Genomic DNA, 245,346 nt, shown 5'->3' on the forward strand with positions numbered 1-245,346 from the left:
CCGAGACTAGAAGGATGATTTCAAACAGGTAATGCCCTGTACAAGTCAATGAGAAAATAAATACTGGAATTTTTCATTTTGCTGATGCATCCTGTTCACACTTCACTTTTATTTTTTTAAGATTTTATTTATTTGGCAGAGACACAGCGAGAGAGGGAACACAAGCAGGGTGAGTGGAGAGGGTAAAGGATTTCTGCTGAGCAGGGAGCCTGATGTGGGGCTCTGTGCAGGGCTCATCTCCGGACCTTGGGATCACGACCTGAGCTGAAGGCAGTCGCTTAACAACTGAGTCACCCAGGCACCCACACACTCTTCACTTTTAGAAAATGGTTGACCTCATATTTGTAATTCATGTTTATAAATTTACAACTTGGGCATAATGAGTGTCTCTTTTTTTCCCCCACACTTGCTCCAATTACAAATCTCCACCCAGTCTAGCCTTTGTCCTTCCCCAGGCTCTGGTTTGAACTGGCCAGGGGTCTAAAGGCTGGCTTTACTTACTGAGTGCAGTTTGGGGCACCTAAAATTGTGAAAAAGTACGAACTTCATGGGATTGTTGTGAAAATTGAGACGCCATTTTACTCCATAAGTGGTAACTGCGGTTTCTGAGTTTAGCAGGAAATATCCCTATCAGGAACAATTCATTTCCCTAACGTTTTTCCTGCATCAACATATCAAATATACCTCTGGCAAACTTATCTAGGCACAGTAGGGTGTTTGAAATCTTGATCCTATTTCTAAGGCTTTTCTTCCTCTTTTAGCCCATGGATACCAATATGTTATCCCTGCTTACTTATATACTCCAGGCCCAGTTAGGGGTTGTGTAGGGGTTGAAGCGACATAGGGAGAGGACAGGCTGGATTGCAGGTATAGATAAGGGATTTCCTCCCAGCAGGGTCATCCCCGCCTTGTGATTTGGAAGAAGGGAGGTGGGGATGGGTGGTAAAACCGCAGGGGTCAAGGGAGTAGGCGAATGGGGGTGCTTACGGGACAATAGGGGTGAGAAAGAAGTAACCAATTTAGATCCTAGGTCCACATGGGTGATGAAGGGCAAATAGGGAAATCTAGCCCCGTCTCCCTCAATGCCTCCTTGGGGCCCCAAAGAGGCGCTATCCCAAGCCGCTCTTGGCCAAGCTCCCCAGCGGCCCTTGAGAACTCGCGATCGAGAGGAGACCTCCGAGCTGCCTAGACGGGACCCGGAAGTGCGCACGGGGGAGCCCGAGTTTCCAGTCGTGCCGGGGGACCGTGGTCGACGCTGCTGCGGAGCGGTTGCGCCAGTGAGTATTCGAGGTCCGGCACCGGGAGCTGCCGGCCCGCGCTGTCGCTAGGGGAGAAGCGCGGTCCTGCGGCGGGGGTGGGGCTCGGCCGTGGGGAACCAGGTGGCGTGGGGGGTGGGGCCTCAGGCTGGACCGCGCCCCCGGCGCCGGGGCCCAGGCAGCCTGGGGAGAGAGCAGTGGGACCCTCTCCTGGAAAAGCTTCACTTGCATGTTCCCCTACATCTGCCCTCTTCTCCCTCCCTTTCCCGCAGTGACTGCCCGTCCGTTGTGCCGCGCTCTAAAGAAATTTTAGAGGTCTTGTCTTTGGAGCAGCACCGGGGATTGGATCCAGCCCATGGAGAAGCTGCCTGAGCAGATAACCCCGGAGTCCCTGTATCCATCCTCCCAGCAGGAGCCCCGAAAGAGCAAGGGTGAGGAGCTGACCTAGCTGGCTTTCTTTGTCTAAACTTTGTCCTTCCAGCCGCGGCCTCGGATCAGATGGACACGGTTAACTTTACACTTAGAATTGTCCTGGTGAAAAACTCCCCCACCCCCTTTTATTTTTAACCTCAGGGCTCTATTACCTGTAAATAAAGGCTGTAACCGAAGTTTCCTTTCTTGACTGTGTGGAGCAGACCTGCCTCAGCAGTACTATCCTAGCACTGAGTCGTGGAGGATCTGTCATTCCAGCACCTGCCAACTTGCTTGGCTTTCGGAGAAGCTCAGGAAATGTTGTGAAAATAAATGAATGAATGAACTCAGCCAAGTATGTCCCATACCTGAAGTACCAGGAAAAGAGCGGGCTTCTCCGCTCATCCTACCCAAGCTCTCCTTCATTCTTAGGGAAGATACATTTACCACCCGAGGTGTAAACTCCCAAGAGGGTGCTTTGCCTGTGGAGTACAGTAGATAAGCTGCCACCTGCTGATGGAAAATGAGGTTAAGCTATTAGTATCAACATTTTCCCCCTGAGTATCAACATTTTTATTTCAATCTGCCACCCATCCCACCATTAAGAGATAGATATATGTGTAGGCAGTAAAAAAAAGATTATTAAAATGGGTGACAAAGACTTAGATAAAGACTCTGTGATGGCTTATTTTTGGGGAGATTTTCTTTTACACATTTATTTGTAAGAACTATGTTTTCAGACTAATTTGTTAACTTGACAGGTATTGATTGAGCTCTTAGTATGAGGTGTTGGGACTAAGTTGGAAGAAAACCAAACCCCTACTCACCCGCGAACTTAAAGAGTTGGAATAGTTACCTGTGAGAGGCTTTGGGACAATAAACTGTAGAAGTTTGCAAGAGGAGATCCCCGTAGACTGGGTTTTGACCCTGGAAGTCTTAGAAAGTCAGGAGTCTCACCTTGAAAGAATTTAGAGTAAGAAATGTATGAAGTTGGCGTTTCTCTTTTAAGTAGTATACTATTGTTGTATTTATTTATTTATTTAGAGAAAGCCAGTGAGCGAGCAGAGGAGCAGAGGGAGAGGGAGAGAATCCTAAGCAGGCTCCATGCCCAGCATGGAACCCGACGTGGGGCTCGATCTCATGACCCTGAGATCATGACCTGAACTGAGATCAAGAGTCGGACGCTTATCTGACTGAGCCACCCAGGTGTTCCAGAAAGGAGTCAAGTTTTTTTTTTTTTTCCTAAAGATTTTTAAAAAATTTATTTATTTGACAGACAGAGATCACAAGCAGACAGAGAGGCAGGCAGAGAGAGGAGGAAGCAGGCTCCCCACTGAGCAGAGAGCCCATGCGGGCCCAATCCCAGGACCCTGAGACCATGAGCCGAGCTCAAGGCGGAAGCTTTAACCTACTGAGCTACCCAGGTGCACCGAAAGGAGCCAACATTTAATTGAAGGAGGATAGATGCTTACCACAGGCTCCCTGTTGCTAGTCTTTCTAAAAGGCCAAGTGCCTGTACTCACCTTCTAAAATACTCATTTCCTCATGTTAGTTCACAGTGCCCACTGCATTCAGTCCATACTCCATAACCTGGCATCCCGGGTCCTCTGCAATGTGGCCTCAACCCACCTTGAAATCTTTCCTGTGGGTTCCCCAAAACAAACCCAGCAAGACTGGTGTGTCTGCACTTTCCACCGTTGTGCCTTCGTGTCCTTTTTCTCATGTGCGTTGCTGCCCGCTACATTCTCTGCCTACCCAAACGCCACATATCCCAGTGTCCATGCACAGGAGCCTCCTCCATGAAGTTTCTGAAGCAGACTTGGGCTGTGAGGAAGGAAACAAACAGATGCAAGAGACGTTTACATGAAAACCCGAGGACCTGGTGGTTGATTGAGCATTAGGGAGGAATTGGGTACAATTGCTCTCGTTCCCATCACGTCATACCCCTTAAAAAAATTATCACTAGTTGCTTTTGCTTTTTTTTTTTAAAGATTTTATTTATTTATCAGAGAGAGAGAGAGGGGGAGAGAGCGAGCACAGGCAGACAGAATGGCAGACAGAGGCAGAGGGAGAAGCAGGCTCCCCGCCGAGCAAGGAGCCCGATGTGGGACTCAATCCCAGGACGCTGGGATCATGACCTGAGCTGAAGGCAGCTGCTTAACCAACTGAGCCACCCAGGGGTCCCTTGCTTTTGCTTTTGTAACGCCGGGCACTGCTTCTGCTCCATCAGAATTGATCAAAGCCACGTTGCCAGTGGCTTAGCTAATGAATCCACTGGACACCTTTTTTCAGCTTTAATTTTTTGGCACCTTATAACTATTATTTTGTTGCTGTGATCGCTGTTCCTTGCACATCGTGTTCTTTGGTTTTGGAAGTACTCTTCTCTTTTCCTCTGTTCTTTCTTTTGCCTTCTTGGGCCTTCCCCACTGCTGTTTCTCCATCTGTTTTTAAAACATTGGTTTTTCCCCAAGACTGTTCTTAGCCCTCTTTTTTTTCACTCCTGTGGGTGATCCTGTCCCCTTTCAGGACCTCTCTTAACTGCTTTCTTCTGCTCTCGCTGTGAGCTGGGACCTGGATACTAGATGTTCGTGGGTGTACTTCGGAGCTCCTTGTTTTCTGCCAGGCTCCCACCTCCCTACCTTCCAGTGACTGTCTTGGTTAATTGTAGTAACTGGTTTTCCCAAGCTGGAAAATTTGGAGTTGTGCTCTACTATTCTCCTTCCCTCCATATTCAGTCAACCACCACCAAATCCTGTCAGTTTTTCTTCAGAAAGGTCTGATTCTGTTGCCTGTGACTGCCATTTCCTCACTTTAGACCCATTCTAGTTTTCTTGGAGTGCTGACACATCCCTATGCTATTGGCCATGTCCCCTACTCTAGGCTATCCTCCGTCTGCTGCCAGAATGAATTTCCCTGGAAACAAATTTGATCAAGTCAGTCTCTGTCCAAAGCCCTGGGTGTGGCATATATGCGTCTTCATATCTGGCTCTACCCTTTTCCTATTTCCCTTCCTTCCTTCCTTCCTTCCTTCCTTCCTTCCCTCCTTCCTTCCTCTTTTGAGAGAAACAGAAAACGCAAGTCGGGAGGCAGCATCCTAAGCAGACTCTGTGCTCAGCGAATAGCCCAATGTGGGCTTGATCTCATGACCCCAGGATCATGACCTGAGCCGAAATCGAGTCAGACACCCAACTGATTGAGCCTCCCAGGCACCCCATCTGGTTCTCCTCTATTTTTCTGCTGTATCTCTGGCTTCCTGCCCACATGGGCCATATATTTCACTCACATGGAGTTTTCTTTTCTTTCCTTTTTTTAATTATTCCTTAAACTTACTGTTCCCCTCCATGTTGCTGAGCCTTCACAGATGCTGTTACTTTTGCCTGGAATATTCTTCATCTTGTTGATCCTGATCATAGTTCAAGATCCAGCTCAACGTCATTCTTTGAGGCTGCCATCTCCAGTTCACCTAGGTAGGGGTTGTCCTTCCTGATTGTGCTTTGAGGCACCTTCATAAGCCCTCTACTGGTATCTTGCATGTAGTAGGTGGGATGTATGTTTGCTGATTGGCTAAATCAAACGGAGTGTATCTGTTTCCTAGGGCTTCCATAACGAATTACTACAACTTCATGGCTTCATACAGCAGAACTGTATTCTCTTGCAGTTTTGCAAACTAGAAGTCCACGAAGGCAGTGCTGCCTCTGAAGGCTGTAGGGTAGAATCCCTCCTTGGCTGTTCCCAGCTTCTGGTGGTCCCCAGCAATCCTTGGTGCTCCTTCACTTAAGGCTGCCTCACCTGTCCCATGGCTTTCTTTCCTGTGTGTTTCCATGTCTGAATCTTCCTCTCGTTTCTCTTATATAGATGGCAGTCATTGGATTTAGGGCCTACCCGAATCCATTCTGACCTCATCTTAACTCTGCAAAGACTCCGCTTCCAAATAAGGTCATATTTGAGGTTCCAGGTGGACATGAATCAGTGGGGGGCGGGGCAGGGAAACGGCACTGTTGGACCCAGTACAGTAAGTAATGCTCATTTCTTCTGCTGTTAGAAGTAAATATACTTGGGACCCCACAGCTTTGTAGTTAGGGTTAGAAGAACTACTTTCCCCCCTTCCCTTTAAATTAGAAGCAGATCAGTGAAGAAACTTTTTTTTTTTAAAAACTTCGTCCACAGGGACACATTTGATTTGTTTATTTCAGGGGACAACTGCTCTCTTCTTGGGCTTCTCGAGGTCTGTCTCAGTCTGACCACTGTCTGCTGAGGCATTCTAGAAGGTTCTACTCTCTACCAGGGTTCGAATCCAAGTTTTTGATATTTTTTCCGTAAGTGGCTCTGACCCATGAGGAGATACATCTCTCTGAATTCTTTTTTTTTTTTAAATATATATATATATATTTTTTAAGATTTTATTTATTTATTTTGAGAGAGAGACAGTGAGAGAGAACATGAGCGAGGAGAAGGTCAGAGGGAGAAGCAGACTCCCCATGGAGCTGGGAGCCTGATGTGGGACTCGATCCCGGGACTCCAGGATCATGACCTGAGCCGAAGGCAGTCGTCCAACCAACTGAGCCACCCAGGCGCCCCCATCTCTCTGAATTCTGTTTGAGCCTCAGTCCGGAAGACGTTTTACAAATGGTCTGTTTGGGTCCCTCAGTGACTTAACGATTCTTCTCTGGATTGCTGGGAGATAATCAGGAGCATTTTTTCAGTTTTTTTTTTTTTTTAAAGATTTTATTTATTTATTTGACAGACAGAGATCACAGGTAGGCAGAGAGGCAGGCAGAGAGAGAGGAGGAAGCAGGCTCCCTGCTGAGCAGAGAGCCCCATGCGGGGCTCGATCCTAAGACCCTGGGATCATGACCTGAGCCGAAGGCAGAGGCTCAACCCTCTGAGCCACCCAGGCGCCCCTGTTTGTTTTTTTGAAGATTTTATTTATTTGAGAGAGAGAGAGATAGCAAGAGAGATCTTGAGTGGGGAGGAGAGGAAGCAGCTCCCCGCTGAGCAGAGAGCTTGATGTGGGGCCAGATTCCGGGATGCGGAGATCATGACCTGAGCCAAAGGTAGATGCTTAACCAACTGAGCCATTCAGGTGCCCTAATTAGGAGCATTTTGAAGGCCAAATTGTGTGCAGGCTTCTTTACATAGTACTGGGCTTGGAAACAAAGAAATGGAAGACATCATTTTTTTAAAAAAGATTTTATTTATTCATTTGACAGACAGAGATCACAAGTAGGCAGAGAGGCAGGCAGAGAGAGAGAGGAAGGGAAGCAGGCTCCCTGCTGAGCAGAGAGCCTGACTCGGGGCTCAATCTCAGGACCCTGAGATTATATGATTTGAGCTGAAGGCAGAGGCTTAATTAACCCTCTGAGCCACCCAGGCACCCCTGGAAGACATCTTTTATTTTATTATTATTATTTTTTTAAGATTTTATTTATTTGACAGACAGAGATCACAAGCAGGCAGAGGCAGGCAGAGAGAGAGGGGGATGCAGGCTTCCCACGGAGCAGAGAGTCTAATGCGGGGCTCAATCCCAGGACCCCAGGACCATGACCTGAGCCGAAGGCAGAGGCTTCAACCCACTGAGCCTCCTACGCGCCCTGGAAGACATCTTTTAATCTAGAGATACTTTCAATATAAATTGAAGGGAACACACACAACTGAAAATACTTCCAAGGAGAGGCCCCAAGACGATGTGATTAAATTCTATGAAGGAGGCGGAAAGCAAATACTTTAGAGATTGAAGGGCGAGCTCACTTCCAGGTGGGATTAGAGTAAGGTTAGGTTTCCGGAAGGAGGCTGCCTTTGAGCTGGGGTCTGGAGGGTGGAATAGGTTTTTGATAGGTGGAGGAGAAGGACGTGGGCGGGGATATGCATGGCCAGGAAACTGGTCACATTGACCGGAGCATGGAGATGAGACAGAAGGTGAGTCTGTGAGGCGGAATAGAGTAAGACTGGGAAAGGAATGCCAGGCCAAGGAGCTTAGCTTTCGTTTGGTAGATATTAAAGTATGTTATGTTGATTTTCTCTTCAAGATTTTATTTACTTATTTGACAGTAGGCAGAGAGGCAGGCAGAGAGAGAGGAGGGAGCAGGCTCCCTGCTGAGCAGAGAACCCCATATGGGGCTCGATCCCAGGACCCTGAGATCTTGACCTGAGCCGAAGACAGAGGCTTTAACCCACTGAGCCACCCAGACACCCCTGTGTCGGCTTTTTCTTAATAGGCGGCTAGCCGGTGACCTTTGTATATCGAGGGAGAGAATCTGATTTGTTGAGTGTGGTACGGGGATTAGGATCTGACTTAGGCCATTACTAGTGAGAATAGGAGGATCGGGACAAAAACCAAGGAGTGTATTGTAGGTAGAAACAGTAGTACTTTATTTACTGAGTGGATGTGGGGCAGAAAAGGGCGTTACTGCTCATTGTCACCTGTTCCCCTTTTTTTTTTTTAAGATTTTATTTATTTATTTCTCAGAGAGAGAGGGAGAGAGAGCGAGTACAGGCGGACAGAATGGCAGGCAGAGGCAGAGGGAGAAGCAGGCTCCCTGCCAAGCAAGGAGCCCGATGCAGGACTCCATCCCAGGATGCTGGGATCATGACCTGAGCCGAAGGCAGCTGCTCAACCAACTGAGCCACCCAGGCGTCCCTCACCTGTTCCCTTTTTATTTTGAAAACGCTAAAGCTAGAGGAGAGTTGCAAAGAACAATATAACAAATACTCATACACCAGAGGGAGGAGCACATTTGAGACATACGATCTCAAGAGACTTAGGGTATGAGAGCCACTTAGAAATATCTTTTTAGATTATTGGAGGTGCTGTCGCCTGTCATAAATATCCCCCATTTCAGGAGAACGGGACACAATCCCTTCAGCTACTCAACCCAGAGAAAAAACTTGGTTTTTCTGTATTCATACCTGTCAGTCAGTAATCCTGTCCATACCTTCGTCACCATTTTTTTGCAGAATCCCAGCACTTCTTACCACCTTCTCTGCCACCATCTTGGTCCAGGGTGCCATCATCCCTCGTCTGGATTGTGGCGGTGATTTCCTGGCTGGTTGTCCTGCCTCTGCCCTTGCCTCCCTACCATCTCTTCCCAACATAGCCGGCAGCGTGATCCTGTTAAAATGTCAGGTCTTGTCCTCCTTTGGTCCCAAGCCTCCCAAGGCTTCCTGTCTCACCCAATAAAAGCACACCTCTTACAATAGCCTATCGGGTCCAGTGTTCTGTGACTCCTTTCTGTGTCTCTGACCTTATTTCTTACTACTCTTCCCCATGCTCATTGCGTTCTAGTCATACTTGACTCTTTGAAGACCCCAGTCCTTTGCACTTGCTTTTTCTTCCATGTGTAATGCTCTTTCCCAGAAACCCTTATCTCCTTCAAGTCTTTGCTTCTGTGTCATTTTCTTAGTCCTCCTTTGACCATGGGGTGCAGAATTACAACCCTTCTGCCCGCTCCCTCCCTCTGGCTCTCTATTCTTGCTTTTGTCTCGGTACCACTTGTATCAGCTAGTATGTAATTTACAAGGTTTCCTATCTAGCTCCCTTATTAGAATGAAAGACCTTAGAGGGCAAAGTTTTTGCCTGTTTGCCCCCTGCTGTATCTCAGCACCAGGGACTGTACCTGGCATGTTGTTGGTGCTCAGTAAGATAAATGTGAATGAGTCAAATGTCACAGGACTGGTAAAGAGAAGGATTCAAGAGTTGTAAGAGAAGGATCACCTTCAGCTTAATGGAAAGAGCGATATTGAACAGGGCCTGAGAGCTGTAGGATTTACATTTTGAAGACGTCGGGCCGGCTCTCAGTTCTCTGGCAGTGGGCCACATAAAAGGCTCATCCTCTAGGATACTAGGCCTTCACATGTTGGGAGAGAACAAATAGCATGGTCCCACAGAAAGGAGAGGGGGCTTTATGTAGGAGAGGAGAGGCGGAATGAGGCTGGAAAGACGGGCCAGGCCAAGGAGATGTAGAAGAAACCCTCATTTTAATATTTGCCCAAGCCAACCACAGAAGGCACGTCTCCTGCTTCATGAAGTATTCCAAATCCAAGTCCAAATGGAGGCATTCCTAGGCTATTGATCTTTCCATTTTTTGTAAAGATTTAATTTAAAATTAAATACCATTAAAATTTTAGCTGCTCAGTTGCACTGGCTACATTTCAAGTGGTCAGTAGCCACACGTGGCCATTGGCTACTGTATTGGACAGTGCAGATGTGGAACAGCTGTATAACCACAGAAAGTTCTGTCGGGACCATGCACAGCGAGTGACTTGAATTCATAGTACCAGTTCATTATGGTATCTTGCTAAAAAGAATTGGTCTGCCTAGCTACTATTTAGACTCGATTGATGCCTTTATCTTTCTTTTTAAGTTACCGAACTTTTTAGAGCTAGCTGGTGTTCTCTGTTTGCAATTTGTGCGACATATAAGAGAAATAGTTAAACACATGTACAAGCGGATGTAAAAACATTGAGTCAGTAATCACTCACACTGTTAGAATGGTTATTGCATAAAAGACAAGAAGTTAACACGTGTTGGTTGTCGCTCTCCGCCGGCAAGAACGACTCGGAGACTCACGGAGCGGCGAACCTTCTTCTTTAATCGCTTTTTTTCTCTTTTCCTCCTTTACCCTCGGCGCATGCGTTTTTATGCAGGCAGTGTTAACCAATCAGAATGCAGTGCTCATGCACCTCCCGTGAGAGTAGACCTAAATGAACAGCCAATCATATTCAGTCCCTTACGGCTCTTAGAGTAGGCCTCCTGTACCGGCTCCCGACAGTTGGTGAGGATGTAAATTGGTGACCTACCAACAGAACCACATATGATCTGTCAGTTCCACTTCTGAGTATTCATCTGAAGGCAATGAAAGCACTGTCTCGGAAAGCTACCTGCACCCCTACGTTCACTGCAGCATTAGGTCCAGTAGCCAAGACATGGAAGCAGCCTAAGTGTCCATCAGTGGACGAGTGGATAAAGCAGATGTGCTGTGTCTACAAAAATATATGAGTATACACAGTGGAATATTGTACAGCTACAAAAAGAAGGAAATCCTGCCATTTTCCCACTGAGCCACCCAGGCGCCCAAAATCCTGCCATTTTCGACAACATGGATGAACCTCGAGGGCATTACACTAAGTGGAATAAATCAAACAGACAAATACTGTGTGATCTCAATTATATGTGGAATCAAAAAAACAAAACAAAACAAAAAACAAAAAACCCCAACTCAGACACAGAAAACAGACTCGTGGTTGCCAGACGTGGGGGGTGGGAGGGGGGGAATTGGATGAATGGGGTTAAAAGGTAGAAACTTCCAGTTATAAGATAAACAAGTCCTGGCATGTAATGTACAACCTGGCAATTATACTTGATAATGCTGTGTGTTTGAAAGTTACTGAGAGAGGGGATCTTAAAAATTCTTATCAGAAGGAAAAATTGTTAAAAACACAATATCTAAACAACATGCAGAGGATGGGGGTATATTTGGGGGTGGAAAACAAGTGTGAATATGGTTCTGTGATAAGACAGCACAGATGATTATTAAATTCTTTTTTTTTTTAAGATTTTATTTATTTGTCAGAGAAAGAAAGGGAGAGAGAGCAAGCACAGGCAGACAGAATGGCAGGAAGAGGCAGAGGGAGAAGCAGGCTCCCCGCCGAGCAAGGAACCTGATGTGGGACCCGATCCCAGGATGCTGGGATCACAACCTGAGCCGAAGGCAGCTGCCCAACCAACTGAGCCACCCAGGCGTCCGGATTATTAAATTCTTAAAATGACCATTGACAAGTAAAATCAGGGCTGTTTATGTGTTACTCTTTCACTGCTGATGGAAATGCGACATTGGCTGTTTCACAGCACCCCCTTCCTTCATAAAGATCCCTCTTAGCACAGGGCCTCCTTTCTCTAATATCATTGCAAAGCAACCTCTCCAGCTTTAGTAAGTGGTATTTCAGTTAAGGGGAGAAATGTGTTAAATAGGAGATGTTTTTCTCTCCTGTCTCCCTTGCATGCAGGGGTACAGGATTTGTTTTTGTATATTCTCTTAGAGTTGAAATCAACTTGGGAATATTTCTCTGTACCCCGTGGTTCATATTTTAAATAACTTTTCCTCCTCCCACCTCTTCCTTTATCAAATCTTACCCATTTGCTGTATTTCTAAAATATGCATATGAGGTCTGAGTTCGTGTTCATGAATGAGCATGTGAACATCTGAGTGTAGAGAGAGATACTCCAGTGAGAGAGGTGTTGGTCTCTGATATGTGAAGGGAGTCTTCCCTGTACCTCAGGGATGATCATGTGGCCAGGGTGCTATGTGGGCAGAACCTCTGGGGTGAGGTTCTCCTCTTTAATTTATCTGTTCAGACCCTGCCCGACCCCACATGTAGCTCCCATCCTCTCCCTTCTAAAGTTCTGAGATGACTCCACTTCCCTCAAACTCTGCTTCCCTTTCTGCTAATCCCAGTATGTCCGTCTGGTTATCTACTTTATAAACCCAAATTTTAGTTTCCCCACCACTTTCTCCAAATCTGCTCAACTTGTATCCATCTTTTCCCTATATTGCAAGGCCATTTTTCATACATTTTTTTAAACCAAATGCTTCTGGAATACTCTGATCATCCTGTTCCCTACCAGGAGTTTTTCTTGTTATATTTTACTTTTTAAATATTTTCCATCAGATGGTGAGAACTGGACTGAGGATCAGTTAATTATAAAAGCAGAAAACTCTCAAAGTAGGACTACGACTACACAAAGGAGATGAATATGAACAAAACAAACACAAGGGGCTCTGTGAATATGGACAAAACTTTCATAACATCACAAACTCTATCGAACAGCCACAAATTCTTAATTGAAGAGAAATCCCAAATGTGTAATATATGTAGAAAATTATTCAGGTGGAACTCATAACCTTATTCAGCATGAAAGGATCCACACATAAGAGAAACCTTATGAGTTTCATGAATATGGAAAAGCTTTTGGCCATATTTCAAAATTTATTCAGCAAAAAAGAACACATACTGAAGAGAAACCCTGTGAATATAGTCTCTGTGGGAAAACCTTCCAGTGCAGCTCACACCTTATCCAGCTTCAGACAATTCATACAGGAGAGCTGCCTTATATGTGTGATGATTGTGGGAAAACCTTTGGTCGGAGCTCAAGTCTTGTTCAACACCAGAGAATCCACATGAGGGAGAAACCCTATGTGTGTAGCGTGTGTGGGAAGGCCTTCAGCCAGAGCTCAAGTCTAATAGAGCACCAGCGAGTTCACACCAAAGAGAGACCATATGAGTGCAATGACTGTGGGAAAACTTACAGTCGTAACTCACACCTCATTGAACACCAGAGTCCACCCAGTGGAGACTCCTTATGATTTCAGCGAGTGTGGGAAATCTTTCAGTAGGAGTTCACTTCTTATTAAACACCACAGGATTCACCCTGGAAAGAGACCTTATGCATGTTGTGAATGTGGGAAATCCTTCAGTTGGAGCTCTTATCTTATTTAGCACTGGAAATCTTATGGTGGAGCAAAATCTTCTGAATACAAAGAATGTGGGAAAACCTTCAAGTACAGTTCATACCTTTCCAGTCATCTGGGAATCCACACAAGAGAGAAACTGAATGAAATGAAGTGGGTAGAGCCCTTGGTCAGAGTTCAGCTCTGATTAAATGTCAGAGCTTGCAACCTGGGAGAAAGCCTTTGGGTTTCATGAGGGTGGACGGCCTTCTGTGCTGGCTCAGCTCTTATTAAAACCTGAAAATACAGATGGTAGACAAATCTCATGGGTGTGTTCAATGCACAAAAAGCTTTAGATGGAGTTTCTGCCTTACTCAGCATCAGCAGATTCACTTTGGAGAAGTGTGTGTCAGAGAGGGCTGTGAAAGGAACGTAATGCAGCATGACCAAGGTGGTGGCTAAGCAGAACCTTCAGTTAACACTATGATTTGGTGTCAAGGATCTGCTTCAGAGGGAGATTCTGTGGTTTGGTGTCCAAATCTTCATAGTCTTCTGAAAATGGAATGAGTTAGGTCCATCCCAGGGAAGAAAGAATCAGGAAATTCTAGATTTGGACTTGTAGGTCAAGAAAGCAGCCGGGTGACCTTTGAGCCCAGGAACTCTCCTATCTCATCTATTCCATTTGTTGTAACTATCAATGGAAGTGGCTCTTGGATCTTGCACCAGCATGTCACTCCCCAGTGTTCTGCAGACTCTCTTTATGCTTTATAGGACATAAATGCACTTAATAAACAGGCAAATTTTCTAGACCAACAATCTCTTGATGACACGTTATGGGCTTTGTTATGTGTCAACTTGGGCTGAACTGCATTTGCCAGAATTCCCTTTTCTGTATTTTTCCTGGTTCTTGTGGGCTAGAGGGAGATTCTTAGGAGACCAGGAGGGCAGAAGAAAAGCAGCAGTTATTATTTTTGTGGCTCACCCAGGTTGTTGCTAATCTGCTGACTCAGCTCCCCAGGGAGCCACAGCAGCTGGGCCTGCAACTGGCCTACCTTCGCCTGGAACCTGCTCTGCCTTTGCTGGGCTGTGTGTGTGTATGTGTGTGTGTGTGTGTGTGTGTGTGTGTGTTTGTGTGTCCTCGTGGTTTTACTTCTCTGATCGAATCCTAGTCATACACGTGCTTACTGTTCTTGAACAAGTACACATTGATTTTTCAGTTTAGATAGAGAGGAATGGTTAATTTCTGGCTGTTTTTGAAAAAATAGTTTTTATGATTTCCTTTGAGAAAAAGTCACGGTTCAAACTCCTTCATAACAAAATTTAAATCATAACCTGAGACAGAGCTTCACTACTGTATAATTGTCCAGGAAAAGGGTGAATAGCCAAGCAGTTGAATAGTGTGATACATAATGGATAAAATTCTTAAAATATTTTTTATTTTTAAGAAATCTCTACACTCAACGTGGGGCTCAGACTCGTGACTCCCAAGATCAAGAGTCACATACTCCACTAGCTGAGCCAGTTGGGAACCATAAAATTTAAAAAAACTTTGAGCACCCATTTATCATGAAAATTTAATTAATTAATTAAATTTATTTATTTAAAGATTTTTTAAATTTATGAGAGATAGAGAGGGAACACAAGCACAGGGAGCTGGGGAGGGATAAACAAGCTTCCCACTGAGCAGGGAGCCTGATATGGGGTTGAATCCCAGGATGCTGGGATCGTGATCTGAGCCGAAGGGGTGCTTAACGACTGAGCCACCCAGGCGCCTCTAGCCCAAATATTTTAATAATTAAAAGAAATTCCAGGGGTGCCTGGGTGGCTCAGTGGGTTAAAGCCTCTGCCTTTGGCTCAGGTCATGATCCTAGAGTCCTGGGATCGAGCCCCACATCGGGCTCTCTGCTCCACGGGGAGCCTGCTTCCTCCTCTCTCTCTGCCTTGCCTCTCTGCCTACTTGTGATCTCTGTCTGTCAAATAAATAAATAAATCTTCACCCCCCCCCAAAAAAAAAATAAATTCCAAAAACACCTCTACTGGGTAGTATATTGTTAAGTTAGGTATCTGAAAGAAATATCTACTTTGTTGTAAGTGCTTTAAAAAAATTTTTTTTCTTTTTTTTTAAAGTAGGCTCCATGCTGGGCATGGAGCCCAGCGGGGGTTGGGGTGGGGTGGGGTGAGGGCCGTCAAACTCACATCCCTGAGATCAAGACCTGAGCTGAGATCAAGAGTTGGATGCTTAACCCACTGAGCACTCCAAGTAAATGCTCATTTTTGGTTACAAAAAATCAGATTATGTTTCTTCCAGTTAGTTTGGATTAATGATTATCTAAGCTATCAATGAAAATTATACTTACAATGTGGACTTTTTTTTTTTTTAAAGATTTTATTTATTTACTTGAGAGAGAGACAGTGAGAGAGAGCATGAACGAGGAGAAGGTCAGTGAGAGAAGCAGACTTCCCATGGAGCTGGGAGCCCGATGCGGGACTCGATCCCGGGACTCCAGGATCATGACCTGAGCCGAAGGCAGTCGTCCAACCAACTGAGCCACCCAGGCGTCCCACAATGTGGACTCTTAAAATGGAAAATTGCCAGTCTCATAGCCCCCAAGTCTGGTCTGGTGCTGTGCACACAGCGGGTACTGAGTGAATGGCTCTGGAATGAATCTGTTTACCAGACACCACAGTCTTCTTTATTTCAGATCTCCTGTCTGCACTCCTCTACTTTTCTCCCTCTGTAATCGATAGGTGGTTATCAGCACTCACTGAGGGTCACCTTGCTCTAAGAACCGCCTTGCATCTGGATGTCCTGAGAATGGACTTGCCCTCTGTGAGCTCGGGTCTGAGCTCAAGTGCCCACTTATGCACTCGACACATGACCCTCCTTGAATCCATCCCCATGCCCTTCACCACAGAAAGGGATCTTTCCTTCTGTGGGGTCTTGAGATGTGTCAGGGATAAGGCAGGGCTTGATGAGTTGGGGTTGAAAGCTGGGCAGGATTCTGATTGGCGGAGAATAACAGAGAGGGGCACCCCAGGACAAGGCAAGTGCGTGGGGTCAAAGGCCAGGCTTCAAAGGGCAGAGGTGTTTGTGGAGACCAGGAAAGGGGAGAAAAGAGTTTGTCTAGCAGCATCAAAAGCACTGAGGTTGGTGTGTGTGTGTGTGTGTGTGTGTGGTCGGGGGAGATGCCTGGCTCGCTCAGTCAGTAGAGCATGTGACTTGATCTTGGAGTTGTAAGTTCAAGCCCTATGTTGGGTATCGAGATCACTTAAATAAAATGTTAAAAAAAAAAAAGAAAAAACAAAACACTAAAGTGGGGGCTCTGCTTCTTTGGGCACAACCATTACAAGTGGCAACTGACCAAGCTCTTAGATCTCAGGTAAACACAAGGGCAACCACTCAGCCCAGTTGTTGGTTAGGCCTTTCTCTGTCTTAGTACTGAACATTCCACACCAGGAAATGTTCAGTCCTGGGCGAACAGGGATGACTGGTCACCTGACGCCATAGTAACCCCACCTTCCTGGTCCCTCATACCTCCTAGCTGCAACAGGACCCAGTAGAGTAGAGCAGGAATTCTTTTTTTTTTTTTTTTTTAAGATTTTATTTATTTGACAGAGATCACAAGTAGGCAGAGAGGCACACAGAGAGAGACAGAGAGAGGAGGAGGAAGCAGTCTCCCTGCCGAGCAGAGAGCCTGATGCGGGGCTCGATCCCAGCACCCTGGGATCATGACCTGAGCCGAAGGCAGAGGCTTTAACCCACTGAGCCACCCAGGCGCCCCAGGAATTCTTTTTTTTTAAAAGATTATTTATTTATTTGTCAGAGAGAGAGAGAGAGAGCGCGAGAGCTAGCACAGGCAGACAGAGTGGCAGGCAGAGGCAGAGGGAGAAGGCGGCTCCTTGCTGAGCAAGGAGCCCGATGTGGGACTCAATCCCAGGACGCTGGGATCACGACCCGAGCCGAAGGCAGCTGCTTAACCAACTGAGCCACCCAGGTGTCCCTAGAGCAGGAATTCTTAACTTAGGCTGCATACTGTGCACACTATGATTTGGTGTCAGAAGACTATTGCCTCGGTCCCAGTCTCAGAGATTTTATGGTGTGGTGTTTGGCCTGGATATTGGCATTTTGCAAGTTCCCAGGTAATTCTAATGTGCACCTAAGGTTGAGAACCCATGACAGGGGATATTAATGCTTTACAGGTGCTGAGAGAAGGACACAAAAAGACCACAAAGGATCTGTGCCTCAGTCACTAAAGCCTAGTAAGAGGACGGGGCTGGGACTGTGGAGTGCATCAGGGGCCCCATGTGAAAGTGGAGACAGGGTGTCCCAGGAGGAAGGAGCTGTGGGAGGGGGCTCTGGCCTTGGATTTGGAGCCAGCTTTTGAGGGGGGGTTCCCTGAGGGCAGTAAGCTCGGTCTGGTGGGGAGGGAGCAGACGCCTGCTCACTTCCCAGTTCTGTACCTGGTAAAACTACAGTTTGGGTGCTTGGGTTTTCCCTTTGAAACTCTGGCCGAAGGAAGCACAGAGCCTAGGGGAAGTCAGAGCCCCAGTTCAGGGGGGTCACCCCATTTTCCAGCAGGCAATTACTCTTCCGTTGTCCATCCTCTACCCTGGAGCTGGGAAAATATTAAAATATTTCTAGAGGATGCTATAACCTAAACCTATGCACACATTCTAGAATTTCCAGTCCTAGTGGCGGCTGGCCTGGTAGCCCCTAGCCTTGCTGTGTATATAGCCTTGGGACCCCTGGGTGAGAGGCATTTCCTGTGCTCTGGTTAAAGAGGTAGGAGTCTGGGCAAAGGGAAGATGGGAGGAGGAAGAGGAATTTGGGTACTGCCATCCAAACATGACTGCTTTCATTTCACCTGTCGTGGCCCTTAGGATGAAATTCTACAAGACCCTTCACGTCCCAGCACTGCCCATTGATTTCCTCAGTCCTCTTGGGGGTACTCCTTCCAGTCATTTTAAAATTTGTTGGGCCCCTGAACACAGTATTTTTCAAATGTAAGTCAAAGCAACTAATGGGTCATAAATTAATTTATCATAGTAAGTTGCAACCAGCACTGAGGGTAAAAGAAAAAATTAGGCAGGACCAGAGAAGGATATTTGCATTCCTTGAGTGCAATGCAAAAGTGAAGCTTTTCTGTGTGCAGGTGCACACGTGTGTGCCCGGTATAGTAGTTCTTGCTGTAGAGCCAGTGAAAACCTTTGCACAATGCAGTCCCCTATTGGGGATAAGATTCCGTTGAAATCCTGCCCCCTTGCAGGTCTTCCCTTGCACCGCATTTGCCTCTGCAATCCCTGTAGCTATGTTCCTTTGTGCACTGATAACATCTGAAAAAAAAAAAAAAAAAGAAAGAATTATTCAGTTACTTGTCTCTGTGCTAGATTGCAAGCTCCATGAGGGTAAGGACTGTATACAGTGAACATCTTATCTGTCATTGGAGAAAGCAATGCGTAGCTGAATGATAAACCCAAGTTTAGCATCCAGCTGTGTTTATGTCCTTTTTTTTTTTTTTTTTAAAGATTTTATTTATTTATTTGACAAGAGATCACAAGTAGGCAGAGAGGCAGGTAGGGAGAGAGCGGAAGCAGACTCCCTGCTGAGTAGAGAGCTAGAGAGCCTGATGCGGGGCTTGATCCCAGGACCCTGGGATCATAACCTGAGCTGAAGGCAGAGGCTTTAACCCACTGAGCCACCCAGGCGCCTTGCTGTGTATATGTTCTTAAACAATAATTTTATCTGAGAGATTTCAATATGCCAAAAAGCTGGAAAAAAGTATAATTACTCAGATTAATAATTATTACTGTTTTCTGGTACCTGCTTTCTATCCATATACTTTTTTCTGAATTACTTGAAAGTGAACGTGGATATAACCTTCACCCCTAAGTACAATGTCATGCTTCTCCTAAGAGGAAGGTGGTTCTACATCATTGTGACCCTAGTAACATACCTAAGAAAAAGAATTTAATTCCCTAATACTGTCTGAAGTGCTCCTTCAGCCACCCGGCAGGAGGAGTTATATTACCATTCCTGTTTCAGAAATAAGAAAACTGACACCCAGGAAGGAGAAATAACTTACCCAAGGTCACCCTCCTGGGAATGGCAGAGCTGGAATTCGAATTCAGATCTGCCCGGCTCCGGATCGCTTCCACCTCCATCAGCGCACCCACCGCGAACAGCTGCGGAGGCCAGGGACTGCCCAGCCGAGAGCCAGGTGAGGGGCGGGCGGCTGCGGTCGCAGGCCCGGAGGGTCCCTGCCCCCCTCCGCAGCGCCCCGCGGGCTCCGTGGGCTCCGTCCGCAGACCGCGCATCCTCTCGCTCCGGGCCTCCGGGCCCAACGGAAGCTCGAAACTCCGGGCCGGGGGACCAAGGCGCGGGTGAGGGGCCCTCCAGGAGGGAAGCCCTGCCCCGGAGACCGGGAGACCCTGACGGTTCGCAAGGCGGGAAGGGAGGCCGCGGGGGGAGCGAGGGGCAGGGTGTTCCCGCGGATAAGGGGTTGTGAGAAGGGACCCCAACCCTCCACCTCCAGGCCGCACAGAACCCTACGGGCTGTTGGGACCCACTGTGGGATGCGGGCGGATGGTCAGATCTGGGTCCATTTTGGGGTCTGGAAAATGTCCCCGTGGCTTTGGGGCCAGAGAAGGGCCAAGGAAGCTTGTTGGCAGGAAGGATCCTCTGAACAAACCGGGGTCAGTTTGCTGCCCAGGTTGCCCCGAATCACTGGTGGGAAAGGGGCTGAGGCTCCTGTGGCCCTGACAGGTACCCCCACTGTTCCGACCAGATGTACTTTCTTTCGTCCATCCCTTTCATTCCCAGTACAGCTCCCTGCTGACCCCGGGGCTTGCGCGGGGCCTCGGGAGGGAACAGGGCAGCATCCAGGCTGCTGCAGGGTGGCTCAGGGACTCTCCCAGAGGGAACCCCGATTGAGGAAGCTCCCCCAGGCCCGCGGCTCCGGGCTGGTTCAGGCTCCACCAAGCTGCAAACTCTTTTACTTTCCTGGGTCCTTTTATTTATTTATTTTAAAAAAGATTTATTTATTTATTTATTTGACAGAGACAGAGATCACAAGTAGGCAGAGAGGCAGGCAGAGAGAGAGAGGAGGAAGCAGGCTCCCCGCTGAGCAGAGAGCCTGATGTGGGACTCGATTCCAGGACCCTGAGATCATGACCTGAGCCGAAGGCAGCGGCTTAACCCACTGAGCCACCCAGGCGCCCTCCTGGGTCCTTTTAAAATAATAATTGAAACAGTGTGATAGTTGCGTCACTGACAGTTGTTTTTGTTTTGTTTGGAATGCCTTTTTTTTTTTTTTAAATTAAAGATTTTATTTATTTGAGAGAGATAGAAAGCGACCACAAGCAGGGGGAGCAGCAGAGGGAGAGGGAGAAGCAGGCTCCCTGTTGAGCAAGGTGCCCCAGGCAGGACTGGATCCCAGGACCCTGGGATTGGGACCTCAGCCCGTGGTGGAGGCTGAACCCGCTGAGCCACCCAAGTGTTCCTGTTTTGCATGCTTTTGGCAAAATTAAAAGTTTTAGCAATTCTGTAACCCACCCACCCCCATTCACTCTCTCTTTCTCACTCATGCAAATGAGCTTATCTATTAGGAAGAATTCACTGGTTCCTGATTTGAAAGTCACCAAGCTGAACTCTGGGCCTGAGGCCTGAAGTGGGAGGGAGGGGCAGCTGTGTGGGCCTCTGGTCCTTTGCCCCTGTGCTGACCTACAGTGGTGCGTCTTTCTCTCCTGTTCTCCGTTTCAACAGTACAAAGGGGTCTACAGATTCCCTGTTGTATTAACATGTCTAGGGTCCTTTGAGTCTGGCCGAGATCAGTGCATCCCCCAAGTTGCATGTCGATGGGGTGCAGTGGTCTAATCCCCATGCTAAGGGCTGTTCCAGAAGGCTGGCAAGGTCCTCCTCACTGGAGAGCTGCCAGGTTGGGGGGGGGTGTCAGATAAGAGGTGGCATGCTGGGGTACATCTGGCCCTGAAGTCACCCAGGTAGGGGGGAGGAAAGCTTTGTACCCAGTGACCTGTTTTTTGTGTCTTTCTCCCCTCTAGTTACCAAGAGCCTGCAAGTTCCTTTTTTCATCCCTGAATCACTGCCTCTGGCCTAAGCTGGGCATGGGGCGTCCGGTAAGTGTGGACGGATTGACAGGTGGTGGCTGGTGGCTGGGAGGGCTGGGTGCCATGGATGGGGCCAAGCAGAGCTTTATGGGAGAGGCAGAGGGCCCCCCCCCACCCCACTCTGGGGAGGGAAGGACCGCACTGACGCTGGAGCTGCTTGGGAGGGAGACCTGTGTGCGTGGGGCAGGAAGGGCAGGGGCTTGGGGACTTCCTGGGCGGACGGCCGATGAGATGGAGGGGTCCTGTGGTGATGGAGCGTGACCAAAGCAGGGAAAACACGAAAGGCTATTTCAGGCAAGTTGAGGTTGCGGGGGAACAGGCCGGGGTGCAGACCATCTGCTGACAGTGTCTAGAGGAGTTGGTCCCACGTGGAGCAAGGGGGTCAGGATGGCTCCGACCAGAGGGCTGTAGAGCTAGGACTGCTCTCCGGACTGCCTAACTCCATCATTTTAGAGCAAGGAAACTGAGGCCCAGCAGTGAGGTGACTGAGCGGTGTGGCCTGGGGGGTGGAGGGAAGATCTAAGGGGAGCTTTGGACAGAGCGAAGGATTATTCAGGTGGGAAGAAGAGAAGCTAGTGACAGGAAGGAGGGGAAAGCGCAGGAGGCTGTTTCCAAACGAGTCTGACAGCACTCAGGAGTAGCTGTGTTCACGCGTTTATAAATAGCAGATTTTGGGGTGTGTGTGTGCATGAGCGCACCCCGCACTCTGCGGGTCCCGCAGCCTCAGAGACACTCCCTACCCCGGCTGCAGGGCGGGGGGGGGGTCTGCCTCGGACCATGGAGAGGCTCCAGTGCCTGGGGGGATTGCACAGGGTGTGGACCAGGGAGAGCAGCCCACTCATTCTCTGCACTTCAGACCCCGGCCTAATGACCACCCCCATTGTCATCCTGAAATCCCCAAAGCTATTGGCTGTTAGCTGCCTGTGGAGCACAGTGCAGGGGGTCTTTGCAGGTGGGGTGATTGTTAACAGAATCAAGCGGTGAGAACTTTAGGGTTGGCGGGGCTTTGGGACTGGCCTAGTCCAACATCATTTATTGAGGTGGAAATTGGGGCTCAGAGAAGGGACCCTACTTGCCGAAGATCCCCTAGTGACTCAGTGGCAGAAAACGTTTCGTGCATATTTTAGGTCTGCTGAAGCGGTCTGTAAGGTTTTCAAGTTGATCCAGGCCACGAAATCAACATTTCCCGAGCCTCACGTATGTGCTAATATTTCTGCAGGAGTCATCTCCTTCCCCTGTTCCGCATGAGAAGCCCTCACTTTTCCCTTGAACAGGTGATGATGACTTTAGAGAACAAGGATGTGAAGGGATTCACGTGGGCCATAGCCCCAGCCTTGACCTCCCTGGGCTACCTGCTCATACTGCTGGTCTCCATCTTTCCCTTCTGGGTACGGCTGGTAAACGAGGAGTCCCACGAGGTGTTTTTCAGTGGCCTGTTTGAGAACTGCTTCCATATCAAGTGCTGGAAGCCTCGACCCTTATCAGGTAAGGAAGGATGGAGGCAGGGACAGGACAGGGGGAGATGGGGCCAGCAGGGGGACTTGGGTGACAGAGGACCAGATGGAGTCAGAGAGGACAGAATTTAGTAAGTGCGTAAGGACATTTTCTGAGTCTCTGCTCTCTAGGTTAGAGGAAAGTACGTGGCTAGCAAAAAGTTAATAGTATCAAGTCGACCACCGGGGTCAGGAGCAAATGTGTCTGCAAGGAAGTTGATTTCTGGGGTAGGAGTGGCTTTACCTAGGATGGAGGGGCAGGGGTCTTGCCCTACTATGTGAGGCTCCAACACCTCCCAGGGCTGCTGTTAGCCCCCCGACAAGGGACCCTTTTTGGTGGGCCCAGCTCCCAGCTGGGGAACAGCCTTGTTAGGAGAACCCAGGCTGGATTTCAGCCCCCACTTGTTGCCTGTGCTGAACACCTGTCCGACTGCAGGTGGCAACCTGCTCAGGCCCGAGTACCACATTCTCAAGGGAGAGCAGGCAGATAGGAGCCCAGTGGGCCATGGATGCACTTGAGGCTGCGTTTTACAAGGGACTTAGGGAGGTCAGGAGGATGTCTGTGTTGGAAAAGGGGTGAGCCTCTTTGGGGAAGGGTCCTTAGGGACTCTCTCCTGAAGAGGAGAAACCTCTTTGGGGAAGACGGGCCATGCTGTGTGTGCTCTTCGACCTGGGGCTCCTCAGCCTCAGCACTGCTCACACTTCGGCTGGATACTCTGTTGTGGGAGCGCTCCTGTTCCACGCAGGACAGTTAATGGCACCTTTACCCCCTCTGACCCGATTGATGCCCTCAGTTGCGACAACTAAAATGACCTCTTAGCATGGCCAGATATCCCCAGCGGGGGCTATAAAACTGCACCCGATTGAGAACCATTGGTTTAACCCCAGAGTAGATTCTAGAACATTTGGGTCTTTAGCAATACCTTTGTCTTTTTGTCCCACCCCTAGCTGTCCATCTCTCCGTGCTTAGGAGGGCGTACAGACGTGTGTTAATGTGTGTCTGAGTCATGCCAATTGTAGGGGATCATCGAGACCCTGGCTCTGCCACTTTAGATCTATTTCATTACTTCTGTTAACTGGGATAAATAAATAAGCATTACCCCCACCCCCCCACCCCCGCAGAGTTCAGAACATCTTAACCGCATAAGTTCTGATTTTCTACCAAGGGCTTATTTCAGGGTGACCAATACTGATACAATTCTTCACATTGACACACACCACTTATTTTTTTTTTTAAAGATTTTATTTTATTTATTTGACAGAGAGAGAGAGATCACAAGTAGGCAGAGCCGCAGGCAGAGGCGGGGTGGGGAAGCAGGCTCCCTGCTGAGCAGAGAGCCCGATGTGGGACTCGATCCCAGGACCCTAAGATCATGACCTGAGCCGAAGGTAGAGGCTTAACCCTCTGAGCCACCCAGGCACCCTCCACACACAACTTTTATATAATTTTTATTGTTTATTGAAAAGACCGTTTGTCCATCTAGTTTTTTTCCCCCCCCATACACTTCCATGTCATGGGGAACAAAATGTTGGAACCAGAGCCTTCTCGGAGGCCAAGTGGTGGGGTTGGAGCCGTGGTCCCAGGCCGCACTGTGGGACTGAGGGTGGCGAGCTCCGGGGGCCTTCTCTGCAGGCTCTGCGGGGCTCTGTCCCCGGTCCCCGGTCAGGGTTTCCAGCTGCAGCTCAGCTTCCCTCCCCCGCAGTGTACATCATTCTCGGCCGCATTTTCCTGCTGTCTGCGGTTGTCCTGTCTTTCCTCACCACCTTCGTCCTGGTGTCCTTTGCGTCTCAACTGTTTCCCAGGACCTGGAGGCACAATCTGGTGTCAGCCTTCATCAGCTTCCTCACAGGTGTGGAAGAGGCAGGCAGGCCTTGTCCTCAGGCACGCCTCGGCCTTGGGAAGGGGTCAGGGTGGGGGGACCCCAAAGCAGGGAGATGGTTGGTGTCCGTGATGTCAGGAGAGAGGGAGTTTTTAGGGCCCCTCTTACCTGCTGCCTTCTCTGAGGCTGCCTGCCCCCCAGGAGGGTGGTCGCTCTCCCCGGGGGCCGCGTGGGCCCCTGCACTACAGCTAGCACAGCCCTTACTGCGTTGGCTTGGGGTCATCAGTCTGGGGTTCTTTTTTGGCCATCATCTCTATCCTGGCCACTGTCATAGAATCTGGTGCAGAATGACAATGTGGAAGTGAAATATAGAATATGAGTGAAATACAAGTGTTTCTTGGATGAGTGGACGGAAGACACCATCTCTGCCCTTTGGAACCTTGACTTAAAAGATTTTATTTATTTATTTGACAGAGAGAGATTACAAGTAGGCAGAGAGGCAGGCAGAGAGAGAAGGAAGCAGGCTCCCTGCTGAGCAGAGAGCCCAATGTGGGACTTGATCCCAGAACGCTGAGATCATGACCTGAGCTGAAGGCAGCAGCTTAACCCACTGCGCCACCCAGGCGCCCCTGGAACCTTGACTTTAAAAGGCTGGCCAAGGCCCTGCCCCGGGAGACTCCCATCACAGGGAGAAGGTGGAATGCTCACAGTGGGAGAATCAGGTTGAGTTGCACCCAAAGCATCACACCCAGGGGCCCCAACTGGAGTCAGCCAACAGCACGGGCATAGAGGGGACCTGGGAAAGGGATTTCTGGTTATGGGGCCCCTGGGAACTGAGGCATATGGGCTCTGAAATGAGTTGGGATGGAGGCAAAGACAGGCGTGTGGGGTAGAGGTTACGGGCTCCCCCCCCCCCCCCCCGTGTGGACCACGTGCCTCTGTCGGATTAAGAGCAAAGGTGGGAACCACGGGAGGAGAGCAAGAGTGCCTCCCTGTGACCCTGCAGGGGTCTGTGCCTTCCTGGCCTTGTTGCTGCATGCCCTGGAGATCCAGAATCTGAGGATGAAGCCCAGCCCCCCCCAGTTCTCCGTGCAGTGGCCTTACTACGTCCTTGGCTTTGCCATCGTTCTGTTCATAGTGGCTGGTGAGTGTCCTGGGGCTGGTGCCCCTCTCTCCCTGCCCTCTGTCCGGATTCCGGAGCCGAGGACACTCTGGAGCGGTGCTGTCCAAAACTCTAGTCCCTAACTACTTGTGGCTATTTAATTAATTAAAATGAAATTTGTAGAAGTTCAGTTCCTCACTCATGGTAACCACACTTCAGGTGTTTGGTAACATCATAATGTGCTAGTAACTGCCATATTGATTGAATGGGGCAGATGTGGAAATTTCCATCAGTGCAGAAAGTTCTACAGAACAGCACTGCTCCGGAGCCTCAGCCCTCTCTCTCACCCTTGTCTTCCTTGACTTTAGAACCAACCTCCAGATTTCATATTCTACCTTATTCTGTCTTGACTCCTACAGGTTTCTGTGCCTGTCTCTATCTCTGTCCTGGAATCTGTGATCTTCCTCACCTCACCATCACCTTACTGTCTTATCTTTTTAAATTTATGTTTATTTTTTAAAAAAGAATTTATTTATTTGACAGAGAGAGACCACAAGCAGGCAGAGAGGCAGGCAGAGAGAGAGGGGAGGAAGCAGGCTCCCTGCCGAGCAGAGAGTCTGATGTGGGACTCGATCCCAGGACCCTGGGATCATGACCTGAGCCGAAGGCAGAGGCTTTAACCCACTGAGCCACCCAGGCGCCCCCTGTTTTATCTTTATAGACCATCACCATCTATGCCCTCCATCCTATCTGATTTTTTCCTTTTCCCTAATCTTCCTGCTATACTAACCTGACCCATGACGTAATCTATTTTAACTTGATTTTATTATACATTGAATATGTATATGTAATGAATGAATATGTAAAAATATTTATCATATGTGAAGTAGATAATTAAAAATAAACTGTATGCTGGGGTGCCTGGGTAGCTCAGTGGGTTAAAAATAAACTGTATGCCCATTTCCACCATATAGTTTTAAGAATTAGCCATATTTTCATGGAGTTCATGGTTTGTAAGTTACATTCTTATTTATATGTCACTGAGAAAGAAAAAAAGGATGCCAAGAATCATTAATTATAACGTGCTGTAGTCTGTAAGGCACATCCTCATTTCAGAAACGTGAAAAAAATGGGCTTGTAACATTTATGAAATATGGTAGGATATTAAGTATCCTTGAAGTCTTCACCCCTCCCAACCATGTGGCTCTTTGTGATCTTGTCCTCTTGTCTCCCCTCAGAAACCGATTATTCTGAAGTTTCTGATAATCATTATTACTGTACACATGTTTGTCCTTAACAATTATAGGACTTAGTATTACTTGTTTTAAAACTTTGTATAATCATACTGTGTTTATACAGCAGTATAACCTCCATATTAATGCAAGGAACTCTAAGTTTCATTCATTCTTAACATTTTTTTTTCTTTTAAAAATTTTATTTATTTGGTTGACAGAGAGAGATCACAAGTAGGCAGAGAGGCAGGCAGGGAGAGAGAGAGGAAGGGAAGCAGGCTCCCGGCTAAGCAGAGAGCCCGATGTGGAGCTCGATCCCAGGACCCTGGGATCATGATCTGAGCTGAAGGCAGAGGCTTTAACCCACTAAGCCACCCAGGCGCCCCCATTTTTAACATCTTAAGTACTTAATTGTATAAACTAAGCTTGTCTATAGAAGGAGTATGGTATTTCTCTGTGAGAGAATTTTAAGTTCATGGTTCAGTTTCTTTTAATGACTATAGGACCATTCAGCTATTTGATTTCTTCTTGAGTTAGTTTTGGTAATTTATATATTTCTATAGGTTTATACATTTTGTATAAATTTTGAAATTTATTGACATAAAGTTACTTGAAATGTTTTCTTTTCTTTTTTTTTTTAAAAGATTTTATTTATTTATTTGACAGAGAGAGATCACAAGTAGGCAGAGAGGCAGGCAGAGAGAGAGAGAGGAGGAAGCAGGCCCCCTGCTGAGCAGAGAGCCCGATGTGGGACTCGATCCCAGGACCCTGAGATCATGGCCGGAGCCGAAGGCAGTGGCTTAACCCACTGAGCCACCCAGGCGCCCCGAAATGTTTTCTTTTTTAACTTTATTTTGTGCTGCATCTGTAGTTATGTGCTTCATTTTTCATACTTAATTTTTTCTTTTTTCATTGCCAGGTTTGTGTTGGATTTACCACGTTTTTAGTCTTTCCAAAGGTCCAGCATTTAGCTTTCTTGAACTTTTATATTTTATAGTTTGTTTTCTTTTTTAAAAATTTATTTATTTTTATTTTATTTATTTAAAGATTTTATTTATTTATTTGACAGACAGAGATCACAAGTAGGCAGAGAGGCAGGCAGAGAGAGAGAGGGAAGCAGCCTCCCCGCTGAGCGGAGAGCCTGATGTGGGGCTCGATCCCAGGACCCCAGGATCATGACCTGAGCCAAAGGCAGAGGCTTTTAACCCACTGAGCCACCCAGACACCCCTGGAGGTCCATTTTGATGTTTGATGTTGAATGGAACTTTTCACTTATAAACATTAGATCAAGCTTATTGATTATATTATTTTAATTTTGATTTAGAATTGTTCTAGTTTAAGCTAGTCACAGGAGAAATACTGCATGATTGTGCAATATGAGATGACCAAAATAGTCAAGGTCATAGAGGCAGAGTAGGATCGTAGTTGCCGTGGCTAGCAGGGCAAAATGAGATGTTGTTCAATGAATATAATGTCTCAGTTATTCAAGATAAGTAAGTTCTAAAGATGTGCTGTACAACATAATACCTATAGTTAACAATACCGTGCACTTACAGATTCATTAAGTAGGTAGATCTCATGTTAAGTATTCTTACCACAATAAAAAAATCAAAACAATAGCTGAAAATAATGAATTTGTTTTCAAAAAATGGAAATGATAAAGATACCCAAGTATATTTTTTAAATGGAGAAAATTACATTAATTTTAAAAGGCTGGGGAAAAAGTACAATAGAGCCTACTTCCTATAGGCAGTTCTCAATCTCATTCACTTAGACGACCTGGTTTTTTGATTTTTGGCTTTTTTAAAGATTTTTATTTATTTGTTTATTTGACAGACAGAGATCACAAGTAGGTGGGGAGGCAGGCAGAGAGAGAGGGGGAAGCAGGCTCCCCGCTAAGCAGAGAGCCCGATTCGGGGCTCGATCCCAGGACTCTGGGATCATGACCTGAGCTGAAAGCAGAGGCTTTAACCCACTGAGTCACCCAGACGCCCCAAGACGCACTGTTTTCCTTTCTCATTGCTTCCAACTTAACGTGATAAGAACCATCGCTGACAATTCAGATGCCAGCTTCAGAGGGGCAGAGCTTACACATAGATGGAAACTTTTCTTTTGATTTTTTCCCCTGTACAACTCCTCTAAACCGTCTTTATAAGTGGCTTAATGACAGCCTAACAATGGACCTTGCTTGACCACACAATGCACAGACGTGGCTGGCATCTCTCAGGCCAAGAAACAGAATCGAAGCCATGTGGAAAGGTCCACAAAGACACGGTCTGCTACAAAAGCATACCTTTCCAGAAATCCAGTTATTAATAAAGTTAACTCACATTTTATTTTATTTTTAAAAAGATTTTATTTATTTATTTGACAGAGAGAGAGATCACGAGTAGGCAGAGAGGCAGGCAGAGGGAGAGGGAAGCAGGCTCCTGCTGAGCAGAGAGCCTGATCCGGGGCTCGATCCTAGAACTCTGGGATCATGACCTGAGCAGAAGGCAGAGGCTTTAACCCACTGAGCCACCCAGGTGCCCCTCTTCCTTTCATTTTTATTAAAATTAGTTTTGCTGAACTTACATTTTGAAGTTGACAGTATCCCCAAGCATTCAAGATATTATTTTATTATTTTTTCTTATTTGACCGCTTCCATTGTTGTTGACTCTAAAAATATCATTCTTTTTTTGAAGCAATCTTTGTTTTCTCTCAGACTTTCTTTGGTACCTTACAGGGTGTGGCTAATTGTGTCATGACTTGTAGTGTGAACTGAGTCTGAGGAGTAAGGTCTTTCAAAATTTCTCAACCATCTTAATCTCTCTCTCTCTCTTTTTAAATCTCTGTGTGCTTTACTTCTCTCTTCTTTTCTTTGCGGAACGCCAAAGTCTGTTAGACTTTGTCGCTCTATCCTATGTCTGCCTCTCTCTGTCTTTTCATGCTTTCCATCTCTTTTTCTTTCTGGGCTGCCTCTGAATAACTCCTACAGATCTTCAGTTTCATCCATTCACTTTCCAGCTCTTTCTGGTGGGCTTCTTTACCGATTCATTACATTTTTATTTCAAGTTAATCTGTTTTTATAACTGGAATTATATTTTCCCTTAATTCGTGTGAGTTTTATGCTGTTTTTCCTTATTTATACTTTTAATCTATTCTCTAAATATATTTTTTATTACTCACGTTAAGCATACTTTGCATTCTGTGTCTTATTTTTTTAAGATTTATTTATTTGACAGAGGTCATAAGTATTCAGAGAGGCAGGCAGAGAGAGAGAGAGGGAAGCGGGCTCCCTGCTGAGCACAGAGACCGATGCAGGGCTTGATCCCAGGACCCGAGATCATGACCTAAGCTGAAGGCAGAGGCTTAACCCAATGAGCCACCCAGGCGCCCTGATTTTGTGTCTTTTAAGTTTAACAACTGAATGATATGCAGGTCTGTGTCCATTGGCTGCTATTTCTACTGGCTCTTGTTTCTTGGTATGTTTGTGGATTCATTTTCCTTGGAAGTTTTTTTTTTTTTTTGTAGAAGCTCGTTGAAGCCTGTATTTAAAGTGTTTTTTTTTCTCAAAGAGGGATTTGCATTTTCTCTTGTTTGATGCTTGGATGTACAACTAGCCAAGGATCACAACAGGTATTGTGAATTTGGTTGCAGACCCACAGAACAGCTAGCCTCTGTTTATGAATTCTCAGTCAATACAGGTAACTTTGAAGTTCTAGCACCATATGGCAGACCCTTGTTAGACTGGTCATCTTGAGCAGGCCCTGGGCTTTTCCTCTCACTTTGTGTCCCAAATGCCCAAAAGAATGGAAACTCAGGGTCACCTGGGTTGAGTGTATGTCCCTACGGTGAAGGCTGATTGTATGCTTGCTTAAACTCTCTAGGTTTCTGTTTTCACTAGAGTTTTCTTCCTAAGAATGCCTTACCCTGATGCCAGTTTGATGCTCTATTTACAAATAGGTTTCTGAGGAAATATCTTCTATCGAGTTTTTGGGTTTTTTTTCAGTGGGAGAGTATGTAATCTGCTGTCACATAGAACATAGAAGTTGTCCTTCCCTTAGCCTTAACCTTAACACAGCATTTATTATTCACTCAAGCTATCTCCATTTATGACATCAGTTCTGTTTTTCCTTTCTTTTACTTTGCTAGGAGTCTTGAGTGGGGCATCCAGAGGCCTGGGTTTTGTGTCTGACCTTCCTCTCCTAAACCTTGTTTTCTTACCTATTAATAGTTAGCCGGTTGCTAAGACACCCTGAGCACTGGCTCTGGTTCTGTGAGTTTACCCATCTGTTCGTCTGCCTTGCCTTGTGATGCATTCTGTTTTCCGTCTGTCTCTGTAATACTCTCTGTTGGAGGGGAGAACTAGGGAGGTTGGATGCAGGCCAGAGGGGGTCCCATTCGAGGAGGGCATTCCTGATGTCGCTCCCTAACCTGACCCAGACTTCCGCTGTTACCCAGGTGCCATCTGCCTCTTCCAAGAAACAGCCTACCTTAGCTGCCATTGGTTGCCCAGTTCCCGGAGGAGTATCGAAGAGACCCAGGGCGTCCCCCACCTGGAGAATCTGGAGAGTTTGGGAGGAGACCTGAGCTCCATACAAAAGAAGACACTGCTGAAGGAAGAAACGGTTATCTAGTCCAGGAGAGCATCCTCCCGGCGTCCTCCGCTGGATGAACCTGCGGAGGCCTAAGGGGCAGCCGGTCTCTGTCGCTTCGCTTCCGAGGAGCTTTGTGACTCAGATCAGTGCTCCCCTACCCTGTACTCACAGCTATTCTGTCTTGCTTGTATTTGCAATTTATTAAAAGTTTTTTGAATTAGTCTGTGTTTCCTGAGCGTTTTGTCTTTTTTTTTTTTTAAGATTTTATTGATTTATTTGAGAGAGAGAGAGAGAGAGAGAGCGAGCACAAACAGGGGTAGTGGCAGAAGGAGAGGGAGAAGCAGACTCCCCACTGAGCACAGAGCCAGATGTTGGGCTCTGTCCCAAGGTCCTGGGATCATGACCTGAACCTAAAGCAGGTGCTTAACCGATGAGCCACCCAGGCGCCCCAAAACTCAAAATTTTGATGGAACGTTGTGTTGGCTAAGCTGTGGGGTGGTGGGAAGTCACGTGTTGTACATGGAAGTGCAAAATGACATAACCCCTGCTGAGGGGATTCTTACAATGTGTGCAAAACTGCAGAAGCATTCCTACTTTAACATTCTCAATTTAATGATTTATCTGACAGATATACCTACACACATGTTTAAAACTGACATAGGTATAGGGATATTAAGGGGTACATTTGTCACATCAAATGAGCAACTCACATGTCCATGAATGGGAGACATGTTAAATTATGTTACATCCACACTAGCTTAAGGGGAAATTAAAGAGTGAGAAAGATGTTTATGTACCGACATGGAAAGTTTTCTAGGACATATTACATGATAAAAAGGTATCTGGTCTAGTTCCTTTCATGCAAGAAATGGGGAGAAGATAAGGAAAATATACAAATATTAGTATTTGAAAATAAACGCTTGAAGCCTATATGATAAACTAATAAGTCTATGGAGATAGATTAAGGAATGGGCTGGAAGGGGCAGGCAGAGATAGGAGCAGTAATTCTCTGCGGGTAACTTTTTATATGATTTCGACTCACAAAACATGTAAGTGTTTTACCTATTCAAAAACCCATTGAATTGTAAAAGTTAAATAAGTAAGGGTAATATAAAAAAAAAATCCCTAACTGTCCATACCAGCACTCTGAACTTCTAACTTTCATATATATTTTTTTAAAGATTTACTTACTTGAAAGGGAGTTGGGGGGCATAAAGGGCAGAGGGGGAGAGAGAAGCTTAAGCAGACTCCCACGGAGCCTGACTCAGGTCCTGATCTTAGGACCGTGAGATCAGGACCTGAGCTGAAATCAAGAGTCCGTTGCTCAACTGACTGAGCCACCCAGGCGCCCCTATAACCTACACTTCCATTGTTAATGCTAAAACAACTCTCACATCTGTCATTTTACTTTGTCCTACCAAAGATCGGCCAGGTATAATTCTACCCATTTTTTAAATTAAAGACCCACAGAGGTGATGTCTTTTGTCAGAGAATTTTCTTCCCCTCTCCCTCTGCCCCTCTGTCTCTTTCTCCTTTCCTTTTCTTTTCTTTTACCCATTCTTTTCTCTCAGGGCCTCATAATGCTCTCACCTCATTCAGTATCATGTTCCTTGCTAGGAAAAAAGGCCCTCATTTTCTCAGCATCCCTGAGCTGTTTTCTTTTTGACATTTCCATTTCCCTAACAATCCTTTGGTTATATTCTGACCTCTCAGGGCTATTCTTAAAATTTTCTTCAAAAATATTCTCTTTATTTATTCTCTTTAAATATTCTCTTTATTCTCTTTATTTTATCATGGGAAAGAAGGGCCAGTGATGTAGAAAAGCTGTTCCAAATATAAAAGATAAATATATAACTGTGGTTATTAAACAATAAGGCAGGTCCCAACATGGGAGCTAGATTAAAGAATAAGAGTCCAAACATAGAGGCAGCTTTATACAGGGAAAAATAGAGCCTTCAACAAATGGTGTTGAGAGAAACTTGCTAATCATTGGGAATATGGAAGGCACAGATTTTTTTTTTTAAAAGATTTTATTTATTTGAGGGAGTGAGAGAGAGAATGAGATAGAGCATGAGCAGGGGGGAGAAGCAGAGGGAGAGGGAGAAGCAGATTCCCCACTGATCAGGAAGCCTGACACAGGGCTTGATGCCAGGACCCCAGGATCAGGATATGAGCCAAAGGCAGACACTTAATGGACTGAGCCACTCAGGTGCCCTTGGAAGGCACAGAGATTTTAAAAAAGAATGAATGAAGGGTGCCTGAGTGGCTCAGTGGCTTAAGCATTTATCTTCCACTCAGGTCATGATCTCAGGGTCCTGGGACTGAGTCCCGAGTTGGGCTCTGTGCTCAGGGTGAAGGCTGCTTGAGGATTCTCTCTGTCCCTCTCCCCTTGCCCTTCCCCCTGTTTTATTTCTCTCTCTCTCTCTCAAGTAAGTAAATAAATCTTAAAAAAAAAGACAAATAGGAAAATACTTGCAAGACATTTGGAAAAGGGCCAATTGTCTTAATGTCTCCAAAACACATGTATCAATAAGAAAGAGATAAAGAACCTAACAGAAACAGAGGGAAGGATAAACATAGCTAGTCCACAGAAAAAGAAATACAAGTAAATAATGTGGGTAGGAATAATGATTGACTTCCCTTATTATTAAGAAATGCAAGTAAAAAATTGTGGCATCATTTATTTTCCTCATCAGATTGGCAAAGATGGAAAAGTTTGATAACATCCAGTGTTGATGAGATTGTGGGGAAATGAATGTTAATATCCCATTGCCAGTGGGAATGGAAATTGGTGCAGACTCCTTGCAGGAAAATTTGGCAGTAGCCGACAATATTCCAAATGCATATTACTTTTAAACCCAGCAATTCCATGTATGGAACTTATCCTTGGATAAAACTTGAATGAATGTTTAACAATGTTCTTTCTAGATTTCTGGTAAATCTTAATGCTGGAAACATCCTAAAAGTCTACCAAGAGTCTCCATAAGTGATGGTAAATCCATGCACTGGAACACTATGCAGCTGGTTAAAGAGAGTGGGGTAGATCGATATGTGTAGACACAGAAAGAGATGCTGTTTAGTGAATAAAAGCAAAGTGCAGAACAGAATATAGCATGATTCTGTTTATGGGAAACAAACAGGATATGCATTTTATGCTTAGTTTGCCTATAATATTTCTGGAACCTGCTTCATGGCCTCATCCCAACCTCTGATTCCTCAGTTGTTCCGTTCTTGTTGGTTTCCATCCCTCCTCTCTGCTCAGCTTAGACTCCTGGTCACTCACTCAACACAAACTTTTCCCACCGGAGTCCTCTTTCCCTCCACTCTGGGATTCTCTATGTTAAATCCCAACATTAGGGACACCTGGGTGGCTCAGTGGGTTAAGCCTCTGCCTTCGGCTCAGGTCATGATCTCAGGGTCCTGGGATCGAGTCCTGCATCGGGCTCTCTGCTCGGCAGGGAGCCTGCTTCCTCCTCTCCCTCTCTCTCTGCTTGCCTCTCTGCCTACTTGTGATCTCTGTTAAAAAAAAAAAAACAACATTAGATCAAGCTACCTGTTTATTTTAAGCAGATTTGCCCCAGATTGCACATACAATTGTGTGGCTTAATTCTATCACTTGTTTGGTTTCAATCTCACTTGGGTGTTCAGTGTTGCTTGATGATCTTTCCATCAACCTTACAATTTTTTCTTTTTTCTAAAAGATTTTATTTATTCGAGAGAGAGAGAGAGGAGGAGAGAGCACAAACGGGGGAGGGGGGAGAGGGTGAGGGAGAGGGAGAAGCAGGCTCCCCACTGTGCAGGGAGCCCAGTGCGGGGCTTGATCCAAAGACCCAGAGTGGAAAGCAAATGCTTAACCAACTGAGCCACCCAGGTGTCCCTACAGCTTTTTCTTACATTATTTCAATATCACAATAGATATTTCAGTTTTTTACTTCATTATTTAAGCCCATCATTGTCCTGTGCGTTCTCAGCAGGTAATATCACTGGGGAAAGAGGCCAAGAATGAACTCCTCAAACACCTCTAGAATGATTTTAAAACCATCTACTTCAGGGATCAGCCAGCTACAGTCCTTGTGTCAAATCAAGTGCTGGGTGTGAGCTAAACATGGTTTTGACATTTTTACAGGATTGCAAAAATGAAGAATATATGAAAATGCATCCAGCAAAACTTAGGATAGTTATTTCTGGCCTTTCGTGGAAAAAGTTTGCTGAGCCCTAACCTAGACCATCACTCTTTGAATCTTTTTGAATCTTTTCTTCCCAATTCCTCTCCAAAGCTTCCCTGGAAACCTGTGATCTGATCCAATCTCCTCCTGCCTCTGCCAGAATGCTCTCTTCTCTGTGTCTTCTCCATGGCAAGCTGATGGAAGGTTTTTGATATCACTAGGAATAGCTTAGTGTTCCCAGATAGACTGAGCCAATCAGGCAATTTCATTTGGCCCTGGATGTCAAGGTTGTCTAATAACTCTCAGATGTGAGTGCATGTTAGTGGATGGAGGCTATCCAACACTATTCCCAAGGTCATTGATATTATAATTTGTAATATAAAAAAATCTGTGATCCTCTGAGCCCAGTGGACTTGGTCCCGAATGCGTCATAAGGTATGGACCTAACATTATTTCTTTCCAGATAACCAACAAGTTGTTTGCTTTTAAAATGTTCTTTCATTTTTTTAAATTTATTTTTTTTTAAATTTTTTATTTCTTTTCAGCGTAACAGTATTCATTGTTTTTGCACCACATCCAGTGCTCCATGCAATCCATGCCCTCTCTAATACCCACCACCTGGTTCCCCCAACCTCCCACCCCCCACCCCTTCAAAACCCTCAGATTGTTTTTCAGAGTCCATAGTCTCTCATGGTTCACTTCCCCTTCCGATTTCCCTCAACTCCCTTCTCCTCTCTAACTCCCCTTGTCCTCCATGCTATTTGTTATGCTCCACAAAGAAGTGAAACCATATGATAATTACTCTCTCTGCTTGACTTATTTCACTCAGCATAATCTCTTCCAGTCCCATCCATGTTGCTACAAAAGTTGGGTATTCATCCTTTCTGATGGAGGCATAATACTCCATAGTGTATATGGACCACATCTTCCTTATCCATTTGTCCACTGAAGGACATCTTGGTTCTTTCCACAGTTGGGCGACTGTGGCCTTTGCTGCTATAAACATTGGGGTACAGATGGCCCTTCTTTTCACTACATCTGTATCTTTGGGGTAAATACCCAGGAGTGCAATTGCAGGGTCCTAGGGAAGCTCTATTTTTAATTTCTTGAGGAATCTCCACAGTGTTTTTCAAAGTGGCTGCACCAACTTGCATTCCCACCAACAGTGTAAGAGGGTTCCCCTTTCTCCACATCCTCCCCAACACATGTTGTTTCCTGTCTTGCTAATTTTGGCCATTCTAACTGGTGTCAGGTGTTATCTCAATGTGGTTTTAATTTGCATCTCCCTGATGGCTAGTGATGAACATTTTTTCATATGTCTGATAGCCATAAAATGTTCATTCTTATAAATATATGTGGCTTTGGTCATTTACCAAATTATTTCACCCTCTCTCTCATCCTCCAGATCCAATTAATCCTCAAACCCTGGCAATGTTACTTCCCCAGTAAGTTTCATATAGAATCACTCTTGGCAATTTCTGGTCTCAGGGACTGTCCCAGGTCTGTACCATCCTCTCTCTCCTGGACTGCTTCTTAAGCTTCCTTTTACGCAACAGTCAGCCATCTCGTTTCTCCACCTCCCTCCCCTCTTGCTCGGTCTTTCTTGAAGGGTTCTCAGCAGCATCTTCACAAATTGTGTCCCTTCCCGCCTTGAAACCTTTCCATGGCTCCCCATTGCCTTTAGCTCACCAGCTGAAATACTAAGTTTAACCGTGTGCTCCAGTGGCCCGGGTTGTGTGGGAATGCCGTCAACCCCTCCCCACTCCCTGGGGACACTCACCTCACTTTTTAAAAACTCACCCTTCAAATCTGAGCTGAGGTGCCCCTCCTCCAGGAAGTCTTCCCTGACTTCCTCTTCCAAACTATTCGCGGGGGAGGCCCCTCTTATGTAAACCTATAGAATTCGGTGCTTCCCTCCGTCACCCTTGGCCCCTGCGCCTTGCACAAAGTACAAGAAGCGCGGAATAAGCACGTGTTGGCCTATACAGCCCGCTGAAAGAGGCTTCATGCCCAGTAGTGTGTCTGAAGGGACCTTCTCACGAAGGGAAAGCAGATGCCAAGGCGCGGAGGCGCCAAAAGACCTGACGACCGTGAGGACCTCGAGCCTCTAGGGCACGAGTTAGCCTTGGAAGAGCAGCTCAGTCTCCCCGGACAGGCCCAGTGGACCGGCGACCATAGAGACTCCCCGACCTCCGGGAGTCCTAGAGAGGAAGCGGAAGGGGGCTCTTTCCTCACGCACCTGTCTGACAGCGTCCGCGGCCCACATCCGGTCCTCCGAGCGCTCGGGCCTGGCGTTGTTGAAGGGCTGCGGGTGAGTGTTGGGTTGGGGTGACGCGGGGCGACGCGGCGCGGCGGGTGAAGGCGGCGGCGGGGTAGGGTTTCGGGGCCTCTGCGGGCTGAGGCGGTCGGGGGGGCAGCGTTTCGGGACCGCTGCGGTGGCGGCGGCGGGGCTGAGGTAGCGGGCGGCGCGTCTCCCCGGAGCAACCTCCCGCGGCACGGAGGCCTTGGTGGGGCGGGACACAGGGGCTCAGGTGGGAGCGGACCCGGGCCCGCCCGGCCAGGGTTACCTCAGCGCTCGGGGCGTCCGCGAACTCGAGACCTGGAACCAGAGCAGCCCTCTCAGAAAATTTGAAAGTAGCCATTTTAGATCAAGACGTGGGACGCTCACGTAAAGAATGGCTTCTCTTTTAAGCCTTCTCTTCGTGAAGGGCCAGGGATGAAGGATGAAAAAGGACCTTGCGCGCCTTCGGGGAGTCTGGTAGTCGGGGAGACACGCTGGTAAACAATTGCGCCGTAGCGCCCTAAATTCCAACAGGGGAGTGAATGGGAGTGAGTACGTGCAGTAGCTGGGAAGTCGCGAGAGAAGTCTCTCTTGGTGCAGCAGAGAAAAATGAACGGGTTGAAGATGAAAAATGGGCTTACGAAGGGTGTATAACTGCAGAGCACCCAATAGGATATTAAGTAGAAGTTTCGGAAGTACCTCCTGCCAAGTTTGATTATTCTCTGTAGGTTAAGAGTGATCTTTCCCTTCTCCAAAAACCCAGCCCCTTCTCCACTGTCTCCCCAGCCTGGGTACCGCGCACCCCCAGCCTGAGCCCGTCGTGAAATGGAATAGTATTCAGCCAGTCTAGTGTAAGCCCCTTCTTTTTTCATGAGTACTTGAACCGACATTAACCTTTCTCTCATTTTGGCTCCCCCTGTGGTTTATCTGTACCTTATCTTTTGGGAGGCCGACCTAGGTCATCTAACGTTTTACAGCTCCAGTTTCTTCATTTGAAAAGTAGGGGGAGTAATACTCCCTATACAGAATGGTTATTAAGTATTGAATCAGAGTGTGTGCTCACAGGCTTTCTAACTGGGAGAGCCTATAGAAGTTAAAAATCTTAATTTTTTTTAATTAAAAAGAATATATTTTATATTTTAAAAATATATATAATATATAAAAATATTATATTTGTTTATTTGACAGAGAGAGAGAGAGCAGGCACAAGTAAGCAGAGCGTCAGGGAGAGGGGGAGAGAGAGAAGCAGGCTCTTTGCTGAGCAGGGAGCCTGATGTGGGGCTCGATCCCAGGACCCTGGAATCATGACCCGAGCTGAAGGCAGCCGCTTAACCAACTGAGCCACCCGGGTGTCCCCCCCCCCCCCCCCCACTTTTAAAAAAATTTTATTTTAGAGGGAGAAAGCAGTGGGTGGAGGAGCAGAGGGAGAGGGAGAGAATCCTGAAGCAGACCATGTGCTGAGGAGGAACACAAAGCAGTGCTGGATCCCAGGACCCTGAGATCATGACCTGAGGGAAATCGAGAGTCTGCCCTTAACTGACTGAGCCATCCCAGAAGTTAAAAATCTTTTGACCAATTGTAATGATACATATATGTCACTCTTTTGTTTTCTTTAGGCTGAGCACACGGTCACATCCAAGCCACTGGCAAGTCTATTGGTTTTACCTCCAGAATATGTCTTGACTGTCTGCTTTGTCACCATCCTGAGCCTCTCCTGCTTGGACCACTGTAAGTGCTGCTTCCCTTCCTGTCCCCTCTAAACTATAGTCCATTGACATACCACAGGCAAAATAAACTTTCTTTTCTTTTTTTTTTTTTCTTTTTAAAGATTTTATTTACTTGACTCACAGAGAGAGAGCACAAGTAGGCAGAGTGGCAGGCAGAGGGAGAGGGAGCAGTAGGCTCTCTACTGAGCAAGGAGCCTGACATGGGGCTCGATATCAGGACCCTGAGATCATTACCTGAGCCGAAGGTAGCCACTTAATCGACTGAGCTGCCCATGTGCCCTGCAAAATGACTTTTATAAAACATGTGGCTCCTTGCTAAAGTAAGATTAACTCATAATTTTTAGTGTGTTCCAGTTCCTGGATAATCTGGTTCTGCCTGCCTCTGCCGCCTCTTCTCGTGCAGCGTTGTCACTGAACTCTGCAGAAGCCATACTTCACTTTGGCTTGTTCTCAGATATACAGAGTAATTTCTGGTCTCAGTCCTTGTGCGTGGAAAAATCTGAATGACTGATTCATTCTCATCCTTTGGGTCTCAGCCTACATGTCATTTTTTCAGAAAATTGTTCTTCAAGTTGTTCATCCTCCATTAACAGCACTGTACATATTTCCTTTCTAGAACTTATCTCCATTTATAATTTTAATTTATTTGCATGTATATATTTTTTCTCTCTGCTGTGCTAGTATATGAGTATCAAAGGGTAAGTGCTGTGTTTGTCTTGTTTTATATTTTTAATATATATATATACATATATATATATTTAAGATTTTATTTATTTATTTGAGAGAGAGCAAGAGAGGGAGAGAGAACACAGAGGGAGGTGGAGAAGCAGACTCCCTGCTGAGCAGAGAGCCTTACATAGGGCTTGATCCCAAGTCTCCAAGATCATGACTGGAGCTGGAGGCAGAGGCTCAACCGACTGAGCAGCCCAGGCACCGCATCTGTATTATATTTCTGGTTTTTGCAGGTTTGGCATATATATTTACTGAAAATGTATTACACCTTTGGAAGAGTAGGTCTGTGTGACTGATCTAATTATAACCTATTTTATATTCTCTGATTTTCGCGTTATTTCCCTGATGAGATCCTGCAGTGTTTGTGGGCATAAAGTAAAGTCTCTACATTTTTCTGCACATACTTGGTAGTTAGCATAACTAACTAGAATTGATGTAATTTTTAGGATATATGTTCAGGTTTTTGAAAGTAATTGTCATGTTCTCCAGCAGAAGAGCCATTGATGGTAGGCACAGAACTGGGATGGACTGAGTTTTTCTTTTTCTCATTTATGCTTCCATTATTGTTTGTCTGGCCTTCCCAGCAGACACTCAGTCTTCTGGGAGGGTGTGAAGATGCTTAAAGAGCGTCCAGGGATGGCAGAAGACCCTCAGCAGCCGATGGGTGTTCCTGTGGTAAAGCTGGAGAAAGAGTTGCCATGGGGCAGGGGAAGGGAGGACCCTAGTCCGGAGACTTTTCGTCTGAGGTTTCGGCAGTTCCGCTACCAGGAGGCAGCTGGTCCCCAGGAAGCCCTCAGGGAACTCCAGGAACTCTGTCGCCAGTGGTTGAGGCCTGAGCTGCACACCAAGGAGCAGATCTTGGAGCTGCTGGTGCTGGAGCAGTTCCTGACCATCCTGCCTCGGGAGTTCTATGCCTGGATTCGGGAGCATGGCCTGGAGAGTGGCAAGGCTCTTGTGGCCATGGTGGAAGACTTCACAGAGAGAACATTGGAGGCCAAGGCGGTGGGTGAGAAGGGGGAATCTGGGTCTTGTTTCATTGGTGTGGGAAGGGGAGATTTAAAGAATTGAAAGGTTTGAGGAAGCAGTGGGAGTCAATGAGGTATACAGTCTCCTTCCCCTGCTCCCAGACCCCCTGAAGTACTTTCTGGAGGGCAGTGGAGTTTTCAGCAAGAAAATCCATTCTCAGGGAAGGTGCAGGGCTTGTAGAAGGGCTGTTAGCTTCCTTTTTTGGTCATCAGGACAAGAGGCCTGGCCATATTTCCCTTGTGAGCCTCAGGCCTAAGGAACCTTACTTTTAAGGTTCCTCAACTCATTCCTCTTTGGGCAGGATGCATGTGAGAATGCAGAGAATTCCAGTTGGGTGAATATTCTTCCTAAGAAGCATGGTCTGCACAGTGCAATTTCCACATCTGGGATATCAACTTAAGTGGCTCACATCAGCGATTCTGTGGTGGTGGTCTGGTCATACCAGGCAACTGCATCTTAGATACTTCCTTGGGACTTTGGCTGGTGTCTGTGACTCTTTGGTATAATCACCTGATTATTGTCTGGGAAAGAAGAGAGCAGGACTTAACATTACTGTTTTGCTTGCAAGTAACTGTCTTTCTTAACTTCATCTTTCCTTTCCTGCTGTAGTTACCCCAGACTTCCTCCATAATCCCAAGAATTATTTTTTTACTCCCAGCCCAGAAGCTTAAAAGTAGACCCAAAGGGGCCTGTTTTTGTGAGTGTATCTCAATATGAGTTGTCCTGATTTTTCTTGCTATTTTTAGAGCTAGTTTTTTTCACTAGGTAATTCACTATGGAAACAGAGCTTGTATTTTTTACTTTTAGCATTTGTAATTGGGGGATTTTTTTTTTTCCTAGTAGGGAGTGTTTTGGGCTAAAGTTCTCAATCAAACAATATTTAGCCTCTCTGTGACATTATGCATGGTGGAATTCTGTTAGGCTGAGGGACCCTTGCAGAATGGCATGGACATAGAACAGTTGCTCATAGCCTGATAAAGAGAGCTTAGTCTCTTTTTCACCTTCTTACCGACATCCTGTGGAAGAACCTAGCCAGCTTTTTCTTCCCCTCCCTTGCAGCTGGAATGGTTCTTTTCTAGGTTTTCTTTTTAGGTTTTAATTCAGATCCCTCCCCCAGGCCTCATTCTAATAGGTGTTGGGGACTGTCCTTAGGTTCCATGCCACGTGCAGGGAGAGCAGCAGGAGACAGCACTTGGCAGAGGCCCTTGGGAACCAGGTGTGCACCTGGGGCCGGTGGAGATCAAGCCCGAGTGGGGTATGCCCCATGGGGAAGGAGTTCAAGGCCTAGACCAAGGCACTGAGGAGCAACTCAGTCAGGACCCTGGAGCTGGGACACAAGCCTTCCAGGAGCAGGGTAAGATGCAAACAGTAAAGTAAGGACATAGAAGACTGTGCTTTGTGATCCTATCCTTTACAAGTCCAGCAGTTGTTAAATGAAGTGACCTGTGGGCTGTAATTCTGATTTTTCCTGGTTACTTCCTTGACTTTAGTAGGAAAGAGATGAAGTGGAATTGTTTTCTGTATCTTGATTCTCTGATTTCTGCAGGGGGTACCCGGGATTGTGTTCTCTTACCATTTCTTTTCTTCTCTTTTCCCTCACATCCCTTCTAGAAATCTAGAAATAGGCAGGTGACATGTAGGGATATTTTTTAAGTGGGCAGACAGACCATATCCCTGAAAGTAATGTATGACTTCATTGTGTTAGTGAATCTCAAAGGAGCTTATTGCCAGAGTGTGACCAGGGAGCTTGGCTGGCCTTCAAGGGGCAGGGCATATTGGGTTGGGATTATCTTCCCAGTGGAGAGCAGGATAGTCTGTACCCGCACCCCAGCTTTAAGGTTCTTAGGGTTCTGTGTGTCAGGCAGTGGACACCTTTGAACAAGTTAACTGCAAGGCAGTGCTAATCTTTCTTATGCTTTTTTCCCTTTGCTTAGCTCTGCCAGTTCTTCAGGCTGGTCCTGGCCTCCCTTCCGTGAACACCAGAGACCAAGAGATGGCAGCTGGGTTCCTTACAGCTGGACCCCAGGTGAGCTGTACCTCTCCCCTTCTGGGGACCATGACGTTGTTTTGAATGAGGTTCACTTTCCCTAAGGTTTCTCTGCACAACAAAGTGCTATCCACAAGTTGAATTCACCTTTCTTGTTCTGATGGTTGTGGCAGGTTTGTTTTCTTCACTTTATCATCCCTAGTTGTTAACACTCACTTCCTTCTACGGCTTTGTGACTTTTTTTTTCCTTCCCGATTGACTCAGGATTACTCTTTTAATCGTGAGGAGGAAGACCTTATGGATAGAAGCCACTAGGCTTTAGGTGAGGGGATAAATAGCAGCTTTGAAGCATTTGAAAAATGGAAATTGGGTTCTTTGGTTGTGAGGGTACAAGCTTAGTGGCTGCAGCAGAGACTTAGAAATACAGTGGCTCAGACGAGTCCATTACTTCCCTGTCATTAAACTGTTGAGAGGTAGGCCCTTCTGCTCCCGAGAGCACTAGCGACCCAGTTCCTTTGGTCTTCTTGGTCCCTTCTTCCCTAGAGTGTTGTCTCCTGTGTTCTCTTCTGCTTTTAGATTCTTCCTACCTTGGGATTATTTCTCTATCCATAGCAGTCTCCTGTTGTTTCAGGGGTTGGGGACATTTAAAGATATGGCCTTGGCTTTCCCTGAGGAGGAATGGAGGCATGTGACCCCAGCCCAGATAGACTGCTTTGGGGAATATGTGGAACCCCGAGACTGTGGGGTCTCAGCTCCAGGTAAGAATTTCCATTCCAAAGGTAAGAAACTGAGGAATTTTAAAAGCTACAGGTCAGGGTTCTTATCCTTGCCCTGGATTTTAGAACCTGGTACTACTGACAGAAGATGAGTAAATGGGTCCAAGGAAAGAGAGTGGACCCAGGTTTAAGGAGCTGGCCACGTGTTTTCCTGTCAGGACAGGAGCAGTCAAGGGGACAAGAAATCACAAGGTAGTTATTCTGGTTGTGATGAGAGTGGCTGGTCATTAGACTCCTGGAGCACCCACTGTGTGACTGAACCAAGGCTTGAGAGCAAAAGAACAGCAAAAGATGATCCTCTGATCTTTTTACTTGGCAGAGATGTATTGAGTGCCCCCCTGGGTGTTGGCCCCACCTTTGCAGCTTTGTTTTGGGGCTGGACTAAGGGCATGGAAGCCTTTGGAGCACGAGATGTGTGTACAGAGGATGGCAGGAGCATGGACAGAAGGGTGTTAGAAACCAGAGAGGTCCATGTGGGCCCGTGTCACAGAGCGAGCAGAGTATCACTCTACTTCTTTAGTGCATGTAAACCCATCCTGGCTCCATCACTTACTGATAGTGACCTGGGGCACCATAGGTGACCTTTTCAGGCCTCTCGTTTTCAGTTGCAAAATGGGAACGTTTATAGAAATCTCACAGTGTTGTGAGGATTAATATTTGGTGAATATAGTAGTGTCAGATATTTTTATTAGTAGTACAAATTTTTTTTTATGAGTTAGCATTTATTTATTGGCTCAGAAATGTTTATTTGGCATTTTATGTGGTCAACATTCTGCCTTAAAGGTGCTTGCCTCTGTGATCTTACCAGTTCAGGTGAAGAGCTCAGGTGTATATAATGTCATTATGGCGTAGCGTAAGGGGCACTAGAGGAGGGACTTAACGAGACTTGGTCCAGGACAGGGTTGTCACGCCATGGTAGTGATGTGAGTGGCCATAGGCTACCAACATACGTTACAAAGATGTAAGACTTCTGTAGCAGTAGAGGATGTGGAAACCCCCGGACATAACTGTGCAGTGCAGGAGCTAGTACAGTGGCCCAGATGGTGGTACTAGTATTTCAGCACCTTGATCCCCCTTGGGATGAGATTCTACCAGTGATGCTGCCAATGTGCTGGAAGTATTCTGTTCTCCTCCTATTCCCAGAGGGTTTTTATGTGTTCTTGGCCATTCTGATTGTTGTAGAGAGTCTGGCTGTATGCTCGTCCTCTTCCCATTGTTTCAAACAACGGAAGCACTTCCTTAAGTGTTTATGGGGAGTCTGGGTGGGCCAAGGTCCATTTCCCACCCATACTATCTACCAGCTGTCTCCACCTTCAGATCGTCCTGGGATTTATTCCCATTTACCTATGGCTCCTGCATTGACAGCTGTGTAGGATTGGGCCTGAGAAATCAGAATTCCATGCTAGGTAATAACTGGCACATACTCGCATCGCCTCAGTGTCCAGGTAAGACTTGTGCTTTGCATTTAGTTTCAGTTTTATTATTCATAACACCTCAAAACTGGAAACTACTCAAATGAACACCAGCCAATGAAATAAAGAGATTTCAATACATTCTTGACAGTGTAAAAGCATATACTACCAACAGCAAAAAAAAAAAATGTAATTATAGCTATGCTCCACCATGTGGGTGAATCCTAAAAGCATAATAATGAGCAGAAGCAGCTAGAAACAATGTGTGGATCTAATGTATAAAGTTCAAGACCAGGCAAAAGCACTTTATGGTGATCAAAGTCTGGATAGCATGTTTGTCTGGTGGGCAGAATATAGTCACTGGAAGGTATAGGAGAGGGCTTTCTGGATGCTGGTAATGTTTCTTGAGTTGGATGCTGTTTACATAGTTATATTCATTATGAAAATTTGAACTCTACAGTTATGTTTTGTGCATTTGTATTTCCTGGAAAGTTTATGAAAGAATCTATCTGAGGTGAGACTGGTGTCCTTCATCTTTGTTTAGGTCCGGAGGCATGCGAGATTTTTCTCTCTATGTTTTAACAGCCTCACGTGAAAGGACCCTTCCCGTTCCTAAGTTCTGCTTGTTGTCTCTCTCTCTTTCTTTTTTTTTTTTTTTTTTAAAGATTTTATTGATCTATTCATCTGACAGGAGATCACAAGTAGGCAGAGAGGCAGACAGAGAGAGAGAGGAGGAAGCAGGCTCCCCACTGAGCAGAGAGCCCGATGCGGGGCTCGAGCCCAGGAGGACCCTGAGATCATGACCTGAGCTGAAGGCAGAGGCTTGAACCCACTGAGCCACCCAGGTGCCCCTCTTTCTCTTCTTAAAAATTTTACTTTTAGTAATCTCTACACCTGGTGTGGGACTTGAATTTATAACACTGAGATTAAGAGTCGAACGCTCTATGGACTCAGCCAGCCAGGCGCCCATTGTCTTTTTTTTTTTTTTTTGCTGTCTTGGCTCCTTTGCTCCCTAGAGCCTTCCTTTTTTTTTTTTTTTTTTCATCTTCCTCATCTTCTGTAAATATTTGTTCTGTTTAAATTTAGAGAGAGTTGGAGAGAGATCAGAGGAAGGACACTGAGAAGGATTGAGGCATTTCAGTAGCATTCACAGGCATTTCAGTCTGGTAGAAGTCAGTGACAGAGTGGGTTCATTCATTCATTCAGCAGCCGGTAAGCTTGTGCGAGGCTCCTAGGAGACCTTGATTGGTAAGATCTGGTTAGGCAGAGGGAGCAGTTTGAGCAGGGACTACTTGCTGAGCAAGCGTAGGGAGGATATGTAGAACTTCAAGTAGTTCATCCCTGGAATAGGTTTATAATTTCTAGGGAAGGCAGGACACCTTGATGAATGTAAAATAGCATTTTCAGTAAGATTGTGTATAAATAAGTGTAGGATGGGGCGCCTGGATGGCTCAGTGGCTTGGGGCCTCTGCCTTCGGCTCAGGCCATGATCTTGGGGTCTTGGGATTGGGCACTGCATCTGGCTCTCTGCTCAGTGGCAAGCCTGCTTCCTCCTCTCTCCCTCTCTGCCTGCCTCTCTGCCTGCTTGTGATCTCTGTCTGTCAAATAAATAAATAAAGTCTTTAAAAATAAATAAGCATAGGATAAGCAAAATGCTTGATCAGTATATATTTTATATATATTGATACAGTATATATTGATCGGTATATATTAGCTGAAGAGAGCAAGCAGGGCATGTTTCTTCAAGGAAATCACTGAATTAGATTTAGAAGGAAATGAAAGTCTGAGTTAGTAGAAAAGTGAGTGGGTGTTAAAGTTTGGCAGAGTATTCTGTAAAAAGGTACAGAGGTAGTCTTGTCTTGGGTTGCTATAGTAGAATATTATAGACTGTGTGGCTTAAACAACAGACACTTATTTCTCAGCGTTCTGGAAGTTCGAGATCAAGGTTCCTATAGATTAAGTGTCTGGAGAGTGCCTTCTTCCTCGCTTGCAGCCAGCTGCCACCTCACAGTCTTCACGGGGCGGACAGTTGAGGGATCCATCTTGTGACTCTGTCTCTTCACAAGGGCACCAATCCCATTGTGAGGAATCATGCTTACATAACCTCTGTGTAAAGCACTCTGATTTCTCTTCCTTTTCTTTTATGGACACTAATCCCATGGAGGGCTCTACCCTCATGACTGTACCTTATTTCTTCTCAAACACCCTGTCTCCCGATAGCATCACATTGGGGCTTCAACCTATGAATTTGGGGGGTTGGACACAAACACTCAGAAGCAGATGGAGAAAAATAGAGCAAAGTCTGGTTTTAGAGTCAATGAAAGGAAACTGTATTGAGGTTTTCAGTCAGAGGGAAAAAGAGGGAATTGTGAGGGGGAAACCTTTAGGAGCCAGATTCTAACATATAAATGTACTTTCATAGTTCCTGTAGAATCAGCCTGTATCTCCTTTGTCCTGTAGGCATTGGGAGCAAGGAAAAGGAGGCTAAAACCCAGCAGTCAGACCTCAAGGGGGCGCTTGCTCGGGTGACATCAGAGAGGTTTGGGGATGCCACTCTTCAGAGCCCTGAGCTTGGAAGAACTTGTGAGCAGGAGCCCAGTAGTTCTCTGGGAAACATGCCGGGGCCGCTGCCTCCTCAGCATGGCGTCATACCCCTGCCGGATGACCTCAAGACCCACAGCTCCTTCTGGAAGCCTTTTCAGTGCCCTGAGTGTGGAAAAGGCTTCAGTCGGAGCTCAAATCTTGTCAGACACCAGCGAACTCATGAAGAAGAGAAATCCTATGGGTGTGTCGAATGTGGAAAGGGGTTCACCTTGAGAGAGTACCTCATGAAGCACCAGAGAACACACCTGGGAAAGAGACCTTATGTGTGCAGCGAGTGCTGGAAAACCTTCAGCCAGAGGCACCACCTCGAGGTCCACCAGAGGAGTCACACGGGGGAGAAGCCCTACAAGTGTGGGGACTGCTGGAAAAGCTTCACCCGGAGACAGCATCTGCAGGTGCATCGGAGAACTCACACGGGGGAAAAGCCCTACACCTGTGAGTGCGGCAAGAGCTTCAGCAGGAATGCAAACCTGGCTGTGCACCGGAGAGCCCACACAGGCGAGAAGCCGTACGGGTGCCAGGTGTGTGGGAAGCGGTTCAGTAAAGGGGAACGGTTGGTCAGACACCAGAGGATTCACACCGGGGAGAAGCCCTACCACTGTCCTGCCTGCGGGAGGAGCTTCAACCAGAGATCCATTCTTAATCGGCACCAGAAGACTCAGCATCGCCAGGAGACCCTGGCGCAGTAAGTGTGCCATGCTGAAATGCACCTTTTTTTGCCAGTAGAAGGTCCTGGAAAGTGCAGAATCTTTCAGGACCGCAACTGGAGGAAGACCTCATTGGAAGATGCATTTGTCCTTATTCACTGAAGGGCTTTGAGGTGGGGGCTGAAGAGTGATGGGGTGCAGAAAGGTACTTTGACCCATTTTCTTTCCATTTGTTGTTAAACAACCAGGGAAAGGCCTGATTTATTTTGAGTTTCCAGAGAGCACAGCTCCTCATGTCTCTAATCCAAGTGATGTGAACAGTTTCTCACCGTCTTTTGGAGAAAGGATATCCTGAATTTCAGAGCCTCTGTTGGTTCATATCTGCCTCTTGAGCAAGTCTGGTAGTAAAGGCAAAATTTTGTCCCATGTTGACAACTTAAGCCTCTTTTTTATGAGGGCTGTTTCTACCTGCAAGATCATTAGCTCAGACTCTTCCTTCTTTTCCATTTAACAAATATTTATTGAACAGCTACTATGTGCCTGGTGCTGGGAACACAGTGGTGAACAAGACACATGAAACCTGAGCCTCCTGGAGCTTGTGATTTAGCGGTGGAAACATACAGAAACATTAATAACTCCAGGCATTCTAAGTTATGTTTGTGCTAAGTGCTGTGTGGGAAGATAGTCTTCTGGTGCTTAGTCGTTCTGCCCTGCTGCTCCGGTGCTGGATCTTTCCCTCCCCTGTTGGGATCTCTCAGGCAGCTTTGTTTATTTTACTTTATTTGTAGCCCCCTTTGTCTCTGTACCATTGTACTCTCATCTGTAAAGTTTCCCCATTATTCCTTGTACTGTAACAACAGTTCACATCCATTAGGAAGTTAATATTTTGTTATTGATCACTGAATAAACATGAAAGTATTTTAAAAAACATTAAGTTCTGTATAAAGATACAATTAAATGAATCTGAACAATGAACTTGTATTAATTAATACCCTCCATTTAATGTCACTGTAGCATGTAAGATGATTTTTTTTCTATTCTTACTTCATTCTACACATTTATTGAGGCCCAACAGGAACTTGGCTAGGTGTTTCCTGTATATCAGTGAATAAAATAGGGGGAAAAGATCCTTGACCTTGAGCTTATGTTTTAGTGAATATATTTGCTCTTTAGAACCACCTAAGGTGGAACCCACTGATACTCCTGTAAACACTGTGGACCTGGGATCTGCACCTTTGTCCTTGGTCCTATCACTGTCTTGCCTTGAAATGCGTTCGCCACCTACCTCTTGTTACTAAATAGTCTTGGTGCATCCAGATCCTTGTCATCTGAGGCTCTTGGTCGCCAGCTGGGGATGACGAGGTGGTAGTGATCTGTTTTGCATGAGTGCCAATTCAGGAAAAATAAAAGATGTTTGTGGGCACTTAAAATTACATAATAACGAGGAGATACAGTATTTGTAACTGTTTATGCTTTCTTATTTTGCCATCACTAAAGGGTTTCATTTCTGTATAAAATTCCGGAATATTCTGCTTAAAATTCTGTGTAATGAGCATGGACCACACTACAGTCTTGTAATGCTGTGCCATTGAATGCTGGCTGTTGAATGAGTGAGTCTGAGTACTATAATTACAAGGTATGATTTGTCTTGTGGTGCCTTTTGTTTTTATCTATTTATTTATTTAAAAAAAAAAAGCTTTTATTTATTTACTTGACAGAGAGAGAGACAGTGAGAGAGGGAACACAGGCAGGAGTGGGAGAGGGAGAAGCAGGCAACCTACTGAGCAGGGAGCCCAATACATGGCTTGATCCCAGGATCCTGGGATCATGACCTGAGCTGAAGGCAGATGCTTAATAGTCTGAGCGACCCAGCCTCTCCATATTGATTTATTTATTTTTTTTAAAGTTTACTTGAGAGAGAGAGAACTCAAGAGCATGAGCAGGGGGAAGGTCAGAGGGAGAGGAGAAGAAGACTCCCTGCTGAGCAGGGGTTGGGGTAGGGGGAGCCTGATGCTGGTTGATCCCAGAACCCCGGACCATGACCTGAGCTGAAAGTAGATGCCTAAGAGAGCCATCCAGGTGTCCCTTATGGTGCCTTTTTTTTTTTTTTTTTTTTTTTTAATTTAAAGATTTTGTTTATTTGTCAGATAGCCACAAGTAGAGGGAGCAGCAGGCAGAGGGAGAAGGACACTCCTCGCTGAGCAAGGAACCCCATGTGGGGCCTTGATCCCAGGACCCTGGGACCACGACCCAAACTGAAGGCGGCCACTTAACTGATGACTCCTTATCCTTTGGGTGGTGAGACAACCAGGTAACTTTCTGCCAAGGTCTGTCTTGGGGAGTTACTACATTAAACATTTGCTTTTCAAAATGTATGCCACGACTTGTTACCTGCAGTCTGATTAACTGTACTTCAGTATTTCCAGTTTGTCTTTTATCTCATCCAGCCTAGGGGCAAGTAGAAGAACCCTTCTTTTTTCTCTTTTTTTTAAAAGATTTTGACGGGGAGAGAGAGCGCTCACAAGAGTGCACAAGCAGGGGGAGCAGGAAAAGGAAAAGCAGGCTCCCCGCTGACCTGGGGCTTGATCCCGGGACCCTAGGATCATGACCTGAGCTGAAGGCAGCTGCTTAACTGACTGAGCCACTTGGGTGCCCCCAGAACCCTTGTTTCTTAACAAGTAAGTTGGTTTCAAGTTCACCATGCAACGCAAGCTGACTTCATCCACTTCTGAGATGAGGGAAGTAACCATCAGGAACATGTTGCTCTAGAGTTTACTTGCTCTTTTAAACTTAGTCCGTTTCTTGACTGCTGCACTATTGACATTTTATTCCAGATAGGTCTTTGTTTTGGAGGCTGTCCTGGCTGTTTTGTGCATCATAGGATGTGGCGTGGCATCCTTGGCCTCAACCTGCTAGATGCCAGTAGCACCCCCCAACTGTAACAACTAAGGAGGTTTCCCACCATTGCCAAATGTCTCCTGGGTGGCAAAATTGACCCTTGGCTGAGAATCACTGCTTATAGTATTCAGGATAATAGCTGAAATGAATTAGATGGTTTAGTTATTAAAAAGACTGGCCTCCCAGGGACTAGAGCAATTTCCTGCTAAGCTTAATGCCCCAGCCTAACTTTATAGAAAACAAAGGAGTTTTATGAGAGATCACATAGATGAATTGTATTATTGCCATGCAGAGCCAAGAGCTATTGAAATAGAATCTCAGGATAGGGGGCTGGAAATCTAAAACCCAGGTGGTTTCTATGCAGGCAGCCTGGCTTGTTGCTTTGAGTTCCTTTTAGGCAGGCATCTCCCGTGGACCCTCTACATCACAAAGAACTTGCTTGGGGCCTAGATTCATCTTTGTAAATGCAGGTGCCTTGTGCGGCCACTTAAACTTAGTGCAGCCAGGGGCAACCTTTTTTTCTCCATAAGGTCTTCAAGGTACACACAGTAAATATTTGAATGCATGAAAGTCCTGGATCTCTGCCTTTTTCCAGTAGCTAGAAGGATTGTCAGGATACCTGAGGAAGAAACAAGACATCGTGTAGCCTCTAGTGGCCTTCCGGATAACAGCAGTCATCTCTAGCTATTGTGCCACCAATTACAGTCCTATTAAAATCACCTAGAAATTCTACAAGCCAAAGAAATTTACTGGGGCTTCCTACAATTTTGTATTCCTGTCTTACTTTTTTCTCCCTTTATTATCTCAGTTTCTGAAGGACACACTTCTAGAGATTTATTGTGTCCAAACTGTCCCTAGTATTGACACATTTTAATAAATTTCGGTTAAAATTTGTTACAACAGGGAGGACAGGCAGTGTTCTCCCTTGTGTTTGTTGCTGGGAATTTAAACTGCCAGGAAAGAGAGGGTGGAAAGGGTTGGGTAATGCAGGTGTTGTACCTTGAAAAGCAGGACTTGGGAGAAGCAATTTCAGTTTTCTGGAAGAGCAGATAGGCTCCAGTAAAAGGGCTGCTGCACTGCTACATGCTCTTACCATAGCACTGTCGTCTGAGAGGCCAGAGACCAGGAAATGGCAGCAAACCCAGGAGCTTGTCTCAACTTGTTTTTCCTTCCTTAGTAAAAACTGTAATTTCTGAAGGAGGTAGTAGATTAACCTTCAGATAGATTGGGAAAAAGAGGTGGTACAATTTATACCTCCTTGACGCCCATCTCCGGGAGCTGTTCGCTTGTTATTTCTGTCTCTGAAATGCTTGAGGAAAACCCGATCGGTATCATCTAGAAATATCATTGATTCTTGCAAAAAGGCTCAGCATGTTGTATGAACAGGAAAAGTAGAATGGTATAGTGTATCATTGAGAGCCAATCTTCTCACAAGGTTTTTCCAGCCTTTATTTCAAAGGGTTGCTGCTGTCTGAATTGAGGCACTAATGGAAGGAATGGGAAATAAGTGATGGGAAAAAACCCAGCAGGGAAGTCTGTGGGATTTGTGTGTAAATAGACCAATGGGATAGCAGGAAGGGTTGAGAAATAGCCCTCAGTCTGTACAGAAATCTAATATGTAATAAAGATGGACTCTCGGATCACTGGGCAGATTTATTTATTTAAGATTTTATTTGAGAGAGAGGAGTAGGGGGAGGGGCTGAGGGAGAGAGAGAAGCAGACTCCCCACTGAGCAGGGAGCCTGATGTGGGGCTCAATCCCAGGACTCTGAGATATGACCTGAACTGATGACAGGTGCTCAGTGGGTTGAGCCTCCCAGAGATTTTTTTTTTAAAGTCATATTGGAATAATTGGACAGTGATTCGGGGAAAGATAAAAAAAAAAAATAGACCCCTTTCTCACATCACATTCAAGAATAAACTCCAGATGAATCAGGAATCCAAATGTGAAAATGAAAGTATGCAGGTACCAGAAAACGATGTGGATGCGAATTCCTCTAAAACATGGGTTCAGGAAAGACTTTCAATCTAGGACTGAAAATCCAGAGGCATTAAGGAAAAGACTGATGCATTCCTACATAGAAATTTTGAGAACTTCTGGATGGCAGAAACAATAAGCAAAGACAAATGATAGGTTGGGAGAAAGTAATTGCGACATAACACAAAATTCTATTATTTCTAATATACAAGGAACTTAAAAGGCGAAAAAGAAACCCCAAACCAATCCCGTTGAAAAACTGACAAACTTGACTTCATAGAAAAGATGAGAATATGGCTATTAGCCATATTCAAAGATGCTGAACTACACTGAGAGATAAATATTTTTTTCCCCATCTGATTGGCCAAAACTCCAGAGCTCGACAGTTCATGCTGTGGATAGTTTGTGGGGCAACAGGAATTCTTACGTGTTGCTAATGGCATGCAAAACAGTGCAACCTTGTGCAGAGGAGAATTCTGCAGTATCTAACGAGATTGTGGATAGGTTTAAAGAATTGCCTCTAATAACGTGAAAATACATACACACATTATTCATTACAGCCCAGTTACTAACCACGAAAATATTGGGAGCTGCATAAATACCCAAGATAAGTAATTTAAAAAACTGTGGCACATCCACACCTTGTAGTGTTGTGCAGCCTTAAAAAGCATTGTTGGTTCAGTTTTCACAATTGCAATATGGATCTAGATTAGATAAAATTATTGTATTGATGTTAAAAGTACTAGCGTTGATAACTATGTTGTGCTTATGTAAGAGAGTATCTCTGTTCTTAGGAAATACACAGTGAAGTATTTAAGGATAGAGGACCATCATGTGTACGTACACAATATATACATACATCTGTATACAGAGGGGAGGTGGAGGCAGAGCAGAGGAGGAGGGAAGAAAAGGTAAAAGTGTCGATGAGAAATGAATCTGGGTAAAGGATATATGGGTATTTTGCATTATTGTTTTTGCAACTTTTTCTGTAAACTTTAAATTATTTTATTATAAGAATTTAAAATGAGGGATGCCTGTGTGGTTCAGTAGGTTAAGCCGCTGCTTTCAGCTCAGGTCATGATCCAAGTCCTGGGATCGAGTCCTGCATTGGGCTCCTTGCTTGACAGGGAGCCTGCTTCTGCCTCTACTTGCCTGTGCACGTGCTCGCTTTCTCTCTCACTCTCTGACAAATAAATAAATAAATACAATCTTAAAAAAAAAAAAAAGAATTTAAAATGAAAAAAGAAATAAAAGTCCTGACAGGATTAACTAGTTATGAGTGTGGGAGGAAAAGCGTAGCAAGTCCTTGTGCAATGATCATGGCCCTGAGCTGAGTAGGAGGGTGACGCAGCATATAGCTAATACAGGCACTGAATTAATCATACCTCATCTTGGGCAAGAGATGCAGATTCATTCTTGTGCTTTTTTCACTGTGCCTGTGTTTGGCTAAGGCTCCTTTCATGCAGTGACTTGAAGGAAGACATTTCGTGTGGCAGCTTCCTTTATGGAAAGCCCCATTTTCAGTGACTTCATTGCTGGGCTTGGTTTTGCGTAGGTGTACTCACATGATACTTTGACCTCACCCTTTAGGCTGGTCATTTGCTTAAGGCCTTGATGGCCTCTCCAGGTAGTTTCAGGCACATTTTACGTTCTGTCGCAAGTAAGGGACCATTTCCCCCAAACCTGCTGGTTTTAACCCATTGCTTCAGGGAGGAGCGTCTTTGGTAATTAATGCATGTTCTGGTTAATACAAATGTACAGGTATCCCAGTGGGCATTTAGTCCACAGTGTTTTGGAATTATTTCACAATTTGTAGCTTACTTGGTGCTTATGACAGACCTCTATATCAGGGCAAAATTGATGGTCAAATAAATGAAATCTGGAGGGTTAGCTGGTTTGAGCAGCAGTGAGTTAAAAGGCAAAAAAAATGAGTCTAATTTTAGAATTGTTGGATATGAAATAACCAAAGTTAGATGTTGGGGACTGGTCTTCAGAAAGCCTCACTTTTTGGTGGTGGTTTGTGTTTTGGATTTAACTGATATGCTGGGAATTAGGCACCCCATTTGCTTGACACCTCTAATGTGTGATAGAGTTTATGTACCACCTGGTGACTATAGGTTTACATGTGAAAGCTCCCATAACACCAGGCTCTAGCAAACCTCAGAGCACCTCAGCTCCAGCCCACAGCAGTGTCTTCACGCACTCTTAGATCAGTAGGAGCTGTTACACCTAGGGACCTGCAACATTCCAGTGTCCTTACTGTTCCCTAGCTTCTCTGCCCTCCCCTACTCCAAAAATGATCCCCATTGCCATCTGGTAAATCCCAGCTGGCCCTCATCATACCTCTACACTGGAGTACTCTGTACTTCAGAAAGGTCAGTGGAGCAGTGGGAGAGGTAACTAGATTGTATGGGGTTGGATTCTAGAAGATCATTTGCTCAGAGAATAATGGCATCTGACTCAGAAAATCCAGTGTAGCAGATCTAGAAGCAAGTGATCCAGCGCCACTGTCTTTGGACCTTTCCCGTGCTTTCTATGATCTTGCAGAGACAATTACTGCCTCTGGGTGGTAGTCAACAGCTCAGTAAAACCAGCTCCGTCAGTTTGCTGAGCTGTATTCACGCCTTTGCTGGTGGTAGAGTTGGCAAATCCCTGACACACTTAATACTCAAGGTGAAGACTGTCCTTAAGGTATTCCAGATTGAGGTTTTGTCCTTCATGCTGTTAAATTAATTAAACAAGGAGGCCATTAAATAGGGAGTTCTAATGCCTTGGCAGCCTACATAAGCCTACATAAGTGCCTCAAAGAAATTGAAACATAAGGGCAAACAATCACAAATAGCCATAGGCTTTCCCCTGTAAGGCTAATCAGATAGTTGCTCTGCTTTGCTTCCTACGTTTATAAATATCTGGTCGCTCCCTCCTATGGGTGGAGGGCTGCTCGCCACTTCTGGTTTGCTACTGTCTGATGGGAATTGATTTTTGCTCAAACTCTAAACATTTTTAATATGCCTCACTTTATCCTTTTTTTTCCCTCGTGGAAAGAGGGTATTTTTTTTAAGAGCAATGATTCATATTTAATTAATACAACTCAATATTTAATTTAATTAAAAATTTTTAATTTAAATTAAATTTAAATTAAAAATATTTAAAAAATATTTTTAAATTAAATTAAATTAAATTTAAATTAAAAATATTTTAAAAATATTTAATTTAATTAATTTAATTAAAAATTTAATTAATACAACTCAATATTAACTCAATCCTTTCTTTTGACATATTGTCCTCACATAATGAGCCTATTTGTTACCTATTCATTTGTAGAGTGCCTATTTTTCTTTTTCTTTTTTATTTCTTTTCAGCATAACAGTATTCATTGTTTTTGCACCACACCCAGTGCTCCATGTAATACGTGCTCTCCCCAATACCCACTGCCTGGTTCCCCCAACCCCCCATCCCCCCTCCGCTTCAAAACCCTCAGGTTGTTTTTCAGTGTCCATAGTCTCTAATGGTTCACCTTCCCTTCCAATTTCCCTCAACTCCTTTCTCCTCTCCATCTCCCCATGTCCTCCATGCTATTTGTTATGCTCCACAAATAAGTGAAATCATATGATAATTGGCTCTCTCTGCTTGACTTATTTCACTCAGAATAATCTCTTCCAGTCCCGTCCATGTTGCTACAAAAGTTGGGTATTCATCCTTAGTGATTGAGGCATAATACTCCATAGTGTATATGGACATCTTCCTTATCCATTCGTCCATTGAAGGGCATCTTGGTTCTTTCCACAGTTGGGCGACTGTGGCCATTGCGGCTATAAAGATTGGGGTACAGATGGCCCTTCTTTTCACTACATCTGTATCTTTGGGGTAAATACCCAGTAGTGCAATTGCAGGATCATAGGGAAACTCTATTTTTAATTTCAGTTTATCTTTTAATAATGCTTTTCAACAGATTCTCACAGTATTATCTGAAGGCCACTTAACATCAAAATCATCTGGGGAACTTGATTAAAATGTATTTGTAGAAGGAGCATCTGTCTGTGGGGAATCTTCATATTACGCAGCCCTTCAGGTGATAATCACATAAATTTCAGGAATGGTAGCTCCATTGTGGGAAACATGTGGCTTCACCAGAGTACCCATTGGAACAGACCCTGAAGTTTACCCCTACCAGCCCAAAGCAGATATGGCCCCAGGACAACAAGGCATGACTTAGAGCAAAGTGTTATTTTACTCCTTTCAGGTTGTAGCCATAACATGTGAATCTCTTCAACAATACAGGCTACTTACATCCTGATCTTTCCCTAGAAAAATACTTTGATTCTAATTTATTTTGGTCAGAAATCCATTCACTACTCTGTCTCAGGGCTCACCATAATGTCCAGCTTAATAAATGTGCTTAAGAAATATTTCTTCAATGAATCTGTGGTGGCTGTCCCTCCCCAATTTTCTTGAATGCCATTGCTTTGCTGCACTTTTATGTCCCCATAACAGGCAAGGAGGATGAAGCACTTTTCTTTGGCCATCCCGAGGGTGCAGCTCATTGGAAAAATGCTTGAATCCTGATGTAGATGAGGTTGTGCTTATCCCTGACTAGGTGCTAGACTGGATGTGGAGAGCGCAGCAAAGTAGCTGTGACACAACTGGGAGAGTCTGAGTGTCACAGAGGGTTTGTTAGGAACTCTTCAACAGAACCGTACCTGTAAGTTCTGAGATCTGTGTCTGTAAAAGATCTTTAACAGTATCTTTTTAAGTAAACTGATAGGTCTTTGTTTTATATAACTTCAGAGGAGGACTTGGAGGATATCAAGGGTATTGATGAGGAGACCACTGAAATGATACAGTAGAGTTTGGGAAGGAGCACAGCTTTTGCAAGTGAGAATCAGTCCCGATCCAGAAGTCAAGTTCAACAGTAGACTGGATTCTAGATAGTGCAGACTTCTCTTCAAGAAGAAAACCCTTCCCTTTTGCCTTATTTTGAATGAAGTGTTATATCCTCTTATTTTACCTTGGCTTCTCAGTAAAATATCCTAAGATGTCTTCTTTTGTGCCCGACTAAAGTAAAGGGATGTCTTGATTTGTTGAAGGAAAAAGAAGGTAAGGGGGAGGAAGAGAAAGGAGGGAAAGAGTGAGTGCAGAGCCATTTGTAGATTTGGCTGTCACTTTGTTGGGAGAAGCCATCACAAAGGGCGTGTGTGCTTTATAAAGCAGAGATAGCAAAACTAATTCTCTTTCTCAACCCACTGGATCTTTTCTCAAAAATTTAATTTAATTTTAATTCCAGTGAGTTAACATGCAGTGTTACATTAGTTTCAGGTGTATAATCTAGTGATTCAACTAGTCCATACAAAAATATAGAACACTTCATGAATTTGCATTTCATCCTTGCACGGGGCCATGCTAATCTCTGTATTGTTCCACTTTAAGTGCTGTCCAAGCAAGCACTGTTCTCAGTTTTTTTTTTTTTTAAGATTTTATTTATTTGAGAGAGAGAGTGAGCAAGCATGAAAGGGACGAGGGGCAGAGGGAGAAGCAGGCTCCCTGATGAGCAGAGCGCCTGATGTGGGACTTGATCCTGGGATTCCAGGGTCATGACCTGAGCCGAAGGCAGTTGTTTAACCAACTGAGCCACCCATGTGCCCTGTTCTCAGTTTTTTTTTTTCCTGTTCTCAGTTTTATATCTATTTCCTTACCACCCTTTTATTGAAACTGTTCCATTGTCCTACCCAGCTTATTTGTTTACATGGAGCTGACTCTAGGCACCAACTAAGTCCATACCTAGACTACCACTTGTATAGACCATATCATGGTCAGAATAACTCCATCCATAACAGCACACAACTAATACCTTATCTCAACATTGGATCTTTACTCAGTATGTATTATATTCTTGCATTTCATTTTCTTTTCCTAATTTACTAAGTGTAACAGCAAAAAGGAAAAAAAAGATTAACCCCAAACTAGAGACAGATAGCAAAGATGTGCAACTTTTCCCTGAAGATGCTTACTAGAGATTTCATTTTTTTAAATCTTTTTTTTTAAAGATTTTATTTATTTATTTGACAGACAGAGATCACAAGTAGGCAGAGAGACAGGCAGAGATAGAGAGGGAAGCAGGTTCCCTGTCGAGCAAAGAGCCCGATGTGGGGCTCGATCCCAGAACTCTGGGATCATGACCTGAGCCAAAGGCAGAGGCCTTAACCTACTGAGCCACCCAGGTGCCCTGAGATTTCATTTTTTAAAAAATTTTTTAGTTTGGGTATGGAGGAATTGGAACACTTGTACACTTTTGGTGGGAATCTTAAATGCAAAAAATGCCTTGCAAGACAGTTTGGTGGTTCCTCATAAAACTAGAGTTACTATTATGACACAGCAGTTCTACTTCTGGGTACAGACCCCAAAGAACTGAAAGCAGGGATTTAAAGAGATATTTATACACCTATGCTCATAGCCTTGTTATTCACTATAGTCAAAAGGTGGAGACAACCAATGTGTCATCAATGGATAAGTTGATAAAATGTGATTTATTCATAGAATGGGTTATTCAGCCTTAAAAAGGGAGGGAGTTCTTTTTTAAAAAAATATTTTATTTATTTATTTATTTGACAGATCACAAGTAGGCAGGGAGGCAGGCAGAGAGAGAGAGGAGGAAGCAGGCTCCCTGCCGAGCAGAGAGCCCAATGTGGGGCTCAATCCCAGGACCCTGGGATCATGACTTGAGCCGAAGGCAGAGGCTTTAACCCACTGGGCCACCCAGGTGCCCCCAAAAGGAAGGGAATTCTGACATGCTACAGCACAGATGAAACTTGAAAACACTGTGGTAATTGAAATAGAAGGACAAATGCTATATGATTCCACTCAGATGAGGTACCTAAAGTAGTCAGATTCATAGAGACAGAAGGTAGAAGGGTGGTTGCCAGGTGCCAGGAGCAGAAGGAATGGGGAGTTAGTGTTAGATGGGGGCAGACTTTCAGTTTTGGAAAGCGAGGAGTTCTGGGGATGGATGGTGGTGTGGCTGCACAGCAGTGGGAATGTGCTTCATGCCACTGGCCTTATCAACGTAGAGAATCATTGGTAATATTGGTGAGATCTGTTTCAGTGGCATAGCAGAGGGTGGGGAAGCCACATCCCAGGGGATGTAGAACTCCACTGTGAGTTTTAACTTATAGATAGAGCTACCCATTTGAAGATCAAATAGGCGTCTCAAACTTACACAAAACCGAACCCTTTGTTTTCTCTCCACCATCCAAATCTCTTTTATTTTCCTTCTTCTCATCTTTGTGGATAGACCTTGCATTCCCTTAGTTGCTCAGGCCATAAAGCCTAGAGCCTTCTCTCTCATTTCCTGAATCCAAACCATCAGTATTCTACCAGTTCTATTTCAACCCACACACGGCTAAGCAGCTTCTTATTACCTCCAGCACTTTCAGGTTCAAGTCACCATCTTCTCTCTTGGACTATTTTATCAAGGAACTGATGCTTTTCTTTCCACTCTGTAGTTTCTTCATCATAAAAGAACTTTAGGAAATACAAATAAGATTATCTCACATCTCTGCTCAGAACTTTCCAAAGGCTTCTCTTCTCAGAGTAAAAGTCAAAAACTTTACTTAGCTAACAGTTCTTACAGGAGCATGTTCGCCAGCATGCCAAGAACACTCTTTCTTAGGGGCTGTGCTCTTGTTCCCTATTTTCTTAAGACCTTTTATGACTTTATTTCTCTCTTTATGTGAGTTTTTGTTTTGAGAGACCTTCCCTAACTACCTGTGACATTTTTAAAGCATGTCTCCAAATTCTTTGACATTCTTCCCATCAAGAGTTAAAGTCTAATTCCCTTTCCCTTGGATATTGTCTGGCCATAGTGACTCACTTTTAACAAATAAAATATGAAGGCAGTGATACTGTTCCTCTTCAGGCTGGGTCATGAAAAGTACTTGGAATGCTTGCCCCTGGGACAGAGCTATCATGCTGTGAGGAAGCCCATGTCACCCAGACAGACCACAGATATTCCAACAACGACAGCCCCAACTGTGGTCCTCATTGACAGCCAGCAAAGACCATTAGATGCATAATCCTTCAGGGTAACTCCCACCCAAACCTCTTTGTCTGCAACCACATGACAAACCCTGAAGGAGCATTGCCTCGCCCAACACAGTCACTCCAGAAAGATAAGAGATAAATGATTGCTGGGATGCTTGGGTGGCTCAGTCAGTTAAGCGTCTGCCTTCGGCTCAGGTCACAATCCTGTAGTCCTGAGACTGAGTCCTGCATCAGGCTCTTTGCTCAGTGAGGAGCCTGTTCTCCCTCTTCCACTCTGCGTGTGCTCTCTCTCTCTCTCAAGAGATAAAAATCTTTAAAAAATTAAAAAATTTAAGTGATTGCTGTTATTTTAAAAAAATTGTTAACTAATATTTATTGAGTGTCTGCTAGCTATTACAGGTATTTTATATATAAGAATTTGCTTGAACTCTGTAATAGCCCTGGTTAGGTAAGCATTATTTATTTTTTATTGTTTTATTATTACCTTTATTTTCACTCCTCGCCCAACACAGAGTTTGACCTCATGACTCTGAGATTAGGAGTCCCTTGCTCCACCAACTGAGTTAGCCAGACGCCCCAATGATTGCTATTATCTTATGCCACTAAGTTTGGGTGGTTTGTTTTTCCACAACAGACCTTTGAAGCATGGCCCTGCCACAGTTCCACAGTTACATTCCTTATCAATCACTACTCCCTGACCTATATATATTTTTCTTTATAGCACTTAGAGCTTTCTGACTATATATATAGATATATCTATATATATAGTCTTTTTTTTCCCCTCCCTATTTCCTCCCTATGTCTTGGAACATCAGGTCCATGAAATTAGAAACTTTGTTTTGTTTGCTGATATATCCCCAGTGCCCAGAATATAGTAACTGGTACGGAATTGTCACTTGAGTTCAAACTGTATGTGTTAACCGGATGTAGCTGTGGTCCGCTGGTGTGGAAAGGCATCCAGGGGGAATGAGAAGGTATTGGATGAAAGGATTATATGTGACTTGGAAAATGCCATATCGTTAATATTTACTATTCTCCTTATTCTTTATTATTATTATTATTATTCTCATTATTCTTGAAGATACTTCCACTTTATTACTAGTGGTACTTAATAGTGCTATTTTAAAATGTGGATAATGGAGCTATTTTCTTCCTTTATTGAATACATATTTTTAAAAAATTAGTGTTCTGGTACATTCATGGGATCGGGTATATGCAGCCTAGTCTGGGAGGGTGGTTGATGTCAACTTTTCTTCACATCTTTTTTATAGGTTTGAGGTGAGATTTTGTTGGTATTGTTGTGGTTTTATGGTCAGAGGCCCAGGAAAGCCTATATCTTGCCCTGCCAATCATCCTAACTCCTGAGGGCTTCTAAGGAAACAATATGCTCAAAGAACAATAGCAAACTTTGAGCCAGAGTGCCACTTTGTTAGTGTCTGAGTTACAACCAATAACCTCCACTGTGGACTCACTGGTCAAAGGTGAGCTGGAAAATAGTCTGGGCCTACCCTCTTCCCACTTTGAGCCCCAAATCTGAATTGAGGATCTGCGTGCTTAGCCCTGGTGTATTATAGAGAGAGGTGGCTGGGCCCAAAATGGGGACGCCAAGGAGACCAGAAATAGAAGAAGACTAACCAGGGGCAGGCTGGAAGGAAGGGGGCTTCATCCCTGGATGAAGGGCACACTAACTTTCATAAAATATGCACCATTGAACTCTTTAGGTTCTGACCAGCTGGATTGGTAGCTCTTTTTCTTTGGAAGGGGAGATATAAAAGGTATTGGTTAAGACTAAATCATGGGGAGAGAGGACGTAAGTGGTTTTTTGTTTTGTTTTGTTTTATTTGCAGTGTGTGCTGCCATTATCATGGTCGTCATTAGCATTTATTAACAGCGTACTTCTATTGAGTCCTTATTTTAAACCGAGCACTGTGATGGAGTCTTCTGAGGATGCTTTTCTTAAGACGAACAGGACCTTTTATGAAATTTAAAAAGGACCCAACCTTCCTGCTTGGAGTGGAGTTGTGGTGAACATGAATCATGAGGAGCCAGGTATGAAGTGTTGAACAGAATTAAAATTATATGGCATTCCAGGGGAGAGAAAATACTCTCTCTCACCTGGGGAGATGTGAAGTGGCTTCATTAAGGGTATGGTATTTTATCTGAGCTGCAGGCATTCCTGATGCAAGTACCTAGGGTTTGGAACCCCACCCGGCAGCATCCAAGGCCAGGAGTGGGATGGCTTTGAGGACAATCAAGTCTGTTCCCAGAGATAGATTCAACCCAGAATGTGGGGATGTTGGTTGAGGAAGAGGGTATAGCAGAGGAGTTTAGAAATTGGGATGCATGAGGGTTAAGGATTTGAGGAACTGGGGGTGCATGGGGCTCTCAGAGGTCATCCCTTTGTCACAGGCTATTAGCACAGGCCATAGATTCCTATGAGTTCACCTTTTCCTCTTGTACCCTCTCTAGAAGGTCTGCAGATAAAGCTAATTTGCATCTGCTTTTTTTTTTGGTTCTGTCTTTAGGTGAGAGTTTATGCCCCTCAGCAGTCTGTGCGAGGGCCCAAGAAGGGACTTGGAAATTATTTATGGAGTAATGAGAAGACTCCCTGGCCATGGTAACCCAAGACAATGAGGTCTGTGTTCTTTAAGCCTTCTGTATGTAGAGCCTTCCCCTGGTTATCCCATTCCCAGAACAAAGACCCTGAAAGGGGTCTTTGCTATCGTAGCCCACAGGATAAAGCCTTCACTCCAAATAGTTTTCTTAGAGCTCCCTTCATGTCCTTGTTCCTCAGGCAGTAGATGAAGGGATTCAGCATGGGTGTGACCACCATATACATCACTGAAGCCAATGATTCTTTATCAGCTGAGTGGGAGGATGAGGGATTCAGGTAGACCCCTGTAATGGTCCCGTAGAAGAGGAGGACTACAGTAAGGTGAGAGCCACAGGTGGAAAAGGCCTTTTGTTTGCCTCGGGCAGATGGGACCTTGAGCACAGCAGATACAATGCGGGTGTAGGACACGAGAATGCCAAGAAAGGGGATGAGGACAATCAAGCCCCCCACCAGCAGAATCATGAGCTGGTTGAGCTGGGTGTTAGAACAGGAGAGCTGGAGCAGGGGAATGAGGTCACAGAAGAAGTAAGGGATGGCGTTGCTGGCACAGAACTCCAGCCGGGCCATGAGGACTGTATGTAGCAGGGAGTGGAGGCTGGCAATGAGCCAGGAGCTTCCTAGCATCAGGGCACAGATCTGCAGACCCATCATGGTGGAGTAGTGCAGGGGGTGACAGATGGCCACGTAGCGGTCATAAGCCATTGCTGTCAGGAGAAAGTTGTCCATGTTGGCAAGCAAAATGCAGAAGTAGATCTGAGTTAGGCAGCCGCCATAGGAAATGGACCGAGTCTGCATCTGAATGTTCACAAGCATCTTGGGGACTGTGGCAGAGATGAAGCAGAAATCCACCAGGGAAAGGTTGCTGAGGAAGAAGTACATGGGCGTGTGGAGGTGGGAGTCTGAGCCAATGGCCAGGATGATGAGCAAGTTCCCAGCTGCCCCGACCAGGTACATGACAAGGAAGAGCCCAAAGATCAGCTCCTGCCTTTCAGGCTGGCTGGAGAGCCCTAGGAGGATGAACTCAGAGATGCTTGTGTGGTTTTCTCCCTCCATGATTGGCTGGTCCTGCTGGGAGATCCAGACCAGGCAGAGGCTATAGGGAATGGGGGATGGGACCCATGCCTCCCTTCTTCCCTCATACAGCCCCTCAACTCACATCTGGCTAACTCACATCTCTCTGTTCATTTGGACACTGAACGCTCTCCACCTACCAAAGGTAGTGGCCAAAGAACGCTCTCCACCTACCAAAGGAAAAGCTTCAACCAGGGAGTCTTCAGGCCCCAACAGACCCTGAAGTCAGGGTTTTAATTATTTCACTGCGAAAATACTGCTGATCCTGAACTTGCAAAGGCACATATGCCATCCCTCTAAGGAGAATTCTTGTGACATATGACCAAGTACTCAGTGGTGCTAACAAACAAGGAGTACTTAGGGTGTTTTGCCCCCCCCCCCAGCCCCCTGCCCAGACTCTATCGTACTCTCATTCTTTGATTTGAACAACTCATGTCTCACTATTAAGTAAAGAACTATAGAAATACAATTTCTTCTTACTCCCAGTAAGGTTGCCATCTGAAGGCCCTTTCTCTACAGAATTCTGGAACCACAGTGGCACATATATAGAACCAGAGGGTCTTATTTGTACATACCCTTCTTCCCCTCAAATACTTTGTCTTCCTTTATTTTCCCCAGTCACATACAGCCCAGGGCTTAGTCCCAGCTGCCACTTGTCATAGGCTCTGGGTCATTTTGGTCCTGGTGATGATGACGTGAATGAAGTACGTCAGGACAAACCTGGACAGAAGAGCCTGCTGACTGGGACAGCACAGCCAGCCCTTCCGTCTGGGCTTATCCAGGAGGGGGATTTGCCTCTGGAGGGTAAGAGTTGCCCCTGCAGATAACAAAGAGAAACTAGTGTAACATCGCTCAAAGGAATGGAGTGGGCAAAAAAGAAACGACAGGAACACATTAAACTGGAGTTCATAATAGTTCATTGTGAGCTCAGCTGAAGTTTCATTAGATATATCACTTATTTTCCACTGCTTCACAAGACATAGTAGATCACAAAGAGGGATGGTGGGGAGAGAAAGAACTTGAGTCAGTGTGCTGAGCGGGGATGGGGGAAGAGCTGAGGGGGGAAATCAGTCTGGAAAAGCCATGGGGGCAGGGTTATGGCCCACCATGAACTGGGCAGGGAGTGACAAGGGGAAAACCGTCTTGGGAGGTTGCCTTACTCCACCGCACCATTTTGCTGAGGTGGAGCCTGCTTGGAGCTAAGGAACTTACCAGTGCAGGTGGGGAGGGTAAAGGAGGGATGGAGATTTTGACTATGCCGTAGCGTTGTTTAGAGCTATTCCTTAGTGTGGAAGATAAACGTGCTCCTTTAGTTTCACTGCTTTGATTTTCTCCAAAAGACCTAAAAAATGCCACCAGGTGAACTTAGCCTCAGGACATCTGTGTAAATGGGTCAGGCCTCCCTGGAGTGGCCAGTGCTGGGGTAGGAGAAGGGGGCATGTGGAGCAGGTGGAATGGGGCAGGGATATGGTGGGAGAGGGTCCCCCGTACTGGGAGAGGTCCATTATGAGACTGGGAGCTGTGGTGTGTGTAGCAGCAAAAACACTGTCCCTTCCTTGACTAGTACTCCTTTCAAACCAAAGTGACACCAGCCTCTTTTCCTTCCAATCCTCTACTTTTCAGAGATGTGGGAGAAGAAAAATTTCTTGTTACTCCTTCTCCCTCGTTAGGAAATTACTCTTCCCAAGTATTCCCTGTTTGAAGAAGACCCACGCTAAGATTGAGTCTAACTTAAAATGAAAAGGATTTTTCTCCCAGCTTCTGGATCATTCCTTTCTAAGGACCAATTCAATAATAAAAAGTATAAAAACAAAGTTACGGTGTAATTATCTGTAAAGTGGATTAGTAATCTCCGCGTACAGGGGTTGTTACAAACATTAAGTGAGGAAATACCCATAATGTGCATAGAACAATGCCTTGTAAGCAGTTGGCACCCAGTTAACTTGGCTATTGTAATTCAGTCATTATTTGTCAATTCATTTTTAGACGCAAATATGACTTCAAGCTCGAACTAAGCAAGATAATGAAAGGAATATTTTAGACCAATTTTGTTTTTAGACATAGATGCAAATGTCCCCAAGTAAAAAAAAAGTGTGCAAACCAAGGAAACTATGCATTAAAAGAATTCTCTATCGGATTCAAGGAAATCCATTAACCTAGTTTAACACAAACAAAATACCAACTACTGTAATGAGATCCAGATAAATTTATCAAAACCTTATAGATTAAAACTCTGAAAACAGTGCTTTTTTCCTTAATATGGTAAGTGGTGTATTTGAAAACAAGAGTCAACATCATGTTTATTGAAGACTTCTACTTTTTCCCTAAAAAGAAGAACACAATATGGGTATTCTCTGTTTTCACTCCTTATTTAATATCTTGTTAGAAATGCTGGCCATGGCTATCTGTAAAGAAAAAAAGAAATAAAAACATAACTTTTTGCAAAATATCTATTAATAGCTAAGCTATTAAAAGAAATGAAGTCACTGCTAAAAATAAAGTTAATGAGCAGAGTTGTAAAATGTAATATCACACAAAAATTAGTAAATTGATTACTGATAGATCAACTGTAAATAACTATCAAAAAAAAAAGGAATGAAAATGGTGTTTTCATTTCCAGAGATGATGAAATTGAATATTTGGATTTTAATTCAACTTGGGAAATGAAATATTTGTTCAAAGGAAATTATAATGGGTAAAGTAAAGGAATATATATAATAGAAATGTATTCTAATTGGAAGGTTTTAATTAATTCAGATGATCATGCTTCCAAGTTTATAGATATATTATCAATAATAAATATATACCCTACAGCAGGCACTGTACCAAGTACTTAAACATTAATTTTAAAAATTTCTCCCAGGGTCTATATCTTTGCAATGATGATGTAGTGATGTAATAGAATATTATACAGATATTAAAAATGAAAAAAAAGTGTTGATTTCTGGATATTTGTCTATGACATAGACTTTAAAAGCAGAACATAAGGTAGCAGGTACATACAGATAACATCTATGTACATCTGACAACAAAAATACATTAATTTGGAGGGTAAGGGGAACAGTTTGAGGTTTAATTTCTGCTAGTTTTTCCCCTGCTAAGTTGCTTCCATTTAGCAAGAAATAAGAATTAGGCTATTGTAGTCAGTCACTTGCTCTGCTTCTGACCATGTCTGAGCAATAGCAAACATTTTCAGATGTCTCTGCCAAGGATAAGCATTAGAAGGTGTTGGAATGACTGGATAGGCCCTCATAGTTGGGAATGAAGGGAGGCTGAGAGAAATGGTCCCGACGTCTAGTCCTATGTGAGTTTAGGAAGTTTGTAAAGTGTTGGGGTTAGATCCCTGTGTGGTTTCCAAAGTCCCCTACAGGTCTCTGATTCTACTTGTCTTTGAGAAGTGGAGGAGTAGATGTCTTTAGTCTTACACCTTTGGGGGCATTGAGAGAGGAGTGTCTTCTTCTGTCCCCACCTTATCACTGACCTGTTCAGTTGGTCTGATTTCTGTCAAGCCCACCCAAGGATGCTGCCTTCTCCTGAGTTACTCCTCCTTGCTAAGGAGGGGCAGATGGCTCACAAGCGTCCTGGAGCTGGAGACTCAAACCTGGGCCCCATTGGAAGCAAAATGCAGAGCAAGTGTGTGGGTGGAAGGCAGGGTGAGCAGGAGGCTGAGAGATTTGGGCTCATTCCCTAATTCTTGGGCCAAGGAGAGATGTGTGGGGCTCACACTTGAATTATTTTCAGGTCTGCTGTTGGCCTCTAGGGAGCCATTCTCAGTGGGCATTGTTAAAAATAAATGTGCAGTAATTGTCTTGGGTCTGGCTGGGCCCAATTCTCCTGGACTCCAGACACATCATCCCCTTAGGGTTTTTCTACTGGGAAGTTATTACTTCCAGTGGTTTAATTTGTTACTTTTGTCTACAGGGAAAGTCTTAACATTTTCTTACTTCTTATCTTCCATACAGGGTGTTCAGTCAGATTGGAACTCAGCATTCATTAAAAAAATTGTAATGAAGTGCACATAATATCTTAACCATTGTTTAGGGTACATTTCACTAGTGTTAAGTACCTTCATATCACGTGTAACTAATCTCCAGAATTCTTTCATCTTCCCAAACTGAAATCCTGTACCCATGAAACAATTCCCCATTCCTCCCTCCCCCAGCTCCCTGGCAACCACCACTGTACTTTCTGTCTCTGTGAGTTAGCCTACTCTAGGTACCTCATATAAGTAGAATCATATAGTATGTGTCCTTTTGTGATGGGCTTATTTCACTTTGCATAATCTCCCCAGGGTTCATCAGTGTTGCCACTGTCAGGATTTCCTTCCTTTTTAAGGCTGAATAATATTCCACCATATAGATATAGTCCATTTTCTTTTTTAATCTATTGATGAGACACTTGGGTTGCTTCTACCTTTTGGTTACTGTGAATAATACTGCTATGAGCATGGTGTACAGATATCCTCTTAAGTTTCTGCTTTCAGTTGTTTTGGGTAGATTCCCAGAAATGGAATTTCTGGATCATGGGGTAGTTCAATTCTTACTTTTTAATATTTTTTTAGGACTCTCCAATGCTTTCTCCACAGAAGATGCACCATTTCACATTCCCAGCAGTGCACTAAGATATTCCCACTTTTTTTTGGTCTTTTTAAGATTAACACATAATGCATTATTTGCTTCAGGGGTACAGTTCTGTGAATCATCAGTTTTACACGTTTCACAGCACTCAGCAGAACACATACCCTCCCAATGTCCATAACCCAGCTACCCTATCCCTCCCCTTCACCGCCCAGCAACCCTCAGTTTGTTTCCTGAGATTAAGTCTCTTATGGTTTGTCTCCCTCCCTGGTCCCATCTTGTTTCATTTTTCCCTCCCTTCCCTCATGAACCCCTGTCCTGCCTCTCAAATTCCTTATATCAGAGAGATCATATGATAATTGTCTTTTTCTGATTGACTTATTTTGCTTAGCATAATACCCTCTAGTTCCATCCGTGCTGTTCTTTTTGATGGCTGCATAGTATTCCATTGAATATGTATACCACATCTTCCTTATCCATTTATCTATTGATGGGCATGTAGTCTCTTCCCATAGTTTGGCTATTGTGGACATTGCTGCTATAAACATTCAGGTGCACGTGCCCCTTCAGATCACTACATTTGTAAAAGGTTCCCACTTTCTTCTTATTGACACTTATTTTCTGTTTTTTTCTTACTAAAGTTTACTAGGAACAAAGAAGAATCTGTAGAGGGAATATCAATAAATATAAAATACATGTGAAACATTTAGGGAATCACAGACAACACTGTTAGCAACTGTATGCGAGTGTGGGAGGGCTGCTGTGACTTGGACACTTCTATGAATTTATGGTCAAGGGGCTAAAACTTTGTCTTGCTGGGGGGACCTCAGGCACCAGCAAAAGGTGGAATTGCTTTTGTCTTCTAAGAGCCTCCTTAACCATGATAATTGAAACTTTTGTAATTTTGTATGACTGGGAGGGAGGTAGAGTGGATACTGTTACATATATACACACATGTGTGTGTATACACACACACACACACACATATAATAGTAGACAGTCTAATGGATATGAGGTTTTGATTTGCATTGCCTGAATATTAGTGCTATGAACATTTTTATGTGTGATTGTTGGTCATTTATATATCTTTGGAGAAATGCCTATTCACATCCTTTGCCATTTTTTTAAAATGTTCAGTTCACCATCATATAGTACATCATATAATACATTGTTACTCTTTGATGTAGTTTTCAAGGATTCATTCATTATTTACGTATAACACCTAGTGCTCATCACATCACTTGCCCTCTTTAATGCCCATTACTCAGTTACCCTATCCCTCAACACCCCTCCCTTCTATAACCCTCAGTTTGTTTCTTGGAGTTCAGTCTCTCATGGTTTCTCTCCCTCTTTGATTTCTTCCCATTCAGTTTTCCCTCCCTTCTTCTGTGTTCCTCCACACTATTCTTTATATTCCACATGAGTGAAACCATATGATAATTGTCTTTCTTTGCTTGACTTATTTCACTTAGCATAATCTCCATTTCCATCCATGTCAAAGCAAATTGTGGGTATTCCTCCTTTCTGATGGCTGAGTAATATTTCATTGTATATATGTACTACATCTTCTCTATCCATTCATCTCTTGAAGGGCATCTCGGCTCCTTCCACAGTTTGGCTATTGTGGACATTGTTTCTGTGAACTTTGGGGTGCATGTACCCCTTCTTTTTATTACATCTGTATCTTTGGGGTAAATACCTAGTAGTATAATCGCTGCTCATACGGTAATTCTATTTTTAACATCTTGAGGAGCCTTCATACTGTTTTCCAGAATTCCTTTGCCAATTTTTGATGAGGTATTTTTAAATTATTAAGTTGTAGGAGTTCTTTATATATATGGGATATTAAATCCTTATCAACTATATGATATATAAATATTTTGTCCCATTCCATAAGTTACTTTTCACTCTGTTCATTGTGTCATTTGATATATAAAAGTTTTAAATTTTGGTATTCATTCATCTGTTTTTTTCTTGTGTTTCATTTGTTCTTGGTGTCATATGCAAGAAATCACTGCCAAATCCAGTCATATGCAGGGAATCACTGCCAAATCCAATAGCATGAAGGTTTTACCCTATGTTTTTTTCTAAGAGTCTTATTTTTTAATTGTTTTAAAATATTTATTTATTTTAGATTGTAAGGGGGAGGCAGAAGAGGAAGGAGAGGGATGAGCAGATTCTTCCCTGAATGCAGAGACAAGCACAGCTCGATCCTACAACCCTGAGATCATGACCTGCGCTGAAGTCAAGAGTTAGATGCTTAACCAACGGATCCACCCAGGTGCCCCTAGTGTTAGTGCATTCTGAATTTGACTGTATATTTTCCTTTTACAGTGAGTTTTAACCTTCGTATGCTTTCCTGTTACTAATTGCATCCTTTCATTTTGCCTTAAAGAACTCTTTAGATTTCCCTAAGGAGGCCTAGTGATGATGAATTCCCTCAGCTTTTATTTGGGAAAGTCTTCATGTTTTCTTGTTTTCTGAAGGACAGCTTTGCCAGGTGAGACATTCTTTTTAAGGGTTTTATTTATTTATTTGAGAGAGAGAAAGCACGAGCAGGGGTGGGGGTAGAGGAAAAGGGAAAAGCAGACTTTCCACTGAGCCGGGAGCCTGATGTGGGGCTCGATCCCAGGACTCTGAGATCATGACCTGAGCTGAAGGCAGATGCTTCACCGACTGAACCACCCAGGTGCCCTAACAATTTTCTTCTTTCAGCACTCGTTATATATTATCTCACTGCCCTTTGGCCTGCAAGATTTCTGCTGAGAAAGCAACTGATAGTAGCATGGGTGTTCCTTTGTATGAGATGAGATTCTTTTCTCTTGCTGCTTTCAAAATTCTTTGCTTTTTTTGATTTCTGGCAGTTTTATTATAATGTGTTTCAGTGAAGTCCTCTGGGTTGAATGTGTTGTGCCCTATGAGCTTCATGTATCTGGAGGTCTACATTTTCCCTTAGATTTGGGAAGTTTTCAGCTATTGTTTCTTTATATAAGCTTTCCCCCCCCCCTTTTCCCTCTTGTCTTTTGGGACTCTCATTATGTGAGTATGGTTTTGTTTGGTAGTGTCTCATAATTTCTGTAGGCTTTCTTCACTCTTCTTCATTCTTTTTTCTTTTTAAAAAATTTTAAAAAGATTTTATTCATTTATCTGAAAGAGCTCACAAGTAGGCAGAGAGGCAGGCAGAGAGAGAGGAGGGAGCAGGCTCCCTGCCAAGCAGAGAGCCCCATGTGGGGCTCGATCCCAGGACCCTGGGATCATGACCTGAGCTGAAGGCAGAGGCTTTAACCCACTGAGCCACCCAGGTGCCCCTCTTTTTTCTTTTTTATCCTGAGTAATTTCAAATGGTTTGTTTTTGAGTTTTTAAAAAAATTTTTTATTTTGGGGTGCCTGGGTGGCTCAGTGGTTAAAGCCTCTGCTTTCGGCTCAGATCATGGTCCCAGGGATCCCTGGGATCAAGCCCCGCATCGGGCTCTCTGCTCAGCAGGAGGCCTGCTTCTCTTCCTCTCTCTCTTTGCCTGCTTCTCTGCCTACTTGTGATCTCTGTCTGTCAAATAAATAAATAAAATCTTATTTTATTTTATTTTTTAAAAATTCAATTAAAAAAACATGTAGTGTGTTAATAGTTTCAGAGGTAGAGTTACAGTGATTCATCAATTGTGTATAACACTCAGTGCTCATTACATCATGTGCCTGCCTTAATGCCCATCACCCTGTTATCCTCTCCCCCTACCCCTTTCCCCTATAACAACCCTCACAGATTCTTCCACTTGGTCATGTCTGCTCACCTTTTCAGTTTTCATTTCAGTCATTGTATTCTTCACCTTGAGCATTTCCATTTGGTTCTTTTTAAAAAAAATTTTTTTAAAGATTTTATTTATTTATTTTTCAGAGAAAGAGAGAGAGAGAGAGAGCGAGCGCACAGGCAGACAGAGAGGCAGGCAGAGGCAGAGAGAGAGGCAGGTTCCCTGCTGAGCAAGGAGCCAGATGTGGGACTTGATCCCAGGATGCTGGGATCATGACCTGAGCCAAAGGCAGCCGCTTAACCAACTGAGCCACTCAGGTATCCCTGGTTCTTTTTTTTTTTTTTTTTAATGATTCATCTCTTTATTTGTCTCATTTTGTTCATGTACTGTTTAAGATGTTCATCAAATTGTGATGCATCTATGTTCCCTTGATGTTACCTGTGTTCTCTTGTAGCTTGCTAATAATTATTTTAAATTCTGTGTCTGGCAATTCATAGATATCAATTTCTTTGGGGTCAGTTATAGGGAAATTATTGTGTTCCTTTGGTGCTATCATGTTTCCTTGATATTTTCTTTATTTGTTTCTTGGAGCATTGCACTGATATCTGTGCATTTGATAGAGTAGTCAACTTTAACAGATTTTAGAAACTGGTTTTGGTGGGGAATACCTTTACCTATGGGTAGGTGTGAGGGTGTTTGCTGGGCAGGATGTGGCAATTCCAGCTCCAGAGAAGGCCCAGCAGCATAATCTTTGTGCAGCTCCCTTAGCTGGGGTGAAGGTTTGTGAAGATAGAAAGGGGCTTTCAGTGGTCAAGACTGTAAATATCTATAGGAACTCTTGGGGTCTTCAGCTACCTGGAACCTCCTGATCTTATTTTCTCCTAGGGTTTTATTCTTCTAAGGGTTGTCATGGCTGGGAGTACCCCTCTTGGCACTGTATCCAGCTTGTGGGTGCCCTTGAAGTAGTGGTGATATTGTGTCTAAAGTTCCAATGACCATGTGCCCACCATGGCGCAGGTGACTGGAATTGCAGTAGGACAGTGGCTCCAGGGTCAGGGACACTGAAGAGTCCACAGTGGGGATGGCTCTGTTGCCCAGATGCTGGCACTTGCTGAGCAGAACAGAGCCAGAGTCTGGAGTGCAGGTGCTCACAGAGTGATAGTGGCTGTAGAATCCTGGCATTGGCTAGCCTACAATGACAATGGCTCTGTTGCTGGAGATTTGAGTGCATACCAGTGGCCTCAGAGGCAGGTTCTAGAGCATGGGTGTGTGTGTAGCAATAGTGGCTCTAGGGTCTGGGGTGCTGGCTAGCCCATAGCAGTGATGTCTCTGGTGCCTGAGATAGGAATATATATGGAGCAGCCATGGATCTGGGATTTGAAGTGAGAGCACATTTAGAGTGGCTATGGAATCAGGGTCTGAAGTGTGGGCACAGACAGAGAAACCAGGGCTCTGGAGTCTGGGGAACCCATGAAGTTAAGGGAGGCTGGCAGCCCTGGTCCTAAGGTGGCATAATAGTAGCTCCTTCTAGGGGATGTGCAGCAGCATATCCCTTTTTTTGAGGGGGGGGAGGGTCTTCTGTTTCCATGGCCATTAGTTACCACAGTGTCAAAAGCTTCCTGTGTCTCCTGCAAAGCAGGTCACTGGGGTCTGTGCCAATGAACACTATGGAATCCTCCCCTAAGAAAGCTGTGGGGAGTCTGCAGTTTTTGAATTAAAATCTCTTCTGTCTGATATTAGTAGAGCCATCCCTGTTCTCTTTGGTTATCATTTTCATGGGATATCTTTTACATCCTTTAAAGTTTAACCTATGCATGTCATTAGATCCAAAGTGAATCTCTTGGGGGAAGGGAAGCTGGGTGGCACAGGGGGTTAAGTGTCTGACTCTTCATCTTACTTAGCTCAGGTTGTGATCTTAAGGTTGTGGGTTCAAGCCCCATATTGGTCTCCATGCTGGGCGTGGAGCCTACGTAAAAAAAAGTGAATCTGTTGGGGCATCTGGCTAGCTCAGTTTGTAGAGGATGTGATTCTTGATCTCAGAGTCATAAGTTTGAGCCCCAAGTTGGTTGTAGAAATTATTTTAAAAAATAAACTTAAAAAAGGGGTGCCTGGGTGGCTCAGTGGGTTGGGCCTCTGCCTTTGGCTCAGGTCATGATCCCAGGATCCTAGGATCGAGTCCCACATCAGGCTCTCTGCTCAGCAGGGAGCCTGCTTCCCCCACCTCCCCGCTCTGCCTACTTGTGATCTCTGTCAAATAAATAAATAAAATATTAAAAAAATAAACTTAAAAAAAAGTTTTTTTTTTTTTTTTTTTTTTTTTTTTTTTTAAGAGCAGGGAGAGAGAAGGGGTTTGGGGCAGTGAGAGAGGGAGAGAGAGAATCTTTTTAAAAAATCTTAAAAATTTATTTATTTATTTATTTAAATTTTTTAAAAATTTATTTTCAGCATAACAGTATTCATTATTTTTTCACCACATCCAGTGCTCCATGCAATCTGTGCCATCTATAATACCCACCACCTGGTACCCCAATCTCCCACCCCCCCGCCACTTCAAATCCCTTAGATTGTTTTTCAGAGTCCATAGTCTGTCATGATTCACCTCCCCTTCCAATTTCCCCCAACTCCCTTCTCCTCTCTAACTCCCCATGTCCTCCATGCTATTTGTTATGCTCCACAAATAAGTGAAACCATATGATACTTGACTCTCTGTGCTTGACTTATTTCACTCAGCATAATCTCTTCCGGTCCTGTCCATGTTGCTACAAAAGTTGGGTATTCATCCTTTCTGATGGAGGCATACTACTTCATAGTGTATATGGACCACATCTTCCTTATCCATTCGTCCATTGAAGGGCATCTTGGTTCTTTCCACAGTTGGGAGACTGTGGCCATTGCTGCTATAAAGATTGGGGTACAGATGGCCCTTCTTTTCACTACATCTGTATCTTTGGGGTAAATACCGAGGAGTGCAATTGCAGGGTCATAGGGAAGCTCTATTTTTAATTTCTTGAGGAATCTCCACACTGTTCTCCAAAGTGGCTGCACCAACTTGCATTCCCACCAACAGTGTAAGAGGGTTCCCCTTTCTCCACATCCCCTCCAACACATGTTGTTTCCTGTCTTGTTAATTTTGGCCATTCTAACTGGTGTAAGGTGGTATCTCAATGTGGTTTTAATTCGAATCTCCCTGATGGCTAGTGATGATGAACACATTTGCATGTGTCTGATAGCCATTTGTATGTCTTCATTGGAGAAGTGTTGGTTCATATCTTCTGCCCATTTTTTTGATATGATTGCCTGTTTTGTGTGTGTTGAGTTTGAGGAGTTCATTATAGATCCTGGATAACAACCTTTTGTCTGTACTGTCATTTGCAAATATCTTCTCCCATTCCATGGGTTGCCTCTTTGTTTTCTTGACTGTTTCCTTTGCTGTGCAGAAGCTTTTGATCTTGATGAAGTCCCAAAAGTTTATTTTCGCTTTTGTTTCCTTTGCCTTTGGAGACATATCTTGAAAGAAGTTGCTGTGGCTGATATCGAAGAGGTTACTGTCTATGTTCTCCTCTAGGATTCTGATGGATCCTTGTCTCACATTGAGGTCTTTCATCCGTTTTGAGTTTATCTTTGTGTACGGTGTAAGAGAATGGTCGAGTTTCATTCTTCTACATATAGCTGTCCAGTTTTCCCAGCACCATTTATTGAAGAGACTGTCTTTTTTCCACTGTATATTTTTTCCTGTTTTGTCGAAGATTAATTGACCATAGAATTGAGGGTCCATATCTGGGCTCTCTACTCTGTTCCACTGGTCTATGTGTCTGTTTTTATGCCAGTACCATGCTGTCTTGGTGATCACAGCTTTGTAATAAAGCTTGAAATCAGGTAGCATGATGCTCCCAGTTTTATTTTTGTTTCTCAACATTTCCTTAGTGATTCGGGGTCTCTTCTGATTCCATGCAAATTTTTGGATTATTTGCTCTAGCTCTTTGAAGAATACCGGTGGAATTTTGATCGGAATGGCATTAAAAGTATAGATTGCTCCAGGCAGTATAGACATTTTAACAATGTTTATTCTTCCGATCCATGAGCATGGAATGGTCTTCCATCTTTTTGTGTCTTCGACTTCTTTCATGAGTGTTCTGTAGTTCCTCGAGTACAGATCCTTTACCTCTTTGGTTAGGTTTATTCCCAGGTATCTTATGGTTCTTGGTGCTATAGTAAATGGAATCGATTCTCTAATTTCCCTTTCTGTGTTTTCATTTTATATTTTTTAAATTTCATTTCAGTGTACCAGAATTCATTGTTTATGCACCACACCCAGTGCTCCATGCAATATGTGCCCTTCATAATAGCCACCACCAAGCTCACTCAACTTACCACCCCACCCCTTCAAAATCCTCAGATTGTTTTTCAGAATCCATAGTCTCTCTTGGTTCATCTCCCCCTCCAATTTCCCTCAACTCCCTTCTCTGGAGAGAGAGAATCTTAAGCAGTCTCCATACTGAGCATGGAGCCCAGTGCAGGTCTCCATCTCACAACCCTGAGATCATGTCCTGAGCTGAAATCAAGAGTTGGACAATTAACTGACTGAGCCACCCAGGTACCTCTAAAGTAAATCTTCTATAGACACAGTATAGTTGGATTCTATTTCTGACAATCTCTGCCTTTTGACTGGGTAGTTTAATTTATATTTTTATTTAAAGTAATTACTGATAGGGAAGGACTCACTATTATCATTTTGATATTTATTTTCTGAATATCACATAGCCTTTTTATTCCTCTTTTCCTACCTTACTACCTTCCTTTGTATTTGGTTGGCTTTTTGTAGAGACATGTTTTGATTCCCTTTGCATTTGCCATTGTGTATGTTCTATAGATACTTTCTTTGTGTTTTACCCTGTGGATTATATAAGACACCCTGAAATAGGGACGCCTGGGTGGCTCAGTTGGTTGGACGACTGCCTTCAGCTCAGGTCATGATCCCGGAGTCCCGGGATCGAGTCCCGCATCGGGCTCCCAGCTGCATGGGGAGTCTGCTTCTCCCTCTGACCTTCTCCTCTCTCATGCTCTCTCTCACTGTCTCTCTCTCAAATAAATAAATAAAATCTTAAAAAAAAAAAAGACACCCTGAAATATAACAATCTATTTTAAACTTAACTTCAATCACATAGGATCTCTACTCCTTTATAGCTCTCTACTTGCCACCCCCATTTTATTTTATTATGTCATAAATTATATCTTTAAATATTGTGTACCCATTTTTATGCTTTTGTATTTTAAATACTATAATACAATAAAAAGTGGAGTTACAAGCCAAAATTACCATAATACATGTTTTTATGTTTGTTCATATATTTATCTTTATTGGAGAACCATATAGTTTGTATGGTTTTTAAGTTACTGAGATCCAAAAAAAAAAAAAGAAGATAGAATCCATTTCTACTAGCCTATCAGAATTCTAAAGGAATATTACACAGTCCCTGTCTCCTTCTTAAGAAGTATTTGAAATGGAGCACTGGGTGTGGTGAAAAAATAATGAATACTGTTTTTCTGAAAATAAATAAATTGAAAAAATAAAAAAAAGAAGTATTTGAAAAATTCTGGCTTCTGTCATTGCTAAAGTAATTTCATTAGCATTGTGATTTGTTGATTTATGCCCCCCAGTCACCCAGATAATTTAATGGGTATGAACCTATTATGTTTCGTCAACTTCTATACGGCTTTTTCCTTGGTGAATATAATTCCTGGTCATGCAAATAATACCCTTTAGGTTCTATTTAAAGTATATATTTTGAGAGAATTGAAACTGTCAAAGAGATCTTGACTTCAAGTGTCAGGCTAGAACTGTTTCATCATAGTGTGTTTCCTTGGTGAGCTGAGTTCATATTCTCAACCTGCTTATACTAGTCTGGTTATAATCTGAACTTCCTGAGGTTAATTTGCCAAGTTGAGGTCATTGTTTAATATTCAACCAGGATTATGTCAGCAAAGCAGTGCTGTGGGAAAACATCAGATGTGTGTTGTAATTGGTGACTTTATTTGAGTTGCAACGTATTCTCTCTGGTTATTGATCTCAGCCACCACTTCTGCCTTCTATCTCTGTTTTCTAGGTCTGCAACCTTGGAAGTTTAAAACTTAGGTTATATAATCCTAGCACCTGGGCATTGAGAACATTTAGTATAATCTCCTTACATGTGGACAAGGAGTTGAGAGTGGGAGGGTCTTGCCCACAGTCAAGTGAATGAATAACAGATTGGAGTGGGACCCTTGGGTGACTTCTCCCCAACAATACTGTTCCAATTGTCCCTTCATTTCCTCCATAATGTCACATCTGGTCTGATCTGGCCATTTCCCAATTTCCACCACCTCTTTTTGTAGGTCACTTTGTGACCCAGAAAACTTCTGTGGCCCTTGAATACATTCTTGGAAGGAATGCTAAGCCACAGTTTACAAAGCTGATCTGGGTGAATTTGATGGACGACCTGAGCCTTGTCCTCTTGGCATCATTATCTTCTGACATCTGTTTTCCACTTCCATAGGTAGCTCGCATTTGAAAAGAGCTGTTCTAGGAGGTCAGACTTGACTCTTTGGCTGATCTTGGAGTGCTCACTCAAGATGTGACCCAGTTTATTCCTTCCTATCCGTTTCCCATCCTTTAGACATGTCCTCTGTTCCAACATAGCAGTTCTGTGTGTTGTCTCCCTGTGAGGACTTTGCTTTCTAAGACTATGCTAGACTCCATGGAGAGAGCTGCAAGCCCATGGGAGTGGCCTGTGGAAGCTCTGGAACTGGAGGTGAGGGCAGCCTTAGCAGTTGGCAGGCCAGGAGAGAATGGCTGAGCACACAAAGGCTCTCACTTTCGTCCATGGATAAGCATGCCCTCCTAAACTCTCTCGCTGGGCATGGTACTTAATGATGGAGAAATAAAAGAAATTTTACCTTTTTTTTTTCAAAGATTTTGCTTATTTATTAGAGAGAGAGGGGGAGACCACAAGCAGCGGGGAAGGGCAGAGGGATTGGGAGAAACAGACTCCCCACTGATCAGGGAGCCTGATACCGGGCTCAATCCCAAGACTCAGAGATCGTGACCCGAGCTAAAGGCAGACAGTCAACCCACTGAGCCACCCAGGCTCCCAAAACCATTTCACTTCTATCAAGATTTCCAACCCACCAACTATTAATCTCATTCCTCTGAAAACTTTGTGGGTATATGCTCCAGGCAAAAAGGAAAAGGAGAAGGAAAACTAACACTTAATTATATGTGTATTAGAGTAGATGCTTTGGGTGTGCTGTTCATCTCCCTGAAGACAGTTTACAGGCTGAGGGCTTCCTGTGCCTCAGGGACTGGGGTGCTCTCTGCTCACTGGCATGTGTTTGGCTCACTGAGAGGAAGGCAGGAAGTGCCAGGCAGTTAATGCCCAAAGCAGCAATCTTTCACAAGTAAGAGGTGGGAACACATCCTAACTTCCCTTTCCCTCAGCATGGTTCTGAGGCACATCATGCACAGGCATCAGAAGGTCCCCTGCAGGGTGGGGCTCCAGTTTTCTGTAGCACTTACCTGCTCATGAACATACACTGTATTCACATTCCTACTTTCCTTGAGCCATGTCTCCATCCTTTTTGAGTGCTGCCTGGGATCACCCCCTAAATTAATTATTTATATCCAAATGTTTGTCTCAGGGTCTGCCTCTGGGGAAAATTCAAACTAAGAGCCCTCTTATATACCAGGGGTTTTACATGCATTATTCACTTACTTTTTGTACAAACCATGAGATATGCATCAAATCCTTTTTAGAGATGAGGATGCTGAGGTTCGGAGAGGTTGAACAGATTCCTCAAGATCACATAGCTAATACAGGTAGAACAGGATTCGAAACTATGTTTGTGTGACTGCTAAGCCTGTCCCATTTCTGCCATTCCAGGATGCTTCAGGGGAAAGCCCCTGAGTGAGGGTCAGCAGATCTAAGCTCTGGGTTCCCTTCTTTCTCCACATCATCGTGTGACCTTGGGCAGGCCCCTGAGTTGTTCTTGGTCTAAATCTCATTTGCATTCCTACTTCAGGGCTTTTGCACAAGCTGTTCTCTTTGTATAGGATGTTCTTCTTCTCGTTTATCATCCCTATGTTAGGGGTCCTGAGTACCATACTCAGTGATTTTTGAGAAAGATTCACAGAACTCAGTAAAGCTTTTATACTCATGGTTATGGTTTGCTGCAGCAAAAGCATATAGATCGAAATCAGCAAAGGTAAAAGGCACACAGGATCCAAGCTTTCAGTTTTCCCCTCCCAGTGAAATTGTACAGACATCCTGAATCCCCCCAGCAATGACGTGTGACAGCACATATGATGTATTGCCAACAAGTGAAGCTCACCTGAGCCTTGCTGCCCAGGGTTTTTGTTGAGGGTTGGTCACATAAGCAGGGAGGGCTCATGTGACCTTAGTTATTCCATCCAGCACCTCCAAAGGTCAAACAAATACAGCATGGCCCAAGACCCCTACCACAATTCACAGTGCTGGCATAAACTATCTGGTATGGCCCATGCAGCGCAGGTATACAAGGACTCATAGTAGGCAACATATTCCAAGGGCTTAAACATTTTGCCCTGGAGCTGATCAGGATCAGTCCTTTCTTTGAGATATGTAGGATTTGGGTCTGCTGAGTTAGCAGGCGTGCTGAGTTAACCCTATACTATACACTCTTTGCTTTTTCTGTCGCTCAAGCCACAAACATGATTTCCTCAGAGAAACTTTTGCCAACCAACCATCCTGAATTACCCTCTATCACTTCCTATCATTCTGCCTTTGTTTATTTTCATCATTGCTCTTCTGAACACCTTATATTTTTTTATCTATCCTCTACCTCCTCCCTCTAGAATACAAATTATTGAAGAGTAAGGACATTGTTGATCGTATTATATCTCAAATGTCAAGAACAGAGAATGGCAAAAAAAAAAATAGGCACTTAATAAACACTTTTTGACAAATGAAGGAACCTGGACAATGTACTTATTTTATTTCAAGATTTTATTTACTTGAGAGAGTGAGAGAGACAGAGAGACAGAGCAAGAGACAGGGAGGGTCAGAGGGAGAAGCTGCCTCCCTGCTGAGCAGGGAGCCCAATGTGGGACTCAATCTCAGAACCCTGGGATCATGACCTGAGTTGAAGGCAGACGCTTAATGACTGAGCCACCTAGATGCCCCATTTTAAATTTTCTGATAACCATATTGAAAACCTAAAAAGGAAGAGATGAAATTGATTTTAATAGTATATATTATTTAATGCAATATATATCCAGAGACTATCATTTTCTTTTTTAAAATTTAATTTTTTTCGTGACCCATAATTCATTCTTTATATACCACACCCAGTGCTCCATGCAATATGTGTTCTTAATACCCACCACCAGGCTCACCCAACTCCCCACCCTTCCCCTCCAAAACCCTCAGACAACAAAGAGAAATAAAAGGTATTCAAATTGGCAACCCTCAGTTTGTTTTGTGAGATTAAGAGTCACTTCCTGGCGAGCGGAGCCAGAGTCGAGACCAGAGGCCGAACTCGGGATCTGACAAGATGGCCGGGCTGCCCCGCAGGATTATCAAGGAAACCCAGCGTTTGCTGGCAGAACCAGTTCCTGGCATTAAAGCAGAACCAGATGAGAGCAACGCCCGTTATTTTCATGTGGTCATTGCTGGCCCTCAGGATTCCCCCTTTGAGGGAGGGACTTTTAAGCTTGAACTATTCCTACCAGAAGAATACCCGATGGCAGCCCCTAAAGTACGTTTCATGACCAAAATTTATCATCCTAATGTAGACAAGTTGGGAAGAATATGTTTAGATATTTTGAAAGATAAGTGGTCCCCAGCACTGCAGATCCGCACAGTTCTGCTATCGATCCAGGCTTTGTTAAGTGCTCCCAATCCGGATGATCCGTTAGCAAACGATGTAGCAGAGCAGTGGAAGACCAACGAGGCCCAAGCCATAGAAACAGCTAGAGCATGGACTAGGCTATATGCCATGAATAATATTTAAAAATCGATCTGATCATCAAGTGTGCATCACTTATCCTGTTCTGCCAAGACTTCTTCCTTTTTTGTTTGCATTTAATGGACACAGTCTTAGAAATATTACAGAATAAAAGCCCAGACATCTTCAGTCCTTTGGTGATTAAATGCACATTAGCAAATCTATGTCTTGTCCTGATTCACTGTTGTAAAGCATGAGCAGAGGCTAGAAGTACCATCTGGATTATTGTGAAACGTTTAAAAGCAGCGGCCCTTCTCTGCTTTTATTCATTTCCCCCATCATGGTTAAGCACTGTGAATGAAGGTAGTTGTCAGGGTTAGCTGCAGGGGTTTGGGTGTTTTTCTTTATTACTTTTTTGAGGGGGAGAGGTAGTTTTATTTTAATTTTATGGGCTCCTTTCCCCCTTTTTATGGTGATCTAATTGCATTGGTTAAAAGCAGCTAACCAGTTCTTTAGAATATGCTCTCTAGCCAAGTCTAACTTTATTTAGACACTGTAGATGGACAAGCTTGATTGTTTGAACCAAAATGGGAACATTAAACAAACATCACAGCCCTCACTAATAACATTGTGACTTTGCTGTCAAGTGTAGAATCCTTCCTTCAAGAAAAAGCTTGTGACCATTTTGTATGGCTTGTCTGGAAACTTCTGTAAATCTTATGTTTTAGTAAAATATTTTTTGTTATTCTAAAAAAAAAAAAAAAAAAAAAAAAAAAAAAAAAAAAAAGAGTCACTTCCTGGTGATTCACAGACCTGTACCCCTGGGGATAAAAATATATGTTTATAAAAAATAAAAAATTATATAAAAAAAAGGTATTCATATCAGGGAGATCATATGATTAATCTCACAAAACAAACTGAGGGTTGCTGGGGGGAGGGGGTTTGGGAGAAGGGGGTGGGATTATGGACATTGGGGAGGGTATGTGCTTTGGTGAGTGCTGTGAAGTGTGTAAACCTGGTGATTCACAGACCTGTACCCCTGGGGATAAAAATATATGTTTATAAAAAATAAAAAGTTAAAAAAAAAAAAAAGGTATTCAAATTGGCAATGAAGAAGTCAAACTCTCTCTTTCCATATGACATGATACTTTGTATGGAAAACCCAAAAGACTCCACCCCCAAACTACTAGAACTCATTCAGCAATTCAGTAATGCAGCAGGATACAAAATCAATGTACAGAAATCAGTTACTTTTTTATACACTAACAATGAAAATACAGATAGGGAAATTAGAGAATCAATTCCATTTACTATAGCACCAAGAACAATAAGATACCTGGGAATAAACCTAACCAAAGAGGTAAAGGATCTGTATTCGAGGAACTACAGAATACTCATGAAAGAAATTGAAGAAGACACAAAAAGATGGAAGACCATTCCATGCTCATGGAACGGAAGAATAAACATTGTTAAAATCTCTATACTGCCTAGAGCAATCTATACTTTCAATGCCATTCTGATAAAAATTCCAGTCCCATCCATGTTGATACAAAAGTTGGGTATTCATCCCTTCTGATGGAGATGTAATACTCCATTGTGTATACGGACCATATCTTCTTTTCTTTTTTTTTTTTTTAAAGATTTTATTTATTTATTTGGAAGAGATCACAAGTAGGCAGAGAGGCAGGCAAAGAGAGAGAGGGAAGGAAGCAGTTTCCCTGCTGAGCAGAGAGTCAGATGCGGGGCTTGATTCCAGGACCCTGGGATCATGACCTGAGCCAAAGGCAGAGGCTTAACTCACTGAGCCACCCAGGCACCCCATATCTTCTTTATCCATTCGTCTGTTGAAGCCTGGCTCTTTCCAGTTTGGTGACTGTGGCCATTGTTGCTATGAACATTGGGATACATATTACACGTCTTTTCACTACATCTGTATCTTTGGAGGTAAATACCCAGCAGTACATTTGCAGGGTCATAGGGTAGCTCTATTTTTAATTTCTTAAGGAATCTCCACACTGTTTTCCAAAGTGGCTGCACCAACTTGCATTCCCACCAACAGTGTAAGAGGGTTCCCCCTTTCTCCACATCCTCAACAACACTTGTTGTTTCTTGTCTTGTTGATTTTGGCCATTCTAACTGGTGTAAGGTGGTATCTCAATGTGGTTTTGATGTGAATCTCCCTGATGGCTAATGATGATGAACATTTTTTCATGTGTCTATTGACCATTTGTATGTCTTCTTTGGAGAAATGTCTGTTCATGTCTTCTGCCAATTTTTTGACATGATTATCTGTTTTTTGAGTGTTGAGTTTGAGGAGTTCTTTATAGATCTTGGATATCAGCTCTTTGTCTATAGTGTCATTTGTGAATATCTTCTTCTATTCTGTGGGTTGCCTCTTTGTTTTATGGACTGTTTCCTTGCTGTGCAGAAGCTTTTGATCTTGATGAAGTCCAAAAAGTTCATTTTCTATTTTGTTTCCTTTGCCTCTGGACACATGTCTTGAAAGAGGTTGCGGTGACCGATGTTGAAGAGGTTACTGCCTATGTTCTCCTCTAGGATTTTGATAAGATTCATGCCTCGCATTGAGGTCTTTTATCCATTTCGAGTTTATCTTTGTGTATAGTGTAAGAGAATGGTCAAGTTTCATTCTTCTATACAAAGACTATCATTTTCAACATGTGACCAACATACAAATTAATTAATTAAATGTGTTACTTTTTTATACTTAATCTTCACAGTACAGTAAATTCATATAATGCTTTGTAGCAAATCTCCACCCAGAGCAGCTGCATTTCAGGGGCTCAATAACTCAGTGGCTGCTGTATTGAACAGTTTGCCTGCAGAAGGAACAAAAGTCTGAAAAAGGGTCAAGAATTGGGAAAGGTCATAGGGTCAATAGCCCCCCCACCCAGACTTAATTTCAAGGTTATTTTTGTGCAAGAGTTGAAACTGGTTTGAGAAAGAGGCTGTGTCCAGAGTGATTCGAGCGCTTGCCCTGGAGTTCAAAGACCTGGGTTTAAATCACACTCCAACACAGACCAGCTGTGTAGTGTGGGGCAGGCACTTCCTTTGCTGTGTGGGGAGGAGAAGGTCACATTAGTTTCAGGCACAGAGGTTTGTTTTTGCATGTTCCAAACTTTTCATCTCCTGTTAAGTTGTCCTCCTAAGGGACTAATGGGTGCAGAATCAGCAGAAAGATGGTTCCATTTCCTGCAGAGACGCAAAACTTTGGGAGCAGCTGCACAGCCTACTCATTTGGAGTGAGAGGAAAGGCCATCGCAGGGGAACTGGTGATGCTGGGCATCAGTCTCAGAAGCAATAGTTCTGTGAAAGGAGCTTGGAGCCATCTGGAGTATCTTGCATTATGTTCCATAGCATTCCAGAATTTTGATTTATTCAACCAGTATCTGTTGAACTCCTGGTCTGTGCCAGGTTGTTATTTCAATGTTGAGAATATCAGGGTGAGCAATAGGGTTTCTACCTTTGTCATGGGGTCATGTCCTAGTTAGGAGAGAGATAGCCAATAAGTAGGCAAATATAGCAGTTATATGTTGCTATAGAGGCAAGGAGGAAATGAACTGGTGCCGAGATTGCAGCTGGCGGGTCTGAGGGCCTGGGAGGGCCCCTCTGCCGAGATGGTATTTTAAGCTGAAACGTGAAGAATTAGGCCCCATGAATTGCCAGGGGAAGAGCATTCCGGGTGGCAGAAACAAGGAATACAAAGGCCCTGAGGCAAGAAAGGGCTTGGATTTATCTGACAATAAGATCCAGGTGTCTGGAGGGCAGCCAGTGAGGCTGGTGGTGGAAGGAGACGGGGCTGGAGGGGTGGACAGGGACCTCGGGGGCCAGTGGCAGGAGTCTGACTTTTATTAAGTGCATGGGGAACCCACTGGAGAGTCTTTAGTGGGAGAGTGAGACAATGGGCTTTCCCTGCAGTGGCAGTGTGGAGACTGGCTGGGAGCCAGCAGAGTAGAAGTTGAGGTCTGCTTGGGAGCCCTGTTAGATATTAGGGAGAAAGATGATGACAGCATGGCCAGGATGACAGCAGTGTTGGTGATTAGGAGATGCATTCTGTGGGAGAATTGGAGAGGCCTTGAGGATGGATGGAGGTAGGGGAAAGAGAAAGTATGAGAGAGAGAGCTATCAAGGCATTCTGGCTTGAGCACTTTGCCATCACTCACCATGATTTTTCTTCTGGCCTGATCCATACATACTAGTTGTACTTTGAGAGACTCAGATCTGACCTCTTTGGGTGCCCCCGGGGCTCATTATGAGCGGTAAGATCTCAGAAAGGCTGAACTAGAGGCCAGTTGCAGGAACTGGATTGTCCACTTCACATTTTATTGTGTTTATTTAGCAGCTTCTCCAGCTTGTTTGGATAACTTGGGCTTTTTGAGCTCAGTCTTAGTGATTTCCTTCCCATTTTTCTCATCCTCCAAGATGATGTTGGAGTTGGGACTTATAGGCATTAGAAGATGGGCCTCAGACTTGTGTTTTGCTCCAGGCCTTGCAGATCTCAGTGGTCAGTAGTGGGGTTCACCTGGCTCCACACTGTGGCTTCACCCCAGAGGTAGGGTCATCCAGGCTGAAGGGAAGACAGGATGTTGACTCCCATCACTGAGGGGTCAAGATGTGGGAAGAGGCTGCTGTACAGGGTAAGGCCAGGCCTACATAGGGATGTCTGCACTGTGCTCTTGCAAGCAGAGCATGGTTTGCAGAAACCATGGCTCCTTTACTTGCCCCCAGGCTGCCCTGTTCCCAGTGTTGTGCCTGGGACCTAGATGTCCCCCTCCATGACAGAATGGATCTGTATTAGTTTGCTGGGCTTCTGTAACAAAGTGCCACTCACTGGGGAGCTTCAACAACAGAAATTTATTCTCTCATGGTTCTGGAGGCTAGAGGTCCAAGATCAAGGGATTCTGAGGTCTCTCTCCATAGCTTGCAGGTGGCCATCATCTCCCTGTATCTTCATGTGGTCTACCCTTTGTGGATATCTGTGTCCTGATCTCCAATTTTTTCAAAAAATTAACACATAATGTATTATTTGCCCCAGGGGTACAGGTCTGTGAATCATCAGGCTTACCATCTCAAAGCATTCACTATAGCACATACTCTCCCTAATGTACATAACCCAGCCACCCTACCCCTATCCCCCACCCCCAGCAACCCTCAGTTTGTTTCATGAGATTATGAGTCTCTTATGGTTTGTCTCTCTCCCGATCCCATCTTGTTTCATTTTTTCCTCCCTGCCCCCCACAACCCCCTGCCCTGCCTCTCAAATTCCTCATATCAGAGCCAATCTCCTCTTCTTATAAGGGGATTGGTCATGTTGGATTAAGGCCCATGCTAGTGACCTCATTTAACTTTCATTTCCTTCTTAAAAGCCATGTCTCTAACTGCAATCACATTTTGAATTGCTGGGAGTTAGGATGTCAACATACTGATTTGGAGGATATACAGTTCAGTCTATACCAGGACCTGTTGGCCAACACATAGCTATCACCAGAAGGCTAGGGGATCTATAGCAGTGAACGTACACTCTCAGCAAAGCTGGGTGGAAGGTGGGGCTGGGTCCCAGGTGCTAGTGAGAAGGGCCCAGGTCAAGCAGGGGTAACTCCCAGCTACCAGACCATCATGGACCCTCTGTAGAACCAGGGCAGAGAGCAAGCATCACCTATAAGGTCCAGGGCAGAGAGACGTCTAAGGCCCACTTTCCCAGCTCAGAAGTCACACCCCAAACATCTTGATCTCATTCTCAAAGAGCAAGGAAAGAGCAGAAAAGTGTGTGTGTGTGTGTGTGTGGGGGGTGATGATGATCTCATTCCGAAAAGTTAAAAAGCTCTATTTTCTTTGAGAATTTGTGGTTTTCAGCAGCATTGTGTCTCTTATTTCTGCAGATGGTGCCATAACACGGTTGACTGTTCAGCACAGGTGAAAGAATCAGAGAGCTGAAAAGAGTTTTGCTGTTTGAGTCTGAGGCTTTAATTTTACACATTTTTCGTTTAATCCTTCTAACAGCCCTCTAAGGAAACTGAGGCACAGAAAGGTTAATGACTCGCTTTTGGTGAGAAAGTAGAAAAGGCAGAGCCTTCCAGACCTGTGGCCGCACTCATTATGCTGACAAGCTCTTTAGTCCCAGTGCTAGGCTGGAGTCCAAGGGCCCCTGGCAGAGACAGGGATGACTTTGAGGCTATTGTCGGCCTTGCTGATGTCTTCTCAGAGCCTAGCCAAGCACACACAAGGCCTTCAGTAAAAACATCTTTTTTGCGTGTGTTTTGTGGCTGTTTGTGAAACATATATTGGAAACAGCATGTGGACTTCTACTAGTATCATTCATGGCTTTGTCATTTGGGAATTTTCCAACATGTGCTATCAGGAGGTTCATCTGGACCTCAAACATGCCTAGAACGTTAGCAAGAAGGTTCTTGTCCTGACTTTTGTTTAGGTCCACAAACATTTCCTGAGCACTGAGCACCACTCTGGGTCAGGCGAGAGATGCCTTTGGTGGGGAAAGGTCAGACCCATGAACAAACTGATTCAATATGGCGGAAGGTCAACCTCGGTGCTTTGAGAACACACAGAAGGCACACTTGACCCCAAAGAGGGTTAGGAGGAGCTGGTATTTGGTCTGAGGCTTCTAAAAATTTATTTTAACAAATAAAATGTATAGGTGGACATGCTTTAAAAAGTTGAACAGTATAGTGGTTATAGCAAAGCTAGTGGTGCCTTGCTTCACCTGATCTCCATTCCCATTTTTCCCTCTGGAGTCCATTTTCAACAAGTTTAGTAGTTTCTTCTGGCATTTACTACTGTGTCATTAAATGGCATGCTCCTACTACTACTTATTGATTACTCAGAAGCTGAAAGTTTAGGTTACTAATATCCTCTTGCCTCATACTCACTTCCCACCCTCCTAAAGCCGGGGTGGGAATTTAATTCCTATTCAGAGCTGCATCCATATGATTTAATTCCTTTCTATTCACAGTTGAGCCCCTCGCATGTCTATGCTCTTGATTCTCTTCTCTCAACAACTTCTAATATTACTTGGAATCAATATGTCCTTTTTGTAAAATTTGATTTTTCTATGCCCCATCTTCCATTTTCCACAGAAGCATCACTCCCCCCTGCATGGCCAGACCCTCCTGTGGCTCTCTCCCTACTTTGGTCTAGTCTGCTTGCTCCCTGCAGCTTGTGCAGGGCCGCCATCCTGGGCATTTCCCTCCCCTTTCCTGTTCTTGTGGCTCCTCTTTCTTGGTTTTCTCCCTCATTATGTAGCTTTCATTAGAATGATGCAGAAGACGAGATCGGGCGCGTTCAGGGTGGCAGAAGAGTAAGTTTTTGTTTGTTCTTTTTCAAGAATGTGCATGTCTGAATATACCTATTTTCTACCCTTGTGCTTGATTGATGGTTTGGACATGGAATTCTAAGCAGAATTTTCTCTCTGAATTTCAAGACACAGAATCGTTTTTGTTTGTTTGTTCCTTCCTTTCCCATCCCTGATCACTTGCCTTGAAGATACAGGGTGTTGCTTTGAGAACTTGAATGTCCTCTGATGTCCCAGCCTTTGTATGTGACCTGTTTCTTGCACCATCCCAGCGCCACTTCATTTCTGGAAGCTTGAGGGAATCTTCTTTTTGCCCCTGGTGTTCTGAACGTTCATGAAAGTGTGCCTTCATCCATTATGCCAGGCAGAGGTGTCCAAGAGGCCTTTCTGCAGTGATGCAAATGTTCTGTGTCTGTGTTGTTCTATGGTTGCCTCCAGCCACATGAGGCAATTGCACACTTGAAATGTGGCCAGGGGGTGCCTGGGTGGTTCAGTGGGTTAAGCCTCTGCCTTTGGCTCACGTCATGATCTCAGGGTCCTGGGATCTAGCCCTGCATCGGGCTCTCCACTCAGCAGGGAGCCTGCTTCCTCCTCTCTCTCTGCCTGCTTTTCTGCCTACTTGTGATCTCTCTCTATCAAATAAATAAAATCTTAAAAAAAAAAAAAAAGAAATGTAGGGGCGCCTGGGTGGCTCAGTGGGTTAAGCCTCTGCCTTCGGCTCAGGTTATGATCCCAGAGTCCTGGGATCGAGTCCCACATTGGGCTCTCTGCTCAGCCAGGAGCCTGCTTCTTCCTCTCTCTCTTTCGGCCTGCCTCTCTGCCTACTTGCGATCTCTGCCTGTCAAATAAATAAATAAAATCTTAAAAAAAAAAAAAAAGAAATGTGGCCAGTGTGGCTGAGGAATTGCATTTCTGATTTTACCTATTTTTTTTTTTTTGAGATAGTATTTTTTTTCATTTATTTATTTTCAGCATAACAGTATCATTATTTTTTCACCACACCCAGTGCTCCATGCAATCCGTGCCCTCTATAATACCCACCACCTGGTACCCCGACCTCCCACCCCCCTGCCACTTCAAACCCCTCAGATTGTTTTTCAGAGTCCATAGTCTCTCATGATTCACCTCCCCTTCCAATTTACCCCAACCCCCTTCTCTCTAACTCCCCATGTCCTCCATGCTTTTTGTTATGCTCCACAAATAAGTGAAACCATATGATAATTGACTCTCTCTGCTTGACTTATTTATTTCACTCAGCATAATCTCTTCCGGTCCCGTCCATGTTGCTACAAAAGTTGGGTATTCGTCCTTTCTGATGGAGGCATAATACTGATTTTACCTATTTTTAATAAATTTATATTACAATGTCACCAGCCACATGTCTCCAGGGGCTACCATATCGAACCGTACTGTATTGGCCTTTCATCTAGAGACCCTTGCGCTTCAGTTCTGGGGACATGTCTTGAATTATTTTTTTCATTTTTTCCTATTCTCTGCTCTGAAACCCCAGTTTGTTTCATGATAGAACTCATGCAGTGATTCTTAAGTATTATTCTTCTCTCCCATTTTCCATCTCTTTGTTTTAGTTTTCTTTCCAAGTGAATTCCCTTATTTTACCTTCCTACCTTTCTATGGAATGTTATGTCTTCTGTTACGCTTTTTATTTACAAGATTCTTTTAAACTGTCTGCTCTGATTTCATCTGATTACAGCTCTCAGGCTACTGCAGCTGTTTTCAAAGCTCCCTTCCTTCCCTTCTTTGCTTCTTTTTCTTAGAGCTCTTTTCCCTTTTTGTGTTGATCTTTCCCTTGAATGCCAGTTTGTCCCTGCCTGTCTTGCTCATATCTGGGCGTGTATGGGATTTGGCTTCAGTCTCTGGCTGGAGACTCCCTAAATATCAGGATTAGTAGATCTGTAGGGCTACTCTGTTTCCCAAGAAGGGGTTTTCTGGTCTTCTGCCTGGGAGGCAGAAGTGTGGCCTGCTTGCCGAGTGGCAGAGGGAGATGGAAATCTTCTGGATCCTCTTGCTTTCAGTCCCATGGTCTGTCCTCCTTTCTGCCTGGGGTCTCAAGTCCAGAGTATATCAGCATGTGCAGAGAATAGTCTCTTGGTCTTCTGCAGGGCGGACGAGGGGTAGCCGTAATGAAGCATCACAAACTGGGTGGCTTAAAACAACAGACATGTATTCTCTCACAGTTCTGGAGGCCAAAAGTCTGAGATCAGAGTGTGGGCATGGTTGGTTCTTCCTGGAGCCTCTGGAGGAGAGTCTGCTCCATGGCCCTTCCTAGTTTCTGGTGGTTGCTGGCAGTCCTTGGTGTTCTTGGGCTTATGGTAGCATCATTCAATCTCTGCCTCCTTCTTCACACAGCTGCCTTCCCTCTCTGTGTCCTTGTGTCTCTTCTTAGAAGAATAACTGTCATTGCAGTAGGGCTACTCTACTCCACTGTGACCTCCTCTTAACTAATTGCATCTGTGAAGACCCTACTTCCAAATAATGCCATATCCTCAGTTTTCTGGCAGACATGAAGTTTCAGGGGATCACCATTCAACCCAGTAACAGCAGGGAATCTGGAAGTCTGTCTCTTTATTATATGGGCTCTTTTCAACCTCAGTCACACCTCCTGATTTCAGAGGTACAGGGTACATTCAGTTCCTGAGTCTTCCTGGTTCTGTTTGTTTTTGGTCTCCCTAGTGCTGCAGGCCTCAGTTTTTCTGCTATGCCAAGTGACCTCTCATGCCAGACATGACCCCAAGCTGGGTCATGGATATTAACAAACAAGGTTTATATCCTGGCCCTGTAGCTGTATGACCTTGCCCAAGTGACTTAACCTCTATGTGCCTATAAAAGGGGGTTGATGATATGAGTGCCTACTGCTGGGACACCTGGGTGGCTCAGTGGGTTGGTTAAGCCTCTGCCTTCAGCTTAGGTCATGATCTCAGGGTCCTGGGATTGAGCTCCACATCATGCTCTCTGCTTGGCAGGGAGCCTGCTTCCCCCACCCCCGACTGCCTCTCTGACTACTTGTGATCTCTGTCAAATAAATAAATAAAATCTTTAAAAAAAAATGTACCTACTGCATATGGTTTTTCTGAAGACCAAGGAAGTGCTAAGGAGGATACCTGGTGTGGAGAGCTCATGATGGCTCTTGGCTATGTGTACTTGCGAGTTTCAAACATTTGGTGCTCTTTTCTCCTGTCTGATTGTCTTGGTCCTTGTAAATTGATGCCTTTAAGAAAGCCTTTTTAATGGCTTTTACTTTACTTTTACTTTTACATTTACTTTAATGCTTCAGGAGGCTTCAGAGGTAAATATTGTGTTTAAACCACCATGTTTAAGTTCCAGGAGGAATCTTAAATGTGTGGAGACATTCAGGGGAGAATAAGGCAGTTGGCACAGCATGAGCAAAGGCACAGAGGCATAGAGGTAGCACAGGGTGTGCAGGGACCTGCAAAGACTCCAGTGTGAGGCATGGAGTCTGAAGAGGGGTGCTGGGAATGCAGCTGGGGCAGTCACTTCTCACCTAGATCAGGCACAGGTAGTACCTGACTGTGGGGATATCAAGTTGGGAGCACAGATTAGATGAGCAAAGGTTGCCTTCCGTAAGGAGATCAGGCTGTGGTTGCTGTCAGGGAGGGGTGAAAGTCTGACTAGGGCTGGGGAGTGAGGAAATACTAATAATAATTTCTTTACCAATTTTATAATGACAGTTTAAATATAGAAAATTTGAAAAGAAAGATGGAAACATTATAAACACTTGTGTCCTCACCACCTGGATAGAACAATTAGCATTTTGCTTTATTTGCTTTATCATCTGTCAGTCTATCCCTCTATACCTCTGTCAATGCATTTACTTTTTGATGCATTTGGTATAAGTTGCAGAATGAGGACACTTCACCCCTAAACACTGCATATGGACCCTGGTATGTAGATAAAATTAACCTATTGATCCTGTCTTTATTTAAATTTTTGGTATTTTGTCACTCATTGAATTTTTGCATTAATATTGATTTTTTAAAGTAGGTGCCACACCCAGCTTGGAGTCTAATTCAGGGCTTGAACTCACAACCCTAAGATCAAGACTTGAACTGAGATGAAGAGTCTGATACTTAACTGACTGAGCCACCCCGGTGCCCCTGACTTCTATAAAGTATTGCGTTAGAATATAATCTTACTGCATTAGAATATTTATTTGATTACTAAGAGTTTTGGCAATTTTGAGCTCAATGGAATGCCTCACCCCCCTCACTCTAGTCGCAGCCCTGCCTTCAAGACCTGACTGAATTTTATAAATACACTGTGTTGGTAAGGAGAGAATGAGCTCTCCTTACTCCTATTTTTTGATTCCTTTGTGATTTACCATTTCTTAGCCTACTATGCATTCAACTTAGAAAACTGTTTAGAGAAAAATTCTGCCTAGACCAGGAAAAGGAGGACAAAAGAGATCTCAACCAAGTGGGTCTTTAGATCCTACAGGGGTAGGGAAAAGTGAAGTGGGGTGGTTCTGCTCCCTGCACTGTGTTTACACAACTGGACAAACATGGCAGTCTTCAATTAGAACCCGGGAAATAAAGTCTCTAAGCATTTATGATCTCAGCAGCTACGTACAGAGCGGGCAGTAAAAAGAGCCATTTAAACATAATCAATAAGAAGGAAGAAGATAAACAGTCTGCATCTGGTAAACTCCGAACTTTTTATTTTTAAAGATTTTATTTATTTATTTGACAGAGAGAGACACAGTGAGAGAGGGAACAGAATCCAGGGGAGTGGGAGAAGCAGGCTTCCTGCTGAGCAGGGAGCCAGATGTGGGGCTCAAACCCAGGACCCTGGGATCATGACCTGAGCTGAAGGCAGAGGCTTAACCTACTGAGCCACCCAGGTGCCCAACTCTGAACTTTTTAATCATTTTGTTAATTAAACCTTAAAGTCCCATTTCCTCCTCTTGTTCAAAGAAAACATATTACCCAATTTGGGGTTACTCTATAACTCTTGCCCTCTCTCAGCCTCAAGTTGAACTGTTTATGAGTTCATACTGAGTGAACATTTGCTTCTGGGTCAGATACCTAGCTGGCCACATTTCTCTCTCTTTTTTTTTAAATTTATTTTTTAATGTAAATTTTTTATTTCTTTTTTTTAGTGTTTATAAATAAAGCTTTATTGGAATATAGCTACCTTCAGTCATTTGTGCATTGTCTGTGGCTGCTTTTGTAGTACATTGGCAGATTTGAGAGGTCAAGCGTAAGAGGCTCTTTACAGAAATCGTTTGTGACCCTTAACCTAATCATAAATATAGTCAACACTTTGATCATTTAAACTTTAGCGACATGAGTATATGACCAATACATGTTGACCTTGGGAAAATGAGGGCATTCCCCAAAGTATTTCATTTGGAGGAACTCTGGTATTTTTTTTTAATTTATTTTCAGCATAACAGTATTCATTGTTTTTGCACCACACTCAGTGCTCCATGCAATCAGGGCCCTCTCTAATACCCACCACCTAGTTCCCCCAACCTCCCACCCCCACCCCTTCAAAACCCTCAGATTGTTTTTCAGAGTCCATAGTCTCTAATGGTTCACCACCCCTTCCAATATCCCTCAACTCCCTTCTCCTGTCATTTGCAAATATCTTCTCCCATTCCGTGGGTTGCCTCTTTGTTTTCTTGACTGTTTCCTTTGCTGTGCAGAAGCTTTTGATCTTGATGAAGTCCCAAAAGTTTATTTTCGCTTTTGTTTCCTTTGCCTTTGGAGACATATCTTGAAAGAAGTTGCTGTGGCTGATATCGAAGAGATTACTGCTTATGTTCTCCTCTAGGATTCTGATGGATTCCTGTCTCACGTTGAGGTCTTTCATCCGTTTTGAGTTTATCTTTGTGTACGGTGTAAGAGAATGGTCGAGTTTCATTCTTCTGCATATAGCTGTCCAGTTTTCCCAGCACCATTTATTGAAGAGACTGTCCTTTTTCCACTGTATATTTTTCCCTGCTTTGTCGAAGATTAACTGACCATAGAATTGAGGGTCCATATCTGGGCTCTCTACTCTGTTCCACTGGTCTATGTGTCTGTTTTTATACCAGTACCATGCTGTCTTGGTGATCACAGCTTTGTAGTAAAGCTTGAAATCAGGTAGCATGATGCCCCCAGTTTTATTTTTGTTTTTCAACATCTCCTTAGCAATTTGGGGTCTCTTCTGATTCCATACAAATTTTAGGATTATTTGCTCCAGCTCTTTGAAAAATACCAGTGGAATTTTGATCGCAATGGCATTAAAAGTATAGATTGCTCCAGGCAGTATAGACATTTTAACAATGTTTATTCTTCTGATCCAAGAGCATGGAATGGTCTTCCTTCCATTGTGTCTTCTTCAATTTTTTTCATGAGTGTTCCGTAGTTCCTTGAGTACAGATCCTTTACCTCTTTGGTTAGGTTTATTCCCAGGTATCTTATGGTTCTTGGTGCTATAGTAAATGGGATCAATTCTCTAATTTCCCTTTCTGTATTTTCATTGTTAGTGTATAAGAAAGCCGCTTTCTGCACATTGACTTTGTATCCTACCACGTTGCTGAATTGCTGTATGAGTTCTAGTAGTTTGGGGGTGGAGTCTTTTGGGTTTTCCATAGAAATAATCATGTCATCTGCGAGGAGAGAGAGTTTGACTTCTTCATTGCCAATTTGGCTACCTTTTATTTCTCTTTGTTGTCTGATTGCTGTTGCTAGGACTTCTAATATTATGTTGAACAAGAGTGGTGAGAGTGGGCATCCTTGTCATGTTCCTGATCTCAAAGGGAAGGCTGCAAGCTTTTTCCCATTGAGAATGATATTTGCTGTGGGTCTTTCATAGATAGATTTGATGAAGTTCAGTAATCTTCCCTCTATCCCTATACTTTGAAGCATTTTAATGAGGAACGGTTGCTGGATTTTGTCAAATGCTTTTTCTGCATCAATTGAGAGGACCATGTGGTTCTTCTCTCTTCTCTTATTGATTTGTTCTATCACATTGATTGATTAGCGAATGTTGAACCGTCCTTGTAGCCCAGGGATGAATCCCACCTGGTCATGGTGGATAGTCTTTTTAATGTGCTTTTGGGTCCTGTTTGCTAGGATCTTGTTGAGAATCTTGGCATCCGTATTCATCAGTGATATTGGTCTGAAATTATTTTTATTTGGTAGGGTCTTTGCCTGATTTGGGGATCAGGGTAATGCTGGCTTCATAGAAAGAGTCTGGAAATTTTCTTCTGCTTCAATTTTTTGAAACAGCTTCAGGAGAATAGGTGTTATTTCTTCTTGGAAAGTTTGGTAGAATTCCCCAGGGAATCCGTCAGGTCCTGGCCTCTTGTTTTTTGGGAGGTTTTTGATCACTGCTTCAATCTCGTTACTAGATATCAGTCTATTCAGGTTGTCGATTTCTTCCTGGTTCAATTTTGGGAGTTTATAGTTTTCTGCATCCATTTCATCTAGGTTGCTTAGCTTATTGGCATATAACTGTTGATAATAACTTCTGATGATTGTTTCTACTTCCTTGGTGTTAGTTGTAATCTCTCCCTTTTCATTCATAATTTTATGAATTTGGGATTTCTCTCTTTTCTTTTGGATTAGTGTGGCCAATGGTTTATCGATCTTATTGATTCTTTCAAAAACCAACTTCTAGTTTTATTGATATTTTGTACTGTATCTCTGGTTTCTACCTCATTGATCTCTGCTCTAATCTTGATTATTTCCCTTCTTATGTGTGGAGTTGGTTTGATTTGTTGTTGATTCTCCAGTTCTTTAAGGTGTAGAGACAGCTGGTGTGTTCTGGATTTTTTAGTTTTTTTGAGGGAGGCTTGGATGGCTATGTATTTTCCCCTTAGGACTGCCTTTGCTGTATCCCATAGGTTTTGGACCGAAGTGTCTTCATTCTCATTGGTTTCCATGAATTGTTTCAGTTCTTCTTTGATCTCCTGGTTGATGCAAGCGTTCTTAAGCAAGGTGGTCTTTAGCTTCCAGGTGTTTGAGTTCCTTCTGAACTTTTCCTTGTGATTGAGCTCCAGTTTCAAAGCATTGTGATCTGAGAATATGCAGGGAATAATCTCAGCCTTTTGGTATTGGTTGAGTCCTGATTTGTGACCCAGTAAGTGGTCTATTCTTGAGAAGGTTCCATGTGCACTTGAGAAGAATGAGTATTCTGTTGTTTTAGGGTGGAAAGTTCTGTATATATCCAAGAGGTCCATCTGGTCCAATGTGTCATTCAATTCTCTTGTTTCTTTATTGATTTTCTGCTTCGATGATCTATTTCTGAAAGAGGTGTGTTAAGATTTCCTACTATTAATGTATTCATATCAGTATGACTCTTTATCTTGATTAACAGTTTTCTTATGTAATTGGATGCTCCTGTATTGGGGGTATAGTTATCCACAATTGTTAGATCATCTTGGTGGATAGTCCATTTAAGAATGATGTATTGTCCTTCTGTATCTCTGACTACAGTCTTTAGTTTAAAATCCTATTTGTCTGATATGAGAATCGCTACCCTGGCCTTCTTTTGAGGCCCGTTGGCATGAAAGATGCTTTTCCTTCCCTTCACATTCTGTCTGGGTGTATCTTTAGGTTCAAAATGGGTAGACAACATATGGATGGGTCCTGTCATTTTATCCAATCTGCAACCCTTTGTCATTTTATGGGTGCATTTAGGCCATTCACAATGAGAGTGATTATTGATAGATACGTTTTTATTGACATCGTGTTACCTTTGAAGTCTTTCTTTCTGCAGATTGTCTTTATATTTATGTTCAATGCTTTTCTTAGGATTTTTCCTCTTTTATAGAACCCCCCCTTAATATTTCCTGCAGTGTTGGCTTGGTGATTGCATAGTCTTTTAAGCCTTGCCAGTCTTGGAAACTCTTGATCTCTCCATCCATTTTGAATGTTAGTCTTGCTGGATAAAGTATTCTTGGCTGCATGTTCTTCTCATTTAGTGCCCTGAATATATCTTGCCAGCCCTTTCTGGCTTGCCAGGTCTCTGTGGACAGGTTTGATGTTATTCTGATGGGCTTTCCTCTGTAAGTAAGGAGCCTCTTTGTCCTAGCAGCTTTCAAGAGATTGTATCTACAATTATGATTCCTCAATTTGACTACGAGGTGCCTTGATTTTTTTTGGAATCTATAATCTTGTGTGGAGATCATTCTGGCCACATGTTCTCTTAAGTCAAAGCCACCATGAACCTGACTTGCAGATTCAGGCCCCATGTTCCTGCAGGTCATGCCCAGGGTCTCGTCTGGTCCTTCTTTTGGAAGGGAAGGCTTAATTGTCAACAGACGAGGCAGCTGAGGCTTGAGGGTGTTTAACTCCCACAGGGCCTTCGTATCAGTCAATTCTGCAGATCACTATTTGCTGACTGTCTATACAATAGAGAGCATGGATATTTCTGGATTCTACAGAAAGTTCAGGGGCTACCTGGGCCAGGTTCCAGTCACACTCTTTCTTGTCCCTCTCTATCTCTGTCATGTTCTCTCAGATTCTTTTTTTTAAAATTCAAGTTAGTTAAGATACGGTGAGGTATTAATTTCAGGTATACAATTTAGTGATTCAGCACTTACATACACCAGCAGGTACTCATCACAAGTGCCCTCCTTAATCCCTATTACCTATTTCATCCATTTCCCCACCCACCTCCTCTCTCTAGTAACATTCAGTTTCTTCTCTGTAGTTGAGTCCATTTTTGGTTTGCCTCTCTCTTTTTCCCCTATGATCATTTGTTTCATTTCTTAAATTCCATGTATGAATGAAATCATGATACTTGTCTTTCCCTGACTGACTTATTTCATTTTGTACAATACTCTAGCTTCATTCATGTTGCAAATGGCAAGAATTCATTCTTTTTTTATGGCTGAGTAACATTCCATTGTGTATATATATCACCCCTTCCTTATCCATTCATCAGTGGGCATTTGAGCTCTTTCCCTAACTCAGCTATTATAAATAATGCTGCTATAAACATAGGGATGCATGCATCCCTTTGGATCAGTATTTTTGTATTCTTTGGGTAAATACTTAGTAGTGTAATTGCTAAATCCTAGGGTAGTTCTATTTTTAACTTTTTGAGGAACCTCCATACTATTTTCCAGAGTGGCTGCCAGTTTGCATTCCCACCAACAGTGCAAGAAGTTTCCCCTTTCTTCACATCCTGGCCAACATCTTTGTTTCTTGTGTTGTTAATTACACCATTCTGACAGGTGTGAGGTGAAACCTCATTGTAGTTTTGACTTGTATTTCCCTGATGATGAATGATGTTGAACATCTTTTTTAAAAAAATTAATTAATTTATTTTCAGAAAAACAGTATTCATTATTTTTTCACCACACCCAGTGCTCCATGCAATTTGTGCCCTCTATAATACCCACCACCTGGTACCCCAACCTCCCCCCCCCACCACTTCAAACCCCTCAGATTGTTTTTCAGAGTCCAACATCTTTTCACATGTCTATTGGCCATCTGTAGGTCTTCTTTGGAAAAGTATCTGTTCATGTCTTCTGTCCATTTTTTATTTAAGATTTTTTTCAAAGATTCATTTATTTGTCAGAAAGAGAGAGAGAGAGTGAGTGAGCACAAGCAGGGGGAGTGGCAGGCATAGGGAGAACCAGGCTCTGCACCAAGCAAGGAGCCTGATGCCCTACCAGATCCCAGGACTCTGGGATCATGACGCGAGCCGAAGGCAGGTGATTAACCGACTGAGCCACCCAGTCATCCCTTCTGCCCGTTTCTTAATAGCATTATTATTACTATTTTTTAGGTGTTGAGTTTTAAAAGTTCTTTATAGATATTGGATATGGTCCTTCAGATTCTTAGCCAATTTGGTTGCACAGAATTAAAAAGCCCAGAAATCTCATTACTTTATAACCACACAGATAGCTATAAAAAATATAAAAAGGAAAATAGCAAGTATTGGGGGGGTGTAGAGAAATTGGAACCCCCATACATTTTTGGTGACAGTGTAAAATGGTGCAGCCACTGAGGAAAACAGTTTGGCAGTTCCTAAAAATGTTAATCATAGAACAGCTCCACTTGTAGTTAAATACCTAAGAAAACTGACAAGTTTCTCAAAGAAATACATCTACCTGCATATCCATAGCAGCACCATTCACAATAGCCAAAATGTGGAAACAATGGAAATTAATGGATGGATGTGATGTAGGCTGGTTGAGTCTAAGGACTTGGAGCTGGGGGCATCCCACAAGACAAGCCAAGAGGGTCCTTGGCTTTGCACAGGATAGAAATAAAGCACAATCCAACAGAAAAATAGTGCAAAGTTTATTCAAGATATGTAGAATGTGTAGAAATGGGCAGAGTGTCTGGGAGACTCTGAAAGGAAAGAAGAGTGAGTCTCCTCATTGCTTGGGGCCTGGGGTTTTTACTGAGGATGATGGTCTGGTGCACAGTGTCTTCTCAGTAATTCAGGAACAAAAATAAATGTTTAGTTATTCTCTATAAGTCACTTATGCCCTGGAACCAGGGTGTTGTGTTAAGCCAGTGGTCTTGGAAAACATTCATGATGACCCGCCCAGTTACTCTTTAGGTGTTGTTTGTTGTGCTAGAAAATCTCAAAGAAATCATTAACTCCTTGACCTTTACAAGAAGGACATACATTATCTGTTCTATAAGGTGTATGTAAGATGTGGTGTCAGTCCTAGTGAGAACAGAAGCAAGAACAGGAGCCAAGAAGCAGATTTTCATGATGTCCCTTTAGTTTCCCTGTCTCAAATGGATAAACAATTGTGGTATATATGATAAAAAATTGTCATGACTGGAGTCAGTTGAAAATAGAGCTGGAGCAATTTTTCATGTGTTTGTAAGCCATTTGTATATCTTCTTTGGAGAAATGTCTGTTCATCTTCTGCCCATTTCTTGACTGGATTATTTGTTTTTTGGGGTGTTGAATTTGATAAGTTCTTTATAGATCTTGCACTACTAGGTATTTACCCAAAAAATACACTCTTAAATTCTTGTCCTACCTCCTTCTACCAGTGTTTGTAGCAGCAATGTCCACAATAGCCAAACTTTGAAAAGAGCCCAGATATCCATTGACAGATGAATGGATTTTGAGTGTTCTGTTTACCTGTATCTTCACTCCATTTCTACCATGTCACTTAAATGGTGAAATTTCACTTAACCTAAACTTTATATACAATTATTAATAATTGTTGAGCTCTCTTCACATGTTCTAAGAAGGTAAACAAGTTGTCAATGATCACATAATAAATAGATGGCAAAGTCAAAAAAAAAAAAAAAAAAGAAGATGTGATACACAAACACACACACACACACACACAGACACACACACACACAGTGGAATATTACTCAGCCATCAAAATGAAGTTTTACCATTTGCAACAATGTCGGTGGAACTATAACGTATTATGCTAAGTGAAATAAGTTAATCAGAGAAAGCAAATTATATGATTCCACTCATATGTAGAATTTAAGAAACAAAACAGTGGATCATAGGGGAAGGGAAGGAAAAATAAAATAAGATGAAATCAGAGAGGGAGAGAAACCCTAAGAGACTCTTAACTATAGGTAACAAACAGGGTTGCTGGAGGGGAGGGAAGGGGATTTGGGGTGATGGGTAGTAAGGAGGGTACATAATGTAATGAGAGCTGGTTGTTGTATGCAACTGATGAATCACTGAACCCTACCTCTGAAACTAATAATACATGTTAATTAACAGAACTTAAATAAAATAAAAAAATTAAAAAAATAGAGCTAGAGCAGGCACTATGGAGAAACTATCTTACCAGCCTAGTTTGAACTGGCCAAAACCTTTGGGCCAGGCAAAATGGCAGTTGCTTTAAGCTATTGCTTGAGAAGTCAGGGGGATCATAAGACTGGTAGTTTCCAACTTTCTGGAAATAAAACCAGTAGTCACAGTAGATTAGCTTGTAAAAACTCCATGGAAAACTTTGTTTTCTTATTCTTGAACTCATGTCATTGCCTCCTCCCCTTGTCTCTTAAACCCCTGCTTTCATACTGAAGTGTAATCGTGTTTGGGTTTCTACCTGAATCTCCATCCCTTGGTTTGCAGTTACTTGATCCCAAATAAACACTGGTTTGCCTCTCATTGTGGCTTTTTATTTTCAGGTTGACATATCATATCATAGGATGCTATTCAACCATGAAAGGAATGAAATGCTGATACATGCCAGAGCAGGAATCAACCTTGAAAACATTATTCTAAGTGAAGGAAGTGTTCAAAAGAAAAAAGCCCCAGATGGAGTCACTTATGTTAAGCCCCACCAATACTTAGAACCTAACCCAACCGCAGTTTCTGCCTCTCCCAGGCAATCTGGAATTTCCTGATCAGCAGCAGTGAGAACATCTGCAAGATAAAACCCTTTTAAGGAAGGCAATGTTGCCTGGGATAATACATTCTCCCCCCCCCCCCCGAAATAATATACTCTTAAATTCCTGTCCCACCTCCTTCTATCTGTAAAATCCTTCCATTTCATATAGTTCTCTTTACTAGATGGGATGCTGCTCATTCATGAATTGTTGAATAAAGCAAATTAGATATTTAAATTTAAATTAACAGGGGCCAGAAACTAGAGATCACATATTCCAGGACTCCATTTATATGAAGCATCTAGAGTGGGTAAATCCCTAAAGATAGAATGTAGATTGGCGATTGCTAGGGGCTGGGGAAAGGAGAGAGTGGGGAGAACCTGCTTAATGGGCACAGGATTTTATTTTGGAGTAATGGAGATGTTTTGGAACCAAAAAGGGGTAGTGGCTGTACAACATTGTGAATGTATTATTAAAAAATGAAGTTGAGATGAGTAAATTTGAAGATCTCATTGGCTTTATGAAGCAATTCATGAATATTTAGGCTACACCCTCTCTAGCTAGTAGATAGATGCTTTGACGAGTTGTACAAAATGGAAGATTTTTATAGGCAGGAGGGTGGAAAAAGGAAGTTATTAGCAAAAGGAAAGATTATTTCAACAAGATAATCCTCCCTAGGGCGAAGGGCAGGTATCTTATTAGGTAGATTACCTCCTCTTCCCTCTGGAGGTTGGAGAAGTGCCCATGTGACAGGTTACCTCATTGGTGCTGACTGGAAGATTCCTGACTGACTGGTTAAGACAACATTTCTGGGAGAGGTTGAAATGGCAAGTAGATTAGGTACTAAGTCCTGGTTTGGTGGCTTGTCCTAGCATAAGTGACTCCATCTTGGGATTGTGGTTTTTCCCTCAAACAGTACTAAGTGACACTGAATCATTCACTTTAAAATGGTTAGTTTTGCTGTTGTAAACGTTGTTTTTTATAGTAGCAATGTCCACAGTAGTCAAACTATGGAAAGAGTCCATATGTCGATAGACAAATGAATGGATAAAGATGTGAATGTATGTACAATGGAATATTATACAGCCATCAGAAATGAAATCTTGTCTTTTGCAATGACATAGATGGAACTAGACGATATTATTCTCAGCAAAATAAGTCAATCAGAGAAAGTCAGCTATATGGTTTCACTCATATGTGGAATCTAAGAAACAAGACAGGATCATAGGGGAAGGGAGGGAAATATAAAACTAGATGAAATTAGAGAGGAAGACAAACCATAAGAGACTATTATTTTTTTACATTTCCTTCCTTTCTTTTTTTATTTTTAAATTTTATATATTTACTTTATTTATTTTTAAAACAATTTTTTCAATTTATTTATTTTCAGAAAAACAGTATTCATTATTTTTTCACCACACCCAGTGCTCCATGCAATCCGTGCCCTCTATAATACCCACCACCTGGTACCCCAACCTCCCACCCCCCCACCACTTCAAACCCCTCAGATTGTTTTTCAGAGTCCATAGTCTCTCTCGTGATTCACCTCCCCTTCCAATTTACCCCAACTCCCTTCTCCTCTCTAACACCCCTTGTCCTCCATGATATTTGTTATGCTCCACAAATAAGTGAAACCATATGATAATTGACTCTCTCTGCTTGACTTATTTCACTCAGCATAATCTCTTCCAGTCCCATCCATGTTGCTACAAAAGTTGGGTATTCATCCTTTCTGATGGAGGCATAATACTCCATAGTGTATATGGACCACATCTTCCTTATCCATTCGTCTGTTGAAGGGCATCTTGGTTCTTACTTTCTTTTTTTAAAAAATTAATTTATTTATTTTCAGAAAAACAGTATTCATTATTTTTTCACCACACCCAGTGCTCCATGCAATCTGTGACCTCTATAATACCCACCACCTGGTACCCCAACCTCCCACCCCCCCGCCACTTCAAACCTCTCAGATTGTTTTTCAGAGTCCATGGTCTCTCATGATTCACCTCCCCTTCCAATTTCCCCCAACTCCCTTCTCCGCTCTAACACCCCTTGATATTTGTTATGCTCCACAAATAAGTGAAACCATATGGTAATTGACTCTCTCTGCTTGACTTATTTCACTCAGCATAATCTCTCCCAGTCCCATCCATGTTGCTACAAAAGTTGGGTATTCATCCTTTCTGATGGAGACATAATACTCCATAGTGTATATGAACCACATCTTCCTTATACATTCCTGAACCTCATCAAATCTATCTTTGAAAGACCCACAGCAAATATCATCCTCAGTGGAAAAAAGCTTCCAGCCTTCCCGTTGAGATCAGGAACAAGACAAGGATGCCCACTTTCACCACTCTTGTTCAACAGAGTATTAGAAGTCCTACCAACAGCAATCAGACAACAAAGAGAAATAAAAGGTATCCAAATTGGCAATGAAGAAGTCAAACTCTCTCTCTTCACAGATGACATGATTCTTTCTATGGAAAACCCAAAAGACTCCACCCCCAAACTACTAGAACTCATACAGCAATTCAGCAACGCGGCAGGATACAAAGTCAATGTGCAGAAATCAGTGGCTTTCTTATACACTAACAATGAAAATACAGAAAGGGAAATTAGAGAATCGATTCCATTTACTATAGCACCAAGAACCATAAGATACCTGGGAATAAACCTAACCAAAGAGGCAAAGGATCTGTACTTGAGGAACTACAGAACACTTATGAAAGAAATTGAAGACACAAAAAGATGGAAGGCCATTCCTTGCTCTTGGATTGGTAGAATAAACATTGTTAAAATGTCTATATTGCCTAGAGCAATCTATACTTTTAATGCCATTCCGATCAAAATTCCACCAGTGTTCTTCAAAGAGCTGGAGCAAATAATCCAAAAATTTGTATGGAATTAGAAGAGACCCCGAATCGCTAAGGAAATGTTGAAAACAAAAATAAAGCTGGGGGTATCACATTACCTGATTTCAAGCTTTATTACAAAGCTGTGATCACCAAGACAGCATGGTACTGGCATAAAAACAGACACATAGACCAGTGGAACAGAGTAGAGAGCCCAGATATGAACCCTCAACTCTATGGTCAATTAATCTTTGACAAAACAGGAAAAAATATTCAGTGGAAAAAAGACAGTCTCTTCAATAAATGGTGCTGGGGAAACTGGACAGCTATAAGTAGAAGAATGAAACTCGACCATTCTCTTACACCGTACACAAACATAAGAGACTCTTAATGACAGAAAACAAACTGAGGGTTGCTGGAGGGGAGGTGGGTGGGGGGATGGGGTAACTGGGTGACAGGCATTAAGGAGGGCATGTGATGTAGTGAGTGCTGATTGTTATATAAGACTGATAAATCACTGACCTCTACCTCTGAAACTAATTATACACTATATGTTAATTGATTGGATTTAAATAAAATTAAAAATTAAAAAATGGTTAATTTTATGTTATGTGACTTTTACCTCAAGAATTTTTTTTTTTTAAATCCAGAAATTACCCTGGCAGGTGTTAAGACAGGTCACTGTAGTCACTTTTTCCAGAGGCCCTGCCCTGTCTCCAGTTCCCTGCTGACCAGTGTAGGCTTTAGCCTTGGCCTATATATATATATAGAAGTGGAGGATCCTTATCTGGGGCTGTGATCTGATTACTTCCTTATTAGCAGCAATAAAAATCAGCTTGACTTAGATAAGTACTTTGCAACCAAGAAATGATAAACATACTCACCAATGATAATGATGATAAACTGGCCATTCTCACAGCCCCAAATGCCCTCTCTCCTTCTCTTCTTCTGGTCAAATACTCCTCTGTCCATGGTACAACCTGTGTCACCCTCCTATGGTAAATACCCTCTGCAGGGTGGCTCCCCCTCCCACATTTCTCTGCCTTCCCCCAAGCTCCCAATACCTTTGGGGATGTCTGCATACAGTGGAGCACCCCACCTAGGTCCTCTATGTAAGTGCATTTTCTAATAGTCTTTTCTTTTCTTCTTTAAGTGCATGCCACGTCCAACTTGGAACCCATCATGGGGATTAACTCACATCCCTGAGATCAAGACCTGAGCTGAGATCCAGAGCCAGATGTTTCACCAATTCAGTCACCAGGAGCCCCTCCCTTGGTCATAATCTTGTTCACACTTTGCCTCCAGGGTGTGTCCTAGCACTGGGCACAGTGAAGACTGATTCAGATGGATAGAGAGGTCCCCATGGTCCTGGAAATAAACACGTAACCAACCAGAATCTCCTGCTGGAGCTCAGAAGAAGGCCGCAGTTGGCAAGGCATGTTGTCTGGAAAAAAATCAGTGGGCTTGGCAGCTACCATTGTGCCATGTCTCTTTGGGAATCCATTGGAACTGTGCAAAAATGTTTGATGAGTGTTTGTGTATTTTCTAGGAGGAGATTGATTTCTTTCATCTGATTATCAAAGAAGGCTGTGTTCTAATTAAAGGTCAGGAACTCCAGCTTGTGAACGTAGATAATCTTGGCCAAATGAACCCTCTGGCCTTCTCCTTTCCCCTCTGTCCCTTGCTGAACAGTTCATGAAGTTTTTGTTGTTGTCATTTTAAAAGATTTTATTTACTTGTTTGACAGAGAGTTCACAAGTAGGCAGAGAGACAGGCAGAGGGAGGGGGAAGCAGACTCCCTGCTGAGCAGAGAGCCTGATGCTTGATTCCAGGACCCTGAGATCATGACCTGAGCCGAAGGCAGAGGCTCAACCCACTGAGCCACCCAGGTGCCCCAGGAAATTTTTCAAGGTAGAAAAATATGTAATTTTTTCAGTGATTTTTGAACTTTTTATCCTAGGAGCCCCAAGCTGTCTTCCTGACAAAAACTAGTAGTGATGTTCTTCTCAAATACAGCAAAAAGTTAATTGAAGAGATTTTATTATTTAAAAGAAGGTGGGTATTAGGGAGGGCACGGATTGCATGGAGCACTGGGTGTGGTGCAAAAACAATGAATACTGTTACACTGAAAAGAAATAAAATAATAAAAAAATAAAAGAAGTTACTACTTTTGAAAAGGCTATATGTTCATAAGGTAAAACATTAAAGTGGTATAAGAGGAAAGTACTTTTATACTATGAAGAATGATATTTCCTTTAGGTTTTTCGGTAGATCCTTTCATCATGTTAAGAAAATTCCCTATTTGTACTTTAAGACTTTTATGTCATAAATGGGAATTGAATATTATCAAATGCTTTTTCTAAAAATATTTTGATGATAGGACTTTTCTTAATTAGTTAATGTGATAACTGATATTTCTATTTTTCTCGTTAAGTTCTAGAGTCAAGTCCAACTTGGTCAGAGTGTGTTATCATAGCTGCATTAGATATGCCAGCCGAAGGTCAAGCAAAACACACTAGGAGTTCAACAATTAGAGACAACTCCTTGTTGACCCATGAATTGATTCAGGCAATTGGAGACGACTTGCCCTCTCCTCTGTCCTTGGAATGTGTGTTATGCTGCCTTCCCCGTCCCAGAAATTGCCCCAAAGACACAGCTTCAACATAGTGATGTGGTGTTAAGATGTTCTGGACAGTGCACATGACTAAAACAAGTTAAGGGCTCTCTAAACTATTAAGATGTGGCATTTGGGTGTGGAGATCTACTTCTTCAGCTGCCTAAGACAAAACTTGTGAGTAAATTCCCTTTGCTTATTAAAACTGATCTGGGAGTGGTATTCTATTACTCAGATGTCTTCCTGCCTTTTTGCCTACAGGAACCAGTTTCAGATTACACCTGAGTAGGTTTTGAACTCAATCTTCCTTGAATGTTATTTGAGATTCAACTTGACCAATATCTAAGGAAACAGAGAAAGCTGATAAGCTGTTCCCTGTTGAAAAGAATGCATGGTTAATTTTTTCTTGGCTGTACTAAAAGTGTCTGTTGGTTTTCTCTGGTATAACTGAATGATGTCTGGGTCCTAGTTATATTTCTACCCCATGCATTGGAGCAGAGTATGGAAAGTACATGATGAACATAGTGCAGGAAGGAGTAGATGAGAGCCATGGGGTATGTGCGGTGTTTTTTCCAACACACATGTCTTCCTTCACACCCTCTGTGCAACTCTGAGGATGTGAGTCTCCTTGGGTCAGGTGTTCCTCCTAGGGAAGGATGGGGTGCAAAGCTCATGCCTCTATTATTTCACCCTTGCAGACAAAGCCATTTTCATTGGGTCAGTGCTGGCTGCATTTCAGTCTCCAGCAATGACTAGCCTATCGCTGTTGGGATGGATTCCATGCAGCTGGGGCAGGCACTGAGGTGAACAGGGCAGGTGGATGCTCAAATTAGGCTCAGTTACGAGTCATTCCAGCCAAGCCTGGTATTTGGAGGTTGAAACCAAGTCTCTGTGGGTAAAATAAAGTAAAATAAGAGGCTTTGTGTTTAGGTGAGAGAATTAATTGTCCAGATTATCAGGTGACTGGAATCTTTCCTTGTTTTTGTGTGCTCTCTGTAGTTCTCTGCTGGGGAACACAGAGTTGCGGGGGGGAGATCCCACCCAAGAATACACTTACTTGCCATCTTGCATGTGTCTTCCCTGCTGAGATGAGGCAGAGTCCTTTGTTCTGGAAGACCCCCCAAAAAGTTGCTGTGTGGGTTGCCATGGAGTTTGGGACAGAATTTTAACCAGCTTGCTGTTGCAGCCGGGGTGCATACCTCCACCCGTATCAGGGAAGGGCAAGCACTGAATACCAATATTTCAGAACACAGACTTTTCAGTCTCTCTTCATGTTTACTTATTTACAATTTCTTCTTGTTATCAGTGGCTGTTGGAAACCCAATGCAGTCAGTGAGTCTCAATCTTTGTATCTGTAAACAGGGATAATAGCATGACCTCTGGAATGGTGCCCAGTGAAGGCACCAAAGGGGGGCCTTCAGAATATTTCAGAATTCCTAGGACTCTCTGGGGATCATCTTCCAGCTTCCTATGTCTGTCCATTGTTGCTATTCAAGATTGCAGCCACTTCTTTCTTTCTTTTGTTTTTTAAAAATTTTTATTTCTTTTCAGTGTAACAGTATTCATTGTTTTTGCACCACACATTGTTTTTGCTCCATGCAATCCGTGCCCTCTATAATACCCACCACCTGGTTCCCCTAACCTCTCACCCCCCACCACCACTTCAAACCCCTCAGATGTTTTTCAGAGTCCATAGTCTCTCATGGTTCGCCTCCCCTTCCAATTTCCCCCCACTCCCTTCTCCTAACTCCCCATGTCCTCCATGCTATTTGTTATGCTCTACAAATAAGTGAAACCATATGATACTTGGCTCTCTCTGCTTGACTTATTTCACTCAGCATAATCTCTTCCAGTCCTGTACATGTTGCTACAAAAGTTGGGTGTTCGTCCTTTTTGATGGAGGCATAATACTCCATAGTGTATATGGACCACATCTTCCTTATCCATTCGTCCGTTGAAGGGCATCTTGGTTCTTTCCACAGTTTGGCGACCATGGCCATTGCTGCTATAAACATTGGGGTACAGATGGCCCTTCTTTTCACAACATCTGTATCTTTGGGGTAAATACCCAAGTTCTATTTTTAATTCCTTTTTTTTAAAGATTTTATTTATTTATTTGACAGAGAGAGATCACAAGTAGGCAGAGAGGCAGGCAGAGAGAGAGGAAGGGAAGCAGGCCCCCTGCTGAGCAGAGAGCCCAATGTGGGACTCGATCCCAGGACCCTGAGATCATGACCTAAGCCGAAGGCAGTGGTTTAACCCACTGAGCCACCCAGGCGCCCCTATTTTTAATTTCTTGAGGAATCTCCACACTGTTCTCCAAAGTGGCTGCAGCAACTTGCATTCCCACCAACAGTGTAAGAGGGTTCCCCTTTCTCCACATCCTCTCCAAAACACGTTGTTTCCTGTCTTATTAATTTTGGCCATTCTAACTGGTGTAAGGTGATATCTCAATGTGGTTTTAATTTGAATTTCCCTGATGGCTATTGATGATGAACATTTTTTCATGTGTCTGATGGCCATTTGTATGTTTTCATTGGAGAAGTGTCTGTTCATATCTTCTGCCCATTTTTTTTTTTTTTTTTTTTTGCTTATCAAATTTTTTATTGCATTCTCTCTAGCTGATTTTAAACATTTTGTGTTCTACAACCACACATCTGTTGCTACTGATCCCACTCCTTTCTCCATCTAATTATTCCATTTAACCTGTACTTTGTTTTTTTTTTTTTTTTTTTTTTTATATAAACATATATTTTTATCCCCAGGGGTACAGGTCTGTGAATCACCAGGTTTACACACTTCACAGCACTCACCAAAGCACATACCCTCCCCTATGTCCATAATCCCACCCCCTTCTCCCAAACCCCCTCCCCCCAGCAGCCCTCAGTTTGTTTTGTGAGATTAAGAGTCACTTATGGTTTGTCTCCCTCCCAATCCCATCTTGTTTCATTGATTCTTCTCCTACCCACTTAAGCCTCCATGTTGCATCACCACTTCCTCATATCAGGGAGATCATATGATAGTTGTCTTTCTCTGCTTGACTTATTTCGCTAAGCATGATACGCTCTAGTTCCATCCATGTTGTCGCAAATGGCAAGATTTCATTTCTTTTGATGGCTGCATAGTATTCCATTGTGTATATATACCACATCTTCTTGATCCATTCATCTGTGGATGGACATCTAGGTTCTTTCCATAGTTTGGCTATTGTGGACATTGCTGCTATAAACATTCGGGTGCATGTGCCCCTTTGGATCACTACATTTGTATCTTTAGGGTAAATACCCAATAGTGCAATTGCTGGGTCATAGGGCAGTTCTATTTTCAACATTCTGAGGAACCTCCATGCTGTTTTCCAGAGTGGCTGCACCAGCTTGCATTCCCACCAACAGTGTAGGAGGGTTCCCCTTTCTCCACATCCTCGCCAGCATCTGTCATTTCCTGACTTGTTGATTTTAGCCATTCTGACTGGTGTGAGGTGATATCTCATTGTGGTTTTGATTTGTATTTCCCTGATGCCGAGTGATATGGAGCACTTTTTCATGTGTCTGTTGGCCATCTGGATGTCTTCTTTGCAGAAATGTCTGTTCATGTCCTCTGCCCATTTCTTGATTGGATTATTTGTTCTTTGAATGTTGAGTTTGCTAAGTTCTTTATAGATTCTGGACACTAGTCCTTTATCTGATATGTCGTTTGCAAATATCTTCTCCCATTCTGTCAGTTGTCTTTTGATTTTGTTAACTGTTTCCTTTGCTGTGCAAAAGCTTTTGATCTTGATGAAATCCCAATAGTTCATTTTTTCCCTTGCTTCCCTTGCCTTTTGCGTTGTTCCTAGGAAGATGTTGCTGCGGCAGAGGTCGAAGAGGTTGCTGCCTGTGTTCTCCTCAAGGATTTTGATGGATTCCTTTCGCACATTGAGGTCCTTCATCCATTTTGAGTCTATTTTTGTGTGTGGTGTAAGGAAATGGTCCAATTTCATTTTTCTGCATGTGGCTGTCCAATTTTCCCAGCACCATTTATTGAAGAGGCTGTCTTTTTTCCATTGGACATTCTTTCCTGCTTTGTCGAAGATGAGTTGACCATAGATTTGAGGGTCTATTTCTGGGCTCTCTATTCTATTCCATTGATCTATGTGTCTGTTTTTGTGCCAGTACCATGCTGTCTTGATGATGACAGCTTTGTAATAGAGCTTGAAGTCCGGAATTGTGATGCCACCAACGTTGGCTTTTTTTTTCAATATCCCTTTGGCTATTCGAGGTCTTTTCTGGTTCCATATAAATTTTAGCATTATTTGTTCCATTTCTTTGAAAAAGATGGATGGTACTTTGATAGGAATTGCATTAAATGTGTAGATTGCTTTAGGTAGCATAGACATTTTCACAATATTTATTCTTCCAATCCAGGAGCATGGAACATTTTTCCATTTCTTTGTGTCTTCCTCAATTTCTTTCATGAGTACTTTATAGTTTTCTGAGTATAGATTCTGTGTCTCTTTGGTTAGGTTTATTCCTAGGTATCTTATGGTTTTGGATGCAATTGTAAATGGGATTGACTCCTTAATATCTCTTTCTTCTGTCTTGCTGTTGGTGTAGAGAAATGCAACTGATTTCTGTGCATTGATTTTATATCCTGACACTTTACTGAATTCCTGTATAAGTTCTAGCAGTTTTGGAGTGGAGTCTTTTGGGTTTTCCACATATAGTATCATATCATCTGCGAAGAGTGATAATTTGACTTCTTCTTTGCCGATTTGGATGCCTTTAATTTCCTTTTGTTGTCTGATTGCTGAGGCTAGGACCTCTAGTACTATGTTGAATAGCAGTGGTGATAATGGACATCCTTGCCGTGTTCCTGACCTTAGTGGAAAAGCTTTCAGTTTTTCTCCATTGAGAATGATATTTGCGGTGGGTTTTTCATAGATGGCTTTGATGATATTGAGGTATGTGCCCTCTATCCCTACACTTTGAAGAGTTTTGATCAGGAAGGGATACTGTACTTTGTCAAATGCTTTTTCAGCATCTATTGAAAGTATCATATGGTTCTTGTTCTTTCTTTTATTGATGTGTTGTATCACATTGACTGATTTGCGGATGTTGAACCAACCTTGCAGCCCTGGAATAAATCCCACTTGGTCGTGGTGAATAATCTTTTTAATGTACTGTTGAATCCTATTGGCTAGTATTTTGTTGAGTATTTTCGCATCTGTGTTCATCAAGGATATCGGTCTATAGCTCTCTTTTTTGGTGGGATCCTTGTCTGGTTTTGGGATCAAGGTGATGCTGGCCTCATAAAATGAGTTTGGAAGTTTTCCTTCCATTTCTATTTTTTGGAACAGTTTCAGGAGAATAGGAATTAGTTCTTCTTTAAATGTTTGGTAGAATTCCCCCGGGAAGCCATCTGGCCCTGGGCTTTTGTTTGTTTGCAGATTTTTAATGACTGTTTCAATCTCCTTACTGGTTATGGGTCTGTTCAGGCTTTCTATTTCTTCCTGGTTCAGTTGTGGTAGTTTATATGTTTCTAGGAATGCATCCATTTCTTCCAGATTGTCAAATTTATTGCCGTAGAGTTGCTCATAGTATGTTCTTATAATAGTTTGTATTTCTTTGGTGTTAGTTGTGATCTCTCCTCTTTCATTCATGATTTTATTTATTTGGGTCCTTTCTCTTTTCTTTTTGATAAGTCGGGCCAGGGGTTTATCAATTTTATTAATTCTTTCAAAGAACCAGCTCCTACTTTCGTTGATTTTTTCGATTGTTTTTTTGGTTTCTATTTCATTGATTTCTGCTCTGATCTTTATGATTTCTCTTCTCCTGCTGGGCTTAGGGTTTCTTTCTTGTTCTTTCTCCAGCTCCTTTAGGTGTAGGGTTAGGTTGTGTACCTGAGACCTTTCTTGTTTCTTGAGAAAGGCTTGTACCGCTATATATTTTCCTCTCAGGACTGCCTTTATTGTGTCCCACAGATTTTGAACCGTTGTATTTTCATTATCATTTGTTTCCATGATTTTTTTCAATTCTTCTTTAATTTCCCGGTTGACCCATTCATTCTTTAGAAGGATACTGTTTAGTCTCCATGTATTTGGGTTCTTTCCAAACTTCCTTTTGTGGTTGAGTTCTAGCTTTAGAGCATTGTGGTCTGAAAATATGCAGGGAATGATCCCAATCTTTTGATACCGGTTGAGTCCTGATTTAGGACCGAGGATGTGATCTATTCTAGAGAATGTTCCATGTGCACTAGAGAAGAATGTGTATTCTGTTGCTTTGGGATGAAATGTTCTGAATATATCTGTGATGTCCATCTGGTCCAGTGTGTCGTTTAAGGCCTTTATTTCCTTGCTGATCTTTTGCTTGGATGACCTGTCCATTTCAGTGAGGGGAGTGTTAAAGTCCCCTACTATTATTGTATTGTTGTTGATGTGTTCCTTTGATTTTGTTATTAATTGGTTTATATAGTTGGCTGCTCCCACGTTGGGGGCATAGATATTTAAAATTGTTAAATCTTCTTGTTGGACAGACCCTTTGAGTATGATATAGTGTCCTTCCTCATCTCTTATTATAGTCTTTGGCTTAAAATCTAATTGATCTGATATAAGGATTGCCACTCCTGCTTTCTTCTGATGTCCATTAGCATGGTAAATTCTTTTCCACCCCCTCACTTTAAATCTGGAGGTGTCTTCGGGCTTAAAATGAGTTTCTTGGAGGCAACATATAGATGGGTTTTGTTTTTTTATCCATTCTGATACCCTGTGTCTTTTGACAGGGGCATTTAGCCCATTCACATTCAGGGTAACTATTGAGAGATATGAATTTAGTGCCATTGTATTGCCTGTAAGGTGACTGTTATTGTATATGGTCTCTGTTCCTTTCTGATCTACCACTTGTAGGCTCTCTCTTTGCTTAGAGGACCCCTTTCAATATTTCCTGTAGAGCTGGTTTGGTATTTGCAAATTCTTTCAGTTGTTGTTTGTCCTGGAAGCTTTTAATCTCTCCTTCTATTTTCAATGATAGCCTAGCTGGATATAGTATTCTGGGCTGCATGTTTTTCTCGTTTAGTGCTCTAAAAATATCATGCCAGCTCTTTCTGGCCTGCCAGGTCTCTGTGGATAAGTCAGCTGCCAATCTAATATTTTCACCATTGTATGTTACAGACTTCTTTTCCCGGGCTGCTTTCAGGATTTTCTCTTTGTCACTGAGACTTGTAAATTTTACTATTAGGTGACGGGGTGTGGGCCTATTCTTATTGATTTTGAGGGGCGTTCTCTGAACCTCCTGAATTTTGATGCTCATTCCCTTTGCCATATTGGGGAAATTCTCCCCAATAATTCTCTCCAGTATACCTTCTGCTCCCCTCTCTCTTTCTTCTTCTTCTGGAATCCCAATTATTCTAATGTTGTTTCGTCTTATGGTGTCACTTATCTCTCGAATTCTCCCCTCGTGGTCCAGTAGCTGTTTGTCCCTCTTTTGCTCAGCTTCTTTATTCTCTGTCATTTGGTCTTCTATATCACTAATTCTTTCTTCTGCCTCATTTATCCTAGCAGTTAGAGCCTCCATGTTTGATTGCACCTCATTAATAGCTTTTTTGATTTCAACTTGGTTAGATTTTAGTTCTTTTATTTCTCCAGAAAGGGCTTTTATATCTCTCGAGAGGGTTTCTCTAATATCTTCCATGCCTTTTTCGAGCCCGGCTAGAACCTTGAGAATTGTCATTCTGAACTCTAGATCTGACATATTACCGATGTCTGTATTGATTAGGTCCCTAGCCTTTGGTACTGCCTCTTGTTCTTTTTTTTGCGTTGAATTTTTACGTCTTGTCATTTTGGCCATATAAGAGTAAATGAAGGGGCAAGTAAAATACTAAAAGGGTGGCAACAACCCCAGGAAAATATGCTTTAACTAAATTAGAAGAGATCCAAAATCGTGAGTGGGGAGAAAGGGGATAAAAAGAGGTTCAAAAAGGAAGAAAGAAAAAAAAAGAAAAGAAAAAAAATTTTTTTTAAAAAAAGAAAACACCTGAGAAAAATGTAAAAAAGAAAAAATATATATATTAGATAAACTAGTAAAAAATCGTTAAAAAAGAAAAAGGTAACAGTTAAAAAAAAAAAAAAATTACCCGAAGGCGAGAAGAAAAAGAAAAAAAGAAAAAAAAAATGAAAAAGAAAAAATTAAATTAACTGCAAGACTAAAAAAAAATCACAGGAAAAAAGCCATGAGTTCCGTGCTTTGCTTTCTCCTCCTCTGGAATTCTGCTGCTCTCCTTGGTATTGAAACCGCACTCCTTGGTAGGTGAACTTGGTCTCGGCTGGATTTCTTGTTGATCTTCTGGGGGAGGGGCCTGTTGTAGTGATTCTCAAGTGTCTTTGCCCCAGGCGGAATTACACCGCCCTTACCCGGGGCCGGGGTGAGTAATCCGCTCGGGTTTGCTTTCAGGAGCTTTTGTTCCCTGAGCGCTTTCCGTAGAGTTCCGGAGGACGGGAACACAAATGGCGGCCTCCTGGTCTCCGGCCCGGAGGAGCCGAGAGCCCAGGGCCCCACTCCTCAGTGCGCCCTCAGAGAACAGCGCCCAGTTATTCCCGTCTGCCTGACCTCCGGCCGCGCTCCGAGCTCACCGAGCCTGCGACCGGTTCAAGGTAACACCGAGCTGTGAGCTTACTGTCGGCTCTGTCTCTGTAGCCGGCTTTCCCGTTCCAATACCCGCAAGCTCTGCGACACTCAGACACCCCCGATCCTTCTGTGACCCTGCGGGACCTGAGGCCACGCTGACCCCGCATGGGCTTCGCCCCGGTTTAGCCTCTGGACTGATGTCCCTCAGCGGAACAGACTTTTAAAAGTCCTGATTTTGTGCGCGGTTGCTCCGCCGCTTGCCGGGAGCCGGCCCCTCCCCCCGGGGTCTATCTTCCCGTTGCTTTGGATTCACTTCTCCGCCGGTCCTACCTTTCAGAAAGTGGTTGTTTTTCTGTTTCCAGAATTGCTGTTCTTCTTCTCTTCGATCTGCCAATGGATTTTCAGGTGTTTGCAATCTTTAGATAAGCTATCTAGCTGATCTCCGGCTAGCTGAAGCAGTCTCAGCTTGCTACTTCTCCGCCATCTTGACTCCTCCCCCCCATTTTTTTTTTTTTTTTTTTTTTTTTTTTTATATGATTGTGTGTTTTGTGTGTGTTGAGTTTGAGGAGTTCATTATAGATCCTGGATATCAACCTTTTGTCTGTACTGTCCTTTGCAAATATCTTCTCCCATTCTGTGGGTTGCCTCTTTGTTTTCTTGACTGTTTCCTTTGCTATGCAGAAGCTTTTGATCTTGATGAAGTCCCAAAAGCTCATTTTTGCTTTTGTTTCCTTTGCCTTTGGAGACATATCTTGAAAGAAGTTGCTGTGGCTGGTATCGAAGAGGTTACTGCCTATGTTCTCCTCTAGGGTTCTGATGGATCCCTGTCTCACGTTGAGGTCTTTCATCCATTTTGAGTTTATCTTTGTGTACGGTGTACGAGAATGGTTGAGTTTCATTCTTCTACATATAGCTGTCCAGTTTTCCCAGCACCATTTATTTTTTTTCCTTTTTTTTTGTTTATTAATTTTCTCATAAGCTCCTTTATGCATAATTAATATAAAATTTTTGCTCCTGATAAAAATAAGAAATATTAGGCAATGAAATAGAGCACTGATGATGAATATAATCTAGGCCATAAAACACATACAGTAAGCCTTAATTTTGCACTTACATTTTCAAAATGGTTGCTTCTGAGTATTGTCAATATTTCTATAATGTATGGAACTATAGATTAAACCTTTAAAAGTATGATAACTCTTAAAACACAAAGCACAAGTTGTATAATTGATAAAGAGGTAGAAATATTTTGCAATCTTTGCATTATTTTTGGCATGAAACTGCATAAAAATTAAGTCAGAATTGATATGTTACATAAGTTCATATAAATTATCAACTTTAATCTGAGCTAAATTGTGTATCTATGTTGTCCCAGCACCATTTATTGAAGAGACTGTCTTTTTTCCACTGGATATTTTTTCCTGTTTTGTAAAAGATTATTTGCCCATAGAGTTGAGGGTCCATATCTGGGCTCTCTACTCTGTTCCACTGGTCTATGTGTCTGTTTTTATGCCAGTACCATGCTGTCTTGGTGATCTCAGCTTTGTAGTAAAGCTTGAAATCAGGTAACATGATGCCCCTAGTTTTATTTTTGTTTTTCAACATTTCCTTAATGATTCAGGGTCTCTTCTGATTCCATACAAATTTTTGGATTATTTGCTTCAGCTCTTTGAAAATACCAGTGGAATTTTGATTGGAATGCAGCCACTTCTTTCTTAATTATCTCTTTGCAGGGCTCCATTGTCCCAGAGATTCCTGAGGTATGCCACATAATCCAGTTTCTCAGGCCATGCAGACACAGAACATGGGTCAGAGTGGTATTAATGAGCAGTGTAATTTCCAGGTATGTTCTTAGATATCACAGCAGGTGTGTGGCCTGGTCACCAACAATCCACCCAGAAAGGACACACAGGAAGCCCTGCAATTTTACCTTTAACAACTTAACTCCACCAATCTTTCTGGATGCTCCTCTGAGCATATAGGGCTTGGCTGGGGACTAAGGACATAATGTTGACAAGTACTCAGACTGCACCCTTGAGAAGCTCTCTATATGTAAGGAAAAGAGGTGTGTAGACCAACTACGGGACTGGAGGGTAGAAAGGATGATAATAGAACTGGGACTGGGGGACAGAAATTTCCCAGAGGATGAAGTGGTTATATCTGTTCAAGGATATTGAGGAGGAAAGACTCTAACAGAGGGGATTCTGTTATAGCTCATTTTGAAGGATGAGTAAGGATCCTTGTAGGGGGTATAAGGGCATTTCTAGGCAGAGAAAACTACATCAGTAAAGATATGTAGATCTACACTTTCTTGTTTGCAGAGTTCAAGTATTTAGAGGTGCAGGGAGCCATGCTGACAAGGACAGGTTAGAGATTTAAGGACAGTAATTTTAATGAGTTTCTGTAACTTTTGAGATTACTGGAAACACTGAGTTGTTTATTGATTTCCCAAAGAATATGAACTCACAGAAGGTCAAACTTGGAGTGTCCAGGATGCTTTGTCAGCACTCATGGCTGGGGAGCACCTGTGGGTGGAGCTCGGGTGGCCACGCTACTGGCTGTTGCTCCAGCCCTGCCCCCTTTTCAGTATATACATCCCAGCCTCACTGAATCACCGCTGGTGAGAGGGGAAGCTCCGCACCCACAAGCCAGCAAGGACTAACACACACTGCTGAACGGAAGCAGAGAGAATTCACAGAGGAAAAGTGGCCATGGACCTGATTCCAAGCTTTTCCATGGAAACCTGGCTTCTCCTGGCTATCAGCCTGGTCCTCCTCTATCTGTGAGTAACTGTCCAGGTTCATTGCCTTTAGAACCCCGGACTTGGGTTGCTAATCAGCATCTATTTTCTTTGTCTGCTTTGAGGATCAAAAGAGTTAACAAAGGGGAAGTTGCTTACGTGTTGGGCACCTCAAACATGCTAGGAACAGGTAAGGGGTTATTATTGACCTTACCAGATCTGAAGAAGGAGTGTCTCCCTCACCCCAACTCCAATTGCTGTAGCCAGGAGGTAGAGTGACATTGCTTGCTCCTAGGGATGAGCTTCTGATTGACTACCAGCTGGGGTGTAGACTAATCAAGCTACATTCAGGAGAGGTAGAAAAATCACCAGGTCTGGTGCTCTGGGGTCCTCAAGCCCTTCCCAAGCTGTGGGAATGCTAGAGGCAGAGGGACTGGGTTAGATTTTTGTCTCATTATCTTGATCTCCTTGGTCTCTTTCCTCTACAGGAAACATGTAGAAGGATTGGACCTTTGTCACTCAGGGGGTCCTGCTCTCCTCTCTCCACCACCAGCCATCATGTACACAAGGCTCCTGGTGCACCCAGACTTTGAGGGGGTCTGGAGATGCCTCACTTTCTCTTCTGACTAGGCTCTTCCCTCTTTGCCCTTCTCCTAACTATCCCCTGGCCCTGTAATATGCAGAGCTCTTGAACTCTAAATGAGCATCTTTAGAGGTGAGGAGACTTGGCTGATTTCTTTTTTTTAAGCTTATGGGTTTTTTCATTATTCTTTATAAGCATATATTTTTATCCCCAGGGGTACAGGTCTGTGAATCACCAGGTTTACACACTTCACAGCATTCACCCAAGCAAATACCCTCCCCAATGGACTTGGCTGATTTCTTAAAATTTTATTCATTTCACCTTTTCTTTCCAGTGTCTTGGAGGTTTAGCATCAGTATAAAGATTCTGTCCCCCCCGCCCATATGAAATCTGCCAGCAGCCACAAAGACAGATCCTGAAAGCCAATTTGAATTTTATTTTATTTTTAATTTTTAAAGGATTTTATTTATTTATTTCTCAGAGAGAATGAGAGAGAGCGAGCGAGTGCACAAATGGAGGAGTGGCAGGAGAGGGAGAAGCAGACTCCCCACTGAGCAGGGAGCCTGATGTGAAGCTTGATCCCTGGACCCTGGGATCATGACCTGAGCTGAAGGCAGATGCTTAACTGACTGAGCCACCCAGGCCCCTCCCTGATTTGGATTTTTTTTTTTAAAGATTTTATTTATTTATTTGACAGAGAGAGATCACAAGTAGGCATAGAGGCAGGCAGAGAGAGAGAGAGAGGAGGAAGCAGGCTCCCTGCTGAGCAGAGAGCCCGATGCGGGACTCGATCCCAGGACCCTGAGATCATGACCTGAGCCGAAGGCAGCGGCTTAACCCACTGAGCCACCCAGGCGCCCCCTTGATTTGGATTTTTTAAAAAAATTATTTTTTCAGTGTTCCAAGATTTATTGTTTATGCACCACACCCAGTGCTCTATGCAATCTGTGCCCTCTCTAATACCCACCACCTGGTTCCCCAACCTCCCATCCCCCTCCCCTCCAAAATCTTCAGTTTATTTCTCAGAGTCCAAGTCTCTCATGCTTCGTCCCCCCCTCCGATTTCCCCAATTCCCTTTTCCTTTCCTTCTTCTAATATCCTCCATGTTATTCCTTATGCTCCACAAGTAAGTGAAACCATATGATAATTGACTTTCTCTCCTTGATTTATTTCACTGAACATCATCTCCTCTAGTCCTGTCTATGTTAATACAAAAGTTGGGTATTCATTCTTTCTGATGGAGGCGTAATACTCCATTGTATATGGACCATATCTTCTTTATCCATTCGTGTGTTGAAGGGCATCTTGGCTCTTTCCAGTTTGGCGACTGTGGCCATTGCAGCTATGAATATTGGGGTACAGATGGCCCTTCTTTTCACTACATCTGTATCTTTGGGGTAAATACCCAGCAGTGCAATTGCAGGGTCATAAGGTAGCTCTATTTTTGTTTTCTTAAGGAATCTCCACACTGTTTTCCAAAGTGGCTGCACCAACTTGCATTCCCACCAACAGTGTAAGAGGGTTCCCCTTTCTCCACATCCTCTCCAACTTGTTTACTGTCTTATTGATTTTGGCCATTCTTTATTTTTTTTTTTAAGATTGTATTTATTTATTTGACAGAAAGAGATCACAAGTAGGCAGAGAGGCAGGCAGAGAGAGAGGGGGAAGTAGGCTCCCTGCTGACCAGAGAGCCTGATGTGGGCCTCAATCCCAGGACCCTGAGATCATGACCTGAGCCAAAGGCAGAGACTTAACCCACTGAACCACCCAGGTGCCCGATTTTGGCCATTCTAACTGGTGTAAGGTAGTATCTCACTGTGGTTTTGATTTGAATTTTCCTGATGGCTAATGATGATGAACATTTTTTCATGTGTCTGTTAGCCATTTGGAAGAGGAATCAAAACATTTAGCAGAGCAATTCCTTTTAGTGGTGAGATTACCGGCATCATGGAGCAGGTTGGGAAAGGATAGTTTCACAATGTGGGTAGGGATAGATTCTCCATGTAACATGTGATCTGTGCCTCAATTTCACTTTTTTTAAGAGTAGGAAATCATGAGGATGTGAACATAGAACATGGATACCTCATTTTCATTTTCTGAGAGAAAGGTTAGGAATGCTGGGTATTGTGGTAACACAGTTTCTGTGTGATGACATTTAGGAGTAACTGATGTGGTTTAATTTAATTCTACTTAATAATAGTTTTTTTTTTTTTTTGCTGAGGCAAACTATTTCTAGCATATTAAAAAACTTTTTAAAAGTTAATATATATTTATTTTTTAAGATTTTATTTATTTGTCCGAGAGAGAGAAGGAGAGAGCACAAGCAGGGGAAGTGGCACGCAGAGGGAGAAGCAGTCTCCCTGCTGAGCATGGAGTCCAATGTAGGACTCGATCCCAGGACCCTGGAATCATGACCTGAGCCAAGGACAGCCACTTAACTGACTGAGCCATCCCTATTTCTAGCATATTCTTTCTGAAGAGGGCTGTTGGTTTAGCAGTTGTGACTATAAAGTTGCGTAATAACCTCAGCCTTCTAGAGTAATGTTGGCAATATGAATTTACTGTCCACATGCATGCTTCTAGGATATATGTTGTGTATGTTTTTAAGTAAATGTGCATTTTTTGAAGGGGCGGGGGGTGGGAGGTCGGGGTACCAGGTGGTGGGTATTATAGAGGGCACGGATTGCATGGAACACTGGGTGTGGTGCAAAAATAATGAATACTGTTCTGCTGAAAATAAAAAATAAATTAAAAAAATTGAAAATAAATAAATAAATAAATGTGCACAGCCGGTGTACATGTATTTTTAATTTTTTAATTTTTTGGGAGAAAGCAAAGTAAAATATCTTTATTACCTAGGGGCAACCTAAAGTTTATCGATAGAACACAGAAAGCAACTAGTTATAAAGGGACAAGATTGGTAAGAACTTCTGTTCATTTAAAGATTCCATAGGGAGGGGTACCTGGGTGGCTCAGTGGGTTAAAGCCTCTGCCTTCAGCTCAGGTCATGATCCCAGGGTCCTGGGATCGAGCCCCACATGGGGCTCCCTGCTCAGCAGGAGCCTGCTTCCCCCTCTTTCTCTGCCTGCCTCTCTGCCTACTTGTGATCACTGTCTGTCAAATAAATAAAATCTTAAAGAAAAGATTCCATAAGGAGAGTGGGAAGATGAGCTACAGAGTGGGTGAAGGTATTTGTAATACATATATCTAATATAGAACTCCTACCCACAATGTAGAAACAACTTCTACAAATCAATAAGAAAAAAAAATGGACATCCCAACAGAAAAAGACAAGTCACTTCCTAAAAGAGGATATCCAAATTCTTCTTTTTATTATGTATGTTAGTCACCATACCGTACATCATTAGTTTTTGATGTAGTGTTCCATGATTCATTGTTTGCATATTATAATACCCAGTGCTACATGCAATATGTGCCCTCCTTCATACCCATCACTAGGCTAACCCATCCCTCCACTCCTCTTCCCTCAGAAACCCTCAGATTGTTTCCTAGAGTCTGTAGTCTCTCATGGTTCATCTCCCCCTCCGATTTCTCCGGCTTCAATTTCCCCTTCCTTCTCCTAATGTCTTCCATGCTATTCCTTATGCTCAAAATAAGTGAAACCATAAGATAATTGTCTTTCTGTGCTTGATTTACTTCACTTAGCATAATCTCCTCCAGTTCCATCCATGTCATAGCAAATGGTGGGGGTATTCATCCTTTCTGATGGTTGAGTAATATTCCATTGTATATATGAACCACATCTTCTTTATCCATTTATCTGTTAAAAGGCATCTCGGCTCCTTCTACAGTTTGGCTATTGTGGACATTGCTGCCATGAACATTGGGGTATATGTGCCCCTTCTTTTCACCACATCTGTATCTTTGGGGTAAATACCCAGTAGTGCGATTGCTGGGTAAAAGGGTAGCTCTATTTTTAACTTTTTTTTAAAAAATATTTTTTAAAAAATTTATTTGACAGTCAGAGATCACAAGTAGGCAGAGAGACAAGCAGAGAGAGAGAGGAGGAAGCAGGCTCCCTGCTGAGCAGAGAGCCTGATGTGGGGCTCGATCCCAGGACCCTGGGATCATGACCTGAGCCGAAGGCAGCAGCCTAACCCACTGAGTCACCCAGGCGCCCCTATTTTTAACTTTTTGAGGAAACTCCACACTGTTTTCCAAAATGGCTACACCAACTTACATTCCCACCAACAGTGTTAAGAGGATTCCTTTTTCTCCACATCCTCTCCAACACTTGTAGTTTCCTGCCTTGTTAATTTTTGCTGTTCTAACTGGTATAAGGTGGTATCTCAATGTGGTTTTGATTTGTATTTTCCTAATGGCTAATGATGTTGAACATTTTTTCGTGTGTCTGTTAGCCATTTGCATGTCTTCTTTGGAGAAGTGTCTGTTCATGTCTTCTGCCCATTTTTTGACTTGATTATTTGTTTTTTGGGTGTTGAGTTTGAGAACTTCTTTATAGATTTTGGATACCAGCCCTTTGACTGTAGTGTCATTTGCAAATATCTTCTCATGTGTTGCCTCTTTGTTTTATTGACTGTTTACTTTCCAGCAGGTTATTTTAACCTCTCAGCACAGGTGAGTAGTAATACTGTGAGCTGGTATTGATAAGAGAGGCATCCAGGCAGGACTCTGGGGTGGAGTGGGAGAATATTCCTCCCTCAGAGCAGACCTCCACGAGATACTCCTTGATCCTGATCCTACAGAAGGTTGTCACGGGACTGCAAGTCAGGGAACAGGACCACCATATAAGCCCCACTGTGTGAAGTCTGTCTGGCAGTGGGGCTGTCCCTGGATATAGTCACTATCATGCAATCAAAGCAGTAGACTTAGAGGACACGGGTGTAGCCACATGTCAGTAGCTGTAGACAGTGCCTTCTGCATGCCATGCAATGTAATGGCAATAAAAATGAATGGCACTATTGTTAGCCCCTTCCTTTTTGCCACCAGCAGCATGGTGCTGTCAAGAAGAGGGAAATTGCTCCATGCAATCCGTGCCCTCTATAATCCCTACCACTGGGTGTGGTGAAAAAATAATGAATATTGTTATGCTGAAAATAAATAAATTAATTAAAAAATATTTACTTCTTTAATAACAAAAAAAAAAAAGAAGAGGGAAACTGGAAAGAATCAGAAAAATTCACCCAGCCCACCCTCTGCCTTTTTATCGAGCCATGTGAGTTTAGAAACTGAAGCAGATATTTCCCTGGGTCCAGTGTTGCTGACACATTCACTCACATGCTTGGCTTCACTTGGGGGTTCATGGACCCTGTCAAATATTTAGAAACAGGAATTGATTGTTGTGGTGGGGATGGCAAGGAAAGAACGGAGGTGGAACTAGCCAAGGCCACCTCCTGTTCTGGAGTTGATACTCATGTGTCCTACTGTTCTGGAGTAAAGATCCAGACACTCAGCTGGGTCTTGGTAAGGCCCTCTGCTGGTGCCTTAATACATGTCCATTCATGAAATTTGTGGATTTGTTTGACTATTTTATAACATAAGATTTGCTGGATTTGTACAGATTGTTTGGAAACTGTACTATCTTAAAAGCTACACTCCAGAGATGAGGAGACAAGGTCTTCATTCCATTCTATAGAACATTTTGTCATTACTTATTTTATATTGCATAACATGTATTCTGCTGTCAATTGGAGGTATCTAGACTTTGGAAGGCCCCCTGTCTGTTAGCTGAAAGACTTGTAGGGCATGTAACAATGTCTACCTAGCATCCTTTCCCACCATACTGTCCTCATTTGTGACTGTGGGGGTTAGCCTTGTAGGCTTAGCAAGTTATGATTAAAATGGTTACTGGAGCCTCTTTCCTCATCCTTTTTACTCTACTCTGCCATCTGTCAGCAACGCCTAAGTGAAGGCTTGCAAGGATGCAGTTGTGGGTTTCCACACATGGCAAATGAGAGATGATTACAGGCAGGCCTGCCTTAGGGAACACCATCCATAATGGGTTTCTAAGAGAGCTGATGCACAGAGTTGGTAAACTAACTGCTTTGTGAGTGACCCTCTTGAAAAAAAAAAAAAGTGTATTTGGTAGTGTGCTGAGCAGAGGAGTATCTCAGGTTGGAGGATCAGATGACATGAGGGGAAGAATGGTATGGACATGAATTGTTTCCTTACTGATTCTTTTATATGGTATCATTTAGGGCACATATGGATCGGTCTTCCTTCTCTGCAGCTCAAGAGAACCAGAGTGCCTGACAACAGAATAGGACCGTGCTGAAAGCATCTCACTTTTCAATGAGGCCAGTGGAGCCTTGGACACAGTTTTCATTGTATATCAATGAGAATACTGTCTTGCTCAAACCCTCCTTATGAATATAGATCTAAGAAGGACCATTTCCCACAAAAAACAGGGTTCATAAGGAAGGAAAAACACAAAAGTCTCCGAGCAAACTGTATGAACATTATCATTCTAAGTTCTCAGTAACCCTCAGCTTTTAAGTGGATGCAATTAAATAAAATCTCCTCATCAGAAGAGAGAAGCAGTCTTTTCTCTTTCCATCTAGAATGAGAATCTCCCAGATCATGGAAGAGTCATTTACTGAATAAGCATGAGTGAATTTCCTGGAAGAAATCAGCATGAACCTTCCAGGAGTTCTCAAGTATGGAAACACCTAGTCTTCACTTTAGGGTTGGAACTGTGAAGATTTCAGCTGCTCTTAGCTAATCATCCTTACTTTTTGTGAGGCCTAGTGGAGGTGGGAAAGCAGATGATGAGTGAATATAAGTATTGCCATTGGAATTGCTGTTATTATTTCTTGCCTGTATGTTAACTCTCCCCTTACCTGTTCATTTTGTGTCAGTGACTGACCAGCCCCAGCACTTATTACACCATCCCTGTGACCTGGCCTTTTCTTTTACTTTATAGATATGGGACCTCCACACATGGACTTTTTAAGAAGCTGGGAATTCCTGGGCCCAAACCTCTGCCTTTTGTGGGAACTGCTCTGGCCTACCGTAAGGTGAGTGTTGTTTGAGCTCCCTCTTCTGCTTTTTATGGTTGCAAATCCCAGCTTAGTTTCATTGTAAAAATGTTCCTCTCCACGAGAAGTGCTTAGGTTTCAGACTTTCCAGAAGTGGTGTCATAGGCTCCACCCAACACATGGCCAGGTCTACCCCAGGGCTCTATTTTCTGCTGTTAGGAGTCTCAGAGTTTGCCTCAGTGGGCAGCCCAGCTGTCTAGCTGCTTCAACTCAGGCTTACTGTTCTAGCTTGTGAGCATTGAGAAGAAGCTTTTATTTCCTGCAGGTGCAGATACCTGGAAGGTACCACCATACTTGGTATGAGGAGAAAAGTATCAAGGGCATCCATGCTAGTGGTCCTTTAAGCTGTGTATGCTAGAGTCAGACTTTTCTGTTCATCATACACGCTCTGGACAACATTTTGTTTTGCTGAATAGCTCTGGAACTTCGTTTTATTGGGCAGGCCAAATTCACCTTTGGAGATGTGCACACACTTGAACTGTCTCAAGAATTGCCAGCCCCCCAGAGTTATTTCCAAGCTCTAACTCACCCATTGCTAACGGTGACATCTCTGGGGGATTTGAGAGTTTGACCCAGAGCTCTCTGCTTTACTTTTCTACCTTCATTGTGGGCCCCTTCTGGGTGAGTTGAGCAGAGAGGGAGGATGGTGCTTGTCTACTGACTTCAGATTTTAACATTTGATTGAGTTGTGTGTATGCATGTGTTGTTTTCACACAAACATAGACCATTCATACAAAATCACTAGAAAAGAGATGCTCTGAAAAAATTACTAAGAAATTACTGTACTGAATGGGATATACTAACAGATACACAGACTGATGTTGTGGAGCCATTGTGGCTCATCTAGTTTCTATGCCTTGTCCAAGGCCTGGCCCCTTAACAGAATGTTAGGAGCTCACATCTTAGGGGGAGCTGGCAGTCTCATGTGCAGGCTGCTCTCTACTGTGGAGTTCCTTTCCCCCAGACATGAGACTTGTTTCTCAGATCCCACTTCTCCCCACTGAGACCCTCAGTGCCCAATTATCATCAGTAAGTTCCCGGATTTTTTCTCTCCAAAAAAGCAGTAATTCCTTTACACTTTTCTCAGATCAACTCCTTAGCACCAGCACCCCAAGATCAACTTCTTAGTACCAGCACCCCAAGATCCACATTTCTGGGACCCTGTTTTGCATGATTAGAACATCAAAATCACAGCTGAAATGTAGGGACAGGAAGTTTTGTTTTTTCTTAAATGACAAAACTGAAAACTCCTATCAAGTGTTCTAATTTGTTCTCCCCCTTGTGGAGTGGTGGCCTGGTCCCCCCTTTCTGTGTGGAGCTGGATGAGTGAAAAGTGAGGTTGCCTTATCATTCATTCGCTGATCTCTCACTTTCTCACTCAACAAACATGTTTAGAGTTATGTAAATTTGCTAGATGAAAAGAGGTCACTGGTGTCTTAATTTCCTAAATCCATTGGAATTTTAGTTGTGCTCTTGAGATCAATGAACAGGATGCTGACTGGGGGTTCAGTGTGTGCAGGACTCAGCTCTTGTTTTTCCACATGGCCCTGAGGTAGTAATTCAGAGGGTTCTGAGATTTAGAGACAACACATGCACAAGCCAAACATGCCAGAAATATAGAGGTTCTGTAGCCTTGACAGACAGGGTGAGTTGTTCAGTGTCTGCAACACTTGGAGGGGATTCAAGAGGGACTTGAATTTCTCCATTTCAATATCTTCTTGTTTTCTCTCCTTTCCAGTAAGACACCTGTGAATAAGAGCTTCCCTCTCACTGCCAGTGAGAGGTAGTAAGTTGCATTTCATGCGGTCTGGGTCATTTTTGTCCCTATTAGAGGTAGGACTCAGTACATTTAGTTTAGTAATATGTTTCATTTCTTCTTACAGGGTGTTTCTGTTTTTGACACGGAATGTTTTAGAAAGTATGGAAGAATGTGGGGGTGAGTATTCTGGAAACTTCCATTGGATAGGCTCATTATGATGAAGCCCCCATGGTGTTAACAGTCTCAGTCAAGAGCCCTTTGGGATAAAGACTGCTGTAGTAAAACTTCTGGAACCTCTGATTCCTGGGATCTCACGTGTCACCAGGTGTGCAGGTCTAAGTGTGAATTGGGTCTGGAGAGGTATACATGGTGCTGGGCTGCTCACAGCCAGTGTTGTACCCCTCCGTACCTCCTTATCTTCTCTGGTCACATCCTCAGAAGCCACAGGACTCTGCTGAGTTGCTTTGGCCCATAAGCAATATGGTGGCATGGAAAGAACCCAGATCTCTGGATAACCAGTGGTTCAGCTCCACTGCCCCTTCTCACATTCAGTCCTGGTCAGCTCTGGATGGAGCCAGTCTTATATCGTGGGCTTTAGTTCTGTGCTTAGTACATGATTCTCATGGTTGGCTGTGGATAAGAACCACCTGGGAGAGCTTGTTAAAAATGCAGATTCTTTAGCCCCATCCCCCAGGAACACTGAATCTGAATCTGGAGGATGTGGGGTGGGTCCCAGGAATCTCAACTGAACTAACTAGTAGAGGAAGCAATATTAAGGCCATGTGAGATCAAGAATATACATATGGTAACACAAAAGCACTGTCCTTTGTCTACCCTGGTGTTTTTGAACAAATAGGATGGGACAAGGGGAATCATCCAAGAAATATGATCAGGCTGCTGAAAGAGCAGACTTGAGTGCCACCTCATTAACTTTTATTACTGCTTCAATGCTAAGTGTACATGACTCCCACTGAAAGCTTTTGCATATTAGAATACTTTCTGGAGATGGGTAGCATTTCATGTCATCCATTTTTAGATGTGATTGTAGAATCATTTGATATTTCTTTGTAATTCAAAAAAATAGGACTTTTGGGAAATCTTTCATTTTGTTCTAGTAAATGCAAATGATTTATTATGGAAAACAAGATGCCAAATGGTGATGTAATTAAGCTTAAAGTAAACCTCATGCTGGTGACAGATTCTCATTAACAGCCCATACTGATAGTCATGAGGTCAGGCTGATAAGGATGGGTCACACATGGAGTCAGGTTTGTATGAGATATGTGCAAAAGTGGGCATGCTCTGCTGCCTAGGAATGTCACCTATATGAAGCCCAAGAAACTTAACTTGGGACCCACATATAAGAATAAATATATATAATAGAAAATATGTCTAAATGAATTGTACATGTTTCTCTGTATGACTTTATTCTCTCTCTCTCTCTCTCTTTTTTAGTTTCAAAGTTTTCTGACCTAATGCTATCAAGGACCTCTATAATATTTAAAATAATATTTCCTTTAGAGTATAGCTAGGAAATTTATTTTAGTAAATAGGAAAAAGAAATAATTGATAATTTTGCCATCACTTTTAAAAAATTCCAAGTCTTTTTATTTGCATATTTCTGATCATTGTGTCTATATTTTCATCTGATATTCTCTCCTATGCATTTCATGTGTTTGATATATCTTCAAAATTATAATTTGTAGTGACTGGGTGAGCAGACTCTCCATTATTGTTTTGTTCTTAGATAAGTTGCCTTCAGTTATTTACCAACCTAACTTCCTATTTTTTTGTAATTTTATTTTATGATTTTTTTTTCAGTATTCCAAGATTCATTGTTTATGCACACACCCAGTACTCCATGCAATATGTGCCCTCCTTACTACCCACCATCAGGCTCACCCAACCCCCCACCTTCTTCCCTTCCAAAACCCTGTTTGTTTCTCAGAGTCCACAGTCTCTTATGCTTCATCTCCCCCTCCCAATTTCCCCCAACTATACTTCTCCTCTCCATCTCCTGGTGTCCTCCATGTTATTCCTTATGCTCCACAAGTAAGTGAAACTGTATGATAATTGACTCTCTCTGCTTGGCTTATTTCACTCAGCATAATCTCCTCCATTTCCATCCATTTTGATACAGAAGTTGGGTATTCATCTTTTCTGATGGAGGCATAATACTCCATTGTATATATGGACCACATCTTCTTTATCCATTCGTCCGTTGAAGGGCATCTTGGCTCTTTCCAGTTTGGTGACTGTGGCCATTGCTGCTATGAACATTGGGGTACAGGTGGCCCTTCTTTTTCCTACACCTGTATGTTTGGGGTAAATACCCAGTAGTGCAATTGCAGGGTCATAAGGTAGCTCTATTTTTAATTTCTTAAGGAATCTCCACACTGTTTTCCAAAGTGGCTGCACCAACTTGCATTCCCACCAACAGTGTAAGAGGGTTCCCCTTTCTCCACATCCTCACCAACACTTGTTGTTTACTGTCTTGTTGATTTTGGCCATTCTAACTGGTATAAAGTGGTATTTCAGTGTGGTTTTGATGTGAATCTCCCTGATGGCTAATGATGATGTACATTTTTTCACGTGCCTGATAGCCATTTGTATGTCTTTGGAGAAGTGTCTGTTCATGTCTTCTGCCCATTTTTTTGATGTGATTATCTGTTTTTTTGTGTGTTGAGTTTGAGGAGTTCTTTATAGATTTTGGATAACAGCTCTTTATCTGTAGTGTCATTTGTGAATATCTTCTCCCATTCCATGGGTTGCCTCTTTGTTTTTTTGACTGTTTCCTTTGCTGTGCAGAAGCTTTTGATCTTGATGAAGTCCCAAAAGTTCATTTTCGCTTATGTTTCCTTTGCCTTTGGACACATGTCTTGAAAGAAGTTGCTGTGGCCGATGTTGAAAAGGTTACTGCCTATGTTCTCCTCTAGGATTCTGATGGATTCCTGTCTCATGTTGAGGTCTTTTATCAATTTTGAGTTTATCTTTATGTATGGTGTAAGAGAATGGTCAAGTTTCATTCTTCTATACATAGCTGTCCAATTTTTCCAGCACCATTTATCAAAGAGATTGTCTTTTTTCCACTGGATATTTTTTCCTGCTTTGTCAAAGATTATTTGACCATAGAGTTGTGGGTCCATATCTGGGCTCTCTGCTCTTTTCCACTTGTCTATGTGTCTGTTTTTGTCCCAGCACCATGCTGTCTTGGTGATCACAGCTTTGTAGCAAAGCTTGAAATCAGGTAACGTGATGTCCCCAGTTTTGTTTTTCTTTTTCAACATTTCCTTAGCAATTTGTTCCATACAAATTTTAAGATTGTTTGTCCTAGCTTTTTGAAAAATGCTGGTGGAATTTTGATCAGGATGGCATTGAAAGTATAGATTGCTCTAGGCAGTATAGACATTTTTTTTTAATTTTTTATTTTTTATAAACATATATTTTTATCCCCAGGGGTACAGGTCTGTGAATCACCAGGTTTACACAATTCACAACTAGAGCGAATCATGCTTAGCGAAATAAGTCAAGCAGTATAGACATTTTAACAAAGTTTTTTCTTTGGATCCACCAGCATGGAATGCTTTTCCATCTTTTTGTGACTTTCAATTTCTTTCATGAATGTTCTGTAGCTCCTCAAGTACAGATCCTTTACCTCTTTGGTTAAGTTTATTCCTGGGTTACCTTATGGTTCTTGGTGCTGTAGTAAATGGAATCAATTCTCTAATTTCCCTTTCTATATTTTCATTGTTAGTGTATAAGAAGGCAACTGGTTTCTGCACACTGATTTTGTATCCTGCCATATTACTGAATTGCTGTATGAGTTCTAGTAGTTTGGGGGTGGAGTCTTTTGGGTTTTTCATATAAAATATAATGACATCTGCAAGGAGAGAGAGTTTGACTTCTTTGCCAATTTGAATATTACATTTCTGCAAAGAAGACATCCAGATGGCCAACAGACACATGAAAAAGTGCTCCATATCACTCGGCATTGGTGAAGTGTGTAAACCTGGTGATTCACAGGGAAATACAAATCAAAACCACAATGAGATATCACCTCACACCAGTTAGAATGGCTAAAATAAACAAGTCAGGAAATGACAGATGCTGGCGAGGATGCAGAGAAAGGGGAACCCTCCTACACTGTTGGTGGGAATGCAAGCTGGTGCAGCCACTCTGGAAAACAGCATGGAGGTTTCTCAAAATGTTGAAAATAGAACTGCCCTATGACCCAGCAATTGCACTACTGGGTATTTACCCTAAAGATACAAACGTAGTGATCCAAAGGGGCACGTGCACCCGAATGTTTATAGCAGCAATGTCCACAATAGCCAAACTATGGAAAGAACCTAGATGTCCATCAACAGATGAATGGATCAAGAAGATGTGGTATATATACACAATGGAATACTATGCAGCCATCAAAAGAAATGAAATCTTGCCATTTGCGACAACATGGATGGAACTAGAGCGTATCATGCTTAGTGAAATAAATCAAGCAGAGAAAGACAACTATCATATGATCTCCCTGATATGAGGAAGTAGTGATGCAACATGGGGGCTTAAGTGGGTAGGAGAAGAATCAATGAAACAAGATGGGATTGGGAGGGAGACAAACCATAAGTGACTCTTAATATCACAAAACAAACTGAGGATTCACAGACCTGTACCCCTGGGGATAAAAATATATGTTTATAAAAAATAAAAAATTAATTAAAAAAAAAAAGAAAAAAAACAAACTGAGGGTTGCTGGGGGGAGGGGGTTTGGGAGAAGGGGGTGGGATTATGGACATTGGGGAGGGTATGTGCTTTGGTGAGTGCTGTAAAGTGTGTAAACCTGGTGATTCACAGACCTGTACCCCTGGGGATAAAAATATATGTTTATAAAAAAAAAAGTGGGAAAAAAACCTATTGTAATGGTATTTCTAACCATGATCTCAGAGAATGGATTAGGTACCATTGGGATAAAAGTCTGGACTTCCAGGCATGGCTGCAGCTGTAGAAACTGTCATGTTAAGTGTGATCAGGTCTATTTTCCCCCACACAGGATTTATGATGGGCGACAACCTGTGTTGGCTATCACTGATCCGGACATGATCAAAACAGTACTAGTGAAAGAATGTTACTCTGTCTTCACAAACCGGCGGGTAAGCATGGATTTATTTTAAATTTACATATTTATTTATTTATAAAACATTTTTCTTTAAATAAGAAGAGATTCACAGAAAGTTGTAACAGGAGGTCCCATGTCATGTAACCTTCAAGCTGTTTCCTCTAAGGTAATATCTTGCTTAATTATAATACAGTGTCCAAGCGGAGTTTGACATTGGTTCTAGTCACAGAACTTAGATTTCAATCTTTTAAAAGAAGATTTTTATTTATTTATTTGACAGAGAGACAGTGAGAGACAGAACACAAACAGGGGGAGTGGGAGAGGGAGAAGCAGGCTTCTCACCAAGCAGGGAGCCCAATACAGGACTTGATCCCAGGACCCTGGGACCATGACCTGAGCCAAAGGCAGACACTTAACGACTGAGCCACCCAGGTGCCCCCAGATTTCAACAGTTTTATATGCACTTGTGTGTGTGTGTGTGTGTGTGTGTGTGTTGTTATCTGAACGTTTATCTTACATGTAGATTATGTAGATTTGTGTATCTAGCAACCCAATGATGTTATGGAGCTGTTCCATTACCAAAAAGTCTCCTTAGTATTCTTTTACAGGCATGGTGTGTAGCTACTCTCTTCCTTGTCTCAGGATGTTCAGCAGAGCAAACTTTTTTTTTTATTTTGATAAGGCCAGGTTATCCTTTTATCCTTTTATGGATTGTGACTTTGGCATCAAGTTTGAAAAATCTTTACCTAACCCTAAATTCCAAGGATTTTCTCCGAGTAGTTATTTTTTGTTTTACATTTAAGTAGTTATAATGTACATCTTACATAGTTATAACTTTGACATTTAAGTCTGTGATCCATTTTGTGTTAATTTTAAGTGTTAATTGTGAGGTCTCAAGTTTAAGTGAAATCTTCATGTTTGGCCTATGGATGTCTAATTGCTCTAGCACCATTTGTGAAAATACCGTACTTCCTCCATTGAATGGCTTTTGTACAGTATCAAAATTGAGTTGGGCATGTGTGTGTGTGTGTGTGTGTGTGTGTGTGTGTGTGTGTGTGTATTTCTCATTCTCTGTTCTGTTCATTGATCTCTGTATTTCTCTCTTCATCAATGCCAATCTTGATTACTGTGGCCATACAGTAAGTCAGCATCATGAACAATGATGCCTCCCATTTTATTTTTTTGTTGAAATTGTTTTAGGTATTTTAACTCCTTTGCCTTTCCATACAGATTTAGAATTAACTTATCTATGCTTACATAATATTTGTGAGGATTTTTAAAGACATGATTTAAACCTATCGATCAGTATGCAGAAAATCTCTATCTTTACCAAGTCACATCTTTCAGTATTATGAAAGCAATATGTGTTTATTTAGGTTTTCTTTGATTCTTTTCACCCACATTTAGTTTTCAGCACTGGAAAACCGTGTATGTTTTGTTAAATATACATCTAAAGTATTTCACCTTCTTTGTGTGATTATAATTGTTATGGTTTTTTTAATGTGTTTTGACATATTCTTATTATATAGAAATGTGGTTGATTTTTGGTGTTGATCTTATTTCCTGTAACCTAGCTTAGCTCATTTATTAGATGCAGACGTGTTCTTTTTATGTTCCTCAAGATTTTCTACATTGACAATTACAGAACCTGAAATAGGGATGCTCCTATTTTTATCTTTCCAATCTTACAACTTTATTTCTTTGTTTTATATTTTTGCACTAGCTAGGATTTCTAGTAAGATGTTAAATAAGAGTGGTGTCTTGTTCCTGATGTTAGGGGCGAGCATTAAGTCTTTCACCATTTAAATATTTATACATACATTTTTCATAATGAAAACTGTATATATTTAAGTGTGATGTTTTGATTTATGTATACATTGTGAAGTGATTATGACAAATGAATTAACATATCTATCCTTTCCCAGAGTTTCTTTGTGTATGTGTGTGTGTTTGTGTTAAGAACAATGAATGCGTGGAGCACTGGGTGTGGTACAAAAAACAATGAATACTGTTACGCTGAAAAGAAATAAGAAAAAAAGAACAATGAATTATAGAACACTACATCAAAAACTAATGAAGTACTGTATGGTGACTAACATAACGTCAAAAAAAAAAAGAACATGTAAGATCTACTTTTTTTTCATTTATTTATTTTCAGCATAACAGTATCATTATTTTTTCACCACACTCAGTGCTCCATGCAATCCGTGCCCTCTATAATACCCACCACCTGGTACCTCGACCTCCCACCCCCCCGCCACTTCAAACCCCTCAGATTGTTTTTCAGAGTCCATAGTCTCTCATGATTCACCTCCCCTTCCAATTTACCCCAAACCCCTTCTCTCTAACTGCCTATGTCCTCCATGCTTTTTGTTATGCTCCACAAATAAGGGAAACCATATGATAATTGACTCTCTCTGCTTGACTGATTTCACTCAGCATAATCTCTTCCAGTCCCATCCATGTTGCTACAAATGTTGGGTATTCGTCCTTTCTGATGGAGGCATAATACTCCATAGTGTATATGAACCACATTTTCCTTATCCATGCATCCGTTGAAGGACATCTTGGTTCTTTCCATAGTTTGGCAACCGTGGCTGTTGCTGCTATAAACATTGGGGTACAGATGGCCCTTCTTTTCACTACATCTGTATCTTTGGGGTAAATACCCAGGAGTGCAATGGCAGGGTCATAGGGAAGTTCTATTTTTAATTTCTTGAGAAATCTCCACGCTGTTCTCCAAAGAGGCTGCACCAACTTGCATTCCCACCAACAGTGGAAGAGGGTTCCCCTTTCTCCACATTCTCTCCAACACATGTTGTTTCTTGTCTTGCTAATTTTGGCCATTCTACTAAGATCTACTTTTAAAGCAAATTTCAAATGTATAGTATAGTATTAATAATTATAATCACCATATAGTATATTCAGTCTCTAGAACTTTTTCATCTCATTAACAAAAGCTTGTACCATTTGATTTCTATCTTTCTTTTGCTCCTGATAACTACCATTCCACTATTTGTTACTGTGCTTGACTTTATTTTTCTAGATTCCATTTATAATTGAGATCTTGCAAATCCTGTCCTTCTGTATCTGGTTTAGTGCCCTTAGCATGTTGTCCCTGTTGTCCAGGTTCATCCATGCTTGGAAATGGCAGGATTTCCTTCCTTTTTAAGGCCAAGTAATATTTTATTGTCTTTATCCATTCATCATTTCCTTTACATTTAAAGTAATTATTGATAAGGATTTACTATTGTCATTTGTTAGTCCTGGTGTTTCATAGATCAATTATTCCTGGTACATATCTTTCTTTTTTAATTTCACTTTTTTTTTTACAGTGCTATGCTTTGATTTTATCCCCTCTTTTTCTTTTCTTTATCTGCTCTATGTTTTTGTTTTGCAGTTACCAGGAGGTTTACATAAAATATCTTCTAGACATAGTAGTCTGTTTTAAGTGGCTAAGAATTTAACGTGTTTATTTTCAAACTCAATGCTTTTATTCCTCCCCCACCAATTTTATGTTTTTGATGTCACAATTTACATATCTTATATTGTGTATTTAACAAATTCTTTTAACTGTAGTTTTTTTTTTAATTTTTATTTTTTATAAACATATATTTTTATCCCCAGGGGTACAGGTCTGTGAATCACCAGGTTTACACACTTCACAGCACTCACCAAAGCACATACCCTCCCCAATGTCCATAATCCCACCCTCTTCTCCCAAACCCCCTCCCCCCAGCAACCCTCAGTTTGTTTTGTGAGATTAAGAGTCACTTATGGTTTGTCTCCCTCCCAATCCCATCTTGTTTCATTTATTCTTCTCCTACCCACTTAAGCCTCCATGTTGCATCACCACTTCCTCATATCAGGGAGATCATATGATAGTTGTCTTTCTCTGCTTGACTTATTTCGCTAAGCATGATTCGCTCTAGTTCCATCCATGTTGTCGCAAATGGCAAGATTTCATTTCTTTTGATGGCTGCATAGTATTCCATTGTGTATATATACCACATCTTCTTGATCCATTCATCTGTTGATGGACATCTAGGTTCTTTCCATAGTTTGGCTATTGTGGACATTGCTGCTATAAACATTCGGGTGCATGTGCCCCTTTGGATCACTACATTTGTATCTTTAGGGTAAATACCCAATAGTGCAATTGCTGGGTCATAGGGCAGTTCTATTTTCAACATTTTGAGGAACCTCCATGCTGTTTTCCAGAGTGGCTGCACCAGCTTGCATTCCCACCAACAGTGTAGGAGGGTTCCCCTTTCTCCGCATCCTCGCCAGCATCTGTCATTTCCTGACTTGTTGATTTTAGCCATTCTGACTGGTGTGAGGTGATATCTCATTGTGGTTTTGATTTGTATTTCCCTGATGCCGAGTGATATGGAGCACTTTTTCATGTGTCTGTTGGCCATCTGGATGTCTTCTTTGCAGAAATGTCTGTTCATGTCCTCTGCCCATTTCTTGATTGGATTATTTGTTCTTTGGGTGTTGAGTTTGCTAAGTTCTTTATAGATTATGTCGTTTGCAAATATCTTCTCCCATTCTGTCAGTTGTCTTTTGATTTTGTTAACTGTTTCCTTTGCTGTGCAAAAGCTGGCATGATATTTTTAGAGCACTAAACGAGAAAAACATGCAGCCCAGAATACTATATCCAGCTAGGCTATCATTGAAAATAGAAGGAGAGATTAAAAGCTTCCAGGACAAACAACAACTGAAAGAATTTGCAAATACCAAACCAGCTCTACAGGAAATATTGAAAGGGGTCCTCTAAGCAAAGAGAGAGCCTACAAGTGGTAGATCAGAAAGGAACAGAGACCATATACAATAACAGTCACCTTACAGGCAATACAATGGCACTAAATTCATATCTCTCAATAGTTACCCTGAATGTGAATGGGCTAAATGCCCCTGTCAAAAGACACAGGGTATCAGAATGGATAAAAAAACAAAACCCATCTATATGTTGCCTCCAAGAAACTCATTTTAAGCCCGAAGACACCTCCAGATTTAAAGTGAGGGGGCGGAAAAGAATTTACCATGCTAATGGACATCAGAAGAAAGCAGGAGTGGCAATCCTTATATCAGATCAATTCGATTTTAAGCCAAAGACTATAATAAGAGATAAGGAAGGACACTATATCATACTCAAAGGGTCTGTCCAACAAGAAGATTTAACAATTTTAAATATCTATGCCCCCAACGTGGGAGCAGCCAACTATATAAACCAATTAATAACAAAATCAAAGAAACACATCAACAATAATACAATAATAGTAGGGGATTTTAACTGTAGTTTTAAAAATTATTTGTGTCTTAAACTTTCACTAGAGTTATAAGTAATTTGTATATCACCAGTATAATACCACTGTATTCTGAATTTATGCATTTATATGTACCAGAGAGATTTATACTTTCATGTGATTTCATGTTACTACTAACTGTCCTTTTGTTTTTCAGCTCGAAGGACTCCCTTTAGTATTTCTTGTAAGGCAGGCTTAGTGGTAATGAATTCTGTCCACTTTTGTTTGTCTGGAAATGTCTTTATCTCTCTCACATTTCTGAAAGTCTTGTTTCTCTGGGTAAGGTATTCTTAGTTGGGATGTTTTTCTGCATTTCAAATAAATCATCCACTGTCTTCTGCCTTTCATGATTTCCACTGGGGATTCCACTGATAGCCCCATAGTGTTTCCTTGTATGTGATGAGCTTCTTTTCTCTTGCTGCTTTCAAGACTTTTTCTTTGGGTTTAATTTTTGACAGTTTTATTATAATATCTCTTGTAGAAGTTTTTTTCAGATTCAGTCTTATTTGGGACTTTAAGCCTCATGACTCAAGATTTCCATACATTTCTCTAGGTTTGAGAAATTTTCAGGCATTGTTTCTTTTAGTATGATTTCTCTACTGGGGGAAATCCCTACTGGGACTCCCATAATATGAATGTTGTTTCACTTGATGGTGTCCTGTAAGTCCTGTAGGCTTTTCCCCCCAATTCTTTTCATTTTTGTTTCCCACTCTGACTGGATAATTTAAAATAATCGAGGAGGGCATGGTTGGTTCATGCATTTGGGAGCCACACGACTGCATGATCCTTGGCAACAAGAGCAGAGGAGGGTTCTTTGTGGCTGCGGTAGCAATTGGGGTCTTCAGCATCACCCCCAGATCCAGCACCAGGAGACTGGAGAAGGAGAATGGTGGCCAGAGTTGGTGCTATGCACATACTCATCTGGAGGGCTGAAAGCAGGCTCATGCCCCAAACAGAGTAGTGCCAGTGGTGGGGGCTGTACCAATTGTGGGCACACAGGTAGCTTTGAGTTCCTGAGCAGTCTGTGTGCACTCACGTGGCTTCAGGGCTAGCCAGTACGGCATGCATAGCAGTGGGGCTTTTAACTAGAGGATAGGCTGGCAGTGTGTAGGTGTGCATTTTCAGGGTTTAGCTGTGATCTCAAGTGTCAGTGCAGTCCAGAGACAGGAGTCAGGCCTGGCCTCAGGCCCAGAAACTGCTGGGGCTTGGGCTGGTGTTGTCCGTATGCCCCATCATAAAGGCGAAGACTGGCTGGTGGTGTAGATTTGGAGCTCACAGTGTTGGTGGTGGCACTGGCTGAGGCAACTCGTGTGAGTGCAGATGGGACACAGCAGGACTCTGGAACCTTGAGTATGCAAGTGTGAAAACCTCTGGGACTATCAGCAGCAAAATCTTAGAGGGTACATAGTGCTGGGCCAACTGTTCATCTCAGCAACAAAGCGTTCTGGAGACTTCTGCAGAGCAGGACACAGAGAAGCATGGTCACTCCTTCCACTTAACGGATACTGGTAGTCCTGCCTTCTTTGTTCCTAGCTATATCTAGCTGTGTCAGCCATGCCAGTCTCTGGGAGGTTTGAAACCAAAACAGGTAATTTGTGCCATGCCCTGAAGGGCTGGGGCTAATGGTTGCTCACCCTTCTGCTGTTCCCCAGGAAGGGGAACTATCTCAGGTCAGAGAGGGTCCTCTTAGTGCTGAGCAGTGCTGACCTGGGTCATGGGGTGATGCAGGCAAAATAAAGCTCTTCTCCCTACTTTTCTTGTACAGTTATTCTCAGGAGTTTTGCTCCACTGTGTTGTTGAATCTTCTTGAATGGACTCCTACGCCCTGGAGCCCATTTTTTTTCTGGATAGCTGTCTTATTGTTGTTATTTGTGGGATGACAGAGGCTGAAGTGTCCTGTTTCATCATCTTAGTGATATAACATCAGTTTGTCCTCACTGAGGTGATGTTAGCCGTAAGGTTTTTAGATGCTTGTTATTAAGTTGAGGAACTTTGTTTTTTCTTAGTTGGTGAATTTTTATCATGAAATGGTGTTAGAAGTATCCATTTTATTTTTATTGTATTTTCATTAAAAAATTTAAAATTAAGGTTCAATTAATTAACATATACTGTATTATTAGTTTCAGAGGTAGAATTCAGTAATTCATCAGTTGCATACAACACCCAGTGTTCTTTACTTCATTACTTAATGCCCATCATGTAGTTACCCCATCCCCTAAACCCCCTCCCCACCAGCAACTTCGTCTGTTCCCTATAGTTAAAGAGTGTCTTATGGTTTGCCTCCTCTGTTTTTATCTTATTGTATTTTTCCTTCCCTTCTATGTTCATCTGTTTTGTTTCTTAAATTCCACATATGAGTGAAATCATATTATTGGCTTTCTCTGATTAACTTATTTCCCTTAGCATAATGCCCTCTAGTTCCATCTATGTTGTTGCAAATGGCACAATATTATTCCTTTTGATGGCTAAATAATATTCCATGTATACGATATAGACACACACACACACACACACACACACACACACCATGTCTCATTATCCACTCCACTGTCAATGGACATCTGGGCTCTTTCTGTATTTTGGCAATTGTGCACATTGCTGCTATAATCATTGAGGTGCATGTGTTCCTTCAAATCTATGTTTGATCTATGTTTGTATCCTTCTGATAAATACCTAGTAGTCCAGTTGCAGGGTCATAGGATAGCTCTATTTTTAAGTTTTTGAGGAATCTCCATACTGTTTTCCAGAGTGGTGCACCAGTCTGCATTGTTACCAATAGTGTAAGAGTGTTCTCTTTCTCTGTATCCTTGCCAACACTTGTTGTTCCCTGAGTTGTTAACTTTAGCCATGGAGATATCTATTTTAAAACAAAATATAGTTTTATAAAATAGAAGAAATATTCAAACTGATTGGCTTGCTAGATTAATCCCAAGATGAGAAATAGAGCCATTTATCTCTTTTTCCTTATGTTTGTTTGGGAAAAATACAGGGGGAAGAGATTTCCATGTTACTGTATCCATTTCTTCACAAAATCAAACAGATTCCTAATCTTTTTAGTGTTAACTACAATGCTTTTTTTTTTTTTAAAATCACCATATCAAGACATCCAATTTTTGAGTATCATATGCTGTGGATATATGAAAAAGGTAGAACTGGTCTGAGGCAACATACAGTTTGCCAGGCTATTTGGCTGCCTTCCACCAATCCAATCTATTCTGCACAGTTTAAGAGAATGTACTAGGTGGTAATCCTGTGTATTCCCCTGGAGAAGTAGTTTCCCTGACAAATTCTCTCATATGACATATACACTGAAATGAAGATGGAATATAAAGGCTGGAAAGCACAGCAGGTGGCTGGATGTGTCCTCAGCCTTGCAAAAAGCTAGGCCTTTGGGATAAGTCTCTGTTGATCACCTACCATAGGGCCTACAACGAAGTTGATGATCACAAAATATTTGTTGAATAATTTCTGCCTGTTTAACAAATTTTCCACAACCTTTGAGACCTCCAAGACTTATGTAGGGCAAATTGTGTTTTTCTTTGACTCTAGGCTCTTGGTCCAGTGGGATTTATGAAAAGTGCAATCTCTTTGTCTGAGGATGAAGAATGGAAGAGGATGCGAACATTGTTGTCCCCTACTTTCACTAGCGGAAAGCTCAAGGAGGTAAGAAAAGAAGACGTTCAATTAGAAAGTAAGGAATACATCTGGGAGCAGGTAGGAAATACAATCATAGTCCATCTCAAAGGGGAAGTCTGCAGAATTTGGGCTTCATAAAAATGGCCTTTTTAATGTCCTATAGCAGACATGATAAGATTTGTTATTACAAATCACTGCTCCATGCTTGTGAGAGCCACATCATTCTAGGACTTGATTCTCAGATTTAACTTCAGGTGGTGTTGTATTTTGTGTGTAGATGTTCTCCATCATTGGCCAGTATGGAGATGTGTTGGTGAAGAACGTGATGAAGGAGGCCGAGAAAGGCAAACCTGTCAACTTGAAAGAGTAAGTAGGAGTGCAGCTGCTGGGATTCCAGCTCTGTCATGACATTTTCCAGCTGCTGCCACAGAGCCAACTGCCACTGTTGAGTCACTCCAGTGAAGCAGCTGAAGTATGCATGTGGTGTTACAACTCCAGTGGGCCAGCCAAGAAGAGGTAGCTTACCTAAAAAGCAGGACAGTCAGAAGAGAAAGGGTCTTCTTTAGTGTATATGAGGCAGGATTAATTTATCTGCTTAACTGTCACCTTGGATATTCTGGAAGACCACAATACATGATTGGAAAAAAAATGTACCAAATATTTGAGTGTAGAGGGTATGTATGGTGGGAGGGGAAGGTACTTGGTACATATTGATGGGCACTGGGTGGAGTAAGAACATTAATATGTGGAACTTGGAACAACTTAAGACCCTTCTTGATTTTGTTGAGGATATTAGCAAAACACTAGATATTAATTCTCATGACCAGCTGTCCTTCTTTCAATCTCGAAAAAGAGAAGGCCCTGCTCATGTAATGGGATGGTGACACTATATGTGTGTATGTGTATATATATATGTGTGTGTGTGTGTACACACATGCATACATGTATAATATACATAAAATAAAAAATATTTATTTATTTTCTCCCCAACTTGGGATTTTTTTTAATTATATAATTTTTAAAAAGATTTTATTTATTTATTTGACACAGAGAGATCACAAGCAGGCAGAGAGGCAGGCAGAGAGTGAAAGAGAGGAAGCAGGCTCCCTGCTGAGCAGAGAGTCTGATGCGGGGCTTGATCCCAGGACCCTGAGATCATGACCTGAGCCAAAGGCAGCGGCTTAACCCACTGAGCCACCCAGGCGTCCCCCAACTTGGGATATTTTAAATTATGCAGGATGAACAGATGTACATTGGGATTGTCCTAGGAAAACTATTGGCATGTGGTCACTTAACTATGGAATCCCCTAAATCAATTTTGGTGTGACTTAATATATATCTTTAAAGTATAAACATTCTTAGTTCTTACATTTTCCAAAAATGAATGAGTCCTCAGGACAATCTCAGATTGATGAAGATGAGACAGAGTGGGTCTTTCAGGACACTTAGCCAGGGTGTAGAGAAGAAGGGATTGTGGTCCTTGCAGCACAGAACAGGGTGTTGGTGTTCTATAATGTGCTGAAGAGGAATCAGCTCTGAGCACAGATACTGTGGTGAGAGAAGATCCAGATCAATTTCACGTATAGTATCATATCATCTGCGAAGAGTGATAATTTGACTTCTTCTTTGCCGATTTGGATGCCTTTAATTTCCTTTTGTTGTCTGATTGCTGAGGCTAGGACCTCTAGTACTATGTTGAATAGCAGTGGTGATAATGGACATCCCTGCCGTGTTCCTGACCTTAGTGGAAAAGCTTTCAGTTTTTCTCCATGACTTCATGAGGAAGAGTTAATTATCCTACCATTTGTCCTGCTCAGACACAGTGCTTATCCACCTTCTGCTGCCCATACTCAAAACATGCTACTGTAATTTGTCCAACTTTGGGTCTCTATCCCTCCGTGACTGAGCTCCTTGAGCTCAGAAGTGTGTCTAACATGTCACAGTGTCCCCATCACTCCTAGCACAAGACCAGCTGCATCATTGGCACCTCACAAGCACCTCATGAGTGAGTGTGATGGCATCTAGACTCTTCAGATGATGCAGAAGATGGTTTTGAATGTGTGGTTTTTCTCTTGACTGGACATTGGAATCTACGTGCACTTTTTTTTTTTAATATAATTTTTTATTTTTTATAAACATATATTTTTATCCCCCGGGGTACAGGTCTGTGAATCACCAGGTTTACACACTTCACAGCACTCACCAAAACACATACCCTCCCCAATGTCCATAATACCACCCCCTTCTCCCAAACCCCCTCCCCCCAGCAACCCTCAGTTTGTTTTGTGAGATTAAGAGTCACTTATGGTTTGTCTCCCTCCCAATCCCATCTTCTTTCATTTATTCTTCTCGTACCCACTTAAGCCCCCATGTTGCATCACCACTTCCTCAGAGCAGTCTACGTGCACTTTTTGCTGCATGTGTTGGATTAAGATAGTAAAGAGGTGGTGATTTTAATTTTTTCTTTCTCTCACAGCATCTTTGGGGCCTACAGCATGGATGTGATTACCAGCACATCATTTGGAGTGAACATTGATTCCCTCAACAACCCACAGGATCCCTTCGTGGAAAATACTAAGAAGCTCTTAAAATTTGATTTTCTTGATCCATTATTATTCTCAATAAGTACGTTCAGTACTAGTTTTCCTTTTTTCCTTCCTTCCTCTTTTTCCCTTTCTTCCTTCCTCCCTCACTTCTCTTCCTACCTTTCTACACCAATTTTACTGAGATATAACTTCATCTAACATATATGTCCCCCCTTTTAAAATGTACAGTTCAGTTTTACAGCCTGAGTGTTCATCATCCAAGGAATGGGTAATGAAAATGTGGTATGTATATACCATGAAGTCTTATTTAGCCATAAAAATGGAAAGACATTCTGTATTTGGACCACATGGATGGATCCCAAGGGCATTACAATAAATGAAATGAATCAGAGAAAGACAAATACTGTATGACCTCAATTACATGTGGAATAAAAAAACAGTACAAGAAACCAAGTCCTACAAAAAGGAGATCAGATTTGTGGTTATCAGAGGCAGGGGTTGTGGGGTGGTACTTGAATGAAGGTGACCAAAGTTGCACACTTTCAGTTATAAGATAGATGAGTACTGGACTGTAAACACAATGTGGGGACTATAGTTAGCTCTGCTGTATGATGTGTTTGTAGATTGCCAAGAGAATAGACTGTAGAAGTTCTCATCATAATGGCAGAAAATTTTGTTTTTTTTTTTTAATATAATTTTTTATTTTTTATAAACATATATTTTTATCCCCAGGGGTACAGGTCTGTGAATCACCAGGTTTACACACTTCACAGCACTCACCAAAGCACATACCCTCCCCAATGTCCATAATCCCACCCCCTTCGCCCAAACCAGAAAATTTTGTTTTTTATAACTATATGAGATGATGGATGTTAACTAATCTTATTGTGATCATTTTTATATATGTATGTCAAGTGTATGCAGTACACCTTATCAGAAACAGTGCTGTATGTCTGTTATGATTCAAGGAATCTGAAAATTCTGCTTAGTGCCTTCAAAGATATGAGCAATTTGCTGCAGTCAATGGTTGGAATATTGTTGTCAACACAGAAATTCTGTACTTTATTGTTTGACTATCACTACCCACTTCTCTTAGCCCTAAGCAACCACTAATCTACTTTCTGTCTTGACAGATTAACCTCTTCTGGACTCTTCATACAGATAGAATCATATAACGTGTGATCTTTCTGGCTGCCTTCCTTCATTAGCATAATGTTTTCAAGTTTCATCCATGTTGCACCATCCATCAGAACTTTCTTTTTATGACAGAACAATATTTCATTGTATGGACATGCTGCATTTTGTTTGTCCTTTTATCATTTGATGGACATTTGGGTTGTTTCCAATTCTTGGCTATTGTGAACAGTGGTGCTATCCACATTCATGCACAGGTTTTTGCTTGAATACCTGTTTTCAACTCTTTTGGGTGTGTATTTGGAGGTAGACTTGTAAAAGTAACTTTGCTAAGTTTGTACAATGCTTTGCTTTATAACTTGCTGTGTTGCTAAAGTCTAGTGTTTTTAATTTAATAAGTAACTGCCAAACTGTTTTCCACAATAACGACACCATTTTACATTCCCACCCGTAAAATGTGAAGGTTCCAATCTCTACCCATCCTTTTTAAAAATATTTTTTATAGTCACCATACAGTACATCATAAGTTCCTGATGCAGTGTTCCACAATTCATTGTTGGGTATAACAGCCAGTGCTTCATGCAATTGTGCCCTCCTTAATACCCATCCAGCCTCACCCATCCCCCCAAACCCCTCCCCTCTAAAACTCTCAATTTGATTCTCCAAGTCCAGAGTCTCTCATGGTTTGTCTCCCTCTCTGATTTCTTCACATTCAATTTTCCCTTCCTTCTTCTGTAATCTTCCACACTATTCCTTATGTTCTACATATGAGTGAAACCATATGATAATTGTCTTTCTCTGCTTCACTTATTTCATTCAGCATAATCCCCTCCAGTTCCATCCATGTTGATGCAAATGGTGGGTATTGATCCTTTTTGATGGCTGAATGACATTCCATTGTGTGTATGTGTGTATGTATGTATGCATTATATGTATATGTGTGTGTGTGTGTGTGTGTGTGTGTGTGTGTGTATCCCACATGTTCTTTATCCATTCGTCTGTTGAAGGGCATCTCAGCTCTTTCCACAGTTTGGATGTTGTGGACATTGCTGCTATGAACATTGGGGGGGGGTACAGATGGCCCTTCTTTTCACTAAATCTGTATCTTTGGGGTAAATACCCAGGAGTGCAATGGCAGGGTCATAGGGAAGTTCTATTTTTAATTTCTTGAGGAATCTCCACACTGTTCTCCAAAGAGGCTGCACCAGCTTGCATTCCCACCAACAGTGGAAGAGGGTTCCCCTTTCTCCACTTCCTCTCCAACACATGTTATTTCCTGTCTTGTTAATTTTGGCCATTCTAACTGGTGTAAGGTGATATCTCAATGTGGTTTTAATTTGAATTTCCCTGATGGCTAGTGATGATGAACATTTTTTCATGTGTCTGATAGCCATTTGTATGTCTTCTATGGAGAAGTGTCTGTTCATATCTTCTGCCCATTTTTTGATATGATTGCCTGTTTTGTGTGTGTTGAGTTTGAGGAGTTCATTATAGATCCTGGATATCAACCTTTTGTCTGTACTGTCCTTTGCAAATATCTTCTCCCATTCCGTGGGTTGCCTCTTTGTTTTCTTGACTGTTTCCTTTGCTGTGCAGAAGCTTCTGATCTTGATGAAGTCCCAAAAGTTGATCTTCGCTTTTGTTTCCTTTGCCTTTGGAGACATATCTTGAAAGAAGTTGCTGTGGCTGATATCGTAGAGGTTACTGCCTATGTTCTCCTCTAGGATTCTGATGGATTCCTGTCTCATGTTGAGGTCTTTTATCCATTTTGAATTTATCTTTGTGTACGGTGTAAGAGAATGGTTGAAATTCATTCTTCTACATATAGCTGTCCGGTTTTCCCAGCACCATTTATTGAAGAGACTGTCTTTTTTTTTAAAAAAGATTTTATTTATTTATTTGACAGAGAGAGAGAGATCTCAAGTAGGCAGAGAGACAGGCAGAGAGAGGGAGGGAAGCAGGCTCCCTACTGAGCAGAGAGCCCGATGCGGGGCTCAATCCCAGGACCCTGAGATCATGACCTGAGCTGAAGGCAGAGGCTTTAACCCACTGAGCCACCCAGGTGCCCCAGAGACTGTCTTTTTTCCACTGGATATTTTTTCCTGTTTTGTCGAAGATTAATTGACCATAGAGTTGAGGGTCCATATCTGGGCTCTCTATTCTGTTTCACTGGTCTATGTGTCTGTTTTTATGCCAGTACTGAAAATCTTCCTACCTCTTCTATTTTTTGAGGAATTTGTGCAAAATTAGTGTTGACTGCATTTTAAATATTTGCAAGAACTCACCTGAGAAACCATCTGGAGCTGAGCTTCTTTTTGTCAGTAGTTTCTTCACTACTAACTCTGTCTTTTTATTTGTCTTTCAGATTGCCTGTGTGTGTGTCATTTTATGTCACTTTCTAGTTTATCTTTTTCTAGGGATTTTCCCATTTTGTCTAATTTATTGGCATTCAGTTTCATAGTATTCCCTGTAGTCCTTTAAAAAAAAAAAAAAGATTATTTATTTATTTATTTGACAGACAGAGATCACATGTAGACAGAGAGGCAGGCAGAGAGAGAGGAGGAAGCAGGCTCCTTGCTGAGCAGAGAGACCAATGTGGGGTTGGGATACAGGATCCCAGGACCCTGGGGGCATGACCTGATCAAAGGCAGAGGCTTTAACCCACTGAGCCACCCAACCGCCCCATCTCTGTAGTCCTTTTTATTTTTGTAATGTCAGCAATAATCTAATCTTTCACTTCTGATGACAGTAATTATAATGTCTTCTCCTTTTTCCTTGGTTGTCTAGCTAAAGGTCTTTTGAAAGAATCAGCTTTGATTTCTTTGAATTTTCTCTTGTTTTTTAGTCTCTAATTCCTAAGTTTCTGCTCTTGTCTACATTATATGCTTCCTTCTGCTTGCTTTTAGTTTAGTGTGCTCTTGTATTTTCGGCATGTTTTTGACAGAAAGCTGGGTCATTGATTTGGATCTTGGTTCTTTTTAAAGGTAGGCATATATAATGATAAATTTCTTTCTGGTCATTGCTTTTGATACATTGCATAAGTTTTGGTGTGTGGTTTCTTCATGCATATATTCTCCAAGTAATTCTAAAATGCCCTTTATGTTTCTTCTTTGCTGACTGGCTGTATAAGAATGTATTGTGTAATTTTCACAGATTCATGGGTTTTCCATGTTGTTTGTGTTTTTGTTTTCTAGTTTTACTCCATTATTGTTGAAGGGCATACTATGTATTATTCCATCCTGACACAATTTCTTAAATGGTGTGATATATTAAAGTAGCATATTATGGTCTTGTGTTTCCAAAGAGGCTCTAGTCCAAAATAAAAGGCTAAGAGATCCAAGAATATAATCCTCTTACTTTGGTCACCCCATAGATGTGGCAGGAGACACTGATCTGACTGCTCTAATGGTGGCCTGTGTGTGTGACTTGCTGTGGCTTAGCCATTAGCTTGAAAGTTTGAATAAATGACATAGAGGGAATAACCATGAATGTTGGTGTCTTTTAATCCTCAGGTTGGTAGACCAAATTATAATTGCTCTAGGAAAATTTTGCATTTTCATTGATATTTCCTTTTTTTTTCTTATAGTACTGTTTCCATTCCTTACCCCAGTTTTTGAAATGTTAAATATCTGGCTATTTCCAAAAAGAGTTACTGATTTTTTCAAGAAATCTGTAGAGCGGATGAAGGAAAGTCGCCTCAAAGATAAACAAAAGGTAAATCCAGTGGTGGTTCCATGTGCATGTTAACTTTTGATCTTTTATTGAGCTGTATGCATCTGATGTGTACACTACTAAGTATGTTTTTATGGTAAACAGAGAACTCTAGAGTTTAGGGCAAGAGAGTTCTAATGTTTTTAGAGACAATGAAAAGGTGGAGGTCAGGAGAGGAGATAAGAAGATGAGTCAGAGAGTGTTTAAAATTTAAGAATAAGTTTGCCAATGAGTATGTCAGTGCATAAACTTTGGTGAGAGAAAAGCTATCACTTCCCTTCAACAAATGGTCAAAGCATAAAAATTACTGTGTAAAATCATTATCCTGGTAGTATAATTTTGCCATACACTGGCAAAGGATCCCTTCAATTCCACGTGTCTTTTCTTTCTTTCTTTTTTTTTTTTTTAAGATTTTATTTATTTATTTGACAGAGAGAGATCACAAGTAGGCAGAGAGACAGGCAGAGGGAAAGAGGAGGAAGCAGGCTCCCTGCTGAGCAGAGAGCCTGATGCAGGACTTGATCCCAGGACCCTGAGATCATGACCTGAGCTGAAGGCAGCGGCTTAACACACTGAGCCACCCAGGCGCCCTCCACGTGTATTTTCTTACACGTTCTCTGGTAGATGGTCCCCTCAGGTGCCTGGTTATGTTAAATTTGAGGCTGTCATAGTCTGGAATGAGCAGGTGTCTTCTTTGGGCGCTGAGGCTGCAAGCTGGCCAAGTAGGGTTACCTGTTCTTAGGCCTGGTGGCCGGCACTAGGGTGTCTATAGGACAGGGAGATAGGACTGGTACCCCAGGATCTCTCTGTAGATTTTGCAGAGTTCTGAGAGGGTGGGGCATTGGAAGATGCTGACACAGAAGCTTCTGTGGACCCTGGGTGTAAAGTAATCTCAGGAGAAAGTTAGGTTCTGCACCCCTGTTTATTTCTGACTTCACAAGTGACTTTTTGTCACTGAAATGTCTCTTTCTGTGTCCAGCACCGAGTGGATTTTCTTCAGCTGATGATTAACTCCCAGAATTCCAAAGAAATGGACACCCATAAAGGTAAGCCAGGAGAGCTTCAAAGGGCACTTGATGGGGTATCTCAGAGACAGGAGATGGTTCTGAGATACAGAGGAAGATTTTTAGCAGATGGAATATTAGAAAATCAAAGGAAGACACATGTTCAGATACAAACGGTAGCCAGAGCATTTTCGAGAACACAGCCACAGTTTGTTCAAAGCTCAAAGGGCAATGATAGTCAAAGATGGTATTTGACAAAAACAATTATTACTATGATGGTTGCAAATGATGACTTTCTACTTCCACCATTTCTTCTACATTTGGAGTGATAGTCCATTGTTAGGGTGAACTTTCCATTCATCACCATTATTGTATTTATTTATTTATTTATTTTTATTTTTATTTTTTTATTATATCTAGTTAGCCAGCATAGAGTATATCATGAGTTTTTATGCAGTGTTCAACAATTGGCTAGTTGTGTATAATATCCAGTATTCTGAATTTGTCTATTTATAAATGGCAGTATGATCTCATATATTAATTACTTACTTAATCTCTTATATGATTTTTTAATTTAGATTGTTAATTTTCTCAGCTTTGTCTCTGTAAGTCCTTTCATTTGGGTTCCTGTGTTCTTTTTTTCCTTTCAACTTCTTTTTTTTATGTTTTCAGTAGACTTTATTTATTTTAAAAGATTTAGTTTATTTGTTAGTGAGAGAGCTAACACAGGAGAGGGAGAGGCAGACAGAAAGAGAAGCAGTCTTCCTACTGAACAAGGAGACCAACAGGACTTTATCCCAGGACTCTGGGATCATGACCTGAGCTGAAGGCAGACACTTAACTGACTGAGCCACACAGGCATCCCAATAGACATTATGTATTTTTAAAAAAGATTTTATTTATTTATTTGAGAGAGAGAGAGAGAGAATAAGAGGAGAGATGGTCAAAATGAGAAGCAGACTCCCCATGGAGCTGGGAGCCCGATGTGGGACTTGATCCCAGGACTCTGGGATCATGACCTGAGCCAAAGGCAGTTGCTTAACCAAATGAGCCATCAGGCAGCCCTAGACTTTAATTATATTCTTTGCTTATAATTTATTTAAAATTCAGTATTACTCTTGTGATTTAAGCATTTCTTCTGTGCTGCAATAAACTTAAAAAAATTTATTTATTTTCAGCATAACAGTATCATTATTTTTTTCACCACACCCAGTACTCCATGCAATCCGTGCCCTTGAAAATATCCACCACCTGGTACCTCAACCTCCCACCCCCCCGCCACTTCAAACCCCTCAGATTGTTTTTCAGAGTCCATAGTCTCTCATGATTCACCTCCCCTTCCAATTTACCCCAAACCCCTACTCTCTAACTGCCTATGTCCTCCATGCTTTTTGTTATGCTCCACAAATAAGTGAAACCGTATGATAATTGACTCTCTCTGCTTGACTTATTTCACTCAGCATAATCACTTCTAGTCCCATCCATGTTGCTACAAATGTTGGGTATTTGTCCTTTCTGATGGAGGCATAATACTCCATAGTGTATATGGACCACAACTTCCTTATCCATTCGTCCGTTGAAGGGCATCTTGGTTCTTTCCACAGTTTGGCAACCATGGCCATTGCTGCTATAAACACTGGGGTACAGATGGCCCTTCTTTTCACTACATCTGTATCTTTGGGGTAAATACCCAGGAGTGCAATGGCAGGGTCATAGGGAAGTTCTATTTTTAATTTCTTGAGGAATCTCCACACTGTTCTCCAAAGAGGCTGCACCAACTTGCATTCCCACCAACAGTGGAAGAGGGTTCCCCTTTCTCCACATTCTTTCCAACACATGTTGTTTCCTGTCTTGTTAATTTTGGCCATTCTAACTGGTGTAAGGTGATATCTCAATGTGGTTTTAATTTGAATCTCCCTGATGGCTAGTGATGATGGACATTTTTTCATGTGTCTGATAGCCATTTGTTTGTCTTCTATGGAGAAGTGTCTGTCCATATCTTCTGCCCATTTTTTGATATGATTGTCTGTTTTGTGTGAGTTGAGTTTGAGGAGTTCATTATAGATTCTGGATATCAACCTTTTATCTGTACTGTCCTTTGCAAATATCTTCTCCCATTCCGTGGGTTGCCTCTTTGTTTTCTTGACTGTTTCCTTTGCTGTGCAGAAGCTTTTGATCTTGATGAAGTCCCAAAAGTTGATCTTCGCTTTTGTTTCCTTTGCCTTTGGAGACATATCTTGAAAGAAGTTGCTGTGGCTGATATCGAAGAGGTTACTGCCTATGTTCTCCTCTAGGATTCTGATGGATTCCTGTCTCATGTTGAGGTCTTTTATTCATTTCGAGTTTATCTTTGTGTATGGTGTAAGAGAATGGTCGAGATTCATTCTTCTACATATAGCTGTCTAATTTTCCAAACACCATTTATTGGAGAAACTGTGCTTTTTCCACTGTATATTTTTTTCTGCTTTGTCGAAGACTAACCATTAGGGAGATTCAAATTAAAACCACATTTAGAAGGTGCTTTGGTGAGTGCTGTGAAGTGTGTAAACCTGGTGATTCACAGACCTGTACCCCTGGGGATAAAAATATATGTTTATAAAAAATAAAAAATTAAAAAAAACCCCACCACATTTAGATACTATCTTACACCAGTTAGAATGGCCAAATTTAGCAAGACAGGAAACAACATGTGTTGGAGAGGATGTGGAGAAAGGGGAACCCTCTTACACTGTTGGTGGAAATGCAAGTTGGTGCAGCCACCAACTTGTGGAGATTCCTCAAGAAATTAAAAATAGAGCTGCAATTGCACTCCTGGGTATTTACCCCAAAGATACAGATGTAGTGAAAAGAAGGGCCATCTGTACCCCAATGTTTATAGCAGCAATGGCCACGGTCGCCAAACTGTGGAAAGAACCAAGATGCCCTTCAACGGACGAATGGATAAGGAAGATGTGGTCCATATACCCTATGGAGTATTATGCCTCCATCAGAAAGGATGAATACCCAACTTTTGTAGCAACATGGACGGGACTGGAAGAGATTATGCTGAGTGAAATAAGTCAAGCAGAGAGAATCAATTATCATATGGTTTTACTTATTTGTGGATCATAACAAACAACATGGAGGACATGTGGAGATGGAGAGGAGAAAGGAGTTGAGGGAAATTGGAAGGGGAGGTGAACCATGAGAGACTATGGGCTCTGGAAAACAACCTGAAGGTTTTGAAGGGGCGGGTGGTGGGAGGTTGGGGGATCCAGATGGTGGGTATTAAGGAGGACACGTATTGCATGGAGCACTGGGTGTGGTGCAAAAACAATGAGTACTGTTATGCTGAAAAGAAATAAAAAAAAACAATAATAATAGTATACGCCATGGGAATAACCAAGTCAAGACAACTTCTGGGTTTTCTGGCTCTGTAAAATAGACATCAGAGTGCAAACCACTGTGAGTTTGACTCTGGATTGTTTTTAAATTTTCCCCCAAAGGAACTGTGTGTTTCAAATAGATTTCTCATCATCTAAAATGTGGTATTTTATATTCATCTGTTTTAGTTCAAATGTCTTTCTTCTCCTTTTAGCTCTGTCTGATCTGGAACTTGTGGCCCAATCTATTATCTTTATTTTTGCTGGCTATGAGGCCACTAGCACTTCTCTTTCTTTCCTTGTGTATGAATTGGCCACTCACCCTGATGTCCAACAGAAACTGCAGGAGGAGATTGATGCAACTTTCCCCAAGAAGGTGAGTGGGTCCTACTGAGGAAGGAGTCAGAATAGGCTTGATTATATCTCAGTAACAGATTAGCTCTCAAATCCAGAGTGTTTTCATAAAAAGGTTTACTTATAACACTCATTTGCATGTCCAGCATGGGGGTGAGACTTTGCTTCATGTAGTTATTTGGTGGAACTGGGGAGAGAGGTTCCACTTTCTTATACCTGTATTATCTGGAACTTGGAAACTAATTGTTGGCTGGGGAACAAGGAACTAAACTCCCAGCTTATGAAGAGACCTGGCCTCGGGGGCTGGAGTACCTTATTGGGCAAAGAGTGAACCCCCAGACCAACAATGAGGAGACCTTTCCAGCAACAGAGGTTGGGGCTAAGATCTGATTCCCTTCATAATATTCTCTAGAACTGAAATTGTGTTCCCTTAGTTGGTGGCATCCAGTCCTATCCCTCTCTTCCCCTATTTGTGTTGAAAGGAACTAGTGTCTCCCCCAGTTATAGTTTTTATGTAATACAGTGTTTCTCTCTAAATATTGTAAATATAATTGAAAAGATATAAAGCAGGATATTTCCACTAGAAGAGTTTATGTGGAAGAGGAGATATTTTCTGTTACACGTTCTTCTTCTATGGTGTGGGTGTGTGACCTCTGTTTTGAAAGGAGATGGTGACTTCAACATACTTCACTTATGACTAAGGATCAGAGGGAAGGCTAAATAAAATAAGATAAAGATAGGGAGGGAGACAAACTATAACTCTTAAGTATAGGAAACAAACTGGGGGTTTCTGGAGGGGAGTGGATGAGAGGATGGGGTAAGTGGGTGATCGGCATTAAGGAGGGCACCTGATGTAATGAGCACTGGGTGTTATATGCAACTAATGAATTATTAAATTCTACACCTGAAACTCATAATACACTATATGTTAACTAAATTGAACTTAAATAAATAACTAAAAAAAAAAACCCCATTAAGTGTCACAGTCTAGTCTCTTTTGTTCACATGAGGAAGAAAAATCACTACCTAGGAAGGATTTCAGACCCTGATTAGGGGATTGTCCCAGCTGTCTCCCCTCGTCATTACTATTGCTCACATGTCAGCGGGCCACTGAGCAGGTCAAAGGACATGGTAGATATGAAAACGCCCATAAATGCCCTTTATCAAAATTCATGATTCTTAGATGTTCCTAACTTTAGTAGTAGTGTATAAAGTGAGTTGAATGATGATTCCACATCTCAATGTATCAAAATCTGTTTCTTTCCTTCCAGGCACCACCTACTTACGATGACCTTGTACAGATGGAGTATCTGGACATGGTGTTGAATGAAACTCTGAGATTATACCCAATTGGTGGTAGAATTGAGAGGGTCTGTAAGAAAGATGTGGAGATCAGTGGTGTGTTCATTCCCAAAGGGACAGTGGTGATGGTGCCAGTCTTTACTCTTCATCGAGACCAGGATCTCTGGCCAGAGCCTGAGGAGTTCCGTCCTGAAAGGTACAGGGAACCCTGGATTGGGGACCCCCCCCTCATTTTGGAGGATATTCTGATATTTCCTTCGTATAGATGAGAAACATGTGGCTGACAATTATTTATTTGTACATCTTTTTGTTTTTAGAAGTATTTTTTATTATGAGATGATCATTGTAAAAATTTTGCAAAGCCTAGTTGGGAAAAAAGAAGATTAATGTCATCACCAGTCACATACATCATTATTAATCATATGATATATGTCCTTGTGGATATTTTTCTATGCATATAGATTAATAAAAATTTAGATTTTTTTTTAGTGTTCCAAGATTTACTGTTTATGCACCACACCAGTGCTTAATGCAATATGTGTCCTCCTTGATACCCACCACCAGGCTCACTTAACCCCCCACCTACGTCCCCTCCAAAACTCTCAGTTTGTTTCTTAGAGTTCACAGTCTCCCATGGTTCATATCCCCCTCATATTTTCCCAATTCACTTTTCCTTTCCTTTTCCTAATGTCCTCCATCCTATTCCTTGTGCTCCACAAGTAAGCAAAACCATATAATTGACTTTCTCTGCTTGACTTATTTCACTCAGCATAATCTCCACCAGTCCTGTCCATGTTGATACAAAAATTGGGTATTCATCCTTTCTGATGGGGGCATAATATTCCATTGTATGTAGAAGATTTTATGAAGATATGGTCCCTAGCTATATGTAGAAGAATGAAACTCGACCATTCTCTTACACTGTACACAAAGATAAACTCAAAATGGATAAAAGATCTCAGCGTGAGACAGGAATCCATCAGAATCCTAGAGGAGAACATAGGAAGTAACCTCTTCGATATCAGCCACAGCAACTTCTTTCAAAATATGTATCCAAAGGCAAAGGAAACAAAAGCAAAGATGAACTTTTGGGACTTCATCAAGATCAAAAGCTTCTGCACAGCAAAGGAAACAGTCAAAAAAACAAAGAGGCAACCCACGGAATGGGAGAAGATATTTGCAAATTACAGTATAGACAAAAGGTTGATATACGGGATCTATAAAGAACTCCTGAAATTCAACACACACAAAACAGACAATAATATAAAAAAATGGGCAGAAGATATGAAAAGACACTTCTCCAATGCAGACATACAAATGGCTATCAGACACATGAAAAAATTTTCATCATCACTAGCCATCAGGAAGATGCATATTAAAACCACATTGAGATACCACCTTACACCAGTTCGAATGGCCAAAATTAGCAAGACAGGAAACAAACATGTGTTGGAGGGGATGTGGAGAAAGGGAAACCCTTTTCCCATTGTTGGTGGGAATGCAAGTTGGTGCAGCTACTTTGGAGAACAGTGTGGAGATTCCTCAAGAAATTAAAAATAGAGCTTCCCTATGAACCTGCAATTTCACTCCTGGGTATTTACCCCAAAGATACAGATGTTGTGAAAAGAAGGGCCATCTGTACCCCAATGTTTATAGCTGCAATGGCCAGGGTTGCCCAACTGTGGAAAGAACCAAGGTGCCCTTCAATGGACGAATGGATAAGGAATATGTGGTCCATATACACTATGGAGTATTATGCCTCATCAGAAAGTATGGATACCCAACTTTTGTAGCAACATGGACAGGACTGGAAGAGATTATGCTGAGTGAAATAAGTCCAGCAGAGAGAGTCAATTATCATATGGTTTCACTTATTTGTGGAGCACAACAAACAACATGGAGGACATGTGGAGATGGAGAGGAGAAGGGAGTTGAGGGAAAATGGAAGGGGAGATGAACCATGAGAGACTATGAACCCTGAAAAACAATCTGAAGGTTTTGAAGGGGCGGGGTTTGGGAGGTTGGGGGCATCAGGTCGTGGGTATTATGGAGGGCACGTATTGCATGGAGCACTGGGTGTGGTGCATAAACAATGAATTCTGTGACACGGAAAATAAATAAATTAATTGATTAAAAAAAGATATGGTCCCTGTATACAATGATATTATATTTTTTAACTACTTAATGTAACAGTAAGCTTTAAACAACATACTGTATTTGTGTTTGTGATTATGCATATATCATAGTATATATTATCATTATCCTTTTTTTTCACTTTATTTTTTTTTAATTTTTAATTATTTTTTTATTTTTTATAAACATATATTTTTATCCCCCGGGGTACAGGTCTGTGAATCACCAGGTTTACACACTTCACAGCACTCACCAAAGCACATACCCTCCCCAATGTCCATAATACCACCCCCTTCTCCCAAACCCCCTCCCCCCAGCAACCCTCAGTTTGTTTTGTGAGATTAAGAGTCACTTATGGTTTGTCTCCCTCCCAATCCCATCTTGTTTCATTGATTCTTCTCGTACCCACTTAAGCCCCCATGTTGCATCACCACTTCCTCATATCAGGGAGATCATATGATAGTTGTCTTTCTCTGCTTGACTTATTTCGCTAAGCATGATACGCTCTAGTTCCATCCATGTTGTCGCAAATGGCAAGATTTCATTTCTTTTGATGGCTGCATAGTATATGTGTATATATACCACATCTTCTTGATCCATTCATCTGTTGATGGACATCTAGGTTCTTTCCATAGTTTGGCTATTGTGGACATTGCTGCTATAAACATTCGGGTGCACGTGCCCCTTTGGATCACTACGTTTGTATCTTTAGGGTAAATACCCAATAGTGCAATTGCTGGGTCATAGGGTAGTTCTATTTTCAACATTTTGAGGAACCTCCATGCTGTTTTCCAGAGTGGCTGCACCAGCTTGCATTCCCACCAACAGTGTAGGAGGGTTCCCCTTTCTCCGCATCCTCGCCAGCATCTGTCATTTCCTGACTTGTTGATTTTAGCCATTCTGACTGGTGTGAGGTGATATCTCATTGTGGTTTTGATTTGTATTTCCCTGATGCCGAGTGATAGGGAGCACTTTTTCATGTGTCTGTTGGCCATCTGGATGTCTTCTTTGCAGAAATGTCTGTTCATGTCCTCTGCCCATTTCTTGATTGGATTATTTGTTCTTTGGGTGTTGAGTTTGCTAAGTTCTTTATAGATTCTGGACACTAGTCCTTTATCTGATATGTCGTTTGCAAATATCTTCTCCCATTCTGTCAGTTGTCTTTTGATTTTGTTAACTGTTTCCTTTGCTGTGAAAAAGCTTTTGATCTTGATGAAATCCCAATAGTTCATTTTTGCCCTTGCTTCCCTTGCCTTTTGCGTTGTTCCTAGGAAGATGTTGCTGCGGCTGAGGTCGAAGAGGTTGCTGCCTGTGTTCTCCTCAAGGATTTTGATGGATTCCTTTTGCACATTGAGGTCCTTCATCCATTTTGAGTCTATTTTTGTGTGTGGTGTAAGGAAATGGTCCAATTTCATTTTTCTGCATGTGGCTGTCCAATTTTCCCAGCACCATTTATTGAAGAGGCTGTCTTTTTTCCATTGGACATTCTTTCCTGCTTTGTCGAAGATTAGTTGACCATAGAGTTGAGGGTCTATTCCTGGGCTCTCTATTCTGTTCCATTGATCTATGGGTCTGTTTTTGTGCCAGTACCATGCTGTCTTGATGATGACAGCTTTGTAACGGAGCTTGAAGTCCGGAATTGTGATGCCACCAACGTTGGCTTTCTTTTTCAATATCCCTTTAGCTATTCGAGGTCTTTTCTGGTTCCATATAAATTTTAGCATTATTTGTTCCATTTCTTTGAAAAAGATGGATGGTACTTTGATAGGAATTGCATTAAATGTGTAGATTGCTTTAGGTAGCATAGACATTTTCACAATATTTATTCTTCCAATCCAGGAGCATGGAACATTTTTCCATTTCTTTGTGTCTTCCTCAATTTCTTTCATGAGTACTTTATAGTTTTCTGAGTATAGATTCTGTGCCTCTTTGGTTAGGTTTATTTCTAGGTATCTTATGGTTTTGGGTACAGTTGTAAATGGGATTGACTCCTTAATTTCTCTTTCTTCTGTCTTGCTGTTGGTGTAGAGAAATGCAACTGATTTCTGTGCATTGATTTTATATCCTGACACTTTACTGAATTCCTGTATAAGTTCTAGCAGTTTTGGAGTGGAGTCTTTGGGGTTTTCCACATATAGTATCATATCATCTGTGAAGAGTGATAATTTGACTTCTTCTTTGCCGATTTGGATGCCTTTAATTTCCTTTTGTTGTCTGATTGCTGAAGCTAGGACCTCTAGTACTATGTTGAATAGCAGTGGTGATAATGGACATCCCTGCCGTGTTCCTGACCTTAGCGGAAAAGCTTTCAGTTTTTCTCCATTGAGAATGATATTTGCGGTGGGTTTTTCATAGATGGCTTTGATGATATTGAGGTATGTGCCCTCTATCCCTACACTTTGAAGAGTTTTGATCAAGAAGGGATGCTGTACTTTGTCAAATGCTTTTTCAGCATCTATTGAGAGTATCATATGGTTCTTGTTCTTTCTTTTATTGATGTGTTGTATTACATTGACTGATTTGTGGATGTTGAACCAACCTTGTAACCCTGGAATAAATCCCACTTGGTTGTGGTGAATAATCTTTTTAATGTACTGTTGAATCCTATTGGCTAGTATTTATCATTATCCTTTTTAAGACAATGGGGCTTTTTTTCCTTTAAGTTTTTCTGCTTTCTCTAGCTGTCTGAGTTTACTCCTCACCGTCTCACATTCCATATTTGCAACCCTGGGCCACCGTTTCTGCTAGCTGTAGTTGGAGAGCAGCAGCTGTGGAACTGAGAGTTCATGTCTCTGACAGGAGGAACATCCTCAGGAGCACATAGACACACAGGCCTGTGCCAATGGCTGTGGTCCTGTGCCAGCTTCCACCTCTTTCAGCATCTGGGGTTCATCCAGAGCAAGCTCATCTGCTCTCTAGCTGTCTGAGCCATCCTCCTTGGAGGGGTCTTGAGCTTTCTCTTCTAATGATTCAGAGCAGAGTCCCAGTTTGGGTGCTGCTTGAATTCTTTTTTAAAAAAAATTATTTTAAATTTATTTTCAGCATAACAGTATTCATTATTTTTTGCACCACACCCAGTGCTTCATGCAATCCGTGCCCTCTATAATATCCACCTTGAATTCTGCTACAGTCCATGCTTTCCTGTTTTTTGTATTGGTGAGCAAAATTTGGATGAACGTTTTAGGGATTTAGATGTTTAGCTCCGGCCTCTAAGCTCCCCGATGGCAGAGCCCCTGTCCTGTTGCATGGCGTCCCTAGTGCTAGCAGTGCATCCACACATAGTGCTTGCTGAAAGATCTCAAAATGACCAAGTCATCTGTTTTCTGTACCAGGAGACCTGCTGGTTCCCAGAAGCTCAGCAGTTCCCTCTCCTGTAGCTTCTCTAATGGAAACCAGGGAGGACTCCTGATACTTGTCTGTGATTCATTCAGTCACAAGAGGAAATGCTTATCTGTGTGTGTCAGGGACTGGACCAGGCAGTATGCAATCCATGTATTAAAAATGACTATTATGGATAATTTTGTTAAAGATTTTATTTATTTGATGGGCACCTGGGTGGCTCAGTCATTAAGAGCTGCCTTCAGCTTGGGTCATGATCTTAGGGTCCTGGGATCGAGCCTCAGATTGGACTCCTTGCTCAGTGAGAAGCCTGCTTCTCCCTCTCTCGCTCCCCCTGCTTGTGTTCCCTTTCTCACTGTGCCTCTTTCTCAGTCCAATAAATAAATAAAATCTTTAAAAAAAAAGATTTAAAAAAAGATTTAAAATCTTTTTTAAGATTTTATTTATTTGCGTGAGAGAGAGGGAGAACGAGCACAAGTGGGGGAAGGGGCAGAGGGAGAGGGAGAAGCAGGCTCCCCAGTGAGCAGGGAGCCCAACATAGGGCTTCATCCCAGGACCCTGGGATTATGACCTGGGCTGAAGGCAGATGCTTAACCAACTGACCAACCCAGGTGCCCCTATTGTGGAGAATTTTGATACATGCACAAGCATATTATATAGACACAAGTCTATGAAATACTTTACATGAATCTATATGTGCCCATCACCTGCCCAACAAACACTAACCCATGTCAGCTTCCCCATCCATGCACTGTTATAATTCCTTATCTGTTTTCCGTATTACATTAAAGGCATATCATCAGTTAATATTCTAGTATCTTCTCTATAATATAGTGAGTTTTAAATAGTACCTCACCACAATGCCATTATCACTTTTCATTGATATAAATATGGAGGAAAAAATTTTGAATAAATTGTAGGTCTAACCTTTAAGGCGTTTATAGCTTTGTGGGACAGATAGACCAAAATTCAGTAATTAGAGTGATTATTCATAACTGTGAATATGATTGTAGTGGAGTCATATCACATGCCTAGGTAAATCATCTGAATATTGGTTGGGGTGGTCCTAGCAGGAGGGTAAGGAGGTAAAGGGAAAAAACAACAATGTAAACCATGGGAGGCATTTGTCCTGCTTCCTTTTTCCATGGATATATGACCAACATCAGTCAGTGGAGGCAAGATCCTACATTTCTTTCAATCAGGTTCATTTCTTGCTTGCCTTTCAGCTGGTGAACATCTCACTACCCTGAATATAATTCTAGTGTTTAAGATAAATCTTTTCAAAAGCATTCCTCCCATCTCTTCAACAAGACTGAATGCCCCCATAGAGGAAGGGGTATAGAACAGCCTGTAGCTTATAATTGTCACAGAATAGTGTAGCAGGACTTCTGTAACCAGCCTATCAAATTTCCTATGTACCCCTGGTTGAGAACTCCAAATATATAGCTCTTGTGGTTTTTATGTTTCCTAACCTGTTTCCAACTTGTATTGTGGAACCAGGTTCAGCAAGAAGAAAAAGGACAGCATAAATCCTTATACATATCTTCCTTTTGGAACTGGACCCCGAAACTGCATTGGGATGAGGTTTGCGATCATGAACATGAAACTTGCCCTTGTCAGAGTCCTGCAGAACTTCTCCTTCAAACCCTGTAAAGAAACACAGGTCAGAGAGAGCACTTTCTGTAAAAAGAATGTTTTATTGTATTTTTTTTTAAACTAAGGGATATGGAATAGAGCTGTGTGTGTGTGTGTGTGTACTCATTCATGCCTAGTAATTTGTTCTATCAGCCAGAGAATCTATTTGAAGACTTCTGTGATGTTCAAGGGCCCTTCTGTTCCTGAGTACCATATCTGTTGTTCATGACCACCCAACCATAAGGGTCACATGGTCAGTACAGTTCATGTGACATCATTATACACAGACTGATGACCTTGAGCAATATTTTAAATTTCTTTTAAGTTCACTGAAGGGAAGGAACCAAGTTGTGCACAGCCATGACTCGCAGTGACAACCACGATGTGACTTTTGAACAATGCTCTTCTCCACCACAACTTACAGACTTATAGACACCTATAGACTTATAGACACAACTTATAGACACTCTGGTGACCAAGGTTCTCAAACCCTCATTGTATGTGGGAACCAGTGAGTTTGTGAAAAATCCTGATGCCCAGGTCATTTCAGAAACTCTAATCTAAGTCACCCAGAGTGTGGCTTTATTTTATTTTATTTTATTTTTTAAGATTTTATTTATTTATTTGACAGAGAGAAATCACAAGTAGATGGAGAGGCAGGCAGAGAGAGAGAGAGGGAAGCAGGCTCCCTGCTGAGCAGAGAGCCCTATGCGGGACTCGATCCCAGGACCCTGAGATCATGACCTGAGCCGAAGGCAGAGGCTTAACCCACTGAGCCACCCAGGCGCCCCCAGAGTGTGGCTTTAAAGGTACCCTCGTGATTCTCAAGGGCAAGCAAGGTTGAGAATCTGATGTGAAGCATGTCTGCCTGATGTGAAGGACTCCCAGGGTCCAGGCTATCCTGTGTACGTGGCTCCACCTTCTTCAAGCCTGGCTCAGCCAGGCTGTGCTTCTTTCCCATCCCAATCGGTCATCATGAATGGATGTTTCAATGAGAGAGTGTGTTTAGCAGTGTATATGTCCATACAAAAAAAATGTGGAATAAACACTCAGGAGTCAACATATAAAAAATTAACTCAGACACTTTTCAAAATTGTTTGCCATAATGGCTAAGAATCTGTTTTAATTTTAAAAGACTCATCCTCTTTCCTTAAAATTAAAATAAAAGAAGAACACCAGCCAACATGAATCTGTCTCCAGCCTGGTACAGAGTAACAATAGATCATCTGTTGAATGAGTGATGGATGAATGCTTTCATGCTCCAGTCTTGACAGCTTACAGAGAACATTTAAAGAATCAGAGATAGATGAATCTAATAATAGTATTTATATGTTTGTAATGCATCATTGTCCTTCATGTATCTTGCCTTCTTTGCTTCTGTTGTTGGCAGGGTTTCATTTGTTGGTTCTCATATGCTTGTTTAACTGTTGCAGATCCCCATGAAATTAAATGTTCAAGGGTTAATTCAACCAGAAAAACCCATTGTTCTCAAGGTTGAGCCAAGAGATGGCAGTGTGAGTGGAGCCTGACTTTCCCTATGGACCTCCCCTTTGTTCTTCAAGAAGCTGTATCCCAGATCACCAGAGACCTCAATTTCCTTTGTGAGTAAAACCCAGAAATGAAGATGGCCTGCATCTACAGCCTGTGACAGATGACTAGGGCTTCCATAGCTTCATTTAGCCTTTTTGGTGTCTGTGTAGAGCATTCTGTATTGTGGAGAGGGAAGGAGGTGACCAGTAAGTGCCAGAGATATAGACTCAGCCTGTCTGGTTCACACAGACTACTCCCAGTTAGTACCATCTGTTCTGATCAAGAATAAAACTTTCTCAATAATTTTATCAGCCTACTTTAATGAAAATAAGACTTATTGTCACACTATGGTAGTAATATTTCTATCACATGTCTTATTTTGAACATGCTACATTAAATATCACACTGAGCAAGTCAATCAACATCACTTTCAAAACTCTGAACTGATAGATTTGTGCACATTAAAGGGGGATCCATAGAACGATGAGTGAGAGCCAGTGACTGAATGTTTTGATCATTATAGTCGCTGGGTGGGTGGAGCTCATTCATAACTCCAATGTGGTATATTAAGATAAGTGAGAGTAAATCCATTGTGACTTTGCCCATTGGTCAGAAAGTCTATTCGTAATTGAATTCTACAGGTTTTGGAGCACATGTTTTTTCTAACTCTTGATTGAGGCACTTAGTATTATATGATTAGTTTTCATCTCATCTGCTATGATGTTCTGGTAGGCAGAGGACATGCTTTCTCTTTGTGTTCTAGCCTCAGCTCACAACTGTCCTGACAGAATGAACGTTGAATCAGATGTGGTTGATTGGCCGGTTGACTTGGCAGGAAGGCTAAAAGCATTTGTCCATTTCAGTTTGTATGAGTTGCTGCATAGAATTCTTCCTATTTCTCCCCTCCCCTCCAGCCCCTTCTATGTCCTTTCCTGGCCTCTTCCTTTGCCTTTCCTTTATGGATAATTTAGTCCTAATGCCATTGGTGGGGCAAATCCAGGTGGGCAGCCCCACACTGGGGGTCAAAGGCAAAGAATAGAGTCACAGTGACTCCAAGTTAGTGAGTGAGTGGGGTGGGGAGGGTGTACACTTGGAAAAGGAAGCTGGCATGGGTGTGGGAGCCCAAGCTAGATGAGAGGGGTGCCCACACAAAGGGTTGGTCTGAAGGAGACCTTGGAGCCCAAGTACAGTATGGAGAACCCAAGTAGCATGGTGGGGGTGATACATGAGTGTTAAGGGATAGAGTGAGGGTTAGTTACATAATGGGGGATTGATCAAATAAGTAAATATATTACCACTAAATGGTGTCAGGACTTTCTCACTGTTGGAGAAGGGAGACAGTGATTTGGAAAGGGAGAAAGCCAAATGAAGCCAAATGAAGTGTATTCAGAGACGGGAAGTGAGTGTGTCAATGTAATGTTGTGCTTTCCTATGGATAGATGATAGATTGGTAGAGAAATAGAAATGTGTGTGTGTGTCTGTGTGTGTGCCAGAACACATATCCCCTACCTCTCTCCATGGACAGTTATTAGAAACAGTCATGTGGTAAGGGCAAAGAGCTTACCTACTGCCCAGATCACGGCTCACAAATGTCATTTTCCACTGAAGGGAACTAGGGCTTTTCAGAGAAATGGCTGATTCCAGACTGGGAGAGAACATGATGAGTCAGGAGCATCTTGTGCTCCACAATGATGGGGACATGTCCATAGGACACAGAGCAAACATGCAGGGTCTCATCCACCCCTCAGGCATGATTTGGGAATCATGATAACTAATGATAGGAAGAGATTATAGCCCATTGAATAAAACTGGACTCTTGAGTACACACAGGTAGACAGAAATGTAGGAACAGATTACAATCGATGAGGACACGCCCAGTTTCAAAGTACTACAGCTCAGACACCCATGAGTTCCTGAAGAAAGAGCGGCCCACAGAGCAGAGTCCCGGCAGACCAGTGAGCATCTTCAGGAACAGGAGGAAGGGTTGGAGCATCACTGGAGATGTTGCTGTGAGAGGAACCCAGCATCCCCTCTTGGATATACTTGCCAAGGAGGCAAACCTGAAAAGAAATCCCCCAAATTGTGAGACAGACCTGAATAAAGGAATATCTACCCCTAATTTGTAACTAGTGTGTAATCTTCTACAATGTAATGGCCCTGAAAGCAATAAAAAAGCAATACAAAAGAAAGCACAAGCCAGGATTGGAGTCACTAGCCCCCAACCCCACCTCACAACAAACAACTGTGGATTAACCTATCCCAGGAAGGGGACCTTTCAAGAGTCTGTCTGAAATTTCCTGATGTGTACTAGTGAGTCATCTGCAGGATAGAAACCCTGCAAGTCCATCCCCCAGAATGAAGGTGTCCTGTCCTGAAGCAATGCTTCCTTTTCCCTTTGTTCTCTTCCTGCCCCACTCTCCTCCCTAGAAAGCCCGGCATTTGTACACATCCTGGGAGCATCTGTTGAGTTGGCAGGTGGGATGGTGTCGGTGCATGAATTGCTTAACAAAGCCGATTAGATGTTCAACTTGTTTGCTGGATTTTTTTTCCCCACAAAAACCAGAGGCAAAGTAAGGAAATGTTCCAGACTGAACAAAAGAGACTAAAGAGGGGTGATATGTAACTTCAGTGTGTGAGCAGTGTCCTTCTGCTATGAAGGGCATTATGGGGCTGTTAAGGAAATTGAAAGATTTGACTGTTATTTGCAAAATTGTCAGCTTCCAATTCCTGACTTTCATAGATTACAGGGGATTATGAAATACCATGTCAGCAATTACTCTGAGATGTATCAGGAACATAGTTCTTGGAAGAGACTCTTCTGGAAGGCTATGATTGTTGTCAGGAGGAGAGGGTCACCAAAACAGCTTGAGACTACACATTTCTCTCCATTCTTTGTTGTTGTCTGACTTGTATCATTTAATACACACAGTGATTGAGAGATGGGGAACCCTGAGTCTGGAGCTCCTGGGGTTTGAATCCCAGCTCAGTCCAGGGCTGAGTCTAGACCAATCAGTGGCCTTGGGTAAATGAAGAAAAGGTACCCCCTTTGCATAGCTGGGCCCACAAGGTTTGGGCCACATTTCAGCACCTGTGTGCCCCTTAGCTGAATGCCACTATATACAAGTTAGCCTGGGCTTTGTCATTATCTCAGGTCAGGTCCCTAAAAGTAGAGCCTGAGGTGGGGGTTCTAGAACAAATGGTCTACTAAGGCAGTACTCTCAGGAGAAAGGATTGAGGGGAGCTGGGTAGGGCAGGGCATGGAGAGCTCTGAAGTCAAAATTATATTACAGAGTTGATATCACTGTGAAGCAGTCACTGGTATTTTGTACCCCATCAGTGGGTCATAGACTGCCCTCCTGCCCCCAGAAGCCAAGAACTCCTTGGTGAAGTGGATTCAGTTTGGCCAAGGGCAATTCTCCAGAGAAAGGGGCAGTTTGAGCTCATAAAAGTGAATACTGCCAGCAACTGGGGATGAGTATGTTGCCCAGGGACTGGAGTCTGGTACCCTCCTCCTCTATAGACACTTTTACGGGTAACCTGGAGTTAATTAACACCTTCCTGACTTGGTACTTAGTACCTCAGATTGTGTAAAATAGGGGCAGAATACCAGTGCCTATCTGACATGATGATGAAACCAGATGATGTGTATGAGGTCTTTGGAACACATACCATGGAGCATTCAGTGAGCTCATAATCAATGTTGGCCTTTACTTTTGTAGCTGTATTAGCCTCAGTCCTCTAGAGACCACGTTCATTTGGACATTTGGGCTCCATCCCTGTCAAGTCAATGTACAGAAATCAGTGGCTTTCTTATACACTAACAATGAAAATACAGAAAGGGAAATTAGAGAATCGATTCCATTTACTATAGTACCAAGAAACATAAGATACCTGGGAATAAACCTTAGCAAGAGATAGGAATCTGTACTTGAGGAACTACAGAACACTCATGAAAGAAATTGAAGAAGACACAAAAAGATGGAAGACCATTCTATGCTTTTGGGTCAGAAGAATAAACATTGTTAAAATGTCTCTACTGCCTAGAGCAATATATACTTTTAATGGCATTCCAATCAAAATTCATTATGCCTCCATCAAAAAGGATGAATACCCAACTTTTGTAGCAACATGGACGGGACTGGAGAGATTACGCCGAGTGAAATCAGTCAAGCAGAGAGAGTCAATTATCTTATGGTTTCACTTATTTGTGGAGTATAACAAATAGCATGGAGGATATGGGGAGTTAGAGAGGAGAAGGGAGTTTGGGGGAAATTGGAAGGGGAGGTGAACCATGAGAGACTATGGACTCTGAAAAACAATCTGAGGGGTTTGAAGAAGCGGGGGGGGGGGTGGGAGGTTGGGGTACCAGGTGGTGGGTATTAGAGAGGGCACAGATTGTATGGAACACTGGGTGTGGTGCAAAAATAATGAATACTGTTATTCTGAAAATAACTTAAAAAATTATGAGACTATGAGAATGGCTAAAATCAACAAGTCAGGAAATGACAGATGCTGGCGAGGATGCGGAGAAAGGGGAACCCTCCTACACTGTTGGTGGGAATACAAGCTGGTGCAGCCACTCTGGAAAACAGCAGGGAGGTTCCTCACAATGTTGAAAATAGAACTGCCCTATGACCCAGCAATTGCACTATTGGGTATTTACCCTAAAGATACAAACGTAGTGATCCAAAGGGGCACGTGCACCCGAATGTTTATAGCAGCAATGTCCACAATAGCCAAACTATGGAAAGAACCTAGATGTCCATCAACAGATGAATGGATCAAGAAGATGTGGTATATATACACAATGGAATACTATGCAGCCATCAAAAGAAATGAAATCTTGCCATTTGCGACAACATGGATGGAACTAGAGCGTATCATGCTTAGCGAAATAAGTCAAGCAGAGAAAGACAACTATCATATGATCTCCCTGATATGAGGAAGTAGTGATGCAACATGGGGGCTTAAGTGGGTACGAGAAGAATCAATGAAACAAGATGGGATTGGGAGGGAGACAAACCATAAGTGACTCTTAACCTCACAAAACAAACTGAGGGTTGCTGGGGGAGGGGGTTTGGGAGAAGGGGGTGGGATTATGGACATTGGGGAGGGTATGTGCTTTGGTGAGTGCTGTGAAGTGTGTAAACCTGGTGATTCACAGACCTGTACCCCTGGGGATAAAAATATATGTTTATAAAAAATAAAAAATTAATAAAAAAATTATGAGACTATGGACTCTGAAAAACAATCTGAGGGTTTGAAGTGGTGGGGGGGGTGGGAGGTTGGGGTACCAGGTGGTGGGTGTTATAGAGGGCATGGATTGCATGGAGCACTGGGTGTGGTAAAAAAATAGTGAATACTGTTATGCTGAAAATAAATAAATTTAATTTAAAAAAAAATTAAAAACATTCCACCAGAAGACTCAGAGAGCTGGCAAGAACTCACTGTGGAAGTCAAAGGCTTTAATTTTACAGATTTCTCATTTAATCTTTCTAATAACCCTCTGAAGAAACTGAGGCACAGAGAGTTTAGTGACTTGCTTACAGTGAGAGAGTAGGAATGTTGGAGCCCTCTGACTTGTGGCCTCACTCACTATGCTGATCTGCTTCCAGACAATTTCATTAGTTCCATTGCTGGGCTGGAGCCAACTGACCCCCCCCCCCCCAAAGACAGAGATGGCTTTGTGGCTAATGCTGACCCCACAGCTGTCCTCTTAGAGCCTATGCAGTGCTGAGCACACAGTGTTCTTCACTTCACCAAAATATTGTGGGTGTTTGTGAGACACATCTTGGAAACAGCCCATGGACTCCACCAGTACCTCTATTGCTTGTCTCTTGGGAACTTCCCAACACCTGCTATCTGAGGTTTATCTGAAACTCAAAAATGTCTAGAGGTCAGCAGGAAGGTTCTTGCTCTGGTTTTTGTTTAGATCCACAAACATTTCCTAGTTACCACTCTGGATCAGGTCCAAATGTGCCCTGTAGGCAGGGCAAAGTCCAGACCTATGGCTAGGCTCATTAGATTCAATATGGTGGAAGGTCAACTGCGGTGGTTTGAGAGTACAGAGAAGGATCATTTGTCTCCAGAGAGGGTTGGGAGGGGCTGATACCTTGTCTGAGTCTTCTAAAAATTTATCTAAGAATAAATGTATACCCTATGACCCAGAAATTGCACTACTCGGTATTTACCCTAAAGATACAAACGTAGTGATCTGAAGAGGCACGTGCACCCAAATGTTTATAGCAGCAATGTCCACAATAGCCAAACTATGGAAAGAACCTAGATGTCCATCAACAGATGAATGGATCAAGAAGATGTGGTATATATGCACAATGGAATACTATGCAGCCATCAAAAGAAATGAAATCTTGCCATTTGTGACAACATGGATGGAACTAGAGCGTATCATGCTTAGTGAAATAAGTCAAGTGGAGAAAGACAACTATCATATGATCTCCCTGATATGAGGAAGTGGTGATGCAACATAGGGGCTTAAGTGGGTACGAGAAGAATCAATGAAACAAGATGGGATTGGGAGGGGACAAACCATAAGTGACTCTTAATCTCACAAAACAAACTGAGGGTTTCTGGGAGGAGGGGGGTTAGGAGAAGGGTGGTGGGGTTATGGACATTAGGGAGGGTATGTGCTTTGGTGAGTGCTGTGAAGTGTGTAAACCTGGCGATTCACAGACCTTTACCCCTGGGGATAAAAATATATGTTTATAAAAAATTAAAAATTAAAAAAAATAAATAATTAAAAAAAAGAATAAATGTATAGATGTGCATGCTTTAGAAAGTTGAACCAGTACTATAGTGGTTCTAACAAAGGTAGTGATACCTTTGCACCACCTGATCTCTTTCTTAGTTTTCTTCCTCATCTTGGCAGAGATCATCCCCTTGTAACTCTCAGAAGAATGACACAGATGAATAAATTTTTCTTAAGAATGTGTCTGTCTGAAAATATCTCTGCTCTATCCTCTTGCTTGATGGATGATTTGAGCATAGACTTCCAGGTGGTCTAGAACTTTCTCTGTGAAGTTGAAGACATAGAGACTTGTCTCTAGTATCATTGTTGAGAAGATTAGTACCCTTCTGGTTTCTGATTCCTTGTATGGGACCTACGTCTTGCTCCCCTCACTCTCTTTGCAAGCATTTGGGATCTTCTTTTTGTCCTTGGTGTTCTGAAAGTTGATTACAGTGTGCCTTCATGGATCCTCTGTCATCCATTATGCTAGGCAGAGGTGTCCAAGAAGCCTTTCAGCAATGAGGTAAATGTTCTGTATCTGCATTGTCCAACAATGTTGCCTCTGGCCACATGAAGCTACTGTGCCCTTGAAATGTGGCTGGTGTGGATGAGGAACTATATTTCTGATTTTATCTATTTTTAGTAAATCTAAGTCTAAATGTAACATGCCACATGTGTCTGGGGGCTGTGTATTGGACAACACAGTGGATTGGCCTTTCATTCTGGAGACTTGTTCCTCAATCTTGGGAAATTTTCTTGAATTATATCTTTCATTTTGTCCTTTTTTTGTTCAGAAACTCCTATGGTCAGATAATGAGACTCCTTGAATTATTCTCTAGTTTTCCTACCTTTCCTCTATCTTTTTTTTTTTGGAGTAAATTACTCACATAAAATTAACCTACTAAACATGTCTTTTTTTTTAAATTTATGTTGTATGTTTTTTTAAATTAAATTAATTAATTTATTTTCAGAAAAACAGTATTCATTATTTTTTCACCACACCCAGTGCTCCATGCAATCTGTGCCCTCTATACTACTCACCACCTGGTACCCCAACCTCCCACCCCCCTGCCACTTCAAACCCCTCAGATTGTTTTTCAGAGTCCACAGTCTCTCATGATTCACCTCCCCTTCCAATTTACCCCAACTCCCTTCTCCTCTCTAACACCCCTTGTCCTCCATGCTTTTTGTTATGCTCCACAAATAAGTGACACAATATGATAGTTGACTCTCTCTGCTTGACTTATTTCACTGAGCATAATCTCTTACAGTCCCGTCCATGTTGCTACAAAAGTTGGGTATTCGTCCTTTCTGATGGAGGCATAATACTCCATAGTGTATCTGGACCACATCTTCCTTATCCAGTCGTCCGTTGAAGGGCATCTTGGTTCTTTCCACAGTTTTGCCACCATGGCCATTGCTGCTATAAACATTGGGGTACAGATGGTCCTTCTTTTCACGACATCTGTATCTTTGGGGTAAATACCCAGGAGTGCAATTGCAGGATCATAGGGAAGTTCTATTTTTAATTTCTTGAGGAATGTCCACACTGTTCTCCAAAGAGGCTGCACCAACTTGCATTCCCACCAACATGTCTTTATTTAAAGTTTTGCTCTGTCATGCTTATTTTTCTGATTGACTTATTTTTATTTTTTATTTTTTGTTAAAATGTCTATACTGCCTAAAGCAATCTAACTTTTAATGCCATTCCAATCAAAATTCCACCAGTATTTTTCAAAGAGCTGGAGCAAATAATCCTAAAATTTGTATGGAATCAGAATAGACCCCCGAATCGCTAAGGAAATGTTGGAAAACAAAAATATAACTGGCGGCATCACGTTACCTGATTTCAAGCTTTATTACAAAGCTGTGATCACCAAGACAGCATGGTACTGACATAAAAACAGACACATGGACCAGTGGAGCAGAGTAGAAAGCCCAGATACGGACCCTCAACTCTATGGGCAAATAATCTTCGACAAAACAGGAAAAAATTTACAGTGGAAAAAAGACAGTCTCTTCAATAAATGGTGCTGGGAAAACTGGACAGCTACATGTAGAAGAATGAAACTGAACCATTCTCTTACACTATACACAAAGATAAAGTCAAAATGGATAAAAGACCTCAACATGAGACAGGGATCCATCCGAATCCTAGAGGAGAACATAGGCAGTAACCTCTTCAATACCAGCCACAGCAACTTCTTTCAGGATATGTCTCCAAAGGCAAAGGAAACAAAAGCGAAGATCAACTTTGGGGACTTCATCAAGATCAAAAGATTCTGCACAGCAAAGGAAACAGTCAAGAAAACAGAGAGGCAACCCACAGAATGGGAGAAGATATTTGCAAATGACAGTACAGACAAAAGGTTGATATCCAGGATCTATAAAGAACTCCTCAAACTCAACACACAGAACAGACAATCATGTCAAAAAATGGGCAGAAGATACGAACAGACACTTTTCTAATGAAGACATACAAATGGCTATCAGACACATGAAAAAATGTTCATCATCACTGGCCATCAGGGAGATTCAAATTAAAACCACACTGATTGGGGCACCTGGGTGGCTCAATGGGTTAAAGCCGCTGCCTTGGGCTCAGGCCATGATCCCAAGGTCCTGGGATTGAGCCCTGCATCGGGCTCTCTGCTCAGCAGGGAGCCTGCTTCTCTTCCTCTCTCTCTGCCTGCCTCTCTGCTTACTTGTGATCTCTGTCTGTCAAATAAATAAATAAAATCTTTAAAAAAACCTACTTTGATTCACTTATTTATTTATTCTTTTTAGTTCCAGATAAATAGGTCAGTTATTTGTCAGTTGCATATAATACCCATTACTGATTACATCAAGTACCTTCCTTAATACTTACCACCCAGTGACCCCATCCCTGACCCACCTCCCCTCCAGCAACCCTCAGTTGGTTTCCTATGGTTAAGAGTCTCTAAGCGTTTGTCTCCTCTCCTAATTTTGTCTTATTTTATTTTTCCCTCCCTTTCCCTACAATACTCTGTTTTGTTTCTTAAAGTCCACATATGAATGAAACTGTATGATAATCCCTTCTCTGATGGACTTATTTTGCTTAGCATAACACCCTCTAGTTCCATGCAAGCTCAGATGTCCATCAATAGATGAATGGATAAAGAAGAAGTGGTATAGATACACAACCACACTCCAAAAGGATGGAATCTTACCATTTCCCTCCTTGATTTCTTTGCATTAATATTTATTTTTTATTTTTTTATTTTTATTATTTTTTTATTTTTTTATTTTTTAATATAATTTTTTATTTTTTATAAACATATATTTTTATCCCCAGGGGTACAGGTCTGTGAATCACCAGGTTTACACACTTCACAGCACTCACCAAAACACATACCCTCCCCAATGTCCATAATACCACCCACTTCTCCCAAACCCCCTCCCCTCAGCAACCCTCAGTTTGTTTTGTGAGATTAAGAGTCACTTATGGGAGGGAGACAAACCATAAGTGACTCTTTATTTTTTTTTTAAGATTTTATTTATTTATTTGATAGAGAGAGATCACAAGTAGGCAGAGAGGCAGGCAGAGAGAGAGGAGGAAGCAGGCTCCCTGCTGAGCAGCGAGCCCGATGCGGGACTCGATCCCAGGACCCTGAGATCATGACCTGAGCCGAAGGCAGCGGCTTAACCCACTGAGCCACCCAGGCACCCAATATTTATTTTTTAAAACAATGTGTTCAAATCAAGTGTGTTATTTGTATAATTACTGATAATTTGGCAATTTTACCCTTAAATGGAAAATGTCACTCTCTTCTCTGGTCCTAGTCCTGCCTGGGAGTCCAACGGAATTTTCTCAAACACTGTGTTGGTAAAGAGAGAATGAGTTGTCCTTACCCCTACTGTTTGGTGCTTTTGTAGTTTAAGTTTGCTTGACCCACAAGGCCTTATGCTTATGGATCTGTTTAGAGAAAAAGTCTGTCCTTAAAAGGAGGACAAATGGGTTCTCATCCTAGAGTTTCTTTAGATCCTATAGAGGTGGGGAAAAGTGAGGTGTGGTTGGCTTGCTCTTTGTCCTGTGTTTACACAGCTAGACAGACATTGCAGGCTCCAATTAGAATCAGGGAAATGAAGTTTCTAAACATTTATGTCCTCAGTGGATCCTCATCCTCACATGGAAAAAAAAAGCCATTTACATATAATCGATAAGGAAAAAGGTCAATAGTCCACATCCAGTGAACTCTCACCTTTTTGTTATGTTTCATTTAAAACTTGAACTCATGTCTTCTCCTCCTTCTAAAAGAAATGGCATTGCATCATTAGGGGTTACTCTATAACTCGTGTCCTGTCTCAGCCACCAGTTGAACTGTTTCTGAGTTCGGATTCAGTGAATCTTTCTAAGGGGCCTGTGTGGGTCAGGTATCTGGCTGGGCAAAGTCAACAGATAAACCAAATACCATTATGTTACGGCAGGTTTTGATTTATAACTTGATAGTTGTGTGGTTATTTGTTTAGTGTCTCTCATCTCTTTAGAGTGTCAAGTTCATAAGGCAAGGATTTTGACTTTTTAATATTTAGTGCTTGGTCCATGGACTGAATGCAGCAGGTATAAAACCCAAGCAATCCTGAATGACCGTGGGAGAGGAGCACACCTCCTCCAATGGCAGGAATGTCCACGGACCTGTCACTTACCTCACCACTGCCACACCAACCACAAGGCCCAGCCAACAACACTTAGATACCATCTGGTTATCCAGAAACGGCAAGATCAAGTTTGGCCTTACTGAAAAGAATGGGAGCTTGATTGCTTAGGAACAGACACATAATCTTGCTTTCATTTTTGTATACTTGAGATTGTGACCTGTGAAATTTGAATGTAATGCACAAATCATTCCAGAACAACACTGGTTCCTCTACTATGAGCAGTTCTCTTGGCTAGTAGAAATCAGGCCCAGCTTCTGAGAAGAGGCGCCATATGGGCTCACGATACAAAGGGATGGGACTATTAGACAGCCAGGACTCATTGCATCACTGACATTCTGACAACCTGTCCATCTACACTGATATCTGAGCCTACGTCTTCCCTGAATGGTAGTTGAGATTCAATTTTGACCAATATCTAGGAAGACCGAGAAAGCAGATGAATCTTCCACTGTTGAGGAGGATGCATAGTTCCTTTTCTTTGGCTGTACATAGCTATCTATTATATTCTTCTATTTTCATCCGGAATCATGTCTGAGTCTTAGTTATATTTCTACCCCACACATTAGAGCAGAGAATGGAAAGTACATGATGAGTATAGTGCAGGACAGAGTAGATGAGAGCCATGGGGTGTTTGGGGTGTTCTTCTGACACATGGTGTCTTCCTTTACACCTTCTGTACAACTCTGAGGATGCAAGTTTCCTCATGTCAGGCGTTCCCTTCTTGGGAAAGGTGGGGTGCAAAGATCAAGCCTCTGCTATCCCCTTGCAGACAAGGCCATTTGCACTGGGTTGGTGCTGGTTGCATATCAGCTCCCAGGAAAAACTAGCCTATCACTGTTGGGATAGATCCATCCAGTGTTGGGCAGGTGGTGAGGTGACAAAGGCAGATGGATGCTCAGATTAGACTTAGTTATGCAATCATCATAACTGAGTATGAATTTTGGAGAAGGATGAAACCACATTAGTTTCCACAGTTGCCTGATTTTCAAGTAAAATAAGAAAGGCTTGGTGTTGGTCGCCTGAGTGGCTCAGATGGTTAAGCGACTGCTTTCAGCTCAGATCATGATCTTGGAGTCCTGCGATTGAGTCCCACATGGGGCTCCATGCTCAGCAGGGAGTCTGCTTCTTCTGCTGACCTCTCTCCTCTCATGCTCTCTCTCTCATTCTCTATCTCTCAAATAAATAAAGTCTTAAAAAATAGAAAGGCTTTGTGTTTAGGTGAGAGAAGTAACATGTCTAGATTATCAGATGACAGGAATCTCCCTAGTTTGTGTGTTCTGTGTACCTCTCTGCTGGGGAGGATAGGGAGGGAGATCCCACCCAAGAATACCCTTACTGAAATCCTGAATAGCTTGTGTCTTCCCTGCTAAGATGAGATGGAGTAAGAACTGTTCTGGAAGACCCCCAGGGAAGCTGCTGTGTGGGTAACCATGAGGTTAGGGACCTAGGTGCAGCTTAGGTCACGCTATTTCCTGGAGTGACCCTTATTGGGGAAAGGAAAACACTGAATACTGATATTTCAGAGCACAGACATTTCAGTTTCTCTTCAAGTTTAATTATTTACACTATGTTCTTGTTATCAGTGGCTGTTGGAAACTCAATGCAGTCAGTAAGTCTCAGTTTCTGTATCTGTAAACAGGGATAATAGGAATGGTGCCCAGTGAAGGTACCAAAAGGGGGCAGAAATATTTCAGAATTCCTGGAACTCTCTCTCTTACTTTATCTGGGGATCATCTTCCAGCTTTCTATATCTGTCCTTTGTTGCTATTCAAAATTTCTCTCAGTTATTTCTTAATTTTTTAAAAGATCTTATTTACTTGAGAGAGAGAGAGAGCACTAGAATGGGTAGACAGAGCAGCAGACAGAGGGAGAGAGAGAAGCAGACTCCCTGTCGAGCAGGGAACCTGATGTTGGGTTAAATTCCAGGACCCCAGGACCACAACCTGAGCCAAAGGCAGACGTTTATCCAGCCAAGTCACTAAGAGCCATTAACTATCTATTTGTAGGGCTCCATTGTCCCTTGGATTCCATAGGTATACCACATAATCCACAGTTTCTCAGGCCTTGTAGACAAAGAACATGGGTCACACTTATGATAATGAGCTGGTATAATTTCCAGACTATGTTCTCAGATCTTTCCCATTAGGAATGTCGCCTGGTCACCAAAGACCCACAGGCAAGGACACAGGGAGCCCAATAATTTCACCTCTACCAACTCAACTCCACCAACCTTTCTGGTTGTCCCTTGAGCTTATAGTGCTTCGAGGGGAAGTAGGTTCATAATGTTGATGAGTACACAGACTGTGCCCTTGAGGAGCTCTCTGTAAGGCTAATAGATGTCCAGGGCCTGGAAGGTAGAAAAGGTAATAATAGAAGTGGGACTGGGGGACAGAAATTTCCCAGAGGTTGAAGTGGTTATATCTGTTCAAAGATGCTGAGGAGGAAAGACTCTAACAGAGGGGATTCTATGGAGATAGGTTTAAAGGATGAGGAGGATCCTTGTGGAGGGTGTAAGGGGAATTTCTAGGCACAGAGTACTACATCAGTAAAGAGGTGTAGATCTATCCATTCTTGTTTGAAGGGTTTCAAGTATTTAGAGGTTCAAGGAGCCATGCTGACAAGGACAGGTTAGAAATCTAAGGACAGTGACTTTTTTTTTTTCTTAAATTTATTTGTTTGACAGACAGAGATCACAAGTAGGCAGAGAGGCAGTCAGAGAGAGGAGGAAGCAGGCTCCCTGCTGAACAGAGAGCCCCATGCGGGGCTTGATTCCAGGACCCTGGGATCATGACCTGGGCCAAAGGCAGAGGCCTTAACCCACTGAGCTACCCAGGCGCCCCCAAGGACAGTGACTTTAATGAGTTTCTGTAACCTTTGAGATAACTGATAACACTGAGTTGTTTATTGATTTCTCACAAGGTATGAACTCTCAGAAGGTCAGACTTGGAGTGTCCAGGATGCTTTGTCAGCACTCATGGCTGGGGAGCACCTGTGGGTGGAGCTCGGGTGGCCACGCTACTGGCTGTTGCTCCAGCCCCGCCCCCTTTTCAGTATATACATTCCAGCCTCACTGAATCACCGCTGGTGAGAGGGGAAGCTCCGCACCCACAAGCCAGCAAGGACTAACACACACTGCTGAACGGAAGCAGAGAGAATTCACAGAGGAAAAGTGGCCATGGACCTGATTCCAAGCTTTTCCATGGAAACCTGGCTTCTCCTGGCTACCAGCCTGGTCCTTCTCTATCTGTGAGTAACTATCCAGGCTGACTGCCTCTGGAAACCTGGACCTGGGCTGCTAATCGCATCTACCCCATTTTCCTTTTCTGCTTTGAGGATCAAAAGAGTTAACAAAGGGGAAGTTGCTTAAGTGTTGGGCACCTCAAACATGTTAGGAACAGGTAAGGGGTTATTATTGACCTCACCATATCTGAAGGAGGAGTGGCCCCCTCAGCCCAACTCCAATTGCTATAGCCAGGAGTTAGAGTGACATTATTTGCATCTAGGGATGAGCTTCTGATTGACTAGCAGCTGGGACCTAGACTAATCAATCATAATTCGGCAGAGGCAGAGTAAAATCACCAGGTCTGGTGCTCTGGGGTTCTCAAGCCCTTCCCAAACTGTGGGGATTCTGGAGGCTGAGGGAGTGGCTGGAGTCTTTGTCTCATTATTTTCACCTTCTCCTCTCTGTTCACTATGGAGAGCATGTAGAAGGATGGGGCCTGTGTCATTTAGGTGATTCCTGCTCCCCTCCCTCCACTGCCAAGCACGATGTACACAAGGCACCTGTTGCAACCAGACTTACAGGGCGGCTGAAAATGCCTCACCTTCCTCTCACAACTGGGCTCTTCCTTCTTTCCTGCCCTTCTCCTGGCCAGAGCCTCCTCCCCCCATAATATACGTAATATATAATATATACATACTATATCCCTAAATGAGCATCTTTAGAGTTGAGAAGACATGGCAGATTTCTTAACATTTTATTCATCTCACCTTTTCTTTCCAGTCTCTGGGAGGGTTGCGAAAGGGCATAGTTTCACAGTGGGGGTAGAGACAGACCGTTGATGTCACATTTGACCTCCATCTCAATTTCACATTCTTTAAGTGTAGGAAATCATGAGGATATGAACATATAATATGGAAACCTCATTTTCATTTCCTGAGAGAAAGGTTAGGAATGCCAGGTATTGTGGCAACACATATTCTGTGTGAGAACATTTGGTGGGGGGGGGGGTGGAGGGAGAGAGAGAAGACTACAAGATATATTTGAGCAAATCATAGCTGAGAATTTCCCTGTTCTGGGGAATGAAACAAGCATTCGTGTCCTGGAGGAAGAGAGGAACCCCCAAGATCAAGGAGGAAGAGATTCCTTTCATACAGAGGGAGGAACATCAGAATAATGTGAGACTTGTCCACAGAGACCTGGCAAGCCAGAAATGGATGACAAGACACATTCAGCATACTAAATGAGAAGAACATGGAGCCAAGAATACTTTTTCTGGCTAGGCTGTTATTTCGAATGATGGAAAGCTAAAGAGTTTCCAAGAACAGCAAAAACTGAAAGAATATGTGGCCACTGAGCCATCCCTGCAAGAAATATTCAGAGGGGTTCTACAAAAGGAGAAAGACCCCAAGAGTGATATAAAAAGAGAAATTTATGGAGACAATCTATAGAAATAAGAACTTCACAGGCAACATGATGACAATAAAATCATGTCTTTCAATAATCATTCAACATGAATGGACTAATGCTCCCATAAAATGGCACAGGGTTGCAGATTGGATAATAAGACAGGACCCATCCATATGCTGTCTATGAAAGATGCTAAAAAAGTCTCTACAAAAGAAAGACTCTACAAAAGATTCTAAAGAACCTATAGATACTTCCAGACTGAAGGTGAAGGGATGAAGAACCATCTTTCATTCCAACAGACCTCAAAAGAAAACTGGGGTAGCAATTCTCATATCAGACAAATTATATTTTAAGCTAAAGACTGTAGTTAGAGATACAGAAGGACACTATATTATTCTTTTTTAAAAAAAAGATTTTATTTATTTATTTGACAGAGAGAGATCACAAGTAGGCAGAGAGGCAGGCAGAGAGAGAGGAAGAGAAGCAGGCTCCCTGCTGAGCAGAGAGCCCGATGTGGGACTCGATCCCAGGACCCTGAGATCATGACCTGAGCCGAAGGCAGCAGCTTAACCCACTGAGCCACCAGGTGCCCGACACTATATTATTCTTAAGGGGTCTATCCAACCAGGAGATCTAACAGCTGTAAATATCTGTGCCTGCAACTTGGGAGCAGCCAACTACATAAGCCAATTGTTAACCAAGATAAAGAGATATATTGACAATAATATGTTAATAGTAGGAGATCTCAATACTCCATCTCAGCAAGAGACAGATCATCTAAGCAGAAAATCAACAAAGAAACAAGAGCTTTGAATGACACACAGGACCAGATGGACCTCACAGATATATACAGAGCATTCCACTCTGAAACAACAGAATACTTACTCTTCTCGAGTGCACATGGAACTTTCTCCAGAATAGACCATATACTGGGTCACAAATCAGGTCTCAACTGATACCAAAAGACTGAGATTTTCCCCTGCATATTTTCAGACCACAGTACTTTGAAACTGAAACTGCATCACAAGAACAAGTTTGGAAGAAATTAAAACACTGGGAAGCTAAAGACTGTCCTGCTCAAGAATGTTTGGGTCAACCAGGAAATCAAAGAAGAACTTAAACAATTCATGAAAACCAATGGGAATGAAAACACTCCAGGACAAAACCTATGGGATACAGCAAAGACAGTTCTAAGGGGGAATATATAGATACTCAATCCTCACTCAAAAAACCCCAGAAAAATCCCAAATACAAAAACTATCTTTACATATTAAATAACTGGTGAATCAACAACAAATTCAGCCTGACCCATGCTCAAAGAGGGAAATAATTAAGATTAGCACAGAGATCAATGATATAGAATCCAGACATACAAAAGATTAATTGATATAGTTGAATTTCATTCTATTTAATAATAGGTTTTCTCCTGAGAGAAGACTATTTACAGCATGTTCTTTCTGAACAATACAGGTGACTATAAAGGTACATATCTAACCTCAGCCTTCTAGAGTAATGTTGGCATTATGAATTTGGTGTACCCATAAGTACTTCTATGGCCTAGATTGTATATTTTTTAAATACATTGACCCAGCATATTATTTAAACCTCTCTGAACAGGTGAGTAGTGAGACTGTGAGCCAGTACTGATGTGAGAAGCATCCAGGTAGGACTCTGGGATGGAGTAGGAGAATATTCCTCTTTCAGAGAAGACCTCTGAGAGATACTCCTTGATCCTGTCCTACAGAAGATTGTCGCGGGATCACAGGATTAGCATCTCATCTGCTAGAGGCCAAGAGAGAGGACCACTATATATATATCACCCTATGTGAGGTCTGACTGGCAGTTTATCTGTCCCTGGATACTGTCACCACCAGGCAAACAATCATATAGACTTAGAAGACACTGGTATGCCAGGTGTTACTGCCTATAGACAATACCTTCCACATGTCAGTGTAATGTAAAGGCAAGAAACATGAGTGGCTTTTTTAAACTCCCTCATTTGTACCAAAATCAACATGACTTTACCAAGAAGAGGGAGACTGGAAACCATCAGAAAAATTTACCCAGCCCACCCTCTGCTCCTTCGTATGGAGCCATGTGAGTTTAGACACTAGACCACATCATTCCTTGGGTCACATCACTCACTTGCTTGGCCTCACTTGGGAGTTCATGGAGCATGTCAAATGTTCAGAAACAGGAATTGATAATTGGTGGTGGTGAGGCAAGGAAGGAATGAAGGTGGGATGAGGCCACTCCAGGTTCTGGCAGTTGGTGTTCCTGCATCCAATTGTTCTGGAGGAAGGATCCAAACACCCATCTGTTCCTGGCTGAGGTGTCTCTGCTGGTTCCTCAAACCCAGCTCCTCTCATGCAATTTTGGGGAATTATTTGGTTATATAAGATTTGCTGGATTTGTACAGAGTATCTGGAACCTATAGTGCCTTTAAGGCTAGCCTCCAGAGAAGAGGAGGAAGGGTCTTAATTCTAATCTTGGAATATGGTATTATTACTCATTTTATGTTGCATACCATGATTGTGCTGTTGACTAGAGGTATCTGGACTTTGGAAGGTCCCTTATCAGTCAGCTTAAACACCTACAGGGCTTGTTGAGCCATTTCTTCCTAACATTATTTTGTAGCACACTTTCCTAATTTGCCTCTATGAGTTTAGCTTTGTAGGCCTAGCAAGTTATGATTAAAATGGTTTCTGGCAGCTTCTTCCCTCAACCTGTCTTCTTCCTCCACTCTGCCATCTCTCAGCAATACGTAAGTGTAAGTCTTGCAAGGATCCAGAACACTAATTGTGGGATTCCACACATGACCCATGAAAGATGATTGTAGACAAGCCTGCTGTAGGGTGTACAATCCATAATGGGTTTCTGAAACAGCTGATGCACAGAGTCAGTAAATGAACTGCTTTGCGAGTGACCATCTTGAAAAAAAAAAAATAGTGTATCTGTTGATACACTGGTTGAAGGACCAGATGCCATAAGGGGAAGAATGGTTTGGAAACATATAGTTTCCTTGCTGATTCTTTTATATGGTATTATTAGGGCACCTATAGGTCAGTCCTCTTCTCTGCAGCTCAAGAGAACCAGAGTGCCTGACAACAGAGTCTTGGGTGGAGTTGAAAGCATCTCACTTTTCAATGAGCCCAGTAGAGCCTTGGAAACATTGTATAGAAATGAGAAAAATTGTTCAAGGTGTCTCAATGAAGATAGATTTAAGAAGGACCAGATCTCACACGTGATAGGTCCTGCAAGGAAGGGAAAACACAAAAGTTTCTGAGCAAACTGCAACACACTTTCATGGTAGGTTCTCACAAACCCTCTATTATTGAGTGGATATAATTAAACAAAATCTCATTATCGGAACAGAAAGAAATTTTTTTTCTCCGTAGAGAAAGTTATGGAAGAGTCATTTACTAAATAGGCATGAGTGAATTTTCTGGAAGAAATCAGCACGAGCCTTGAAGGAGCACTCAAGTGTGGAAACACTTATCAAGTCTTCACTTTAGGATTGGGACTGTGAAGATTTCAGCTGCTCTTACCCAATCATCATTATGTTTTGTAGGGCTTACAGTGGAGGTGGGAAAGGAGATGATGAATCAATATATTTATTGCCCTTGGAATTGCTCTTATTCTTGCCTATATGTTACCTCCCTCCCTTGCCTGCCCAGCTCTGTGTTAGTGACTGGCCAGCCTCAGCACTTATTCCACCATTCCTGTGACCTGGCTTTCTCTTTCACTTCATAGATATGGGACCTCCACACATGGACTTTTTAAGAAGCTGGGAATTCCTGGGCCAAAACCTCTGCCTTTTGTGGGAACTGCTCTTGCCTACCGTAAGGTGAGTGTTGTTTGAGCTCCCTCTTTTGCATCTTATATTTGCTAATCCTAGCTTAACTCCATAGTGAATACTCTCCTCCTTAGAAGAAGTACATAGGTTTCAGACTTCCCAGAAGTGGTGTCACAGGCACCACCTAGCATATGGCCCTATTCTCTGCTGTTTGGAGCCTCAGAGTTTGCCTCAGTGGGTAGCCCAGCTCTCTGGCTGCTTCAACCAAGGACTTACTGTTCTAGCTTGTGAGCATTGAGAAGAAGCTTTTATTTCTGGCAAGTGCAGATTCCCAGGAAGGCACCACCATATTTGGTATGAAGAGAAAAGTATCAAGAGGGTCCATGCTAGTGGTCCATTAAGCTGTGTATGCTAGAGTCAGACTTTTCTGTTCATCATTCAAGCTCTGGGCAACATTTTGTTTTGCTGAATAGCTCTGGCACTTCATTTTATTGGGCAGCCCAAATTCACCTTTGGGGATATGCACACACTTGAACCATCTCAAGAATTGCCAAGCCCTGATTCTTCTCCTACCCACTTAAGCCCCCATGTTGCATCACCACTTCCTCATATCAGGGAGATCATATGATAGTTGTCTTTCTCTGCTTGACTTATTTCACTAAGCACCTGTACCCCTGGAGATAAAAATACATGTTTATAAAAAATAAAAAATTAAAAAAAAAAAGAATTGCCAACCCCTGCAGTTATTTCTAAACTCTAACTCACCCATTGCGAATGGTGACATCTCTGGGGATTTGAGCAGTTGACCCAGAGCTCAATGCTTTACTTCTCTACCTTCTTTGTTGGTACCTTTTGGGTGAGTTGAGCAGAGAGGAAGTTTTGCTGAGGGGAGATGGTGCTTGTCTATTGACTTCGTGTTTTAACATTTTTTTCTTTAGCCATTCTGACTGGTGTGAGGTGATATCTCATTGTGGTTTTGATTTGTATTTCCCTGATGCCGAGTGATATGGAGCACTTTTTCATGTGTCTGTTGGCCATCTGGATGTCTTCTTTGCAGAAATGTCTGTTCATGTCCTCTGCCCATTTCTTGATTGGATTATTTGTTCTTTGGGTGTTGAGTTTGCTAAGTTCTTTATAGATTCTGGACACTAGTCCTTTATCTGATATGTCGTTTGCAAATATCTTCTCCCATTCTGTCAGTTGTCTTTTGATTTTGTTAACTGTTTCCTTTGCTGTGCAAAAGCTTTTGATCTTGATGAAATCCCAATAGTTCATTTTTTCCCTTGCTTCCCTTGCCTTTTGCGTTTATTTTTAAATTAAACTTATTTATTTTCAGCATAACAGTATTCATTATTTTTGCACCACACCCAGTGCACCATGCAACCCGTGCCCTCTATAACACCCACCACCTAGTACCCCAACCTCCCACCCCCCCGCTACTTCAAACCCCTCAGATTGTTTTTCAGAGTCCATAGTCTCTCATGATTCACCTCCCCTTCCAATTTCCCCCAACTCCCTTCTCTGCTCTAACTCCCCATGTCCTCCATGCTATTTGTTACGCTCCACAAATAAGTGAAACCATATGATAATTGACTCTCTCTGCTTGACTGATTTCACTCAGCATAATCTCTTCCAGTCCCATCCATGTTGCTACAAAAGTTGGGTATTCATCCTTTCTGATGGAGGCATAATACTCCATAGTGTATATGGACCACATCTTCCTTATCCATTCGTCCGTTGAAGGGCATCTTGGTTCTTTCCACAGTTGCGCCACCGTGGCCATTGCTGCTATAAACATTGGGGAAAGATGGCCCTTCTTTTCACTACATCTGTATCTTTGGGGTAAATACCCAGGAGTGCAATTGCAGGGTCATAGGGAAGTTCTTTTTTTTAATTTCTTGAGGAATCTCCACACTGTTCTCCAAAGTGGCTGCACCAACTTGCATTTCCACCAACAGTGGAAGAGGATTCTCCTTTCTCCAATCCCCTCCAACACATGTTGTTTCCTGTCTTGCTAATTTTGGCCATTCTAACTGGTGTAAGGTGATATCTCAATGTAGTTTTAATTTGAATCTCCCTGAGGGCTAGTGATGATGAACATTTTTCATGTGTCTGATAGCCATTTGTATGTCTTCATTGGAAAAGTGTCTGTTCATATCTTCTGCCCATTTTTTTATATGATCGCCTGTTTTGTGTGTGTTGAGTTTGAGGAGTTCATTATAGATCCTGGATATCAACCTTTTGTCTGTACTGTCCTTTGCAAATATCTTCTCCCATTCCATGGGTTACCTCTTTGTTTTCTTGACTGTTTCCTTTGCTGTGCAGAAGCTTTTGATTTTGATGAAGTCCCAAAAGTTGATCTTCGCTTTTGTTTCCTTTGCCTTTGGAGACATATCTTGAAAGAAGTTGCTGTGGCTGATATCGAAGAGATTACTGCCTATGTTCTCCTCTAGGATTCTGATGGGTTCCTGTCTCATGTTGAGGCCTTTATCCATTTTGAGTTTATCTTTGTGTAGGTGTAAGAGAATGGTCGAATTTCATTCTTCTACATATAGCTGCCCAGTTTTCCCAGCACCATTTATTGAAGAGAATGTCTTTTTTCCACTGTATATTTTTAGCTGTTTTGTCGAAGATTAATTGACCATAGAATTGAGGGTCCAACATTTGAAGAGGTGTGTGTATGCATGTGCTGTTTTTCACACAAGGTAGAACCATGCATACAAAATCACTAGAAAAGAGATGCTTTGACAAAATTATTAAGAAATTACTGTACTTAATGGGATGTACTAGCAGAAACGCAGACTGATATTGATGGAGCCATTGTGGCTCATGTAGCTCCTACGCCTCAAGTGAGACCCTGCCCCTGAAGTTTAGGAGCTCATATCAGAGGGTGAGCTGACTAAGTCTCATGTGCAGGCTGCTTTCTGCTGTGGAGATCCTTTCCCCCAGACCTGTGGCTTGTTTCTCAGATCCCACTTCTCCCACCGAGACCCTCAGTGCCCAATATCATCTAATACCTTCCTGGACTTTTTCCTCTCTGAAAAAGCAGTAATTCCTTCCCACCTTTCTCAGATCAACCCCTTAGTACCAGCACCGCAAGATCCACATTTCTGGGACCCTGTTTTGCATGATTAGAACATCAAAATCACAGCTGTAACTTAGGGACAGGAAGTTTTATTGTTTTTTCTTAAGTGACAAAACTGAAAACTCCTATCAAGTGTTCTAATTTGTTCTCCCCCTTGTGGAGTGGTGGCCTGGTCCCCTCTTTCTGTGTGGAGCTGGATGAGTGAGGCTGCCTTATTCGTTCACTCATCTCTCACTTTCTCACTCAACAAACATGTTTAGAGTTATGTAAATTTGCTAGATGAAAAGAGGTCACTGGTGTCTTAATTTCCTAAATCCATTGAAATTTTAGTTGGGCTTTTGAGATCAATGAACAGGTTGCTGACTGGGGGTTCATTGTGTGCAGGCCACACCGACTTTCCCTCAGCTCTTGTTTTTCCCATGTGGCTCTGAGGTAATAATTCAGAGGGTTCTGAGATTCAGCGACAACACATGCACAAGCCAAACATGCCAGAAATACAGAGGTTCTGTAGCCTTGACAGACAGGGTGAATTGTTCAGTATCTGCCATACTTGGAGGGGATTCAAGAGGGACTTGAATTTCTCCATTTCAATATCCTCTTGTTTTCTCTCCTTTCCAGTAAGACATCTGTGAATAAGAGCTTCCCTCTCACTGCCAGAGAGAGGTAGTAAGCTGCATTTCATGTGGTCTGGGTCATTTTTGTCCATGTTGGAGGTAGGACTCAGTACATTTAGATTAGTAATATGTTTTGTTTCTTCTTGCAGGGTTTTTCTGTTTTTGACGAGACATGTTTTAGAAAGTATGGAAGAATGTGGGGGTGAGTATTCTGGAAAATTTCATTGGATAGGCTTATTATGATGAAGCCCTCATGTTGTGAACAGTCTCTATTGAGAGCCCTTTGGGATAAAGCCTGCTGTAGTAAAGCTTCTGGAACCTCTGATTCCTGGGATCCCATGTGTCACCAGGTGTGCAGGTCTAAGTATGAATTGGGCCTGGAGAGGTATATGGGGTGCTGGGCCACTCACAGCCAGTGTTGTACCCCTCTGTACCTCCTTATCTTCTGTGTTCATGTCCTCAGAAACCAGAGGACTCTGCTGAGTTGCTTTAGCACATAAGCAATATGGTGGCATAGAAAGAACCCAGATTTCTGGATAACCAGTGGTTCAGCTCCACTGCCCGTTCTCACATTCAGTCCTGGTCAGCTCTGGATGGAGCCAGTCTTATATCATGGACCTTAGTTCTGCCAAAAGTACATGGTTCTTATGGTTAACTGTGGATAAGAACCACATGGGAGAGCTTGTTAAAAAGGCAGATTCTTTGTTTCCATCCCCCAGAATGCTGAATCTGGAGGATATGGGGTCTGTCCCAAGAATCTGAATTTAATTAGTATTGGAAGCAATGTTAGGTCTGGGTGAGACCATAAATATAAAGCGTTAGCACATATCATCCATGGGGGAGGGAAGGAAAAACTGATGGGAAGAAATCAGAGAGCGAACCAAACCATAAGACTGTTGACTCCAGGAAACAATCTGAAGGCTGTGGAAAGGGAGGTGGTTGGGGGGATGGGGTAACTGGATGATGGGCATTAAGGAGGGCAAATGATGTGATGAGCACTGGGTGTTATATGCAACTAATGTATCATTGAACGTTATACCAAAAACTAATGATGTACTATATGTTGGCTAATTGGATTAAAAAAAAAAAAGCTATGGTGAAAGACATCTCATAAAAAAAAAGGTTACCCAAAAGCACTGTCCCTTGTCCACCCACATGTTTCTGAAGAAACATGATGGGACAAGGGGAATCATCCAAGAAATATGATCAGGCTGCTGGGAGAGAAGACCTGAGTGCCACCTCAGTAACTGCTATCACTGCTTTAACACTAAATATACCCAACCCCCACTACAACCTTCTGAGTTTTAGAATACTTTTTGGAGATGGTGTAGTGGTTAGTGTAGTGGTCTCATCCATTTTTAGATGTGATCACGAAACCATTTGAAAATCCTCTATGACGTCAAGGAAAGAATAGGGGACTTGCGGAAAATCTTTCAGTTTGTTCTAGTAAATGCAAATGCAGTTTGTTCTAATAAATAGTGGAAAAAAATAGTGGAAACAAAATACATTTTACTTATTTATGGTATAATTAAGCTTAAAGTAAACCTCATGCTGGTGACAGATTCCCATTAACAGGCCATGCTGACAATCAAGTCAGGCTGGATAAGAAGATGTGGTGTATATATATGCAATGGAATACTCTGCAGCCATCAAGAATACCCAGCTTTTGTAGCAACATGGACAGGACTGGAAAAGATTATGCTGAGTGAAATAAGTCAAGCAGAGAGAGTCAATTATCATATGGTTTCACTTGTTTGTGGAGTGTAACAAATAGCATGGAGGACAAGGGGAGATGGAGAGGAGAAGGGAGTTGGGGGAAATTGGAAGGGGAGGTGAACTATGAGAGACTATGGACTCTGAAAAAGAATCTGAGGGCTTTGAAGGGGCGGGGGGGGTGGGAAGTTGGGGGAATCAGGTGGTGGGTATTAGAGAGGGCACGGATTGCAAGGAGCACTGGGTGTGGTGTAAAAACAATGAATACTGTTACGCTGAAAAGAAGTAAAAAAAAAAATTAAAACACACACACACACACACACACACACCCAAATCTTGCTGTTTACAATGACATGGATGGAACTAAAGGGTATTATGCTAAGTGAAATAAGTCAACCAGAGAAAGACAATTATCATATGATCTCTCTGGTACGAGGAATTTGAGAGGCAGGGTGGGGTTGGCGTTGTGGGGGGAAGGGAGGGAAAAAATGAAACAAAATGGGACCAAGGAGGGAGACAAAGTATAAGAGACTCTTAATCTCAAGAAACAATCAGGGTTGCTGAGGGGTGGGGGCAGGAGGGATAGGTTGGCTGGGTTATGGACATTGGGGAGGGCATGTGCTGTGGTGAGAGTTGTGAATTGTGTAAGACTGATAATTCACCTGAAGCAAATAATACATTAAATGTTATATGTTATGTTTTTTTAAAACAAGGATGGATCACATATAAAGAGTTAGCTTTGTGTGAAACATGTGCAAAAGTGGGCATGGCCTGCTGCTTAAGGATGTCACATGAAGCCCAAGGAATTCACACCTAGGACTCACATATAAGAATAAATATAAGTTCAAAATGAGTTATACTTTTCTGTATTTATTTTTCCTCTTTTCTTTTGTTTGAAAAATTTATGACTTAATGCTGTCAAGGGTCTCTCTCCATATTAAAAATAATACTTCCTTTTGAATGTAACTGGGAAGCATATTTTAGTAAATAGGGCAAAGAAATAATTCCTAATTTAACCATCACTTCTTGAGCATTCCAAGTCTTTTCATTTGCAGACCCATCTTCCATATATGTGGTCAGTGTATGTACAATTTTCATTTAATATTCTCTCTAATGTCTTTCATGTTTGAAATAGCTTCAAAATTAGAATGTTTAGTTACTGGGTGATGGATTCTCCATTTTTTTGGTTCCTAGCTCATTTACTTACCTTCAGTTATTTACCACCCTCATTTCCTTTTTGTTAAATTGTTAAATTAAATTAGATAAATTATTTTAAATGCTTGACATACTTCTAAAATGTTTACAATAATTTATTTTTATTTTTATTGTTAGTCACCATACAATATGTCATTAGTTGTTGATGTAGTGCTCCATGATTCATTGTTTGTGTATAACACCCGGTGCCCATGCAATACTTGCCCCCCTTAATATCCATCACCAGGCCAACTTATCTCCTCCCCTTTCTAAAATCCTGTTTGTTTCTGGGAGTCCACAGACTCTCATGGTTCATCTCCCCCTCCAATTTCCTCCCTTCATTTTTTCCCTCTCTTCTCCTAATGTCCTCCATGTTATTCCTTATGTTCCACAAGTAAGTGAAACCATATGATAATTGCCTTTCTCTGTTTGACTTATTTCACTCAGCATAATCTCCTCCAGTCCCATCCATGTTGATGCAAAAGCTGGGTATTCATCCTATCTGATGGCTGAGTAATATTCCATTGGATATATGGACCACATCTTCTTTATCCATTTGTCTGTTGAAGGGCATCTCTGCTCCTTGCACCATTTGACTATTGTGTACATTATTGTTATGAACGTTGGGTTGCATATGGCCCTTCTTTTCACTACATCTGTATCTTTGGGGTAAATACCCAGGAGTGCAATTGCTGGGTCATAGGTAGCTCTATATTTAATTTTTTGAGGAACCTCCACACTGTTTTCCAAAGTGACTGCACCAACTGCATTCCCACCAACAGTGTAAGAGGGTTCCCCTTTCTCTACATCCTCTCCAGCATTTGTTGTTTCTTTCCTTGTTAATTTTTGCCATTCTAACTGGTGTGAGGTGGTATCTCAATGTGGTTTTGATTTGAATGTCCCTGATTGTTAATGATGTTGAACAGTTTTTCTTGTTTCTGTCAGCCATTTGTATGTCTTTTTTGGTGAAGTTAAAAATTTTTTTTTCAAATAAACAAAATATTTTATTTTTATTGGTAGCTATTTTAACATGACAAACACATACAATGTGATGTTCTCTAAGTCTCAACTAAGTGTAAACCTTACTTTTTTTTTGTTATGTTAGTCACCATACAGTACATCATTAGTTTCTGATGTAGTGTTCTGTGAATCATTGTTTGAGTATAACAGCTAGTGCTCCATGCAATCCGTGCCTTCCTTAATACCCATTGCTGGGCTCAACCATTTCCCTACTCCCTCCCTTCTCAATTCCTTAGTTTGTTTCCTGGAGTCTGCAGTCTCTCATGGTTTGTCTCCCCCTCCAATTTCCACCCTTCATTTTCCCCTTCCTTCTTCTAATGTCCTCCATCCTATTCCTTGTGTTCCACAAATAAGTGAAACCATATGATAATTGACTTTCTCTGCTTGACTTATTTCACTTAGCATAATCTCCTCCAGTCCCATACATGTTGATTCACAAGTTGGGTATCCATCCTTTCTGATGGCTGAAAATATTCCGTTGTATATATGAACTACATGTTATTTTTTATTAACATACAATGTATTATTAGTCCCAGGGGTACAGGTCTGTGAATCGCCAGTTTTACACACTTCACAGCACTCATCCTAGCACATACCTTCCCCAATGTCCATAATCCCACCACCCTCTTCCTACCCCTCTCCCCCAGCAACCCTCAGTTTGTTTTGTGAGATTAAGAGTCTCTTATGGTTTGTCTCTCTCCCAATCCCATCTTGTTCCATTTATTCTTTTACTACCCCTAAACCCCCCACATTGCATCTCCACTTCCTCATATCAGGGAGATCATATGAGAGCTGCCTCACTCTGCTTGACTTATTTCACTAAGCATAATACACTCTAGTTCCATCCACATCGTCACAAATGAACCACATGTTCTTTATCCATGAGTCTGTTAAAGGGCATCTCTGCTCTTTCTACAGTTTGGCTATTGTATACATTGCTGCTATGAACATACAAAAAGTTATGGAGAATGGTCCAGGAAATATCCATGTACAAACCTAAACTTAATAATTGTTCTAATGTTTTTTTCTAATCATGATCTCAGAGAATGGATTAGGTATGATCAGGATAAACGTCTGCTTCCAATGAAGACATACAGATGACTATCAGACACATGAAAAAATGTTCATCATCACTAGCCATCAGGGAGATTCAAATTAAAAGCACATTGAGATACCACCTTACACCAGTTAGAATGGCCAAAATTAGCAAGACAGGAAACAACATGTGTGGGAGAGGATGTGGAAAAAGGGGAACCCTCTTCCACTGTTGGTAGGAATGCAAGTTGGTGCAGCCACTTTGGAGAACAGTGTGGAGATTCCTCAAGAAATTAAAAATAGAGCTTCCCTATGACGCTGCAATTGCACTCCTCAGTATTTACCCCAAAGATACAGATGTAGTGAAAGGAAGGGCCATCTGTACCCCAATGTTTATAGCAGCAATGGCCATGGTCGCCAAACTGTGGAAAGAACCAAGATACCCTTCAACAGACGACTGGATAAGGAAGATGTGGTCCATATACATTATGGAGTATTATGCCTCCATCAGAAAGGATGAATACCCAACTTTTGTAGCAACATGGACGGGACTGGAAGAGATTATGCTGAGTGAAATCAGTCAAGCAGAGAGAGTCAATTATCATATGGTTTCACTTATTTGTGGAGCATAAGAAATAACATGGAGGACATAGGGAGATGGAGAGAAGATGGGAGTTGAGGGAAATTGGAAAGGGAGGTGAACCATGAGAGACTATGGATTCTGAAAACCAATCTGAGGGTTTTGAAGGGGCGGGTGGTGGGAGGTTGGGGGAGCCAGGTGGTGGGTATTAAGGAGGGCACATATTGCATGGAGCACTGGGCGTGGCACAAAAACAATGAGTTCTGTTATGCTGAAAAGAAATTTAAAAAAAAAGGACAACGAAAAATAAATAAATAAATAAATAAATAAATAAATAAAAGTAGAGCTCTTTATATTTAAAAAAAAAAAAAAAAAAGAAGTCTACTTCCAGGCATGACTGCACTGTAGAAACTGTCAGGTTAAGTATAATCAGGTCTGTTTTCCCCACACAGGTTTTATGATGGGCGACAGCCTGTGCTGGCTATCACAGATACGGACATGATCAAGACAGTACTAGTGAAAGAATGTTATTCTGTCTTCACAAACCGGCGGGTAGGCATGGATGTATTTTAAATTTGCATAGTTAAATATAAAACTTTTATTTTAAAATAAGAATAGATTCACAGGAAGTTGTCACAGGAGGTCCCATGTCATGAAACCTTCAGGCCATTTCCTTTATGGTAATATCCTGCATAACCATAGTACAGTGTCCAGGCTGAATTTGACATTGGTTCTAATCACAGAACTTAGATTTCAACAGTTTTATATGCACTCATATTTGCCATCCTGTTTTTTTTTCCATTTTTTAAATTATGTTATGTTAGTTAGAGGCACCCAAAGAATGGGAGAAAATATTTGCAAATGACATTACAGATAAAGGGCTGGTATCCAAGATCTATAAGAAGTTAGTTGTAGTTTTTAAAATTATTTGTGTTTTAAGCTTTTACTAGAGACATAAGTAATTTTTACATCACCAGTACAATATCACTATGTTCTGAATTTAGACATTTGTATTTACCAGCGAGATTTATAATTTCATGTGATTTCATGTTAGTAGTAACAGCCCTTTTTTTTTTTCAGCTTGAAGAACTCCTTAATATTTCTTGTAAGGCAGGCTTAGTGGTAATGAATTCTGTCCACACTTTTTTGGTCTGGAAATGTCTTTTTCTCTCTCATTTCTGAAAGCCTTGTTTTTCTGGGTAAGGTATTCTTCGTTGGTATTTTTAATAGCATTTCAAATAAATCACCTACTGTCTTCTGTCTTTCATGATTTCCACTGAGGATTCCACTGGTAGTCGCATGGTGTTCCCTTGGATGTGATGAACTCCTTTTCTCTTGCTGCTTTCAAGATTTTGGGGGGGTTTCATTTTTGACAGTTTTATTATAATGTCTCTTGGAGAAGTCCTTTTCAGATTCAATCTTATTGGGGACTTTAAGCCTCATGACCCAAGATTTCCATACATTTCTCTATGTTTGAGAAGTTTTCAGCCATTGTTTCTTTCAGTAAGGTTTCTGCCCACTTCTCTCCTCACCTGCTGGGACTCCCATAATGTGAATGTTGTTTCATTTGATGGTGTCCTGTAAGTCCTGTAGGCTTTCCCCCCAATTCTTTTCATTTTTGTTCCCCACTTTGACTGGATAATTTAAAATAATCCAGGAGGGCATGGTTAGTTCATGCATTTGGGGGCCACACCTTGAGCAACTGCATGATCCTTGGCAACAAGAGCAGAGGAGGGTTCTTTGTGGCTGTGGTAGCTGTTGGGGTCTTCAGCATCACCCCCAGATCCAGTGACAGGAGACTGGAGAAGGACAATAATGGCCAGAGTTGGTGCTATGCACACACTCATCTGGAGGGCTGAAAGCAGGCTCATGCCCCAAAGAGCTAGGCCAGTGATGGGGGCTGTACCAACTGTGGGCACACAGGTAGCTTTGAGTTCCTGAGCTATCTGTGTGCACTCATGTGGCTTCAGGGATAGCCAGTATGGCATGCCCAGCAGTGGGGCTCGTAACTAGAGGTCAGGCTGGCAGTGGGTAGGTGTGTATCTTCAGGCTTTAGCTGTGGTCTCATGTGTCAGTGCAGTCCAGAGACAGGAGTCAGGCCTGGCCTCAGGCCCAGAAACTGCTGGGGCTTGGGCTGGTGTTGTCCATATGCCCAGTCATAGAGGCCATAGAGGTGTAGATTTGGAGCTCACAGTGTTGGTGGTGGCACTGGCTGAGGCAACTCATGTGAGTGCAGATGGGACACAGCAGGACTCTGGAACCTTGAGTCTACAAGTGTGAAAACCTCTGGGACTATCAGCAGCAAAATCTTAGAGGGTACACAGTGCTTGGCCGGCTGTTTGCCTCAGCAGCAAAGCCTGCTGGAGACTTCTGCAGAGCAGGACACAGAGGAGCATGGTCACTCCTTCCACTTGACTGATACTGGTAGTCCTGTCCTTCTTTGTTCCTAGCTGTGACCACCTGTGTCAGCTATGCCAGTCTTTGGGAGGTTTGAAACCAAGACAGGTAATTTGTGCCATGCCCTGAAGGGCTGGGGCTAATGGTCGCTTACCCTTCTGTTGTTCCCCAGGAAGGAGAACTATCTCAGGTCAGAGGGGGTCCTCTTGGTGCTGAGCAGTGCTGACCTGGGTCATGGGGTGATGCAGGCAAAATAAAGCTCTTCTCCCTACTTTTCTTGTACAATTATTCTCAGGAGTTTTGCTCCACTGTGTTGTTGAAGCTTCTTAAATGGACTCCTAAGCCCTTGAGCCTATTTTTGCTTTGTGGATAGCTGTCTGATTGTTGTTGTTTGTGAGGTGTTAGAGGCTAAAGTGTCCTGTTTCATCGTTTTAGGGATATAACATCAGTCTTTCCTCACTGGGGTGATGTGATGTTAGGTGTAAGGTTTTTTAGATGCTTGTTATTAAGTTGAGGAACTTTCTGTCTCTTCTTAATTTGTGAGTTTTTATTGTGAAATGGTGTTGAAGGTGTCCATTTCATTTTTAATTTTCATTTTATTGTAATTAAAAATTTTGGAAGGGTGGATGTCTGGGTGGCTCTGTTGGTTGAGCATCTGACTTTGGCTCATGTCATGATCCTGGGGTCCTGGGATCTAATTCTGCCTCAGGATTCTTGCTCAGTGGGGAGCCTGATTTTCCCTCTGCCTGCTGCTTCCCTTACTTGTGCTGTCTTTCTCTCTCTCTCTCTCTCTCTGAAAAATAGATAAATCTTTAAAATTTTTTAAAATTTAAATTCAATTTAAGTAACATGTACTATATTATTAGTTTCAGAGGTAGAATTCAGTGATTCATCAGTTGCATACAATATCCTGTGCTCATTATATCAAGTGCTCTCCTTAATGCCCATCATCCTGTCACCCCATCCCCCACTGCCCTCCCCACAAGCAACTTTTAGTTTGTTCCCTATAGTTCCCTTTAGTTAAGAGTATCTTATGGTTTTCCTCCATCTCTGTTTCCCTCTTGTTTTATTTTTCCTTCCCTTCTGATATTTTCATCTTTTTTTTTTTTGACAGAGAAAGAGTAAGAGAGCACAAGCAGGGAAGAGAAACAGAGGGAGTGGGAGAAGCAGCCTCCCCACTGAGCAGGGAGCTCAATGTGGGACTCAATCCCATGACCCTAGGATCATGACCTGAGTCACAATACACCCCTGTTATATTTTTTAAATTCCACATATTAGTGAGATCATATGGCATTTGTCTTTCTCTCTCTGAATTATTTCTCTTAGTATCATACCCTCCAGTTCTATCCACGTCATTGCAAATGGCAAGATTTCATTCTTTTGATGGCTAAGTAATATTCCATTGTGTGTGTATGTGCATGTATATATGTATGAATGTATGTGTGTATATATGCAGACACATATCTCTATATATATACACACCAGGTCTTTGTTTTCCATTCATCTGTCATGGACACCTGGGCTCTTTCTATATTTTGGCAATTGTGGACATTGTTGCTATAAATATTGGAGTGCTATAAACATTGGGATTCAAATCACTATGTTTGTATCCTTCTGATAAATGCCTAGTAGTCCAATAGCTGGGTTGTAGGGTTGCTCTATTTTTAAGTTTTTTGAAATATCTCCATACTGTTTCCAAACTGGCTACATCAGTTTGCATTTCCACCAACAACGGAAGAGGGTTCCCTTTCTTAGCATCCTTGCCAACAACTGTTGTTCCCTGAGTTGTTAACTTTAGCCATGGAGATATCCATGTTAAAACAAAATATATTTGGGAAAATGGAAGAAATATTCAAACTGGTTGGCTTGCTAGATGAAGAATAGAGTTATTTCTCTCATTTTCCCTTATGTTCTTTTGGGGAAAAACAGGGAAGAAATTTCCATGTTATTGTACCATTTTGTCACAAGAGCAAAGAGATTCCTAATCTTTTTACTGTTAACTACAATTTTTTTTTTCAAATCACCATTTCAAGACATCCAGTTTTCAAGTTTCTCATGCTGTGGATATATGTAAAAGGTAGAACTGGTCTGAGGCATATGACATTTGCACTGAAATGAAGGTGGAATATAAAGACTGGAAAGCACAGCAGGTGGCTGGATGTGTCCCCAGCCTTGCAAAAGGATAGACCTTTGGGATAAGAATCTGTTGATCTGTTGATCACCTACATTGGGCCTACAATGAATTTGATAATCACAAAATATTTGTTGAATAATTTCTGCCTGTTTAACAAATTTTCCACAACCTTTGAGACCTCCAAAACTTATGTAGGGCAAATTGTGTTTTTCTTTGACTCTAGTCTTTTGGTCCAGCGGGATTTATGAAAAGTGCAATCTCTTTGTCTGAGGATGAAGAATGGAAGAGGATGCGAACATTGTTGTCCCCTACTTTCACTAGCGGAAAGCTCAAGGAGGTAAGAAAAGAAGACGTTCAATTGGAAAGTAAGGAATACATCTGGGAGCAGGTAGGAAATACAATCATAGTCCATCTCAAAGGGGAAGTCTGCGGAATTTGGGCTTCATAAAAATGGTCTTTTTTTTTTTTTTGTCCTATAAGAGACATGATAAGATTTGTTATTACAAATCACTGCTCCATGCTTGTGAGAGCCACATCATTCTAGGAATTGATTCTCAGATTTAACTTTAGGTGGTGTTGTATTTTGTGTGTAGATGTTCTCCATCATTGACCAATATGGAGATGTGTTGGTGAAGAACGTGAGGAAGGAGGCCGAGAAAGGCAAGCCTATCAACTTGAAAGAGTAAGTAGGAGTGCAGCTGCTGGGATTCCAGCTCTGTCATGACATTTTCCAGCTGCTGCCACAGAGCCAACTGCCACTGTTGAGTCACTCCAGTGAAGCAGCTGAAGTATGCATGTGGTGTTACAACTCCAGTGGGCCAGCCAGGAAGAGGTAGCTTACTTAAAAAGGCAGGGCAGTCAGGAGAGAAATGGTCTCTTTTAGTGTACATGAATCAGGATTAATTTATCTGCTTAACTGTCACCTTGCTTATTCTGGAAGACACCACTACATGCCTGAGAAAAAGAAACATGATTGTACCAAATCTTTGAGTGAGGAGGGTATGGTATGGTGGGAGGGGAAGGCACTTGGTACATATTGGTGGGCACTGGGGTGGGGCAGGAACATTAACATGTGGAACATGGAACAACTTCAGCCCCAGCTATCCTTCTTTCAATCTCAAAAGAAAGAAGTCCCTGTTCATGGGATGGGAGTGTGACTATCTATCTATCTATCTATCTATCTATCTATCCATTATCTATCTATTGGCTAATCTGGGATATATTTTAATTATGCAGGATGAACTGATGTACATAGGGTCTGTCCTAGGAAAAATAGTGGCACATAATCACTTATCTATGGAATCTCCTAAATCAATTTTGGTGTGATTTAACATATATACTTAAAGGATGAACATTCTTAGTTCTTCTTTTTTCCAGAAATGAGTACATCCTCAGGGCAATCTCAGATCAATGAAGATGGGACAGAGTGGGTCTTTCAGGACACTTAGCAGAGGTGTAGAGAAGAAGGGATGGTGTTCCTGGCAGCACGGAACAGGGTGTTGGTGTTCTGTGATGTGCTGAAGAGAAATCAGCTCTGAGCACAGATACTGTGGTGAGAGAAGATCCAGATCAGTTTCATGGTTCATGACACCATGAGGAAGAGTTAATTATCCCACCATTTGTCCTGCTCAGACAGTGCTTAACCACCTCCTGCTGCCCATATTCAAAACACACTACTGTAATTTGTCCAACTTTGGGTCTCTATGCCTTCATGACTGAGCTCCTTGAGCTCATAGGTGTGTCTAATGTGTCACAGTGTCCCATCATCCCTCGCACAAGGCCAGCTACATCATTGGCACCTCACAAGCACCTCATGAGTGAGTGTGATGGCACCTAGACTCTTCAGATGATGCAGCAGCTGGTTCTGAATGTGTGACATTTGTCTTGTCTGGACATCGGAATCTACAAGCCCTTTTGATGCATGTGTTGGATAAGGACAGTAAAGAGGTGGTGATTTTAATTACATATGTTTTTCTTTCTCTCACAGCATCTTTGGAGCCTACAGCATGGATGTGATTACCAGCACATCGTTTGGAGTAAACATTGATTCCCTCAACAACCCAGAGGATCCCTTTGTGGAAAATATTAAGAAGCTCTTAAAATTTGATTTCCTTGATCCATTTTTCTTCTCGTTATGTACGTACAATACTAGTTTTCCTTTTTCCTTCCTCCCCCCATTTCTCTTCTTTCTTTCCTCTCACTTTTTCCCTTCCTACCTTTCTACACCAATTTTACTGAGATAGAACTTCATCTAACATATATGTCCCCCTTTTAAAATGTATGATTCAATTTTTACAGTCTGAGTGTTCATCGTCCAAGGAATGGATAATGAAAATGTGGTATGTATATACCATTAAATCTTATTCAGCCATAAAAATGAAATGACATTCTCTATTTGGACAGTATGGTTGGATCCCAAGGGCATGATGACAAGTGAAATGAGTCCAACAAGGAAAGGCAAATACTATATGACCTCAATTACATGTGGAATAAAAAAAAGTACAAGAAACCAAGTCCTATGAAAAGGAGATTAGATTTGTGGTTGTCAGAGGCAGGGGTTGTGGGGCGGTACTTGAATGAAGGTGACCAAAGGTACACACTTTCAGGCACAAGATGGATGAGTACTGGACTGTAAACACAACACAGTGACTGTAGTTGACACAGCTGTATGATGTTTTATAAGTTGCTAAGAGTAGATTGTAGAAGTTCTCATCATAATAGAAAATTTGGTTTTATAACCATATGAGATGATAGATGTTAACTAATCTTATTGTGCTAATCATTTTTTATATATGTGTGTCAAGTATATATAGTGTGCCTTATCATATACAGTACTGTATGTCTGTTATAACTCAAGGAAGCTGAAAACTCTGCTTAGTGCATTCAAAGATAACATGCAACTTTTACTGCAGTCAGTGGTTGGAATATTGTTGTCAACACAGAATTCCTGTACTTTTTTTTAACCATAACTTCCCACTTTCCTTAGCCCTAAGCAACCACTAACCCTCTTCTGTCTTAATAGATTTGCCTCTTCTGGACTCTTCATACAGATAGAATCATGTAACATGTGATCTTTGTGGATGCCTTCCTTCACTAGTGTAATGTTTTCAAGATTTATCCAGGTGGCACCATCCATCAGAACTTTCTTTTTATGGCCAGTTAATATTCCATTGTGTAGACATATTGTCTTTTGTTTATCCTTCCATCATTTGATGGATGTTTGGACTGTTTCCAACTCTTGACTATCGTGAATAGTGCTACTATCCACATTCATGCACGATTTTTTGTTAGAATACCTCTTAATGCTAAGTGAAATAAGTCAAACAGAGAAAGTCAATTATATGGTTTCACTTATTTGTGGAACATAAGGAATAACATGGAGGACCATTAGGAGATTGGAAAAACGATGGGGGAGAAATCAGAGTGAAAGACGAGACATGGGGGCGCCTGGGTGGCTCAGTGGGTTAAGCTGCTGCCTTCAGCTCAGGTCATGATCTCAGGGTCCTGGAATCGAGTCCCGCATCGGGCTCTCTGCTCAGCAGGGAGCCTGCTTCCTCCTCTCTCTCTCTCTGCCTACTTGTGATTTCTCTCTGTCAAATAAATAAATAAAATCTTTAATTAAAAAAAAAAAGAAAGATGAGACATGAAAGACTATGGACTCTGGGATACGAACTGAGGGTTTAGGAGGGAGGGGGATGGAGGATGGTAAGTTTGATGATGGGTATTAAGGAGGGCACAGAGCACTGGGTTTTTTATACAGTGTATCATAAAACACTACATCAAAAACTAATGATGTACTGCATGGTGAGTAACAGAACACAATAATAAAAAAAATAACTCTTTTCAATTTTGGGGGGTATGTACTCAGAGGTGGAATTGTGAAGTAAATTTGCTATGTTTGTACAATTCTTTGTATTGTAACTTGCTATATCGCTAAGATATAGTGTGGTTAATTTAATAAGGAAGTGCCAAACTTTTCTCTACAATAGAAATACAATTTTACATTCCCACCAGAAACTAAGAAGGTTCTGGTTTCTGTCCATCCTTGGTGCATTTGGTCTACACCTGTCTACCTTTTGGGTGATTGCCACATTAATGGTGTGAAGGGTATCTTATTATGGTTTTGTTTTGCATTTCTCTAATGGCTAGTGGGGTTGAGCACCTTTTTATATGCTTGTTGCTTACTTCATAACTTCTTTAGATAAATGTTTGTTCAAATTCTTGCCCATTTATAGTTTTGTCATTCATCTGTTTGTAAGAGTTCTCTGTATCTTCTAGATAAAAGCCCCTTATCAGATAGATGACTTGCAAATTTTCTCTCCCATTCTGTAGGTGTCTTTTCACTTTATGTTTTTCAATTTTATTATGTTATGTTAGTCACCATAGAGTACATCATTAGTTTTTGGTGTAGTGTTTCATGATGCATTGTTTGCATATAACACTGTGTTCTTTGTAGTACAGTTTTTAATTTTGACGATGTATAATGCATTTATTTTTCCTTTTATTTTCTGTGACTTTAGGTCATATTTAAGAATTTCTTATAAGATCTGAGGTCATGTGACTTGTCCTTGCACCATTTATTGAAAAGACCATTCTATTATTTATCTATTTTTAGAATTTCTTTTATCTTCTTTTTTAAAATTTCTTTCTTTTCAGTGTAACAGAATTCATTGTTTATGCATCACACCCAGTGCTCCATGCAATATGTGCCCTTCATAATACCCACCACTTGGCTCCCCCAACCTCCCACCACCCGCCCCTTCAAAACCCTCAGATTGTTTTAATTCCATTGAATGGTATTGGAAACCTTCTCAAAATTCAGTTGATCATAAATACATGGGTAAAGTTTTGAACTCCAAATTTAATTTCATTGATCTATGTATCTCTCCTTGTGCTGGGACCACACAGTTATTTTTAAAGTATAAATAACTTAATTTTTATTTTTTTACTGTTGGCAGAGTTTATTCATTAGTATATTAAAGGTGTATATATTTTTTTAATTTATCTTATTTTTTCAGTGTTCCAAGATTCATTTTTACACCACTTTATGCACCACACCCAGTGTTCCATGCAATATGTACCCTCCTTAGTACCCACCACCAGGCTCACCTAATTCCCCACCCCTCTCCCCTCCAAAACCCTCAGTTGGTTTCTCAGAGTCTACAGTTTCTCATGGTTCTTCTCCCTCTCCTATTTCCCCAAGTTCACCTTTTTATCCCTCCCCTAATGTCCTCCGTGTTATTCCTTATGTTCCACAGTGAAACCATATGATAATTGACTTTCTCTGCTTGACTTATTTCACTCAGCATAGTCTCCTCCAGTCCCATCCATGTTGATACAAATAACTTTTTTTTCAGGGTTCAGTGATTCATGTTAAGTATAAACACCCAGTACCCATCATAGCATGTGTCCTCCTCAATACCAATCACCCTATTAACCCCTCCCCCACACCTGTCTCCCCTTTGAAACCCCTAGATTGTTTCTTGGAGTCCATAGTTTCTCATGGTTCATCTCCCTCTCTCATTTCTCTCCTTTTGGATTTCCCTCCCTTCCCCTATAGTCCTCTCTGTGCCATTGCTTATGTTCCACATATGAGTGAAACCATATGATAATTGTCTTTCTCTGTTTGACTTACTTCACTTAACATAATCCCCTCCAGTTCCATCCACATCAATGCAAATGGTGGGTATTCATTCTTTCTGATGGCTGAATAATATTCCATTGTGTATCTGTACTACATCTTCTTTATCCATTCATCTGTGGAAGGGTATCTTGGCTCCTTCCACAGTTTGGCTATTGTGAACATTGCTGGTATGAACATTGGGGTGCCTGTGGCCCTTCTTATCAGTACACCTGTATTTTGGGGGTAAATAACTAGGAATGAAATTGTTGGGTTGTAGAGAGCTCTATTTTTTTTTAAGAGTGCATGTTTAATCCAACTTGATTCATTTTAGTTTATTTTATCTATTTAAATGTCTTGAGGAACCTCCATACTGTTTTCCAAAGTGGCTGTGTCAGCTTACATCCCACCAACAGTGTAAGAGGGTTCCCCTCGCCAACATTATTGTTTCCTGCCTTGTCAATTTTGGCCATTCTAACTGGTGTAAGGTGGTATCTCAATTTAGTTTTGATTTGAATTTCCCTAATGGCTAATGAACATTTTTCCACATGCTATTAGGCATTTGGATGTCTTCATTGGAGAAGTGTCTGTTCATGTCTTCTGTCCATTTTTTGACATGATTATCTGTTTTTATGGATGTTGAGTTTGAGAAGTTCTTTATAGACCTTGGATCAGCCCTTTGTTTGCAGTGTCATTTGCGAATATCCCCTCCTATTCCATGGGTTGCCTCTTTGTTTTGTTGACTGTTTCCTTTGCTGTGCAGAAGCTTTTGATCTTGATGAAGTCCCAAAAGTTCATTTTCACCTTTGTTTCCTTTGCCTTTGGGATGTGTCTTGAAAGAAGTTGCTGTGGCCATTGTCGAAAAGGTTACTGCCTATGTTCTTCTCTAGGATTTTGATGGATTCCTGTCTCATATTGAGGTCGTTCATCCATTTTGAGTTTATCTTTGTGTATGGCATAAGAGAATGTGGACCACACTGTCTTAAAAAATTTTTTTTATAAACATATAATGTATTTTTATACCCAAGGGTACAGGTCTGTGAATTGCCAGGTTTACACACTTCACAGCATTCACCATACCACTTACCCTCCCCAATGTCCATAGCCCTACCCCCCTCTCCCGACTCCCCTCCCCCAAGCAATCATAAGTTTGTTTTGTGAGATTAAGAGTCATTTATTGTTAGTCTCCCTCCAATCCCATCTTGTTTCATTTATTCTTTTCCTACCCCCCAGCCCCACCACGTTGCATCTCCACTTCCTCATATCAGGGAGATCATATGAAAGTTGTCTATCTCTGCTTGACTTATTTCACTAAGCATGTTACCCTCTAGTTCCATCCACGTCATCGCAAATGGCAAAATTTCATTTCTTTTGATGGCTGCATAGTATTCCATTGTGTATATATACCACATCTTCTTGATCCATTCATCTGTTGATGGACATCTAGGTTCTTTCCATAGTTTGGCTATGAAACAAGATGGGACATTGCTGCTATAAACATTTGGGTGCACGTGCCTCTTCGGATCATTACGTTTGTATCTTTAGGGTAAATACCCAGTAGTGCGATTGCTGGGTCATAGGGTAGTTCTATTTTCCACTTTTTGAGAAACCTCCATGCTGTTTTCCAGAGTGGTTGCACCAGCTTGCATTCCCACCAAGTGTGTAGGAGGGTTCCCCTTTCTCTGCATCCTGGCCAGCATCTGTCATTTCCTGACTTGTTAATTTTGGCCATTCTGACTGGTGTGAGGTGGTATCTCATTGTGGTTTTGATTTCTATTTCCCTAATGCCGAGTGATGTGGAGCACTTTTTCATGTGTCTGTTGGCCATCTGGATGTCTTCTTTGCAGAAATGTCTGTTCATGTCCTCTGCCCATTTCTTGATTGGATTATTTGTTCTTTGGGTGTTGAGATTGATAAATTCTTTATAGATTTTGGACACTAGCCCTTTATCTGATATGTCATTTGAAAATATCTTCTCCCATTCTGTCAGTTGTCTTTTGGTTTTTTTAACTGTTTCTTTTGCTGTGCAAAAGCTTTTGATCTTGATGAAATTCCAGTAGTTCATTTTTGTCCTTGCTTCTCTTGCTTTTGCTGATGTTCCTAGGAAGATGTTGCTGCAGCTGAGGTCAAAGAGGTTGCTGCCTGTGTTCTCCTCAAGGATTTTGATGGATTCCTCTCGCACATTGAGGTCCTTCATCCATTTGGAGTCTATTTTCATGTGTGGTGTAAGGAAATGGTCCAATTTTATTTTTCTGCATGTGGCTGTCCAATTTTTCCAACACCATTTATTGAAGAGGATGTCTTTTTCCATTGGACATTCTTTCCTGCTTTGTCAAAGATTAGTTGACCATTGAGTTGAGGGTCTATTTTCTGTCCCATTGATCTATGTGTCTGTTTTTGTGCCAGTACCATACTGTATTGATGATGACAGTTTTGGAATAGATCTTGAAGTCTGGAATTGTGATGCCACCAACTTTGGCTTTCTCTTTCAATATACCTTTGGCTATTTGAGATCTTTTCTGGTTCCATATAAATTTTAGGATTATTTGTTCCATTTCTTTGAAAAAAAATGTGTGGGGTTTTGATAGGGATTGCATTAAATGTATAGATTGCTTTAGGTAGCATAGACATTTTCACAATATTTGTTCTTCCAATCCAGGAGCATGGAATATTTTTCCATTTCTTTGTGTCTTCCTCAATTTCTTTCATGAGTACTTTATAGTTTTCTGAGTATAGATTCTTAGCCTCTTTGGTTAGGTTTATTCCTAGGTATCTTATGGTTTTGGGTGCAATTGTAAATGGGATTGACTCCTTAATTTCTCTTTCTTCTGTCTTGTTGTTGGTGTAGAGAAATGCAACTGATTTCTGTGCATTGATTTTATATCCTGACACTTTACTAAATTCCTGTACAAGTTCTAGCAGTTTTGGAGTGGAGTCTTTCGGTTTTTCCACATATCATCTGCAAAGAGTGATAGTTTGACTTCTTCTTTGCCGATTTGGATGCCTTTAGTTTCTTTTTGTTGTCTGATTACTGAGACTAGGACTTCTAGTACTATGTTGAATAGCAGTGGTGATAATGAATATCCCTGCCATGTTCCTGTCCTTAGCAGAAAAGCTTTCAGTTTTTCTCCATTGAGAATGATATTTGTGGTGGGTTTTTCAGAGATGGCTTTGATAATATTGAGGTACATGCCCTCTATTTCTACACTTTGAAGAGTTTTGATCAGGAAGGGCTGCTGTACTTTGTCAAATGCTTTTTCAGCATCGAGAGTATCATATGGTTCTTGTTCTTTTATTAATGTGTTTATCACATCGATTGATTTGCGGATATTGAACCAACCTTGCAGCCCTGGAATAAATCCCACTTGCTCCTGGTGAATAATCCTTTTAATGTACTGTTGGATCCTATTGGCTAGTATTTTGGTGAGAATTTTCGCATTTGTGTTCATCAAGGATATTGGTCCATAATTCTCTTTTTTGATGGGATTCTTGTCTGGTTTTGGGATCAAGGTGATGCTGGCCTCATAAAATGAGTTTGGAAGTTTTCCTTCAATTTCTGGTTTTTGGAACCATTTCAGGAGAATAGGAATTCATTCTTCTTTAAATGTTTGGTAGAATTCCCCTGGGAAGCCGTCTGGCCCTGGGCTTTTGTTTGTTTGGAGATTTTTGATGACTGTTTCAATCTCCTTACTGGTTATGGGTCTGTTCATGTTTTCTATTTCTTCTTGGTTCAGTTGTGGTAGTTTATGTGTCTCTAGAAATGCATCCATTTCTACTAGATTGTCAAATTTGTTGGCATAGAGTTGCTCATAGTATGTTCTTAAAATTGTTTTCATTTCCTTGGTGTTGGTTGTGATCTCTCCTCTTTCATTCATGATTTTATTTATTTGGGTCCTTTTTCTTTTCTTTTCTTTTTTTTAAATAAACATATATTTTTATCCCCAGGGGTACAGGTCCTTTTTCTTTTCTTTTTGATAAGTCTGGGCAGGGGTTTATCAATCTTATTAATTCTTTCAAAGAACCAACTCCTAGTTTTGTTGATTTGTTCTACTTTTTTTGTTTCTATTTCATTGATTTCTGCTCTAATCTTTATGATTTCTCTTCTCCTGGTGTATTTAGGCTTTCTTTGTTGTTCTTTCTCCACTCATTTAGGTGTAGGGTTAGGTTGTGTATTTGAGACCTTTCTTGTTTCTTGAGAAAGGCTTGTACCACTATATATTTTCCTCTCAGGACTGCCTTTGCTGTGTCCCACAGATTTTGAACTGTTGTGTTTTCATTATCATTTGTTTCCATGATTTGTTTCATTCTTCTTTAATTTCCTGGTTGATCCATTTAGAAGGGTGCTGTTTAGTTTCCATGTATTTGGCTTCTTTCCAAATTTCCTCTTGTGATTGAGTTCTAGCTTCAGAACATTGTGATCTGAAAATATGCAGGGTGTCTACGGCCATACCACCCTGAACACACCCGATCTCGTCTGAAAATATGCAGGGAATGATCCCAATCTTTTGATACCGGTGGAGACCTGATTTATAACCTAGGATGTGATCTATTCTGGAGAATGTTCCCTGTGCACTAGAGAAGAATGTGTATTCTGTTGCTTTGGAATGGAATGTTCTGAATATATCTGTGATGTCCATCTGGTCCAGTGTGTCATTTAAGACCTTTATTTCCTTGTTGATCTTTTGCTTGGATGATCTGTCCATTTCAGTGAGGGAAGTGTTATAGTCCTCTACTACTATTGTATTATTGTCAATGTGTTTCTTTGATTTTGTTATTAATTGGTTTATGTAGTTGTCTGCTCCCATGTTAAGGGCATAGATATTTAAAACTGTTAGATATTCTTGTTGGACAGACCCTTTGAATATGATATAGTGTCCTTCCTCATCTCTTATTATAGTCTTTGGCTTAAAATCTAATTGATCTGATATAAGGATTGCCACCCCAGCTTTCTTATGATGTCCATTAGCATGGTAAATTGTTTTCCACTCCCTCACTTTAAATCTGGAGGTGTCTTTGGGTCTAAAATGAGTTTCTTGTAGGCAGCATATTGATGGGGTTTGTATTTTTATCCATTCTGATACCCTGTGTCTTTTGGTTGGGGCTTTTAGCCCATTAACATTCAGGGTAACTATTCAGAGATATGAATTTAGTGCCATTGTATTGCCTGTAAGGTGACTGTTACTGTATATTGTCTCTGTTCCTTTCTGATCTACTACTTTTAGGGTCTCTCTTTGCTTAGAGGACCCCTTTCAATATTTCCTGTAGATCTGGTTTGGTGTTTGCAAATTCTTTGTTTTTGTTTGTCTGGAAGCTTTTAATCTCTCCTTCTATTTTCAATGATAGCCTAGCTGGATATAGTATTCTTGACTGCATGTTTTTCTCATTTAGTGCTCTGAATATATCATGCCAGTTCTTTCTGGCCTGCTAGATCTCTGTGGATAAGTCTGCTGCCAATCTAATATTTTTACTGTTGCATGTTACAGACATTTTTTCCCAGGCTGCTTTCAGGGTTTTCTCTTTTTCGCTAAGACTTGTAAATTTTCCTATTAGGTGATGGGGTGTGGACCTATTTTTGTTGATTTTGAGGTGGGGTTCTCTGCACCTCCTGGATTTTGATGCTTGTTCTTTTTGCCATATTAGGGAAATTCTCTATAATAATATAACTTCTGCTCCCCTCTCTCTTTCTTCTTCTTCTGGAATCCCAATTATTCTAATGCTGTTTTGTCTTATGGTGTCACTTATCTCTCAAATTCTCCCCTCATGGTCCAGTAGCTGTTTGTCTCTCTTTTGCTCAGCTTCTTTATTCTCTGTCCTTTGGTCTTCTATATCATTGATTCTTTCTTCTGCCTCATTTATCCTAGCAGTATGAGCCTCCATTAAAATTTTTTTAAATTTCTTTTCAGCGTAACAGTATTCATTGTTTTTGTACCACACCCAGTGCTCCATGCAATCCATGCCTTCCTTAATACCCACCACCTGGTTCCCCCAACCTCCCACCCTGTGCCCCTTCAAAACTCTCAGATTGTTTTTCAGAGTTCATAGTCTCTCATGGTTCACCTCCCCTTCCAATTTCCCCCAACTCCCTTCTCCTCTCTAACTCCCCATGTCCTCCATGCTATTTGTTATGCTCCCCAAATAAGTGAAACCATATGATAATTGACTCTCTCTGCTTGACTTGTTTCACTCAGCATAATCTCTTCCAGTCCCATCCATGTTGCTAGAAAAGTTGGGTATTCATCCTTTCTGATGGAGGCATAATACTCCATAGTGTATATGGACCACATCATCCTTATCCATTCGTCCGTTGAAGGGCATCTTGGTTTTTTCCACAGTTTGGTGACCGTGGCCATTGCTGCTATGAACATTAGGGTACAGATGGCCCTTCTTCTTACTACATCTGTATCTTTGGGGTAAATATACAGTTGAACAATTGCAGGGTCATAGGGAAGCTCTTTTTTTAACTTCTTAAGGAAACTCCATGCTGTTTTCCAATGTGGCTGTAACAACTTGCATTCCTACCAACAGTGTAAGAGGGTTCTTTGACATGTTTTTGAAAGAGTATTGGGTCATATATTTGAAATCTTGGTTTTATTTAAAGATAGGCATATATAATGAAAAATTTCTTTCCAGCCATTGCTTTTGCTACATCCCATGAGTTTTGGTATGTGGTTTCCTCATTTTTTTGTTCTCCAAGTAATTCTAAAATGCACTTTAGATTTCTTCTTTGCTGACTGGCTATATAAAAGTGTATTGTGTAATTTCCACAGATTCATGGGTTTTCCATGTTAGTTATGTTCTTGTTTTCTAATTTTATTCCATTGTAGTTGAAGAGCATACCTATGTATTATTTCCATCCAGACACAATTTCTTAAACAGTGTGATAAATCAAAGTAACATATTATGGTCTGGTGTTTCCAAATATTCTCTAGTCCAAAAATAAAAGTCTAAGAGATCTGGGAATGTAATCCCATTCCTTTGGATCTGACTGCTCTAGTGGTGGCCCATGTGTGTGACTTGCTCTGGTTCAGCCATTGGCTTGAAAGTTCAAGTAAAGTTCATAGAGGGATTAACTCCTGATATGAATGAATCCTGATGTCTTTTAATCCTCAGCTGGTAGAGGAAATTATACATGCTCCAGGGAAATTCTGCATTTTCATTGATATTTCCATTGTTTTTTTTTTTTTCTTATAGTACTGTTTCCATTTCTTACCCCAGTTTTTGAAATGTTAAATATCTCACTATTTCCAAAAAGTGTTACTGAGTTTTTCAAGAAATCTATAAAGAGGATGAAGGAAAGTCGCCTCCAAGATAAACAAAAGGTAAATCCAATGGTGGTTACATGTGCATATTCACCTTTGATCTTTTATTGAGCTGTATACATCTGATGTTCATGCTACTAAGTATGTTTTCATGGTAAATAGAGAACTCTAGAGTTTGGGGCAAGAGATTTCTAACACTTTAGAGAGAAAGAAGAAGTTAGAGGTCAGGAGAGGCAATAAGATGAGTCAGCTGATGTTTAAAATTCAAGAATAAGCATGCCAACTAGTATGTCACTGCATCAGTTTGGTGAGAGACTACAACTTCCCTTCAATAAATGGTCAAAACATAAAAATTATGTGTACAATCATTTTCCTGGAGTATAATTTTGCCATATCTTATGATGGCAAAGAATACCTTCAATTCCAAGCCTCTTTTCTTACCCATTCTCCAGTGGAAGTTCTCCCCAGGCACCTGCTTATGTTAAATTTGAGGCTGTCATGGAGTGAACAGGTGTCTTCTTTGGGCACTGAGGCTGCAATCTGGCCAAGCAGGCTTTGCCTTCCTGAAGCCTGATGGCCAGCACCAGGATGTGTGCAGGACAGGGAGACAGAGCTGGGTCCCCCAGGATGTCTCTGAGGATTGTGCAGAACTCTGGGAGGGTGGGATATTGGAAGATGCTGACACAGAAGCTTCCTGTGGAGTCTACAGAGGCCAGGGGATTCATATATATGGCCATTCATTAACAATTGAGGCTGAAAAACAAACAGACTAAAACCAGATACTTTCTCCTGAGCTAGTAAGTGTGATAGGAGAGGGAGCAGGCAACTCTTGGGTCAGTAAACTGTGTTCAAAAGCCAGAGAAGCTGGGGAACAGAGAGAGCAAGAGCCAAAAAGCAGTGGGACATAATGGCTGGATTCCTGTCAGGGAAATATCGTGCTCTCCAAGATTTGTTGCTGGACATTTTTGTTCACTGATGTCTTTGACAACCTTAGTTAAATTTCCGGGTGTAAAAGCATCATATACTTAGGAAAGAAGTTAGTATTTCTGGCTTCACAAGTGACTTTTTGTCATTGAAATGTCTCTTTCTGTGTCCAGCACCGAGTGGATTTTCTTCAGCTAATGATTAACTCCCAGAATTCCAAAGAAATGGACACCCATAAAGGTAAGCCAGGAGAGCTACAGAGGGCTCTTGATGGGGCAGAGACAGGAGATATTTCTCAGATACAGAGGAAGATTTTTAGCAGATGAAATATCAGAAAATTGAAGGAAGACACATGTTCGATACAAATGGTAGCCAGAGCTTTTTCCAGAAGAATACAGCCACAATTTGTTCAAAGCTCGAAGGGCAATGATAGACAAAGCTCCCAGTGGTCTGCCACGTGGGGGCTTGTTTTCAATGGCTATCCTCCAGCCTAATCTAGGCCCACTGAATCAGAACCTCTGCCTGGAGGAGAGGTTTCATCAAGGTTTCATCACATCATGAGGCACCTGGCTGCAGTATTGGTGACCTTCACTTGGAACACTTGGTTAAACTTGTGTTCACTGGCTTAATCTACTGCAAGTTTGTCTTTTACTTCTGTAATTAAGAAGTAACTGGTGCAGGATGCCTTTGTGACTGTGTACATATGGTGTTTCTCTTTAAGTCATCACCTATTACTTTTATCATCCATGGATGGTATTTGACTAAAATCATTATTACTATGATGGTTGCAAATGATGACTTTCTACTTCCGCCATTGCTTCTACATTAGGAGTGATAGTCCATTGATAGGGTCAGCTTTCCATTCACCATCATTATTGTATTTGTTTATTTATTTTTTATTTTTATTTCTATTATGTCCAATTAGCCTGCATAGAGTATATCATGAGTTTTTAATGCAGTGTTCAACAATTCACTAGTTGCGTATAACATCCAGTATTCTGTATTTGCCTATTTATATATGTCAGTATAATCTCATATATTACTAACTTAGTCTTTTATATAATTTTTATTTGCATTGTTAATTTTCTCAGATTTGTCCTCTGTAAACACTTTCTTTTGTCCTCCTGTGTACTTTTATTTTCCTTTCTACTTCTTTTTTATGTATTCAGTAGACTTTATTTATTTAAATATTTATTTATTTATTATTCATTTATTTATTTTATATATTTCATTATTTAAATATTTAAATATAATTAGATTATAAAATTATAATATTTAATTGTAAAATATTTTATTATTTAAAGAGAGCAAGAGAGAGAGAACACAGGAAAGGGAGCAGCAGACAGAAAGAGAAGCAAGCTCCCTGCAGAGAAAGAAGTCTGATACAGAACTTGATCCCAGGACTCTGGGATCATGACCTGAGCTGAAGGCAGAAGCTTAACTGACTGAGCCACACAGGTGTCTCAACAGACTTTATTTTTTATAGCAATTTTAGGTTCACTGCAAAACTGAGTGAAAGACACAGTGATTTATCCCATATTCCCCCTGCCCCACTTACATGCAGCACCCCCCTCTATCAAAATCCCACACCATGTGGTAATTTTGTTATAGACAATGTCCCTATAGTGACACGTTATTACTACCCTAATTCCATAGTTTACATTACAGTCACCCTTGGTGTTGTATATGTTATGGGTTTAGACCTATGTATAGTGATGTATATCCATCACTATGGCACACAGAGTATTCTGTATCCTTTTACCGTATTATTTCCTGAGCATTTTCTTGCATTCTGGTGTGAGACATTCCAGTTTCTCTACTGTTTCCCGTGATGGTCCCTTGGAATGAGCCATTTTCTCCAAGAAGCTCTGTTTCTTTTAGTGAGAATGGTATTTAGGAACCAGAATCTGGGATCTAGGAGTGCTTGTTGCTATGAGGGTATCTTTGCTTCTATTTCCTCTCAGTAAGTCAAGCCCTGAATGTCAACTATATTTACATAGGACTAATCAACATAAATATTTCTATAACCATAACCAGTGATCTAATTATGGTCTCCGCATCTGAAAGAAAAAGGGGGGTTTGATTTATAGTTGTTTTTGTGACAGAAATATTTCCATTGTGGTTAATTTTAAGCCATGCATGGTTTGACAACCACCTTACAAAATTCTTGAATATATATAACAGCTTATTCTAGAGAAAAAATGATTAGCTTACTTTACCACACCACTAATATCTGTATTTCTGTATCTATTATGATGTCTACTTCTATTCTTTTAAAATTTTTTAAAAAATATTTTCTTTACTTGACACGGGGGGGGGGGAGATGGTGAGAGAGGGAACACAAGCAGGTGCAGGGGGAGAGGGAGAAGCAGACTTCCCACAGAGCAGGGAACCTGATGTGGATCTCAGTCCCAGGACTCTGGGATCATGATCTGAACCAGGGGCAGACTGAGCCTCCCATATGTTCCTATATCATTCTATTCTCTCTCTCTCTCTCTCTCTCTCTGTCATTCTACTACATTCTATGATAAAGGAAATATTCTATATATGCTTGTTTCTGTACAGAACCACTACACACATGTGGTTATCAAGCACTTGACATGTGGCTAGTATCACTGAAGATATGAATTTTATATTGTATTTAATATAACTAAGTAAAACTTAAATAGAAATAGCCACATCTGGCAAGTAACTATCTTATTGGACAGCACAGCCCTAAACTTTGATTATCATGGGGCTCATGGCAATCATGGAAAAACTCTGATTGTTGAATTTATCCACAGCAGCATCACAGAAAGTAAGACTGTCATATCACAACTCTACAGACCTTTCTTAGACTTTTTGTATTGTTTTTAGTTGTGACTTACATGTTGGTGGCAGGTACCATGTTCATTTCTGTGTTCTAAGTATATAAATGTCCTGACACAGTTGTGATGAAAGAAATTAGAGCATGACCATGCTGAGTTTCTGCCAAGAGAAAAGTCAAAGGAGATGCCAACTTGTATTCAGAGTGGGGCCATTCACTAAGGAAGGTGACATTCAGGTTTTGGTTGAATAGGCATTGCTAATGCCATTCACTGGATTCAGCTTGTCTGTTTCTTGCTAACTAGTATCTTCTATTGACACCTTCTTTCTTCTGCTCCTTTAACGGCATGAATTATCCTAGTTTAGTCACCACTCTTCTCACTTTGTCTGTGTCATAGTTTCTGTACATACTGGAGGTCATCCACTTGAGAAGTTGTGTGCCAGGTCTATTAGCTGAGACCTCGGAAAGGTATAAGCTGTGCTTCTCCAGATAGGTTGTGCACACAGATCACCATATTTCATGAAAGGTCAGATTTTGATTCGATTGTTCTAGGGTGATATTTGAGAGTCTGCATTTCTAATAAGCTCCCAGATACTGCAGATCCCAATTTGGGGCAGCAAGATTTATCTGTCGCCCATTTGTATTCTTTAAAGTTCCCCACAAATATACTTAGGTAAAACATCATTTATTTTTCCTGAGAATTAAGCCTTAGCATTGCAAATTCTCTAAAGAAATTTATGTTCTGTTTTAGCGGAAAGGATTTAAATTTTCCTGGGAGAGAATACTATCCCATGTAACTTAGGACTGAAGTCCTGTTGGGATTCTCCAAAGGACATACTGATAACTCTGTGTACATTAGATGAAATGCCATTTTCTAAAATCACCTATCCATGTTGGTGGGGAAGGTGGCATGAGCAGGAATGGATGGTCAAGACCATGAGAATAGGCCATGGGAATAACCAGGGCAAGACAACTTCTGGCTTTTCTGGCTCTGTAAGATAGACATCAGAGTGCAAACCCCTGTGAGTTTGATTCTGGATTGCTTTTAAATTTTCCTTCAAAGGAAATGTGAGTTTCAAATATATTTCTCATCATCTAAAATGTGGTATTTTTTATTCATCTGTTTTAGCTCAAATGTCTCTCTTCTCCTTTTAGCTCTGTCTGATCTAGAACTTGTGGCCCAATCTATTATCTTTATTTTTGCTGGCTATGAGACCACTAGCACTTCTCTTTCCTTCCTTGTGTATGAATTGGCCACTCACCCTGATGTCCAACAGAAACTGCAGGAGGAGATTGATGCGACTTTCCCCAAGAAGGTGAGTGGGTCCTACTGAGGAAGGAGTCAGAATAGGCTTGGTTATATCTCAGTAACAGATTAGTTCTCAAATCCAGAGTGTTTTCATAAAAAGGTTTACTTATAACACTCATTTGCATGTCCAGCATGGGGGTGAGACTTTGCTTCATGTAGTTATTTGGTGGAACTGGGGAGAGAGGTTCCACTTTCTTATACCTGTATTATCTGGAACTTGGAAACTAATTGTTGGCTGGGGAACAAGGAACTAAACTCCCAGCTTATGAAGAGACCTGGCCTCAGGGGCTGGAGTACCTTATTGGGCAAAGAGTGAACCCCCAGACCAACAATGAGGAGACCTTTCCAGCAACAGAGGGTGGGGCTGAGATCTGATCCCCTTCACAAAATTCCCTAGAACTGAAATTGTGTTCCCACAGTCGGTGGCATACAGTCCTACCCCTCTCTTGTCCTATATGTGTTGAAAGGAACAAGTGTCTCCCCCAATTATGGTTTTTATGTAATATAGTGTTTCTCTTTAAATACTGTAAATATAATTGAAAAGATAGAAAGCAGGATATTTTCACTAGAAGAGTTTATATGGAAGAGGAGATATTTTCTGTTGTATGTTCTTCTTTTATGGTGTGGGTGTGTGACCTCTGTTTTGAAAGGAAATGGTGACTTCAACATATTTCACTGACGACTAAGGGTCATAGGGAGAAATAAAATAAGATAAAAACAGAGTGAAATAAGTCAAGCAGAGAGAGTCACTTATCATATGGTTTCACTTATTTGTGGAGCATAACAAATAGCATGAAGGACATGGGGAGATGGAGAGGAGAAGGGAGCGAGGGAAATTGGAAGGGGAGGTGAACCACGAGAGACTATGGACTCTGAAAAACAACCTGAGGGTTTTGAAGGGGCGGAGAGTGGGAGGTTGGGGGAACTAGGTGGTGGGTATTGGGGAGGGCACGGATTGCATGGAGCACACTGGGTGTGGTGCAAAAACAATGAATACTGTTACGCTGAAAAGAAATTTAAAAAAATAATTAAAAAAACAGAGAGGGAGACAAACTATAACTCTTAAGTATAGGAAACAAACTGGGGGTTTCTGGAAGGGGGATGATGGGAGGATGGGATAACTGGGTGATGGGCATTAAGGAGGGCACCTGATGTAATGAGCACTGGGTGTTATATGCAACTAATGAATTATTAAATTCTACACACAAAACTCACAATACACTATATGTTAACTAAATTGAACTTAAATAAAAAACTAAAATAAACCCCCATTAAGTGTCACAGTCTTAGTCTCTTTTGTTCACACGAGGAAGAAAAATCACTACCTAGGAAGGCTTTCAGACCCTGTTTAGGGGATTGTCCCAGCCGTCTCCCCTCGTCATTACTATTGCTCACATGTCAGCGGGCCACTGAGCAGGTCAAAGGACATGGTAGATATTAAAACGACCATAAATGCCCTTTACCAAAATTCATGATTCTTAACACTTCAGTAGTAGTGTATAGAGTGAGTTGAATGTTAATTCCACATCTCAGTGTATCAAAATCTGTTTCTTTCCTTCCAGGCACCACCTACTTATGATGGCCTTGTACAGATGGAGTATCTGGACATGGTGTTGAATGAAACTCTGAGATTATACCCAATCGGTGGTAGACTTGAGAGGGTCTGTAAGAAAGATGTGGAGATCAGTGGTGTGTTTATTCCCAAAGGGACAGTGGTGATGGTGCCAGTCTTTACTCTTCACCGACACCAGGATCTCTGGCCAGAGCCTGAGGAGTTCCGTCCTGAAAGGTACAGGAAACCTTGGAATGGGGAACCCCCCCTCATTTTGGAGGATATTCTGATATTTCATTCATATAGATGACAAGCATATGGTTGTACAATTATTTATTTGTACATCTTTTTATTTTTAGAAGTATTTTTTTATTACAAGATGATCATTGTCAAAATTTTGCAAACTCTAGTTGAGAAAAAAGATTAATGTCATCATCAGTCACATACATCATTATTAATCATATGATATATGTCCTTGTGGATATTTTTCTATGCATACAGATTAATAAAAGGATAGCATTATATATATATATGTACTTTTTAAAAATTTAGATTTTTTTTTAGTGTTCCAAGATTCATTGTTTATGCACCACATCCAGTGTTCCATGCAATCCGTGCCCTCCTTAATACCCACCACCAGGCTCACCTAACCCCCCACTCCAGTCCCCTCCAAAACTCTGTTTGTTTCTCAGAGTCCACAGTCTCTCGTGGTTCATCTTTCCTTCAGATTTTCCCAATTTACTTTTCCTTTCCTTTTCCTAATGTCCTCCATGTTATTCCTTATGCTCCACAAGTAAGTGAAACCATGTAATTGACTTTCTCTCCTTGACTTATTTCACTCAGCATAACCTCCTCCAGTCCCAACCATGTTGATACAAGAGTTGGGTATTCATCCTTTCTGATGGAGCCATAATATTCCATTGTATACAATGGTCCATATCTTCTTTAGTCCATATCTTCTTTATGAAAACATGGTCCTTATATACAATGGCATTATATATTTTTTGAACTACTTACTTGACATAACAGTAAGCTATAAACAAAATACCATATTTGTGTTTGTGATTATGCATATACCATAATATATGTTACCATTATCCTTTTTAAGACAATGAGACTTTTTTGGGGTACCTGGGTGGCTCAGTCGGTTAAGCTTCTGCCTTTGGCTTGGGTCATGGTTCCAGGGTCCTGGGATCAAGCCCTGCTTCGGGCTCTCTGCTCAGTGGGGAACCTGCTTCCTTCTTTCCCTCTCTCTGCCTGCCTCTCCGCCTCTTGTAATGTCTGTCAAATAAAAAAATAAAAAGAAAATATTAAAAAAAAAGGCAAGGGAGGTGAACCATGAGAGACTATGGACTCTGAAAAACAATCTGAGGGTTTTGAAGGGGCGGGGGGTGGGAGGTTGGGGGACCCAGGTGGTGGGTATTAGAGAGGGCACGGATTGCATGGAGCACTGGGTGTGGTGCAAAAACAATGAATACTGTTACACTGAAAATAACTTAAAAAATTATGAGACTATGAGAATGGCTAAAATCAACAAGTCAGGAAATGACAGATGTTGGCGAGGATGTGGAGAAAGGGGAACCCTCCTACACTGTTGGTGGGAATGCAAGCTGGTGCAGCCACTCTGGAAAACAGCATGGAGGTTCCTCAGAATGTTGAAAATAGAACTGCCCTATGACCCAGCAATTGCACTATTGGGTATTTACCCTAAAGATACAAATGTAGTGATCCAAAGGGGCACATGCACCCGAATGTTTATAGCAGCAATGTCCGCAATAGCCAAACTATGGAAAGAACCTAGATGTCCATCCACAGATGAATGGATCAAGAAGATGTGGTATATATACACAATGGAATACTATGCAGCCATCAAAAGAAATGAAATCTTGCCATTTGCGACAACATGGATGGAACTAGAGCGTATCATGCTTAGTGAAATAAGTCAAGCAGAGAAAGACAACTATCATATGATCTCCCTGATATGAGGAAGTGGTGATGCAACATGGAGGCTTAAGTGGGTAGGAGAAGAATAAATGAAACAAGATGGGATTGGGAGGGAGACAAACCATAAGTGACTCTTAATCTCACAAAACAAACTGAGGGTTGCTGGGGGGAGGGGGTTTGGGAGAAGGGGGTGGGATTATGGACATTGGGGAGGGTATGTGCTTTGGTGAGTGCTGTGAAGTGTGTAAACCTGGTGATTCACAGACCTGTACCCCTGGGGATAAAAATATATGTTTATAAAAAATAAAAAGTTAAAAAAAAAAAATTAAAAAAGACGACAATGGGACTTTTTTTCCTTTAAGTTTTTCTGCTTCCTCTAGCTATCTAAATTTACTCCTCACATTCTCACATTCCATCTTTGCAACCCTGGGCCACCGTTTCTGCTAGCTGTAGTGTGAGAGCAGCAGCTGTGGAGCTGAGAGTTCACGTCCCTGACAGGAGGAACAGCCTCAGGAGGACATAGGCACACAGGCCTGTGCTGTCTGTGGCTGCAGTCCTGTGCCAGCTCCCACCTCTCTCAGCATCTGGGGTTCATCCAGAGCAAGCGCATCTGCTCTCTAGCTGTCTGAGACATCCTCCTTGGAGGGGGTCTTGAGCTTTCTCTTCTGATGATTCAGAGCAGTCTGGCTTTGGGTGCAGCATGAATTCTGCTACAGTCCGTGTTTTCCTGTTTATTGTATTGCTGAGCAAAATCTGGATGAACATTTTAGGGATTTAGACGTTTAGACCCTGTCTCTAAGCTCCCCGATGGCAGAGCCCCTGTCCTGTTGCATGGCGTCCCTAGTGCTAGCAATGCATCCACACATAGTGCTTGCTGAAAGATCTCAAAATGACCAAGTCATCTGTTTTCTGTACCAGGAGACCTGCTGGTTCCCAGAAGCTCAGCAGTTCCCTCTCCTGTAGCTTCTCTAATGGAAACCAGGGAGCACTCCTGATACTTGTCTGTGATTCATTCAGTCACGAGAGGAAGTGCTTATCTGTGTGTGTCAGGGACTGTGCCAGGCAGTATGCAATCCATGTATTAAAAATGCGTATTATGGATAATTTTATTAAAGATTTTATTTATTTGATGGGCACCTGGGTGGCTCAGTTGTTAAGCAGCTGCTTTTGGCTGGGGATATGATCTCGGGTTCTGGGATCGAGCCTCACGTCAGGCTCCCTGCTCAGCAAGAGGCCGGCTTCTCCCTCTCCCGCTCCCTGTGCTTGTGTTCCCTTGCTCGCTCTGTCTCTCTCTCTGCCCAAATCTTTTTAAGAGATTTTATTTATTTGAGTGAGAGAGAGGGAGAAAGAGCATAAGTGGGGGAAGGGGAAGAGGGAGAGGGAGAAGCAAGCTCCGGACTGAGCAGGGAGTCCAACATGGGGCTTGATCCCAGGACCCTGGGATTATAATCTGAGCTGAAAGCAGATGGTTAACTAACTGACCTACCAGGTGCCCCTATTGTGGAGAATTTTTGACACATGTACAACCATATTCTATAGACGCAAGTCTATGAAATACTTTACATGAATCTATCTGTACCCATCACCTGCCCAAAAAACACCAACCCACATCAGCTGCCCCATTCATGCACTGTTATAATTCCTTATCTGTTTTCTGTATTACATTAAAACATATCATCGGTAAACATTCTAGTATCTTCTCTATAATATAGTGAGTTTTAAATTGTACCTCTCCACAATGCCATTATCACTTTTCATTCATATGGAGGAATGAATTGTAAATAAATTGTAGTTCTAACCTTTAAGGAATTTATAGCTTTGTGGGCAGGTAGACAAAAACTCAGTAATTAGAGTGATTATTCATAATTGTGAGTATGATTATAGTGGAGTTGTATCACGTGCCTACGTAAATCATCTGAAAATCGGTTGGGGTTGTCCTAGCAGGAGGGTAAGGAGGGAAAGGGAAATAATAACAATGTAAATCATGGAGCGCATTTGTCCTGCTTCCTTTCTGCATGGATATAAGACCAACGTCAGTCAGTGTAGGTGAGATCCTACATTTCCTTCAATCAGGCTCATTTCTTGCCTTTCAGAGGATGAACATCTCACCACCTTGAATATAATTTGAGTATTTAAGATAAATCTTTTCAAAAGCATTCCTCCCATCTCTTCAACAAGACTGAATGCCCCCATAGGGGAAGGGGTATCCAGTGACCTGTAGCAATGACCACAGCAGAGTAGCATAGAAGGACTTCTGTAACCAGCCAATCAAATTTCCTATGTATCCCTGGTTGAGAACCCCAAATATGTAGCTCTTGTGATTTTTAAGCTTCCCTAACTTGTTTCCAACTTTTGTTGTGGAATCAGGTTCAGTAAGAAGAACAAGGACAGCATAAATCCTTATATATACCTGCCCTTTGGAACTGGACCCCGAAATTGCCTTGGGATGAGGTTTGCGATCATGAACATGAAACTTGCCCTTGTCAGAGTCCTGCAGAACTTCTCCTTCAAACCTTGTAAAGAAACACAGGTCAGAGAGACCACTTTCTGCAAAAAAGAATGTTTTATCGTATTTTTTTTTAAATTAAGGGATATGGAATAGAGCTGTGTCTGTGCGTGTGCGTGTGCATGTGTGTGTGTGTGTGTGTGTGTACTCATTCATGCCTAGTAATTAGTTCTATCAGTCAGAGAATCTATTTGAAGTCATCTGTGATGTTTCAAGGGCCCTTCTGTTCCTGAGTGCCATGTCTGTGGTTTATGACCACCCAACCATAAGGGTCACATGGCCAGTACAGTTCATGTGACATCATTATACACAGAATGATGACCTTGAGCAGTATTTTAAATTTCTTTTAAGTCCATGGAAAGGAAGGAACCAAGTTGTGCATAGTCATGACTTGCAGTGATAACCACGTTGTGACTTTTGAACGATGCTCCTCTCCACCATGACTTACAGACACTCTGGTGTTCTCAAACCCTCATTGTACGTGAAAAATCCTGATGCCCAGGTCATCTCAGAAACTCTAACCTAATTCACCCAGAGTGTGACTTTAAAGGTGCCCCCTTTAATGAAGCCTGTGTGATTCACAAGGGCAAGCAAGGTTGAGAATCTGGTGTGAAGCATGTCTGCCTGATGTGAAGGACTCCCAGGGTCCAGGCCATCCTGGGTACGTGACTCCCCCTTCTGCAAGCCTGGCTCCTGTCAGGCTGTGCTTCCTTCCCATCCCAATCTGTCATCATGAATGGATGTTTCCACGAGAGAGGTGACAGCATGTTTAGCAGTGTGGATGTCCATACAACAAAATGTGTAATAAACACTCAGGAGTCAACGTATAGAAAATTAACTCTGGCACTTTTCAAAATTGTTTGCCACAATGGCTAAGAATCTGTTTTAAATGGTAAAGACTCGCCCTTATTCCTTAAAATAGAAGAACATCAGCCAACATCAATGTGTCTCCAGCCTGCTACAGAGTAACAATAGATCATCTGTTGAATGAGTGATGGATGAATGCTTTCATGCTCCAGTCTTGACAGCTTACAGAGTACTTTTAAAAAATCAGAGATAGATGAATCTAGTAATAGTATTTATATGTTTGTAATGCATCGCTGTCCTTCACGTATCTTGCCTTCTTTGCTTCTGTTGTTGGCAGGGTTTCATTTGTTGATTCTCATATGCTTGTTTAACTGTTGCAGATCCCCATGAAATTAAACATTCAAGGGTTACTTCAACCAGAAAAACCCATTGTTCTCAAGGTTGAGCTAAGAGATGGAGTGTAAATAGAGCCTGACTTCCCCTATGGACCTCCCTTTTGTTCTCCAAGAAGCTGTATCCCAGATCACCAGAGACCTCAATTTCCTTTGTGAGTAAAACCCAGAAATGAAGATGGCCTGCATCTACTGCCTGTGACAGATGACTAGGGCTTCCATACATTCACTTAGCTTTTTTGGTGTCTGTGTAGAGCATTCTGTATTGTGGAGAGCGAAGGAGGTGCCCCATAAGTGCCAGTGATGTCGATTCAGCCTGTCTGGTTCACACAGACTACCCCCAGCTAGTACCATCTGTTCCCCTGTTAAAGAATAAAACTTTCTCCACAATTTTATCAACCTACATTAATGAAAATGAGAATTATTATCATGACTATGGGAGTGATATTTCTATCACATGTCTTATTTTGAATATGCCACATTAACTATCACACTGAGCAAGTCTATCAACATCACTTTACAAAACTCTGAACTGATGTTTTTGTGCACATTAAAAGGGAATCTGTAGAATGATGAGTGAGAGCCAGTGACTGAATGTTTTGACCATCACAGTTGCTAGGTGGGTAGAGCTCATTCATAACTCCAATGTGATGTATTAAGATAAGTGAGAGTTAAGCCACTGTGACTTTGCCCATTGGTCAGAAAGTCTATTCACAATTGAATTCTACATGTCGTGGAACACATGTTTTTTCTAACTCTCAGTTGAGGCACTTAGTATTATATGATTAGTTTTTATTTCATCTGCCCTGATATCCTGGTACCCAGAGGACATGCTTTCTCTTTGTGTTCTAGCCTCAGCTCCCAACTGTCCTGACAGAATGAATGTTGAATCAGATGTGGTTGATTGACCGGTTGACTTGGCAGGAAGGCGAAAAACATTTGTCCATTTCAGTTGGTATGAGGAGCTACATAGAATTCTTCCTATTTCTCCCCTCCCCTCCAGCCCCTTCTATCTCCTTTCCTGGCCTCTTCCTTTGCCTTTCCTTTCCAGATAATTTAGTCCTAATGCCATCAGTGGGGCACAGCCAGGTGGCAGCCCCATGCTGGGGTCAGGGGCAAAGAAGAGTCATAGTGACTCCAAGTTAGAGACTGAGTGGGGTGGGGAGGGTGTACACATGGAAAAGCAGGCTGGCATGGGTGAGGGAGCCCAAGCTAGATGAGAAGGGTACCCACACAGAGGTTGGTCTGAAGGAGACCTTGGAGCCCAAGTACAGTGTGGAGAACCCAGGTAGTATGGTCGGGGCATACATGAGTGGTAAGAGATGGAATAAAGGTTAGTTACATAAAGAGGGATTGATCAAATAGGTAAATATATTACCACTAAATGGTTTCAGGAGTTTCTCTGTTGGAGAAGGGAGTCACTGACTTGGAAAGGGAGAAAGCCAACTGAAGCCTGTGTATTCAGAGACTGGAAGTGAGTGTGTCAATGCAATGTCGTGCTTTCCTATGGATAGATGTCAGATTGGTAGAGAGAGAGAAATGTATGTGTCTGTCTGTGTATGTGCAAGAACACACATCCCCTACCTCTCTCCATGGACAGTTCTTAGAAACAATGACTCGGTAAGAGCAAAGAGCTTACCTACTGCCCAGATCTTGGCTCACAAATGTCATTTTCCACTGAAGGGAACTAGGGCATTTGAGAGAAATGTCTGATTCCAGGCTGGGAAAGCACATGATGAGCCAGGAGCATTGTGTACTCCACAGTGATGGGGACACATCCGCAGGACACAGAGCTAATATGTGGGGTCACTTCCACCCCTCAGGAACAATTTGGGCATCATGTTAACTAGCGATAGGGAGAGATTATAGCCCATTGAATAAAACTGGACACGCAAGTACGCACAGGTGGAGAGAAATACAGGAACAGATTACAGTTGATGAGGACACAGTTTCAAAGTACTACAGCTCAGACACCCATGAGTTCCTGAAGAAAGAGCAGCTGACAGAGCAGAGACCCAGCAGACCAGTGAGCACCATCAGGAACAGGAGGAAGGGATGGAGCATCACCAGATAGGATGTGGTTGGAGGAACCCAGCGTCCCCTCTGGAATATTCTTGCCAAGGAGGCAAACCTGAAAAGAAATCCCCCAAATTGTGAGACACACTGAAATAAAAGAATATCTACTCCTAATTTGTAACTGGTGTGCAATCTTCTACGACATCACGGTCCTGAAAGCAATAAAAAAAGAAAACGCAAGCCAGGATTGGAGTCGCTGGTCCGCAACCCCACCTCGCAGCAAGCAACTGTGTTTCAACGTATCCCAGGAAGGGGACCTTTCAAGAGTCTGTCTGAAATTTCCTGATGTACCCTAGTGAGTCATTGCAGGATAGAAACCCCCAGAATGAAGGTGTCCTGTCCTGAAGCAATGCTTCCTTTTCCCTCTGTGCTCTTCCTGCCCCACTCTCATCCCTAGAAAACCATGCAATTGTACACATCCTGGGAGTATCTGTGGAGTTGGCAGGTGGGATGGTGCCAGTTCATGAATTGCTTAATAAAGCCAATCAGATGTTCAAGTTGCTTGCAGAATTTTGTTTCGTTTGTTTTGTTTTTTAACAAAATACCAGAGACAAAATAAGGCAGACTGAACAAAGGAGACTAAAGAAGGGTGACATGTAACCTCAGTGTGTGAGCAGTGTCCTTCTGCTATAAAGGACATTGTGAGACCAGTTGAGGGAATTGAAGGTTCTTTTTTAAAGATTTTATTTATTAATTTATTTGACAGACGGAGATCGCAAACAGGCAGAGAGGCAGGCAGAGAGAGAGGAAGGGAAGCAGGCTCCCTGCTGAGCAGAGAGCCCAGTACAGGCTCAATCCCAGGACCCTGGGATCATGACCTGAGCAGAAGGCAGAGGCTTTAACCCACTGAGCCACCCAGGGAATTGAAGGTTCTGGTTGTTCCTTGCCATAATGTGTCAGCATCCACTTCCTGACTTTGATAGAGATATCTTCATAGGAATATGGGGGATTTTGAAATATCGGGTCAGCATTTACTCTGAGATGTGTCAGGAGAATAGTTCTTGGAAGAGACTCTTCTGGGAGGTTGTAATTGTTTTCTGGGAGAAGTGGATCACAAAAGCAGCTTGAGCCTACCCAGTTCTCCTTGTCCTTTGCCTGAATCTAGCTTATAGTATTTTAAGCAACGAGGTAGCACCACACAATGAATGAGAGATGGGGAGCTCTGAGGCTGGAGCTTCTGGAGTTTGAATCCCAGCTTAGTCCAGGGCTAAGTCTAGACCAATCAGTGGCCTTGGGTAAATGAAGAAAAGGTACCCCCTTTGCATAGCTGGGCCCACAAGCTTTGGGTCACATTTTAGCACCCATATGCCCCTTAGCTGAATGCCACTGTGCAGAAGTTAGCTAGGGCTTTTTTATTGTCTCAGGTCAGGTCCCTAAAAGTTGAGCCTGAGGTGGGGGTTCTAGAGCAAATGGTTTACTAAGACAGTGCTCTCAGGAGAAAGGATTGAGGGGAGCTGGGTAGGGCAGGAGCACAAGCTGAGCAAAGCTGGGGCAGGGGGAGCCTAATATCATGGAGAGCTCTGGATCTAGAATTGTATTACAGAGTCGATATCCCTATGAGTTAGTCACTAGCATTTTCTACTCCATCAGTGGGTCATAGACTGCCTTCCCGCCTCCAAGAGGCACAAACTCCTAGGTGAAGTGTGATCAGATTGGCCAAGGGTGATTCCCTAGAGAGTGGGGCAGCTTGAGCTCATAAGAATGAATTTTTCCAAAGACTGGGGGATGAGTATGCTGCCTAGCGACAGGAGTCTGGTACCCGTCTCCTCTACAGACACTTTTCATGGAACCTGGAGTTAATTAGTTAACACCTTCCCTCCTTGGTACTTAGTGCCTCAGATTGTGTAAAATAGGGGCAGAATACCATCTGACATGATGATGAAACCAGATGATGTGTGTGAGGTGTTTGGGACACAGACCAGGGAGCATGCAGCGAGCTCATAATCAATGTTGGCTATTACTCTCATAGCTGTATTAGCCTCAGTCCTCTAGAGACCATGTTCATTTGGACATTTGGGCTCCATCCCTGTGAAGTCCAGCTTCAATCTGCCATTTGAGAAAGTAATTGCAGACATCTTTCCCAGAGGCTTAACTATGAAGATACTAATGCCTCAGCTGGTGTTGTCCAGGAATTTTCCAAAAAACAATATAAACACGCCCTGTCTAGAAGTGACTTTATAAGATGAAAATCAACATGTGAACCTCACTGGGATGGTCAGCAGGGACACCCTCATGCCCTAGCACCCAGACCCAACATGAAGTGATGGACTTGGCCTCAAAGGAACTTGGCCTTGCTCTCTAACTTACTATCCCAGCTGGAGGAAAAAGGGCTCTCCTTGTCACCACAACTACCACCCCTTCGGCCCCACAAGAGCTCTGGCAATGAGAAGCCAGCACACTTCAAACTCCTGGGTTACTCCAATGGACTCCAGTTTATAATAGCCTTCCCTACTTCCCCTTTCCCCCTGAAAAAGTACAGCTCCCTTTTGTTCTTCAGACTTGGCTACGGTTGCTGCAGCTTGTTTGTTCTGGATTGCAATTCTCATTTCTTTCTGATTAACTCCCTCTGTGCTATTAGAACAACTGGCAGGTTTTAGTTTTAAGGTTAACAGTCATCATGACTAGGAGCAGGCAGTCTTGGGGCCCAGGATGCACTGCAGTAATAGCTCCGTGTTCTGATGGCATCTCTCCAGGACGTTCTTAGAATTGCTTTTCTGGTACCAGAGTTCTGCCTAGTGTGTCTGGTCATCTCCACGCTGTACGGTGTCCAGGATTCACGAAGAGCTCAGATGAGAGCTACTTAAATCTTTGAGGGTCAAAGACAGGCAGGACCAGAAATGTCGAGTCAAAATTAGCTCATTCAGGGGCTTATTTCTTCTCCTGTGACAGATTAGCTTCTGCAGAGGAGGTGACTGTCCATGGGACTGATAGGACCTATAGGGTGTGTGAACTTCTAATTCAGTTTTTTAGTTCAAGAATTGTCTTCTCCATGGACTCTTGTTTGAAGATGCAAATCCTTGTTTGTAAATGTAGTACTTTAAGTCTATATGTAAGTATATAGGATTCTCTATTTACCTGTCTCTATCTCTATCTCTTTATCACCTAATCATATTTACCTCTTTACCTACCTGTCATCTCTCTCTCTCTCTCTATCTATCTATCTATCTATAATCTATCTATCATTTATCTATTTATCCTCATCATCACCAGTCATCGTTGTACGTATCTAGAAATGCTGAAATCCCTAGAAGCCCCAGGCATTCCAGGCCCAGCTGTTCAGGTCTCTTCAAACCAGACATGGAAAGAGAGCCTTCAGGATGACTCCAGCCCCAGCCTGTCTCCAACCACACGAGACTGCAAGCAAGGGTTGGCCATCTGAGTCCAGTCCCTTATTTCATGGGTAAAAGAAAAGATTGTACAGTCCTTTTGGGTGGTCTGTCATGCTACATTAAATCATTGCAATATCCCTTCTTCACTTCAGTGGAGTCAGATGTATAGGACCCAGAAGAGAGGTGACAATTGGGGGAAGTTGGTGGAAGCCATCACCTTTCAGTTCCTGTGAATTATGGAGGCAGCAGTGGGGTTGTGGATGAGCTCAGAGAAAGGAGTATGGTTGTCTAAACAGGGGTGGTTCTTGGAATCCTGTAGATCAGGACAAAGGGGAAGAAGGGAGAAGACTGACTTTCTTGAGCACCTGTCACATGCTGGACCTTCATGACACCCAAGGCTTTATGCCCCTCCATGCCTCTCAGAAGGACAACACTTTGGCTGTAGGGTACCTAGGTTTGAAGAGCACCCCAGTATCTCTCCTCCTGGTGTGTAGTCCCTCCCCATGAACAGGGCTGGCCTGGGATACCAGGAGGATATTTTGGGCATGTCAGTGTGTGACTGCAGCTGAGTCATATGAGAAAAAGATGCTTCCACCTTGCCCCTCTTGGTCAAGTGACTGGGACAAGTCAGTGGCTATGTTGTAAGGACAGTAAAGCAGCCACGTGGTACACACCTGAGACCTCCTGTCAGAGTTGGTGCTGACCTGCCAAGCCCATGAGTGAGCTACTTGTGATGTAGCTTCCCGCTCAGTCCAGCCTGCAGAGGATGGCAGCCCCAGCCAATAGTTTGGCCACAGCCTCATGAGAGGCTCTGGTCAGAACCACTCAGCTAAGTCATTTCCAAATTCCTCACCAACAGATTCTGAGATAATAAAATCATTGTTTTATGCCACTGTGTTCTATGGTAATTGATTACAGTGTAGTAACTAATACAGAGACAGAGGAGCTGGGATGTCTTAGATGCCACAGCTTAGAACTCAGCAGAGTGTCCAGGGGTTGACTGTCTGCTGGGCTTGTTGGGCAGAGAGGGGGGTGATGGTGGTGGTGGTGTGTTTGTGTCCAGAGGTGTGTATGTCTAGGGGTGTGTGTGTGTGTGTGTGTGTGTATGTGTGGCTTTTGTGTAACGGGAGTGTGTGTTTAGATGTGTGTTTGTGTTTACAGGGGAGTGTGTGTGTCCAGAAGTTGTGTGTGTTTCTGTGTACAGGATGTGTGTATAGGGGGGCATGTGTGTATATACAGGGGTTTGGGTACAAGGGAGTGTGTTGGAATGGGTATGCATACACATAGGTAAAGAGGTAGGGTCCCAGCAGTTGTTCTATTGGGAAGCTGAAGATTACTGCCACCACTAGGCTGTGCTGGTTGAGGGGCAGACTCTGCCTGGATCCAAAGCCAGCTGTGCTAAAACAAGCTAGGGGATCTAGTTATTTAAACCTAAGGGTCTCAGTTTCCCCATCTGTGATGCAGGGATGATAATAGTGGGCCTTCACATGCCTGTCACCGAGGGCTAGAGAGCACACAGCAGTGAATGTGTGCTCTCATCAGAGTTGGGGGGAATGGTGGAGGTCCTGGGTATCAGTGATAAGGGCAGGTCAGCAAGGGCAACTCCCAGTCCTCATGGAGCCATGGACACAGCCACAAACCATCACGGAACCCTCTGTAGAGCCAGGGCAGAGGCCAGGTGCCACCTGTAAAGTCCAGAGCAGAGAGAAGTTCAGAGGCCCACTTTCCCAGCTCAGAAGAAGTCACACCCCCAAACATCCTGAGCTCATTCTGGGAGGAGCAGGGAGAGGGAAATGGTGGGGTAGGGGGGAGGAATCAGAAAGACTGAATTCAGAAGCTCATTATCTAAGTGAGACCAAGAAGTTCTTGATGGTAACAAGAAATCCTTCCTCCACGATGTCACCCCAAGAAGAGTCTTATGGGGATGATGATGTCAATGATAAAAAATCAAAGAGCTACATTTTCTTTGGATATCTATGTGTTTTCAAGAGCAGTCTGTCTGACTGGATTATAATTCTTATAGCTAAGACTTGGGAATTGCAAATGATAGAAAGCTCAGTTATGAGCTAAAACTATGACATGGCTGCTAAAACAAGCTACTAAAACCACAGACTGCTTTTTTGGTATGCAGATCAAAGGAAAGCTAGCTCCAGGATATGGTAGACCTCGAGAGATTTTCTACCCTTTGTATTTTAAGCCATAATACTCTCCTCCTTCTCATACTGGTTCTTTGTTTATTCTTCAGTGTCCCTGTCCTAGACATTTGTAGTTGCAAAAGCAAGACCTATTTTGTTCATATTTAATGTTATTATGTTTGTTTTGACATGCTATACTAGTTTATCCAAAAATTTTTTACATCTTTATTCTGACATTCAACATATTAACGCTTTTCCCCAGCTTTCTGTCAACTTCAATTTAATCATATCACTGTCTATATCACTGTCTATATTTTCATCCATATCATTGATTAAAATGTTGTCTAGAAAAGGAACAAGTCTAGTATAGAGCTAGATATCTCTTTTAGGCTGTCATAAAACTCAAATCAACTATTTTGGAGTTAAACTTATGGATCATATGCTACTCCATCATTCAACCCATGTTTCTTCATTCTGTCCACAAAGAGATCACAAAGAAATTTTACAGAAGTCAATATACATCATTATTTATGTATTCTCATTGTATAGAAGTCCAGTACCAATCCAAAGAAGAAATCAACTTCCTTTGATAGGCTAGCTCCTACATGTTTACCTTTTTTTTTTTTTTTTTGAGGTAGGGATATACACATATTTTATTTTTTTTTATTTTTTTAATTAATTTTTTATTTTTTATAAACATATATTTTTATCCCCAGGGGTACAGGTCTGTGAATCACCAGGTTTACACACTTCACAGCACTCACCAAAGCACATACCCTCCCCAATGTCCATAATCCCACCCCCTTCTCCCAAACCCCTCCCCCCAGCGACCCTCAGTTTGTTTTGTGAGATTAAGAGTCACTTATGGTTTGTCTCCCTCCCAATCCCATCTTGTTACATTTATTCTTCTCCTACCCACTTAAGCCCCCATGTTGCATCACCACTTCCTCATATCAGGGAGATCATATGATAGTTGTCTTTCTCCACTTGACTTATTTTGCTAAGCATGATATGCTCTAGTTCCATCCATGTTGTCGCAAATGGCAAGATTTCATTTCTTTTGATGGCTGCATAGTATTCCATTGTGTATATATACCACATCTTCTTGATCCATTCATCTGTTGATGGACATCTAGGTTCTTTCCATAGTTTGGCTATTGTGGACATTGCTGCTATAAACATTCGGGTGCACGTGCCCCTTTGGATCACTACGTTTGTATCTTTAGGGTAAATACCCAATAGTGCAATTGCTGGGTCATAGGGCAGTTCTATTTTCAACATTCTGAGGAACCTCCATGCTGTTTTCCAGAGAGGTTGCACCAGCTTGCATTCCCACCAACAGTGTAGGAGGGCTCCCCTTTCTCCACATCCTCGCCAGCATCTGTCATTTCCTGACTTGTTGATTTTAGCCATTCTGACTGGTGTGAGGTGATATCTCATTGTGGTTTTGATTTGTCTTTCCCTGATGCTGAGTGATATGGAGCACTTTTTCATGTGTCTGTTGGCCATCTGGATGTCTTCTTTGCAGAAATGTCTGTTCATGTCCTCTGCCCATTTCTTGATTGGATTATTTGTTCTTTGGGTGTTGAGTTTGCTAACTTCTTTATAGATTCTGGACACTAGTCTTTAATCTGATATGTCGTTTGCAAATATCTTCTCCCATTCTGTCAGTTGTCTTTTGATTTTGTTAACTGTTTCCTTTGCTGTGCAAAAGCTTTTGATCTTGATGAAATCCCAATAGTTCATTTTTGCCCTTGCTTCCCTTGACTTTGGCATTGTTCCTAGGAAGATGTTGCTGCGGCAGAGGTCGAAGAGGTTGCTGCCTGAGTTCTCCTCAAGGATTTTGATGGATTCCTTTTGCACATTGAGGTCCTTCATCCATTTTGAGTCTATTTTTGTGTGTGGTGTAAGGAAATTTTCCAATTTCATTTTTCTGCCTGTGGCTGTCCAATTTTCCCAGCACCATTTATTGAAGAGGCTGTCTTTTTTCCATTGGACATTCTTTCCTGCTTTGTCGAAGATTAGTTGGCCATAGAGTTGAGGGTCTACTTCAGAGCTCTCTATTCTGTTCCATTGATCTATGTGTCTGTTTTTGTGCCAGTACCATGCTGTCTTGATGATGACAGCTTTGTAATAGAGCTTTAAGTCTGGAATTGTGATGCCACCAACGTTGGCTTTCTTTTTCAATATCCCTTTGGCTATTCGAGGTCTTTTCTGGTTCCATATAAATTTTAGCATTATTTGTTCCATTTCTTTGAAAAAGATGGATGGTACTTTGATAGGAATTGCATTAAATGTGTAGATTGCTTTAGGTAGCATAGACATTTTCACAATATTTATTCTTCCAATCCAGGAGCATGGAACATTTTTCCATTTCTTTGTGTCTTCCTCAATTTCTTTCATGAGTACTTTATAGTTTTCTGAGTATAGATTCTGTGTCTCTTTGGTTAGGTTTATTCCTAGGTATCTTATGGTTTTGGATGCAATTGTAAATGGGATTGACTCCTTAATTTCTCTTTCTTCTGTCTTGCTGTTGGTGTAGAGAAATGCAACTGATTTCTGTGCATTGATTTTATATCCTGACACTTTACTGAATTCCTGTATAAGTTCTAGCAGTTTTGGAGTGGAGTCTTTTGGGTTTTCCACATATAGTATCATATCATGTGCGAAGAGTGATAATTTGACTTCTTCTTTGCTGATTTGGATGCCTTTAATTTCCTTTTGTTGTCTGATTGCTGAGGCTAGGACCTCTAGTACTATGTTGAATAGCAGTGGTGATAATGGACATCCCTGCCGTGTTCCTGACCTTAGCGGAAGCTTTCAGTTTTTCTCCATTGAGAATGATATTTGCGGTGGGTTTTTCATAGATGGCTTTGATGATATTGAGGTATGTGCCCTCTATCCCTACACTTTGAAGAGTTTTGATCAGGAAGGGATGCTGTACTTTGTCAAATGCTTTTTCAGCATCTATTGAGAGTATCATATGGTTCTTGTTCTTTCTTTTATTGATGTGTTCTATCACATTGACTGATTTGCGGATGTTGAACCAACCTTACAGCCCTGGAATAAATCCCACTTGGTCATGGTGAATAATCTTTTTAATGTACTGTTGAATCCTATTGGCTAGTATTTTGTTGAGTATTTTCGCATCTGTGTTCATCAAGGATATCGGTCTATAGCTCTCTTTTTTGGTGGGATCCTTGTCTGGTTTTGGGATCAAGGTGATGCTGGCCTCATAAAATGAGTTTGGAAGTTTTCCTTCCATTTCTATTTTTTGGAACAGTTTCAGGAGAATAGGAATTAGTTCTTCTTTAAATGTTTGGTAGAATTCCCCTGGGAAGCCGTCTGGCCCTGGGCTTTTGTTTGTTTGGAGATTTTTAATGACTGTTTCAATCTCCTTACTGGTTATGGGTCTGTTCAGGTTTTCTATTTCTTCCTGGGTCAGTTGTGGTAGTTTATATGTTTCTAGGAATGCATCCATTTCTTCCAGATTGTCAAATTTATTGGCGTAGAGTTGCTCATAGTATGTTCTTATAATAGTTTGTATCTTTGGTGTTAGTTGTGATCTCTCCTCTTTCATTCATGATTTTATTTATTTGGGTCCTTTCTCTTTTCTTTTTGATAAGTCAGGCCAGGGGTTTATCAATTTTATTAATTCTTTCAAAGAACCAGCTCCTAGTTTCGTTGATTTGTTCTATTGTTTTTTTGGTTTCTATTTCATTGATATCTGCTCTGATCTTTATGATTTCTCTTCTCCTGCTGGGCTTAGGGTTTCTTTCTTGTTCTTTCTCCAGCTCCTTTAGGTGTAGGGTTAGGGTGTGTACCTGAGACCTTTCTTGTTTCTTGAGAAAGGCTTGTACCGCTCTATATTTTCCTCTCAGGACTGCCTTTGTTGGGTCCCACAGATTTTGAACCATTGTATTTTCATTATCATTTGTTTCCATGATTTTTTTCAATTCTTCTTTAATTTCCCGGTTGATCCATTCATTCTTTAGTAGGATGCTGTTTAGTCTCCAAGTATTTGGGTTCTTTCCAAACTTCCTTTTGTGGTTGAGTTCTAGCTTTAGAGCATTGTGGTCTGAAAATATGCAGGGAATGATCCCAATCTTTTGATACCAGTTGAGTCCTGATTTAGGACCGAGGATGTGATCTATTCTGGAGAATGTTCCATGTGCACTAGAGAAGAATGTGTATTCTGTTGCTTTGGGATGAAAAGTTCTGAATATATCTGTGATGTCTATCTGGTCCAGTGTGTCGTTTAAGGCCTTTATTTCCTTGCTGATCTTTTGCTTGGATGATCTGTCCATTTCAGTGAGGGGAGTGTTAAAGTCCCCTACTATTATTGTATTATTGTTGATGTGTTTCTTTGATTTTGTTATTAATTGGTTTATATAGTTGGCTGCTCCCACGTTGGGGGCATAGATATTTAAAATTGTTAAATCTTCTTGTTGGACAGACCCTTTGAGTATGATATAGTGTCCTTCCTCATCTCTTATTATAGTCTTTGTCTTAAAATCTAATTGATCTGATATAAGGATTGCCACTCCTGCTTTCTTCTGATGTCCATTAGCATGATAAATTCTATTCCACCCTCTCACTTTAAATCTGGAGGTGTCTTCAGGCTTAAAATGAGTTTTTTGGAGGTAACATATAGATGGGTTTTGTTTTTTATCGTTTCTGATACCCTGTGTCTTTTGACAGGGGCATTTAGCCCATTAACATTCAGGGTAACTATTGTGAGATATGAATTTAGTGCCATTGTATTGCCTGTAAGGTGACTGTTACTGTATATGGTCTCTGTTCCTTTCTGATCTACCACTTGTAGGCTCTCTCTTTGCTTAGAGGACCCCTTTCAATATTTCCTGTAGAGCTGGTTTGGTATTTGCAAATTCTTTCAGTTTTTGTTTGTCCTGGAAGCTTTTAATCTCTCCTTCTATTTTCAATGATAGCCCAGCTGGATATAGTATTCTTGGCTGCCTGTTTTTCTCGTTTAGTGCTCTGAAAATATCATGCCAGCTCTTTCTGGCCTGCCAGGTCTCTGTGGATAAGTCAGCTGCCAATCTAATATTTTTACCATTGTATGTTACAGACTTCTTTTCCCGGGCTGCTTTCAGGATTTTCTCTTTGTCACTGAGACTTGTGAATTTTACTATTAGGTGATGGGGTGTGGGCCTATTCTTATTGATTTTGAGGGGCGTTCTCTGAACCTCCTGAATTTTGATGTTCGTTCCCTTTGCCATATTGGGGAAATTCTCCCAATAATTCTCTCCAGTATACCTTCTGCTCCCCTCTCTCTTTCTTCTTCTTCTGGAATCCCAATTATTCTAATGTTGTTTCGTTTTATGGTGTCACTTATCTCTCGAATTCTCCCCTTGTGGTCCTGTAGCTGTTTGTCCCTCTTCCGCTCAGCTTCTTTATTCTCTGTCATTTGGTCTTCTATATCACTAATTCTTTCTTCTGCCTCATTTATCCTAGCAGTGAGAGCCTTCATTTTTGATTGCACCTCATTAATAGCTTTTTTGATTTCAACTTGGTTAGAATTTAGTTCTTTTATTTCTCCAGAAAGGGCTTTTATATCTCTCGAGAGGGTTTCTCTAATATCTTCCATGCCTTTTTTGAGCCCAGCTAGAACCTTGAGAATTGTCATTCTGAACTCTAGATCTGACATATTTCCAATGTCTGTATTGATTAGGTCCCTAGCCTTCGGTACTGCCTCTTGTTCTTTTTTTTGTGTTGAATTTTTCCGTCTTGTCATTTTGTCCAGATAAGAGTATATGAAGGGGCAAGTAAAATACTAAAAGGGTGGCAACAACCCCAGGAAAATGTGCTTTAACCAAATTAGAAGAGATCCAAAATCGTGAGGGGGGAGAAAGGGGATAAAAAGAGGTTTAAAAAGGAAGAAAGGAAAAAGAAAAAAGAAAAAAGAAAAAGAAAGAAAAGAAAAGAATTTAAAAAAAGAAAACACCTAAGAAAAATGTAAAAAAGAAAAAATATATATATTAGATAAACTAGTAAAAAATCATCAACAAAGAAAAAGGTAACAGTTAAAAAAAGAAAAAAAAAATTTACCCGAAGGCGAGATAAAAAAAAAAAAATGAAAAAGAAAAAAATTAAATTAACTGCAAGACTAAAAAAAAATTCTCCTCCTCTGGAATTCTGCTGCTCTCCTTGGTATTGAAACCGCACTCCTTGGTAGGTGAACTTGGTCTTGGCTGGATTTCTTGTTGATCTTCTGGGGGAGGGGCCTGTTGTAGTGATTCTCAAGTGTCTTTGCCCCAGGCGGAATTACACCGCCCTTACCCGGGGCCGGGGTGAGTAATCCGCTCGGGTTTGCTTTCAGGAGCTTTTGTTCCCTGAGCGCTTTCCGTAGAGTTCCGGAGGACGGGAATACAAATGGCGGCCTCCTGGTCTTCGGCCCGGAGGAGCCGAGAGCCCAGGGCCGCACTCCTCAGTGCGTCCTCAGAGAACAGCGCCCAGTTACTCCCGTCTGCCTGACCTCCGGCCGCGCTCAGAGCTCACCGAGCCTGCGACCGGTTCAAGGTAACCCCGAGCTGCGAGCTTACTGTCGGCTCTGTCTCTGTAGCCGGCTTTCCCGTTCCAATACCCGCAAGCTCTGCGACACTCAGACACCCCCGATCATTCTGTGACCCTGCGGGACCTGAGGCCACGCTGACCCCGCGTGGGCTTCGCCCCGGGTAGCCTCTGGAGCGATGTCCCTCAGCGGAACAGACTTTTAAAAGTCCTGATTTTGTGCGCGGTTGCTCCGCCGCTTGCCGGGAGCCGGCCCCTCCCCTCAGGGTCTAGCTTCCCGTAGCTTTGGATTCACTTCTCCGCCAGTCCTACCTTTCAGAAAGTGGTTGTTTTTCTGTTTCCAGAATTGCTGTTCTTCTTCTCTTCGATCTGCCGATGGATTTTCAGGTGTTTGCAATCTTTAGATAAGCTATCTAGCTGATCTCCGGCTAGCTGAAGTAGTCTCAGCCTGCTACTTCTCCGCCATCTTGACTCCTCCCATGTTTACCTTTTCATTCCACATGGCAAATAAAGAACATTTAGTCCACATTCACTGCACACTAGAAGTTGTATAGGCCCTTTACATATATTATTTCATCTAAAGTTCTCCCAACAAACCTGGAAGGTGGATAATGTTACTCTTCCTATATAAAAACTGGTAAAACTAAGGCTCAGAAATATGAGATGACCAGGGCACCTGGGTGGCTGTCAATTAAGTATCTGTCTTCAGCTCAGGTCATGATCCCAGAGTCCTTGGATCAAGCCCTGTGTCAGGCTCACTACTGGGCAGGGAGTCTGCTTGTCTCTCTCCCTCTGCCTTTCCCCCTGGCTCATGCTCCCTCTCCCTCTCTCTCACTCTCTCTCTCAAAAAGATAAATAAAATCTCGAAAGAAAGAAAGAAGGAAAAGAAGGAAAGAAAGAAATGAATGTGGGATGATCTGTGTGAGATCACGCTTCTAGCAAGTGGTCTAAGTAGAATTTAGACATTCAAATGCTAAAAGTCGTGTTCTGCTATACCAAGTATCTGATATAAAATTGGTCCTTGATAAATGTTTTTTTAATCAATCACAAAAAAAGAAAAAAAAGAGCAGCATGTCTCCCATTTCTGCAGTTGGAACCATATCACCATTGATTGATTAACAAAGATGAAATGGAAGAATCAGCAAGCTGGAGAGATCTCACTGTTGAAATCAAAGGCTTAATTTTACAGATTTATCATTTAATCCTCCTAATAACCCTCTGAAGAAATTGAGGCACAGAGAGGTTAGTGACTTGCTTACAGTGAGAGAGTAGAAAAGTTGGAGCCCTTTGACCTGTGGCCTCACTCACTATGCTGAGCTGCTTCCAGACAATTTCATTAGTCCCAGTGCTGGGCTGGAGCCCACTCACCCCAAAGGACAGAAAAGGCATTGTGACTAATGCTGACCCCACAGCGGTCCTTTCAGAGCCTACGCAGTGCTGAGCACACAGTGTTCTTCACTTCAGCAAAATATTGTGGCTGTTTGTGAGACACATCTTGGATACAGCCTGTGGACTCCACCAGTACCTCTATTGTTTTGTCACTTGGGCACTTCCCAACACCTGCTATCCGAGGCTCATCTGAACCTCAAAAATGCCTAGAGGTCAGCAGGAAGTTTCTTGCTCTGGTTTTTGTTTAGATCGACAAACATTTCCTAGTTACCACTCTGGATCAGGTTCAAATATGCCCTGTAGGCAGAGCAAAGTCCAGACTCATGAATAGACTCAATAGATTCAATATGGTGGAAGGTCAACTGCAGTGGTTTGAGAGCACAGAGAAGGAGCGCTTGTCTCCAGAGGAGGTTGGGGGAGCTGATATCTTGTCTGAGCCTTGTAAAAATTTACCTTTAAGAATAAATGTATAGATGTGCATGCTTTAGAAAGTTGAACCAGTACTATAGTGGCTATAGCAAATGTAGTGACACCTTTGCTTTACCTGATCTCTTTCTTAGTTTTCTCCCTCCTCTTGGCAAGAGGCCATCTCCTTGTAGCTTTCAGAAGAATGATGCAAAGGAGCAAATTTTTCTTAAGAATGTGTGTGTATGAAAATATCTCTGCTCTACACTCTTAGCTTGATGGATGATTTGAGCATAGACCTCCAGGTGGGCTAGGATTTTCTCTGTGAACTTGAAGACCTAGATACTTGTCTCTAGTATCACTGTTGAGAAGATAAGTACCCTTCTGGTTTCTGATTCCTTGTATGGGACCTGCATCTTGCTCCCCTCACTCTCTTTGCAAGTATTTGGGATCTTCTTTTTGTCCCTGATGTTCTGAAAGTTGATTATAGTGTGCCTTCATGCATCTGCTGTCATCCATTATGCTAGGCAGAGGTGTTCAAGAGGCCTTTCAGCAATGAGGCAAATGTTCTGTATCTGTGTTGTCCAACATGGTTGCCTCCAGCCACATGAAGCTACTGTGCACTTGAAATGTGGCTGGTGTGGCTGAGGAACTGCATTTCTGTTTTTATCTATTTTTAATAAATGTAAATCTAAGTGTAACTTGCCACACATGTCCAGGGGCTGTGTATTGGACAACACAGTGGATTGGCCTTTCATTTTAGAGACTTGCTTTCAGTCCTGGGAAATTTTCTTGAATTATTTCTTTCATTTTATCCTTTCTTTGTTCAGAAACCCCTATGGTCAGATAATGGGACTCCTTGAATTATTCTCTAGTTTTCCACCTTTCCCTACCTTTTTTTGGAGTGAATTATTCACATAAAATTAACCTAGTGAACATGTATTTATTTAAAGTTTTGATCTGTTATGCTTCATTTATTTTTCTCTGATTGACTTATTTTGATTTATTTACCCTACCCACCTTTCCTCCAGCAACCCTCAGTTGGTTTCCTATGGTTAAAAGTCACTTATGGTTTCTCTCCCTCTCTGATTTTGTCTTATTTTATTTTTTCCTCCCTTCTCCTACGATCCTCTGTTTTGTTTCTTAAGTTCCACACATGAGTGAAACTGTATGATAATCCCCTTTCTGTGATAGATTTATTTTGCTTAGCATAACACCCTCCAGTTCCATCCAAGCTCAGATAAAGAACATGTGGCATATATACATATACATACATATATGTGCGTGTGTATGTGTGTGTGTGTGTATCTCAGCCACCAAAAAAAATGGAATCTTATCATTTCCCTCCTTGATTTCTTTGCATTAATAGTGATTTTTAAAACATTGTGTTCAAGGGTGCCTAGGTGGCTCAGTGGGTTAAGAGCCTCTGCCTTTGGCTCAGGTCCTGAACTCAGAGTCCTGGGATCGAGCCCCTGTCTGGCTCTCTGCTTGGCAGGGAGCCTGCTTCCTCCTCTCTCTCTGCCTGCCTTTCTGCCTGCTTGTAATCTCTGTCTGACAAATAAATAAATAAAATCTTAGGAAAAAAACCAAAAAACATCATGTTCAAATCAAGTGTGTTATTTGTATGATTACTGAGAATTTGGAAATTTTGCCCTTAAGTGGAATGCATCACTCTTCTCTGGGCCTAGTCCTGCCTGGAAGTCTGAATGTACTTTCTAAAACATTGTGTTGGTAGAGAGAGAATGAGTTTTCCTTTCTCCTGCTGTTTCATGCTTTTGAAGTTTAAATTTTATTGACCCACAAGGCCCTCCACTTAGGGATCTGTTTAGAGACAAATTCTGCCCACTAGGAAAGGAGGACAAGTGGGTTCTCATCCTAGAGTTTCTTTAGATCCTACAGAGGTGGGGAAAAATGAGGTGTGGTTGTCCTGCTCTCTGCCCTGTGTTTACACAGTGGGACAGACACTGTAGGCTCCAATTAGAATCCAGAAAATGAAGTTTCTAAATATTTATGTCCTCAGCGGCTCCTTACCCTCAGTGGAATAAAAAGACCCCTTTACACATAATCAATAAGAAGGAAAAAGTTCAATAGTCCACATCTAGTGAACTCTCACCTTTTTAGTTATGTTTCATTTAAAACTTGAACTCATGTCTCCTCCTCCTGCTAAAAGAAACGGCTTTGCATCATTTGGGGTGACTCTATAACTCTGGTCCTCTCTCAGCCACCAGTTGAACTATTTATTTATTTAGTTTGTTTGTTTATTTATTTATTTTCAGCATAACAGTATTCATTGTTTTTGCACCACACCCAGTGCTCCATGCAATCCGTGCCCTCCTTAATACCCACCACCTGGTTCCCCCAACCTCCCACCCACCACCCCTTCAAAACCCTCAGATTGGTTTTCAGAGTCTATATTCTCTCATGGTTCATCTCCCCCTCCAATTTCCCCCAACTCCCTTCTCCTCTCTAACTCCCCTTGTCCTCCATGCTATTTGTTATGCTCCACAAATAAGTGAAACCATATGATAATTGATTCTCTCTGCTTGACTTATTTCACTCAGCATAATCTCTTCCAGTCCCGTCCATGTTGCTACAAAAGTTGGGTATTCATCCTTTCTGATGGAGGCATCATACTCCATAGTGTATATGGACCACATATTCCTTATCCATTCATCCATTGAAGGGCATCTTGGTTCTTTCCACAGTTGGGCCACCGTGGCCATTGCTGCTATAAACATTGGGGTACAGATGGCTCTTCTTTTCACTACATCTGTATCTTTGAGGTAAATACCCAGGAGTGCAATGGCAGGGTCATAGGGAAGTTCTATTTTTAATTTCTTGAGGAATCTCCATACTGTTCTCCAAAATGGCTGCACCAACTTGCATTCCCACCAACAGTGTAAGAGGGTTCCCCTTTCTCCACATCCTCTCCAACACATGTTGTTTCCTGTCTTGCTAATTTTGGCCATTCTACCTGATGTCAGGTGGTATCTCACTGTGGTTTTAATTTGAATCTCCTTGATGGCTAGTGTGATGATGAACATTTTTTCATGTGTCTGATAGCCATCTGTATGTCTTCTATGGAGAAGTGTCTGTTCATGTCTTCTGCCATTTTTGGACATGATTATCTATTTTGTGTGTGTTGAGTTTGAGGAGTTCTTTATAGATCCTGGATATCAGCCTTCTCTCTATACTGTCATTTGCAAATATCTTCTCCCATTCCATGGGTTACCTCTTTGTTTTGTTGACTATTTCCTTTGCTGTGCAGAAACTTTTGATCTTGATGAAGTCCCAAAAGTTCATTTTTGCTTTTGTTTCCTTTGCCTTTGGAGACATATCTTGAAAGAAGTTGCTGTGGCTGATATTGAAGAGGCTACTGCCTATGTTCTCCTCTAGGATTCTAATGGATTCCTGTCTCACGTTGAGTATCACTGATGAATATGGATGCTAAGATTCTTAACAAGATCCTAGTAGATAGGATCCAAAACCACATTAAAAAGATTATCCACCATGACCAGGTGGGATTCATCCCTGGGCTACAAGGATGGTTCAACATTCGCAAGTCAATCAATGTGATAGAGCAAATCAATAAGAGAAGAGAGAAGAACCACATGGTCCTCTCAACTGATACAGAAAAAGCATTTGACAAAATCCAGCATCCATTTCTCATTAAAACGCTTCAAAGTATAGGGATAGAAGGAACATTCTTGAACTTCATAAAATCTGTCTATGAAAAACCCACAGCAAATATCATCCTCAATGGGAAAAAGCTCAGACTTCCCATTGAGATCAGGAACACAACAAGGCTGCCCACTCTCACCACTCTTGTTCAACATAGTATTAGAAGTCCTAGAAGCAGCAATCAGACAACAAAGAGAAATAAAAGGTATCCAAATTGGCAATGAAGAAGACAAACTCTCTCTCTTCACAGATGACGTGATACTTTATATGGAAAACCCAAAAGACTCCACCCCCAAACTACTAGAACTCATACAGCAATTCAGTAATGTGGCAGGATACAAAGTCAATGTACACAAATCAGTGGCTTTCTTATACACTAACAATGACAATACAGAAAGGGAAATTAGAGAATTGATTTCATTTACTATAGCACCAAGAACCATAAGATACCT

The 245,346-nt window shown here is 42.1% G+C and overlaps 5 protein-coding genes, 2 long non-coding RNA genes and 1 pseudogene across 20 annotated transcripts; 5 read left to right on the plus strand and 3 right to left on the minus strand.

Annotated features, from left to right (window-relative positions):
- Positions 1-907: 907 nt before the first annotated feature.
- TMEM225B (transmembrane protein 225B) lies at positions 908-31,682 on the plus strand. 5 transcript variants are annotated; one of them, XM_082712772.1, is made up of 9 exons: positions 1,058-1,277; positions 1,529-1,687; positions 5,029-5,134; positions 19,155-19,329; positions 21,170-21,244; positions 22,510-22,720; positions 24,432-24,578; positions 25,555-25,692; positions 31,326-31,682. In XM_082712772.1, the coding sequence occupies exons 2-9, from the start codon at positions 1,612-1,614 to the stop codon at positions 31,499-31,501; spliced, it is 1,104 nt and encodes a 367-aa protein (XP_082568898.1). In that variant the 5' UTR covers positions 1,058-1,277; positions 1,529-1,611; the 3' UTR covers positions 31,502-31,682. The 5 variants fall into 5 exon arrangements, with proteins under 5 accessions (XP_082568899.1, XP_082568898.1, XP_082568900.1 ...); XM_082712773.1 differs by lacking the exon at positions 24,432-24,578 and having other exon boundaries at positions 908-1,277; XM_082712774.1 differs by lacking the exon at positions 5,029-5,134.
- A 5,351-nt stretch (positions 31,683-37,033) lies between these two features.
- ZSCAN25 (zinc finger and SCAN domain containing 25) lies at positions 37,034-49,795 on the plus strand. Of its 7 annotated transcripts, none has more exons than XM_082712746.1 (7): positions 37,034-37,939; positions 39,526-39,637; positions 40,956-41,370; positions 42,547-42,748; positions 43,329-43,420; positions 44,013-44,139; positions 48,030-49,795. In XM_082712746.1, the coding sequence occupies exons 3-7, from the start codon at positions 40,984-40,986 to the stop codon at positions 48,860-48,862; spliced, it is 1,641 nt and encodes a 546-aa protein (XP_082568872.1). In that variant the 5' UTR covers positions 37,034-37,939; positions 39,526-39,637; positions 40,956-40,983; the 3' UTR covers positions 48,863-49,795. The 7 variants fall into 7 exon arrangements, with proteins under 7 accessions (XP_082568872.1, XP_082568871.1, XP_082568876.1 ...); XM_082712745.1 differs by having other exon boundaries at positions 37,862-37,939; positions 40,953-41,370; XM_082712750.1 differs by having other exon boundaries at positions 37,874-37,939; positions 40,956-41,374.
- A 14,656-nt stretch (positions 49,796-64,451) lies between these two features.
- LOC309854238 (olfactory receptor 1f45-like) lies at positions 64,452-65,485 on the minus strand (annotated as a pseudogene). The gene has a single exon. The product of its transcript is annotated as an olfactory receptor 1f45-like (transcript).
- A 17,770-nt stretch (positions 65,486-83,255) lies between these two features.
- LOC309854075 (ubiquitin-conjugating enzyme E2 N) lies at positions 83,256-83,918 on the plus strand. The gene has a single exon (XM_082712791.1). It carries the CDS (start codon positions 83,302-83,304, stop codon positions 83,758-83,760), a length of 459 nt encoding a protein of 152 aa, XP_082568917.1. The 5' UTR covers positions 83,256-83,301; the 3' UTR covers positions 83,761-83,918.
- Positions 83,919-121,035: 37,117 nt separating this feature from the next.
- LOC309854061 (cytochrome P450 3A12) lies at positions 121,036-166,909 on the plus strand. 3 transcript variants are annotated; one of them, XM_082712756.1, is made up of 14 exons: positions 121,039-121,176; positions 128,260-128,355; positions 128,622-128,715; positions 130,620-130,672; positions 135,543-135,642; positions 144,467-144,580; positions 144,831-144,919; positions 147,030-147,178; positions 151,820-151,947; positions 152,924-152,990; positions 156,526-156,686; positions 157,936-158,162; positions 164,939-165,101; positions 166,507-166,909. In XM_082712756.1, the coding sequence occupies exons 2-14, from the start codon at positions 128,333-128,335 to the stop codon at positions 166,600-166,602; spliced, it is 1,464 nt and encodes a 487-aa protein (XP_082568882.1). In that variant the 5' UTR covers positions 121,039-121,176; positions 128,260-128,332; the 3' UTR covers positions 166,603-166,909. The 3 variants fall into 3 exon arrangements, with proteins under 3 accessions (XP_082568881.1, XP_082568882.1, XP_082568883.1); XM_082712755.1 differs by lacking the exon at positions 128,260-128,355 and having other exon boundaries at positions 121,036-121,176; XM_082712757.1 differs by lacking the exons at positions 128,260-128,355; positions 128,622-128,715; positions 130,620-130,672.
- On the plus strand, positions 121,039-227,921 carry LOC309854063 (cytochrome P450 3A12-like). The gene is made up of 14 exons (XM_082712765.1): positions 121,039-121,176; positions 181,083-181,277; positions 186,415-186,508; positions 190,306-190,358; positions 196,151-196,250; positions 200,453-200,566; positions 200,823-200,911; positions 202,217-202,365; positions 213,041-213,168; positions 214,206-214,272; positions 217,994-218,154; positions 219,710-219,936; positions 224,011-224,173; positions 225,337-227,921. The coding sequence occupies exons 2-14, from the start codon at positions 181,207-181,209 to the stop codon at positions 225,418-225,420; spliced, it is 1,500 nt and encodes a 499-aa protein (XP_082568891.1). The 5' UTR covers positions 121,039-121,176; positions 181,083-181,206; the 3' UTR covers positions 225,421-227,921.
- On the minus strand, positions 165,001-224,711 carry LOC309854084. Its single transcript, XR_014306087.1, has 2 exons — positions 224,672-224,711; positions 165,001-165,633 (listed from the first exon to the last, which is right to left on the minus strand). It is a non-coding gene; the product is annotated as an uncharacterized lncRNA (long non-coding RNA).
- LOC309854088 lies at positions 166,776-221,791 on the minus strand. The gene is made up of 2 exons (XR_014306090.1): positions 221,702-221,791; positions 166,776-167,706 (listed from the first exon to the last, which is right to left on the minus strand). It is a non-coding gene; the product is annotated as an uncharacterized lncRNA (long non-coding RNA).
- Positions 227,922-245,346: the final 17,425 nt, after the last annotated feature.

The sequence above is a fragment of the Mustela nivalis genome (genome assembly GCF_964662115.1).
Source record: "Mustela nivalis genome assembly, chromosome: 19".
NCBI classification, from domain to species: Eukaryota; Metazoa; Chordata; class Mammalia; order Carnivora; family Mustelidae; genus Mustela; species Mustela nivalis.

What these genes read in the sequence shown, in the direction of transcription:
- TMEM225B (XM_082712772.1), top strand. Translation starts at nt 1,612, where the DNA reads ATGGAGAAGCTGCCTGAGCAGATAACCCCGGAGTCCCTGTATCCATCC. An exon ending in GGAGCCCCGAAAGAGCAAGG is followed by an intron (nt 1,688 to 5,028) that starts GTGAGGAGCTGA and finishes GAGCCTTCACAG; the next exon opens with ATGCTGTTACTTTTGCCTGG. An exon ending in GCCATCTCCAGTTCACCTAG is followed by an intron (nt 5,135 to 19,154) that starts GTAGGGGTTGTC and finishes TTCCTGTTTCAG; the next exon opens with AAATAAGAAAACTGACACCC.
- ZSCAN25 (XM_082712746.1), top strand. Translation starts at nt 40,984, where the DNA reads ATGCTTAAAGAGCGTCCAGGGATGGCAGAAGACCCTCAGCAGCCGATG. An exon ending in GAACATTGGAGGCCAAGGCG is followed by an intron (nt 41,371 to 42,546) that starts GTGGGTGAGAAG and finishes GACTGTCCTTAG; the next exon opens with GTTCCATGCCACGTGCAGGG. An exon ending in CTGTGGGGTCTCAGCTCCAG is followed by an intron (nt 44,140 to 48,029) that starts GTAAGAATTTCC and finishes TTTGTCCTGTAG; the next exon opens with GCATTGGGAGCAAGGAAAAG.
- LOC309854075 (XM_082712791.1), top strand. Translation starts at nt 83,302, where the DNA reads ATGGCCGGGCTGCCCCGCAGGATTATCAAGGAAACCCAGCGTTTGCTG.
- LOC309854061 (XM_082712755.1), top strand. Translation starts at nt 121,106, where the DNA reads ATGGACCTGATTCCAAGCTTTTCCATGGAAACCTGGCTTCTCCTGGCT. An exon ending in GCCTCAAAGATAAACAAAAG is followed by an intron (nt 151,948 to 152,923) that starts GTAAATCCAGTG and finishes TTCTGTGTCCAG; the next exon opens with CACCGAGTGGATTTTCTTCA. An exon ending in AGAAATGGACACCCATAAAG is followed by an intron (nt 152,991 to 156,525) that starts GTAAGCCAGGAG and finishes TTCTCCTTTTAG; the next exon opens with CTCTGTCTGATCTGGAACTT.
- LOC309854063 (XM_082712765.1), top strand. Translation starts at nt 181,207, where the DNA reads ATGGACCTGATTCCAAGCTTTTCCATGGAAACCTGGCTTCTCCTGGCT. An exon ending in AAGCCTATCAACTTGAAAGA is followed by an intron (nt 200,912 to 202,216) that starts GTAAGTAGGAGT and finishes TTTCTCTCACAG; the next exon opens with CATCTTTGGAGCCTACAGCA. An exon ending in TCCATTTTTCTTCTCGTTAT is followed by an intron (nt 202,366 to 213,040) that starts GTACGTACAATA and finishes TTTTTCTTATAG; the next exon opens with TACTGTTTCCATTTCTTACC.